The sequence below is a fragment of the Camponotus vicinus genome, unplaced genomic scaffold, assembly GCF_025532165.1.
Source record: "Camponotus vicinus isolate PSW18456_S1 unplaced genomic scaffold, iyCamVici1.0 SCAF_14, whole genome shotgun sequence".
NCBI lineage: Eukaryota > Metazoa > Arthropoda > Insecta > Hymenoptera > Formicidae > Camponotus > Camponotus vicinus.
Window position 1 is genome coordinate 8,602,837 of NW_028141950.1, and position 288,358 is coordinate 8,891,194.

The window sequence follows — 288,358 nt, forward strand, 5'->3', positions numbered from 1 at the left end:
AAGAGAATCAATAACAAACTAAAATGGATCGCTAAAAAACAGCCGGATTTCCTTCGTCCTAACGTACCTCTTATCAAATATTTTTGTTCCGTCCCCCCCCATCCTCCCATGAATCCTTACAAGCGAAAGTTGAGATCTTTTACAGGTTCTTGCCCTCATGAACAGCACCCCCTTCCCACATTTTCCTTTTCACCCACTCCTCAACCTCCCTCTCATACTCCTTTTAATGTACATATTAATCCCAAGAATTTTCACATGAAAGATAATTTATCCCTTATTAATTCGGTCAATAACAATTGGTTTGTAAATTTGTCTAAGACCGATATTCCTCAGGAAGTTCAATCCCTCTTACAATTGGGAGAGAAATTTTGTTTGCGTTCCCTTCCTAATTCGCAACAGTTTGTATTCGATTTCATTAAAAATATTGAACATAATATCTCCAGTTTGGATCAGGAAACGGCTAACAATATTAGATGTTTGTCAGTCCAGACTCTTAATAAATGTCTATTATCTCCTCCTCATTTTTCAGATTTGGACTCTCGTTTGCTATCCTTAACTAAAATTACAAAAAAATTCCTTTCTGACCATCCTGACATCATTGTCACAAAAGCGGATAAGGGGAATGTAACTGTTTCTCTTGATAAGAGCGAATATTTTGACAAGATGCATGACCTTCTATCAGACCGGAACACGTACATGGTAGTGAACCGTGACCCGACGAATAGAGTCATCTCCCAGTTAAGGGAGTTGTTACAGCGTTGGCGTAAAAATGAGTACATCTCTGACGGTACTTATAGAGCGCTATTGAGTACTGATGGGATCTTACCACGTGCCTACGGACTGCCAAAGATCCATAAGAAAGATTGCCCGTTTCGTATCATCATCTCTTGTATTAATAGCCCTCTTTATTCGCTAGCGTCTTTCCTCCACAACATGTTAGACAAGAATTTACCTAATCCGAATAGCCATATTGCGAATAGCTTTGAATTGATTAAAAGACTTAACAATGTGTTCTTAGATGATTGGTACGATTTGGTCTCATTGGATGTGGAGAGTCTTTTTACTAATGTTCCATTAGATTTGGTTATTGGAGGAATTGCTAAAAGATGGCATTTAATTAAAAACAACATCAACATTCCTTATAAGGAATTTTTGATTTCTTTAAATCTTATTATGGACTCCACCTACTTCCAATTTGACAATGTCATATATAAACAGATTTTTGGCACTCCCATGGGATCTCCTCTCTCCCCGATCTTAGCGAATATTATTATGTCTGATTTGGAAGACAGAGCAATTTCGTCTCTTCCTGTTTCCCTTCCCTTTTATGTTCGCTACGTTGATGACATTGTTCTTGCTGCTCCTAAACAATACATCCAACATATTTTCCAGGTTTTTAATTCGCTTCACAATAGACTACGGTTTACCATTGAATATTCAAACAACAACAGTATAAATTTCCTGGACACAACTATCATAATCAACAATAATTATATTGAATTTAATTGGTATAGGAAACCGACTTTTTCAGGAAGATTTCTATCATTTTTCTCACACCATCCTCTGTCACATAAAAAAGGAGTTATCATTGGATTGACTGATAGAATTTTTAAACTGTCACATCCACGGTTTCATAATGAGAATTTTTCTTTTATTATTTCGACTTTATTAGGCAATGGTTATCCTATTAAATTTATTTTTCACACTATTTCTCAAAGATTAAAGTTTTTAATCTCCGACGTGAACAATAACGAGACTGCTCTCACTCAATCCTCCTCCTCTCTTATTCCTTTCTTCACCATTCCTTTTTCCTCAAGTTTTCCAAGAGGTTTTGTTTCCAACATCAAGAGTTATGCGAACAGAAGATTGGCATATACAGTCAATAACAAATTAAAATCCCTTATTAGACTGTATAAGGATCCGGTATCTAAATTCCACCACGTGAATGTCATTTATAAAATTAGTTGTTTAGACTGTGATGCTTCATATGTGGGGCAAACTAAAAGGAAGTTACTGACCAGAATTAAAGAACATCGTTCTGATATTAATAAATCTTCTGGTTCTCTCTCAGTTGTGTCTCTTCATAGATTGAACGGACATGAGTTTGATTGGGAGAATGTTTCCATTTTGGAGGAGGAACCTAGATATAAAAAGAGGCTAATTGCTGAGATGTTACATATCTCTGGTCAGAACCATGGCCTTAACATTCAGAGCGATACCGAATTCTTGGATAAGATGTATTTGCCCATTATAAAAAAATGTTCGCAGTGATTATTTGAAATTTTTCCTTCTGTGACGTTTTGTTCCTCTCCTTCCTTTCCCTTCTCTCTCTCTTTTCCCCCCCCCTTTTTTGATGTTTCGCGTTCTGTGCTATATGTGATCCCCATGTGCCTCAGTTCGGCTCTGTTGATTGGAACGTTAAGTTGTGCTTAACTTGCTCTCCCTTTGTGTTCGATTTTTTGATTTGAGATCACTTTCAAATTTAGAGACCGGTATGTAATTTTATTATATTAACTTTACTCTTGCTTTATATGAAGGATTCTCTTAAGTAGTTTCCGGATTGTTTGTTAAATTATTGCTCTGTCTTGTTTTTCTTTTTTAGAGTGTCAGTTTTTTAAGCTTTTACTCGCACATATTTGGACCATCAAGTTTCCAACTGGTCATCGATTTATGCATCGTTGACTGTTTTTTCTTTTGGAAATGGTCATGGACCTGTATGTGGGTTTTCCTTCCGGTTTTTTTGGAGAGGATCATCTCGTTTTTAACGGTATACTGGTGGTATGCGGTACGAGCTTTCGGGTTTTCTGTGGCGATACGTTAATGCGATGCGTTCTTTCCTTTTTTGTGATTGACGGTTTAAATTTTCCGTTATTGTACATATATTTGCTTCCGATTTTTTGACTTTGCGTTGTTCCGAAACTTATTTACATTTCTCCTATGACCGTTAATTTTAATCTTATCTTAATGTTTATTATTCACTTTGTTAGTCGACATTGAAAAGGATCCGAATTGGATTGAAACGCGGCGTTTGTCATGTTCAAATTAAATAAACATTTTCATATGGTTATTTTATTGTAATAACCGTTTTATTATTTTTTGCATATTTCCACCATTGCGTTGGTCCTTGTAGCCTTTTAACTAATTTTTATTGATTATAATAAAAGTTGCCTTAAATTGAAAAAAGTCATATTTATTTTATTTTCCCGAAAATAAGAACTGGTACTTTTATCCCCAGACTATGTTACTTTCGTCCTAGGCCCCCAGGACAAAAGTAACAATCAATGTACTTGCCAAAAGCTATAATAGCTCTTTAAATATTTATCATTTGAGATTGAAAATAGGTATAATAAAAGAACATTAAATGGAGTTTTTTAACATATAATCTTTTTTGTTATATCTCTAACGATAATTAATTAGTAATACTATAATACAAGAAATGTTACTTTTGTTCCCGATCTCCGCTATATCATTTAATATATAAATGGACTCAATATGTCACAAAAGGAGACCGAAGTATCATAGAATTATTTTCAATTATATTTCACTAAAGTGTAATAATTAAAGTGTTTATCACATTTTTTTTGGAAATAAAGTAATTGATTTATAGCGGGAGAAAGAGGGAATTTGATTGGATGCACTAATGCACACTGGTGCATAATAAAGACTGTCGTATATAAAATTACAATAGTAGAATTAAAATAATAAAGTAATTATATAAATTTTTATATTATATTATATTATATATTAAGTATATTATATTAAGTTAATATTAACTAAATTTATATTATATAAGTTATTATATTATAAGGTTATTCAATGCAAATAATGATAATAATAGCTCGTACCACTGGACTAGCATAATCAGAGGTAGATGGCTGAACAATTCCATCCGTAATCCATTGATCAATCTGCGTATTAACTATCTCTTTTTCAGATGCGGATAAACATCTCGCGGATTGATATACGGGTTCTTCATCTTTAAGTACAAGTTTCATCGTTATGTCCGGCTCACGCGTCTTATTCGGCCTGTAATTATTTACGAGATTTTCTATCGCTAAACGTTGATCGGAATTTTTAACGTGCGAAACGTCTATGAGATCCGCTCGATGCACCTCGTTGTTAGCTACGTCAATCTTTAATACCTCGGGTACGCTATCTTCGCATCCCGCGTCTGCATACGTCGCTTCCGATAACGGACTAATAGTTACTTCTTCGACGCCTTTAAGATTAACATTAGTCATATTTAAAAAGCTCGTTCCTATCAATAGCTTATACCGGAGCATATTATTTGAAACTACATGTACGCAAATCGGATATGAATGCCCGTCTACAATAATTTCTGTTTGAAACCCTCCTAACGTCGCATTATTGCTCGAATCCACGCCCTCGAAATATATTTCGCCTAAACTTAATCGAGGAGATCCAAGCTTAACATGTTCATCCGCGCGAATTAAAGTAACATCGCTTGCCGAATCTATCACCGCCTCAATCTCGCAACCGTTAAGCAGAACATTTTTAAAATATTTACAAGGCGAAACTCCCGTCACCGCGCAACTTTCTTTATTCGCGTTCGTCTTCTCGGAACATTTCGACGCGATATGCCCACGCTCGCCACATTTAAAGCATTTAGCGCCTCGCTCTTTTGTCGGACAGTTTGCACTCACATGATCGCACTCGCCGCAATTAAAACAACGTACAACTTTAGTCGAATGTTTTTTGTTTCCTCCACCGTTAACAGTCTCTTTTCGCTCGCTTTTATTTTGATTATCATTTCGTTTGTTCGATGTCGCTGATCCTGGTGTGCCTGCTCGGTCTCGAAGAGTTATCTTCTCAAATGTTTCTAGCAATCCATCTGTTGTCGTAAATCGTTGTATACGCGCCTGGTTTTGAAGTGCCTCGTCTGGAATGCCTTCAATCACGTACTCAAGTATCTCGCTGTCGTCGATCGGTACTCGGTTGCCCATAATAATTTTCTCATGAAAATATTCGTGGAAAGTCTCGTCTTTCTTCCACATACGTTCTTCAAATTTTTTCCGAATTGCCACCTTGCTCTGTCGACGATGAAACATAGCTCTCAGCTCGTCCAAAAGACGATCAAATGTCATCGCAATGTATTCCGGTTTGGAATGTAGCCACTCGAGTGATTTTCCTTTAAGCCGCATGCCCACAAGTATTTTCGCAGTATCGTCTTCCAATTTATATGTCGCTTTGAGTAGCTTGACTTGCTTTTCCCAAATCTCATAATTACTAGATTGACCGCTGAAATTACTGAGCAAATCCGCTATTGCCGTAATATTTGCTCGCGGCTGACCGGCCAAAACATTGTTGTTCGCGGCAGCAATGCTATGCGTCGATTGTTGTCGATTTTCGTCTTCTGCAACTGGCTCGGTATATACTCCTCGTCGCATTGCTTCTATTTCAAGACGTGCCAATGCTAAATCACGCTCTAACAACTCTCTCTCTCTCTTCTATATAAATCGATCTCTCGTTGCTGAGGAATAATCGTTGGCTGCGTATTTGACGTGCCAGCTCCTTGTAAAGAATCCCCGACATCTTCATCATCTTCTCGTTTATCGTCCAACCACGCTCCCGATGGATCAGCTTCCATTATGCGCGAGATTAATTCGGTTTTCGTGCCGAAACTGGACAAACCACGCGCTGGCAGCAACTCTTTTAAGGCAGCTAGCGTGAGTTTATTCAGATCTCTCATCTCTACACTACTCGAACACTTTCTCGTCCTCTATATCTCTCTCTTCTACACAACACAATGCGATATCCCGCGGACACACTGCGGAACCTTCTTGAAGACGATCGAATGCTCGAATATTCTTGCTCGAAATCTCTCTCTTCTCTCTCGCACACCACTCGAAGATCTCTCGTCCTCTGTCTCTCTCCTTCACACAACTCACAACACTGCTCGCGAAAACTTCTCGAAAATGCCCGATTAAATGTTCAAATATTCCATTGACTCGTTATTATCCCGTTATGCACCGTTATTATCCCATTATTATCCGTTATCATCCCGGAGGGGCCCCCAAATTGTAGGATATTTTGGTGTAAGGATGTAAAATGGAATAGAATACTTTTTAGGGCAAATGACTGAGATATTTATTTGTTGGATTACAAGATTAATATGAACAAAGAGATACGCTCGTCTAACGTACTTCGCGCTCTCGCAACGACACAGAGACTACCCATATCGCGGACCGAAAAATGCTCGGGCGACCTATCTGTTTATACCTAACTCAAGTGCTCGAGTGGTCTATCTGTTTATTTCTAGGAAAATACTCAAGCACTTGGGCAGCCCTACGGATTCACTCTCCTTCACATACATATATATATATATATATGTTGTGTAAAGCGACAGACTCGAGTCTTTTATTGGCTAAACATTTATTATTTAATCTCACTAGACAGCGAACTCTGCTGATTGGTTCGACCATTGATAATAAGCCATATTATCGCTAAAAGTAGTTTTTCGGTTCTTACCCTTTTTTTGTTTCGTTGTACCTTTGTTATATTCTTTTTCGCTGCCTATTCTTAAGATTGTACGCTTTTACTTAAAAGATTGAAATATATAAATATAAGAAAACAACAATATATATATATATATATATATATATATATATATAATATATATTGATATATAGTAAGCTTTATACTAATGTAGATTTTATTTTATGAAATTAATTTAGAAAGTTAGCATCATTTCTTTGTGTTAAGGATAATTATATAACGGAACAGAGCTACTAAATATCGAGATAGAAAATCTGTCTAATAAATAAACCATTCATCAAACATTCTTCAAGTTGCATCTATTAACGCTAATATTCCGATCGACAATATATTCAATAACAATCACTAGAATTTATATTAATTTTTATTATACGTATATTCATTTATATAAAATTATATGCACATATTTTTATCAAGGCACTATCGGTTTATGCTATCATTTCCAGGATTTGTTTGTGTTAAAAATATAACGATATTCCAGAAAAAACTTGACAAGGTTATAAATAAAAGAATTTATATAATTTTATGACTAATATTTAATAACTCTAAAGAAACAATATTTTTAAATTTTTATTCTTGAAGTACAAACATTAATAAAACTTTAGTAATATGGGCAAATTTTTGAAAAGAAATTTGAGTTACGGTAAAATTGAGAAGAGTTAACAAACCTATCGTGAGAAAGAATCAAATCGTTAGACAAAATTGTTTTAATAATTGCAAAGAGCTACACTTTCGCTTGTACTACTTGCTAAAAGCTGTTATGAATCCTCATTGTCACTCTTTAACCTATTGATTGATTATATTTTTGACATGAGTTATGTTTGATATACAAGATGTCTTAAAAAAATAAATAAAAAATAGATTTTACGATATGAATAAAACTACATCACATTTAATTTATATCATTTAGGAATGGTATATATCAAACCGGTATTATTAAGCAAACAAAAAACGAATGGCAATTTTACGTTTAATTTTATAATTTACCATTAAAAGCACCAGAAACAACCGCTTCAACGATACACACTTAATTCTTTTCGTATGTTATACTTTATGAAGGATATTTCAATATCCGAGAAAAGTGATCATCATATACTAAATTTCGAATCTGACCGGAGTCATTCTGATAGTACTGCGAGAAATGAGCGAGAAGTCGATGAAGTTACACTTGCAAATATTTCTATCATCCCAGAACCTAACGGTAAGTTGCAAAAAAATGCATAAAACATTAATAACAAAATCTATGACGAAAAAGTGTAAATAATTTAAATTGAAGAGAGAGTGGAAATCAAATCTAAAAATATCTTCCAGTAGTGAGAAGAATATAAATTCTAATTCCGTCCAAAAAATAAATAGAAAAGCATAATATAAACAGTGTACATAAAAATTGTCATAATTTAAGGTAAAGTCAATTTTATTAATTTGCTATTTTGTTTTAAAACAATCGCAAATATTATACTTCTGATTTCTTAAGCTATAGGAATTTATCGAAAAGTACTTGTCATTTTATTAAAAGTTATTTATTCGTTTTTGCCATGAATTAACGATTACTTTTCTAAATCTTGAATGAGCATTTGTACAATTCGACAGTCAATTCACAAAAAAAGTAAACGACATTTTTGTGACATTGAGGTAAGGAATCTAAATTCTCAGTTTGTGTTCTTTCATTTTTCTCTTTTTCTTAAATTCAACGACATAAATATATCATAATGTTATAATTTTGTTAAATATAAAATGGCTAAAATTTTATTTTTTTACAGATGGAACCAACCGGAATTTACCGATGAAATAATACAAGGGTACACAATGCAATGTTTTTTCATCGAGGACTTAAAAAAGATTCAAACCTGCGACGATAAAAATATCACAACCACAAAATTGGAGTACACGGTGCACAATCTAATATCTAACACGACATATTATTTTCGAATACGTGCGCATACTAAAATTGTTGCTGGTCCTTACACGGATTTAATCAAGGTGTCGACTACACACGAAAATCCAATACCTAAATTATTAGTCATAACGCTTATAGGTATCGGCATATTGGACGTGGATTTAAACATTATTAGTTTCAGAGTAATATTAGTGTACGTATACTGATAAAAAAATGGTTATAATTATCATAAATTATTTTCAACATTAACTATAAAGTTAAAGTTATTATTATTATGCACAAGTTTATTATTATCAACATTATAGCAGTAATAACTATAAAATTAGAAATCTCAACTATAATTTTTTTACTATACAATTATAGTAGGTTCCTTTTTTTCAGATATGTACGAAATGTCGCTCATTCGATATAAGAACATAGAATTTATTGGGATACCAAAAATGTCATAATGACATTGAAGATTAATGAAAATAATATCACAAAAATAGCTAGCTTTGATAATTATCCATATAATCTCTGCATTGACTGGGTAGCAAGCAATCTATATTTCACCTACTATCAAGGGTCAGGCTACTATTGTATTGTAAAGTTCGACTTAACAATGTGGGAAAATGGCATAATTAAATTTGATGAGATTTTCAAAGTAGAAATTGCTATTAACTATTTAAATGTATCACCGTCTATGGGGTACGTTTACTACCGTTCACCTGAAAAAATAATTTTCCATTAAAGATTTACGCAAATTTGTAATTTTTCTATAATTTTACGTTTTATAATTAATATCATAAGTAAAAAAAATAATAAGTTATTATATAATTATAAGAATTTCGAAATTTTACTACATACAAGTTTCTGTTTTTGTTAAAATAATGTTTTATAATGAGTAAAATAATTATATATTTTTTAGAATTTTATATTCCCTATTATACAATTAGAATATATGATATGATGCAATATCATCTCGATGGAAAAAATGAGTAAATTGTTCAGATAAATTCATCCTTTTGCCTATTTCATTGTAGGAATTCTTTTCGTGATAATTGATGACATGAATAATGAGGAGCCATTAATTTATTGGTTAAGTGATGATCACATATTTGTGACATTAACGTTTCTATGTGCAATAAGATTTTACACAAGGATAACATCCAATTCCAAACTATGACGATTGACAAAACAAACATCTACATTTTAGCATTTAAATTGAATCATTATCTTCAACATATATACGTTTTGAAAAAGAAATATGCAAGTCTCAAGAGCGTAAATGCAGCCGAATATGTTGAAAAGATAATAATAAGCTCAGATAAGAAAAATTTGTCTTATAAAATTTACGCTTTTGATAGATCTTTACAACCATATTCTTCAATGAAATGCCTGACACCTGACGAAAAAGTTTATAATTTTGAGAATGTGAACGCAACGGCAAACAGCATCGTTGTGAATCTTCCGGAGCCGGTTGTAAAGAGTGGATGCAAAAAATATAATTTACCAACTACTATATATACTATCTCCGTAAACTGTTTAGACAACAACCTCAACAAGTATGAAAAATTCAATGTGCTGCAATATATGACGTGCGAGCGATATTACGAGATTCAGAACTTAACACCATTTACAGAGTACAAGTTGATGTTTACTTTAAGCAATTTTTATTTTGATTATCGATAAATCCATTCGATTCGGATGTGATACCAATAAAAACTAATTCGGGCAAGCTTAATGCACCAGAAAACATAAGTGTTCTAGCTTTGACGCCTACTATAGCAGTAGTTCATTGGATGCCACTCAAGAAAGTGAACTGCGTGGCCGTGACCTACGAAGTGCATTGGAAGTCAGTTACATTAGTGAACGGTACGCAACAAAAGGGCAAATTATTAAATTATATATAAAACAATTTATCAATGTGCCAAAACGTATGGCAGACGGCAGATTTTTCACAAAGATTAACTTGTCGCTACCAGTACAAGATTATTTTATATACATGCGTGTGTATCAAATTAATTTCAGCGATTTCTACAACGAGAGTTTAAGCAAGATCGTTCACATATACTCAGAATCAAACAATATTACTTTGAGCGGGGTCAACATAAATAGCATGAAAGTTTCTTGGATCTCAAACATTAATCTTACGATCTTTTTTACACTAGAATACAAAGATATTGCAGCAGAAAAGTGGCTAACAATGAATTATATTAAAATGAATTATAACAAAGAAATAATATACCATATCAGAAATTTACAATCGGGAACTTTATACAAGTTTCGCTTGATATTGAGATATCCCGAATATGAGGAAAATTTTATATGGCTGGCTGATGAAAAATTTATTTTTTCAACACTTGGTAAGCAAACGAAGATACCCATACAGTACAATAAGATTGCATGGATATATTGCAGAATAATTTCATTGAAACATTGCGATATTGCAAATCGATTGTCAAACTCTGCTGAGTTATTGTTATAAGATTGTGATGAAGTTAAGATGTCCGCTTTTTGCAATAAAATATTGTAGCAGTATTACAGTGTAATATATTGAAAAGAATGCAATGTTATTGCAACCATTTAATAATATTACATATAAAATATTTTTGTTTTTGATGGATGAATATCTTGGAAACATTTAATTAAATTAAAAAGCTTGATATAAATAGAAGTTTGTAAAATCTAAGATAATCATGTCTAAGATAATATATTGCAAAATTGTATTTAAACATAATCATATAACATAAAATATTATATTTTTATACAAAATTACTTTAAACTTTTACTTACGAATCACTTTTTTTTATTTTAAATGTTTTTTATACTCTTATAATGGAGTATACATATATATATATATATATATATATATATATATATATATATATAGGGTGTCAGGGAAATTTTCGCGGTCACGAAGTAAGGAGGTAGATTGGCTCAAATTAAGAAGGAAGGACTTGTACTGTTTTGTGATGTTCGCAATAATTAACGAAAAATTAAATAAAGAATATCGGCCAATCTGCGTGAGTAGAAGCGCGCGGCGACGAGAGTCGTCCCACTGTAATCTTATACTAGGCGCGCGGCGAAGCGATGGGCGGATCGCTCTCCGAGATATGATGGTGGCGTGCGATATATCGCAATACCGCGCCGAAAAATGACCCGTCCTTTTAGTGGCGAGAAAATGATGCGCTATCATTTCCACACCATCTTGCGGTAGATAGCATGGTGCGCTTTTTTTATAGTGGTTTCCCCCATAGGCCTATTCCACACTCAATTTAAATATTTGTGAAAATTGTTCAAAATTTTACTGTACGCTGAATGTATCGTAAATGTAAAAAATTGATGATGACAGTACCTTCACAAAAATTGATTCGTGGTTGAAGATCCCTCGATAAAATGTGTTGCACACGTTGGTAATGATACGAGCGTAATCCGTTACACGTAAAGCGTGATGTACCGCGTATCGCGAAAAACCAAATTCATGTGCCACACGACGCACGCTAGTTCCAGGATTTTTATAAAATGCTTCAAGAATCTTTTCTTCATCTCGTACACGAAGACGTACTGCTGGACCGGTTATTCCGATATTATGCACGATACCCAGTTTCACATAATTATTGCACAACTCGTAGAACTGTACGTTCACTTGGCTTTCGTGCACGCCCGGAAAATCATTCCACGTAAATTACGGCCGCGCGATAAGTATTTTCTCCCGCTAGCCCGTATGCCACAATCATATCCGTATATTCCTGCAGAGTACACTTCATTTTCACTATTAATTTACTACGCGAACACAAGATTTTTACTAAAACCGTCTGAGCTCTCGCAGGCTGTTGCCAGAGTGCATACGCCAGCAGCACGCAACTACAGCTGAGCGGACATGCGAGTGTAAGCGTACGTGTGAGCTCGGCGCCTGCGCATTATGATTACACTCACATGTCCGCTCAGCTGTAGTTGCGTGCTGCTGGCGTATGCACTCTGGCAACAGCCTGCGAGAGCTGAGACGGTTTTAGTAAAAATCTTGTGTTCGCATAGTAAATTAACAGTGAAAATGAAGTGTACTCTGCAGGAATATACGGATATGATTGTGGCATACGGGCTAGCGGGAGAAAATACTTATCGCGCGGCCGCAATTTACGTGGAATGATTTCCCGGGCGTGCACGAAAACCAAATAGACGTACGGTTTTACGTGTTGTGCAATAATTATGTGAAACTGGGTGTCGTGCATAATATCGGGATAACTGATCCAGCAGTGCGTCTTCGTGTACGAGATGAAGAAAGGATTCTGGAAGCATTTTATGAAAATCCTGGAACTAGCGTGCGTCATGTGGCACACGAATTTGGTTTTTCGCGATACGCAGTACATCACGCTTTACGTGTAATGGATTACGGTCCGTATCATTACCAACATGTGTAACACATTTTATCGAGGGATTTTCAACCACGTATCAATTTTTGTGAAGGTACTATCATCATCAATTTTTTACATTTACGATACATTCAGCGTACAGTAACGGCATTTTGAACAATTTTCACAAATATTTAAATTGATAGTGGAATAGGCCTATGGGGGAAACCACTATAAAGAAAGCGCACCATGCTATCTACCGCAAGGTGGTGTGGAAATGATAGCGCATCATTTTCTCGCCACTAAAAGGACGGGTCATTTTTCGGCGCGGTATTGCGATATATCGCACGCCACCATCATGTCTCGGAGAGCGATCCGCCCATCGCTTCGCCGCGCGCCTAGTATAAGATTACAGTGGGACGACTCTCGTCGCCGCGCGCTTCTACTCACGCAGATTGGCCGATATTCTTTATTTAATTTTTCGTTAATTATTGCGAATATCACAAAACAGTACAAGTCCTTCCTTCTTAATTTGAGCCAATCTACCTCCTTACTTCGTGACCGCGAAAATTTCCCTGACATCCTGTATATTGTGACATTGCCGTCCCGATGCGGGTCCATCCGCCCCAAATATCTTGACGGGGCGCGAGCCGAGCGGCCGCGCCGGAAAAAGATAGCGAGAGCCGTATCGTGATCTCCGGAGAGACGGGCTATTATTGTGATTTCGCATTTTTCTAATTGTAATTTTTTCTTTGTTATTATTTTGTACGTCGGGTAACCCGTCGGAGAACAACCGGAAGAAAAAAGAAGAGGAATCTTCTGCGACAACCATCACGACGTTTCCAGTCGTCGATTCGAGAGCGGAGATAGCGTCCGAGGATCAGGACAGCGCCGAGTCGCGGGTGGAATTCGCCCCTAGCAGCAAGAGAGGGAAAATCTCCGAAAGAAACAGCTGTCTTGGACTCGGATAACAAGGCCGGATAATAAGGTCGGCGCTTCTCTTCGAGGACGGAGGACGAGAGATCGGCGTAAGGAAGACCGCCGATAGCAGGGTCGCCGAAATTCGGATTTTCGAATTATCGGGGCCGTTGCGGCCCCTGATACGGCGTTGTCGCGGGGCGCATTAATATCTCACGTGTCGCGGCGCTATTGGCCGCGAATCCGCGCGCCGGATTGACGCCACTATCAACCCTGGATCGCGAGATCCAGGGACTCACTCTGGTGCGGGCGCTCAGAACGATTAGTCGTCTATTAAAGTTTTGTCGTTGTCGCTTATTGTGTGTCGCAGCCGAGGTTGTCGAGAGGACGAGATCATTCCCTGTCCACGGGAACGAGTATCGGTGAGGTTGCCTATCGCATAATTGTAAGCGACGTACGCGATTCCGTCCGCGGACCGGCCGCTCTGTCGCCGTCGCCATTTTCGTGTCTCGTTGTCGCTCGGTCTTTGTATCGAGCTTTCAATTTTCGTGTATTTCGGGCGACCGGAGACAAGCGACCGAGGCCTCAAGGACGATCGTAACGTTGACCGTAGTCGATAAGGAATCGTTCGTCTCTCTCCGGGATTCGAGGTGTCATAAAACGCGTAGCGACCGGCTCTCGTATATCGACCACGTGCGCGGTAAATCGCGGGGAATGCGTTCGCTATCCGTGCTGTCGAAAAGAGTTGTCGAAGCCGTGTAAGACATCCCCGCAATCGATCTTCGGGCGATTTTCGTTATTAATTAGCGTGTATATGAGTGTGTGACTGTGGCGTATCGTGACGTCGAGAATATCGTGCTGTCCTTGTCGCGCTCGTGACGTGTAGGATTTGCGCTTCTTTTGAGATATTTGTCGTACGTGTGAGTGTGTCGCGGTGCGTAATAGATAATACCGAAATAAGAAACTGCCGAAATTCGAGGGCTTCGCGTAATTAAAAAGCGTTACGCCGAAAAGAAAGTAAGCGGCGTCCGACGGCTGTCGATTATCGATTGCATCTAACGCGTTCGTCGCAAGCGAGATTTTCCGTCTTCGCAAATTACTCAATTACTCTCGCTCCATTATTAAACCTCTTTACGAACATATTGCTGTCGATTAAATGAGCGAGTGAAAGAATAAAGGAAAAAGATCTGTAAAATGAGTCGTCGATGAGATTGTCGAAATTTCCGTTACGTTTTCGAAACGCCGTTCGGCCTTGCAAAGTCTGGCCTAAAAACGAGCCAGAAGAACTACCAATATCAGCGCTTTCTTATGGTCTCGATTTCGTATTGTTATGATTATCACCGCTATCGAAGAATTATCTGTAATATATTCCGTTATTTCAAATTTTCGAAGTTATGTTAACATCTGTTATATTTCGTTAGTTCAGATTTGCTAATTTATGTTATTATTATTTCTTTCTTGAATTCGTTATTTCTTTTACTTTCTATTTTTTATATATTTCTTTTCTTGAGTAAATTTGTTATATTTTCTTTTATATTAAGCTCGAGTAATTTATTTGAGCTTTTCGTAAGTGTTAAATTCCGTTGTGCTTGTCGATTTCCGTAATTCCCAAAAAGCCTCGTATAAAATAATTTGATATCCTCTTCAACGGACCCTACCCCTCTACCGTTAGGTGAGCTAGTCGGCCCATGGCGAATCAGGCAAGCGTTTTTCGCGTTATTCTGGCGTTTAGCGAACTGATACGTGACAGACCGTATCTGGCGCCCAACTTCGAGATCTCGAGACGGCTTTCGCTTCGCCGCGACTCGCGCGAGAACACCCTCCATCCTTATTCCTCCGAGCGCGTGTATTCTCTATCTGCCTCGCGTTTTTGACGACGTTTTCGCTCTCCTTCAGCATCCTCCTGTCTAACACCTCGAGAAGGAATTGTATATAAAATTATCAATTTGAGAAACGTCGCAATATATATATATATATAAACATTATAGTTATAGAATTAATTAAACATTACTAATTATATTTTTATTTAAAAATTTTAAAGATCCGTTATAATTATATATATTTGCATGTGAAAAATACATAAAAATGCATAGAAAAATATAATGATAGATATAACAGTATCTATATACTTAATATAATAAAAAGATATATTATCTTTGAAGAATAATATCGTATTTGTATATGAAGTGAAAATATATCGTAATATAATATAACATATATTGTAACAATGATATAAAACGTTATCTATATTTTAATAAGAAAATAGCAATGCTTATCTTTAGCTTAGAATTATATTTACTCTACTGATATTATTTCTGTGTCATTATTTCATTTGACTTCTGCAAAAAAATAATAATTTATCGCATACATACAAATATAAAAAAATATATTATTACATTATTTTTATAGATAAATTAAAGAGTGTTATAGTTAAAATGTTTCTAAAATATCATATTGCTAATGTTTAATTCATACTTTGTTAATTTATATTTCTACAATGTTTCCATAATGTTGCATTACAATTTGTAATATTGCAATATTGTTGCAAAGTAGTTGTAACATTCTGTACTGTATAGATGTTATAATATTATATGCTAAGTTTTTTAAATATGAATAGGCCTAAAATTTAAAAAAATTAAATTTTTCTAATAAAGTTATAAGTAAAAATAAATGTGTAAAAACATACACACACGAAGATATTAAAATTATATTTCTCCTTAATACAGATATTTCGAGCACTCCTGAAATAATAGCGAAAAAATATTACTTATTATTGATGTTAAGTTTTATCGTTATAGTTACTATAATCTGCGTCTGCTACTTTTATTGTTGTAAGTATATTTGATGTAGATATCGACTTGAATTGTAGATTATACATAATATCTGATATAATCTAATATCTAAAAATTTACTGAAAATAGTAATTTACTTATATAAAAATAAACGAATAAGTTTACTAAAAAACAGTAGATTTTATAATATATATTATTACATAATTAAGTCGAAATTTTATAACAGTGTATCGTCAACGCAGAGGTAATAATGAACAATTTTTATCTTCAACAATGACCGATGTAGAATTGGCGATTCTACATGAAGTACCTTACCGAAACACTCAATTCAATATGATTTACAATCCTATGTTACATTGTAATCCGGATGAATGTGCGATAACTATAGTCGGACGTAAACAAATTATATTTACAATACTTCTTGGTAGCGGCGCAATCGGAATGGTAAAAATTAATTTTCAAGCAACGTTTCAAATTAATTTCTGGCTCAACAAAACAGATATGTATTTTCTAATAAAGATATAAATTACATGAATTTTTATAATAGATTATAAGTAATATAAAATTTAGATCAGACAACAAACGCACTTTATTATACATTTTTCAAAACAGTTATAATGGCAATACGAGTCTAGTGTCGATGTTATAACACATTTATTTATATTACAATCAAATAAATATTGATATTAAAGCATACAAAGAGAGGATAGCGAACGTTTCGACCCTATTTTTGGGTCATCTTCAGCGCGAAAGTATATAACAAAAGATAATATAATGAAAAAATATAATAACAAAGTGTTTTATATCGGAGTCTGTTACAAAGGGTGCTGTCTAAAGCGATAATAAATGTCTCGGTATCTCATTATCTTGACGATGCCTACGTAAAAACAAAGGACAAAAGTAAAATAAGTTAAATAAATAATGTAATTAATATGAACAAAGAAAGAAAAAGTACTAAATTAAACATGAAATTATGAGATTGAAATGTTAATTTATTAAAAATGATCTAAATATAAACTGAACATAAAGTCAAAGAAATAAATAAATAAGTTATAAATAAGTTAAATAAATAATATGACTAATATGAACATAGAAAGAAAAAAGTACTAAGAATTACATACATGAAAATTACGAGATTGAAATTATTTTAATGTCAATTTATTAAAAATGATCTAAATAAACTGAACATATAGTCAAGAAATAAAAATTAAAAGGTTAAAGATAAGAAGTTAAAACTACGGAAATAAGACTTACTTCCATCGAAGATAATGACGCGCCGAGGAGATGAATAGAGACAACTTAACATTTCCGAAGACGAAGATCGACTCGTCTTTAACGGATAAATGTGACTTATATATAAACGGTAAAGAGAGTCAAATAATGTATAAATGTACACATACGCAAAGTCGCAGACCTATTTGTTATGATAGAAACTGTGTTAAATTTTTGGCAAGTTGTTGACAATATTTAAATAAATTTCTGGTAAACGTTCAGTATCCGTTTGCAAATTGAGACCATTTTTTTGCCTCTTGATACATAGCATTTCGGAGATCAATCTTTTACTCAAATATGGTTCTCGATCCAAAACCTGAACGCCATCCCAATCAAAAGTATGATCAAAACCATCCCTGTGATTCGTGATGACTGATTGAGAATTAGTGTTATGTCTAATGTGGCTGCGATGTTCGTTGATTCTGGTATGCAGTTGTCTGCAAGTTTGTCCAACGTAGGACGCATCGCAATCCATGCAGTTCAATTTGTATATGACGTTCAAAGAATTGGAAGTAGGAAGAGGATCCTTATGAGCCCTGATGAAGTTTTTCATTTTATTGATACTGTAATATGAGAGTCGAACATCCAAATCCTTAACGATATGTTATACTCTGGACACTTTCAATTCTTTCCATCCTCGTCTACAATTCACAATGGAAATTGCTGTAGACAATAAAATTAACTTTTTAGATGTGACTTTAATTTCCGACAATAATTTTATAATTTTTGACTGGTACCGTAAAGATACCTTTTCCGGTAGATACCTACACTTCTTATCTCAACATCCTCTCTGCCAAAAAAGAGGCACAGTAATTGGTTTAATAGACAAGGTTTTCCGCTTGTCTCACCCTGTTTTCCATTATAAGAATATTAAATTGGCTATCAACATCCTTTTAAGCAATGGATACCCTTTAAATTTTATTTTTCACACATGTGTTGACCGCCTTAAGAAACACCTTTTCAAACCAAATTCCTTAGTGAATAATACCCAGGTCATAAACACAAATGATCACATCACTTATTTCACGATACCATACGTTCCTTCAATCTCCGGGCGTTTTAAACATATCGTTAAGGATTTGGATGTTCGACTCTCATATTACAGTATCAATAAAATGAAAAACTTCATCAGGGCTCATAAGGATCCTCTTCCTACTTCCAATTCTTTGAACGTCATATACAAATTGAACTGCATGGATTGCGATGCGTCCTACGTTGGACAAACTTGCAGACAACTGCATACCAGAATCAACGAACATCGCAGCCACATTAGACATAACACTAATTCTCAATCAGTCATCACGAATCACAGGGATGGTTTTGATCATACTTTTGATTGGGATGGCGTTCAGGTTTTGGATCGAGAACCATATTTGAGTAAAAGATTGATCTCCGAAATGCTATGTATCAAGAGGCAAAAAAATGGTCTCAATTTGCAAACGGATACTGAACGTTTACCAGAAATTTATTTAAATATTGTCAACAACTTGCCAAAAATTTAACACAGTTTCTATCATAACAAATAGGTCTGCGACTTTGCGTATGTGTACATTTATACATTATTTGACTCTCTTTACCGTTTATATATAAGTCACATTTATCCGTTAAAGACGAGTCGATCTTCGTCTTCGGAAATGTTAAGTTGTCTCTATTCATCTCCTCGGCGCGTCATTATCTTCGATGCCTGGAAGTAAGTCTTATTTCCGTAGTTTTAACTTCTTATCTTTAACCTTTTAATTTTTATTTCTTGACTATATGTTCAGTTTATTTAGATCATTTTTAATAAATTGACATTAAAATAATTTCAATCTCGTAATTTTCATGTAATTCTTAGTACTTTTTTCTTTCTATGTTCATATTAGTCATATTATTTATTTAACTTATTTATAACTTATTTATTTATTTCTTTGACTTTATGTTCAGTTTATATTTAGATCATTTTTAATAAATTAACATTTCAATCTCATAATTTCATGTTTAATTTAGTACTTTTTCTTTCTTTGTTCATATTAATTACATTATTTATTTAACTTATTTTACTTTTGTCCTTTGTTTTTACGTAGGCATCGTCAAGATAATGAGATACCGAGACATTTATTATCGCTTTAGACAGCACCCTTTGTAACAGACTCCGATATAAAACACTTTGTTATTATATTTTTTCATTATATTATCTTTTGTTATATACTTTCGCGCTGAAGATGACCCAAAAATAGGGTCGAAACGTTCGCTATCCTCTCTTTGTATGCTTTAATATCAATATTTATTTGATTGTAATATAAATAAATGTGTTATAACATCGACACTAGACTCGTATTGCCATTATAACTGTTTTGTTAATTTTATATTTCGAGTCTTATATTTATTAATTTTTATACATTTTTCGTTGAATTATTTAATATAAAGTAAAATATAATATTACTTGACATTAAACTATATACATTTTCTAATGAAGTACGCATGTAAATTTGTGCGAAATATTTCGCAGGTGTTTCAAGGAAATGTGAAGAACTTAGAAAGATCGGGCATAGAAATATCCGTTGCAATAAAAATGCTTCGAAAAGATGCTTCTTCCCATGAGAAAAAGAAATTTTTAAAGGAAGCCAAGCTTATGAATCATTTTCGACACAAACATGATTATTATCGCGTGGTAAATACAATTATTAAAAAAAATTAATGATTAAGAAATGAATTCTTTTGAAAATACTTTTTATTTTATCATAATAGTATCGTGCATTGTTTCTTTAAGTAATATATCTAGAATATAAATAGTTTTTGTTTATATACAATGTATAGTAAGAGATAAATGAACGTTTTCGATTTTGCACACATTCTAAAAATGAACAACTTCAATCAGAAAATTAAATTTTTGTTTAAATCATGTTTTAGAAAGGAGAAGGTTTGTTTCCTGTTCGCTGGATGGCACCCGAATCTTTGATGATCGGAATATTTACTTCTCAAAGCGATGTTTGGTCATTTGGGGTATTAATGTGGGAAATTACATCGTTGGGCAACCTTATATTGCCAAGACTGATGAAGAAGTGATAAATTATGTACGTGCTGGAGACAGGTTGCCGATGACTCTTAACTGTCCGTCAACGTTGTACCAGTTGATGCTGCGTTGCTGGAGTACAGCGGATGCCAGACCAAATTTTAAACTTTGTCTGAAAAATATTATAGCATTAAGAAAGAACATGGAAGATGCCTTACTGAGTTCAGTCGATACTATTTAGCCGATATAATTAAATTAATGTTTATCTTATTTTCCAAACGATTTAATAAATCTTAATGTAGAAAAAATATTTCTAGAATATTTCTAAATTGATTCTGTTATTTTTAGATTTAATCTTAATATTACATGTATCAATGAAAATAAAAGAAATTTTGTAATCTTATCTTCCATAAAATTTTGAATATTATTAAAAAATATCACATCCGTTTTCATGATTGTACAAAATCAAATAATATAATGGTATATCTAATTTGTGTTTTTGAGTAATCGAAGCGAAATCTAATGATTGCGATTATATATATATGTATAAACAATATTTTTTTCAACATGGGAATATAATTAATTTTCGACATTATATATGACCGATAATTACAAACTGATTGTAAAATTTATGAGTGAAGGATGAAACGCGAATAACATCCTGTATAATTAGTTGTGAATATATAAATATAATAATATAATTATTTTTGAATTTATGACAGTTATCATATATGAATTTTTTACATTATTCGAGATAAGTATATACATATATTTTATCTTTATATTTAGTGACTTATTATATATTTAAATTATATTGATGATTACAAAAGTATGCAGTTGTAAAAATGAACTACATTTGTTGTTCTATTTCCACTAACTATTTAATGAAGTTAATAATGTATGATATTTACACACAAGTACGGTCTATCATTTCGAAAAAATTGTTGCACGTATATATATATACATATACACGTACGTATATATATCTTTGTTGGTGAATGAAAAGTTTTTATTTTATCAAATATTTGAAAATACATCTATTATTATGCATAAATTTAAAAAGAGACCGTTATATTAATGTTTAAATTTTTAAAAATGTTCTTATGCAGAATGTCTCTTTAATAATATAAAAACATTTTGAAAATAACAAATATGTATATCATTTAATATATGGATGGACTAAATAAGTCACAAAAGGAGAACGAAGCATCACAGAATTATTTTCAATTATATTTCACGTAATTAAAGTGTTTATCCCATTTTTTAATAAAGTAATTGATTTATAGCGGGAGAAAGATGGAATTTGATTTAATGCACTAATGCACACTGGTGCAAAATAAAGACTGTCGTATATAAAATTACAATAGTAGAATTAAAATAATAAAGTAATTAATATTATAAATTTTTCTAGTATATTATATTATATATATTAAGTATATTATACTAAGTTAATATTAACTAAAGTTATATTATATAAGTTATTATATTATAAGGTTATTCAATGCAAATAGTGATAATAATAGCTCGTACAATTAATTATATTACTTATTTTAGTTGTGTATGTGCTACTGTAAATTTGTACTTATTTATACTAGTGCAAAGACGGTACGGCGTTACGTATCGCTTGATTCAAACTGCATTATCTGAATGTACAGAAAACGCATAAACCACTTTTTTTAAATCCATTCTTATTTTTCTTATAATCAGAATATCTTTTTATATACAATAGTAAACGTGTTCCTAGGATAAAGAGAAGATATTGAGAAATAAATTAATATAAAAGTTTAATAAAATTCAAATTAAACAATTATACAGGGTGTCCCTGAGCATGAGCTCACGCACTTGTGAGGAGGTAGAGCGCAGTAAATTAAATAAAGAAATCCTATTCTATGTAACGATTTTTGTAATAATAATAGAAATATTAATTATTGAAAGTTCATCACAGTTACTTTCAAGGTCAATTTTAAGATTGACAGAAGCACTTTCAGAAAAAACGTTTGATACAAAAGTTTCTTATTTTTTCACGTACAATTCGAATCTGTAATAAAAAGTACCATGTTCCCCTAAAAAAATTCAACTTCCAATCCGGATGGCGTATTTCCGGTCGGAATCAAAAGTTGAAAATATCACCATTTGATAGAGCGTACCTGATTTACTTAAAAATTGTTCGCGATTTTTGACAAAAGCCATTTATTTTCATTTTAAAAAGAGTGTACGGATGGTTTGAGACACCCTGTATATACATATAATTATTTTTATTTATAGAACTATTATTTTTGTTTTATACATATATAATCTTTTTGTCAAACATTTTTTAAAGATTTTAATTCTTTTTGGAATAACGCCAAGTATTTCCGTAGAGAAAAATAAATTACAACGGAATGCAGCTAATAAGACGTCATGGCCAAAGTCCGGATCTTGGTGTCGTTTTCCCCACTCCAAGTGCATGCTAGCGGCCGAACGCCGCGAAAAGAAATACCGTCTATGCCGGTCTAATGATGGTAACAAAGATGGCACCGTCGCGTAGAAAAAAAATATATACAGGGTAGACCATTTTAATCAATACACGCGAATATCTCAGAAACACTGCATTAAATCGAAAAATGTTTCAGATATAAGTTATATGACTTGAAGGGGGACATAAGAAAGTACCATTAGTTTGACCTTGGGTGGCGTTGTCGAGGACAGGGCAAGGTTACTTTGGATTTTTTAAATGGAACTCCCTATTTTTTATTACATATTCTTGTAGCTCATCTCGAGAGCTTTCCAAAACACTATAATTAAGTTAGTTTTCATTAAGTACTTTCCGAGTTATGAGGCTTGAAATAATTTCTTAATTTTACATAAACCATAAAATATCTAGTAAAATATTCTTTTTTCGATTACTTTATCTTAATACTTTTATGTACAAAATAATGAGAGGAATCAATTGGTGTAAAGAAAACACATAGTTATTTTTAAGAAAAAAAATGTAATTGTTAATTCCAAATTACATTTTTTTTTTTTCGAAACAATTATGTGTTTTCTTTACACCAATTGATTCCTCTCATTATTTTGTACATAAAAGTATTAAGGTAAGATAATCGAAAAAAGAATATTTTACAAGATATTTTACGGTTTATGTAAAATTAAGAAATTATTTTAAGCCTCATAACTCGGAAAGTACTTAATGAAAACTAACTTAATAGTGTTTTGGAAAGCTCTCGAGATGAGCTACAAGAATATTAATAAAAAATAAGGAGTTCCATTTAAAAAATTCAAAGTGACCTTGCCCTGACCTTGACAACGCCACCCAAGATCAAACCAATGGTACCATCTTATGTCCCCCTTCAAGCCATACAACTTATATCTGAAACATTTTTCGATTTAATGCAGTATTTCTGAGATATTCGCGTGTATTGATTAAAATGATCTACCCTGTATATATTAACATAGAATATATGTTTATTTAATATTATACATAATATATAAAAAAATATAATAAAATAATATGTATGTATATATTATATAAAATATAAAATAATATAATAAATTATTATATTTTCTTTTTTAACGCGATAGTGCCCTCTTTGCTACCATCACTAGACCGGCTTAGACGGTACTGCTTTTCGCGACGCTCGGCCGCTAACATGCACATGGAGTGAGGAAAACGGCACCAAGATCCGGTTTCTGAGTCATGGCAACACATGATCAGATTGATCATTCGAAGTCAGTTACTATTATGAGCAAGCCAAAACACGCTACCGCGTTACTTATCGTTTGATTCAAACTGCATCATATGATTATCACAAAAAATTGAGTACAAATAGTGGATTTTGAAAAGCATACGTAGTAACACAATTGTATATAGCAACACAATCGTACTAACGAATTGTCATAATTACATATTTAATAAAACCAAAGATACAGTAAAATATTTAAGTGAATTCGATTACACGCTGCGTGTGCTTGAATATGGCTGAAAATGTTATAAGATCTATCATTCTATAACTTCTTTGATCGTTTATAATTTGATTGTGATTATTTTTTTATCGACGTTTTTCTACTATAATATTAATGAAAAAGGAAAGCTGATAATAATTATATTCCTGTATTCGCGATACAATCCAGTAAATATGTATCATTTTGCATTGTCATTTGTTCTCCTAAAAAAATAGAAATTATTTACTTACTAAGAATTCTCTAATTTAATCTTAAAATATATACTGTGATCGTGACCATAAAGAGAAATCTAAAAACATAATATTAAAAGATAATAACTTGCGACTCGTTAAAACTGAGTTTTAAGGAATTTATCGATAATATATATGAATTAATATCAATTCGATTAACACATCAGAATTAGTAGAATGAGAAAAACAACTAACTGAGGATTCAACAGGAACCGATTGAGTGCAAATATTTACGAAAAATGCAAATTATGTTTGGAACAATTTTACGTGTATTATTGAAAGGTTTAGTACTGACAAAGGCAACTATCACTTTTATATCAAAGGATTATATCCCTTCAAACAGCCTTCAGGAAGAAAGTGTTTCCATTTGTCCGAATTTAAATTTCACGCAGGTAAGAGATATTTTTCGCTTGATTAAGAAACAATTGAGTGTTATTGCAGTTAGTAGTGTAACTAAAAAATGAATGATAATAAATTACATATTCTACCTATAATAAGATAAGATAAAATAAAACAATTTAATATGAAAGAAAAAAGTATGTACGATGTTGTAAAAAAAAAGATGGATAAAGTTTCGAAATTTTCTTTACAAATGGATGTTATATAGTGTATTAAATTTAATTAAGACGGTATTTTAAAATTTGACTGTATTATTTTGTCTTTCTCTCTCTCTCTCTCTCTCTCTCTCTCTCTCTCTCTCTCTCTCTCTCTCTCTCTCCATATACATATAAAATTATTATTTCTAAAAATAACAGTTTTTAAAATGAATGAAGCTTTCTGTCTACAATCTGTTACATTAATATATACATACCATGGCACTTCAACAGATTTTTTTGTTATTTTTCATCAATTTTAAAAATTTCTTTATTTTTCTAATTATTTATAATAATATTTATTGATATATAGTAAGCTTTATATTAATGTAGATTTTATTTTGTGAAATTAATTTAGAAAGTTAGTATCATTTCTTTGTGTTAAGGATAATTATATAACGGATCAGAACTACTAAACATCGAGATAGAAAATCTGTCTAATAAAAAAATCATTCATCAAACATTCTTCAAAATTGTATCTATTAACACCAATATTTCCATCGACAATATATTCAATAACTATCGCTAGAATTTATATTAATTTTCATTGTACATATATCCATTTATATACAATTATATCCACATATTTTTATCGAGGCATTATCGGTTTATACTATCAGTTTATACTATCATTTCCAGGAAACAATATTTTTAACCTTTTTATTCTTGAAGTACAAACATTAATAAAACTTTAATAATATCGGCAAATTTTTGAAAAGAAATATGAGTTACGGTAAAATTGAGAAGAGTTAACTAACCTATCGTGAGAAAGAATCAAATCGTTAGACAAAATTGTTTTAATAATTGCAAAGGCTACACTTTCGCTTGTACTACTTGCTAAAAGCTGTTATGAATCCTCATTGATTCTCGTTAACCTGTGATTGATTTTATTTTTAACATGAGTTATGTTTGATATACAAGATGTCTTAAAAAAATTAATAAAAAATAGATTTTACGATATGAATAAAACTACATCACATTCAATTTATATCATTTAGGAATGGTATATATCAAACCGGTATTATTAAGCAAACAAAAAACGAATGGCAATTTTACGTTTAACTTTATAATTTACCATTGAAAGCACCAGAAACAACCGCTTCAACGATACACACTTAATTCTTTTCATATGTTATACTTTATGAAGGATATTTCAATGTCCGAGAAAAGTGATCATCATATACTAAATTTCGAATCTGACCGGAGTCATTCTGATAGTACTGCGAGAAATGAGCGAGAAGTCGATGAAGTTACACTTGCAAATATTTCTATCATCCCAGAACCTAACGGTAAGTTGCAAAAAAATGCATAAAACATTAATAACAAAATCTATGACGAAAAAGTGTAAATAATTTAAATTGAAGAGAGAGTGGAAATCAAATCTAAAAATATCTTCCAGCAGTGAGAAGAATATAAATTCTAATTCCGTCCAAAAAAGAAATAGAAAAGCATAATATAAACAGTGTACATAAAAATTGTCATAATTTAAGGTAAAGTCAATTTTATTAATTTGCTATTTTGTTTTAAAACAATCGCAAATATTATACTTCTGATTTCTTAAGCTCTTTCTAATTTCTATAGGAATTTATCGAAAAGTACTTGTCATTTTATTAAAAGTTATTTATTCGTTTTTGCCATGAATTAACGATTACTTTTCTAAATCTTGAATGACGCAAAAAATTCTTATATTACTTTTTTAAAGGTGAATACTGTGCTAATTTCCATATTTAGTAGTTTATATTTATTTTTTCTCTTTTCTTTATTTTCATTAAGTTGTTCTTTCTGATTTACTGGGATAATCCACTTAATCTTATATGTAATTATGTTAATATGTACGATCTTAAAATCTCTAGGAAGCAGTTTGAACAAGCCAACATCTCTCAGAGCATTTGTACAATTCGACAGTCAATTCACAGAAAAAGTAAACGATATTTTTGTGACATTGAGGTAAGGAATCTAAATTCTCAGTTTGTGTTCTTTCATTTTTCTCTCTTTTTCTTAAATTCAACGACATAAATATATCAAAATGTTATAATTTTGTTAAATATAAAATGGCTAAAATTTTATTTCTTTACAGATGGAACCAACCTGAATTTACCGATGAAATAATACAAGGGTATACAGTGCAATGTTTTTTCATCGAGGACTTAAAAGAGATTCAAACCTGCGACGATAAAAATATCATAACTACAAAATTGGAGCACACGGTGCACAATCTAATATCTAACACGACATATTATTTTCGAGTACGTGCGCATACTAAAATTGTTGCTGGTCCTTACACGGATTTAATCAATGTGTCGACTACACATGAAAATCCAATACCTAAATTATTAGTCACAACGGAGCTAGATATGGTAATATTGGACGTGGATTTAAGCATTACTAATGTCGTAATGTCAGAGTACGTATACTGATAAAAAAAGTTATAATTATCGTAAATTATTTTTAACACGAACTATAAAGTTAAAGTTATTATTATTATGCACAAGTTTATTATTATCAACATTATAGTAGTAATAACTATAAAATTAGAAATATCAAATATAATTTTTTACTATACAATTATAGTTCCTTTTTTTCAGATCAGTAATAGAATATAGCTCCTTTTTTCAGATCAGTAACATATGCCGTTTATTCGATACAGGAACATAGAATCTATTTTCTAACAGGAAGAGACCTAATGACATTGAAGATTAACGAAAATAATATCACAAAAATAGCTAGCTTTGATCATGATCTACATAGTCTTTGCCTTGACTGGGTAGCAAGGAATCTATATTTCATCTATATAAAGTCAGGCTACTATTATATTGTAAAGTTCGACTTAACAATGTGGAAAAATGACATAATTAAATTTGATGAGATTTTCAAATCAAAAATTGCTAATTACGGTTTAAGAGTATCACCGTCTATGGGGTACGTTTACTACCGTTCACCTGAAAAAATAATTTTCCATTAAAGACTTATGCAAATTTGTAATTTTTCTATAATTTTATGTAGTTTTATAATTAAGATCATAAGTAAAAAAAAAGAATAAGTTATTATATAATTATAATAATTTCGAATTTTCACTACATATAAGTTTCTGTTTTTGTTAAGAAATGTTTTATAATGAGTAAAATAATTATATATTTTTTAGAATTTTATATCACGTTATATCATACAATTGGATGAATACAAAATATGGTATGATGCAATATTATCTCGATGGAAAAAATGAGCAAATTGTTCAGATAAATGCATCCTTTTGCCAATTTCGTTATATAGATTCTATTCGCGATGTGATAATTGATGACATGAATAATGAGGAGCCGTTAATTTACTGGTTAAGTAATGATATCATATTTGTGACAGACATTAACGTTTCTATGTGCAATGAGATTTTACACAAGAAAATCATAAGTGTAAGTTATACCATTTACTTCCGATCTATGACAATTGACAAAACAAACATTTACATTTTAGTACATAATCCGTTTCCATATATACTCTACGTTTTGAAAAAGAAATATGCAAGTCTCAAGAGTGTAAATGCAGCCGAATATGTTGAAAAGATAATAATAAGTTCAGATAATAATATGTTTTATGAAATTTACGCTTTTGATAAATCTTTACAACCATATCCTCCAATGAGATGTCTGACACCTGACGAAAAAGTTTATAATTTTGAGAATGTGTATGCAGCGGCAAACACCATCTTTGTGAATCTTCCAGAGCCGTCTGCAAAGAGTGGATGCGAAAAATATAATTTACCAACTACTATATATACTATCTCCGTAAGCTGTTTAGACAACAATCTCAACAAGTCTGAGAAATTCAATGTGCAGACGTACGAGCGATATTACGAGATTCAGAACTTAACACCATTTACAGAGTACAAGTTGAAGTTTACTTTAAGCAATTTTTACTTTGATCAATTATCGATAAATCCATTCGATTCGAATGTGATACCAATAAAAACTAATTCGGGCAAACTTAATGCACCAAAAAACATAAGTGTTCTAGCTTTGACGCCTACTATAGCAGTAGTTCATTGGATGCCACTCAAGAAAGTGAACTGCGTGGCCGTGACCTACGAAGTGCATTGGAATTCAGTTACATTAGTGAACGGCACGCAACAAAAGGGCAAACAATTTATCAATGTGCCGAAACGTATAGCAGACGGCAGATTTTTCACAAAGATTAACTTGTCGCTACCAGTACAAGATTATTTTATATACGTGCGTGTGTATCCAATTAATTTCAGCGATTTCTACAACGAGAGTTTAAGCAAGATCGTTCACATATACTCAGAACCAAACAATATTACTTTGAGCGAGGTCGACATAAATAGCATGGACATTTCATGGATCTCAAACATCAATCTGACGGTCTCTCCTACACTAGAGTACAAAGAGAATGCAACAAAAAAGTGGCAAACAACGAATTATATTAAAATGAATTATAACAAAGAAATAATATACCGTATCCGAAATTTACAATCGGGAACTTTATACAAGTTTCGCTTGATATTGAGATATCCCGAATATGAGGAAAATTTTACATGGCCGGCTGATGAAAGATTTATTTTTTCAACACTTGGTAAGCAAACGAAGATACCCATACAGTACAATAAGATTGCATGGATATATTGAAGAATAATTTCATTGAAACATTGCAATATTACAAATCGATTGTGAAACTCTGCTGAGTTATTGTTATAAGATTGTGATGAAGTTAAGATGTCCGCTTTTTGCAATAAAATATTGTAGCAATATTACAGTGTAATATGTTGGAAAGAATGCAATGTTATTGCAACCATTTAACAATATTACGTATAAAATATTTTTGTTTTTGATGGATGAATATCTTGGAAACGTTTAATTAAATTAAAAAACTTGGTATAAATAGAAGTTTGTAAAATCTAAGATAATCATGTCTAAGGTAATATATTGCAAAATTGTATTTAAACATAATCATATAAAATAAAATATTATATTTTTATACAAAATTAATTTAAACTTTTACTTTACGAATCACTTTTTTTATTTTAAATGTTTTTTATACTCTTATAATGAGGTATACAGGGTGTCCTAGACCATCCGTACACCCCTTTTCTTTCAAAAACTAAGCATTTTAGAGAAAAACGTTTTCGACAAAAATTGTATGGTTTCGAGGGGAACATAAGATGGTGTCATTGGTTTGACCTTGGATGGCATCGTTAAGGTGAGATCAAGGACACCTTTAATTTCTTAAATGGAACCACCTATTTTTTATTGCATATTCTTATAGCTTATGTCGAGAGCTTTCCAAAACACAATAATAAAGTATTTTTTCATCAAGTACTTTTCGAGTTATAAGGCTTGAAATAATTTCTTAATTTTACATAAACCATAAAATATCTAGTAAAATATTCATTTTTCGATTATCTTACCTTAATACTTTTATGTACAAAATAATGAGAGGAATCGATTGGTGTAAAGAAAACACATAATTGTTTCGAAAAGAAAAATGTAATTGTTAATTGCAAATTACATTTTTTTTTTCGAAACAATTTTGTGTTTTCTTTACACCAATTGATTCCTCTCATTATTTTGTACATAAAAGTATTAAGGTAAGATAATCGAAAAATGAATATTTTACTAGATATTTTATGGTTTATGTATAATTAAGAAATTATTTCAAGCCTTATAACTCGAAAAGTACTTGACGAAAAAATACTTTATTATAGTGTTGGAAAGCTCACGACATAAGCTATAAGAATATGCAATAAAAAATAGGTGGTTCCATTTAAGAAATTAAAGGTGTCCTTGACCTCACCTTAACGATGTCATCCAAGGTCAAACCAATGACACCATCTTATGTTCCCCTCAAAACCATACAATTTTTGTCGAAAACGTTTTTCTCTAAAATGCTTAGTTTTTGAAAGAAAAGGGGTGTACGGGTGGTCTAGGATACCCTGTATATATATATATATATATATATATATATATATATTGTTGCGTCCCCGTGTTCCTTCCCTGCGGATTATTTGGTCACCCGTGACGTTCGGCAGGGGATCGTCTTCGAGCGCGTTGCCAAGAAAAATGTTGACAAGACTTATGACAGTCGAGTCGTTTCCGAGCTGTCAAGCCGCGCGGACGCGTTTTACTTTCGGTGTTATATTTCCGTGTGAAATCCTGTTACATTCTGTGTTCCCCTGTGTTTATTAAAGTTCTTGTGTTCTTTATTCATATACGACTGTTTATTTACGAGTGCGCGAGCGTGAGCGCGAGCGAGTACGCCGGTGCCGATCCTTGTGTCGCGCGCGATCGATAGATATCGTTCCGCGAACGCAACATTTTGGGGGCTCATCCGAGATCAACCGGACTGTGATTTAGTGCTTGGACGTGAATTTTTACGAGTGGAAAAAAAAGATGTCGACGAACAACGACCAACGAGATTTGACAACGGGCGTCTCAACTCGGAAGAGGATGCGATCGGCGACTCCGCTCCCGGCTGCGGCTTCGGAACCGACGTTGGAGTCGACCACGTTCCAGGCGGCGATGAGGGAAATCCAACAATTGCGCGGAGAGCGGCTCCACGAACGGAACGAATTCGAAGCCCAGCTTCGCCAGCGCGACGAGATGCTCCGTGCCATGGAGGAAAGGATGTTGCGGCTGAATGAACAGCTAAGTCGCCCTAATTTTAGAGAATTTGAGAGTAGAGCTGCTAGTGTGTCTAGTTGTTTAGATAACGGTGCGCGTGACTCAATAAATAGGGAGTTGGGCTATAAATTGAAGCAAGATATTTTTGACGGGTCGGTTCCGCTCAGAGAGTTTTTCTCTCAATTCGAATTAATTGCGCGGGCCAATCATTGGAGTGATGCCACAAAAACGGTGGCACTTGTCTCGTGTTTGAGGGGGAAGGCGCGTGCGGTCTTGGAATGCGTGTACGACATCGAAAGTTTGAATTTTGATGAATTAAAATCAAAACTAGAGTTGCGTTGGGGGAAAGTTATCAACAACTAGACACATCTGTCTCAATCTTATTATTCTCAATTTACGAACCGGAAGCAAAAATCGAATGAAGACGAGGCAGCTTTGGATTCCGATATCGAACATTTGTCTCAATTGACGTATCCCGAATGTACGCATCAAGTTAGGGACAAAGTTGCCTGCGCGCAGTTTATTACTGCATTGTCCAATAGGTTCGTGAGAAGGACTCTGCAACTTGAGGGAATCACTTCCTGAAAATGGCCGTGCAAAGAGCGATGGCGGTCAAGACTATTCAAGAGAATAATTTTGAAAAACGTAGCGATTTTGAGGGACGCAATAGAAATTTTGGAAATTGTAAGGGACGCAATAGAAATTTTGGAAATTTTAAAGGGACAGATAAGGAGAGAAAATTTAAAAACTTTAATGGGAAAAATTTTAATAAATTAGACAACAAGAATAATAAGAGCTTTAATAGCAAGGAGAATAATCAGGGGTTTCAGTCTGCACAGCAGTGTTGGCAATGTGGTAACACAGGCCATTTTCGGGCGGAGTGTCCGTCACTTAAAAAGGGAACTGGGAAAAACTAAGTTTAGTCGAACTTACTGGGGCAAGTTCGACGAGCAAACGGAGAGCCCCAGACAAAAAATATGTTAATTATTGTAATAATTTGTCTAGACGTAGAAAATTATTTTATTTTAAGGGTTTCGTTGATGGGCAGAATTGTGTTTTTAAGATCGATTCGGGCTCGGATGTCTCGTTAGTTAGACGTGATTTGATTAGAATGCCGAAAAGGCAAATCCCTCTTGATCATTCTGATCGACTGAAGTATCCGACCGGAGAGGAAGTCTCCGTTGAATGTAAAATGGTCGTGTTAATAGAGATAGGGAAATATTTAGTAGAACATCCTGTTTTCGTAACCGATATGGTTGAGGATTGTTTGTTGGGAGCTGATTTCTTTTCAGCAATAAATAAGGAAGATGTTTTCGAGTCAATCTTTGGAAAAGTTGATTTCTGCGAGCAGGAGCAATTTGTATGTTCGCGAATAATGAGTTGCTTCGATGAAGTTCCTCAGTTTTTAAGAGAGATTTTCAAAAGGGAATCTGAAGATTTAACGGAGGAGCAGAAAGATCTTTTCGCCCAATTCTTAGCTGAATTCCAGGATATCTTCTCTGAAGGAATAGTAGCTGGGAATTGTAATGTAGGCGAGCACACCATTAATGTGAGTAATTCTAATCCTATTAAGCAGGCTCCCCGTCGTATCCCTCTGAAGATGAGAAGGGAAGTCGAATAGATTCTTGAGGATATGAAGCGTCAGAAGGTTATCGAGAAGTTTCAAAGTCCATGGATTTCTCCTGCGGTTATGGTTAAGAAGAAGAACGGCTCCATTAGGTTTTGCGTGGACTATCGAAAGTTAAATTCAGTGACCTCAAAGGATTCATATCCAATACCACGGATAGACGATATGCTTGATCAATTATTCTGAAACTCTTGGTTCTCTTCGCTGGATTTAAAGAGTGGATATTGGCAAGTTAAGATTCGTCCAGAGGATAAAGAAAAAACGGCATTCTCTATTGGAAACGGGTTGTGGCAATTTACCGTTATGCCTTTCGGCTTATGTAACGCTCCTGCCACTTTTGAACGTTTAATGGAGAAGGTATTACAGCAGTTGTTATTTAAAATATGTCTAGTATATCTAGACGATGTTATCATTTTCAATGGCAGTTTTGAAGAAATGTTGGGTCGTCTTAGACAAGTCTTCTTGCGATTACGCGTGGCTAATTTGAAATTTAATCCGAAGAAGTGTTTTTTCTTCAGGAGGGAGATAAAATATTTAGGTCATGTGATTTCCGAAAGGGGGATTACAACGGATCCTGAAAAGATTTCTTCCATTAAGGATTGGCCAATTCCCCGCACCAAAAAGCAAGTCCGCAGCTTCCTGGGATTCTGTTCTTATTATAGGAAATTTGTCAAGGGATTTTCTCTGATAGCAAAACAGTTATTCTCATTAACTGAGAATGTTAGGAAGTTTGTTTGGACGGAGCAATGTGACGCCGCTTTTAGGGAATTGAAAAAACGTTTGATGTCTTCTCCAATTTTATCTATTCCCAAGGATGAGGGGCGATTTATCCTCGACACCGATGCTTCAAATCATGGGATCGGTGCTGTATTATCTCAAGTTCAAGATGGTGTGGAGAAAGTCATTGCTTATTTTAGTCGTATTCTCAGCAAGACGGAAAGGAATTATTGTGTTACGCGGGAGTTGCTTGCTGTGGTGGAATCTTTGAGAAGTTTCCATCATTACTTTTACGGAAATAAGTTTACGATCAGGACTGATCATATTTCCTTGCGTTGGTTATTATCGTTTAAGAATCTGGAAGGTCAATTAGCCCGTTGGATGGAGCGTATTCAACAGTACGATTTTGAAATAATTCATCGGAAAGGGAAGTTGCATGGAAATGCTGACGGGTTATCTAGGCGACCTTGTAAGGAGAGTGGTTGTAGATTGCAGCAAGATGGATTCTAGGGAAGAGGAGTTGGTCGGAAGAATAATCCTAGGAGGGGGCAGTTGCGAAAATTGGAGAGAAGATCAGTTGGAAGATCCGACGATAGGTAAGATTCTTCGCGGAAAGGAGGAGGACCGACGTCCTCTTTGGAAAGAGATTGTTTCCGAAAGGGCCTAGTAAACTTTATTGGTCACAATGGGATTCTCTGGTGCTTAAAGACGGAGTTCTTCATAGAAGATGGGAATCTCCAAATTTGAAGACTTGCATTTTCCAAACAATAGTCCCGCAGAAAAGAGTTCCACAGATCTTAAAGGAGGCTCACGACTCCCCTTCTGGAGGGCACTTTGGAACCAAGTGATTTCAAGATTTGGTGTGCCCTCGGAGTTGCATACAGACCAGGGGAGAAATTTTGATTCGCGAGTTTTCCATGAGTTGTCTCATTTACTAGGAATTAAAAAAACTCGAACTACTTCGTTTCATCCGCAATCTAACGGGATGGTGGAGCGACAACATCGGACATTAACAGAATATTTGGCTAAATATGTTTCCGATAACCAATGTGATGGGGTCGTTGGATAGGAATGAGTCTTCTGGCGTATAGGTCTGCCAAACATGAGACCACGGGAATAACTCCAGTTGAGTTGTGTTTAGGTAGAGATTTAAAATTACCTCTAGATCTTCTTCGCGGTAATCCTCCTGGGAATGGGGTAAATTCTTCAGAAGAAAGCTATGTTTCAAGATTGAAACAAAAATTAAATGAAATCCATAGCGAGGTCAGGCAACGGTTGAACATGAAATCTTCAAGAGCGAAAGCTTTGTATGACCGCAAAGCCCGTCGAATATGTTTCGAACCCGGACAGAAGGTATGGTTGTTCAATCCTCGAAGAACTAAAGGAAAAACTCCTAAATTACAAAGCAAAATTGGGAAGGACTCTACGAGATCGTAAAAAAATTAAACGATGTTGTATATTGTATTAGGAAATCAAATAGACATAGAAATAAAATTGTTCATTTGGACAGGTTAGCTTCTCATTTTGAAAGACGAGAGTAGACTTCTTTTAGGGAAATATTGTTACACATCCGGGACCTGATTAGTACACAATGGAATTCGAAACCCAATTAATGGATAAGTTTTGTTACTGGTTACTCGTTTGGTGTTTTTTTTTTTTATTTTAAGGGAGAGAAATGCTGAGTTGCATCAGAGTTGCGTCGGAGCGATCTGGCCAGATTAAAAACGGAAGTTAGAAGTCAACAATTGAAGACTGCCTCGCCCGTTTTTGAGCTGTGGTTTTCCCGCGGGACGAAAGGCAAATGCCGAGGCGGGGATTTGAGGAGTCCTTGTTGGACGTTGGGTCCACGGTGACTACCCTCCTCATATCCGAAGAATACGGGACACCAGCCGAGGGAATTGGAAGATGTAAATTTGAAACGTCGATGGAGATTAGAGCGTGTCGCTCAGTACCCTGCAGCAGCAGCTCAGGCTAGGGCAGGAAGGCACGGCTGATTCTCCGGAAATCGACATACTGGCCATGGTTCTACAGAGTCGTTCGGTACTTTTGGCAGGAGCCGAATTAGAACAAGAAGACTCGAAATCCTGCAATGGCATTTTGGGATTGTCGGGACGACAATCTTAGAAGACGGGGGGAAGTGTTGCGTCTCTGTGTTCCTTCCCTGCGAATTATTTGGTCACCCGTGACGTTCGGCAGAGGATCGTCTTCGAGCGCGTTGCCAAGAAGAATGTTGACAAGATGTATGACAGTCGAGTCGTTTCCCAGCTGTCAAGCTGCGCGGACGCGTCTTGATTTCCCGAGCTAATATTATTGTTTATCCCGTTGCATTCTGGTGTTATTAAAGTTCCTGTATTCTCTTTTAAATACGAGTTCTTATTTACGAGTGCGCGAGCGTGAGCGCGAGCGAGTACGCGGGTACCGATCCTTGTGTCGCGCGCGATCGATAGATATCGTTCCGCGGACGCAACAATATATATATATATATATATATATATATATATATATATATAAACATTATAGTTATAGAATTAATTAAACATTACTAATTATATTTTTATTTAAAAGTTTTAAAGATCCGTTATAACTATATATATATATATATATATATATATATATATATATTTATATATATATATATATTTATATATATATATATATATATATATATTTATATATATATATATATATATATATATATATATATAAAATAATGAGATACCGAAACATCTATCTTTACTTTAGACGGCACAATTTATAATTCACTCCGATAAAACCTTTGTTATTTTTTATCATCACATTTGCGCTGAAGAGAGCCCAAAAATAAGGTCGAAACATTCGCAATCTTTTCATTGTCATTTGTTCCATACTTATTTGTTTGTATAATAAATAACTGTGTTATAAGATCGATACTTGAATCGTATTACCATTAAAACTGATTTATTTAATTTTATATTTCGAGTTTTATATTTTTAATAATTATAACTATATATATTTGCATATAAAAAATACATAAAAATGCATAGAAAAATATAATGATAGATATAATAGTATCTATATATTTAATATAATAAAAAGGTATATTATCTTTGAAGATTAATATCGTATTCGTATATGAAGTGAAAATATATCATAAAATATATTGTAACATTAATATATAATGTTACCTATATTTTAATAAAAAAATAGCAATGTTTATTTTTAGCTTAGAATTATATTTACTTGACTGATATTATTTATGTGTCATTATTTCATTTCACTTCTGCAAAAAAGGAAAATTTATCGCATATACCATATACAAATATAAAAAAATATATTATTACAATATTTTTATAGATAAATTAAAGAAAGTTATAGTTTTAAAATGTTTCTAAAATATAAATATCATATTGCTAATGTCTAATTCATACTTTGTTAATTTATATTTCTACAATGTTTCTGTAATGTTGCATTGCAATTTGTAATATTGCAATATTGTTGCAAAGTAGTTGTAACATTCTGTGCTGCGTAGATATTAAAATATTATATGCTAATTTTTTTAAATATAAATAGGCCTAAAATTTAAAAAATTTAAATTTTTGTAATAAAGTTATAAGTAAAAATAAATTTGTAAAGCATACACACACGAAGATATTAAAATTATATTTTTGCTTAATATAGATATTTTGAGCACTCCTGAAATAATAGCGAAAAAATATTACTTATTATTGATGTTAAGTTTTATCGTTATAGTTACTATAACCTGCGTCTGTTACCTTTATCGTTGTAAGTATATTTGATGTAGGTATCGACTTGAATTGTAGATTATACATATATATCTGATATAATATCTACAAATTTACTGAAAATAGTAATTTACTTATATAGAACTAAACGAATAAATTAACTAAAAAACAGTAGATTTTATAATACATATTATTATATAATTAAGTCGATACATATTATTATATAATTAAGTCGAAATTTTATAACAGTGTATCGTCAACGCAGAGGTAATAATGAACAATTTTTGTCTTCAACAATGACCGATGTAGAATTGGCGATTCTACGTGAAGTACCTTACCAAAACACTCAATTCAATATGACTTACAATCCTATGTTACATTGTAATCCGGATGAATGTGCGATAACTAAAATCGCACGTAAACAAATTACATTTACAAAACTTATTGGTAGCGGCGCATTCGGAATGGTAAAAATTAATTTTTTCAAGCAATGTTTCAAATTAATTTTTGGATCAACAAAACAGATATGTATTTTCTAATAAAGATATAAATTACATAAATTTTTATAATAGATTATAAGTAATATAAAATTTAGATGAGACAACTAACATGCACTTTATTATACATTTTTCGTTGAATTATTTAATATAAAGTAAAATATAATATTACTTGACATTAAACTATATACATTTTCTAATGAAGTACGCATGTAAATTTGTGTGAAATATTTCGCAGGTGTTTCAAGGAAATGTGAAGAACTTAGAAAGATCGGGCACAGAGATATCCGTTGCAATAAAAACGCTTCGGAAAGATGCTTCTTCCCATGAGAAAAAGAATTTGTTAAAGGAAGCCAAGCTTATGAATCATTTTCGACACAAACATATAATAAGATTGTTGGCCGTTTGTTTAGATGGGGATTCTCCTTTACTAGTGTTGGAATTGATGGAAACTGGTGATCTGTTAAAATATTTGAGAGATTGTCGAAATTTGCAAGCGTCAGATTCGCCTGCTTTGCGTTTACAGGATTTGCTCGCCATGTGCGAAGATGTTGCGCGAGGTTGTTGCTACTTGGAAGAGTTGCGTTTCGTACATAGAGATCTAGCGTGTCGCAATTGTTTAGTATCTTCAAGAAGTCGCGAGAATCGTGTCATCAAAATTGGAGATTTTGGACTAGCTAGAGATATCTACAAGGATGATTATTATCGCGTGGTAAATACAATTATGAAAAAAAATTAATGATTAAAAAATGAATTCTTTTGAAAATAGTATCGTGCATTGTTTCTTTAAGTAATATATATAGAATATAAATAGTTTTTATTTATATATAGCAAGAGATAAATGAACGTTTTTCATTTTTGCACGTATTCTAAAAATGAACAACTTGAACCAGAAAATTAAATTTTTGTTAAAATCATGTTTTAGAAAGGACAAGGTTTGCTTCCCATTCGCTGGATGGCACCCGAATCTTTGATGATCAAAATATTTACTTCTCAAAGCGATGTTTGGTCATTTGGGGTATTAATGTGGGAAATTACATCGTTGGGTGAGCAACCTTATATTGCTAAAACTGATGAAGAAGTGATAAATTATGTACGTGCTGGAGGCAGGTTGCCGATGACTCTTAACTGTCCGTCACCATTGTACCAGTTGATGCTACGTTGTTGGAGTACAGCGGATGCTAGACCAAATTTCAAATTTTATCTGAAAAATATTATAGCATTAAGAAAGAACATAGAAGATGCTTTACTGAATCCAGTCGATATTATTTAGCCGATATAATTAAATTAATGTTTATCTTCTTTTCCGTACGATTCAATAAATCTTAATGTAGGAAAAATATTTCTAGAATATTTCTAAATTGATTCTGTTATTTTCAGATATAATCTTAATATTAGATTTATCAATGAAGATAAAAGAAATTTTGTAATCTTACCTTCTATAAAATTTTGATTATTATTAAAAAATATATCCGTTTTCATGATTGTACAAAATCAAATAATATAATGATATAATGTAATAATATAATGATATAATAATATAACGATATATCTAATTTGTGTCTTTGAGTAATCGAAGCGAAATCTAATGATTGCGATTATATACAGGGTGTCCCATTTTAATGTCCCACCCTAAATAACTTTCTTATTTTTAATTTTAGAAAAAGATGTTTCAGACAAAAGTTGTATGGTTTCAAGGGGGACATAAGGTGGTGTCATTAGTTTGACCTTGAATAGTTGCTTCAAGGTCACGTGAAGGTCACCGTCAATTTTTTAAATGGAACCTCCTATTTTTTATTGCATATTCTTGTAGCTTATCTCGAGGGCTTTCCAAAACACTATAATAAAATATTTTTCCCTCAAGTACTTTTTGAGTTATAAGGCTTGAAATCATTTCTTAATTTTACATAAACCGTAAAATATCTTTTAAAATATTCATTTTTCGATTATCTTACCTTAATACTTTTATGTACAACATAATGAGAGGAATCAATTGGTGCAAAGGAAACACATAGTTGTTTCGAAGAAAAAATATGTAATTTGCAATTAACAATTACATATTTTTTCTTAAAAATAACTATGTTTTCTTTACACCAATTGATTCCTCTCATTATGTTGTACATAAAAGTATTAAGGTAAGATAATGGAAAAATGAATATTTTACAAGATATTTTACGGTTTATGTAAAATTAAGAAATGATTTCAAGCCTTATAACTCAAAAAGTACTTGAGGGAAAAATATTTTATTATAGTGTTTTGGAAAGCCCTCGAGATAAGCTACAAGAATATGCAATAAAAAATAGGAGGTTCCATTTAAAAAATTGACGGTGACCTTCACATGACCTTGAAGCAACTATTCAAGGTCAAACTAATGACACCACCTTATGTCCCCCTTGAAACCATACAACTTTTGTCTGAAACATCTTTTTCTGAAATTAAAAATAAGAAAGTTATTTGGGGTGGGACATTAAAATGGGACACCCTGTATATATATAGGAGGGCTTCAGTTGCCTACATTCCCAATTGCCAACTGCTTCGTTTGCGCACAACATTTTGCCGACAGCTTCTTTTGCCAACATTCCCGATTGCCTACATCCCGATTGCCTACATGCATTATTGCACACGAAAAAAATAAAGAAATGAAAATACGATTCCACACATGACATTATTGCGCACATACACATTGCACACATGACATTATTGCACACATACACATTGCACACATGACATTATTGTTCACATGCACATTGCACACATGACATTATTGCACACATAAAATAAAAAAATCATATTAACACTTTCCACACACGACTTTATTGCACACATGCTCATTGCACACATGAAATTATTGCACACATACAGATTGCACACATGACATTATTGCGCACATACACATTGCACACATGATATTATTGTACACATGCACATTGCACACATGATATTATTGTACACATGCATATTGCACACATAAAGTGCAGAAACGTTTATTTTTGATATTTTAATTATCTTCCTGAATGAATAATATTTAAAATTTCCATTTAGAAAGAAATATTAGAATTTAAAAATATTTTGGACTTAGGACTATACTTTGAAATAGAATCGAATCTCGCTTCGTGTGAAAATCGATAATCTATGTGAAATAAAACAATTATAGATCTTGTTTCAGGCTACAAGCACGGGGGATGTGGAGTAGATCTCGCTTCGCGTGGAAGTCGAAAACCTATGCGGAACAGAACAATTATAGATCTTGTTTCGGGCCACAAGCACGGGGGATGTGGGGTAGACCTCGCTTCGCGTGGAAGTCGAAAACCTATGTGGAATAGAAGAATTATAGACCTCATTTCGAACCACACTATATTCCGAGTGACCCACTCAGTTCTCCAAAGAATCGAAAACCTTGTGCTTACACAATCGAAAAATTCAACATAATATAAATAACATAGTATAAAAATAAAATTTAAATACTGTTACGTCCGATGGACGTCGTGATTCTTTTCTTTCTTTGAAGCTATACAAAAAACTATACGATAACCATGTGCGCGGATAACTCTCGGCGATATCCAAAAATCAAGGAAACGAAAAATAATAAATGAGCCTAGAGTAAGCGGATAGCATGTCATTATAAATAGAAAAATTCCACTAAAATAAAGAACTGTAATAAAATCGAACTCGCATATGTTTACAGTTGGGACGTCCGTTAGAACCATTGGAACTCTAGTAACAAAGCGATCCTTCTTAAGAATCGCACCAACTATAAACATATGTATATCTAACCCTTGCAGCGGACATCTGAGACCGAGAGACTCGAAGCAAAAAATAAACAAGAAAAGCTAGAGCTAAGGATGTTCAGTCGTTGGAACTTAGAAATTTTAAACAAAATCAGAGCCGCAATAAAAATTTTATAGCGCTCCACACGTGGAGCTATGAAAACAGAAACCCTTCAGGGCTGCAGAATCTTAAGCGGGCAATCAAAAAGAAAGGGGAAACTAAACAATTCGCCTGGCCACCCTTAAGCACTAGCCGAAACGCGAAAAGACTCTCGCAAGTCATAAAATCTGTCCGCTAAGCTCCCACTTTCTGCTGGATAGAGCCAAATTTTGGAACCAAAGGGCCAGCCTATTACAATCTTAGAACCGCCTTTCCCTCCAAAATCAGCCTCCTTGTTCTTAAGAAGGGGGCAACCGAAATTATCTCATTCGCCCAAAAGGGATTCCCACTATCCAGAAAAGAGGAGGAGTAATAACTTAAAAATGCAAGCGCAAGGCGCGACGCGCGACGCGCGCCATTAACACTCCAGTTGACAGTTCAGTACGCTAATTCTTCCGACGAGCAACAGTGCAGTTGACAGTTCAGTTCACAGTTCCAGTCAAGATCCAGTCATTCAATTTTAAAATTATATAGCCTCGGGGATTCTCTTTTCTTGCATTATGCAATTGAGTTATTAATCTGTTTTATCACAGTGAAAATGATTTTGTTAACATTTAATTGTGCATCATGTGAATTTTCTGATGAACATCTCCATTACCCAACTCTTCATGTTATAAACCTCCGACCTCAGCCATTGCAATTTTATCAACGCACTCATTTTTGTGATGCCAACGAGTTGTGAGTAAAATTGAGTAATTTTTATTTTCTCCCTTTCCCATATCTTACTATCTCATATCTTAAAATCTATGTCTGACAAATAATTTCAAACGGTTTAGTAACCATTAAATTTTTACTAATTACTATCAATCGATCAATCCTTGTCTCACCTCTTCCTAATCATCTTCCTCATCATTCCCTGTTCGTCTAGAATCTCCACAAGGCGGTTCACGAACGATTTTCTGTTCGTCTAAAATCTCATCAGGGCGGTTCACGAACGATTCCCCGTTCGCCTGGAATCTCCGCAAGGTGGTTCGCGAACAATTCCTTATTTCTCTTTATTAGCTCTTTCTGATTTATTTACCGAGAATTTATATTGTTATCTATCTTTAAATCTCGTTTCAGCCCTTCTTTATATATATCTATTCATTTCTACTTTTTCTTTACTCCCTTTCGTTTTCTTTTAATTTCCCATCCTTATATTATAATTTTTATTATTATCTTTTATTTTCTCTTTATATTATTTTTCTTCGAATTATCATTACTTTTGGGAGAAACCGTTGAAATAGACGAATAATTTTCGAACTTAGACTTGGCGAATCTCTTATCTTAATTTTATTATTGTATTTTAATTTAGACCTGTGTTTCAGCGAATTTAGAAAATTTTAATTCTAACTATAACACATATGCGCAAGCGACGAATTCTATACTTCCCTTAATGAGTAAGCGTTATTCATATTTTTATTACATATTCACTTTTTATTTTGTTTTATTTTTTATATTACATTAATTATATGTATATTGTATTAACCAGTCAGAATTTAATTCTTAACGTAAATTCTTCCCTGTATATTCTGACTGATGACTTCCGAACGATTGTAACACCCGCGAGCATATATACACTACCGCTCAAAAGTATTTGACCACCTAGATAAATTGTGTTTAAATGACTATAAATAAATAAAAATCATTCATTTATATTAATCTATATATTTAATATCAAAATATACAAAAATTTTAAATTTTTGATTCATCCATGTGTCCTCCTTTATTTTTTATGACGACTTCACAAAGTCTCGGCAATCTTCTTATTAATTTTTCTAAAGTTTCTTTAGATATTTTTGGCAGCAGATAACTGACGCAAATCTATATCCGTTACATTCTAAAATATCAAATAAACAAAAAAATTTCATGAAACACGCGCCTTTGTAGTAAAAACTTAAAAGTATTCATTCTAGGAAAAGAGCCATAAATACCTTATTTAGCTTTGTAGCTATCTGTTAGTAAACATGAAGTGATATTTATAATATAGCTATTGAGAACAACTTTCCGTTAGCGCATAAACAATAAACATCGATGAAAGGCAATAGACACAATTTCGTTTTCGAGTTCTCTCTTAAATTAAGGGTGGCCAAATACTTTTGAGCGGTAGTGTACATACACATACAGATACCCACTCACGCATACCTACAACTGCTAAGATGTATTTTTCTTTCATTATTGTTTTTATAATATATGTATTTTTAATTTAATGTATAATTTAATTATTTAAACCGTTCTCTTCCCTAAATCCTGAGATCGCACTAGGTCCCATCCCGCATAAAAGGATTAAATTCCTTTACCGAAAAGGGGCCACCGAACGAATAGGCTTAAAAACGCAGCATTAAAGAGACCTTCGGTCGCTGACCTGTGTCAGGCCCTTCACATTCGTTCGACCCGATCCATACACACGCCCGAATAAAGTGTGTCACGGGGTAAGTAAGTTGCGTCCTTCCATACGGCCCATCCATTCCAGAGTCTGGACGTAACAATACATATCTATAAAACGTTGTCAGTATTTAGTGATTTTTCAAAATGATAGACCGTAATTGTGTGTAAATATTATACTGTTACGTCCCGGCTGGGCCGCGGCTCCTATGAGTGTTCGGGCCTCGTGCCAGACTGGTCGCACTTTTTCAGGGGCTAGGCCCTGGGGATACGCCTGCGACTAGGCTACCCGAACGACAGGTTCCCCTTAGTGAAGGCGAAGCGAGCAGCTGTGTTATCGACTGTTAAAGGCTTATCAGCAGTCGTGATGCCGATAAAGTGAATCGATGGAAGCTGTTTTACCGACCGTCAGAGTTCGCTAAGTAATAGTAGGAGAAGTTACCGATGCGCCCGTTAGCTTGGTGATCATGGGAAGTCCCGAACGGTAAAGCTGGGGGGAATAGTGCCGCCTACGAAAACCTTGATGGGGTCGGGAAGTGAGTAATAATTGATGCCCTGCTGTCGTAATTCTCTAGCAAATCTAACATATGCGGCGATACACTGATTGCAATCAAATGGGAAGAAATTAGCAAGGTTGCGTGAACAAACGATGCAATAAACTCCGGTATAAGTATTACTGCCTATGGCCAGATGAACGTTAAAATGTGCGTACGATTCCTTATTGATGTTGTTTGAGTTCGCGAAACAATAGGCGCAGTAGGGTATTAAATGAACCCTATGGGCGAAACCGGAGATATAGGTGCAGCGGATGTCCGCGAGTCGGTGGTATACCTCGTCGGGCGATTGCTCGCGGTTCATGTGGACGTAGTTTATTGAGTTAGGGGAATGAAACAAAATGTGACGACCAAATCCGCAATAAGGTTGATTATTTATTTATCTATTCTTAGGTTGGTTGTCTACATAAAAAGGTAGGAAGCGTGCGGGAATGATATTTCTTCCGTTTGGAATTTCGGTACAGGTCGAAAAGTGAAACTCCGAAAGGGTTAGGGCAATAAAATCCAGGTAAAGGGTTGCTCGGTCCGCAGGGTCGGTGTGGGTCCTTGCCTCATCTGCAAGCAATAAAAGTGAAACCCTCGCGGTCCCTTTGTTCCGGGGTTTGCGTTCCAACGGGATGCGAGATTTCGCCGGATTCGGTGTATATGGCTAATCTAATATGATCGGTTGATCCGCGGAGCCCCAATGCTCGGGAGCGCTGGCGCCGTATTCCGTGTGCAAAATTTCCGCGCGGATTTGGAGGTATCTCATTCTCCGGGGGTCCTCGGGTACGTAATCCAGGGGCGGCAGTGACGGGTTGTTTCTTACGGTTTCCAAGTTACGTGGCCACCGGAAATATTCAATTGATTTAATGCGAATGTCTTTCCTTATTGGTTTAGTTCTCCTTAATTGAAACCGCGAATCGAAGAATGCCTCGTACTCTATGTCGAGGTAGTTGCGCTCTGTCCCCAGGAACTCACTGTCAGTTTCAGTCACGGGGGCGTACTTGAACTTATAATATAGGCTGTGCGCATAAAATTGATGTCCGCCCCTCCTTGCTTTAGGCATCTACGGAAAGGTTAAATTAGCAAACGGCTGGGTTCGACCATGGGAGAATGTAGGAGTGGTTGAAAACAACGTGCAGATTAGTAGCACCGGAGTCTCGACCTTCTGGGGTGGGAGTGCCGAATGTGCAGAGTATTAGCACCAAGCGGCGGAGTTGAGAGGCGGTGATAACCGTGCCGCGTGGTAGGCACCGTATTATCACTGTCGCCGGGTGATCGAAACCAGGTTTATGATGAAATTACGGAATTCGTGCCAATTGAAGGAGGCGCGTACGGGGTTAGGCGTACTCAATTTCAACACTTTATATTATATTCAAAGTATATTCAAATATATTTGATCTACTTACAATGTTAGTTTCACAAATAGGACCGTACGAGAGCTATCGGCGCGGGCGCTGGTATCGTGAAGTAGTAGTCGCAGTCGGAATTGAGTGGGTGTAGAAGCACTATAGGCAATGGCAACGCAATTGGAAATAGTAACGCAATAGTGACGCAATCGGAAATAGTAACACAATCGGAAATAGTAACGCAATCGGAAATAGTAACGCAATCGGAAATAGAATTGATACCACGGATCAAGGAGCGCTTCCGAAGGAGAAGTCGCTTGCTTGATGCTCGAGATAGAAGTGACTATTTTTGGGACTACACTGAGGTCCCTCGTTTTCGGGATTCGGGAGTGGGAGAGTAGAGGTGGTGGGGAGTTCTTGAGAAAAGGGGGTGTGGTAGGTTAGCCATCTATTGGAATATTCGAGAGTCGAGTCGGTAAGAAGGTAGTAGTCTTGTTGGCTGTCGATAAGTTGGTAATTTGCTGTGCCTAGGGTTGGTATACTTAGGGCGAAAAACTGTGCAGGGGACGTAACACCTCCCTCCTTAAAATAAAATGTTGGACCTTGTTCCAGCATTTTCTTAAGATGTAGATGTGGGGTGTTTTCCGGTAGGAATCGTTTTCATGTCTTCTTCTAGTAGTTTTCGTAGTTCCATATAATTTTCTTTCGCGTTGTGAGATTGTGGGTCTGGGTTATGGGTGAGGGGTTTCAAGGCGTCTTCTTCGGTCGTTGGAAGGGTGGCAGAGGGTCGGTGAATTCCATCGCGGGTTCCGTTGTTGTTTCGTCTTGTTCCTTGATGGAGGAGGAGATTGGCGACTGAATTCCATAAGGCTCCGAGTAAATGTAGACTCCAACCATAGATGGAGTGTAGTGCGTATCCATGTACTAATGTGTCGATTATCAATTTCACGAATTTCATTATCATAAAAATGGCTAGTACTCCTGCGCTGACTGAGCCGAATGTGACAAAAGTTTTCCAGAGTCGCGCACCTGCGCTCTCCGCTATTTGGTTTAGGGATTCCTCGTCTAACAGGTTTGCTAGGGAGAGGCTTCCTGCTGGTATTTCCTGTCCCATGGCTCCTCGTGCTATTGTGTTCAGCATCGAAGGCTTTTCCATTGGGAACATGATGTGGTCCCTCAGTCGGTCTATGTCTTCGTCGGAGTAGATACCACTTGTAGCGAGTGAGGCGGGACTCACGTATTTCCATGCGGGTTTCGTGAGTGGTTGAATGGTTGGTGGTGCTATCGTTTCTGATGGCTTTGGCGAGAGTTTATACCAGGTGTTCAGTATTTTATACATTACCGGTAATAGTTCGTTGCAGTCCCTTGGGGTTCCTGTTTTAGTAAGTATCTTGGATCTTGATTGCAAGAACAGGGATTTGTTCTGGTAGGTGACCGGGAGTTCGTTGTAACAAGCTTCGGTATGCCTGATCCGGCAGTCCACGGGAACGCATTTAATGAGGTGAATTACTTCTCCAGAGGTGATGGCGGTATAGCCTGGGGACTTCATTATTCTGTGTGCCATTTCGTCAGGGGCTATGCTCGCAAGGGTGAATGCGTTCTGTAGTACCTGTCTTTCCAGCACGCATTTTTGTTCCATGATGTCCCGGTATAGTTGAGTTAACTGAGTTTTTAGGTGCTTCTCTACGTAAATGAATTTGGAGTTTACGTAGGAGAAGATATCTAGATTGTCGATAGATGTTTTGGCACGGGTCCGGAAATAATACTCGTCCTGGTTGGGTGTCATGGATGTAGAGTTTTGGGTGCTCGGTTTGGATAATTTTGTATCCGCATATGCTTTCTTCTCGTGGTGTGCGTGCTAGCGCGAAAGTTGTGTCTTGCGTGGTTACCGTATATACTATAGGTGAATCGCTCCTTACGATTGCTGGTGTCAGTCGGTAAGCAGGGCCTTCGTAGAGTACGTCGTACCGACTGAACTGACAGTTATCTCGCGGTACTACATTCCAGTAAGTTGTGGTTCCATCTGCATCGTTACATTCCCCGGTCGTTGCGCGGCATCGCGCTCCGAGAGGTAGGATGATTTCGTTATTGGCGTATTTGATGGGGAGGGTCAGCTCTCGTGTGGTTATTCTCACGGATGCTTGTACCACTACGTCGTCCCAGGTACCGTAGGGGTCGTTGAACTGTGTGCCCTTACAGCTGCCATCCACTCCTATAGTTCCCGCGTAAGTGAGACTATGTGAGGACGTAGAGTTGATTTTGACTCCGGAGATAAGCGCGTTATTGCCCAGAAATATGGTTCCAGTGTCGTGCAGTTTTTTGCAATTTTCCGCAGATATTTCACGTATGTATTCTCGTTTCCCATTATGTACTACGGATACATGTGAGATCGAAATCGACAGGATCATATACTACTGCATCCCGCAGTAGTATATGATCCTGTCGATTTCGATTTTGCATTGGATGGCGTGTGTATGGTCGAACTCGCTTAGTTGAAGTAGTTGTATGTAAGCTTCTTCCTTCTGTGGTTCTATGTTATTGACTTGGCACTCTCCTATATCTAGGAGCGATAGTGATGTTATGTTTAGGCTTCGCCCTCCACAATCATATCCCACCATGCATAAGATGGGTGTTGCTAGGAGGAGCAGGGTTGCTAAAGTGTTCTTCGTCATGGCGAAACTGGGGTTGAACTGGCCGGTCCTCCGTCCGGGTGGTCGTTATATTTGTTCACTTTAGTTATGGAGGGGGGGTGGTTGGGGCGTGTCGAAGGCGTGTTTCAGCTTATCCTGGTGGACTATCCTACTTTTGTGCGTGCTAGTGGCTATCTTAACGTTGTGGTTTCCTAACATCTCCAGTATTCTATACGGTCCTGTGTATTGGCCAACTTTCCCTTTCTGGGGTTCTTTGAGGAGATATACGTTATCGTCTACCTTAAATTTGCGTGTACAAAGCTTTCGATCGTAGTACATTTTTGATCTGATTTTCGCGGCGATTAAATGTTCTCGCGCGTTTTGTTGGGCGTCCTTAATCCTATTAAAGAGTATCGTTAGGTACTCCGCGTAGCTCTCGTTTCGTTCGTTTACATCGTCGGTTTCGCTCGATGGTACCCTAGCAGCCTTACCGAATACTAATTCGAACGGGGTGTAACGAGTTCCCTCATGAACACTGGTGTTATATGAGAAAGACGCTAGTTTTAGGCATTCGTCCCATTCGTTGCTTTTATCTACGTACTGTTTTAGGTATTCCCAGAGGACTTGATGTGAGCGCTCGACAGACCCGTTTGATTGTGGTCTATATGCCGTGGTTTTGTAGTGTTGTATTCTGAATTTGCGTGCTATGCTTCGCATGAGACTATTTAGGAAGTGTGTGCCTTGATCCGTGAGGATGGCTTTAGGTGCGCCGAACACACACACGAATTCCTCCGTAAAGGCGTGTGCTACTTGTATAGCACCAGCGCTCTGGAGTGGGATGGCTAATGAGTATTTCGTTAAGAGATCCTGTATGGTTAGAATGTATTTGTTATCTAATCGCGTGATGGGCAAGGGGCCCATGATATCCATGGATATCTTGTCCAAGGCAGAGTCAGGGGTGTCAGTTAATGTCATTGGTTGTTTAGTTTTTACACGTACAAGTTTTTTTAGTTGACAAGGGCGACAGTTCTGTACAAATTTCTGAACGTCCCTTTTCATCCTGGTCCAGTGATAGCGTTTCTTTAGGCGATTATATGTCTTAGTGACGCCCTTGTGTCCGCCTGCGGCCGAATTATGGGTTTCGATAATAAGTCGCGGTCGGTCGTTCTCGGGGGGAATGGTTATCTCATTTGCGCACGCGAAGACCTGCACTTGGGTATCTCCGAGTATTCGCGAGAGGAGGGAACGCACAGTTTCCCAGGGGACGTTATCGCAAGCTCTTTTGGCTAGGGAGATGGATTGCAGCCCTAGTTCGATGACGACGTCTAAAAGGGATCGGATGGCTTCCTTGAGGATTTCTTTTTCAATAAGTGCGGATACTTTGTCTTTTACTACTAAGGTTATGATTTGTCGGTTTCCTTCGGGGTTTACTCGTGCTCTCCCGAGAGGCGCATTTTCGATAGCTGGTAGTAGTCCCGCTTCTGCGAGGATTTGGGCCCCTGATCCTATCGGTTTATCTTGTTGGGTGGTGAAGACAACGAGGTTGTCTGACCGGGTTAGGAAGTTATCGGGGACGTGTATAATTCTAAAGGTCTTTGGTCGTTTGATCTCAGGGGTTTCATCGATGTCGTCGTGTGACTCCTCGGAGTTGTCTGAATCCGAGCTGTCGTCGCTCTCTCTGTGTTCATCGGTGACGTCAGGAGTGGGAGCGCGATTCGCTGTTGCCTCGGCTTTCCTCTGTCTCGTATTGTATGGCGATCGGTGGGGTTCTGGTGGTGTTGTACGTCGGGTCACTGGGAGAATTCGTGCGTTTTCGTGTATTTGTTTCGCGCTGGCTTTTACAGGGTTTCTTGAGAGGGTGTCCGCATTAACGTTGGTTTTCCCTGCTTTGTACATAACCTGATATTCGTATTCGGCAAGTTTTAAGCGTCAGCGTACTAATCGGGAGGTAGGGTCCTTGACTGAATGCAGCCACACCAAGGGTTTATGGTCTGTGACGAGAGAGAATTTCCTACCGTAGAGGTATGGACGGAAATGGTTTACGCAATAAACAATGGCCAATAGTTCCTTTTCAATCGTGGAGTAGTTCTTTTCTGCATCGTTCAGTAGGCGGGATGTGTATGCGATGGGAGCGTCTTTTCCGATCGGTCCCTGGCTCAGAATGCCGCCGATCGCATAGCCCGAGGCTTCTGTTGTTACTATAAAGGGTTTTGTGAAATCCGGATATTGTAGGACCGGTTCTGTGCAAAGCGTGTTACGTAGCTGGGTAAAGGCTTGCTCCTGCTCTTCCTTCCAGTTGAACTCTTCGTCCCTTTTGAGGAGTTCGGTGAGGGAGCGTGCTATCTTTGAAAAGTTGATGAATCTGCGGTAGTATCCCGCGAGCCCCAGGAATTGTTTTATGTTCTTCGCGTTGCTAGGTCGGGGAAAGTCCTTTACTGCCCGCACCTTGGAAGGATCTGGTTTTACACCATCTCTCCCGATGATGTGTCCCAGGTATCCGACTTCTTTTCTCAGGAATTCGCACTTGTCCGGTTGTAGTTTGAGGTTGGCCGCGCGTAGCCGCTCGGCTAGTCTGTCGAATTTAACCTCATGCTCTTTTAGCGAGCTCGCGTATATGACGATATCGTCCAGGTACACGAAGAGTTCCGTTCCTTGTAGTCCCGTTAGTGCCTGATCCATTAGCCTCTGAAATGTGGCGGGGGCGTTTTTTAATCCAAAGGGCATTCGAGTGAACTCGTAGTGGCCATGAGGGGTCGAGAAGGCGGTTTTCCGCGCGTGTTTTTCGTCCATTGGTATCTGGTGGAATCCAGACGCGAGGTCAAATACACTGAAATATTTGGCGCTGCCCAACTGGTCTAATATCTCTGTGATGTTAGGTAGTGGGTAGGCGTCTCCGATAGTCTTCTCGTTTAATGCTCGATAGTCTATGACCATACGCCATCTCTTATTGCCTCTAGAGTCCGCCTTCTTGCGAACTATCCACAACGGGGAGTTGTAAGGTGATTCTGATGGGCGTATCACGTCGTTGTTTAATAACTCTTTTATTTGTTTGTTTATTTCCTCTTTGTGGATTGGTGGGAAACGGTACTGTTTAGTGTGGATGGGCTGTTCGTCTACTGTAGTGATTCGGTGGGCGACGGCGGGGGTGTGGCCCAGCTTGTCGCCCGGCAATTGGAACAGGTCATCATGCTTGTTGAGTGAAGCTACCTTTTCGGCTTCCTCCCGGTTCAGGTGTTCCAGGCGGAGCAGCTTCGTGATTCCTTCAACTCGATTTTTATTCTTAGCACTCTTCGTCTCCCCGTCGTCCGTCGTGGTGACCGTTAGGATCTCGTGGGTGGTTGTTGACATTTGTTCGATTTCTTCCAATTCTAATGACGGCACTACTAGTTCGTGGTCGACGTCGTTAGTGTTAATGGCTTGTAAATACGCGGTGCCTTTTCTATTTTCGACTATCGCGTCTCCTAGGTACACCCCTTTCGCTGCCCTGAGGCGGGAGACGTACCCGACTTGTATTTCTGGATTTTTTACCTTGATATAGAACGTGGACCGTGAACGAGCGGGTATGACTACAGTGTCTCTCGAGGAGAAAGGAATCCGTATTCCTTGCCAGTGCACGGCTTTGTTCTCGAGGTCGATCATGGAGGCGTTGTCTAGGAAGTCGCTGCCTAATATTCCTTCTTGTGTTATCGGGAAGTTGTCCGGCACTACCTGTAGATCTAGCGGGTAGCCCATGTAGGAAGTTTTGATTGTGCCGAGAGTCTTGATCCTTTCCTTTGTGATACCGCTAAGATATACATTTTCGTCCACTATTGTTGCCTCAGGGTGGACGTTTCGTTGTTTTATTATGTTGGGAGCGGCGCCTGTGTCTATCATAAAATTAGTGTCTTGGAGGAATTGATCAGCGAATATGGTGACTGTAGGCGCGTTGGAGCGTCCTCGTCGGCTTAGTGCGATTCTGTATTCTCGTCCTCCGGAGGGCTGGTTTCTATCAGGTTTATTGCTCTGGGCGGGCGAGGTGGCAGAGTCTGGGCCCCTTGGCGGCGCTCGCCAGTCCGATTCTCGGGGCCCGTAGCGTTTCCCGCTTGCGAGTTTCTCAAGGAGTTGTTATACTCTCTCTTCCTGCATTCGCTAATGTCGTGACCTACATTCTTACAATAACGGCACGCCTTCGGTTCAGATCCCGTATGTATCGTGGGTGGGGGTGATCGTCTATCAAAGCGTCCCGGGCGTTCTTCCTGTCTATGCGCGGGGTTAAAGTGCGGGCGATCATTTCGCCACGTGGTTTGGTTCCGTGGGTGATTTTCGCCCTGGTACCGAGCGCGCGGGGGTGGAATGTAGATATTTGGTTGGACGGGGTCCCGTGCGACGGGGTAGGCTTCAGGTTTGCGGGTCAGTCTGTCGATCCTTGAGTCCTGGCGATCGCTGCTTCCGTAACGGAGCTTGTCTATCTCCTGCCTCTTCGCGATGGTTTTTGCCTTGGCGAAGGCCTCGGACGGCGTGGTATACAGGCTGCAGTCCATCTGGAGTCGGTATTCCAAGGGTAGCCCGTCGCAGAATGACCTAGCGGTCAGCTCGTCGATTTCCAGCAGGCCTCTTTCCGTTAAGTACCCGGTTTCGCGGCGTTCTTCGTCCAGGATCGCGGTGCGTAGATCCTTAACGCGAGTAATATAATCCAGGATGTGCTCCCTAGGTTTTAGGTATATGGTGCTAAGTTCTCCTCGGTATTGGTCGATTATTTTGGGAGAGCCGAACGCTACGTTTAAGAGGTCGATTAATTGCGTGACATTCTCGCAGGGCTCGACTTCCACTGCCGAATACGCTCTTGCGCGTAATTTGTTTATCAGCAGTTTGGTTAGGTTGCGTTCGGAGGACGGGGGTACTATCTCGCGGGCACGCCTGCACGCGCGTACGAATTGGCTAAGGGAGATGTTGTATCCATCGAAATTTGGGACTGATTCTGTGGCTTCTCGAAAGGTCACTTTGGGAGTAGTGTCGGGAGGTTCGTTAGTCACGAGTGTACTTGAGGTGCAACCCTTGCTGGTGCGACGCGCAGTGTTATTGATTTTATTTACTTCCTCGCGCAGGTGTTCGATCTTCCCGATTACGCCGGAACCGAGTAACTGGATGCTGTTGTCGCGCTCCATTCTACGTTTTTGTTCCTCCAACTCTCTCTCTCTGTCAGTTGGGAAAATTCATTGAAGTTCCGAACGTTTTCTTCATGCTTCTGGCGAGCCTCTTCTAACTCCTTGGCTTGTCGGGCCAATGCCTCTTCCTTGTTTTTTAACTTGTACTGCATAGCTCTCAATTCTTGGTCACCTAGGGTAGAGTCTTCGTCGGGGGATGCTGTCGCCTTCTTTGAGCGGGTCTCCATCGTGTCGGGGTTCTCGGATCCCACCGCTGTCACCAATTTTGTGTTACGTCCCGGCTGGGCCGCGGCTCCTATGAGTGTTCGGGCCTCGTGCCAGACTGGTCGCACTTTTTCAGGGGCTAGGCCCTGGGGATACGCCTGCGACTAGGCTACCCGAACGACAGGTTCCCCTTAGTGAAGGCGAAGCGAGCAGCTGTGTTATCGACTGTTAAAGGCTTATCGGCAGTCGTGATGCCGATAAAGTGAATCGATGGAAGCTGTTTTACCGACCGTCAGAGTTAGCTAAGTAATAGTAGGAGAAGTTACCGATGCGCCCGTTGGCGTGGTGATTATGGGAAGTCCCGAACGGTAAAGCTGGGGGGAATAGTGCCGCCTACGAAAACCTTGATGGGGTCGGGAAGTGAGTAATAATTGATGCCCTGCTGTCGTAATTCTCTAGCAAATCTAACATATGCGGCGATACACTGATTGCAATCAAATGGGAAGAAATTAGAAAGGTTGCGTGAACAAACGGTGCAATAAACTCCGGTATAAGTATTACTGTCTATGGCCAGATGAACGTTAAAATGTGCGTACAATTCCTTATTGATGTTGTTTGAGTTCGCGAAACAATAGGCGCAGTAGGGTATTAAATGAACCCTATGGGCGAAACCGGAGATATAGGTGCAGCGGATGTCCGCGAGTCGGTGGTATACCTCGTCGGGCGATTGCTCGCGGTTCATGTGGACGTAGTTTATTGAGTTAGGGGAATGAAACAAAATGTGACGACCAAATCCGCAATAAGGTTGATTATTTATTTATCTATTCTTAGGTTGGTTGTCTACATAAAAAGGTAGGAAGCGTGCGGGAATGATATTTCTTCCGTTTGGAATTTCGGTACAGGTCGAAAAGTGAAACTCCGAAAGGGTTAGGGCAATAAAATCCAGGTAAAGGGTTGCTCGGTCCGCAGGGTCGGTGTGGGTCCTTGCCTCATCTGCAAGCAATAAAAGTGAAACCCTCGCGGTCCCTTTGTTCCGGGGTTTGCGTTCCAACGGGGGATGCGAGATTTCGCCGGATTCGGTGTATATGGCTAATCTAATATGATCGGTTGATCCGCGGAGCCCCAATGCTCGGGAGCGCTGGCGCCGTATTCCGTGTGCAAAATTTCCGCGCGGATTTGGAGGTATCTCATTCTCCGGGAGTCCTCGGGTACGTAATCCAGGGGCGGCAGTGACGGGTTGTTTCTTACGGTTGCCAAGTTACGTGGCCACCGGAAATATTCAATTGATTTAATGCGAATGTCTTTCCTTATTGGTTTAGTTCTCCTTAATTGAAACCGCGAATCGAAGAATGCCTCGTACTCTGTGTCGAGGTAGTTGCGCTCTGTCCCCAGGAACTCACTGTCAGTTTCAGTCACGGGGGCGTACTTGAACTTATAATATAGGCTGTGCGCATAAAATTGATGTCCGCCCCTCCTTGCTTTAGGCATCTACGGAAAGGTTAAATTAGCAAACGGCTGGGTTCGACCATGGGAGAATGTAGGAGTGGTTGAAAACAACGTGCAGATTAGTAGCACCGGAGTCTCGACCTTCTGGGGTGGGAGTGCCGAATGTGCAGAGTATTAGCACCAAGCGGCGGAGTTGAGAGGCGGTGATAACCGTGCCGCGTGGTAGGCACCGTATTATCACTGTCGCCGGGTGATCGAAACCAGGTTTATGATGAAATTACGGAATTCGTGCCAATTGAAGGAGGCGCGTACGGGGTTAGGCGTACTCAATTTCAACACTTTATATTATATTCAAAGTATATTCAAATATATTTGATCTACTTACAATGTTAGTTTCACAAATAGGACCGTACGAGAGCTATCGGCGCGGGCGCTGGTATCGTGAAGTAGTAGTCGCAGTCGGAATTGAGTGGGTGTAGAAGCACTATAGGCAATGGCAACGCAATTGGAAATAGTAACGCAATAGTGACGCAATCGGAAATAGTAACACAATCGGAAATAGTAACGCAATCGGAAATAGTACCGCAATCGGAAATAGAATTGATACCATGGATCAAGGAGCGCTTCCGAAGGAGAAGTCGCTTGCTTGATGCTCGAGATAGAAGTGACTATTTTTGGGACTACACTGAGGTCCCTCGTTTTCGGGATTCGGGAGTGGGAGAGTAGAGGTGGTGGGGAATTCTTGAGAAAAGGGGGTGTGGTAGGTTAGCCATCTATTGGAATATTCGAGAGTCGAGTCGGTAAGAAGGTAGTAGTCTTGTTGGCTGTCGATAAGTTGGTAATTTGCTGTGCCTAGGGTTGGTATACTTAGGGCGAAAAACTGTGCAGGGGACGTAACAATACATTATTAGCTATATTAAATATAGCTAGTGGAGATAGAGCAATAAGTATAGTTCATTTTTACAACTGCATACTTTTGTAATCATCAATATAATTTAAATATAAAGTAAGTCATTAAAAATATAAAGATAAAATATATGTATATACCTATCCCGAATGATGTAGAAATTCATACATGATAACTGTTATAAATTCAAAAATAATTATATTATTATATTTATATATTCACAACTAATTAGGATATTATTCGCGTTTCCTCTTTCACTCATAAATTTTACAATCATTTTTAATTATCCGTTATATATAATATCGAAAATTAATTATATTTCTAAAAAAAAAAGATATTGTTTATACATATATATATAATCGCAATTATTAGATTTCGCTTCGATTACTCAAAAATATAAATTAGATATATCATTATATTACATTGTTTACAATTATGAAAACGGATGTGATATTTTTTAATAATCAAAATTTTATGGAAGGTAAGATTAAAAAATTTCTTTTACCTTCATTGATAAATCTAATATTAAGATTAAACCTGAAAATAACAGAATCAATTTAGAAATATTCTAGAAATAATTTTTCTACATTAAGATTTATTGAATCGTTTGGAAAATAAAATAAACATTAATTTAATTATATCGGCTATATAGTATCGACTGGACTCAGTAAGGCATCTTCCATGTTCTCTCTTAATGCTATAATATTTTTCAGACAAAATTTGAAATTTGGTCTAGCATCCGCTGCACTCCAGCAACGTAGCATCAACTGGTACAATGGTGACGGACAGTTAAGAGTCATCGGCAACCTGCCTCCAGCAAGTACATAAGTTATCACTCTTTCATCAGTCTTGGCAATATAAGGTTGCTCACCCAACGATGTAATTTCCCACATTAATACCCCAAATGACCAAACATCGCTTTGAGAAGTAAATATTTCAATCATCAAAGATTCGGGTGCCATCCAGCTAATAGGAAACCAACGTTCTCCTTTCTAAAACATGATTTAAACAAAAATTTAATTTTCTGATTCAAGTTGTTCATTTTTAGAATATGTGTAAAATGAAAAAACGTTCATTTATCTCTTGTTTATATAAATAAAAACTATTCATATTCTATATTATTTAAAGAAACAATGCACGATACTATTATGATAAAAGAATGGCAAATATTTTCGAAAGAATTCATTTTTTAGTCATTAAATTTTTTTCATAATTGTATTTACCACGCGATAATAATCATTTTTGTAGATATCTCTAGATAGTCCAAAATCTCCAATTTTGATGACACGATTTTCGCGATTTCTTGAAGATACTAAACAATTGCGACACGCTAGATCTCTATGTACGAAACGCTTCTCTTCCAAGTACCAACAACCTCGCGCAACATCTTCGCACATGGCGAGCAAATCCTGCAAACGTAAAGCAGGCGAATCTGACGCTTGCAAATTTCGACAATCTCTCAAATATTTTAACAGATCACCAGTTTCCATCAATTCCAACACTAGTAAAGGAGAATCCCCATTTAAACAAACGGCCAACAATCTTAATATATGTTTGTGTCGAATATGATTCATAAGCTTGGCTTCCTTTAACAAATTCTTTTCCTCATGGGAAGAAGCATCTTTCCGAAGCGTTTTTATTGCAACGGATATCTCTGTGCCCGATCTTTCTAAGTTCTTCACCTTTCCTTGATACACCTGCGAAATGTTTCACACAAATTTATGTGCGTACTTCATTAGAAAATGTGTAGTTTAATGTCAAGTAATATTATATTTTACTTTATATTAAATAATCCAACAAAAATGTATAATAAAGTGCATGTTTGTTGTCTCATCTAAATTTTACATTACTTATAATCTATTATAAAAATTTTTGTAATTTATACCTTTATTAGAAAATACATATCTGTTTTGTTGATCCAGAAATTAATTTGAAACATTGCTTGAAAAAATTAATTTTTACCATTCCGAATGCGCCGCTACCAAGAAGTTTTGTAATTGTAATTTGTTTACGTGCGATTTTAATTATCGCACATTCATCCGGATTACAATGTAACATAGGATTGTAAATCGTATTGAATTGACCGTATCGGTAAGGTTCATGTAGAATCGGCAATTCCATATCAGTCATTGTTGAAGACAAAAATTGTTCATTATTACCTCTGCGTTGACGATACACTGTTATAAAATTTCGAATTAATTATGTTATAAAATGTATTATAAAATCTGCTATTTTTTAGTAAATTTATTCGTTTAGTTTTATATAAGTAAATTACTATTTTCAGTAAATGTTTAGATATTATATCAGATATATACATATGTATAATCTACAATTCAAGTCGATACCTACATCAAATATACTTACAACGATAAAAGTAGCAGACGCTGATTATAGTAACTATAACGATAAAACTTAACATCAATAATAAGTAATATTCTTTCGCTATTATTCCAGGAGTGCTCGGAATATCTATATTAAGCAAAAATATAATTTTAATATCTTCGTGTGTGTATGTTTTTACAAATTTATTTTTACTTATAAGTTTATTACAAAATTTAATTTTTTTAAATTTTAGGCCTATTTATATCTAAAAAAATTAGCGAATAATAATATAATATCTATGCAACACAGAATGTTACAACTACTTTGAAACAATATTGCAATATTACAAATTGCAATGCAACATTACGGAAACATTGTAGAAATATAAATTAACAAAGTATGAATTAGACATTAGCAATATGATATTTATATTTTAGAAACATTTTAAAATTATAACATTCTTTAATTTATCTATAAAAATAATGTAATAATATATTTTTTTATATTTGTATATATGCGATGAATTTTACTTTTTTGCAGAAGTCAAATGAAATAATGACATAGTAATAATATCAGTCGAGTAAATATAAAAAAAGAGATAAAAAAAGGAGCTAAGTCCCGCGTAAAAAACTGTATGTATTTGCAAACCAGTGCGTTAACTATAAAAACCTATCTCCAAAGTCATGTTATTTTATAACTATAAAAACCTATCTCCAAATTCGTGTTATTTTATATATAAAAACCTATCTCTAAAGTTGTTATTTTATATCTTACAAAAATTAATGATATCAAATAAAAATTGTGCTAAGTAAAAATGAAAACTTATTAAAATATTTTAATTAAAAAAATTATATAAAATAGTTGTTGTAGTTTCTTACATTATATTCTACAAAATCAAAATAATATCAAAAATTTGCGTTAATTAAAAGTATAAATTTAAAAGTAGTGTAACACTAAAAAAGTTGTACAAAATAATTGTTTTAATTTTTTACAAAAATAACGATACTAAAAAGTTGTGCTAACTGAATACAAATTTTTGCTATAAAATATATTTTTTTTATTTCCAGTATAAAAGAAAAACTGTATTAAATATTTTAAAAAATTATTGAAAGTATAACTAACTATTATATATATTATATTTTTTTAATAATCATATATGAATATATCTTGAAGTTTAATCAAAAAAGAAAAAGAAAATGCAAGTATAAAAAACAAAAATTAAGTTATTAAAAAAAATAAAAATTTTTTAAATTAATACAAGAAAACAAAATTTATAGAAATTAAAAATTAATATAAGTAAAAAATAATTAATTAAAAAAACTTAGACTTAGCAGTGCTAAGTTTTATGTTATATATAAATATTTGGATTGAAGTTAATGATGCTAAAGTTAAAAAAAAGCAGTGGCCTAGAGGTGCTAAAAATGTTCATTTACTTTTCTTACAAAAGATGACTAAATAATACATAAAAATGTTATAAAATAAAGCAGTAAAAAAATTCTTTATTAAACATAAACATTTATGTAACATCTAAGTTGTGATTAATAATTTATCATTTAGTACAATATTTCGATCAGTCTTATATAAAAAAAGTATTGTAATGTATCAGCAATTTCGTGAAGAATGCTTTATATTTTGCATTATTTATAAACTGTCAAAAAATATTTAGATAAGTAATCAATAATTTGTCTCCATTTTTTTTAGTATTAAAAATAGAATTATGAAACTTACTCTTTTTCCGTTTTACTTATATATTCAATGATGAATTAAATAAACAAAACAATGATTATTTATCAATTTAGATTTGGAATTTTATTATGAATAATAAATGTAGATTTCTAATGACAGATATGTACGCATATGCAACTTATGTCAATTTGTGCGATAGCTCTTATTTTAAATCAAAAGATATGTATGATACTTAGTGCATCACACAATAAGTACATGTAATAGATATATATAGTTGCATCATCTATTATTTCAAGCTCGATATCGATCGACAATTCATCATAGACCAATCAGCTACAAAGCGCCCTTAATATCACTAAACGCCGTTAGTATCACAGAGCGCTACTAACGCTGCGTCATGAATCACTGCTAGCGCATTCTTGTGGCAGACGTTGGAAACGTATTTCTGTATATTTCTTTGTTATGTTAAGAGGAGTTGACGATGACCATGACGACGTTTCTTAATCGAAATTTTCACAGTTCAGACTTTGCATCATGATATCTCCGTTTACAGAGCACGTAGCGCAAAAATAAAAACACTTTTATTATATAATTTAAACCCAAGCTATCGATTAATTCTACTAAGAACTCGATCCGTTGAGCGGTTATATGAGAAAATAAAAATATCGAGTTATACTCTCAATCCGACTCGCGTAATAAGACACGGAGCGCATCTTTGCTTACGCTGGGACTTAGCTAAGACACTACCGTGTCTCTTGATTCTAAGATAAAGATAAGCATTGCTATTTTTTTTATTAAAATATAGATAACATTTTATATCAATGTTACAATATATTTTACGATATATTTTCACTTCATGTACGAATACGATATTAATCTTCAAAGATAATATGTCTTTTTATTATATTAGGAATAGATACTATTATTATATCTATCATTCTATTTTTCTATGCATTTTTATGTACTTTTCACATGCAAATATATATAATTATAACGGATCTTTAAAATTTTTAAATAGAAATATAATTAGTAATGTTTAATTAATTCTATAACTATAATCTTTATATATATATATATATATATACCCCATTATAATAGTATAAAAAACATTTAAAATAAAAAAAGTGATTCGTTAGTAAGAGTTTAAAGTAATTTTGTATAAAAATATAACATTTTATATTATATGATTATGTTTAAATATCATTTCGCAATATATTATCTTAGATATGATTATCATAGATATTGCAAACTTCTATTTACATCAAGCTTTTTAATTTAATCAAATGTTTCCAAGATATTCATCCATCAAAAACAAAAATATGGTTGCAATAACATTGCACTCTTTCCAATATATTACACACTGTAATATTGCTACAATTTTTAATTGCGAAAAGCGGACAGCTTAACTTCATCACAATCTTAAAACAATAACTCAGCAGAGTTTCGCAATCGATTTGCAATATTGCAATGTTTCAATGAAATTATTCTGCAATATATCCGCAACTTTATTGTGCTGTAGGGGTATTTTCATTTGCTTACCACGTTTGCTACCACATGTTGAAAAATTAAATCTTTCATCAGCCGGCCATATAAAATTTTCCTCATATTCGAGATATCTCAATATCAAGCGAAACTTGAATAAAGTTCCCGATTGTAAATTTTTGACACGATATATTACTTCATTGTTATAATTCATTTTAATATCATTCATTGTTTGCCAATTTTCTGCTGCAATATCTTTGTACTCTAGTATAAAAAAGATCGTCAGATTAATGTTTGAGATCCATGAAATGTTCATGCTATTTATGCTGACCCCGCTCAATGTAATATTGTTTGGTTCTGAGTATATGTGAACAATCTTGCTTAAACTCTCGTTGTAGAAATCGCTGAAATTAATTGGATACACACGCACGTATATCAAGTAATCTTGTACTGGTAGCGACAAGTTAATCTTTGTGAAAAATCTGCCATCTGCCATACGTTTCGGCACATTGATAAATTGTTTGCTCTTTTGTTGCGTGCCGTTCACTAATGTAACTGACTTCCAATGCACTTCGTAGGTCACGGCCACGCAGTTCACCTTCTTGGGTGGCATCCAATGAACTACTGCTATAGTAGGCGTCAAAGCTAGAACACTTATGTTTTCTGGTGCATTAAGCTTGCCCGAATTAGTCTTTATTGGTATCACATTCGAATCGAATGGATTTATTGATAATTGATCAAAGTAAAAATTGCTTAAAGTAAACTTCAACTTGTACTCTGTAAATGGTGTTAAGTTCTGAATCTCGTAATATCGCTCGTACGTCTGCACATTGAATTTCTCAGACTTGTTGAGATTGTTGTCTAAACAGCTTACGGATATAGTATATATAGTAGTTGGTAAATTATATTTTTTGCATCCACTCTTTACAACCGGTTTCGGAAGATTTACAATGATGCTGTTTGCCGTTGTATTCACATTCTCAAAATTATAAACTTTTTTATCAGGTGTCAGACATCTCATTGGAGGAAATGGTTGTAAAGATTTATCAAAAGGGTAAATACTATAAGGTATATTTTTCTTATCTGATCTTATTATTATCTTTTCAACATATTCGGCTGCATTTACGCTCTTGAGATTTGCATATTTCTTTTTCAAAACATAGAGAGTAAATTGAAACGAATTTTCTGTTGCTAAAATGTAAATGTTTGTTTTGTTAATCGTCATAGTTTGGAAGTCGATGTTATCACTTATGTTTTTCTTGTGTAAAATCGTATTGCACATAGAAATGTTAATGTCTGTCACAAATATGTTATCATCACTTAACAAGTAAATTAACGGCTCCTCATTATTCATGTCATCAATTATTATATGACGAAAAGAATTCATGTCATCAATTATTATATGACGAAAAGAATTCCTATAATGAAATAGGCAAAAGGATGAATTTATCTGAACAATTTGCTCATTTTTTCCATTGATTGGCCACATTTAAAAAAATTAAAGATTAAAAGAAAATACTACTATTAAAATGTTTTTAATTACAAATAAAAAAATATTTAATACATTTTTCTGCTTCAAATACAATTAATATTTAATTATTTTCTATATATTACAATTTATATAAATAATGATTAAAATGACTTTGGTAACATACTTGAAAATTGTCTCCGTTCAATCAAAAAACCGTAAGAGTGGAACCAACAATTTGCAAATTTTTAAATGTTTTTATGACATATAATTTTTGTTTTCGTGATAGACATGCATTAATAAAGTTTAAATTTTGTAAAAAAAATTCATATCGGTGAAAATAACATATATATTTTAAAAATTACATTATGCCAACGACTAACACACGATTGACGTTTTACAACAGTAATTGGCCACTCGGCCAATTATTGTTTTGTAGTTATGGAAACTATGTGACAGTTATTGGCCTCTTACATCGAGTGACAGATAAGACAGTAAGTTATATTTGTTATTACTAAAAAGATATATTTTTCAGCTGTAACCATATTCAGTATTATAACATAATAAATAGAAACAAATAATTTATTATAAATATATTAGTTTATGTAAAAATTATAATTAATAACAAATGTAACCTAAAAATTTTTAATTTTTAGGTTACATTTCTAAATTGATCCATTAAAAAAATGCCAAAAGTTAAAAAAGATAACAAGTACCAAAAAAAATATTGTGAAAAACAAATTGAAGATGCTATTCATGCAATAAAAAATCGAATGTCGAAACATGCAGCTTCAAAACAATATGGTGTCCCAAGATCGACTATCCAGTTTAGAATGAGTAATGCATTTGTGAAAACAACTCCAGGTCCAGCTCCTGTATTAGGTCGTAGTGGAGAAGATGATTTGGTAAATTGGATTATTGATTGCCAACGGAAAGGATTTCCTGTGAGAAAAATCAACGTACAAACTAGTGTCAAAGAATTTTTGAATCAAACAAAGATAAAAAATCCTTTTCGTAACAACGTACCAGGGAATGGATGGTATAAAGGTTTGTTAAGAAGAAACCCAATTCTTACTGAAAGACATCCAGAAGGAGTTACCAATGCTAGTTCTTGTGTTAGTAAAAATGATATTAAAAATTGGTTTAAAGAGGTATATAATTATTTAGCAGAACATAACTATTTACATATTTTGGAAGATCCAACACGTATATTTAATAGTGATGAAACGTACTTTATGGTATGTCCAAAGATGAAAAATGTGATAGCTCCTCGTGGAGCACAAAATGTTTATGAAATCGATAGAGGAAATTCTAAGTTAAATTTGACTGTATTATTTACATTTAGTGCAAGTGGAGTAACAACTCCACCGACTGTTGTGTTTCCTTATAAAAGATTACCTGCCTCTGTTGGACGATCAGTACCTAATGATTGGGGAATCGGTGTTACACCAAGTGGCTGGATGAATGTAGAATTATTTTATGAATATTTAAAAAATATATTTTATCCTTATCTCAAAAAAGAAAAGATTGAATTTCCTGTTATTTTATTTGTCGATGGGCATAGCAGTCATGTCACTTTAGAAGTAAGCAAACTTTGTTCAGAATTAGAGATAATTCTTATTTGTTTATATCCAAATTCAACGAGAATGTTACAACCTGCTGACGTCTCAGCATTTAAACCTTTAAAGAGTATGTGGAAAAAAAGCGTTTTAGAGTGGAGGCAACAAAATCCAACACTATCGTTATCATTAGATAGAATGGCTCCAATTTTGAAAAATGCTGTTGATAAATTTTCACCTAATGGCAATACCGTGAGAAATGGTTTCAAAGCATGTAGCTTGTATCCTTGGAATCCAGATGCAGTAGATTACACAAAATGTCTCGGTGTTAAGGTCAAAAATATTGAAGCAATCACTATTAATCGTCCATCTAATGCAGCCACAGTTTCATTTGAAACGTATGCCAAAGTAGTCGGAGATGATTTATTGAAAGAATTACAATTATTTTCTTCTCAGCAAGTCACAGCAGAAAGCAAGTCCACAGAATTTTTAATTCTCCATCAATTGTTTGAAGAATATACAAAAGTATCAAATTCAACAAATAATTATGATGCACAATCAGCTATAGTTACAGATATTGTAGGTGATTTAAAGTCAAATATTTTTGATAAAATTGATAAGACTGAGAGTGATATTAGAAATAATTTAAAGTTAAATAATATTATTGCGGTAGATGATAAAACTGATAGTTATATTATAGAAAATTCAAAGTTAAATAATATATTGGTTATTAATGAGGATGAAAGTCATATTAAAGATGATTTAGAAATAAACAATATTGCAATTGATGAAACTGGATGTGATATTATACTATATGATTTAGAGTTAAATAATGAGATTACGACTAATGAAATTAAAGTAAATGGTATTATAAATGATTCAGAATTAAATAATATTGCAATAATTGATGAAATTGAAAGCAATGTTAAGAATGATTTAGGAATAAATAATATTATTATAGCAACCGGTGAGCCTAAAATCAATATTAATAATTTAGAAGTAAATAGTATTGTTGAATATAATGAAACTGCATATGATAATATAAACAATTTAGAATTGAATAATGATCTAGCAGCCGATAAGACTGAAAATAATATACTTGATTTGTCTCTAAGTCATCGTAAAGATTGTTCTAAAAAATTAAAAGATTTTTTACCACGACCAGTAACACCTACACGCAAAGGAAAAAGGTTTACCGAACGAACATCATATGCGATTTCGTCTTTTGAGTGGAAATTAAATAAAGAAAAAAAATTAGAACGAATAAAAATGGAACAGAAACAAAAGGATAATAAAAAACAACAAATGTTAGAAAAGAAAAAACTAGCTGAAAAAATAAAAGAACAAAAAAAATTAGCAAGATTACAAAAACAGGAAAAAAAAATGATGTCACAAAAAGTTAAAAAAGAAAAAATTGACAATAAAGAAAATACTGATGAAAAACTAAAAAGAACAAAGAAAAAGAAAGATCAGGCAATTTTAAAACCAAAAATTTTAAAAAATGAAATATTTCCAAAAAAAGTTCGTCTAGTTAAAAATAATGCTTGTTAAACAAAATTTGTTTCTCTTGTTTATATTATAATTAATATATAATAATTAATATACAATTAATAATAATGTTTATCTCTTATGTTAAATATATGTAATAAAATATATATTGATTTAATAATTTTAGTTTTTTTTTGCCAAATAATTTCTTTGTCACTATTTAATTATATACTCATTCTTGCATGGATAGAGGCCAATCACTATCGAACTGTTAGACAATAACTGTATTAATATGGCCAATGATTATCTTTTTTGACAGGATAAGTGTTTCTTTACATAATTTTTATTAATTCCTAAATTTTTATGATGGATTTTATTTTATTATGAATCATTATTATTTTTTACAACTATTAGTAGTAATTTTTTTTTCGAAATTATTAAATTCAGGTTAATAATTCAATTTTTGTTTTGCGATCTTGCTTAAGTGGCCAATCACTATACTGTTTACCCCTATTGCATCACATTATATACACCACTCAACTTGTATAATAGGGAATATAAAATTCTAAAAAATATATAATTCTAAATATATAATTATATAAAAAATATATAATAATAAAAGCTAATTATTTTACTCATTATAAAACATTATTTTAACAAAAACAGAAATTTGTATGTAGTAAAATTTCGAAATTCTATAATAACTTATTAATTTTTTTACTTATGATATTAATTATGAAACGTAAAATTATAGAAAAATTACAAATTTGCATAAATCTTTAATGGAAAATTATTTTTTCAATTGAACGATAGTAAACGTACCTCATAGACGGTGATACATTTAAATAGTGAATATCAGTTTCTACTTTGAAAATCTCATCAAATTTAATTATGCGATTTTCCCACATTGTTAAGTCGAACTTTACAATATGAGAGTAGCCTGACCCGTAATAGGTGAAATATAGACTTCTTGCTATCCAGTCAATGCAAAGATTATGTAGATAATGATCAAAGCTAGCCATCTTCGTGATATTATTTTCATTAATCTTCAATGTCATTAGATCTTTTTTGTCACTCCAATAAATTCTATTGTCTTGTATCGAATAAGCGGCATATTGTACATATCTGAAAAAAAGGAGCTATATTCTATTACTGATCTGAAAAAAAGGAACTATAATTGTATAGTAAAAAATTATAGCTGAGATTTCTAATTTTATTACTACTACAATGTTGATAATAATAAACTTGAGCATAATAATAATAATAACTTTAATTTTATAGTTAGTGTTAAAAATAATTTATGATAATTATAACTATTTTTTTATCAGTATACGTACTTTGACGTTACTAAATTAGTAATGGTGTTTGAATCCACGTCAAATATGCGGATACCTTCGTCCGTTTCGATTAATAATTTAGGTATTGGATTTTCATGTGTAGTCGACACATTGATTAAATCCGTGTAAGGACCAGCAACAATTTTAGTATATGCACGTACTCGAAAATAATATGTCGTGTTAGATGTTAGATTGTGCACCGTGTGCTCCAATTTTGTAGCTGTGATATTTTTATCGTCGCAGGTTTCTTTAAAGTTCTCGAAGAAACACTGCACTTGGTACCCTTGTATTATTTCATCGGTAAATTCAGGTTGGTTCCATCTGTAAAAAAATAAAATTTTAGCCATTTTATATTTAACAAAATTATAACAGAATTAACATTTTGATATATTTATGTCGTTGAATTTAAGAAAAAGAGAGAAAAATGAAAGAATACAAACTGAGAATTTAGATTCCTTACCTCAATGTCACAAAAATGTCGTTTACTTTTTCTGCGAATTGACTGTCAAATTGTACAAATGCTCTGAGAGATGTTGGCTTGTTCAAACTGCTTTCTAGAGATTTTAAGATCGTACATATTAACATAATTATATATAAGATTAAGTGGATTATCTCAGTAAATCAGAAAGAACAATTTAATGTGAAAATAAAGAAAAGAGAAAAAATAAATGTAAACTACAAAATGGAAATTAGTACAGTATTGACCTTTAAAAAAGTAATATAAGAATTTTTTGCGTTATTCAAGATTTAGAAAAGTAATCGTTAATTCATACCAAAAACGAACAAATAACTTTTAATAAAATGACAAGTACTTTTCGATAAATTCCTATAGCTTAAGAAATCAGAAGTATAATATTTACGATTGCTTTAAAACAAAGTAGCAATTTAATAAAATTGACTTTACCTTAAATTATGACAATTTTTATGTACACTGTTTATATTATGCTTTTCTATTTCTTTTTTGGACGGAATTAGAATTTATATTCTTCTTACTACTGGAAGATATTTTTAGATTTCCACTCTCTCTTCAATTTAAATTATTTACACTTTTTCGTCATAGATTTTGTTATTAATGTTTTTTGCATTTTTTGCAACTTACCGTTAAATTCTGGGATAATAGAAATATTTAGAAGTGTAACTTCATCGACTTCTCGCTCATTTCTCGCAGCACTATCAGAATGACTCCGGTCAGATTTGAAATTTAGTATATGATGATCACTTTTCTCGGACATTGAAATATCCTTCATAAAGTATAACATACGAAAAGAATTAAGTGAATATCGTTGAAGCGGTTGTTTCTGGTGCTTTTAATGATAAATTATATAAATTATAAAATTAAACGAAAAATTGCCATTCGTTTGCTTAATAATACCGGTTTGATATATACCATTCCTAAATGATATAAATTGAATGTGATGTAGTTGTATTCATATCGTAAAATCTATTTTTTATTTATTTTTTTTAAGACATCTTGTATATCAAACATAACTCATGTCAAAAATAAAATCAATCAATAGGTTAACGAGAGTCAATGAGGATTCATAACAGCTTTTAGCAAGTAGTACAAGAGAAAGTGTAGCTCTTTGCAATTATTAAACAATTTTGTCTAACGATTTGATTCTTTCTCATGAATAGGTTCCCGAGTAGAAATTTTAGAAGGGCCCTAATAGTGGCCTGATAAACATGCCCTAATGCCTGATCAGGGGCTTATCAGGTAGCCCTTGTTGGGCCCCGACCATAAATGTGACATCGAGAATTAACATTGCCTGATCAGGTTTTCCTTATCAGGACCTCATGACTGCCCCTTGCTGCACCTTATATTTCTAATAGGGTACTGGTAGGGCATCAATAGGCTTATATCGATAAAATATTTTATTTATTGATCATAGATTAGATTATAATATTTCAATAATATATTTTAATAATAATGTTATTAAACCGTTTAACACTTATTATACATAAATAATATCACATATGTATGACTAAACGTTTAAATGGCATATTTAATTGGTCGCTACTTCTGTAGAGAACAGCAGCAAAAAAGGACAATGTTAAAAAGATGTCGATTTGGCCGCCAAGTGTCATATGATTTTTCAGGATATTTTCACTTGAGGGCCAAAATCAACATCTTTTTAACATTGTCCTTTCTTCTTTCGAACATGAAAATAATATCTAACATTTTCCAGATATGATTTCTGCTGCGCAGATCGCAAATATAAATAATGCAATGTCGCTTAAAATTTCCAGTTAAAAGTTTGTAAAATAATCGTATCTTGCTGAAATTTCTGCAGCGACGCGAATCCAGTATTACGGAAATACTAAAATGATCAATGAGAAAAACGAAAGAGAGCGAAAAGCTACATGAACATGTGTTACAAATAATTGAAATAAAAATAATTAAACGCTTAAATGTGACTTGCCATTGTATGTGTCTTGTAAAAAATTAATGAGCTTTATCCTAGCACGTGAATATATCTTACATTTAAAACATATAAGCGTAAACATAATATACTGTAACAAATATAAAATTTCACTGAAGATTTCTTTTACGTTGAAGATTCAATCATCATCATCAACAGACTCTTCATCTCGATCACAAGTATGAATTTGGTTTAATTTTTTTTGTCGCATTAATCGATGACCTTCCCAATCTTTGGCATTGTTAAGTACGCTGCCTAATGTTGAATAATACACCTTGTCTGTAATAGGCGGATGAGCATTTGATTTTGAATATTCTTCGACAACAACTTCTGTAATTTACGAAGGAAATTTAAAAGCGATTTATAGCACAACAATTGAAAAATTATAAAATACAGATATGTATAAATTACAAAAAATAATTACTTTGAACGCATGACGAGAAAATAGTTGTCTTTAAAATCTGCTTTCCTTCCATTTTTTTAACAGCCGTAAACGCCATAGCTAAATCTCTCGACATATATTTTTTAAAAATATTAGTCAATGACTTTAATAAAGTCATGCTTGTGTCGACATTTTTCCATAAATTTAGTTGCTAAAAACACATAAGTAGTAAATAAATACATTTAAAATTAAGTATACAATATTATAAATGCAAAATAAGTAGATAAGCAAAAACATCTTACAAAATCTTGTCGAAATGTATTGTTTTTTAGGTTTTCTTCAAATTCCATGAAGTCTAGTAGCGTTTTACATGGAAATTCTATACCATGTTTTTCAGCAAATTGAATATCAGTGCAAATTTGACGAGAAATGTTCTTTTCAAGGGATAAAGTATTTTTCAACTCATTTATGGTTAAAGTTAGTTGTGTTAACTGTGTACATATACTTCTAAATCCGGATGCCATTAAGCACTCTAAATCTGTAATATAATGCAATAATTAAAATTAAGTATAAAATAATCACGCAATAAAATAAATATTAATAAAACATGCCATTAATAGTGTGTTTTCTCTCGTCAAGCTGACAAAAGGAACTATTTTTCTCAATACTATGTTTAGTATTTGAGATAATATCGTCATCATTGTATTCATGTCCTAGAAACCAACAATTAAAATATAACATCACTTTACATATTAACGTTATTTTTATATAAGCAATTATTTGCAACTTTGAAGTAAAATAAAAATATTGTACATACATATATATCCTCAAAAACATCTTTTAAAGTAAAAACAGTTGTATAAAACAGTTGTTACATATATTATACTAAAAACAGTTGTATAAAACAGTTGTTACATATATTATACTATAGATTTTTAGAATATTATAGCAGTGTGTATTGGAACATGGTTAAATATATGTTAAAAAAAATCGCGTAATAAATAAACAATTAACCTTTAGTTGTACAATTGAAACTTTCCATTTTCTTCAACTTTTGTTTATTGCATTTGTTTAAAGTTCCTGATTTTTTTTCCATATTTTTTGAGATTGCTGCAATATATAAAAATTACATAATTTTTATCGAAAAATACAATATAAACAAATATTTATTAAAATAAATATGCAATAACAAAATTTAAAAAATAAAATAAATACATACTAGTCTTTATTGCACTACATTTATAAGTTTTTTCACACTTTTGCATTGCACATGATTCTGTATCTTCATTTAAAATTGCTGAAGGAAATCAAATAGACAATTATTCATTGGATAAATAGTCAATAATTAATAAATTAATTAAAATATTTACATTCGCTCTCTTTACTAGAATCACTAAACCGGCTGCAGGTATCATCGTCACTATGTAAAGGTGGAACATTCAATAATGTTTTTTCTAAATTATAGTCAGTTTTAATCGCTTTCATTTTTTTCTGTCAGAAAGTGATCGGATTTCACCATGATCACTTTCTGTGGAATAAACATATTCCTTTACGTTCACTTCTTTTAATTTAATCACAGCTAATTCGTAAGTTTCTAGAAGTACATCAATGTTTAAGAAATACAAAAATAAAATTGACATGATAAAAATGATTATGTGTTCAAACAGTTTATCATGTATCATAAATTGATACTAGATTAAGAATAAGAGTTATATCTGAATATCAACAGAATAAATTGCTCATAAAATTTCAATTATATCAGAAAAAGCTTAGTAAAAACTTACTGGCTTCACCTACAATATTTATTTCATATAATGGCCACGACTTTGATGGCTCTGCCTTATTTTTAACAAGAGAGTACAATAATTCTGCTGTTTTAGTTGTATATGGTGGTGGCATGAAAACTGTCTTCAAGTTTCCAGTCGCATTATCATAAACAATCCATTCACATGGTACAATATCCACACTTCGACCTTTGCATTTATCTTTAGCTATAAACTCAATAAGTTTGTAAATTCCATTGGATTTTTCCAAATTCTACAAAATAAATATTATTTTTATTAATTTTATTAGAATTAAGAATGAAAGCGAATATCACATTAACTGAATAATAATGCAAATGAATATTGACATATATAATTGCAATACCCATCATAAATGAAAAATATTATCAAATTGAGAAAATTGAGAAAATATTGTCAAAAATATAAAACAAGATAAAAGAGAGGAAAAAAAGCCAGAAAGAGAGAGGGAAAGGAAGGAAGAGAGAGAAATCTATTTTCTTCTCAAGCAGCCACTTTGCCACTGACAATGAGTCGCAACTAGGCATTTGGAAAGAGGCCTTTTCGATAGTTCTACGTTTTACTTACATATTTTACAAAACGTATCGTGCATTGTTTGTCTTCTCTGTTTTACAATTTAGAGGTTAATTCACATAGGTTAAAAAATTTTACAAGAGAGGTTAAAATCGCAATAAAATATAAATAATGAGAATCACAGAAAATAAAAATATATGTATGCACCGTTTGTGAGAATTTCTTCTTTCCAGACATCATTTTTTTCATTGCTACAATTAACGTGTTCTTAGTGAGAGACAAGATGCACACACTAAAGAGAAGTTATACGTCAGATGTTTGCATTACACGTGTATGTGCGCTCACTTCAGTAACAGTAAAGAACTCGACCAATTATAATTAAACACTTTTTATAATTACATATTGTAATTGATCAATTTGTTTACAGTTTAAGTCTCACTACTTTTTCTACTGCCATTGGTCTCATCGAAGTTTTTGGCGCCATTTAGCCACTCAGTAGCCAAGAAGATACATTTACTAAACAAAAGCCATTCAGCGCGACTACGTATTTCCTTGGATCTCAAGTGGCTAAATGGCGCCAAAAACTTCGATGAGATCAATAGCAGTAGAAAAAGTAGTAAGACTTAAGCAGTAAATAAATGCAAAATGTAATTATAAAAAAATATTTAATTATAATCGGTCGAGTTTTTTACTTTTTAAATGCTTAAGTTTTTCTATGTGATAATAAGTAGTAATTATAGACAAGTTCTTATATTTAAGACCGTCTTAATTCTTTTCTTACAATCTTCTCTAGATATGCACTAAATGCTGTGCGGATTTAACTGACGTTCTTATTCTTACTTGTAATTTTTTAAAAATAATTAATAAAAGTATGACAATTTTATTGCCATACTTTTTTAAATTATTTAAAGACATAAATTACTTTATAACAATTTCAGAGCAATATTTGATTTGATTTATAAAACACATATTAATCATTTTATAATTAGCAATTATTTAATTAATCATTAATTCAATTACAATCGCAAACGAAGAAATTTAATCAAAGTAAATGCATTAAAAAACCTATTTACTACCTAATTAGTAATGTGAACATCAATTTCCATCTTATATATTTATTATTTTCAATTTATATTCAAACATAATTATATTGTATAAATGAAAAAAATAAGCCCAAATATATTCGAACGTAGGCTTTTTCTGCCCAAATATATTTGAGTGTAGTAAAAAAAGGATTAAGCTGATCAAATCGTTGTCATTGTACTTAGTTATTGAATCTTATTATTGAAAAAAATATGAAAATAAATAATAATCTATTCAATACACATGTCTTTTCATGTAAATCGTCATTTTAACAGTAATATTATAATATATTTTTCACTTACACAATATATTTCTCTCTCTCTCTCTTTCTCTCTCTCTCTCTCTCTCTCTCTCGTATAACTGTATTATAGAATCTCTAGTTAATATTGTATTTGATGTTTGATATTCGCACATAATATGTACTTACATATGAAACCTCACATATGAAGAAGTGGCACAACAAAAGTCTTTGTTTTCTCTTCGTCATCATTCTCTTCATCATTTTCATAAATCGTAGTTTTTAAGAAGATCATTTTACAAGTAACGGACTGGAGTAAACATGTAGTTTTGATTTTAGTTTCAACTACCTGCCACATATCAAGTTTACCTGAATTATGAGGGTACGTAAATATTGGTTTCACAATTTTTAATTTATATCCAGTCAATATAATATCCTCTTTTCTTCCATTTTGCGGTATGCTATACATTGTCTTGATTTTTATTATATTTTTATTTGTGAGAGATATCACATTATTTGGTTTTTTACATGTTAATATAGTTTCTTTATATTTGATCTTTTTGATAGGAGTTCGTCCACATGATTCAGAAAGGCCTGTTTTTAATATCATGACAGTCTGTGGTAACGTCACTTTCTTTGACACTGCATAAAGTAATTCATGCTGCCGTCGGCAGAATTGTGCGAGTGGTCGATTTCCACTTCGAAGCATTCTCTTCATTTTTCCTAATAGATTCTCAAATGGAAAAGCTGTATAATTGCTTAAGGAACATTTCATGTTTTTGACATCATCGGCTAGGTGACTAAGACTATGAATATTTAAGACTAAACTTTGTGTATTATAATATTGTTTTGTAAGCATAACAAAATTGTTCAAATAAACTTTTGCTTGAAAATTATATTTCAGACATAAGTTATCTGAGTTCAGGATTCTACATGCAACATGAAGAAGGAGAAAATGATTATATCTCTTTTCCAATATTTGCTGTAAAACAATAGGACCAATATAAAGCAAAAACAATCTGTACTCCGTTGCTTTCCATCTGGAAATATCTGTTATTGATCTTGTTATTCGTTGAAAGTCTACTGGTATTTGTGATTGTAATTCAGTTAAACTTTGTGACAACAGACGTTTTTTACTTGGACTCAGTCTTGTAGTTAGACTTCCTTCCAACCAAAAATCAAGTATCATTTTTTTTGTAACACCTAAGCAACCTTGGTGCATGAAATCAAGGACAAATTGTTTTATCATATTGATCGGAGGTTCTAAATGAAGAAGTGGAGAGATGCCGACGTGATGCTCAGGATCTTGTTGCTCTCTAAACGATTTATCGGTTCGTTTATCACAGATCACGGAGGGATAAACAGTTCGATTTTGACATCGTTGTCCAGGAATTAAGCATCGTTCACATGCGTTATATCCTCCATGACCTTTTATGCATTTCAGAAATGAACGTGCGGGTCTATCGCAAACAAAGCACATAATACGTACCCTAAAGATTCGTTCTTCGATTATAATACCTTCGCGTGTCAATTCGTTCATTTCCCTTATGAAGTCATTTAAATAATTGTTTAAATTATTAGGTTTTCCATTACCGCAAAATATAGCCACAGGAAAAGGTTTGTATATGTCCGGAATGTTGTGGACTTTACACAAAATCGGCCAAAATTCTTTCACGCTGGACTTATATAAAGGAAGGCCATCACAATTTATTTGCAAATCGAGTATATCTGTTTGATGTACTTCTTTATTTACACACCTTTGAAGACTTGCAGTTATTCCAAAATATACGAATTCACCTATGATCGCGCCATCGTTTGCTCTGAATTCTTTAATCTGATAATTAACCGATGTCGTTCTCAAAAATGTTTTGGATGTTGTTGGCAGATTTGGAATTAATCGTCTTCTCAAAATCCAAAGCAGTGAATCTAAATAACAATGTTCAATATGAGACTGAATTGCCCATTGTCGAAGCTGTGTTACTTCATCCCATGTTTCATCGCTTTCATTATCATTTGTTTCCTCACTATTGTGGTTGTTGTCTTCGCTATCACTAACATCTGTTATTACGATTTCTCTTATTTCGTTTCCTTCTCTTTCGTTTTCAATTCCCTCATTAATGCCTCCATTGTCTTCATTAGCATTTTCGCTTTCTAAATCATTATTTTCACATTCTGCATTATTTACATGATCTTTGATACTTTGAGAGCTTATATGACTTTGTATAATATTCACATTTTGTTCTTCATTTGAGTTAATACCGAGTTCACTTGATGAACCATCGTCGGATTCAAAATTAGATACCATCAAATTATGACCTCTGGATGTTGATGCCACTCCATAAATATTTGAATTTGGATAGTTATTATCTGAATAATAGTTAATTATTTTAATTCTTACAATTTTATATATGATTTTGATATATAATTTTAAACAATATATTTACTGTATTATATATATTTTATTTTAATTCGTTATATTCATTGTCAATGTCAGTAAACATCAACAAACAATAACATTAGATCAATATTATAATTTCTTATTCAACAATATATGTTGTATTATACATAATAATTACATTGTTGAGTTGGAAATTTTAATATTGATGTTAAAGTTGTAATGTTACTGTTCGTTGATGATTACTGAGATATTGTGTGGAAATGTAATTTATATTTTTTATTACAATATATATATATATATACATATATATATATATATATATATATAATTTTTTACTATAGATGTTAATAAATGTACTATTTTTATTAACTTATTAATAATTTAACCAATAACTACATATTATTATTATTAAATTTATGATTTTTAAATAAAATATCGTAAAATAAAATTATATTTCACTTAGATATATATTTACCGTACGATTCAAATCTTGAATAAAATACTGTACGACGAGCAGTTCGTAACCTTCTCATGCGAATGCGTGTCAATAAACGCTCTTTTTCATTTGTATTCATAATAAACATTAATAATCACTTTATTAATTAGATATTTAACATACTTTGTGACCACTTAGACAATAGATGATTTGCCAAATTGCAGGTTAGGTACTATATAGTTAATCCAACAAACAGATGTCCTATAGTATAGACATCTGTGGTCCAATATTAAAACCTATAAGAGAAATGCAGGTTAGATATCTTCTATTGCGTACCGGATCAGGCACATGTCGGGAATCTCTTATTAGGGCACACCTTATTGCTTCCCGATCAGGCCCTAGCCATACATCGGGCATGCCTGATTTCATTTCTGCTCGGGTTAGTTAACTCTTCTCAATTTTACTGCAACTCAAATTTCTTTTGAAAAATTTGCCGATATCACCAAAGTTTTATTAATGTTTGTACTTCAAAAATAAAGAGGTTAATAATATTGTTTCTTTATAGTTATTAAATATTAGTCATAGACTTATATAAATTCTTTTATTTATAACCTTGTCAAGTTTTTTCTCGAATGTTGTTATATTTTTTTCACAAACAGATCCTGGAAATGATTGTATAAACCGACAGTATAAACCGATAATGCCTCGATAAAAATATGTGGACATCATTCTATATAAATGGATAAATGTACAATGAAAATTAATATAAATTCTAGTGATTGTTATTGAATATATTGTCGATCGAAATATTAGCGTTAATAGATACAACTTGAAGAATGTTTGAGGAATGATTTTTTTATTAGACAGACTTTTCATCTCGATATTTAGTAGCTCTGTGCCGTTATATAATTATTCTTAACACAAAGAAATGATGCTAACTTTCTAAATTAATTTCATAAAATAAAATCTACATTAGTATAAAGCTTACTATATATCAATAAATATTATTATATATATCTAGGAAAATAAGGAAATTTTAAAAATTGAAGAAAAATAACATAAAAATCTGTTGAAGTGCCATCGTATGTATATAATAATGTAGCAGATAGTAGACAGAAAACTTCATTAATTTTAAAAATTGTTATTTTTAGAAATAATAATTATATATATACAGGGTGTCCCAAAAGTCCAGGAACGGTCGAATATTTCATAAACTATGCACTTTAGAAAGAAATGTTTCAAACAAAAGTTGTATGGCTTGAAGGGAGCCATCAGATGGTGGCAATGATTTAACTATGGAGAGTCATTTGAAGGTCACGTGAAGGTCACCGTCAATTTTTTAAATGGAATCCCCTATTTTTCATTGCATATTCTTGTAGTTTATCTCGAGGGCTTTCCAAAACACTATAATAAAATATTTTTCTCTCAAGTACTTTTTGAGTTATAAGGCTTGAAATCATTTCTTAATTTTACATAAACCGTAAAATATCTTGTAAAATATTCATTTTTCGATTATCTTACTTTAATACTTTTATGTACAAAGTAATGAGAGGAATCAATGGTTGTAAAGAAAACACATAGTTGTTTCGAAGAAAAAATATGTATTTGCAATTAACAATTACATATTTTTTCTTAAAAATAACTGTGTTTTCTTTACACCAATTGATTTCTCTCATTATTTTGTACATAAAAGTATTAAGGTAAGATAATCGAAAAATGAATATTTTACAAGATATTTTACGGTATATGTAAAATTAAAAAATGATTTCAAGCCTCATAACTCGGAAAGTACTTGATGAAAAAATATTTAGTTATAGTGTTTTGGAAAGCTCTCGACTTCAGCTATAAAAATATGTAATAAAAAATAGGGGTTGCCATTTAAGATTTTTTGCTCCCCCCTCTCCCCGTTCCCCGGGAGTGTGGTGGTGGGTGTTTTTGTGGTTAAATAATAGACTTTGTGATCCCATTGTATCCCTATAAATTTCAATCCTATATTTCAAACCATTCAAAAATTATTTAGGTGGCCCGGAATGTTTGGTAACCACTGTATACAGGGTGAGCCATTTTAATTAACGCACGCAATTATTTCGGAAACAAAGCATTTTAGAGAAAAATGTTTCAGACAAAAGTTTTATGGTTTCGAGGGGGCCATAAGATGGTACCATTGGTTTGACCTTGAAGAGTCATTTGAAGGTCACGTGAAGGTCACTTCAATTTTTTTTAACGGAACACCCTATATATTTTTGCACATTCTAGTAGCTTATCTCGAGAGCTTTCCAAAACACTATAATTAAGTTCCTTTTCGTTAAGCACTTTTTGAGTTATGAGGCTTGAAATAATTTCTTAATTTTACATAAACCGTAAAATATCTTGTAAAATATTCATTTTTCGATTATCTTACCTTAATACTTTTATGTACAAAATAATGAGAGGAATCAATTGGTGTAAAGAAAACACATAGTTGTTTTGAAGAAAAAATATGTAATTTGCAATTAACAATTCCATATTTTTTCTTAAAAACAACTATGTGTTTTCTTTACACCAATTGATTCCTTTCATTATTTTGTACATAAAAGTATTAAGGTAAGATAATCGAAAAATGAATATTTTACAAGATATTTTACGGTTTATGTAAAATTAAGAAATTATTTCAAGCCTCATAACTCAAAAAGTACTTAACGAAAAGGTACTTAATTATAGTGTTTGGAAAGCTCTCGAGATAAGCTACTAGAATGTGCAAAAATATATAGGGTGTTCCGTTAAAAAAAATTGAAGTGACCTTCACGTGACCTTCAAATGACTCTTCAAGGTCAAACCAATGGTACCATCTTATGGCCCCCTCGAAACCATAAAACTTTTGTCTGAAACATTTTTCTCTAAAATGCTTTGTTTCCGAAATAATTGCGTGCGTTAATTAAAATGGCTCACCCTGTATATACAGGGTGTCAGGCAATTTTTGACTCTGCGAGAAAAGAGCGAGAGAGAATCATGTTTTGTCTTTTTCTATTATCCCCTCCATGCTAACGCATGCTACCGAAAGGCCGGAATCTGGCATCACTGGTGCGGGGTCCTGCGGGACCAAAACAGACACGACCCGAAAATCAGCCGTTGTAGAGGAAAGTCGCGAGAGAGTTCCGATAACGAATCTGACTGAGTTTATACCATTGAGTTAACGTTTAAATATAATTTGACATCATTATTAAATTAAGTGTGGTGACAACTAATTGCGTGATCTATCTTGTCTAATACTTCCGAGTAATCCCCTATCCATTTCGGCTATCTTAAGAACAACAATTTTGGATTTAGGTCCTACAAAATAATATACATAAATTCTCCCTAAGAAATTAAAACGCATTTTATATTTATTCAGAGAAAATTTATTTTTAAAATATTTAATGAGAATTAGGATTCTTTTAATTCTTAAAACACTTTTTATATAATGTATATAATTGTTACGTCCAGACCCTTGAAAGGTCGGGCCGTCTGGAAGGACGCAACCTACTTACCCGGTGACACACTTTTCGGGCGTGTGTATAGATCGGGTCGAGCGCACTGTCAGGGGCCTGGCACAGGTCAGTGACCAGAATGGTCCCTTTAACTCTGTGAGTGTCCTAGGCCGTTACGCTCGTCGGTCCCTTTTCGGAAAGAGAATCGAATCTCTTTTACTCGGGACGGGACCCTGTGCGATTTCGGACTTCAAGGAATGAGAACGGGTAGCAAAATTAAATGAAGATTTTATTATAAATTATCATTTATCCAATAATTAGTCGTTTGAGCGATATGAAATATGTTTACATAAAGATCTTTTCTAAAAATACAAAATATAGTTGAAAATTTTATATGTGTGTTGTTTGTATGTGCGAGGGAATTTCCGCGGGTGTTACATTGGTTCGGAGGACGTCAGCCAGGAATAAAAGTGGTAAATCTAATCTTAAGTATTAACCCTGGCTGGAGATTATTACAATTTTGTTTCTTTTAATTTAAAATTTGCTATCTAAACAGGTATATTATAGGTGGGGAAGAAAAAAGAAGGGGGGGGGAGCACAAAAGGTCAAGGATTTTCAAATTGGATAGTGGACGGAGGGAATTTCTTCCACAGGGCTTGTATAGGAACTCCTAATGGAAGGTGGGAGCCAGGGAGATGCCAAGCAATTATAGCATCGGGAGGGGCAGTGGTAAGGTAGTGAAGGAACTCCTCGTGATCAACAGGACCGGGGCCCACACGGAAAGTTCCTTCGGGAATGGGGAAGTCGATGAGGGGAAACTGTGATAGGAAATAACTTAGAGGGTGAGGAGGGAGAGGTTCAGGAGTTTCAGGGGTGTTCCGACGGGGAATCGGGAGGGAAGTCGAAATCGGGGGAATCTTGTTCAAGGTCGGGAAGATCTCTCGCGAAATCTTCCAGAGCCTCGCTGAATTCAGAAAACTCCGAGGAGGTGGAAGGGGAAGGAGGGTCTGAGTCGAGGGTGATGACAGGTATGGGAGGGGTACGCTCCCGGACAGGAGGTGAGGGGGAACGAGGGGGTTCGGGAGAAGGCAAAGGAGAGGGTTCGAATACAAGGGTTGATGAAGTAGCTGGGGAAGGAGAAAATTCTGGTGGGGTCGGGGTAGGAGATCTGGGGGGTGAACCAGACGACGGCGCGGGGCCTGGAACAGGTGTACCGGGGGAGGTCGAGGAATGCCCTGGGGATGAAATTGGAGAATAATTCGGAATACGGGGTGAGGAAGAGGGGTTAGGTGTGTGTGTGTTAGTGTCGAGTTTATTACTGCTAACGGGCGCGTCAATATTATCTAAGGTATCGCCATTAATAGGTTTAGGTAAAGATTGAGCCTGTATCCGTCTGTTCAGCCGATTCCGCCACCGCAACGCTGCCCGCCGTTTACCGGTGGGAGGCACTAATAATAATTTTGACGCTGAATATCTTACTGATTTGATGTTAGATTAGCTATTATAAAATATATCACTGTTGTCATTGGGAAAAGATGGATAAGCCTTAGGCAAAATGATAATTCGTTCCGAAAGATTTTACTCTTAAGTTTAAATTGGTCATACAAATAAAGAGATAGTTAAGTAATAAATAAAAGGAAATGAATCGAAAATGGTTTCAAATAAAGGTTTGAAATTTAGGAGAAATTCGGATTAGGATTGTTCGCGAATCGCCTTGCGGAGATTCCCGGCGAACGGGGAATTGTTCGCGAATGGCCTTGCGGAGATTCCCGGCGAACAGGGAATTGTTCGCGAATCGCCTTGCGGAGATTCCCGGCGAACGAGGAATTGTTCGCGAATCGCCTTGCGGAGATTCCCGGCGAACGAGGGATTGTTCGCGAATCGCCTTGCGGAGATTCCCGGCGAACGAGGGATTGTTCGCGAATCGCCTTGCGGAGATTCCCGGCGAACGAGGGATTGTTCGCGAATCGCCTTGCGGAGATTCCCGGCGAACGAGGGATTGTTCGCGAATCGCCTTGCGGAGATTCCCGGCGAACGAGGGATTGTTCGCGAATCGCCTTGCGGAGATTCCCGGCGAACGAGGAATTGTTCGCGAATCGCCTTGCGGAGATTCCCGGCGAACGAGGGATTATGATGGGTGGATTAGAAAGGCGAGTGGGACAAGGAAAAGTAAAAATGATTATTGACTAAAAAAAAACTTATTTCTCAAAGCTGGATGTAGAATATTTCTTTCGTTTACCTATCGGTCTAGGATCATTCCCAATGACAACCAGTTACAAAGTTAACACGAGAGGGGGAAGACAATAAAATTAAATTAGACTTACTAATTATAGCGAGCGTTGAAATATGTAAACAAAATTCAGCTCGGCCGGGCTTGGAGGCGCAAGTGTCCAATTGCTGGCAGCTGGTGAGGAAGGGCTCGGTTAATCCGCAGTGTACCTCACTCACTTCACTTAATTTATTGTGAGATTCAGCCGCACGTGAACAGTTTGTTTAGAGATCGCACTTTTAGAATATATATATATATATTCTTTGTTTTATTGTATGTGAACTGGAGAAAAGTATAACCGGCGAGAGAATCTTTCTAGTAAGACCGTGAGTAAAGACTCTGAACTTGCACGGAAGAGCTGGCGTGATAATTTTTAAAGAATGAACTGTGTACTATGAACTGTGAACTGAAGTGAGTCCGCGTCTTCGGCTCGCGAGTTTTAAGGATTTTACTCCTCCTCCCTTCTGGATGGTGGGGAATCTTTTTAGGCGAATGAAATGATTTCTATTACTCCCTTCCTAAGGTCAAGGAGCTTGATTTTTTAAAAGGAGAGGGATCTCTTAAGATTTTAATTGGTTAAGCCCTTTGGCTCGAGACTTAGCTCCATCCAGTAGAGAGTGGGAGTGAGCTGATTATCTTATCGCTTGATGATTTGGCGATTCGGAGAACGCTTGAGGGTGGCCTGTCGAACGAGCGCACGTGCACTATCAATTTCAAAAGGTTTTGTCTTACGTTTATTATTTGTCACTCTTCCGAGGACCAGATCTTTATTTTGAAAATTCTTTGGATAGAGAGGCTTGGAACATAAAGCCGTACCAATAGATACGGGACAGTTAGAATTTCTCATAACAACTTTTCACTAGAGATCTGAAGAAAACGGTCGAGAAGATCGTCGAGGATCCACTGAGTCTTCTTCAAGATGACTAAAATATATTTCTTCGATACAAATACCTGTGAGATTTTCTATATGCTCAGCCACAAAAGTATATATATATGTAAAAAACTGAAGGAAAGGTTAATAAAATACGGATTAATATATTAATTGTACAAAAAGCTTGCAAATCTCTTGTCTTGATTAGCCTTTACGCATCTTGGTACGCTTTGTATTTAATGAATTATATAATATATGCGGAATGTATTCTTGACCCAAACCTCGCAATGCTAGCTCTTGTATCTTTCATTGTAGAAATAAGATATAAAATATTCATATATATATTGTATCTTATTTCTATAAAAAAAAACAATCGCCAACATTGCAAGGTCTGGATCATGAATACATCCGGAAATTATGTCTAATCGACAAACAGCTGTATTATCCATATTTATGAGACGATTTTCAAAAATCTATTAAGATTGATAAGCTAATAATATTCATATAAATGTATTTTCGTCTCTTTAATTTCATCGAACTAGAAACGAAAGTAAAACATATGCAAATAGAAATATACATATATACAAAAGATTAGAAATACACGAGGATTTACAAAAAACTTTAAAATATAAAATTAAATTATTATATTATATTTGCTTTAAAATATAGAATTAAATTATTCCCCGATAGAACCACTCATTATATGCAGGCTCTTTATCAACTATTTGCAACATGTGTATTCTAGATCAGTGCTGGGATTTACTTGCAACTTTCAGCCAGATTTCTTAGTTTACGCCTACTGTTCCCCTTTTACCGCTCGCACCGCTCGTAACTAAGGAGCGCTCAGGAACGTGCGCGTCACAAATGTAATGTAGCAATCTATCTATCTAAGTTCTCTTTATTATTCTCTTTATTAATTACGTTTCAAAACACAAATATTTTAAATTGTTACAGAACATATACGTAATTAATAATAGAATAATTATTTTTATTATTAATAAACAATAAAGAGAACTTAGATAGATTGCCACATTACATTTGTGACGCGCACCTTCCTGAGCGCTCCTTAGTTACAAGTGTTCGGCGGCGCGGTTGTTAAGACGCGAACGGTAAGAGGGGAACAGTAGGCGTAAGCTAAGAAATCTGGCCGAAAGTTGCAAGTAAATCCCAGCACTGATCCAAAGTATACGTATAATAATTATATAACAGTAATTCATTAAATTAACATATTTAATTCTATATATTTTTTAAAATAATCATAAAAGAGTAACTGTTTGCATTTTCATATCAAAGAGTCATTAATAAATTCGGAAAATTTTTATAAATAAACTTTAGATATATATGTATAATTTTATATATTTCAAATTTTATAAATATTTGGATTAGAACTTTACAAATATTGCTAATTTTCGTGGTATTAAATATAAAAAAATGTAAAAATGTAAAAATTCGATGTTAAATTAATGATTAAATATAAGCTTCACAAAATTTGACAAACGCCTTCGTTATAGAATCGCGATTCAATTATTATAAATTTAATGATACGCTTTTCGTTAGATTTATCTATTTATGAATTCCATATCGCGCGGAACTGAATATTCATGAAATAAATTATGATAGCGAAAATACCGTGCTCTTTCCGCGTTCTTTTCGCGTTCTTTTCGCGTTCTTTTCGCGTTCTTAGACGAGATTGCCGTTTTAATAAAGGATCTTATTGTCGTCCCTCTCAAATAATATTCTTAAATATTGCTAAGTAAAAAAATATCGAATAAGAGTATAAAGAGTCGATGTTAAGTTAGCGATTAAGTATTAGCTTCACAAAATTTAACGATCGCCTTCGATATTATAGAATCGCGAGTTAATTATTATGAATTTAATAATTTGTTTTTTCAGTTATATTGGTACATTTACGAATTTCGTGCCGGAAAATATTCATAAATAAATTAATTAATTACGGTTGCGAAAACACTGTGTTTTTCCCTCGTTCTTTTCGCGTTTTTAGACGAAATTGCCATTTTAATAAAGATCTTATCGATCTTTATGATAATAATTATATCGCGCAATCGGATATTCCGAATATTACCGATTTATTTATTTGTCGCGTTTTCTCGGGAATTTTAAATCGTGATTATCTTATAATTTAATCGTTGACTTATACATCGAACCTTTGTTTATCCTTCCACGTCTTTGAATATTGTTTTTAATAGTCCGCGCAAAATGCGCTAGTAGTGCGAATATTTTTTGCTACTATTTAAAAGACGATCGATAATTTTATTAATGACTGTTTTAATCGCGATTATTTACAAATTGTGTGATAATTTGAGTGATAATAATATATCGCGCACGCGTCTTGATGATTTCGATTATCATATTATAAAAATTTTCCATTTTATCTTATTTAACTAATTATACGCGAGATAGGATATGTATCTTATTTGACGGCGTTCATATAAAATTGCATGTTAATCGCAAATAAATCGGGTAGTGAATTTTATATTCGCAAATATTACAGACCTCGAATGTCTGTCGAAATATATCTTCGTACTTATATGGGACAGCATAGTTATATTGCGCGCGTATTTATTGAGGACTTCGCGATTATTATATTATAAAAATTATATGTCTCGAATATTTCGTGTATTATCAATTTATTTATTCGTCGCGTTTTCTCGCGAATTTTAAATCGCGATTTATCTAACTTAATCACTGACTTACATCCAAACTTTGTCTATCTTTCCACGTCTTTGCATATTGTCTTTTATAGTCTGCGCTAATAGTGCAAATATTTTTTTCTACTATTTAAAAAGACGATAATTTTATTAATGATTAATCGCGACTGTTTAAATCATTATATAAATCTTATTAAACTCTACTAATACATCGATAGTTAGAGATATAGTTGGATAGTTAAATTATTAGAGAGGGACATTGATAAAATCATTCGTTCCGTTATTCTCTATTAAGCGTGGCAAACAACGCGATTTTTTAATTATATGTTAATTATATTTAAAATTGTAAAGTCTTAAGATTCATTTTATTTCATTTAACTAATCATGCGCGAGATGCAATATGTATTTTCAATATGTATTTTTTTAATCGCGACATTTATATAAAATAGCGTATTAATCGCAAATAAATCGCAAATAAATTCGCAAATATTACATACCTTAAATGTCTATCGAAATATCTTTGCATTTGTGTGTGATAGTAATTATATCGCGCGTGTCTATAGCGGCTCCGATTATATTATAAAAATTATACATATCGCAATCGAATATTCCGAATGTCGATTTATTTATTTGTCGCGTCTTCTCGCGAATTGTAAATCGCGATTTATCTTTTAAAAATTCGCAAATAAATCAGACAATAAATTATATATTCGCAAATATTATAGATCTCAAATATCTCGAAATATCTTCGTATTTGTTTGACCTAACAATTACGTCGCACACTGTCTATCGACGGTTTCAATTTTTATATTATACAAAAATTATGCGTATCGTAATCGAATATTCCTAATATTATCGATTTATTTATTCGTTATTTTTTCTCGCGAATTTTAAATTGTCATTTATCTTGTATTTTAATCATTGATTTACATCGAAGCTTGCTCTATCTTTTCGCGTTTTGAATATTAATAACCTACATAAAATGCGCCAGTAATGCAAATACTTTTTTCTACAATCGAAGAAACGATCAATAATTTTATTAATGACTCTTTTGATCACGATTATTTACGTTTAAACGTTATTTATATAAAACTAATTTCTATTCTTAAATTCTATTATTGTATGTCAATTATTAACAATAAATATCGCGTAATTCATTGCTAATCAGTCTTGTTTGGACTATGTAGAAATTTTTAATAAATTTTATATTATTCATATATTTTGGATACTTTCGTGTAATTCTTTGTAATAAATTACAATTATTTTTAAAAAATTAAATTGAATTTAGTTTTAAAAAAGTTTTAAAAATGAAATTTAAATTATCAAAATTATTTTCAAGAAGAATAAACAAATTGTATAATTATAAATGTTCAAGATATATTTTAACATGTGATACTTTATTTAAAAAATTAAAAATATATCATATATATGTGTAAATTAATATATAGCTATAATATTAAGTCCAAATGTTAATGCTGTCAATATCAAATTAGTTATGTTAAAATTATTATTTAATTATTATTATTAAAGTTATTATTTATGTCAAATTATTAAATATTTGAATAAATCGAGTACATTTATTTCATATTGATAACATCATAAATTGTATTTTGTAAATTGTAATTTGTAATTAGTAAATTGTGTTTTGTAAATTGTAAATAGTTATAATTGTATATTTATTATAATCTAATATTGATTTTCTTAATTATTGACATAATTGTGTATAAAATACAATTATAATTATAATTATATTATATAAATTTGTATTTACGATTGCAAATTACGTGAATACATTCTTATGTAAATTACACGAAAAATTATCGAAAGTATACGTATAATGATTACACGTATAATATATATATATATATATATATATATATATATATATATGTATATATATACAGGGTGATTCAAAATAACCTAATTGTCCTTAAAATGACACATTTTTGAGTCAATTCTAAGACGATTTTTCCTTTGGCAAAATTTCGTCCGACGCTTAGTTTTTGAATTATTAAAAGAAGTAATTAACTTATGACTGGTCGGATACAAGAGGCAGGCAAGGGTGGCGCGATTCAACGTCAGACGCGGGTGCTTACGCGGGGCGCCTGCTGCGATCACCTGATCGCTACAGACATACACATGCGAATACATACATTCCCATTCTCTCTCTCTCTCTGCCTCTCTCTCTCTCCCTCCCTCACTCTCTCTCTCTCTCTCTCTCTCTCTCATTTGCTTACTCACTTTAAGTCATTATTATTCTTACTTAAATTATTATTTACTTTTTATTATTATACATTTTCGCTTTAATTATTATTATTATTTTAAATTGTACTGGTTTTTTTTTTTACGAGAGAGGGGAAAATGCATTTTATGCATACTCACCGGACGGTCCGGTGAGTTATGTGGGACTCGAGTACCAAGTCGAATTACCAACTCGGTACTCCCTACCCACTAAAAACCCCTCTCTTTCGCGAATTTTCTCTAACACTGTTTATTTGACATCCCGAAATCTGTTTTCACACAACACTAAAGAATAGTTATTATTACCTTGTTCGATGTATTGCTGTAATTCCTTGAGAAATGAATTTTCGGATAGATCGTACTTTCACTCAAATTGAACGTAGATATCACGTTCTAAAGGATCCACACTAAATAACTAATCGAAAGTTCTTTTTTCTTTTATAAACTGTATTCTTTTATAAACTTCAACATAATCACATTCATTCTCTCACTCGATAAGACGAGAAATTTACCAATGACTCTATCACTAATCACTATCAATCACTGTCGAATAATCACTGTTGGCAATTAAAAACCACTCGATTAAAGAAAGACACGCGCACATACGTTATTACACGACGCGACGACACGACGATATTTACCCGGCGACAGCAAGCAGTTTTTGGTTATGGTAGATTACGGTAGGTTAAGGTACTAACAGCGCTGTCGAACGTGAACATGTGTTTGATTGAAGACGCGACAATTTAGTGTATAATATTATTATCATATGATATTTATACATCGTATATTTGTTTTAAAATTAATTAGAATAAATAAATGTTTAATACTTTCACTATTAATGTTAAATATTATTTATTATTAATACTAAATATTATTATTAAATATTCTTAAATATTATTACCCACACGGAACAAAAACCTCTAATGGATGTCCACTAGACGTCTACCATGGAGATTCGAAACCTCCATTAGATGTCCATGAAACGTCCCGTAAACATCTACTAGACATCCACAGTTCCGCATTTTATACCTCCATTCGACATCCATTAGACGTATTCATAGATGTCATATATACGTTATACGGACTAATTATAGGTATTGAATGAAGTGTTCATGGATGTCATATGTACGTTATACGGAGTAATTATAGATATTTTGTGGAGCTCTTATGGATGTCAGATATACGTTATATGGAGTAATTATAGATATTTTATCGAGGTTTCACGGATGTCATATGTACGTTATATGAAGTAACAAATAAATAATGAACGGATCATTTTCGTTTATTGGCCGGACATTTACTTGTCCGACTTATAAAATCGATTTAATATCTGAAGTTCCTCTATTGAAACTGTATCAGAAATTAGATCGAAGTAATACTTTTAATTTTATCTGTCGCCTTTTGCAAGCTTTATATAATTCTCATGACTAAAACACAAGTACGAGAAAAAGAGCGCACCATAGCGGTAAACGAACGAACTAGCGCGATTACTGATTTTACAGTGAAATTTTACTTCCACTGACTATAATTATTAGTGAGATATAAGATAAAGTAACAAAAAATAATATTTACCAATACTAGAAAAAATAATTAATAAAAATTATTTATGTTAAGAGAAATGTGTACACATCTATCATACATCCATAACCGACGTCTAATGGACATCCATGATGAATTTACAAACGACATCTACCGTGGAGATAATATGGATTTCTATTAGAGATCCATTGAACATCCACCGTGGAGATAGAGGTCACATGGAGATATGGAGGTTATATGGACCTCCAATGGATGTCATGTTCCGTGTGGGTATTAATATTAAATATTTATTTATTATTATTAAATAGTATTATTAATATTAAATATTTATTTATAATTATTAAATATTATTATTAATATTAAATATATTTATTTATTATTATTAAATATTTATTAAACTATTATCTGATTAAACTATTATCTGATTAAACTATTATCTGAAAATCGATAATCATATGAAAATAATATGAAAAAATATCATTAAATTCTGGCGTTTCAATCTCTCTTGGTTTTTTCTTATGGTTTTAGAAACGAAATCAGAGCGACCAATATTTTTGAACATTTGAAATACTTTCTTTCGTTTTTAAAACTATAAGAAAAAACCAAGAGAGATTGGACCGTCAGAATTTAATGATATTTTTTCATATTATTTTCATATGATTATCGATTTTCAATCAGATAATAGTTTAATAAATACTTAATAATAATAAATAAATATATTTAATATTAATAATAATATTTAATAATAATAAATAAATATTTAATATTAATAATACTATTTAATAATAATAAATAAATATTTAATATTAATAATAATATTTAAGAATATTTAATAATAATATTTAGTATTAATAATAAATAATATTTAACATTAATAGTGAAAGTATTAAACATTTATTTTTCTAATTAATTTTAAAACAAATATACGATGTATAAATATCATATGATAATAATATTATACGCTAAATTGTCGCGTCTTCAATCAAACACATGTTCACGTTCGACAGCGCTGTTAGTACCTTAACCTACCGTAACCTACCATAACCAAAAACTGCTTGCTGTCGCCGGGTAAATATCGTCGCGTCGTCGCGTCGTGTAATAACGTATCCAATATTAAAAGAAAAATGATATTAAATGAATTGTAATATATCTATTATAAAAAATCGTTGAAAATATGAACAATCATATACATTGCAATAATCATATGCATATATCCTGAAAAGTTTAATTAAAAAAAAAAAAAAAGGAAATGATAATACAAAATACAAAATTAAAAATTATTAAAAAAATTAAAAATTAGAAATTAATAAAAAAAAAAAATTTATATAAAAATTAAAAATTAATACATATAAAAAAATTTTAGTTAAAAAACTTAGCGCTGCTAATTTCATTAGCACATTATTCAACGTAGCAGCGCTAAGTTTTTTAACTAAAATTTTTTATATGTATTAATTTTAAATTTTTATATAAATTTTTATTTTTTTTTTTATTAATTTCTAATTTTTAATTTTTTTAATAATTTTTAATTTTGTATTTTGTATTATCATTTCTTTTTTTTTTTTTTAATTAAACTTTTCAGGATATATGCATATGATTATTGCAATGTATATGATTGTTCATATTTTCAACGATTTTTTATAATAGATATATTACAATTCATTTAATATCATTTTTCTTTTAATATTGGAAATAAAAAAGAAATGTATATTTTATAGTGAAAATTTTTATTCAGTTGGCGCAACTTTTTAATATTATTTGTAGGAAATTAAAACAATTATTTTGTACAATTTTTTTTAGTTAAAATATTTTAAGTTTTTATTTTCAATTAGCGTAATTTTTGGATATCATCATTTTTCTAGGATATAATGTAGAAAATTAAAACAACTATTTTGTATAACTTTTTTTGGTTAAAATAATTTTATAAGTTTTTATTTTCACTTAGCGCAATTTTTTTGATATCATTATTTTTGTAGGATATACAATTTTACACAAAATTAAAATAATTTGTAGAACAATTTTTTACGGTTTAAAATAACACTATTTTGTGCAGATTAAAATAACTATTTTGTAGATTAAAATAATCCTATTTTGAAGATAGGTTTTTTACAGTAGTTTTTTACAGTTTTAAAATAACACTATTTTTGAGACAGGTTTTTTACAATAGTTTTTTACAGTTAATAATACACTATTTTGCAAATACATATACTGTTTTTTACGCGGACTTAGCACCTTTTTTTACCTTTTTTTTAAAAGGGTAATTTTTTTAGGGATATCACTCTTTTTTGTACTATATGTTAAACATCTTTAAATAAATGAGCAAAGAACCCGCCACCACCCCCGTCATATTTTATTAAAATTCGACGGTCCTCTTTGCTTACTATATAGATATTCAGATCCTTCAAACTTCTTTGCTATTCTTATTGCAAAAATAACGGATAATTACAAATCAATATGTCATTAGAAATCTACATTTATTATTCACAATTAATACTTATAAATCCATTAATGAATAATCGTTGCTTTGCTTATCTAATTTATCATTGAATATATAAATGGAACGGAGAAAAAGTGAGTTATTTAATTCTATTTTTAATAGTAAGGAAAATAAAGACAAATTATCAAGAGACACGGTAGTGTTGGCAACTTACCTAAATATTTTTTCACAATTCATAAATAATGCAGAATATGAAGCAGTCTTCACGAAATTATTGTTGATACATTACAACATTCTTTTATATGGGACTGATCGAAATACAATTATTAAATAATTAAATATTTTTTACAATGGCTAATCGCAAAAGGTAAGCATGAATATAAATACATTATATATATATATATATATATATATATATATATATATATATATAATAAATTTTATTAATAAACAAATAATAGATAATATTGGTTAACCTTTATTTTAATCTTTTATCGTAATACACACATTATATGTTGCACGCGTGATACATATTATAAGAAAATATTAAAATAAAGATAAACCAAAACGTTATCTATCATTTTTATAAAAATATTTTATAATTTATATTATATATTTTCACTTCCAAAAGATAAAAACAAAAATTAATCACTTATCTATCATTTCTATAAAGATATTTTATAATTTATTATTTTATTATTTTATTATCTTAATCTTTTATTATAATGCATATGTATTGCATGCACAATACTTGGCTAATCTTTATTTTAACCCTTTATTATAATACATTTGTATTGTGCACGCAACATATAGCAATATAAATGCATTACAATAAAAGTTAACTAAATATTGTGCACGCAACAAATAAAAGATGCACAATAAAAGATTAAAAATATATAAAATAATAAAATATTATAAAAGATCTTTATAGAAATGAAATAGTTTATCTTTATTTTAATTCGTTATTGTAATATGTATATGTTGTGCATGCAATACATATGTATTACAATAAAAGAATAAAATAAAGATAAACCAATACGTTTTCTATCATTTTTATACAAATATTTTATAACTTATATTATACATTTACAGTTCCAGAAACGAAAAAGAACCAGCAACAATTAATGATAATGAAACTCACGAAAGGTAAGCAATGATTATTAATAATATCTATAAAGATATTTTATAATATAATTTATTATTTTATATATTTTATTTCAATCTTTTATTATAATCTTCTATTATATATGTTTCACGCATGATACTGTTTAACTTTTATTTAAATGTCTTATTATAATTCATATATGTATTATACATACAAATACATATAATTACTCATCGCAATAACTAATGATTGTTATAATACATATATATTACTATATGTTGCATGCGCAATACAAATGCATTATAATAAAAAATTAAAATAGACGATTAAAATTAAAACTAACCATTAGTTGTTGCGATACGTAACTATATGTACTTCTGCGTATAACACATATATATGTATTACAATAAAAGATTAAAATAAAGGTTAACCAAGTATTGTGTGTGCAACTCATATGCATTACAATAAGGATTAAAATAATAAAATATATAAAATAATAAAATATTATAAAATTTTTTATAGAAATGATAGATAACAATCTATTATTTCATTATAAAAATGTTTTATAATCTATTTTAATATTTTATTATCTTAATCTTTTATTATAATGCATATGTATTGCACACACAATACTTGGTTAATTTTTATTTTAACACTTTATTGTAATACATATTGTAATACATATATATAATAAAAATATAGAAATATATAATAAAAATAGATGACAAAGAATTAATTTTTATTTTAATCTTTTATTGTAATACATAATATAAAAATATTTTATATTGTACAATATATTTTATACATTTCTATTTTCAGATCTAACGAAAAGGAAAATGAAGAAAATCCTAAAAAGTAAGTGTAACACATTATATTATTAATACATATGCGTAAGAAATGATAGATAACAAGGGAATAAAAATTTATTTTACTATTTTTATTGTAATTCACTTATTGTAATTACTTATTTTTTATTGTAATTCATATTTGTGTTGCACACACAATACATATATGCATTACAATAAAAGATTAAAATGAAGATTAATCATTTATTATCTATCATTTCTACTATCATTTCTAAACATATTTTATAATATATATTTTATATGTTTCCATTCTTTCAGAACCTACAATATGGAAGAAATGGAGCCAGAAATTGAATTGTCGTCCTTTTTACGTGTTGAGGCTGAAGCGGCTTTAAAAGAAAATATAATACTTAAAAAAAAAATACAAAAATTAATGGAAACACAAAAATTAATGGAAACACAAAAATTAATGGAAACACAAAAAGAATCGCCGCCACCAACGATGGCATCACTACCACCGCCACTGCCGCCGTCAACGTCGTCACCGCTGCCATCGCCGTCACCGCTGCCACCGCCGCCGTCGTCACCGATAACGACAGCGGGGCAAGTAAGAGGTAAATAATTTTGAATTATATAATTGGCACGTTAATTATAAAGGAATCAGCTAAATGAATCAGCTATGTTAAAAGTTAATAAATCTATTACATTTTCAGATTTATGAATTTAACATTGCCCAAAGTATTTTTAGCCTTCTATAGAATTAAAATTTTTATTTTCATGAATTTTTGTGTCGTATAAATTATATTTTACAAAAGAAATTTTTAATTCACAAATAATTATTTTTATATTTTAAAAGGCTAAAAGTATTTTGCGTAATGTTAAATTCATGAATCTGAATGTACATATATTAAAATTAGATTTATTAACTTTCAATATAGTTAATCCGTGCAGTTCTTCTTTAAATATTATATTCAAATAAAATAACATTAAAATATTTCTTTTATTGTAGAACAACCGCGTGCACGATGGGCTAGAGCGGGACGGTCGAGAGGACGAGCCCGAGGCCGAAGTTCCAATCCAAGAACCTCAGCCAGTTATAGAAATAATATTTTTAATTTTTATTAATATTTAAATGTGTATGCGTGTGCGTGTGCGTGTGTGTGTGTGTGTGTGCGTGCGTGCGTGCGTGCGTGTGTGTGCGCGCGCGCGCGTGTGTGTGTGTGTGTGTGTGTGTGTGTGTGTGTGTGTGTGTGTATCATCATACATAGAATATTTTTTATAAATGTGTCTTTTTGTTTTTTCTTTCTATGCTTTGCACAAACTACTTTTTATTTTTCATTTCCTTTTGCAAAGCATAAGCTATTTTTAATTTTGAAAATTTAAATATTCTACGTTACGATGATATAAAAATATGTTTGTATATGTGTACATGCGTGTGCGTGTGTATGTAATATCATCATAGCATAGAGTATTTATTTTTTCTTTCTATGCTTTTGCATAAACTACTTTTCATTTTTAATTTTCTTTCGCAAAGCATAAATTATTTTTAATTTTGAAATTTTGAATTTCAATATTCTATGTTATGATGATTTTTTCTTTCTATGCTTTTGCATAAACTACTTTTCATTTTTAATTTTCTTTCGCAAAGCATAAATTATTTTTAATTTCGAAATTTTGAATTTCAATATTCTATGTTATAATGATTATATCAATTGCAATAAAATGAGCATTATATTTTTTCAATGCCATTGCTAGAGCTGTGATGACTATACCAGAACCACTACCTATTTCTAAACAAATCACAGGTTTCATCGCATGCAGAATGTCTAAATCTTCTTCCAAAGCATCTATTAAAAGATACGAATCCTCAGAAGGATCATAAACTGTCTTGAGTTCTTCATCTGATAAATTAACTACTGGAGTTTCCATAATTTACGGTGAAAATTGTAAGAAATTTCTTTTATAAAACTTGCAATGTTAAGTAATAACAATCCGCTGCTTCAGTTCTATTTGACATATCCTATAACAAAGAGAATAGTTATGCATAAAAAATAATACTCTTCACAACTTTTGTACGCAACTTGTAGTACATGATAGAAGCACAATTTCTTATAACATTCCAATAATTATATATGAAAATTGAAAATGATTTTCAAAATGCTCAAGAATTCTTGTAAAATAGGTAATAAGATATATATGTTGCTTGTGTAAGTAAATCGCAATTTTTTATCGTTACAATTCAATGAATAAACATATATTTTGCAATAAATAGTACGTACTGTGAAAGAAATATAAGAATAATAAATATACGTAAATTTGCAAGAAGAAACGCGAAAAATAAATGTTACTATTATTGCATGCGTGCTGAACAGAAAACTTGACAGAAAACGTCACCTTGTGGCGCGAATTCTCTCGTCCAATTGATCCACCGTAGGTTTCAAGAGACTCATAAGACCTTCCGTTAATGCATCCCGCGTCGGATTTTCGCAAAAGTCATCTATCTTATCGTCGATAGATGTATTGTCACTCGCTGTGTCCACGTCCATGTTATAGCTGTAGTGAAGTAGACACTACCGTGTCTCTTGATATATATATATATATATATATATATATATATAATCTGAAATAATAATATAGATACAATCTAATCTAAATATATAAATGTTATATGTATATTATTATTTTATATAATTACCTGAAATGACACACTTAACCTTTTACAACATATTTATAAGCACCGTTAACGCCACAAAGCGCTACTAACGCTGCGTCGCGTGAATCACTGCTAGCGCATTCTTGTGGCAGACGTTGGAAACGTATTTCTGTATATTCTTTGTTACGTTAAGAGGAGTTGACGATGACCATGACGACGTTTCTTAATCGAAATTTTCACATTTCAGACTTTGCATCATAATATCTCCGTTTACAGAGCACGTAGCGCAAAAATAAAAACACTTTTATTATTTAATTTAAACCCAAGCTATCGATTAATTCTACTAAGAACTCGATCCGTTGAGCGGTTATATGAGAAATAAAAATATCGAGTTATACTCTCAATCCGACTCGCGTAATAATACACGGAGTGCATTTTTTTGCTTACGCTGGGACTTAGCAAAGACACTACCATGTCTCTTGATTGAAAAATTCAAGAAAGATTTGCGCGTTTCATTTTTCAGGACGAAAAAAATCAGATGGATGTTTGTGGTTCAACATTTCGCCGAAGTCGTCCTGGTGATATTCTATTACACCTTCATTCTGGAGCGCTTAGTGGCGCCGGTCTTTCGAACCTTCGACACATGGCCTCTGGAACCGACGTGGTTCATCAAGATTATTATCGAAGCGAGCATTCCTGGGATCCTCTTATTCATCAGCTTAAATTATCTCCTGCTGCACGCGTGGATGAACGCCTGGGCCGAGATGCTGTGATTCGCCGACCGATTGTTTTATAAGGCAAGTCTCAATCATACGATCAAATTGTCTCTAACGAAAATGTCCTGCGAGGTAAAAAAATTGTATAAACTATTCGTCGGTTGCAGGATTTGTGGAATTCCACGTCCTTCCTGTGGAATCGTACGTGGAACGTGTACACGACTGGCTCAACACGTATCTCTACAAGGACATGTATGAGATCGTGGTACCACGCAACAAGCTGTTGGCAATCTTCACTGCGCTCTTCGTATCTGCAGTTTGTCACGAATACATCGTCGTATTTGCATTTCGTTTCTTTTATCCGGTGATGTTGATCCTATTCGGCGGCCTCAACTTTGTTCTAGTCCTTAGCAACATAAGCTTCAACAACATTCTCGTGTGGATGATCTGGTGTTTCAGCAATGGCATTATAATGAGCGCTTACGCAATGGTATTTTATACCAGTTATAACTGTTTGTCCTATTCCAATTATTATGCGGATTTGCTTTTATCGCAAAGTTGGAATTGTCAGCAGCAACTTGTCGCGTAGAATGTTCGTCTGCCAGCACTTTCTTTTCATCGGGTCTATTTACTGTGCTTCATTATCAGAAATATCATTAACAAGAGGAGACATCAACAACCACAATCTCAACGTGTAAAGCAACTTTTTGGTGTTACTATAAATATGATTAATTGATTATTATGCATAATTATTGGTAAATATAGTAATCAACAATTTTGATAAATTTAACAAAGTTCATTATATTAATATACAGGGTGTCCCGAAACTAACGCTTGATATTTTAAAGGCAGATTCTCTGGCCAATTTAAAAACGATTTTTCCTCAGCGAAAATGTCGCGGCACTAATAGTTTTCGAGTTATAAACGATTGAAAATAAAGGGTTTTTCGCAAACTAAGGCTTATGGGAATAAAATATTAATAAAGTCACATTCTTTAGTTAATTTTAGGTAGAGTTTACTTTAATAAAATTTTAATTTAAGGCTTAATTAGAAAGATACATGATGACAAAAATTGGGAATATGCTAAAAATTATGATCTCTCTCGACATTTTCGCTGAGGAAAAATCGTTTTTAAATTGGCCAGAGAATCTGCCTTTAAAATATCAAGCGTTAGTTTCGGGACACCCTGTATATTAATATAATGAACTTTGTTAAATTTATCAAAATACAATTTTGTATTGTAAACGTTCAAATAAAGCATTATTTGATACTGCTGATTTATGTCCATTATCTCGACAACAAAGCATTTGCGACCATATGTTCATATGAACATTTGTTCTTCCTTTTTATCCAGGAACACGCTCACAAATTTTTAAAACATACTTTTGACTCACCCTGTATAGAAATATATTTACAGTGTAATAATTATACATAATTTTACATATATGTGCATATATGTAAAATTTATTTAATATATCATTTATTAGATATGATTGCCTCTAATTATGAATAATTTTCAAATTAATCAAATTTATAGTATATAAAATCGTAACAACAAATTAATAAGCAATTAGAGCTGTTACGGGCGAAGTCCGCAACATGTGTAGAGCGTATTGCATAACGTCCTTAGGCAAAGTCCGCTGAAATGATTTATTAACTGACATGGATCGATTTGATGTGGATAAAGTCGACACTGCCTGCTCAGCAATAGCAATGACTACTATTATATTGCAAACTTCGCTCGATTGCAAGTGGACAAAGTCGACATCGCTAATTCTTCATGGGTAGATTATTTTACTGATTATTTTAGTTTTTACTGATATTTAGTTTTTACTGATTATTTTACTGATTGCAATACTTAAATTTTTCCTGATTATTTTACTTTTTACTGCTAATTTTTATTTATTCAATGACGTATATTACAATATTTGATTAATTTTTGCAATAATGAATTAGTTTTAGTTTGTGACTGATTAAGATAAAAAATTTTAATATTTAGTTTTGACGAACAATAATATCCCCTAATAACATATTTTATTTAATGTAACTGTACTTATTATACTCCTGGACAAAATTAACGCATAATTTTTTTTTCACTTTTTCTTTAAAATTTTTCGTTAAACTTTAAATATCAGCTTTTAAAGAAAAAATGAAAATATTACGCGTTATTTTGTCCAGGAGTATATTTACCTAATATATATTTATTTTATGTAAGTGTACCTAAGTATAACAGCTGTTTTCATACGCTAGGCGAATGTGTAGAAGATTATTAATTTTGTACCTTATGTTGAATTTTCATTTTATGTTTCAATATATACGTTATATTTTTATTTCAGTCTGCGACTGATTAAGAATTAAGGTCATTGTAATAATTAGGAATATTTGTGCTTTCTCATTTATATTCAAATAAATATTTTTAGAGTTGTACTTAGTCAATTTATTAAATCACTTAACAATTGAGAAACCAGGACTATACAATACGGACTAGCGCAGCTTCGCCTATGAAGAATTAGCAATGTCGACTTTGCCCACTTGAAACCGAGCGAAGTTTGTAATATAATAGTAGTTATTGACATTGCTATTGCTGACTAGGCAGTGTCTTTATCCGCATCAAACCAGACCATGTCAGTTAATAAATTATTTCAGCGGACTTTACCTAAAAACGTTATGCAATACTGACGCCCGGGCAATGTCGGCTCTGCACACCTTGCGGACTTCGCCCGTATACACATATATGACCTCAAAATTAGGACTACTAAGGAAATTAAGGATATCCATCTAGAATACATTACATAACGATTCCATTGACATCATCGATTCTCAACTAGATTTTCACAGAAATGTTTAGAGAATGTTTATTTAGAGAAAATCGTTAACGACGGTAAATATAAAAATAATATGAAAATAATAATATTAAATAATATGTAAAATACACATATATACATACATACACACACACATATATTATATATTAAAAAAATAATTAATAATATTATATAATTAAATAATTAAATAATTAATAATATTATAATTAAATAATTAATAATATTATAATTAAATAATTAATAATATTATAATTAAATAATTAAATAATATATATAAATTTAAAAATAATATAATATAAAAATAATATGACATTAGTCACAACACAACTTCGCACAATACATGTAAGCTGACCCAGACAGCACAAAACGTCCTCAGGATCATCCTGAATATGTCCAGGACATCCTGGGAGATTTATAGGACATTTTAAATTTTCCTGAATATGTCCAGAACATCCTGGGAGATTTATAGGACATTTTAAATTTTTGTACAAATATTTATATAAAGATTTAATGTGCATATATGATTACTTTTAGTTATATAAAATATTTAATTTAATTTTAATCGTCAATATATATATAAATATCCCATAAAGATCTATATTTTTTCCTTAAATACTGTGTAGTCTAATTAAAAATACTTGTATAATAATATAATTTAATAAGAACCTGCAAAATTATTTGCAGTTTACTTTAATATAGAATATTTATAGAATATTTGCATATATAAATATAATTTTATTATGCCCCATAAATATCCATAGGACATCCATTAGAAATGCACTGGATGCTTACTGGTTACTCACTGGATATATATTATATCAGCACAGATCTTCGAAAAACGTTCAGAGGACATTCAGAGGATATCCAGAGGACATCCAGAGACCATTCAGAGGACATCCAGAGGACATCCAAAAAATATCTTCTAGATGTCCTCTGAACGTCTTTTAAACATGTATGCTCCTGTTAAAGATTCAATCTTTTAATTTAATAAAAGCAAGAAAAATAATAAAAAAAATATTCTTATACATATATGAGCAACATATAACAAATATATATTAATTATATATATATATATATATATATATATATATATATAAAATAAATGGCTTATTCACTTATTAAATGGTTTATTAAAGGCAATAGAAAATAGGTGTTCATCTCTTTCAACAAATTTAAGTAATATAAAAATAAGTATAAATATTGATGGACTACCATTAGCAAAGTCTTCGCAACAATTATGGCCAATTTTGGGTTCCGTAGTACAATCAAAACAAGTTTTTATTATTGGTGCATATTACGGTAGACAAAAACCTTCAAATTCACAAGAGTTTCTAAAAGAATTCATAGAAGAAGCAAAATTATTATGTAATGATGGAATTTTTATCAATAATAAACACATTAAATGTAGTATAGATTCAATACCCACACAACATTATGTCGTCTTAAAGATGTCTTAAAGACGTCATGAAATTTCTAAAGACGTCTTAAGAAGTTATCAGAATTACATCTTTATGACGTCTTTAAGACGTCTTATGTCCCGATTTAAGATATCTGTCGGGCATTGTTTTAAGACGTCTCACTCAAGACGTCCCAATCAAGATATAATTAAATGTCTCACTCAGGATGTTATAAAGACGTCTCAGACATTTCAATTAAGACGACTTTTAGACGTGCGTAATTCGGTCGGTAAAATAGCTGCATTGATTTATTGATTTATTCTATAATAAATAACAAAACTCATCTTAAGTTCATTTCTTTATTATATTTTGAATATTTATACATATTTTTATGAACACTATATGCTCCTAATAAATAATTTACGATTACTTTTTAAATTATATCTTATATGATATAGAGAGGAGAATATTACAAGAGAATTATGTATTAAATAAAATACGAATTTACATAAATGAAGTAATAAAGAATAGAATATGAATGTAAATATATCATAATAAAGAAATACATAAAAATATACTTAAATTTCTAATAGAAATAAACTACTTTAATATTTTTCAAAATGTTTGTGATAAATAAAAAATGATTTTTACTCTATTCATTTATGTGTATAGCATATATATGCTGTGTATATACATACATACTATAATACAAGATTGAAATCTTATGATCTGTACAATCTAAATCATATTATTTTAGTCATTTTTATCAAGGACCTATAGCTTACTATTCTGCTGAATTTACTTCCAAAATTGAACAATTGCTAGCTTAAATCTAATTAAGTTAAACTCTAGTCTAGCTAAAATGATTTAGCTTAAAAGAAAATGGATAGAATTTTTTCTTACAGGATTTCTCTGAGAGCAAAAATTGCAGATCCATAATTTTGCACGATAGTCTACTTGATATAATGGATTTAAAATAGCTCTGCATGTAAATCTTGTACATAAAACTGGATCATATTGAATTGGCGGAAGATCTACTCGTTCCTTAATTGGTTGATACAAAGTTTTCAATGGTACAACTAGTCTAGTAGCATCAATACGCGATGATGACCAAGCATTCCATTGCGCACATCGTCACAATCTTCATTTTGTTGAATAAAATCTTCATATGTCATAGTGCTGTAAAAAAATATACAAAAGATAATTAATATATTTTTTTTTACAATATAGAATTTAATTTTTTACACACACACACACACACACACACAATTAAATATATAAGTGAAATATGATTTAAGATATACATTTACATATATTAAAAAACATATATTAATTTCAATGTTTTCTCATTTTCAACACTAAAAATGTTATGCAGCAACATTATACAGCCCTATTGTTTTTTAAATAATATCGTATGGAATTTTCAATAATTTACCAACCTTTTTCTCCTTGTTTCTTAAATAGTTGAGGCGATCTCCCGCATGTCGTAACCATTCTTGGATGGTCTTTTTAATATCGTGCATATTACTTTTTTCGTCGTCCGAAACGTATGCTGAAAAACGATTTGTTACATAATTATTAAAATATTTTGTGCTTTAATTCCAATAGTTAGAATAGGGTAGTCATGAAGTAAAGTATAGCTATAAACGTTTGCAACTTTTGGAAAGAATATAAAAATTTTGATCCGTAAAAAATTGGAAAGAGTATAAAGTGTAGAAGAATATTTGAACGAAATTTGAAGTAAGATCTTATTAATAATTCTGAAGAAAAATTTAAAGTTAAAAGTGCACGTTACATCTAAGCATATGTTAGATACTATCTCGAATACTGATGTTCGAATACATTAAAGGTGCAACTATTTTTAAACAATATTACATAAAAAGGAGAAATAAAAATATATCTTAAAGAAATAATAATTACCCATAATAACTATGACAAAACTTGTGTCCTTAATTGCCGTTGATCCTTTTTGGCCTGTCCATGATAATTTGCGGCACAATTCATCCGATAATGTGTATTTTATAATATTCCTTGTCTTGTGAACGAAAGTGTTTCCTCCAATTTTTGCAATTTTCCTTTTCTATAACAGAATGTTACAAAAATGTTTAATAATATTTTCAATTTAAGCCGCTTGAAGAAAAAGGAAACATGAATTTAATATATTTTAAGAGCTTCTTTCAAAATTACTAAGCGACAAAAGGCAGCAAAAATTGTGATAAAATTTAAAAGAATGTTATATATTACGCTTTAAGTAAATTTAAGTAAATATTTTATACTATATATCTAAATTTGCGCACTAATAACCGCGTGTCTTTTGATTTTTATTTGCCTTTTTACCCCTTAGTAATTTATTATTATGTTGAGCCTATTATTTTCATTATTTTATTTTTCAAAATTGTTTTTATTATATGAATAAATAAATAAATAAATATATATATATATATATATATATATATATATATATATATATACATACAGGGTGTGTCAGACCACCCGTATCAGCCGAATATTTCGAAAACCGAGAACGGCAGACAAAAATGTTTCCTATAAAAGTTATAGGGTTTCAAATAATGCACAGTAATATTAGTACGACCTTGAATAGCGTTGTCAAGATCATGTGAAGGTCACCTTCAATTTCTTAAATGGAACCATTTATTTTTCATTGCGTTATTATTCTTGTAGCTTATCTCGAGAGCTTTCCAAAACACTATAATTAAGTTAGTTTTCATTAAGTACTTGCAGAGTTATGAGGCTTGAAATCGTTTCTTAATTTTATATAAACCGTAAAATATCTTATTTTGTACATAAAAGTATTAAGGTGAGGTAATCGTAAAATATTCATTTTTCGATTACCTCACCTTAATACTTTTATGTACAAAATAATGAGAGGAATCAATTGGTGTAAAGAAAACATAGTTATTTTTAAGAAAAAATTGTAATTGTTAATTGCAAATTACATATTTTTTTTTCGAAACAACTATGTGTTTTTTTTATACCAATTATCTTATCTTAATACTTTTATGTACAAAATAATGAGAGGAATTAATTAGTGTGACACCCAGTATATTCAATATCTAGATTTTGTCTTCTACTTTTATCTCTACAAAAGAATTTTTGTTGTTGATTGAATTATAGAAATATACATTTATTTCACATTTAAAAATAGAGAGAAGAAAAAAGAAATGGACGCAAAAACAGAAAAGTACTCACTAATTGTTTCCGAATCTCTCTGTCCTTTTGGAGATCCGTGTCAAATTTGAAAAATTCGTCACATAGCGGAAATTCCGGCAATAATTGGACTTCGTCATTATTATATATTGTATTAGCTGGTCCTGCGTTATTTATTAAATTTATTATTATCTCCAACTGTCTCGTATTCTTTTGTATGAGATTTTTAATAATTTTTTGTTCGATACGACACGCATCTGTATAAGATAAAAAAGAAAAATATTTATTTCTCTTTATAAGTATCATTAAAATTATCTGTTTAGTTATTTTACACAAGTACATACATACGAAATTAAGTACATATAACATATTGCTATTATAAGTACAATATAACGATATAATTAAGAAGGAAGAATAAAGAATAAAGTTTAATACATACCATAGCATTTTTCCAACTGATTGCCGTTGGCATTGAAAGTTGTCATGTCATCACCGTCAAGCACATTATCGGGGCTAATCATATTGTCACCAATATCATCATCATCATTATTATCATCAGGCATATTGTCATTATTAAGCCTATTACCATCATCACGCACATTAGCATTACCGCAAGACACGTAATCACCTACTAAACTTTCGTTCAACCATTCCTCATCAGTAATGTCAACATCTGTAAATATAAAGTCTGTGAGTTCATTTTGTTAGTTATACTGTTCATCACAGTGTTATTAAATTTCATTCATTGTAAACTATTTTATATAATTTTCACTTAACGCACAACCACAATCACAATCGCACTCGATGAAAGATGGGAAGAAAGGAGCATCTCAGATAAAGTTTTCATTTATCTTATGATAGCAGTCATTTGTCATATATTGCGAATACACTAGCAACTTATGACAAATGACTGCTATCATAAGATAAATGAAAACTTTATCTGAGATGCTCCTTTCTTCTTTCAGTTAAAAAGAATGTCAAAAAATATATATTGATATATGAAATATGAGACCTAAAAGTATCAATAAGTTTTAAATATATCATGTGTTTTATACAAATAACAACTTACCTATAAAAACTAGTTTTATTTGGGGAATTATTGAATACTTGAAGAATTGTGATCTGCGTAAATGATACATAAATTGTGGATACAAGGAAAAATTTTCTGCCAATCTAAAGCTAGTTGGATCATCTTTTGCATATTCTCCGAATTTTTGATACTGCAATAATAAGATTTTACACCTCAAAATAGATAAAATATATATTTATGTGTAAATCTATATGTATAAATATATTAAGTTTAAGCTTTATATTAAGTGTAATTGGGCACAATTTTAATGATAGAAACTACTAACAAGTCTAATCAGAATATGATCAACCCATCTTCAAACATTTGGACCATCATCACTTTCTGCTCGAAATACAGTTAAACGTGACATAAAAACAGCTGTTGCTTCCTCAAATTCTATGCTTACATGATGCAAAGATGATGATTCATCTGCCCAACTAATAATTAAAGATATCCCTATAACATCATAAATATTTATGATATATTATTATTTATGATATAAATATTTATGATATACATATAATGTATAATAAAAAATATATTTACTTTCTTGCAATAGTAGTAACTCTAATTCGCCTTTGTCCATTACTATGTTAATATTGGATAATGAATTGAATACAGCCTCTTCCACTTTGCGGAATTGGGGCTGTATGTTAATTTGCAACTTCAAAGAATAATGCTGTTGTTGTAGATGGTGTCAATGAACAAAATTTCCACTGACAAGTAAGCCTACTTCTTGTAGTACTCCAACACTTGATCCTTTCTCCCACTGACATACAAAAGATCCAATTGCTCCAGGAACTTTAATTTTCTGAGATGTTTTTACTTCTAAGATTGCATTGAATGCTATTTTCAAATCACCCTTGGCATCTGTAGCAAATATTCGTTGAAAAGTTTGTTTGAATAATGAAGAATTAAATGAATCCCCCATCATCATATGACCACCAGTAGAGTTGCAATATTGTCGCCTTTCTAATAAACCAGTTTGGTGTCAAGAGCACAAAAATAAATATCTATTATAAATATCTATTATGGCCATTAGTTGCAGCACGTGATGCAAGTGTATCATAATGCTTAATTGCCTTTTTATACTTAGCATTATCTTTTTGAATATTATGATGTGATCTGATTGGTTGTCATAAATCATCAGTTACAACTTGGCCAGGTCCTTGAGAACATGGTCCGCCAACAAATAGCATAATCCTTAAATACATTGATAGCATTATATGTAGGATTACAATGAAAAACATAACATATATACATCATATTACAACATATAAATACCTAGCATCAGTATTTGCATAACTAGCTTCTAAGAGACCCGTGGCGACTGCTAATGTCACACTTGTAGATCGCAATGAACGTTTCTCTGGCCCAACAGACCATGGATCACGTTGCAGTTCTCCTAAAAGATCTGTCGAACTGTCTCATATCACACTTATGTACTGGTTACAAAAAGCGATTAGCAGCTGGCAATAGTTAAGCACCAGGTCCTCTTGGTTGATTTGGATTTTGTCCAGGAATTAGTCTACCTATACCTATCAAAATGTAATGTGAATAAAATGCAATAAAGTAATCATGAAGAACAATGACTAATATAGTAAATATAACTTGGGACTTATTCTATTCGTACCTAACATATCTTGAACTTGTTTTGGTTGAAGATCCTTTGTGCTTCTAATTCATGAACTTGAATCATTTTGCCAAATGTGATAAGACCAATAAGAGCATTGAGTGAAAGCAGAGACAATGACATTTGTAATGAATCTTTAAGTGCCTCTAATTCTTCATCATCCAGACATATGTATCCGCAAAAAGTAAAAATATTGATGGCAAACATTGGGCACGCTAAATAATACATATAAATACATACAATTGGACTGAGATACAATAATATTTAAAGTAATATATAAGTAACATATATATATATATATATATATATATATATACAGGGCGATCCTGAAAAACGTTATGTCTTTAAAATGACGTATTCCTGACACCATTCTAAGACTATTTTTCCTTTACCAAAATTTGATTTGAAGCATAGTTTTTGAATTATGAGCAAAAATAGTTAGTAAATCACGCGTCGGGTACAGAAGGCAGGCAGGAGCGGCGCGGCGTGCCGCGAGCGCGGGCGCAGCTGACCGCCCGACGGGTGATTATCACCGCATGAGTCGCTAACTATTTTATCTTATAACATAAAATTATGCTTTAAATAAAATTTTGGTAAAGAAGAAAATGTCTTAGAATTACGTCAGAAATACGTGTTCCTTAAAATAACGTTATTTTAATAATGAAAAGTTGTTCCGGATCGCCGGCCGTCCGACGTTGCAATCAGCTGATTGCTACACGCGATGTGTGTATGGCGGAGTGTGTGCGTAAGAGAGAGAGAGAAAGAGAGAGAGAGAGGGAAGGTAGGAGGGACAGACATTCATACACACGCACGCACTTTTTTCTCGCTCTCTTTCTCTCTTTTACGCAACACTCATACACTCTCTCATTCGGTCTCTCACTCACACTCTCTCGGTCACTCACTCACTCACTCACCTGCTTACTTGCTCACTAACCTTGTAGCAGCGTAGCGAATCTTCATGCTATGTATTGTTGTTATCTGCTGCACGGTTATGATTGCTAGAGATGCACGACACATCGAAATTTTTTCGATTATTAATCTCACACTCGATTGACACAATACAGATTACACGATAACGAGTTTACTGCTTATTCACTCACTATTGATTTATCGATACCAAAAATTACTTTCAAAGAAACGCGAATGCAAACAACACATGACTCGACGCGAAGCGACGGACCGCGGAGACTGCGCGACCACAAGAGTTATGTTGCCAGAAACGCGACACGCGACATCTAACAAACGACTTGCGCGTGGCGCGTGATTGACGCGAGATAAGACGAACGATCGGCTAAAACCTTCGCATTGCGAATGCGGTAGAAAACATGAAACGTATAATGACATACTTAAAAAATTAATTATTTATTATAAATAATAACTATTTCTAATTATAATAAATAATAATTATTTATTATAATTAGAAATAGTTATTATTTATAATAAATAATTAATTTTTTAAGTATGTCATTATACGTTTCATGTTTTCTACCGCATTCGCAATGCGAAGGTTTTAGCCGATCGTTCGTCTTATCTCGCGTCAATCACGCGCCACGCGCAAGTCGTTTGTTAGATGTCGCGTGTCGCGTTTCTGGCAACATAACTCTTGTGGTCGCGCAGTCTCCGCGGTCCGTCGCTTCGCGTCGAGTCATGTGTTGTTTGCATTCGCGTTTCTTTGAAAGTAATTTTTGGTATCGATAAATCAATAGTGAGTGAATAAGCAGTAAACTCGTTATCGTGTAATCTGTATTGTGTCAATCGAGTGTGAGATTAATAATCGAAAAAATTTCGATGTGTCGTGCATCTCTAGCAATCATAACCGTGCAGCAGATAACAACAATACATAGCATGAAGATTCGCTACGCTGCTACAAGGTTAGTGAGCAAGTAAGCAGGTGAGTGAGTGAGTGAGTGACCGAGAGAGTGTGAGTGAGAGACCGAATGAGAGAGTGTATGAGTGTTGCGTAAAAGAGAGAAAGAGAGCGAGAAAAAAGTGCGTGCGTGTGTATGAATGTCTGTCCCTCCTACCTTCCCTCTCTCTCTCTCTTTCTCTCTCTCTCTTACGCACACACTCCGCCATACACACATCGCGTGTAGCAATCAGCTGATTGCAACGTCGGACGGCCGGCGATCCGGAACAACTTTTCATTATTAAAATAACGTTATTTTAAGGAACACGTATTTCTGACGTAATTCTAAGACATTTTCTTCTTTACCAAAATTTTATTTAAAGCATAATTTTATGTTATAAGATAAAATAGTTAGCGACTCATGCGGTGATAATCACCCGTCGGGCGGTCAGCTGCGCCCGCGCTCGCGGCACGCCGCGCCGCTCCTGCCTGCCTTCTGTACCCGACGCGTGATTTACTAACTATTTTTGCTCATAATTCAAAAACTACGCTTCAAATCAAATTTTGGTAAAGGAAAAATTGTCTTAGAATGGTGTCAGGAATACGTCATTTTAAAGACATAACGTTTTTCAGGATCGCCCTGTATATATATATATACATATATAAATATATATATAAATAAATTTTATTTATATTTTGTTATATCAAAGTTGTTCTACAAAACATAAATAATCTAATAGTGGTAAGATAGATGGTGTGCAGTTGATGAGAAATGGAGAATTTTGCTTCTTGTTTTCGGTATATATTATTCTACTAGCTAGATTTGAATTATTCTTTTTTTTATGTGTCACACTATAGATTTCATCTTACTTATTGATGAAGGTTGCAATAAAATATTTTAAGTATTTTAATTCTCAACGTTTATTCGATACACAACGAACATAATTAGTTTATATTCGTAACATAATGAAGTGAGAGTCTTACCTTATTCGTGCAATAGAGATATATTTTTCCCTATATCGTTCTTTTTCATCCCGTGAATAAATTGAATGAATGAAGATATGGAGGGATGACAGAATTTCTAAGGAAGAAGAATTTCTCTATGCTTGCCCGCATCGCGTCTCTTCTTTAATTCATCCGATCGATTTAATAGAATTTCTCGAGAAAGAGAGAAAGAAGATTATCTGACACATTCCTGTAATTATAATTTGACAAATTATACAAATATCTTATACTTCGATCGATAAATTTTACGATTTTATTTATTAGTAACTTGAATTATTCTCGAAAAAATCACTTTAATTACCAAATCAAGATAAATACTTCAGGAGATTATAAAATTTATATTAGTAAGAGAATGTTATATATATAATCATCTCGTCTATAATCGAGAAAATCGCAAAATAAATTTTAAAAGACACTTTGATTTTTAATCTTATAATATATATTCCAATTATCTAGTATATATATTATTTTTATTACTCGTAAAAATCAATTCTCTAGAAATTAATTATTAGTATATATTATTCTACAAATTCTCAAAAATTAATAACAATTAATTTCAACGCAAACTTATTCATTTTTGACATTTTATGACAATAGCAGAAAGATCGCTAAAATCCAATGTCGATAATCTCACGTGTCATTTCTTTTTTTAAAGTGCAACCGCTGTGTGCAGGATCTCCTATAGAAAATAATTTTCCATCAGAAAAAGATTATAGAAGCAAAACACATAGCTATGGATTATAATAAATGACCAGATTAGATTTTCCAAGTTTCGGAGATCTCCTCGTCCCGCGATATTTATCGGTCCTCTAATAAAATAATAATCGATATACAAAAAAATATATTATAATATTATAATATTATCTGTTATTGACATCACATACTTCTTGCGCAACGTGTGCATAAAATATCAGCGCTAAATGTGTCGTAATATTCGGATTCATCAAAAAGAACGTCCACACTAATTTTTGATCCGTCAATTCTTGAAATAGATTTACGTCGGACAAATCATCGGACGATCCGATTACGATTACATAACTCCAAATTTTTCTACGTTGATTAATACAGGGTGATTCAAAATAACCCCCTTGTCCCTGAAATGACACATTCTTGAATCAATTCTAAGACGATTTTTCCTTTGGCAAAATTTCGTCCGAAGCTTAGTTTTTGAATTATTAAAGGAAGTAGTTAACGTATGACGGGTCGAATACAAGAGGCAGGCAAGGGTGGCGCGATTCACCGTCAGACACGGGTGCTTACGCGGGGCGCCTGCTGCGATCAGCTGGTCGCTATACACATACAGACACACATGCGAACACATACATTCTTCCTCTGTCTGTCTGTCTGTCTGTCTGTCTGTCTGTCTGTCTGTCTGTCTGTCTGTCTCTCTCTCTCTCTCTCTCTCTCTCTCTCTCTCTCTCTCTCATTCGCTCACTCACCTGTAATTTTTCTTTTTTTTTTTACGAGAGAGGGGAAAATGCATTTTATGTATACCCACCGGTCGATCCAGTGAGTTATGTGGGACTCGAGTACCAAATCGAATTACCAACTCGGTACTTCCTACCCACTAAAAACCCCTCTCTTTTCACGAATTTCCTTTGACACACTGTCCCTCTGACTTCCCGAGATCTGTTTTCACATAACGTCAAAAAATAGTTATTATTACCTTGTTCGATGACTTTTGATGTATTGCTGTAACTGCTTGAAGGAGAAATGAATTTTCCGATAGATCGTACGTTCTTAAATTTGACGTAGATATCACGTTGCAAAAGACAAGAAATCCACACTAAATTATTAACTGAAAGTTTTTTTTCTTTCATGAACTGTATTCTTTTATAAACTTTAACGTAATCACATTTATTTACTCACTCGATGAGACGAGAAATTTACTAATGACTCTATCACTAATCACTATTAATCACTGCCGAATAATAACTGTTGACGATTAAAAATCACTCGATGAAAGAAACATGCGCGGACACGTTACTACACGACGCGACGACGCGACAATGCGACGATAATTACTCGGCGATTGCAAGCAGTTTTTTGTCATGGTAGATTGCGGTAGGTTAAGGTACTACTGACGCTATCGAACGCGATCATGTGTTCGATTGAAGAATGCGGTAAACATAATAAACATTTAACATATTAATATTATTATTATCATGAATGTGTGTAATATACATACATCGTATGATATCTATTTAAAAATTAATTAGATTAAATAAGTGTTTTTAAAATATTTATTACTTTTACTATTATCATATAAAATACATAGGCCCACAAAAAAAAAAGTACCTTGTGCTGGCGATCTGACTAGGCTAGTCTTATGTATTTTGGCCCGCTGAATTCGAATCTGACGTCAGAATTGCTCCATCACGTCACAGTTTTTTTTAAATCTCAAAAATAGACGAAAATTTCGTAAAAATCGACATTCTAGGGTAATAAGACTGCGCTTCTTAAAGAAAAAGTTACCAAAATCATATTTTAATGTATTTTCAGACATTATAAATCCAAATCCGACCTAGAATATAAACGTTGTGTTCAATTTCTTTTTGTGCTCATTTTTTATTTTTTTTATTTTTTCAGGCTGTAACACCTAAAATTTATTGCAAACAGATTCTATTTATCAAGATGCGAAGATATTAAGATAGGTTTTTATTTCCAGATAGCACAATCTTTTTTTTCATGTACCTCTAGCGCTTTAAAGACATGAAAAGAGGTTTGTGACCTATATAAAGAAATTTCTACATCTTATACGAACTCAACAGCTAGAAGCTGTAAGTTTCGAAAAAATTGTTCTCAAAATTTGGACTTGGAGAATATAAAATTAATTCTTTCCAATATAAGATTTATGAATGAACTAAAATCAAATATGGAATACGGAAGATTGCTACTTTTTCATGACAAATGTTAATGGAATCGATGGTATGATTGGTGTGACAAATCGGATTTGGACTTATAATGCCAGAAAATACATGGAAATATGATTTCGGTAACTTTTTCCTCAAGAAGCGCAGTCTTACTACCCTAGAATGTCGATTTTTACGAAATTTTCGTCTTTCTCTTTTGAAATTTAAAAAAAACTGTGACGTGATGGAGCAATTCTGACGTCAGATTCGAATTCAGCGGGCCAAAATACATAAGACTAGCCTAGTCAGATCGCCAGCACAGGGAACTTTTTTTTTGTGGGCCTGTGATATTAATATTAAATATTTATTTAACTATTTTATCTATTTATTTATTTATTTATCTATTTCATCTATTTATTTTTAACTATTTATTATCAATGACCGATTTTCGATCATTCCGATCATTCCGAAAAAGAGGATGCTCACACGCAGGTTCTCGGATTGTATGCATGTGAGCATCCTCTTTCTGACGTATCACTGTTTATCAGTTTAATTTCAGACAAACTGAATTTAAAATAATTTATTTAATAATCTGGATTCCTTGTTAGGATTCAGAATATTAAACAGATTATTTGAAATTATAGACGGAAAAAACTTTTAAACGACTTGGTGCTGCGTATATTAAAAATCTGTAATATACGTAACATGTATTACAGATTTTCAGTACTGATAGTGAATTTCGGAATACTACGTATACCATAACCATATGGTTACATGAAATGGATGTTATGATTTTACGAACTATATTTTCATGTTATATCAACTATATTTTTGATAGTAAAATGCACTATTATATATGCTTGGCGCCTTAAGATACTATAAATTATAGTGAAATTATGATAATTTCAACTATAAATTTTTATCAGTGTGCTAAGAGGAAAAAAATATACTTTAGATCTTACGTGTTTAATACTAGTCCTTTATATATATTTTATGCTAAATATTGAATACGAGAAAAGTTAAGAGTAGTGCGCCGCGTAACGGCAAGCGAAGAAATATATGTGCCTACATACAATCATTCCAAATAATAAGTTTAATGTTGTTAAATGTGCTATTCATCAGATTCCACGTACTATTTAGATATAGCTGTTATTATAATTTTTTTCATTTATTACTACTATATTAATATCTAAACGACAGATGATAGTATAGTAATATTTATCATTATTAATGTTACAATGACTATATGAATAGTAAAATTATATGTATCATTCCTTTCTTTCATTTTTTACTTACATGATATTTGAAATTATTATAAATTATAGTAAAAAGTTTCATTGTTTCTCGATACCATGCGTATATAGTTTATATTACCAGTATTATAGTAAAATTTACTATAAAAATGAGTATCTTAACTATAATTCTTTTACCATGCAATTATAGTCAATTTTATCATCGATTTTTTTATCAGTGTATTTGTGCGTAATGTACCATGTTTCAATTCACACAATGATGGACATGCTTGTTTATTTTCAGCTATCTGTATGACATATGGGCAAATTTCGGGCCACTTTTTTTGAAAAATAAAAGTATCAATTCCTGTTGCAATGCCATAATCAATACGTATCTGTAATAATTAACATTAGGAGAATTTATATTATACTGTGTACGCGCGTGTACGCCGTACATACACACAAATTTTATATAAAATTACCAGTGAGGTAGCAATTGAACATTTTAAAATAGGATAGTCATCATAATATTGAGCAATCGAAGTTCCTTTTCGTCTCTCGTTAAATGTTTCTTCCCAAAGCTTTAGAAGACGGGGGTCATCTGGCTGAATTGCTCGCAATATAAGCAATGTCTCATTATAATCAGAATTTTCAGTGTTTTCTTTATTTTCATCGATTGCTTGTTTCTTAATGAATCTTTTCAGATTGTTATATTTGTCCCATAGTTTTCCGTTAGCAAGACGTTTTTGTTTCGTATTACTTGGAACATAATATGTTGGTATTGTTTCATATTTAAAAAGACTGACTATCTCTTCAGCCCATTTTTGAAAATCTGCTGAACTTATTCTGTAACATTAGAATAGAATATTAGAATGGAATTAACAAGTGACAAAAAACATATACATATATAATTTTATGACATAGTATATACATATTTCATAGATCTGCAAAGAAGTTTGTCTATAATAAGATGACTTATTTTATTACGGTCTGATGCAGTCAATCGTGTTTGTGTCAATATTTTTCGACCACAACTGGATTCGGAAAGCAATTCTTTTAGAGCATGAATAAAAAATATTAGAATAATACAAAGTATTAAAATTACATAATACTTTCCAACTTCTATTTTTATTTATTTATTTTGGAAAAGTTAAACTCAATAAAGTTATAAGATTATAATTGCAAAGTTCATAAAAATGCATACTTGTCCACGATTGTTAAACGATTCCTTGGAAGAACAGCTAGCTATACTGACAGTTTCTTCGATTTCACTTGTACCTAAATCCGTTGAAGTTTCCTACACCGATAATATTTATAAATTAATTTATAAAGAATTTATTAATAATGAAATATTTATAAGAATGACTATAAAAAAAGACAAAATATAATTTGACATCAATTTATATCTGAACTTTATAAAAATTATTAATTCTAATAGAAGTAGGATATCTTAGAAAGTATAAATTATCTTATCGATACTGAATCTTCCTTTTCAAATTTCAATAATTTTTGACGATTTTCAAGAAAACAAAAACGCTTTCCAATTGTAGGGATTAATTCTTTTACCATATATTCAGGCATATGTAGAAATGCCTGTTCATCTATGTTCTCATCTAAACAAATAAAAAATACAACATCATAATTATGTTTTAACAATTGCAATAAAAGGTTAATAAAAATAATTAAAATCTTTAAATTTTTGTATATATTCTGAAAGACCCCATTTTTCCAATTTTTCTTCGTAAGAATGTAACATTATGCTATAGAAAAAATTGAAGTGAAACCTATAATATTAAATACAGAACAATTACGAGAAAGAAAAGCAAATTATATTTATTAATATTTATTAAAATAGAAGTTTCTTTTAATAAAAAATACTTTATAATGTATATTTGCAAAACTGCTCACTTTTTTCAAAGACTTCAATATGTATGTATTTAATATAATATGTATTAAATAAGTATTTCATAAAAATATAATTTATATATAAAAGTGTCAGAGAAAAAAATACATTGTGCATGTATATATATATATATATATATATATATATATATATATATATATATATATATACATGTGTGTGTGTGTACACATGCACAATGTATTTTTTATATATATGTGTGTGTGTGTGTGTATATATATATATATATATATATATATATATATATATATATATATATACAGGGTGTCAGGGAAATTTTGACACGAAGTGAGGAGGTGGATTGGCTCAAATTAAAAAGGAAGGACTTGTACTGTTTTGTGATATTCGCAATAATTAACGAAAAATTAAATAGAGAATATCGGCCAATCTGCGTGAGTAGAAGCGCGCGGCGACGAGAGTCGTCCCACTGTAATCTTATACTAGGCGCGCGGCGAAGCGATGGGCGGATCGCTCTCCGAGACATGATGGTGGCGTGCGATATATCGCAATACCGCGCCAAAAAATGACCCGTCCTTTTAGTGGCGAGAAAATGATGCGCTATCATTTCCACACCACCTTGCGGTAGATAGCATGGTGCGCTTTTTTTTCCCCCATAGGCCTATTCCACTCTCAATTTAAATATTTGTGAAAATTGTTTAAAATGCCGTTACTGTACGCTGAATGTATCGTAAATGTAAAAAATTGATGATGACAGTACCTTCACAAAAATTGATCCGTGGTTGAAAATCCCTCGATAAAATGTGTTGCACACATTGGTAATGATACGAGCGTAATCCGTTACACGTAAAGGGTGATGTACTGCGTATCGCGAAAAACCAAATTCGTGTGTCACATGACGCACGCTAGTTCCAGGATTTTCATAAAATGCTTCCAGAATCCTTTCTTCATTTCGTACACAAAGACGCACTGCTGGACCGGTTATCTCGATATTATGCACGACACCCAGTTTCACATAATTATTGCACAACACATAAAAACGTCCACTTGGTTTTCACCCGGGAAATCATTCCACGTAAATTGCGGCCGCGCGATAAGTATTTTCTCCCGCTAGCCCGTATGCCACAATCATATCCGTATATTCCTGCAGAGTACACTTCATTTTCACTGTTAATTTACTACGCGAACACATGATTTTTACTAAAACTGTCTCAGCTCTCGCAGGCGGTTACCAGAGTGCATACGCCAGCAGCATGCAACTACAGCTGAGTGGACATGTGAGTGTAATCATAATGCGCAGGCGCCGAGCTCACACGTACGCTTACACTCGCATGTCCGCTCAGCTGTAGTTGCGTGCTGCTGGCGTATGCATTCTGGCAACAGCCTGCGAGAGCTCAGACGGTTTTAGTAAAAATCTTGTGTTCGCGTAGTAAATTAATAGTGAAAATGAAGTGTACTCTGCAGGAATATACGGATATGATTGTGGCATACGGGCTAGCGGGAGAAAATACTTATCGCGCGACCGTAATTTACGTGGAATGATTTTCCGGGCGTGCACGAAAGCCAAGTGAACGTACAGTTTTACGAGTTGTGCAATAATTATGTGAAACTGGGTGTCGTGCATAATATCGGGATAACCGGTCCAGCAGTGCGTCTTCGTGTACGAGATGAAGAAAGGATTCTTGAAGCATTTTATGAAAATCCTGGAACTAGCGTGCGTCGTGTGGCACATGAATTTGGTTTTTCGCGATACGCGGTACATCACGCTTTACGTGTAACGGATTACGCTCGTATCATTACCAACGTGTGCAACACATTTTATCGAGGGATTTTCAACCACGGATCAATTTTTGTGAAGGTACTGTCACCATCAATTTTTTACATTTACGATACATTCAACATACAGTAACGGCATTTTGAACAATTTTCACAAATATTTAAATTGAGAGTGGAATAGGCCTATGGGGGAAACCACTATAAAAAAAGCGCACCATGCTATCTACAGCAAGGTGGTGTGGAAATGATAGCGCATCATTTTCTCGCCACTAAAAGGACGAGTCATTTTTCGGCGCGGTATTGCGATATATCGCACGCCACCATCATGTCTCGGAGAGCGATCCGCCCATCGCTTCGCCGCGCGCCTAGTATAAGATTACAGTGGGACGACTCTCGTCGCCGCGCGCTTCTACTCACGCAGATTGGCCGATATTCTTCATTTAATTTTTCGTTAATTATTGCGAATATCACAAAACAGTACAAGTCCTTCCTTCTTAATTTGAGCCAATCTACCTCCTCACTTCGTGTGGGTCAAAATTTCCCTGACACTCTGTATACAGGGTGAGTTTTAATGGTTGTGTCAATCTTTTTATCATACGGGAGATTACCGATCGCAATTTTAATAAATTGATTGATACATAGATGTCAGTTAATTGAATCGACCGTATCGAAGGCCGAAATATAATGTGTACAATTAAAGCAAGTTAAAAGCTGAAGTTATGTAGTGTGGATTTATTATTATTATTAAAGCTACGTATTTATTATTATCATTATCATTGTCATTGTCATTGTCATTGTCATTGTCATTGTCATTGTCATTGTCATTGTCATTGTCATTGTCATTGTCATTGTCATTGTCATTGTCATTGTCATTGTCATTGTCATTGTCATTGTCATTGTCATTGTCATTGTCATTGTCATTGTCATTGTCATTGTCATTGTCATTGTCATTGTCATTGTCATTGTCATTGTCATTGTCATTGTCATTGTCATTGTCATTGTCATTGTCATTGTCATTGTCATTGTCATTGTCATTGTCATTGTCATTGTCATTGTCATTGTCATTGTCATTGTCATTGTCATTGTCATTGTCATTGTCATTGTCATTGTCATTGTCATTGTCATTGTCATTGTCATTGTCATTGTCATTGTCATTGTCATTGTCATTGTCATTGTCATTGTCATTGTCATTGTCATTGTCATTGTCATTGTCATTGTCATTGTCATTGTCATTGTCATTGTCATTGTCATTATTATTGTTATTATTATTGTTATTATTATTATTATTATTATTATTAAATATATGTTATTATACTTATTATTATTATTATTATTATTTTACTGTGATCAAATTAGGGATTTATTATTATACATATTCAATATATTAAAGCGGAAGAAATACATATTTAAAAATTCAATTCAGATTTAACACTTCAACGTTTTATGTAAAACTTTATTTCAAATTCCGCATTTATTTTTATAATAAATTTTTATTGTTTTATATGCTAAAAATATGCAGCAAAAATTTTCTTCCTTCTTAAAATAAAATTACGCAATTGTTTCATAAGAATGTATTTCTTGATTTTATTTCAAGAAGAAATACTACATAGTTTTAGCGTATAACAATAATAAAAATTTTTATCATAAAAATAAATGCGGAATTTGAAATAAAGTTTTTATAAAACGTTAAAGTGTTAAATTTGAACTGAATTTTTAAATATGTATTCTTACTGCTTTAATATATTAAATATGTATACGTAGCTTTAATAATAATGATAATAATAATAATGATAATAATAATAATAGTAATAATAATAATAAATATAATAATATATATATTTAATAATAATAGCAATAATAATAATAATAATAATAAGTGCGTAGCTTTAACAATAATAATAAATCCATACTACATAATTTCAGCTTTTAACTTGCTTTAATTGTATACATTATATTTCGGCCTTCGATACGGTCGATCCAATTAACTGACATCTATGTATCGATCAATTTATTAAAATTGCGATCGGTAACCTCCCGCATGATAAAAAGATTGATATAACCATTAAAACTCACCCTGTATATAATATATATATATATATATACTTATAATATATATATATATATATATATATATATATATATATATATGTATATATATATATATATATATATATGTATGTATGTATATATATATATATATATATATATATGTGTGTGTGTGTGTGTGTGTGTGTGTGTGTGTGTGTGTGTGTGTGTGTGTGTGTGTGTGTGTGTATATATGTATATATATGTATATATATGTATATATGTATATATATATATATATATATGTATATATATATATATGTATAAATACGATGTATTTTGTCGACACTCACACACTGTTTTTATGCCGGTAACTGCCGATCGTGATCGAACATGTTCGATTACGATCAGCAGCTACCGGCATAAAAACAGTGTGTGAGTGTCGACAAAATACATTGTTTACAAACGACAGCGAATGCATTCCTCGCGAATTTACCGCGCACGTGATCGATATACCGGTTACTACGCGTTTCGCGACACCCCGAATCCCAGAGAGACGAATGGTCCCCTGTCGATTTGTGCTGTCGTTACGTTCGTCCTCGAAGCCTCGATCGTTTGTCTCCAGTCGCCCGAAATATTAGAGCACACCCTCGCGAAAACGAAACACGAAAATGGTGACAGCGACAGAACGGCCGGATATGGATGAAATCGCGTATGCGGCTCAAAATTTAAAAATGGGTAAAACCTCACCAACACACTTGCTCCTGGCCAGGAAATGATCCTCGGCTCCGTCCTCTTCGTGAAGAACACGTTCTTCTGCAGCAACAATTTCACAAACCACAGAACTACACCGCACGAGCACCCGTATCAGAGTGAGTCCCTGGATCTCGCGATCCAGGGTCGATAACGGCGTGAATCCTGCGCGCAAGGGGTGCGCGGATACGCGGCCAATCGCGCCGCTACACGATAGATTTCGCGGCGCCCCGCGACAACACCGTATCCGGAGTCGAAACGACCCCGAGAATTTAAATCTTCCAAATTCGTGGCGATTTTTTATCGACGGTCTTCTTCCGCCGATCTTTTGCCTCCGTCTCCGAAGGGTAGCGTCGACACAGGGCCTGTAATCCCGGGCCCATAATATAGACAGCCGTTTTTAAGGATGTTCTTTCTCCCTTTGCCGGGACGAACGCCACCCGTGATCCTGCGAAATTCACTATCAGTACTGAAAACCTATAATACATATTATGTATATTACAGATTTTTAGTATTGGCAGTGAATATCGGGACATACTTGTCGCTACGGCAAATATTTCTGCGATTTGTATATAAGAGTTATAGCCGGTGTTTGCATTTATCATTCTATCTTTCTATTTTACTGCTTAATATTTACATCACGATATAAAATGTACGAAATAATTGATACATAAAATCCCAATATTAACAAGAGATATTAATTACAATAAGTCATGATGAATTGGACACATGCTTACAACGTACATACAAAAGGTTTTGTTTATACCACATATGTAAAATTAATTTAAATTTTACAAATGTTGTTAAATGTACTATTCATCAGGTTCCACGTACTATTTAGATATAGCTGTTATTATAATTTTTTTCATTTATTACTACTATATTAATATCTAAACGGAAGATAATAATATAGTAATATTTACCATCATTAATGTTACAATGACTATATGAATAGTAAAATTATAGTATTATTCCTTTCTTTTATTTTTTACTTATATGATATTTGATATTATTATAAATTATAGTAAAAAGTTTCATTGTTTCTCGGTACCATGCGTATATAGTTTATATTACCAGTATTATAGTAAAATTTACTATAAAAATGAGTATCCTGACTATAATTTTTTTACCATGCAATTATAGTCAATTTTATCATCAATTTTTTTATCAGTGTAGTCTAGTTACACAGAAAAAAAATAAAATTTTGTCAAATCAAAATTTATATAGGTACTTAAACTAACGCGTTTATTGTTTCGTATATACGCAACAATTTATAATATTTTCTTAGAAGAATTTAATAATTTTATATTTCAACAATATTATCTATTCAATAATTTTATATTTCAACAATATAATCTTATTTTAATATTGTAATTGTCACCGCAAGAATATATAATTATTTAATTCTACTTTAAGAAAATTATAATCCTTGATTTAAAAATGTTATTTTCTATCTAACATTGTTTCTTTTCCAGTCAAGGAAATTAAATCTTAAATCATAAGAATATATTTTTCTTGATTGAACTATATAAAATAGCTTCATTCAAGTAAGCAATTATTCAAGCAATTATATTTTTCTTTAATTAACGCAATATAACCTCATTTTAAGATTTCCATGTTAAAACTAAATATATTTTCAAAATAAGAATGTCCTTTTTTTCTGTGTATATTTGCCTTCGACTGAGAAATGTAATCCTCCTACTGGTGTGATACACCCAGAGAAATGATTTATTATATTCAAATAAATTAGTACATTAGAATACCATTTATTTGAATACGACATACATTTATTTGTGCAAACAAAATTTTTATTAGATTGCGGCTATGAGAGTTACTTGGTGCAACTAATTAATTTTATTTACGTATAGTTGTGCCATGTAAAGACATATTTTTTAGATATGAAATAAACGCGATATTTAAATTGAAAATCCAAGTAAGGATTTCTTTTGGTCAAATAGATGCTATATTGAAATCAGAAACCACGATTTCAGCGCTCTTCTATTGTCCGAAGTTGTGACGGTGCCGCGCCGTCGAGAACATGTGAAGCGCGTGTATGACTTATTCGTTGTGCGTTGTTCGGTGCTGCCTGGCATTCCATATTACTGCGTATATAGCGAGTAAGCTCATTTTCTTCAATTTTTCTCGTCCGGTAATACGTGCACGGTGTAATTTTTTTCAACAGTCCTTTTGTGTTTAACAGTTAATGTTCAATATAGTATAAAAGGAAAATGGATAACGAAATAGTGAGCTTTACAAAGTTCGGGCTTAGGAAGCTACACGGATATCTTCATACGTAAGTACATTGTAAATTTTTATTTTTTGCACGAAATATATATGTGAGATGTGACCGACGCTCTAATATTATCATGTCTTTCGCTACTGCACCCAGAATAACCTTTAATGTATCTCAAATAAATATTTTATTGAATACTAATAAATTCACTTAGTTGACATGGAATATGTAGTCAAATAAGTAAATAAGCTTGAAATTAATAAAGTACTATTAGGCCCATCAATAAGAGAATTTATTTATCTGAACAAAATTTTATTAGTTCTAAATAAATCATTTCTCTAGATGTAATTGGGTGGAATTACAAATATAAAGCTGCGTTCGTACAAAAAACAATTAATCTGTAGCTCCACATCTCAGCGAATGCTGTGAAACTCGGCACATATGCTTCTGCAAATATTATACTTACAAATCAGGCAATTCCAGATTTATCTATCAACCGCACTATATAATTCTTACGGAAAATAATATAGTATGTTATGCACCACAAAGTATGTATAATATAAGATATTAGTAGCATTCTCTCTTATAAATCATATAAATTATTGTTAATGAGTAGGGCCGGTTCTAACCTGAGCGGGGCCGGGTGCGATTTAAAATGCTGGACTTAAAACTTTTATATTATCTTTCATTGAAATCTATTTTATATATATTTGCTATTACACATTTGTCGCATGAAAAATATAATATCGGCCTAATACATGCGTCATACGATAAGCTTGTTTCAATTAGCTGTCGGATAGAGACACATGTAATATTAACATTATAATGAATTTGACTGCTTAGATAGCGCGGGGCCGGTCAAATCGCGGGGCTGCGTGCAACGCACCGTTCGCACGTCCCTAACGCCGGCCCTGTTAATGAGCGATTCGAATTAGGTGGTTTGAGAGCGTATCGGTATGATCGGGTAGGTTGGGCAGTGTGCTCGAGCAATATAAAGGCTCTCTCTGTATCTTAAAGTAATATAAAGGCTCTCTCTGTATATTAAAGCATTATTACAAAGAAAGGTATCATTTTTTACACGTAAAGAAACTAAAGGCCTTCGAGGCCCGTTAGTAATAGCTGTTACAAGAGCGGCTAAAACAATTATATATATTTTATACCATTTTTTATCTCTTTATGCATGCGCATAAATATATAAAATATATTTTTTTATTTTAGATACTGTATCAAGTTGTCCACCAAAATGAATAAATAATGTAGAGATAGGACGATACTATTCTCATTTCGAAGGCACTCATTACGTACCAACTGAAAACTTGTCAAAAAATTATCCAACTGATATCGCTATTATGCACAAAGTACATTCTAATCGGTAGTGTGTGCAATAAAATTTAGGATTTATAATATACGTATTTTAAAATCATACATAAACAATTTTTTAACTTTTTTTCTATGAGGATATTGTGATATTGTACATATTGTAGATATTGTAGATACTATAAGATTAAAAGTGCAATGTTAATATTGTATTATGAAAGAATGAAATATATTAGAATATAGAAGAATATATGTAGAATTCTCTTTTTATATATGTGCCAATAAATTTCTGTGAATGCAGCTTAATCTTAACTAGTCAAACTTTTTTATTGATAAACTAACTTGAATTTCCACAACAGTACTCACAACAGCGATTTCCAATTTCGATTCGATGATTTAGCGCTCGTCATGTGCAATGTGTTACACAATTCTATAATTAAAGATAATTAAAAATTGACAAATAACAGCCAATAAGGCGCGGAATCTGGTGAGCGGTACTCCTATTTCATTTAATATATAGTATTATTTAAAATATTAAAATATTTGTGACTTCCGCGCAATAATTCTATCTTTATTTTTACTTAAAATTTATAATTTGTGGATATATGATTATTAGTATATTGTAGTGTAAAGATTAGAATTATTCGGGAAAATGTGCTCGGCAGATTATTGCATCGTTGTATCTGTGCATCGATTATGAAATAGTTTATATAATCTCATATGTTATTTAATATTTTTTATAATGCATAATATCATACATATCTATAAAACGTTGTCAGTATTTGGTGATCTTTCGAAATGATAGACCGTAATTGTATGTAAATATTACACATTATTAGCTTTATTAAATATAGTTAGTGGAGATAGAGCAATCAGTATAGTTCATTTTTACAACTGCACTTTTGTAATCATCAAAATAATTTGAATATACAGTAAGTCATTAAATAAAAAGATAAAATATATATATACTTTTCTCGAATGATGTAAAAAATTCATACAGATAACTGTTATAAATTCAAAAATAATTATATTATTATATTTATATATTTACAACTAATTATAGAGGATATTATTCGCGGTTCCTCTTTCTCTCATAAATTTTACAATCAGTTTGTAATTATCGGTCATGTATAATGTCGAAAATTAATTATATTCCCATGCTGAAAAAAATATCGTTTATACATATATACAGGGTGTCCCTGAGCATGTGCTCACGCACTTGTGAGGAGGTAGAGCGCAGTAAATTAAATAAAAAAATCTTATACCATGTAACGATTTTTGTAATAATAATAGAAATATTAATTATTGAAAGTTCATCACAGTTACTTTCAAGGTCAATTTTAAGATTGATAGAGGCACTTTCAGAAAAAACGTTTGATACAAAAGTTTCTTACTTTTTCACGTACAATTCGAATCTGTAATAAAAAGTACCATATTCCCCTAAAAAAATTCAACTTCCGATCCGGATGGCGTATTTCCGGTCGGAATACAAAAGTTGAAAATATCACCATTTCTTTATTTAATTTACTGCGCTCTACCTCCTCACAAGTGCGTGAGCACATGCTCAAGGACACCCTGTGTATATATATATATATATATATATATATATATATATATATATATAATCGCAATCATTAAATTTCGCTTCGATTAATCAAAAACACAAATTAGATATATCATTATATTACTTGATTTTGTACAATCATGAAAACGGATGTAATATTTTTTAATAATAATCAAAATTTTATGGAAGGTAAAATTTTATGGAAGGTAAACTTTCTTTTATCTTCATTGATAAATATAATATTAAGATTAAATCTGAAAATAACAGAATCAATTTAGAAATATTCTAGAAATATTTTTCCTACATTAAGATTTATTGAATCGTTCGGAAAAGAAGATAAACATTAATTTAATTATATCGGCTAAATAATATCGACTGGATTCAGTAAAGCATCTTCTATGTTCTTTCTTAATGCTATAATATTTTTCAGACAAAATTTGAAATTTGGTCTAGCATCCGCTGTACTCCAACAACGTAGCATCAACTGGTACAATGATGATGGACAGTTAAGAGTCATCGGCAACCTGCCTCCAGCACGTACATAATTTATCACTTCTTCATCAGTCTTGGCAATATAAGGTTGCTCACCCAACGATGTAATTTCCCACATTAATACCCCAAATGACCAAACATCGCTTTGAGAAGTAAATATTTTGATCATCAAAGATTCGGGTGCCATCCAGCGAATGGGAAGCAAACCTTGTCCTTTCTAAAACATGATTTTAACAAAAATTTAATTTTCTGGTTCAAGTTGTTCATTTTTAGAATATGTGCAAAAATGAAAAACGTTCATTTATCTCTTGCTCTGTATAAATAAAAACTATTTATATTCTATATATATTACTTAAAGAAACAATGCACGATACTATTATGATAAAAAAATGGAAAGTATTTTCAAAAGAATTCATTTTTTAATCATTAATTTTTTTTCATAATTGTATTTTCATAATTGTATTTTCATAATTGTATTTATTACCACGCGATAATAATCATCCTTGTAGATATCTCTGGCCAGTCCAAAATCTCCAATTTTGATGACACGATTCTCGCGATTTCTCGAAGATACTAAACAATTGCGACACGCTAGATCTCTATGTACGAAACGCAACTCTTCCAAGAAGCAACAACCTCGCGCAACATCTTCGCACATGGCGAGCAAATCCTGTAAACGCAGAGCAGGCGAATCTGACGCTTGCATATTTCGACAATCTCTCAAATATTTTAACAGATCACCAGTTTCCATCAATTCCAACACTAGTAACGGAGAATCTTCATCTAAACAAACGGCCAACAATCTTAATATATGTTTATGTCGAAAATGATTCATAAGCTTGGCTTCCTTTAACAGTTTCTTTTTCTCATGGGAAGAAGCATCTTTTCGAAGCGTTTTTATTGCAACGGATATCTCTGTGCCCGATTTTTCTAAGTTCTTCACCTTTCCTTGAAATACCTGCGAAATATTTCACACAAATTTACATGCGTACGTCATTAGAAAATGTATAGTTTAATGTCAAGTAATATTATATTTTACTTTATATTAAATAATTCAATGAAAAATATATAATAATGTGCATGCTTGTTGTCTCATCTAAATTTTACATTACTTATAATCTATTATAAAAATTCATGTAATTTATATCTTTATTAGAAAATACATATCTGTTTTGTTGATCGAGAAATTAATTTAAAACGTTGCTTGAAAAAATTAACTTTTACCTTTCCGAATGCGCCGCTACCAAGAAGTTTTGTAAATGTAATTTGTTTAAGTGCGACTTTAGTTATCGCACATTCATCCGGGTTATAATGTAACATAGGACTGTAAATCATATTGAATTGAGTGTTTCGGCAAGGTACTTCATGTAGAATCGCCAATTCTATATCGTCCATTGTTGAAGATAAAAATTGTTCATTATTACCTCTGCGTTGACGATACACTGTTATAAAATTTCGACTTAATTATGTAATAATATGTATTATAAAATCTACTGTATTTTAGTAAATTTATTCATTTAGTTTAATATAAGTAAATTACTATTTTCAGTAAATTTTTAGATATTATATCAGATATATATGTATAATCTACAATTCAAGTCGATACCTACATCAAATATACTTACAACGATAAAAATAGTAGACGCAGATTATAGTAACTATAACAATAAAACTTAACATCAATAATAAGTAATATTTCTTCGCTATTATTTCAGGAGTGCTCGAAATATCTATATTAAGCAAAAATATAATTTTAATATCTTTGTATGTGTATGTGTTTACAAATTTATTTTTACTTATAACTTTATTACCAAAATTTAATTTTTTTAAATTTTAGGGCTATTCATATTTAAAAAAATTAGCAGATAATATTATAACATCTATGCGGCACAGAATGTTACAACTACTTTGCAACAATATTGCAATATTACAAATTGCAATGCAACATTATGGAAAGTAGAAATATAAATTAACAAAGTATGTATTAAACATTAGCAATATGATATTTATATTTTAGAAACATTTTAACTATAACACTCTTTAATTTATCTATAAAAATAATGTAATAATATATTTTCTTATATTTGTATATATGCCATGAATTTTACTTTTTTGCAGAAGTCAAATGAAATAATGACACAGAAATAATATCAGTGGAGTAAATATAATTCTAAGCTAAAGATAAGCATTGCTATTTTCTTATTAAAATATAGATAACATTTTATATCAATGTTATAATATATTTTATGATATATTTTCACTTCATGTACGAATACGATATTAATCTTCAAAGATAATGTATCTTTTTATTATATTAAGTATGTAGATACTATTATATCTATTATTATATTTTTCTATGCATTTTTATGCATTTTTCACATACAAATATATATAATTATAACGGATCTTTAAAATTTTTAAATAAAAATATAATTAGTAATATTTAATTAATTTTATAACTATAATGTTTATATATATATATACTCCATTATAAGAATATAAAAAACATTTAATATAAAAAAGTGATTCGTAAGTAAAAGTTTAAAGTAATTTTGTATAAAAATATAATATTTTATGTTATATGATTGTTTAAATACAATTTTACAATATATTATCTCAGACACGATTATCTTAGATATTGCAAACTTCTATTTATATCAAGTTTTTAATTGAATTAAATGTTTCCAAGATATTCATCTATCAAAAACAAAAATATGGTTGCAATAACATTGCATTCTTTCCAATATATTACGCTGTTATATTGCTACAATATTTCATTGCAAAAAGCGGACAGCTTAACTTCATCACAATCTTATAACAATAACTCAGCAGAATTTCACAATCGATTTGCAATATTGCAATGTTTCAATGAAATTATTCTTCAATATATCCATACATTCTTATTGTGCTGTATGGGTATCTTCGTTTGCTTACCAAGTGTTGAAAAAATAAATCTTTCATTAGCCGGCCATGTAAAATTTTCCTCATATTCGGGATATCTCAATATCAAGCGAAACTTGTATAAAGTTCCCGATTGTAAATTTCCGATATGGTATATTATTTCTTTGTTATAATTAATTTTAATATAATTCGTTGTTTGCCACTTTTCTGTTGCATTCTCTTTGTACTCTAGTGTAGGAGAGACCGTCAGATTGATGTTTGAGATCCATGAAATGTCTATGCTATTTATGTCGACCTCGCTCAAAGTAATATTGTTTGGTTTTGAGTATTTGTGAACGATCTTGCTTAAACTCTCGTTGTAGAAATCGCTAAAATTAATTGGATACACACGCACGTATATCAAGTAATCTTGTACTGATAGCGGCAAGTTAATCTTTGTGAAAAATCTGCCGTCTACCATACGTTTCGGCATATTGATAAATTGTTTGCTCTTTTGTTGCGTGCCGTTCACTAATGTAACTGACTTCCAATGCACTTCGTAGGTCACGACCACGCAGTTCAATGCCTTGGGTGGCATCCAATGAACTGCTGCTATAGTAGGCGTCAAAGCTAGAACACTTACGTTTTCTGGTGCATTAAGCTTGCCCGAATTAGTTTTTATTGGTATCACAGTCGAATCGAATGGATTTATTGATAATTGATCAAAGTAAAAATTGCTTAAAGTAAACTTCAACTTGTACTCTGTAAATGGTGTTAAGTCCTTAAGACTGTAATATCGCTCGCCTAGCATATTGAATTTCTCAGACTTGTTGAAATTGTTGTCTAAACAGATTAGGGAGATAGTATACATAGTAGTTGGTAAATTATATTTTTTGCATCCACTCTTTACAGCCGGCTCCGGAAGAGGCTTCACATAGATGATGTTTGCCAGTCTATCCATTACTGCTCCATTCTCAAAATTATAAACTTTTTCGTAAGGTGTCAGACATCTCATTGGAGGATATGGTTGTAGAGATTTATCAAAAGCGTAAATTTTATAAAACATATTATTATCTGAACTTATTATTATCTTTTCAACATATTTGGCTGCATTTACGCTCGTGAGACTTGCATATTTCTTTTTCAAAACGTAGAGTATATATGGAAACGGATCATTTACTAAAATGTAAATGTTTGTTTTGTCAATCGTCATAGATTGGAAGTAAAAAGTATCACTTACACTTATGTTTTTCTTGTGTAAAATCGCATTGCACATAGAAATGTTAATGTCTGTTACAATTATGTAAATGTCACTTAACCAGTAAATTAACGGCTCCTCATTATTCATGTCATCAATTATCACATCGCGAATAGAATCTATATAATGAAATTGGCAAAAGGATGCATTTATCTGAACAATTTGCTCGTTTTTTCCATCGAGATGATATTGCATCATATCATATTTTGTATTCATCCAATTGTATGATACGTGATATAAAATTCTAAAAAATATATAATTATTTTACTCATTATAAAACATTTTTTAACAAAAACAGAAACTTATATGTAGTGAAAATTCGAAATTATTATAATTATATAATAACTTATTATTTTTTTTTACTTATGATCTTAATTATAAAACCACGTAAAATTATAGAAAAATTACAAATTTGCATAAATCTTTAATGAAAAATTATTTTTTCAGGTGAACGGTAATAAACGTACCCCATAAACGGTGATACACTTAAACCGAGAATATAAATTTCTGATTTGAAAATCTTATTAAATTCAATTATGCCATTTTCCCACATTGTTAAGTCGAACTTTACAATATAAAAGTAGTCGAAGTCTTGAGAGGTTATATATAGATTTCTTGCTACCCAGTCAATGCAGAGATTATATGGATAATTATCAAAGCTGGCTATTTTTGTGATATTATTTTCATTAATCTTCAATGTCATTAGGTCTCTTTCTGTTAGCCAATAAATTCTATGTTCCTGTATCGAATAAGCGGCATATGTTACTGATCTGAAAAAAAGGAGCTATATTCTATTACTGATCTGAAAAAAAGGAACTATAATTTTATAGTAAAAAATTATAGTTGAGATTTCTAATTTTATAGTTATTACTACTATAATGTTGATAATAATAAACCTGTGCATAATAATAATAACTTTAACTTTATAGCTAGTGTTAAAAATAATTTATGATAATTATAACTATTTTTTTTATCAGTATACGTACTCTGACATTATGAAATTAGTAATGTTTAAATCCACGTCCAATATGTGGATACCTTTTCTCGATGTCACTAATAATTTAGGTATTGGATTTTCATGTGTAGTCGACACATTGATTAAATCCGTATAAGGACCAGCAACAATTTTAGTATGCGCACGTACTCGAAAATAATATGTCGCGTTAGATATTAGATTGTGCATCGTGTGCTCCAATTTTGTATTTGTGATATTTTTATCGTCGCAGGTTTGAATCTCTTTTAAGTCATCGATGAAAGAACATTGCACTGTATACCCTTGTATTATTTCATCGGTAAATTCGGGTTGGTTCCATCTGTAAAAAAATAAAATTTCAGCCATTTTATATTTAACAAAATTATAACAGAATTAACATTTTTGATATACTTATGTCGTTGAATTTAAGAAAAAGAGAGAAAAATGAAAGAATACAAACTGAGAATTTAGATTCCTTACCTCAATGTCACAAAAATATCGTTTACTTTTTCTGCGAATTGACTGTCGAATTGTACAAATGCTCTGAGAGATGTTGGTTTGCTCAAACTGCTTTCTAGAGATTTTAAGAACGTACATATTATCATAATTATATATAAGATTAAGTTGATTATCTCAGTAAATCAGAAAGAACAATTTAATGTGAAAATAAAGGAAAGAGAAAAAATAAATGTAAACTACAAAATATGGAAATTAGTACAGTATTGACCTTCAAAAAAGTAATATAAGAATTTTTTGCGTTATTCAAGATTTAGAAAAGTAATCGTTAATTCATGGGAAAAACGAATAAATAACTTTTAATAGAATGACAAGTACTTTTCGATAAATTCCTATAGCTTAAGAAATCAGAAGTATAATATTTGCGATTGCTTTAAAACAAAGTAGCAAATTAATAAAATTGATTTTACCTTTAATTATGACAATTTTTATGTACACTGTTTATATTATGCTTTTCTATTTCTTTTTTGGACGGAATTAGAATTTATATTCTTCTCACTACTGGAAGATATTTTTAGATTTGATTTCCATTCTCTCTTCAATTTAAACTATTTACACTTTTTCGTCATAGATTTTGTTATTAATGTTTTATGCATTTTTTTGCAACTTACCGTTAGATTCTGGGATGATAGAAATATTTGCAAGTGTAACTTCATCGACTTCTCGCTCATTTCTCGCAGTACTATTAGAATGACTTCGGTCAGATTTGAAATTTAGTATATGATGATCATTTTTCTCGGACATTGAAATATCCTTCATAAAGTATAACATACGAAAAGAATTAAGTGAGTATCGTTGAAGCGATTGTTTCTAGTGCTTTTAATGATAAATTATAAAATTATAAAATTATAAAATTACCATATAAAATTAAACGAAAAATTACCATTCGTTTTTTGTTTGCTTAATAATACCGGTTTGATATATACCATTCCTAAATGATATAAATTGAATGTGATGTAGTTTTATTCATATCGTAAAATCTATTTTTTATTTATTTTTTTTAAGACATCTTGTATATCAAACATAACTCATGTTAAAAATAAAATCAATCAACAGGTTAAGAAGAGTCAATGAGGATTCATAACAGCTTTTAGCAAGTAGTACAAGCGAAAGTGTAGCCTTTGCAATTATTAAAACAATTTTGTCTAACGGTTTGATTCTTTCTCACGATAGGTTAGTTAACTCCTCTCAATTTTACCGTAATTCAAATTTCTTTTCAAAAATTTGCCGATATTACTAAAGTTTTATTAATGTTTGTACTTCAAGAATAAAAAGGTTAAAAATATTGTTCCAATTATCTTTACAATTATTAAATATTAGTCGAGCTTCCGCTTCCGGTGCAATAACGGTTGACACGTGGAAAGTAGGCAAGTGTGATAGTGAGAATTAGTGAGAATTGCAGAAGGGTGGTGATAGTGAGAGTGGTGGAGTGTGAGAGCGGAGGTGAGAAAGAGTGTGAGAGAGTATAAAGGGAATAAGTGGAGGGCCGGGTTAAGGAAAAAACGGGTAATAAAGGGAAGCGAGATGACAGGATAAAAGGCATAGAATAGGGGGATTGTAGATAGAGACATAGGAAAACGGGCGGTAGGCATAGATAGTGGGTAGATAGGTAGGAAACAACGAGGCACACGAGTGGCATAGAGTATACAGTAGGAATAGAAGGGGGAACAGAGAAGCGCGCGTGGTTCAAATGGAGACGGAGTCAAAGGAGAGAGTATTAGGAAGGAAGGGAAGGGAGAGGGGGGGAGTATAGGGAGTCTAGACGAGTTGTGGAAAAGGAAGAGGGAAGAAATGGAGAGGAGTGGAGGGGGAGAGGAGGAGATATTTAAGAAAAGTAAAATAATAGAAAGATCGCCGGTGAAGAAAATAGAGATGAGTGAGCTGGGAGAGTGGATGAGGGAAATGAAAGAGGGCTTTGAGAGAATGGCAGAAAGAACGGAGAGAGCGATGGAGGAAGTAAGAAGGGAATTTAGAGAACAGGGAAGGGGGTTGAACGAGGAGATGGAGGAAATGAGGAGGGAGTTCAGAGAGCAACAGAAGGAATGGAGGGAGGAGAGGGGGGAGTTGAGGAGGAAGCTAGAGGAGATGAAGGAAAGAATAGAAAAATTGGAGGAGGGAGAGAGGAAGGAGGATAACGTGATACAAAGTAGAACAGGGGGAATAAGATAATGGACAAGGTAGGTGAGTTAGAAAGAAGGTTAGACACCAGAGAGAGGGAGGAGAGGAGGAGGAATGGTGGTAATAAGAAATGTAGAAGTAAAGGAGGGAGAAAGAAGAAAGGCAGTGGAGGAAATATTAAGGATAGTGGGAAGCGAAGGTGGAAGTAGGGGAAGTTAAAAGGATAGGAGAAGTGAAAGAAAAAGGGCGGGAGATGCTATTAGTCAGGTTAGGAAGTGAGGAGCAAAAATGGGAGGTGATGGAGAAAAAGAAGAATTTAAGAGGTAGAAAGGAGAGAATTTTGGAGGACTTGTCATGGAGGAAGAGGAAGGTTAGATGGAGGTTGGGAGAGATAGCAAGAATGGAGGAGGCGAAGGGAAGAAGAGTTTGGGTAAGAGGAGGGAGAATAAGGATAGGGGACCAATGGTGGAGGTGGGATGACGAAGGAGAGGTATTGAGAGATGAAAGGGGTGAGATAAGAGGAGAAATACAGGGGGAAGGAAGATAAGTGGAGAAAAGAATGGGGGGATAATGGGGGAGGAGAAGAGAGGGGAGATTGGTAGGGAAGAATGGAGGGTAGCATTCTGGAATGTAGCGGGGTTGAGGAATAAGAACAGGGATTTTTGGAAGGGGTTGGAAAATTGGGACGTAATTGTGTTGTCAGAGACATGGGTGGATGAGAAGGGATGGGATAGGATAAAAGAAAAGTTACCGAAAGGATACAAACGGGGGACACAAATAGCAAAAAGGAGAAATAGGAAGGGGAGAGCAATGGGAGGAATGGCTATGGGGATAAGAAAAGAAGTAATGGAGAAAGGACAGGAAATAAAATCAGAAAGGGAGGGAATAATTGAAGGAAGAGTGAGAGTGGGGGGGGGGAAGGTGGAAAATAATAGGAGTATATGTGAAGGGGAATTTAGAGGAAGTGTTAAAGGATATGGAGGGATGGATGGAAGAAATGGAAGTGGGAAGTGGAATACTAATAGGTGGTGACTTTAACGCGAGAACAGGAAGAGAGGGAGGAGCGGTGGGAGAGGAAGATGAGGGGGAATCAGGAGGTGAGAAAGGAAGGAGATCAAAGGATGAAAAGATAAATAGAGATGGAGGAAAGTTAGGGGAATTGGTTGAAGAAAAAGGATGGAATATTTTTAATGGAAATATGAGAGGGGATGAGGAAAGCGAATTTACGTTTACGGGGGGTAAGGGATATATAGTAATAGATTATGTGATTGGAGATGAGGATGTGAGAGGGAGAATCAAAAGAATGAGAATAGGAGATAAAATAGACTCAGATCATCATCCGGTGGAAGTATGGGTGGAAGGGAAAGTGGAGAGAAAGAGGAGAGGGAAAAGGATAGAAGGAGTCGGAAGAGTGATATGGGATGAGGAGGGTAGAGAAATGTTTAGGAAAAAGATGGCATTAGAGAAAACAATGGGAGATGGATTGGAAGAAGCATGGGGGGATATGGAAATGAGAATAAAAAAGACGATGAAGGTGACAGAAGAAGAACAGGGGAAAGAAAAGATAATAAGAGGGGGATGGTAGGATGAAGAATGTAAGGATAAGAAAAGAGAGGTGAGAGAGGAATTGAGGAAATGGAGGAAGGAGGGAGAAGATAAAGAAGGGTATAGGGAAAAGAAAAGAGAATATAGGGAGTTATGTGAGCAAAAGAAAAGGGAGAAAAGTGAGAGATGGGAAAAAGAAGCGAAGCAGGTAAAGAAAGAGAAGGAGGTGTGGGAGATTGTGAATAGATGTAGGAGAAAGAGGAGGAGAGTGAACGAGAATATAGAGGAGAGAGAATGGAAAGATTATTTTATGAGACTACTGGGAGGGGTGGAGCACAGAGTAGTGAGAGGAAATTGGGATAGGAGAAGGGAGGATGGAGAAGGGGAAATAAGCAAGGAGAAAATTAGGGGAGCGATCAGAAGGTTAAAGGATGGGAAGGCAGCCGGGTACGATGGAATACCAGGAGAGGTTTGGAAATATGGAGGGGAAGATTTGGTAGATTGGGGATGGAACTTTTGCAAGGGGGTGTGGAAGGGAGAGGGGTGGCCGGAGGGATGGAAGGAGGGGGTAATTGTACCAATTGTGAAGAAAGGAGAAGGAAAGACAGTGGAGGAATATAGGGGGGTGACACTGATGGCGGTATTATACAAGGTGTATATGATGGGGCTAGTGGAAAGATTGAGGGAGGAATGTGAGGCTAAAAGGGTGATTCCGCAGAATCAGACAGGGTTTAGGAAGGGAATGGGTACAATGGATAATATATATGTGGTAAATTATCTAATAAATAGGCAATTGGGAAAGGGAAAGGGAGTAGTGGCATTATTTGTGGACTTGAAGGCGGCATTTGACACGGTGGACAGAGAGGTATTATGTGAGACAATGAGGATGAGAGGGATAAGAGAGGGTTTAGTGGAGAGAGTGAAAGAAGCACTGAGAGAGACGAAAAGTAGGGTAAGAGCAGGAGGGGAAACGGGGGAGAATTTTTGGACGGCAAGGGGGGTAAGACAGGGATGTCCATTGTGTCCGATGTTATTTAGTATAATGATTGCGGACTTGGAGGAGGAGATGGGAAAGGTGAAGTGGGGAGGGATAAAGATGTGTGGGGGAGAAAGGATATATATCTTAGCTTATGCGGATGATATAGTGCTATTGGCGGAGGAGGAAGATGAAATGAGGAGCATGATTGGTAGATTGGAGGAATATATGGAGAGGAAAGGTTTAGAGTTGAATGTAGGTAAGACGAAGATAATGAGGTTTAAGAAGGGAGGAGGTAGAATGAAAAAAAGAGAGTGGAGGTGGAGAGGAAAAAGGATGGAGGAGGTAAAGGAATTTAGGTACCTGGGGTACCTATACGTTGCAGAGGAATGGAGGACAAGAAGCGCATATTAGGGAAAGGATTAAGAGGGCGGCGGCGGTAATGGGAGAAGTATGGGGAATAGGGAAGAGAAAGTTTGGCAAGGATTGGAGTAGAAGGCTATGGCTGTTTGACAGACTAATATGGACAATATTGAGCTATGGAGTTGAGATATGGGGTTGGAAAGAAAGGGAAGCAATAGAGAGACTGGAGGAAAGATATATGAGGTGTACTGGGCCTAGAGAGAAGAACGTCAGGATATTTGATAAGGGAAGAAATTAAGAGGGGAAAGTTAAGAGAGAGAGCGGGAAAGAGAGCTTGGGGATTTGAGGAAAGGCTGAAGGAAGGGAAAGGTAGTGAGTTGACGAGACTATGCTGGAAGGAATTGAGGGAGGGGGCGAGGGAGGGAAAGGTAGGATCAGAGTGGGAGGAGGAGAGGAAGAGGTTCTTTGAAAGCAGGGGATGGAGGATTGGAGAGGTAGAGAGGAAGAGAGAGGAAGGGGTTGGGTGGTTTGGAGAATTGATTAAGAAGGACAAAGAGGAGCAAAGGTTGGAGAAAGAAGGAAGGATAAGAGACTGAAGATATAACAGGTGATATAAGATGATAAAGGAGGAAAGAATACCAGAATATCTAAAGAAGGGCTGGGGAGAGAGCAGGTGGAGGAGGATATTGAGGTTTAGATTGGGGAATGAGATAGGAGAGAGTAATTATTGGGAAGAAGAAGATAAAAGGATATGTAAGTTATGTGAGGGGGAGACGGAGACTTGGGAACACGTATGGGAGGGGTGTAGAGTGTGGAGGACTGGGGGGAAAGCTGACAGGAAATGGCGGAGTGGATGTTGGGGTGAGGTGGGGAGGGAGAATGGTGGATGAGAGATAGAGAGAGAAAGAGAAGTAAGAAAAGAGGAGGGAGAAGAGAGAGAGTGAGAGTGAATGAGTGAGTGAGTGAGTGAGTGAGTGAGTGAGAGAGAGAGAGAGAGAGAGAGAGAGAGAGAGAGAGAGAGAGAGAGAGAGAGAGTGGGGGGGGTAGAGAGGTTGAATAAAAGGCAAGAGGAAGCGGAAGTCAAGGGCGTGTGTGTGCGTGTAAAGGAGGGAGGGGGAGCGAAGAAATTCGCGATCCCTCAAGTAGTTTATAAGTATAGGTTAAGTTTAGGATAAAAGTAGATTTAAGACTTTTTGTAAAGCAAAAGATTGTAACCCTGAGGGGAACAATAAAGTTTATTATTATTATTAAATATTAGTCATAGAATTATATAAATTCTTCTATTTATAACCTTGTCAAGTTTTTTCTCGAATATCGTTATATTTTTAACACAAACAAATCCTGGAAATGATAGTATAAACCGAAAGTATAAACGATAATGCCTCGATAAAATATGTGCATATAATTGCATGTAAACGGATATATGTACAATGAAAATTAATATAAATTCTAGTGATTGTTATTGAATATATTGTCGATCGAAATATTAGCGTTAATAGATACAACTTGAAGAATGTTTGATAAATGGTTTTTTTATTAGATTTTCTATCTCGATATTTAGTAGCTCTGTGCCGTTATATAATTATCCTTAACACAAAGAAATAATGCTAACTTTCTAAATTAATTACATAAAATAAAATCTACATTAGTATAAAGCTTACTATATATCAATAAATATTATAAATATCATAAATAGAAAGATAATGAATATCTAGAAACATAAAGAAATTTTAGAAATTGAAGAAAAATGACATTAAAATATATTGGAGTATCATCGTACGTATATATTAATGTAGCAGATAGAGTAGACAGAAAATTTCATTAATTTTAAAAATTGTTATATTTATAGAAATATTATTAAAAATAATAATTATATATATATATATATATATATATATATATATATATATATATATAGAGAGAGAGAGAGAGAGAGAGAGAGAGAGAGAGACAAAATAATACAGTCAAATTTTATAAAATACCGTTTTAATTAAATTTAATATAGTATATAACATTCATTTGTAAAGAAAATTTCGAAACTTTATCCATCATTTTTTTACATCATCGTACATACTTTTTTCTTTTATATTGAAATGTTCTATTTTATCTTATCTTATTATATAGATAGAATATGTAATTTATTATCATTCATTTTTAGTTACACTACTATATATATATAACAGCAATAACATTCAATTGTCTCTTAATCAAGCGAAAAATATCTCTTACCTGCGTGAAATTTAAATTTGGACACATGGAAACACTTTCTTTCTGGAGGTTGTTTGAAGTGGTATAATTCTCCGGCGTGATAGTTGCCTTTGTCAGTACTAAACCTTTCAATAAAACACATAAAATTGTCCCAAACATAATTTGCATTTTTCGTAAACGTTTGCACTCAATCGGTTTCCGATGAATCCTCAATTAGTTGTTATCATAATTTTTTGTGATATTCATATAATGCAGTTTGAATCAAACGATAAGTAACGCGGTAGCGTGTTTTGGCTAGCAATCATAATAGTAACTGACTTCGAATAATCAATCGGATCATGTGTTGCCATGACTCAGAAACCGGATCTTGGTGCCGTTTTCCTCACTCCATGGGCATGCTAGCGGCCGAACGTCGCGAAAAGCAGTAACCGTCTAAGCCGGTCTAGTGATGGTAGCAAAGAGGGCACCGTCGCGTAGAAAAAGAAAATATAATAATTTATTATATTATTTTATATTTTATATAACATATATATATATATATATATATATATATATATATTATTTTATTATATTATTTTATATATTATGTATAATATTAAATAAACATATATTCTATATTAATATATATATATTTTTTTTCCACGCGACGATGCCCTCTTTACTACCATCATTAGACCGGCATAGACAGTACTGCTTTTCGCGGCGTTCGGCCGCTAGCATGCACTTGGAGTGGGGAAAACGACACCAAGATCCGGACTCTGGCCATGACGTCTTATTAGCTGCATTCCGTTGTAATTTATTTTTCTCTACGGAATTACTTGGCGTTATTCCAAAAAGAATTAAAATCTTTAAAAAATGTTTAACAAAAAGATTATATATGTATAAAACAAAAATAATTCTATAAATAAAAATAATTTTATGTATATATAATTGTTTAATTTGAATTTTATATTAAACTTTTTACATTAATTTATTTCTGAGTATCTTCTCTTTGGCCTAGGGGCACGTTTACTATATAAAAAGATATTCTGATTATAAGAAAAGTAAGAATGGATTTAAAAGAAATGGTTTATGCGTTTTCTGTACATTCACATAATGCAGTTTGAATCGATACGTAACACCGTTTTTGAACTAGTATAAATAAGTACAAATTTACAGTAGCACATACATAACTAAAATAAATAATATAATTAATTGTACGAGCTATTATTATCATTATTTGCATTGAATAACCTTATAATATAATAACTTATATAATATAACTTTAGTTAATATTAACTTAGTATAATATACTTAATATATATAATAGAATAGAATAGAAAAATTTATAATATTAAGTACTTTATTATTTTAATTCTATTATTGTAATTTTATATACGACAGTCTTTATATTGCATTAGTGCATCCAATCAAATTCCATCTTTCTCCCGCTATAAATCAATTACTTTATATCCAAAAAATGTGATAAACACTTTAATTACGTGAAATATAATTGAAAATAATTTTTGTGATTTATTCAGTCCATTCATATATTAGATGATATACAACATTTTTATTTGCCAAAATATTTTTATATTATTAAAGAAACATTCTGCTAAGAATAATTAAGAATAATTCTGTGTGTTAAGAATAACTAAGATAATTAAACAAGTATTTATATAATGGTCTCTTTTTTAAATTCATGCATAATAATAAACGTATTTTCAAATATTTTATAAATTTATAAAAATTTATTCCCTCCACAGCAATGATATATGTATGTACAAAGATTTATATGTACAGTTTGAAATAGGAAAAAGCTCCAAAACATAATATGAAAAAAGTTTGAAAAGAAAATTACAATTGTGCGTTAACATTTATGAATTTACAAAATAGTTAATATTACATTACAAAGTGCAGATCTTATATAATATATAAAATACAAAAGTACACATGTTGAATATCTAATAAGTATCTTAAAAAAACAAACATTCAAGTATTAATACATACATATCCATCTACAATATTTTCTTTATTAACTACCAATAAGTTATTTATATCAGTTAGATAATACATATAACAATAATATTTATTGGATTCAATATATCATCTCTTCTACGTCACTTTTTAGAACTATAATATTTTCGAGACAAAATTTAAAGTTTGATTTAATTTCCGCTGCATTGCAACAAGACAGCATTAATATCAAATGGACAGTTAACCTTTAATTATCAATTGTCAATAGATGACGAAACGTTTTATTTTAACACATGGCTGTCGTCAATAAATAACTTTAAGATATGCTATGATGCCCGAGGTAGCACACATTCGTTTTATATACGTTTCTTACACGTATCCAATATTTTTTAATCGTAAAACATTAATAAGAAACGTTTCTATAAAAACGTTTTTAAATCCATAGTTAAGGAAACATATTTTTCACGTTTCTAATATAGACAAAATAAAAACTAATTTTTATTAATTTCAAATTATATATACGTATATACATACATATACATATACATACATATATATAAATATATAGGGGAGACCGGGGACAAAAGTAACATTTTTTGTATTACAGGTCACTAATTAATTATCGTTAGAGATATAAAAAAAAAGATTATATGTTAAAAAACTCCATTTATTGCTCTATTATTATACCTATTTCAATTTCAAATGATAGATATTTAAAGAGCTACTATAGCTTTTCGCAAGTACGTTGATTGTTACTTTTATCCTGGGGGCCTAGGACGAAAGTAACATAGTCTGGGAATAAAAGTACCAGTTCTTATTTTCGAGAAAATAAAATAAATATGACTTTTTTCAATTTAAGGCAATTTTTTTTATAATCTTTTATTAAGCAAGATAATTTTTATTATAAAATTTTTTTTTGTATTATATTATATTAAAATAAAAAGTAAAATAAATATTATTTTTATCATATTTGAAAAACTTAAAAGAAATAATCTTCGTTAAGCAAAATAATTATAAGTAATATCATAAAATAATTATACTTAATATCACACCAGTTTTGTACCTTTTTAAGTCTAAATAATAGTTTAATTCTAAATAATAGTCTAAAAATTGCATAACTACTTATACAAAAGAGATTGGTATCTATTCCGAATCACACCCAGACAGCACAAAAAGGCCAAAAGATGTCTTAAAGACGTCTAGAGGACTTTAAGACATCTTTAAGTCATCTTTTAGATGTCTTTTGGACATGTGTGCTGTCTGGGCAATTATGGCATACGTAATAAGAATCGCCTTTGGTACAGTTATTGTGGGTGCAGCCCTTATACTTTAAGCATTGAAACGTGTTACTTTCGTCCACAGAGTGTCGTGTTACTTTCGTCCACAAACACATTTTTTAGAATAAAAGCATTATAACCTAAATATGATGCAAGACTTAGCCAAATCAACTATAAAAACTTATGAATACATTTTAGAAGAATACACCGGCAAATAATTACGTCAATATATACACTTTAATTAGGTATAGATACGAAAAAACTAAAACAAGAAATACTTAGGTGAATAATGCAAATACACTAATTTCACTCCTGCATGTGAAACTGGCGCGATCGTTCTACAACAATTAGCTGAAAAGGAAGAGAATCGGGGCGTACGCGTTTGGCTATATAGTACAAATTATTCAACATATTGTGTAGTTTATTACGAGGCTTGTTACTTTCATGACGTTGTTACTTTTGTCCCCGGTCTCCCCTATTTAGAAAGTTATATTTCAAATTAAATAAGGTACTACTAAAAGAATTCTACTACTAAGAAAATAAATAGATAGAAATTTATCCATAGAAAATTTCATTAAAGAGAAAAGAAAGAAGTAATTTTTTTTTCATGAACTTTTGTTCTTTGTATTTGTGTAATAAAATCATTAAAAATGGCGTGCGTTTCATTAAAGATATTTGCATATTAATAAGCGATAGAGAAAAAAATCGAAGTAGCTAGGGAAAAATGAGAATCTCCGAAGATGGATAATCTGGATTAAATTGGATGAATGAAGATGTGGGCAGAATCGGAAAGAAATTTCTCTACGTTTGCCCTCATTGTATCTCTTCTTTGATTCACGCGATCGATTTGCTAGAATTTCTCGAAAGAAAAAAAAAGATCATGCGATACATTCTTGTAATTAGAACTTGACAAATTATACAAAAATAGATTCACGTCGGACAAATCATCGAATGATCCGATTACGATTACATAACTAAGAATTTTTCTGCATTGATATCCCAAATCCGATTGGTTTTCCCTCTCACATGGACTATTATTTTCTAAACATGTGATATGTAGAAATTAATTTTAAATTTATGTAACTACAATGGTCATCGTGCTACTGTTTTACTTTGTTTCATTTAACGAGGATTTATTCGAGGAAAATTACAATTGCCAGAGGAAAAGTACAATCGTCCCGTGAAAGAAATATATGTATTATATAATAAATCTAACGTGAGTTTTTTCGCAAAACGCGGTCTGTGATATTTCTATTCTTCAACTGTTATCTGTCAACTTCGAGAGAATGGAAGGTAAGTAGAGGAAATGTAAATAATGTAAAAGTCGATGTACTCTCCAATTGATTTGAATTAAAAAGACGAGAATTTATCTATATAAATAAATATGAATATCTCTTTTATCCGAGATTTTTAGAATTGTAATTTATTTTTTAAAGAATTTTTTATTTTATTTTCGAAAAACGCTGTAGTTTCTCATTAATTTCGCGAAATTTCACAAGCAAATGACAATTCGAATAATGGTATTTATTTGAATTAAAGCTAATGTTTTTTTATTTATATTTGCGGAATTTACGAGTAAATAAAGAGAGAAAGGTCTCTTTGCATTACTCGTCGAGCGAAGAAATCATAAAGAATAGTCAACTGAAATACGATGATGATATACCAGGATGCAAATAGATAAATTCGATTTTAGCGTTATTGTGCGAGTCATCGCGATTTTTCTTCAGTTTCGATAAATAACAGGTAAGCAAGGAAAGAGGCGATCTTTTTAAATTCAGGCGAAAGCTATATTTTTATTTTGCGAAAATATTTGATATAAAAAAGAGGGTCTTTTATATTATAATATATTATATTATATTATATTATATTATATTATATTATATTAATATTATTATTATATTATATATAGAAGTTCCACACATTAAGATTCCGCACAAATCGGCATTGGGCAGCACTCTGAGTAAGGCTTGCTGATATCCATTTCGCGATAACCGATTTTCTTTCCTCTTGGACATTGGTATAAAGGACATCTGGAAAGAAACAATAATAATAATTAAATATTGTCGAAATTTAACGGGATCAGAAAATAAAGTAAAACATATTTGCATATTCTTGTAGCTCATCTCGAGAGCTTTCCAAAACACTATAATTAAGTATTTTTTCGTTAGCTACATCTCGTTATGAGGCTTGAAATCATTTCTTAATTTTACATAAACTGCACTGATAAAAAATTATAGTTGAAATTATCATAATTTCACTATAATTTATAGTATCTTAAAGCGCCAAGCATATATAATAGTGCATTTTACTATAAAAAAGTTGATATAACATGAAAATATAATTCGTAAAATCATAATATCCATTTCATGTAACCATATGGTTATAGTATACGTAGTGTTCCGAAATTCACTATTAGTACTGAAAATCTGTAATACATGTTACGTATATTACAGATTTTTAATATACGCAGCAACAAGTTGTTTAAAAGTTTTTTTCCGTCTATAATTTCAAATAATCTGTTCAATATTCTGAATCCTAACAAGGAATCCAAATTATTAAATAAATTATTTTAAATTCAGTTTGTCTGAAATTAAACTGATAAACAGTGATATGTCAGAAAGAGGATGCTCACATGCATACAATCCGAGAACCTGCGTGTGAGTAGCATCCTCTTTCTCGCACTACTGCTAAGAGGAAAAAAATATACTTTAGATCTTACGTGTTTAATACTAGTCCTTTATATACATTTTATGCTAAATACTGAATACGAGAAAAGTTAAGAGTAGTGCGCCGCGTAACGGCAAGCGAAGAAACATGTGCCACATATAATCATTCCAAATAATAAGTTTTATGTTGTTAAATGTGCTATTCATCAGGTTCCACGTACTATTTAGATATAGCTGTTATTATAACTTTTTTCATTTATTACTACTATATTAATATCTAAACAAAAGATAATAATATAGTAATATTTACTATTATTAATGTTATAATGACTATATGAATAGTAAAATTATATGTATCATTCCTTTCTTTCATTTTTTACTTATATGATATTTGAAATTATTATAAATTATAGTAAAAAGTTTCATTGTTTCTTGGTACCATGCGTATATAATTTATATTACCAGTATTATAGTAAAATTTAGTGTATATATATATATATATATATAAATGAGTATCCTAATATACTATAATTTTTTTACCATGCAATTATAGTCAATTTTATCATCGATTTTTTTATCAGTGTGTAAAATATCTAGTAAAATATTCATTTTTCGATTATCTTACCTTAATACTTTTATGTACAAAATAATGAGAGAAATCAATTGGTGTAAAGAAAACATATAATTGTTTCGAAAAAGAAAATATAATTTGCAATTGACAATTACATTTTTTTTCTTAAAAATAACTATATGTTTTCTTTATACCAATTGATTCCTCTCATTATTTTGTACATAAAAGTATTAAGATAAGATAATCGAAAAATAAATATTTTACTAGATATTTTAGTTTATGTAAAATTAAGAAATTATTTCAAGCCTCATAACTCGGACAGTACTTAATGAAAACTAACTTAATTATAGTCTTTTGGAAAGCTCTCGAGATGAGCTATAAGAATATGCAAAAGCATATAGGGTGTCCCATTTAAAAAGTTGGAGGTGACCTTCATGTGACTTTCAGCTGACTATTCAAGGTCAAACTAATGGCACCGTCTCAAGTCCCCTTGAAACCATATAACTTTTGTCTGAAACGTTTTTTTCTACAATCAAAATTAAAAAAGTTATCGATTAAAATGGTACACCCTGTATATATATATATATAGGGTGTCCCATTTTAACTTGGACAGAAAAATATCTCAAAAACTAAGCCCAGCAAACAAAAATGTTTCAGACAAAAGTTGTATGGTTTCGAGGGGACCATAAGATGGTACCATTGGTTTGACCTTGAAGAGTCATTTGAAGGTCACGTGAAGGTCACTTCAATTTTTTTAAATGGAACACCCTATATATTTTTGCACATTCTTGTAGCTTATCTCGAGAGCTTTCCAAGACACTATAATTAAGTACGTTTTCGTTAAGTACTTTTTGAGTTATGAGGCTTGAAATAATTTCTTAATTTTACATAAACCGTAAAATATCTCGTAAAATATTCATTTTTCGATTATCTTACCTTAATACTTTTATGTACAAAATAATGAAAGGAATCAATTGATGTAAAGAAAACACATAGTTGTTTTTAAGAAAAAATATGGAATTGTTAATTGCAAATTACATATTTTTTCTTTATGATACAATATACTTCTAATTTTACAGCATCTGCAAATCTTCTTCTCAGCAATATACCTTTCTAATTATCAAGTTATCTCAAACTTACCTGGCAAATGCGCAGTGTGAGCGAAAACGCATATCAGAAACAGGATCGCAAAACAGACCTTCATCTTCGTCTTTTTTCTTACTTAAAAAGACACCAGGAAATGGAGGCAATAATCAGGCTAAAATAGCTTCCGTTCAGCTCTTATAATACACATATATTGTATTTTATTTTTACGAAATAAGAGCAGAGAGTATCTTATTACTACGAAATGAATAAAAAAATCAAGCGCCAGCATTGTAAGGTTTGAGTCAAGAATACTTATGGAAATTATATCTAATCGACACAAACAGCTTTAATATATTATCCACATTTATGAGATATATCATATTTATATAATTTCCAGCAAAAATCTTTTAAAATTTTTTAAACCGAGAAATTTCCATTGTTGCAATACATGCATTTTTTCTAAAATTACTTACACATTACTTTGCATTACTTCGCATTATTTGACCGCGTTATGCGCGTTACTGTCCATTAATAAGTTCTTACAAGTTCTATAGCAAAATAATAACTCAAAATCTTAGGAGATTAAAACAAAAAATAAAGATAATGTCTTAAAAAATAAAAATGATGTCTTGTGGCATCTTTAGAACGTCTTTTATGTAGTTGCGCGTGAATAATTATCTAAGAATCAAATTTATAATTCTTTAGTATTTCATATAAATAGATAATGATCACAGAAAGATAATTTTTTAAATATAATAAAATAAGTTGCGAAAATCGAAATTTAATTGTATTTTACAACATTAATCATTGTATCGTTACAAATGAGTAAGTCCTTGTCATGAATCATTAAGTCAATTAATCAGAAATCGTAAGAAATGGCATTTGCCTAATTCTAGTTGATGTATGGCACAACTTCTGACTTTCGACTAATTTATTGTAAACAAGAATTGTTGATACAATACGATCTAACGTTTGCTTTGCTTTACTTATCATTACGATGTGTTCATATCATTTTCATTTGCATACTATATAATCGTGTTGCTCTTTAAAACTCTGATTAAAAGTGTACGTCCAGACATGTGTCGTCTATTGCTGTGTCTTTCCTTTGACAGCGAAAATCATTGGTCCGATCCACTTTGTTGTATAACTTGATAGATTGTAAGGAAAAGACACGAAAAACTCCGCAAAAAACTTTTTTTAAAAATATACAGGTTCTTTATCAACTGTTTGCAACGTGGCTGTCGCACATATTATTCTTAATATCAAATAGTATTTATTTAGGTCATAAGTTTATCTTGCTTTATCAATATATGACGAGAGACTTGATTACAGTCTGCATTAATAGATTGCATTACGTCTTATGTAAGACAAAATATTATGTCTTCCTCCCCCAAAAAATAATTTCAAGCATTATTAAGTTATATTTTTATCGTTATTATTATTTATATCTTATTTACATCTATTTTTCTGGTTTTAGTTGAAAGATAAATATCAATATTTACCGCTTTCGTTCAATAATTCGCAAAGTAATTGAAAATACTCAAGCTTCTTCTTTCCTCAGGATGAGCCTCCAGCCGGAGATAACCTCGACGAGGCTGAAATCCGAGGAGATCTATCGCGAGCGCGTTACCAGTGACAGCCTCTTCACGGCGCAAACACGCTCTGCCAACCCGGCGAGCGCTAACAGCAACAGCAATAACCAGCAGCAACAGCAACCACGACAGGAGCAGCAGGATAGCTCATCGTGCAGGATGACGTGTTCGAGAACGACGACCTCTTCGGGCCACCGCCGTTGCCTACCAAGTCGGACTCAAAGCGAGCTCCAAAATCGAAGATCTCACTGCTCTTCGACGATTCCGATTCCGGCGACGAGCTCTTTTCCGCCGCGAGCCCCGGCTTCAAGTCGCAACAGAGCACGGACTATCTCGCCGCGGTATCGTCAAGCGACAAAACGACCAAGGTACTTTTGAAAAGTGGCGGTCTGTTCGACGACGATAACATATTCGGCAGCAAAGACGCGCCGGACATCGATATATTTGGCGTGGCATCGAAATCGAGGGACACCTCGGACGATTTGTTCGATAGTCGCGGCCGGAAACAATATTCAGCAACGTCAAAGAGCAATAACATCGGTAAGTAGAGCGTATTATGATTTCTTTGATCCTTGGAATGGCGTTTTATTTGGACAAGACTTCATTGTTCTTTTTCTAATCTAATGTAAATCGCTAGATAATTTACAAGACACGAAGATGGAGTCGAAGAGAATCAATCTTTTTGACGACGACGGCGACGACGGCGACTTGTTCACCAGCGCGAAATCGACAAAACCGAAGAGCGACCGTAAGACTGATGTCCTCTTCAAGAACGAGAATAATTTGTTTTCGTCGAATAATAAGTCGAGCAATAAGAAACATTCCTCGGTAGAGGAAGGCGCATCAGTTGAACCAAAGATCGACGTCTCCAAAAATACTTCTAGTCTGGAAACTGAGAAGAAAAACAAAGACAATTCTTCGGATTACATGGATGGGCTGTTTTCGAAAGCGACGAAAACCCGTAGCCTCCTGTTTGAGAACGACGATTACGACGATCTCTTCGGCAAAAAGGACTCAGGGCCGACTCACGAGGACGATCGATCGAAATCTAAATCCAAAGAAGAGATAAAAAAGATATCATCAAGAAGGTGCAGGAACTTTCTGAGCAAAATAAAAATTTGGAATCTTCAAGCTTAAGTCGTGATATCAAGGCGACTACGGAAGTCAAAAATGTCATTGCAAATAGTGATATAAACGAAGAAAAGCATAAAGATGAAGTCGCAGGAACGGTCTCCAAAGCTGAGGAAGATAGCAGGACAAAGAAGAGCTCACCGCCAAAGACACTGAGCATTCGGACGACTTCTTCGCCGCCATCTGAAGAACAGAACGGCCAGCAGGTTCCCCGAAAATCGGTGTCTGGTAAAATAAAAAATCTAATGAGTAAAATGGGCGACTTGAAGATACTCTCACCGATGGATGCACCACCGTTATGGAGGAAGAGCGAGGACAAGACGGACGATGACGAAAACATCATGGATAAGGACGGAGATCAGGGCATCGATGGATGCATCTCGCCTCCTAGTGTGTCGGGTGATTATCATTCAAGATTTCTACTTGTAACTTTAATATATTTTGTATTTGGAATATTTATTAAATTAATTAAAAGATTGAATTTTGAAATAATTTAAGAAATTACTTTTACAGAAGGCAGCATCTACAAAGAATTTGAAGGATATCTTCGGTGACGTGACAAGCAGTACCTTTTCTGCTGGCGGGAAGATTGACGACGATATCGATCTTTTCGCCACGAGGAAAGTTGTTCCCAAGAAAGTCAAGTCCCTATTTGCGTCGGATGACGAAGATGACGACGACGATCGTATCTTCGGCAAGCAACCGTCTGTGTCGATAGACTCGAAGACGAATACGACAACAATCGCGCCGAATTCAAAACCGGCCGTGAAGAAATCGGTCACTAGGGATCTGAAGAAAACGGCCGAGAAGATCGTCGAGGATCCACTCAGTCTTCTTCAAGATGACTAAAATATATTTCTTCGATATAAATACCTGTGAGATTTCCTATATGCTAAGCCACAAAAGTATATATATATATATGTGTAAAAAACTGAAGGAAAGGTTAATAAAATACGGATTAATATATCAATTGTACAAAAAGCTTGCAAATCTCTTGTCTTGATTAGTCTTTATGCATCTTGGTACGCTTTGTATTTAATGAATTATATTTTAGGAATATACTTTAAGTGTATTTCTTCAAAGCAATCATTATCATGTGTAATTACTTGTCATGTATTTGATTAAACACTTAATTTATATACTTATAATTTATATTAATTCATTTGATACATCTAAATTTTTCTTCACTCCTTAACATCTCACATAATATTCTAAGATTATATTGGGAAAAACTTGAAATTCGGCAAACATATATATGTATAGCAAATACTTTATATCGAAATTACTTTATTCGCTTTCTTAGGGGATTGCACACATGCATAATACTTTAATACAAATACAAATAACTTTTGTGGCTTAGGCATGTACGTATATATATATATATATATATATATATACAGAGTGTCCCATGGGATTGTGTTGAAACCAATCAGCTGTCATTTGCGAAAGCATGTAGTTATTGACATGGCTAAAGCTGCGTTGAAAAAAGGAAAGTCTGCAATTTTGAATGGATATAAATTGAATTGAACAGAATGTTTGCATATCAGTGTATTTATTCATGAAAAATATGCCAATATTTAAGTAAAGTTGAGTAAACTAGTGATAAATATTTTCGAAGTGCGCACCATTTGAATCGGTACAGAATTCAATTCTTTTACGAAAACTCGTAAAAACTTTCTCTAACATATCGTCTTTTATGTTGTTGATAACTTTTTTAATCGCTGCAACTAAATCTGGAACTGTTTCCGGGTTTCCAGAATAACAATTGTCTTTAATGTACCCCCAAAGAAAGTAATCACATGGATTCAAATCCGGTGAATATGGTGGCCATTCTAGATCGCCTTGGGCAAATTTCGGATATCCCAGACTGATGACTCGATTGCCACAAACTTTATGGATGGTTTCGAAGACCTCCTTGGTTCTGTGTGGTGTCGCTCTATCCTGCATGAAATTATATCCTCTGATCAGGCCTCTTTTCTTTGCATGAGGGAAGAATTTTTTTTCGAGAAGCTGCTTGTAACTTTCACCAGTGACTGTTGATTCGAAGAATTGCAGGTAAATTCCTTTGACCGAGATCGCAGCCCATACCGTTATTTTTAATGGATGCAATAGTTTAGCGAGAGAAACGTTGGGATTTTCCGACCCCCAAAATCGATAGTTCTGCTTATTCACATAACCATTGAGCCAGAAATGTGCCTTGTCCGTATAAATTATTAATTTTTCATCAAGTTTTCCATCCTCAAACATTCCATTTATTGTTTTGCATAATTCGACTCGTTTTGCCATAGCGCGTTCGGTTAGCAATTGATGCGAGGTTATTTTATACGGATGCATATTCAGAAAATGTTTTAAAATCCTGTGCAACGTTGTTTTCGATATTTTAAGCGCTTGAGCACCTTTCCAAATGGATGCATTTGGATTTTGTTCGAAATAATTCTTAACCTTGTTAATATTTTTTTCTACGGCAATAGATGCAGACGGGCCTGGCAGATCATGTCTACGGTCTTGAATTGTTCCATATTGCATGAAATTATCGATAATTCTGTCAAAAACAACACAAAAATTGATTTTAATGGAGATTTATTGCCGAAAAATGAAGTAATGTAACGCATAAATTTAAATAAATGATCAATTCTAACCTCTTAAGTGTCGTTTCGCTCATAACTTTATGCGTTCCGTACTTAGAACGAAACCCTTAAAAGCACTGCTATATATTTTTCCTCTAGAAAAGAAGCACTCGATGAGGTAAACCTTTTCTTCCGTAGTTAAATTATTCATTTTGACGTGCTCGAACTTGCTTCTACCACAGCCAAAATAAAATTGCGAACCTTCAAATAGTCGATCGTTAACTGTGTGTAAGACCCTATCTTAAGTCACGGAGGAGCGTACCAACTCTACAGTTTCAACACAATCCCATGGGACACCCTGTATATTCTTTATTTATATTTTGTTACATTAAAGTTGTTCTATATAAAGAATCCTATATTGATAAGATAAATAGTGTGCAATTGGTCAGAAATGGAGAATTTTGCTTCTCACTCTCGGCTGTATTTATTATTTTGCTAGCCAGATCTGAATTACTCTTTTCTTTCCTTAACGTGCCACACTATATATCATTTTATCCTACTCGTCGAATGAAGATTGCGATAAAATGTGCAATTATTTCGATTCTTAACGTTTATTCGATACTCAACGAACGTAATTAGTTTACACTCGTAATCGTAATTAAGTGAGAGTCTCATCTTATTTGTGCAGATGTATATTTTTCTCTGTACTATCACTCTTTTTCATCCCGTCAATAAATTACTTCGCGCGCTTTACATCACATGTATATATCATCGCGATAAGTCATGCATTAGTACAATAAAATTTATTCGATGATCTATAATTCAACCCCGTCAATGGTGGACCATCCAGCCCTTCGTGATCCTTTTAGTCCTAGGTAATATCCTGATCCTAAATATTGTAATTTTAAATATAATTCAAGAACTTCTGTACAATTTTAAGAACAATTCAATAAAATAAATGACATAATTTTTATCTATTAAAATAGATGGGAAAAATAAATTTTTTGTATAAAAATATACTTTCAAGCTATCATTATTTAATTAGAAAATATCAATTACTGTATGCATTATGTGTGAAACAAAATATTTATATAGCGTATTTTTATTTATTATAATGTTGTATTTGTAGAAAAATATATGTTTGAATACTCGCAGGTTGGGTCGACATAGGTGGCATTGAAGTCTGAGACGGACGTGACGTCACAGCTGCGCGCGCTTCCGTTTTACTTTTCTTCTTACCCCTTCTTACTACCTGTGCGAGATCCGGTTTCCATGCTATACTGCGCGAGCATGTGCTCTCTATTTTTTGTTGTGATCTTTGCTAATCTCTCATGTAATATGTGCAATATTGAATAAACACTTTATAAGACAACAGGTTATGGGCCCAGGTGCGTGCCCCTGTGCATATTTTTTGAGTATATATAACTTTCCGTGAGTTTTCGTATCGGTGACTCGTGAATTGACATTGAGGTTAACCGGCCACGTGCAAAAGTGTAATAATACCAAGATGGACAACGAACTAGCGAGGATCACTAAGCTTAAAGGGCTAGAGAATTGGGGAACTTGGAAGTTCCAGATCCGCATATTAATTCTCGCCAGCGAAGCGCTCGAAGTCACGACCGGAGAAAGTCTGAAACCGGAGTTAGCAGACGGGGCGAACGCCGCTGCAGTTGCTGAGCATGAGAGGAAACTCAAAGCATGGAAGAAGTTGGATGGAGTGGCGCAGAAAATTATAGTTACAACGGTAAGTGACCAGCTTCTTCTCCATATCATAAATTGCCAGTCTGCGAGGGAAATGTGGCAAAAACTGCACGAGATTTTCGAAAATCAGAGTGAGACTGCGAAGCACATGCTTCAGCAGCAGTGGTACTCTGTAGGGAAAGATCCGGCAGATGACATTGCCGCACATATAGCAAAAATTAAGGATCTTGCCCATCGTCTCAAAGTTCTAGGAGAGGCAACAACGGACAGTATGATCATGACAAAAATCCTCATGACGTTACCTCAAGCGTACTCACATTTCCACACCGCATGGGAGTCAACGAGTACTGATCAGCGTACCCTGTCAAATCTTGTTGCTCGGTTGAGTATGGAAGAGCTGTGAATTGGAGCCAGCGGCACACAAGGTAACAGTGCATTCTATATGAAAACTAATTCGCAGAATCCAGAGAAGAACTCAGCCAGCGGCAATCCAAAAAAGCAAAGCAAGTGTTTCAAGTGTGGTAAGCCAGGTCACTGGAAGAGGAACTGTCGCAAAGGACCTGAAAACTCAAGTGACAGCGAGAAGAAACAACATCGAGGAGCAGCCTTCGTAGGAAAAGTTCTTGCTGCAACAAATTCAGAGACGCAGCAGCTTTCGGCAGAGTGATACCTTGACTCAGATGCTAGCCAGCATATGTCACCAAGGAGAGAATGGTTCGTAAATTTTAAAGAATTATCCACACCGAAACCTGTAAGAGTTGGCACCGGAGAGGTAATTTTTGTAACTGGAAAAGGAGAAATAGATTTTCTGGCTCATGACGGAGTCAAATGGGTGAAAAATTACCTGTCGGAGGTCCTGTTTGTACAGAAATTGAAATATAATCTTTTTTCGCTATCCTCAGCATTAGATAAAGGATTGAACCTGGCATCAAACGAACATACCTGTTTTCTGAAAAGAAAAGACAGTGTGGTTGCAGTGGGAGACAGGCATGGCAACCTTTACAAGATGAGGATCAAAACATGTACTCCGGAAACCAAAATCGAAGACTACGCAGAGGCACACTTACACATCGGAGAGAGTGAGAAACTGAGACTGTGGCACGAGAGACTCGCACACCAGAACATCGCACACGTCACCAAGACACTAAAGCATTGGGGAATCAAGGTCAAAACCGAAAAGAATTGGTTTTGCAAATCGTGTACACTTGGAAAAATGTGTCGCAAGCCGTTTCCGAGAAGTCAGACACAGTCGACGGGACCAGGTGAACTCATCCATGCTGATTTGTGTGGCCCCATGGAACATTTCTCAATAGGCAAGTCGAAATATTTCTTGTTGTTCAAGGATTATTATTATTCTCATTACCGGAGCATTTATTTTTTGAATTCAAAGTCTGAGGTCAAGGGACGTTTTGAAGATTTTCTCAGAAGAGCCGAGAATGAAGTCGGAGTAAAAATCAAAAAGCTAAGGACTGACAACGGACTCGAATTCATAAACAAATAGATGGAAGAAATAACTCGTAAAAATGGAATTAACATGAAAAAACTGTTCCTTATTCTCCTGAACAGAACGGTGCAGTTGAACGAGAGAATAGGACTGTGGTGGAAGCAGCGAGAACCATGCTTCAAGCGAAGAACATCAGCCTACACCTGTGGGCAGAGGCAACAGCAACCGCAGTCTACGTGCTGAATCGGACCGGCACCAGCAGTATAGCAGGAAAAACACCCTACGAGCTATGGTTCGGCAAAACGCTGAACAACATAAATTTTAAAATCTTTGGTACAAAAGTCTATACCCACGTTCCAAAGCAGAAGAGGGGAAAGTGGAGCTCAAAAGCAAAAAAAGGTTTTTTTGTTGGATACGACGAAAATACGAAAGGATACCGAATGTGGTTTCAGCAAGGAAACAAGGTAGAAATATATCGAGATGTATCCTTTCCACTAGAAATTTCCGGAGAATCGTCAGCCCAAGAAGAAATCGAAGATGAAGCCGAAATTCAAGTCCAACAAATGCAACAAACTCAAGAAAATGAAGAGGAAGCTGAGAACGACAACAACAATGGTTTGGAGCAAGTCCAAGAGAATCACGTCGAAGAACGCGAGGATGCGGCACAGGAGCCGCAAATACCGGACGCAGGACGCGCCGAAAATCAGGTCTACGAGCAACACCAGCCAGCTGAACAAGCGTACGGACTTCGTAATCGAGCTAACCTTAACAGACCAGCAAGATTCGACCAATATATAGTAGACATTGCTGAAATCTGTTTCGCTGAAGGCCAGGACCCCGTGACGTATGAAAAAGCAGTTCACTCCAGCGATGCCGACCTCTGGAAAAACGCCATGAGTGAAGAAATGGATTCGCTGATGGGAAACAAGACATGGCAGCTCGTGAAACCGCCGGCGGACGCAAAAGTACTTCAAAACCGATGGGTTTTTAGAAAGAAACCCACGCTAGATGGTTCAAACACAAGGTACAAAGCACGTCTAGTCGTCAAAGGTTTCAGTCAAAGGCCAGGCATCGATTTCGAGGAAACTTTCAGCCCTGTGGCCAAATATGCATCTATTAGAGCGGTTCTATCATTGGCGGCAGCATCGGGAATGCATTTGGTGCAGTTTGACATCAAAACAGCTTTCCTCAACGGTGACCTTGAAGAAAACATTTTTATGGCTCAACCTAAAGGTTTTGATGACGGAACGGGACGAGTTTGCAAGCTCGAGAAAGCTCTTTACGGTCTCAAGTAGTCTGCACGATGCTGGAATCGAAAATTCGTGCACAGCTTGGAGAAAGTCAATCTAAAGCCTAGCGAAGCCGATCCATGCATCTTTACTGCAGAAAACGGTGGAGAAAAACTCATGCTCGCCATCTACATTGATGACGGTTTGGTGGCCACGACATGCAAACAAAAGGCAGAAGAATTTCTGGACTATCTGAAGACTGAGCTCGAAATCACAGTCACTCCGTTACATCTGTATCTCGGAATGGAAATCGAACAACTACCTGATGGATCTTTGTTTGCAAATCAGAGCAAGTACACACAGAAGATACTGCGGCGTTTTCGGATGGAAGACGCACACACGGTTGCCATCCCGGCTGACCAGCACCAGGATCTGAGCCTGCAGAACATCAACGACGAGGAAGAACCAGTTCAAGCGCCCTATAGAGAAGCTGTGGGGAGTCTCTTGTATCTGGCAACCGTTACAAGGCCAGACATCGCGTACGCCGTACACGCGGTTAGCCAGTATTGCGAATCGCCCAAAAAGGTTCACTGGCACGCAATCAAACGTATCCTTAAATATATAAAGGGAACAAGCGACTACGGGCTTTGGTTTCCGTACAGTAAAAATAAAATAAAACTCGAGGCATACAGTGACGCGGATTTTGCGGGAGATAAGACTACGAGAAAGTCAACAACCGGGTTTTTAATTAAATTTGGCAAAATTCCGATTGTATGGGGCTCGCAAAAACAAACGTCGGTGTCGATGTCTACTACGGAATCCGAATCTATAGCAGCTAGCGAAACAGTTAGAGAATTAATCTGGGTTTTGAGGCTTTTTCGCGGTCTAGTCAAAGATAAAATCGAAAAACCAATAATGCTAGTCAACAACCAAAGCGCAATAAAACTTGTAAACCCGGAATTCCATCGTAAGACAAAACATATAGAAGTAAGATACCATTTTGTTAGAAATGCGCACGAAGAAAAGGTTTTTGACTTGGATTATATAAATACGAACAATCAAATCACCGACATTCTGACGAAGCCTCTAAGCAGAGATCGTTTTGAATATTTACGCACTAAACTTGGAGTAATCGCGAAGAAAGAAGTATGTCAACCCAAAGTGGGAGTGTAGAAAAATATATGTTTGAATACTCGCGGGTTGGGTCGACATAGGTGGCATTGAAGTCTGAGACGGACGTGACGTCACAGCTGCGCGCGCTACCGTTTTACTTTTCTTCTTACTCACCTGTGCGAGATCCGGTTTCCATGCTATACTGCGCGAGCATGTGCTCTCTATTTTTTGTTGTAATCTTTGCTAATTTCTTATGTAATATTTGCAGTATTGAATAAACACTTTATAAGACAACAGTATTTATTAAATATTTTCGATTTATTAGATATTTTCGAATTATTAGATATTTTCGATTTATTAGATATTTTTGATTTATTAGATATTTTCGATTTATTAAATATTTTCGATAAATACATTATATATATAAAACCATATTTCGTCGTGACAATAATAGATAAACGTATATTACGTTTACCAACGTCATTATGCGTTTAAACCTCATTGCTAAAAAATTATTTTAATTTTGTATGACGTAATATTTCAGATAAACGAGTGTATTAATACTTTTGAAAAGACATGTTTATATATTTCGTTCGACATTAAATATCAAATGTAAAGAAGGATCATACAATAAAAATTATGTAAAGAAGAATCATACAATAAAAATATTAAATGAAAGATTACAATAATTTATTAATAACAATTATACAATTCGTATACACTATTTAATCGTAATCAAAGTTACATTTTCAAATTAAGCCCTTATGCGAGAAAATAATAATTATTCTACAATCGTGACAACTGGAGAGTATCAAAATATCTTTGTGAATTTTGTGCACGTGTTTAAGAGAACTAACAACAAATTAAACATGTCTATATTATATTCCAAATTAAAAAAGGTACTACTAAAAAAATCCTCTAAGTAAAAAGATGAAGATAGAAAATCCGTAAAAAATTTTAATAAAGATATCGAGAACAGAAAGAGAGGGAGAATTTTTTTTCGTCATATTTTGTTTTTGTGGTATTTGTATAATAAAATCATTAAAATGGCATGTGTTTCATTAAAGAGATTAATTTATTAATTAATTTATTAAAATTTCGGGAGAGAGAAAGATCATTTGATATATTCCTGTAACTTCATGAATTCAACTTCATGAATCAAACTTGATGAATTATATAAAATCTCTTATATTACGATTAATTCTACGATTGCACATGTTCAATGGGTTGTTGCATTATGCATCCAATGGATCTATTATATGATATATCGGTAAGCATTTTTTTATATATAGTTTTTTTTTACTAATTTTAATCAGAAATAATTGATGAAGATAACGATCAATTATAATTCTTGTAAATAATACGTTAGTCAACGAGTCAATATTTTATAAGCAATAAGTAAAATTCTTTTCATTTTCTATTCTATAATTGAAATCTTGTGTCTATCGTTTTCCAGCAAATACAAAAGATGATGTTCAAGCTTCCGCGTTTCTGTGAATTGATAAATAATCATTGTGATATACTTCACAATTGGAAAATCAATAACTTGATGAGTTTCTTATCACGTTTAAGAAGTGATATTGAAGATATAGATATTAAGAAGTGATATTGAAGATATAGATATCGATTATGAATATCGAAATATTACAAATTCAATAAAGGTAGTATATATAATATATCATCATTGTATTTAATATACTATAATATATATGTACTTGTACATCTATATGTATATTTATATATATAAACTTAAATTTAAACAGGCCATAAGAGCTAAACGCGGATGGTAGTGCGTAAGCTCAGTGGTAAGAGCAGTCGCCCGGCAAGCGAAAGACTCGGGTTCGATTCCCGATTCAGCGACTTTCGGCCCGATATTTTTCTCGCCTACAACATTACAGGGGGGAAAGAGGGATAATAATTAAATAAATTCTCGAATTGAGAATTATTTAAATTTGCTTGGTATCGTACCAAGAAAATTTGTGCCCTGTGCACACAAATAAGTTTCAACGAAAACTTATTTCTCGTTGAACTTACGCACTACCATCCGCGTTTAGCTCTTATGGCCTGTTTAAATTTAAGTTTATGTTTTAATACACAGAGCCTAATTTCTTATAGTTATTTATATATATAATCTCATATGTTATTTAATATTTTTTACAATGCATAATATCATACATATCTATAAAACGTTGTCAGTATTTGGTGATCTTTCGAAATGATAGACCGTAATTGTATGTAAATATTACACATTATTAGCTTTATTAAATATAGTTAGTGGAGATAGAGCAATCAGTATAGTTCATTTTTACAACTGCACTTTTGTAATCATCAAAATAATTTGAATATACAGTAAGTCATTAAATATAAAGATAAAATATATGTATATACTTATCCCGAATGATGTAAAAATTCATACATGATAACTGTTATAAATTCAAAAATAATTATATTATTATATTTATACATTCACAACTAATTATAGAGGATATTATTCGCGTTTACCCTTTCACTCATAAATTTTACAATCAGTTTGTAATTATCGGTTATATATAATGTCGAAAATTAATTATATTTCCATGTTGAAAAAAATATTGTTTATACATATATATATATATATATATATATATATATATATATATATATAATCGCAATTATTAGGTTTCGCTTCGATTACTCAAAAATACAAATTAGATATATCATTATATTATGTTGTTTACAATTATGAAAACGGATGTGATATTTTTTAATAATCAAAATTTTATGGAAGGTAAGATTAAAAAATTTCTTTTATCTTCATTGATAAATCTAATATTAAGATTAAATCTGAAAATAACAGAATCAATTTAGAAATATTCTAGAAATATTTTTCCTACATTAAGATTTATTGAATCGTACGGAAAAGAAGATAAACATTAATTTAATTGTAATTATATCGGCTAAATAATATCGACTGGATTCAGTAAAGCATCTTCTATGTTCTTTCTTAATGCTATAATATTTTTCAGACAAAATTTGAAAATTTGGTCTAGCATCCGCTGTACTCCAACAACGTAGCATCAACTGGTACAATGATGATGGACAGTTAAGAGTCATCGGCAACCTGCCTCCAGCACGTACATAATTTATCACTTCTTCATCAGTCTTGGCAATATAAGGTTGCTCACCCAACGATGTAATTTCCCACATTAATACCCCAAATGACCAAACATCGCTTTGAGAAGTAAATATTTTGATCATCAAAGATTCGGGTGCCATCCAGCGAATGGGAAGCAAACCTTGTCCTTTCTAAAACATGATTTTAACAAAAATTTAATTTTCTGGTTCAAGTTGTTCATTTTTAGAATATGTGCAAAAATGAAAAACGTTCATTTATCTCTTGCTCTGTATAAATAAAAACTATTTATATTCTATATATATTACTTAAAGAAACAATGCACGATACTATTATGATAAAAAAATGGAAAGTATTTTCAAAAGAATTCATTTTTTAATCATTAATTTTTTTTCATAATTGTATTTTCATAATTGTATTTTCATAATTGTATTTATTACCACGCGATAATAATCATCCTTGTAGATATCTCTAGCTAGTCCAAAATCTCCAATTTTGATGACACGATTCTCGCGATTTCTCGAAGATACTAAACAATTGCGACACGCTAGATCTCTATGTACGAAACGCAACTCTTCCAAGTAGCAACAACCTCGCGCAACATCTTCGCACATGGCGAGCAAATCCTGCAAACGCAAAGCAGGCGAATCTGACGCTTGCAAATTTCGACAATCTCTCAAATATTTTAACAGATCACCAGTTTCCATCAATTCCAACACTAGTAAAGGAGAATCCCCATCTAAACAAACGGCCAACAATCTTATTATATGTTTGTGTCGAAAATGATTCATAAGCTTGGCTTCCTTTAACAAATTCTTTTTCTCATGGGAAGAAGCATCTTTCCGAAGCGTTTTTATTGCAACGGATATCTCTGTGCCCGATCTTTCTAAGTTCTTCACATTTCCTTGAAACACCTGCGAAATATTTCACACAAATTTACATGCGTACTTCATTAGAAAATGTATATAGTTTAATGTCAAGTAATATTATATTTTACTTTATATTAAATAATTCAACGAAAAATGTATAATAAAGTGCATGTTAGTTGCCTCATCTAAATTTTATATTACTTATAATCTATTATAAAAATTTATGTAATTTATATCTTTATTAGAAAATACATATCTGTTTTGTTGATCCAAAAATTAATTTGAAACATTGCTTGAAAAAATTAATTTTTACCATTCCGAATGCGCCGCTACCAATAAGTTTTGTAAATGTAATTTGTTTACGTGCGATTTTAGTTATCGCACATTCATCCGGATTACAATGTAACATAGGATTGTAAGTCATATTGAATTGAGTGTTTTGGTAAGGTATTTCACGTAGAATCGCCAATTCTACATCGGTCATTGTTGAAGATAAAAATTGTTCATTATTACCTCTGCGTTGACGACACACTGTTATAAAATTTCGACTTAATTATATAATAAAATGTATTATAAAATCTACTGCTTTTTAGTTAATTTATTCGTTTAGTTTTATATAAGTAAATTACTATTTTCAGTAAATTTGTAGATATTATATCAGATATATATGTATAATCTACAATTCAAGTCGATATCTACATCAAATATACTTACAACGATAAAGGTAGCAGACGCAGATTATAGTAACTATAACGATAAAACTTAACATCAATAATAAGTAATATTTTTTTGCTATTATTCCAGGAGTGCTCAAAATATCTATATTAAGCAAAAATATAATTTTAATATCTTTGTGTGTGTATGTATTTACAAATTTATTTTTCCTTATAACTTTATTACAAAAATTTAATTTTTTTAAATTTTAGGCCTATTCATATTTAAAGAAATTAGCACATAATATTTTAATATCTACGCAGCACAGAATGTTACAACTACTTTGCAACAATATTGCAATGCAACATTACAGAAACATTGTAGAAATATAAATTAACAAAGTATGAATTAAACATTAGCAATATGATATTTATATTTTAGAAACATTTTAAAATTATAACCCTCTTTAATTTATCTATAAAAATAATGTAATAGAATATTTTTTTATATTTGTATATATGCGATGAATTTTACTTTTTTGCAGAAGTCAAATGAAATAATGACACAGAAATAATATCAGTCGATTAAATATAATTCTAAGCTAAAGATAAGCATTGCTATTTTTTTATTAAAATATAGGTAACATTTTATATCAATGTTACAATATATTTTATGATATATTTTCTCTTCATATACGAATACGATATTAATCTTCAAAGATAATATATCTTTTTATTATATTAAGTATATGGATACTATTATATCTATCATTATATTTTTCTATGCATTTTTATGTATTTTTCACATGCAAATATATATAGTTATAATTATTAAAAATATAAGACTCGAAATATAAAATTAAACCAATCAGTTTTAAAGGTAATACTAGTCAAGTATCGACCTTATTACACAGTTATTTATTATACAAATAAATAAGTATCGAACAAATTACAATGAAAAGATTGCGAACGTTTCGACCCTATTTTTGGGCCCTCTTCAGCGCAAATGTGATGATAAAAAATGACATAGGTTTTATCGGAGTTAATTATAAAGTGTGCCGTCTAAAGTAAAGATACATGTTTCGGTATCTCATTATTTTATATATATATAGTTATAACAGATCTTTAAAACTTTTAAATAAAAATATAATTAGTAATGTTTAATTATTTCTATAACTATAATGTTTATATATATATATATATATATATATATATATATATATATATCCCATTATAAGAGTATAAAAAACATTTAAAATAAAAAAAGTGATTCGTAAGTAAAAGTTTAAAGTAATTTTGTATAAAAATATAATATTTTATTTTATATGATTATGTTTAAATACAATTTTGCAATATATTATCTTAGACATGATTATCTTAGATATTGCAAACTTCTATTTATATCAAGCTATTTAATTTAATTAAATATTTCCAAGATATTTATCCATCAAAAACAAAAATATTTTATACGTAATATTATTAAATGGTTGCAATAACATTGCATTCTTTCCAATATATTACACTGTAATATTGCTACAATGTTTCATTGCAAAAAGCGGACATCTTAACTTCATCACAATCTTATAACAATAACTCAATGAAATTATTCTTCTAATATATCCATGCAATCTTATTGTACTGTATGTGTATCTTCGTTTGCTTACCAAGTGTTGAAAAAGTAAATCTTTCATCAGCCGGCCATGTAAAATTTTCCTCATATTCGGGATATCTCAATATCAAGTGAAACTTGTATAAAGTTCCCGATTTTAAATTTCCGACATGGTATATTATTTCTTTGTTATAATTCATTTTAATATAATTCATTGTTAGCCACTTTACTGTTGCATTCTCTTTGTACTCTAGTGTGGGAGAGACCGTCAGATTGATTTTTGAGATCCATGAAATGTCCATGCTATTTATGTCGACCTCGCTCAAAGTAATATTGTTTGGTTCTGAGTATATGTGAACGATCTTGCTTAAACTCTCCTTGTAGTAATTTCTATTATTAATTGGATACAGACCCACGTATATCAAATAATATTGTACTGATAGCGACAAGATAATCTTTGTGAAAAATCTGCCGTCTGCCATACGTTTCGGCATATTGATAAATTGTTTGCTCTTTTGTTGCGTGCCGTTCACTAATGTAACTGACTTCCAACGCACTTCGTAGTTCACGGCCATGCAGTTCACTTTCTTGAGTGGCATCCAATGAACTACTGCTATAGTAGGCGTCAAAGCTAGAACACTTACGTTTTCTGGTGCATTAAACTTGCCCCAATTAGTTTTTCTTGCTATCACATTCGAATCGAATGGATTTATTGATAATTGATCAAAGTAAAAATTGCTTAAAGTAAACTTCAACTTGTACTCTGTAAATGGTGTTAAGCCCTTAATATTGTAATATTGCTCCCATTTCGTCTGCACATTGAATTTCTCAGACTTGTTGAGATTGTTGTCTAAACAGCTTACGGAGATATTATATATAGTAGTTGGTAAATTATATTTTTTGCATCCATTCTTTACAGCCGGCTCCGGAAGAGGTCTCACAAAGATGGTATTTGCCGCTGCATCCACATTCTCAAAATTATAAACTTTTTCGTCAGGTGTCAGACATCTCATTGGAGGATATGGTTGTAAAGATTTATCAAAAGCGTAAATTTTATAAAACATATTATTATCTGAACTTATTATTATCTTTTCAACATATTCGGCTGCATTTACGCTCGTGAGATTTGCATATTTCTTTTTCAAAACGTAGAGTATATATGGAAACGGATCATTTACTAAAATGTAAATGTTTGTTTTGTCAATCGTCATAGATTGGAAGTAAAAGGTATCACTTACACTTATGTTTTTCTTGTGTAAAATCGCATTGCACATAGAAATGTTAATGTCTGTTACAATTATGTAAATGTCACTTAACCAGTAAATTAACGGCTCCTCATTATTCATGTTATCATTTATCATATCACGAAAAGAATTTATTAAATAATGAAGTAGACAAAAGGATGCATTTATTCGAACAATTTGCTCGATTTTTCCATCGAGATGATATTTCATTATATCATATTCTGTATGCGTCCAATTGTATGATACGTGATATAAAGTTCTAAAAAATATGTAATTATTTTACTCATTATAAAACATTATTTTAACAAAAACAGAAACTTATATGTAGTGATATTTCGAAATTATTATAATTATATAATAACTTATTATTTCTTTTTACTTATGATCTTAATTATAAAACTACGTAAAATTATAGAAAAATTATAAATTTGCGTAAATCTTTAATGGAAAATTATTTTTTCAGGTGAACGGTAGTAAACGTACCCCATAGACGGTGATACACTTAAACGGAGAATATAAATTTTTGATTTGAAAATCTCATCAAATTTAATTATGCCATTTTCCCACATTGTTAAGTCGAACTTTACAATATAAAAGTAGTCTAAGTCTTGAGAGGTTATATATAGATTTCTTGCTACCCAGTCAATGCAGAGATTATATGGATAATTATCAAAGCTAGCTATTTTTGTGATATTATTTTCATTAATCTTCAATGTCATTAGGTTTCTTTCTGTTAGCCAATAAATTCTATGTTCCTGTATCGAATAAGCGGCATATGTTACTGATCTGAAAAAAAGGAGCTATATTCTATTACTGATCTGAAAAAAAGGAACTATAATTGTATAGTAAAAAATTATTTAGTTAAGATTTCTAATTTTATAGTTATTACTACTATAATAGTTATTACTACTATAATGTTGATAATAATAAACCTGTGCATAATAATAATAACTTTAACTTTATAGCTAGTGTTAAAAATAATTTATGATAATTATAACTTTTCTTTTATTAGTATACGTACTCTGACATTACGAAATTAGTAATGTTTAAATCCACGTCCAATATTTCCATACCTTTTCTCGATGTGACTAATAATTTAGGTATTGGATTTTCATGTGTAGTCGACACATTGATAAAATCCGTGTAACGACCAGCAACAATTTTAGTATGCGCACGTACTCGAAAATAATATGTCGTGTTAGATATTAGATTGTGCATCGTGTGCTCCAATTTTGTAGTTGTGATATTTTTATCGTCGCAGGTTTGAATCTCTTTTAAGTCCTCGATGAAAGAACATTGCACTGTGTACCCTTGTATTATTTCATCGGTAAATTGAGGTTGGTTCCATCTGTAAAAAAATAAAATTTTAGCCATTTTATATTTAACAAAATTATAACAGAATTAACATTTTGATATATTTATGTCGTTGAATTTAAGAAAAACAGAGAAAAATGAAAGAATACAAACTGAGAATTTAGATTCCTTACCTCAATGTCACAAAAATGTCGTTTACTTTTTCTGCGAATTGACTGTCAAATTGTACAAATGCTCTGAGAGATGTTGGCTTGTTCAAACTGCTTTCTAGAGATTTTAAGATCGTACATACTCGTATTAACATAATTATATATAAGATTAAGTGGATTATCTCAGTAAATCAGAAAGAACAATTTAATGTGAAAATAAAGAAAAGAGAAAAAATAAATGTAAACTACAAAATATGGAAATTAGTACAGCATTGACCTTTAAAAAAGTAATATAAGAATTTTTTGCGTCATTCAAGATTTAGAAAAGTAATCGTTAATTCATAGCAAAAACGAACAAATAACTTTTAATAAAATGACAAGTAGTTTTCGATAAATTCCTATAGCTTAAGAAATCAGAAGTATAATATTTGCAATTGCTTTAAAACAAAGTAGCAATTTAATAAAATTGACTTTACCTTAAATTATGACAATTTTTATGTACACTGTTTATATTATGCTTTTCTATTTCTTTTTTAGACAGAATTAGAATTTATATTCTTCTCACTACTGGAAGATATTTTTAGATTTGATTTCCACTCTCTCTTCAATTAAAATTATTTACACTTTTTCGTCATAGATTTTGTTATTAATGTTTTTTGCATTTTTTGCAACTTACCGTTAAATTCTGGGATAATAGAAATATTTAGATGTGTAACTTCATCGACTTCTCGCTCATTTCTCGCAGCACTATCAGAATGACTCCGGTCAGATTTGAAATTTAGTATATGATGATCACTTTTCTCGGACATTGAAATATTCTTTATAAAGTATAACATACGAAAAGAATTAAGTGAATATCGTTGAAGCGGTTGTTTCTGATGCTTTTAATGATAAATTATATAAATTATAAAATTAAACGAAAAATTGCCATTCGTTTTTTGTTTGCTTAATAATACCGGTTTGATATATACCATTCATAAATGATATAAATTATGATGTAGTTTTATTCATATCGTAAAATCCATTTTTTATTTATTTTTTTTAAGACATATGGAATATCAACATAACTCATATTAAAAATAAAATCAATCAATAGGTTAACGAGAGTCAATGAGGATTCATAACAGCTTTTAGCAAGTAATGCAAGCGAAAGTGTAGCCTTTGCAATTATTAAGACAATTTTGTCTAACGATTTGATTTTTTCTCACCATAGGTTAGTTAACTCCTCTCAATTTTACCGTAACTCAAATTTCTTTTCAAAAATTTGCCGATATTACTAAAGTTTTAGTAATGTTTGTACTTCAAGAATAAAAAGGTTAAAAATATTGTTTCTTTACAATTATTAAATATTAGTCATCGAATTATATAAATTCTTTTATTTATAATCTTGCCAAGTTTCTTCTCGAAAGTGGTTATATTTTTAACACAAACAAATCCTGGAAATGATAGTATAAACCGATAATGCCTCCATAAAAATATGTGGATATAATTGTATATAAATGGATATATGTACAATGAAAATTAATATAAATTCTAGTGATTGTTATTGAATATATTGTCGATCGAAATATTAGCGTTAATAGATACAACTTGAAGAATGATTGATAAATGGTTTTTTTATTAGACAGATTTTCTATCTCGATATTTAGTAGCTCTGTGCCGTTATATAATTATCCTTAACACAAAGAAATAATGCTAACTTTCTAAATTAATTACATAAAATAAAATCTACATTAGTAAAGCTTACTATATATCAATAAAGCTTACTATATATCAATAAATATTATATATATCATAAATAGAAAGATAAAGAATATCTAGAAAGATAAAGAAATTTTTGAAATTGAAGAAAAATGACATAAAAATCTATTGGAGTATCATCGTATGTATATATTAATGTAGCAGATAGTAGACAGAAAATTTTATTAATTTTAAAAATTGTTATATATGAAAATAATAATTATATATATATATATATATATATATATATATAATTATTATTTTTATATATAACAATTTATATATATATATATATATATATATATATATATATATATATATAGAGAGAGAGAGAGAGAGAGAGAGAGAGGGGGAGAGAGAGAGAGAGAGAGAGAGAGAGAGAGAGAGAGAGAGAGAGAGAGAGAGAGAGAGAGAGAGAGAGAGAGAGAGATAATAATACATAATTCCATTAATTTTAAAAATTGTTATATTTAGAAATAATAATTATATATATATATATATATATATATATATATATATATATATATATATAGAGAGAGAGAGAGAGAGAGAGAGAGAGAGAGACAATAATACAGTCAAATTTTATAAAATACCGTTTTAATTAAATTTAATATTGTATATAACATTCATTTGTAAAGAAAATTTCGAAACTTTATCCATATTTTTTTTACATTATCGTACATACTTTTCTTCTTATATTGAAATGTTTTATTTTATCTTATCTTATTATATAGATAGAATATATAATTTATTATCATTCATTTTTAGTTACACTACTATATATAACTGCAATAACATTCAACTGTCTCTTAATCAAGCGAAAAATATCTCTTACCTGCGTGAAATTTAAATTCGGACACATGGAAACACTTTCTTTCTGGAGGTTGTTCGAAGTGGTATAATCCTCCGGCGTGATAGTTGCCTTTGTCAATACTAAACCTTTCAATAAAACACATAAAATTGTTCCAAACGTAATTTGCATTTTCGTAAACGTTTGCACTCAATCGGTTTCCGATGAATCCTCAATTAGTTGTTATCATAATTTTTTGTGATATTCATATAATGCAGTTTGAATCAAACGATAAGTAACGCGGTAGCGTGTTTTGGCTAGCGATCATAGTAACTGACTTCGAATAATCAATCTGATCATGTGTTGCCATGAATCAGAAACCGGATCTTGGTGCCGTTTTCCTCACTCCATGGGCATGCTAGCGGCCGAAAAGCAGTAACCGTCGAAGCCGGTCTAATGATGGTAGCAAAGAGGGCACCGTCGCGTAGAAAAAGAAAATATAATAATTTATTATATTATTTTATATTTTATATAATATATACATATATATTATTTTATTATATTATTTTATATATTATGTATAATATTAAATAAACATATATTCTATGTTAATATATATATTTTTTTTTCCACGCGACGATGCCCTCTTTACTACCATCATTAGACCGGCATAGACAGTACTGCTTTTCGCGGCGTTCGGCCGCTAGCATGCACTTGGAGTGGGGAAAACGACACCAAGATCCGGACTCTGGCCATGACGTCTTATTAGCTGCATTCCGTTGTAATTTATTTTTCTCTACGAAATTACTTGGCGTTATTCCAAAAAGAATTAAAATCTTTAAAAAATGTTTGACAAATAGATTATATATGTATAAAACAAAAATATTTCTATAAATAAAAATAAATATATGTATATATAATTGTTTAATTTGAATTTTATATTAAACTTTTTATATTTGTTGGGCATGTTTACTATATAAAAAGATATTCTGATTATAAGAAAAGTAAGAATGGATTTAAAAAAAATGGTTTATGCGTTTTCTGTACATTCACATAATGCAATTTGAATCAAGCGATACGTAACACCGTTTTTGAACTAGTATAAATAAGTACAAATTTACAGTAGCACATATATAACTAAAATAAATAATATAATTAATTGTACGAGCTATTATTATCATTATTTGCATTGAATAACCTTATAATATAATAACTTATATAATATAACATTAGTTAATATTAACTTAGTTAATATTATATATAACTTTAATTAATATTAACTTAGTATAATATACTTAATATATAATAGAATGGAATAGAAAAATTTATAATATTAATTACTTTATTATTTTAATTCTACTATTATAATTTTATTTACGACAGTCTTTATTATGCACCAGTGTGCATTAGTGCATCCAATCAAATTCCATCTTTCTCCTATCTTCTCCATCTTTTGCTAGAATTTCTCGAAAGAAAAAAAAAGATACATTCTTGTAATTAGGACTTGACAAATTATACAAAAATAGACTCACGTCGGACAAATCATCGAACGATCCGATTACGATGACATAACTAAGAATTTTTCTGCATTGATATAGCCAAATCCGATTGGTTTTCCCTCTCACATGGACTATTATTTTCTGAACACGTGATATGTAGAAATTAATTTTAAATTTATGTAACTACAATGATCATCGTGCTACTGTTTTACTTTGTTCCATTTAACGAGAATTTATTCAAGGAGAATTACAATTGCCAGAGAAAAAGTACAATCAGTCCCGCGAGAGAAATATATGTATTATATAATAAATCTAACGTAAGCTTTATCGCAAAACACGGTCTGTGAAATTTCTATTTCTCGACTTATCTGTCAACTTCGAGAGAATGGAAGGCAAGTAGAGGAAATGTAAATAATGTAAAAGTCGATGTACTCTCCAATTGATTTGAATTAAAAAGACGAGAATTTATCTATATAAATAAATATGAATATCTCTTTTATCCGAGATTTTTAGAATTTTAATTTATTTTTTAAAGAATTTTTTATTTTAGTTTTGAAAAACGCTGTAGCTTCTCATTATTTCGCGAAATTTCACGAGCAAACGAAAATTCGGACAATGGTTTATTTGCATTAAAGCTAATGTTTTTTATTTATATTTGCTGAATTTACGATTAAATAAAGAGAGAAAGGTCCTTTTGTGTTACTCATCGTCGCGCGAAGGAAAGAATCGCAAAAAATCGTCAACTGAAATGCGATGATGACGCGAACTAAAAATAGTATAAGCGGCGAGAGGCGCCAGGATGCAAATAGATAAATTCGATTTTAGCGTTATTGTGCAAGTCATCGCGATATTTCTTCAGTTTCGATAAATAACAGGTAAGCAAGGAAAAAGGCGATCTTTTTAGGTTCAGACAAAAACGATATTTTTATTTTGCGTAAATATTTGATATAAAAGAAGCTCTTATGTATTATATTATATATAGGAGTTCCATTAGGAGTTTTACTCCGCACAAATAGGACCTGTGCAGCACTCTGGGTAAGGCTTGCTGAGATCCACTTCGCGATAACCAATTTGCTTCCCTACCGGACATTGGTATAAAGGACATCTGGAAAGAAACTATAATAATAATTGAATATTGTCGAAATTTAACGAGATCAGGAAATAAATAAAGTAAAATTCAAAAAAGATAAATAATTTTGTAGAGAAAATTTTATTTATTATTAAATAGAGATATATGTCATTAGTGTTATTATATCTATTGCTACACAGAAGAGAAAGATGTGAAATTTGCAAAAGTGAAGTAATACACAAGATATCTCTCTTATTTCGTAAATAATCGTCTTCTTGCAGTATAACTAAAATAAACCGTAGTCTCTTTGATTTATTGGCAAATAAATCATGTTATATAAATCATGTACTTTCTTGGTATCGCAATCTCAAGAAAACTCTACTCGATTGTTTCTTTTTTTAAATTTTTTTAAATTAGATGCTCAATCGTGTATCAATTATTATTGTCGCGCATTTCGTGAAAATCGATTTGCAATCAATTGCAAAGTAGAAGGTCGGGATAACTGGTTATCAAAAGCTCGTTATGTAATAACTGACTTCTTGTATAGAAAATTAAACGATCGAAAGCATCAATTAAAAGCGACGCGATTTTTTTTTTCAGGATATCACAAAGTCTCGGATCTCTATATCAGATGTAACGAGGATATATTTTACGAAGGATTAATTTGAGAAATAAAACTTGGACTCACGCGAGCATTGACATTGTATTCTCACCAGTACAATTGATCCGTAAGCATCGACGAATGTGTTCACCCACACTTAGAGTCTCGTTCTCAAACAGACAGTCACCTATGTAAATAAAATCCTGGAGTAAATAAAATCGTATCATCATTCGCATCATTCACTCATACGCTAGAAACATCATTAGCCTTATAACATTCGTTTTCGGAATATTTATTTAAAGGACAGAATCTCTCTTCTCCAAATCATTCGCGAAATCTTAAGCTGCTCCACCATGTATAATACGATATATTTCTAATTTCATGGCATCCGAATTTGCATCTCTTCTTCAATATTAAGATATATTTTTTTAATCACCAAATTATCGCAAACTTACCTAGTGTAGCGTGAACGAATAAGCCTATCAGCAACAAGATCACGAAGTGGAGCTTCATCAGTAGGTATACAAGGAGAGTTCTAACGCAGGAATCTTAGGGGGGTGAGGTGCGAGGGGATTTCAGCGGCGCGGGGGAATGACGTCACGCAGGATGGAGGGGGTTTTCGGAGGCGCGGGGGAATGACGTCACGCGGGACGGAGGGGATTTCGTCGGCGCGGGGGTTGCGGGGCGGGGCGGGGGACGCTTGTGTTGGATGTTTTATGACAAATATAAACAATCATAAACCGATGTCCGGTTGATAAACAACGGTATTTGAAGAGGATTGGGTCTTCGGGCCGAGACTAACGTGTCGGGACATGTTTTTCGCAAACAAAATGGCTCTCGCGGTACCCTCCCCCTCTCCCCACAATATAAGTAATTCTAGATTTTTTTTTCGAATTAAACAATATAAGCGATATTCCTTTGAAGAGGATTGGGTCTTAAGGCTGACTAACGCGTCGGGACATGTTTTCGCAAACAAAATAGTTTTGTGCTCTTGCGATACACCCCTCTCCCACAATATAAGTAATTCTAGATTTTTTTTCGAATTAAACAATATAAGCGGTATTCCTTTGAAGAGGATTGGGTGGATGGAAATGCATGCGAAGAAATTACAAGTATAAACAATCATAAACCGATGTCCGGCTGGTAAACAGCGGTATTTGAAGAGGATTGGATATTAGAGCCGACCCAGAATTATTTTCCATATTTTTTTTTCTAGGAAGAATTGCAACGTATCAGCGCCGATATTCGGCTGCTTTGTGCCCTTGCCGCGCGTGTGAGAGAGAACGAATTCTTTCTGAGATGTAAATAAATGATTATTATGATACACCATACTTAATTATTTTACACAAAGATAAAAACAGGTTTAGACGAAATACAGGGAGGATTGAAGCGCATCAAGTCACAGTACGTGATTTGAACGCGCATCGACACATCGGTTGTCAGAGTATAGCGATATTCTGTTAGAAAGATTTTTGCGCGATTATGCAATGTATGTGTGCAAGTGCTCCATAGAAAACTGTGACATAGTGTGTTAAAAGTGTGAAAAAGACAAGAAAAAAAAAAGAAAGAAAAAGAAAAAGAAATGGAAATCATCGAACAGACTGAACGCGACCTGGTGGAGCGATCCAACCAAATTGCCACCTTGGGCGAATATTTTGCATGGCTACAACGATGCAACGAGTACATCGAGTCGCTGGAAGAGCAAAGTCGGATCAAACGACTACGATTATCGATCGGGAATCGACAATCGCTGATTGCTCGGATCGCGCGACTCGAAGGTGCAAAGACTCGATTGCAGAGACAGTTTATGCCCAGTGGTGGTAATTACAGTGGCGACAATAACGCGGGTGCCAGACGTAGCGCGCATCAAAATGAACTTGTGTGGCGCGAGATTGATACCGCGTTCGATAACCGTATTCTGACCGGTGCTGTGATTAACGCAAACCATATCGAACCTCGTCAATTTCTCGATGACGCCAAAGACATTGTGATAGAACATGTGCAGGACGTTATAAGAAGACACAATAGTGTAAAAGTGAACACTATATTCAATGGTGAATTTGTGTCGGGTGATAAGCGCGCAAATAAAAGTACCAATACGAGAAACTGTGAACTCTTTCCCACATCCGATTTACACGAGTGGTACGAGCGTCGCGTTATCGAACCCACTCTAGCATCGCTGGAAGAATTTCAGGAACGCGATAGTGGCTGGGCATTGTCGCGAATACAGAATTTAACTGTAAATATAAATAAGTATAATCCTATGCGCGCGGGATGTTATATTAAATTGCCGCGAGAAATTATGATGAAGAGAGCTGTAATTAATGTACAATCCAGAGACAATGCGTGTTTCGCGTGGGCAGTGGTGGCCGCTCTATATCCCGCTGAAAGAGACACGAATCGGGAATCTTCATATCCCCACTATACGACGGTGTTAAATGTACAAAATATTGAGTTTCCGATGACGTTGAACCAACTAAAAAAATTTGAACTTGTCAACGATATTTCGATCAACGTCTACAGCTTCGAAGAGAAGAACGGCATTGTTCCGATACGTCTTTCGCAGCAGAAGCGGGACAAGCATGTGAATCTGCTATACGTGGAAGACGGCAACAATGTCGGACATTTCGCATGGATCAAAAATTTATCCCGGCTCGTGAGCTCGCAACTGAGCAAACACAACGGTCAAAGATATATCTGTGATCGGTATGTATAATTTGAATAATTTATGTAATTATAAAATATAATGCATTGCATAAATCTTTAATTTTTAAAAAATTTTTATTTTCTTTTATAGATGCTTGCATTACTTTCGGACGACAAGTTGCAGTCGCATACTGTCGACTGTGGAAAGATGAACAACTGCGCTATCCGGTTACCGAGCGATAAGGACAAGTGGTTATCGTTCAACAATTACAACAGGAAAGAGCAGCTTCCATTCATCGTGTACGTCGACTTGGAATGCGTTCTGGCCAAGATGGAGGAAAAGAAGAATATGTGCCAGCACCATCAAGTATTTAGCATAGCATATTATATACATACATTGCTCGTACGACGACTCATTATCCGCATATCATTCGCGTCGCAGTACCGATTGTATAGCATGGTTCGTCGAGCAACTTAAAATGTTAGCATTTCGTGTAAAAAATATTTTAACTACTAATGTCCCTATAGTAGATTTAACATTCGAAGAGTGTGAAAAATTTAATAGCGCTACTCAATGTCATATATGCGAAAAACCGTTCGCGCAAGACGATACACGCGTACGCGATCATTGCCATTTGACTGGACGGTACAGAGGTCCCGCGCATTCAAATTGTAATTTAAATTATAAAGAGTCTTTCTGTATTCCGATAGTGTTTCATAATTTATCCGGTTATGATTCGCATTTCATTATCGAGGAAATAGCCACAGCGTTCGAAGGGAGAGTCGAGTTACTTCCAATAACGAAAGAGAAATATATATCGTTTACCAAAAATGTCGATCTTAAGGAAGAAAAACCAAAAAATCAAGTAAAATTACGCTTCATCGATTCATTCAAATTTCTTACGGCAAGTCTCAACAAATTAGACCTTCTTATCTAGATAAAGATAAACTGGATATTTTAAAATCAGAATTTCAAAATTTATCGAGTGAAAACTTCAAATTATTAATACGAAAAGGTGTGTTTCCATACGAATACATCGATTCCGTTGACAAGTTGCAAGATACATGTTTACCACCGCGCGAATCATTTTACAGTTCCTTAACCGGTGAAACTATATCCGAGAGCGATTACGCGCACGCCGAGAACATCTGGACGCGATTCTCCATTCGAACGCTAGGCGAATATAGCGATTTATATCTTAAAATCGATATCTTGTTATTAGCCGATATTTTTGAAAACTTTCGCGACAAATGTATCGAAAGTTACGGGCTCGACCCCGCGTATTACTATACTCTCCCCGGATACACGTGGGACGCCATGTTGAAGCATACCAAGATTACGTTTGAATTGCTTACCGACATCGACATGGTCATGTTTATCGAACGCGGTATACGCGGTGGTCTGAGTCAATGTTCCAACAGATACGCGCGTGCTAATAACAAGTACATGGAGTCATACAATCCATCGAAACCATCGTCGTACTTGATGTATTTCGATGTAAATAACTTATATGGATGGGCAATGTGTCAACCGTTGCCTTATGCCGATTTTCGATGGGTCGACGACGTGTCAAGTTTTGACGTATCATCCATCGCGCTAGATTCGCCTACAGGCTATATCCTCGAAGTCGATCTCGAGTATCCGCAACATCTTCACGATGCGCACACTGACCTACCGTTTTGACCGACACGCGACAAACCACCTGGCAAGCGGGAATTCAAACTGCTTGCAACGCTATACGATAAGAAACGCTACGTGATACACTACCGCAACCTGCAGCAGTGTACGCGTCACGGTCTTCGCGTTACAAAAATACATAGAATTTTACAGTTTTCTCAATCTCCCTGGCTTCGAAATTACATAGAACTCAATACACATTTTAGAACATTGGCTAAAAACGATTTTGAAAAAAATTTATACAAATTAATGAACAATGCGGTGTTTGGCAAAACGATGGAAAATGTGCGCAATCGCGTTGATGTAAAATTACTAACGCACTGGGACGGGCGGTACGGTGCAGAGGCAATGATCGCTAAACCAAATTTCCACAGCAGAAGCGTCTTTTCGGAAAATTTAATAGCTGTGGAATTGCGTAAACTCGAGGTGAAATTCTACAAACCAATCTACGTGGGTATGTGTATACTCGACATATCCAAGACATGTTTGTACGAGTTTCATCACGAGTATATGACGCCAATGTATCGCGACAAATGTAAGGTCATGTACACCGATACCTATAGTCTCATATATCACATTGAGTGCGAAGACATGTACAAAAATATGAAGCGCGACGTCAGCAGATTCGACACTAGCGATTATGCTGCGAACAATGCGTATGGTATGCCGCTCGTAAATGAAAAGGTACCGGGTCTAATGAAGGATGAAAATAACGGTGCCATAATGACCGAATTTGCCGGGCTCAGAGCAAAAATGTACGCGTTACGAGTCGATGGGAAAAAGGATACGAAGAAAGTTAAAGGCGTCAAGAGCAACGTTGTCGCGAGAACGATAACGTTTGACGATTACATACGGTGTTTGAAAGAAGAAATTGAAATGACGCGCCAGCAGTCGTGTATACGATCGAAATTGCACCAAGTATACACAATCCACGAGACAAAAATTGCTCTGAGTCCGTACGACGACAAGCGGTATATCGTACCCGAAACCACCGATACGCTACCGTGGGGGCATTATAAGATACCATTGTAAAATGTGTGTGTGTGTGTGAAAGAAATATTAATAAAGATTTTTGTATTTTTTATATTTCATATATTTTTATGTAATGCATCTCATACATCTTATATTAAAAATACATGTACTATCGCAAGGAATATTGATAAGGATTTTTTATGTATATTTTCATTTTTCAAATATTATATATGTTATACACATATATTTTTCCAGAAAATTAAAAATAAACATTGTATGAATTAAATCACATTGTCTTTATGTATCCAAGAATTGTGCGAATTGTCAAATCCCAACCATTTCACGTAAACCTCGTCACCCCTCCTACGCAGTACTTTCTCCACGAGATACACGTCCGGATAATTCACGCGATGCAACTCGTGCTCGTAGAACGCTCCAGCGATAGGTTTTTTGCGATAATCCTTAAGTTGATAGCTTACGGGATTAGTATGCTGCACTTTTACAATTTTAAACACTTCGGTTGTCCAATTTGGCGTGTAACCTTTCTCAAAAATTGTCTTGTATTTGCTAACGCGTACCGAGTCACCTACTTTGAATTTTGCCGGACCCGCGATATTTACACGGTTGTACACAGTAGCCAAGAGTCTTTCAGCGACCGCGGGGGTAACGTCGACGGGTCGCATACCGATCGTTCGATGCTTGCGCGCGTTGTAATCCGATACGAGTCGCGGCAACGCGCTGATCCACTTGTAAGATCCGTTCAGCGTAAACATCTTCCACATGTCGTTTTTCAGCGTGCGATTGAATCGCTCAACGATCGATGCCTTCAATACTGAATATGTAGAATAGTGATTGATGTCATGTTTCCGCATGAGCCGGTGCACGTCAGCGTTATAAAATTCCTTCCCCATATCAGTCTGTAAGTTTTTCGGACATCTTTTGCTATTTCGAATTATCTCAGCGATAGCGTCAGCTGTCTCGCTTCCGCCTTTACTCTTGAGTGGTGCGGCCCACGCGTGCTTGCTCAACGCATCGATGACTGTGAGTATGTAGTGATAACCTCTGTTGAAACGAGAGTACGGACGCATCTCGACAATGTCAGCTTGCCACAGGTCATCGTATCCCCTATGATGTGTCTTCGGGGAAAATTTTTTCTCGCCGGCGCGTGCAATTCGTTCACTAACTGCCGTTTCTCTAAACTATGTTGTTTCTTCGCTTCCTCGGTTATTCCCGATCGCCGATCCATCGTTGTTTCGATTCGTCGATCAAACGATGTGTGCCTCGAGTATCACCGTACGTTTTATCATTCGTTACTGTTCGATAGCCGTTCGATAACCGTACCTGCCCCGTTCCATAGCCGTTTCTGACTCGTTCGATAGCCGTTCGTTACCGTTCCTATCCCGTTAGTTGCCGTTCCTGCCCCGTTCGATAGCCGTTTCTGACCCGTTCGATAGCCGTTCGTTAGCTGTTCCTGCCCCGTTCGTTGCCGTTCGATAGCTGTTCGCAGCCGTTTGTTGCCGCTGTGGCAACAAACGGCATTTGACCCTGTTGGTAGTCGCTTCTAAGTAGTCCGTAGCCTCGTTCACAGTCGTTTCTGACCCGTTCGTAGCCGTTCCAGAGTTGTATGCCGCCTTGTATGTAGCCGTTCCTGACGTGTTCATAGCCTTGTTCGCAGCCGTTACTGAGGTGTTCATAACCTCGTTCGCAGCTGTTCTTGAATTGTTCGTAGCCTCGTTCACAGCCGTTTCCTCTTCGATCACTGCCACTCATTGTAGTTCGATAACCCTTCGTTCGATAAGCCTTTGTAGATGTTCAATAATTGTACAATAGCCGCTCCTTAGCCGCTCGTAGCTGTTTCTGAATTAGTGTTAATCGCACGCTGAAGCTCGTTTATCGCAGTCTGCAAAGCTCGCACGTCCTTCTCGAACGCAGTCAGCTTCTCGTCTGATTCTTTCTGCTGATTCTTCAATGTTTTAACGCATTGTTCCACGTACAGTTTGTTGACTGCATCGGTATCAGCCTCAGGTTGCGCTACACGACGAATCTTGCGCGACCTCGCGTCATAGTACGTAGTGACGCGACACAGAGCGTTTTGACGCAAGTAACTTGTCACCGATTTACCCCAATGATCGCTTGTTCTAATTGCTTCATTTCTCTGTTCGAATAATCCAAATTTGTTGATGGGCATTTTTTCTTCTCGATGCGAGTGACGTCGATCGACTGATCAATTTCGTTGAGACACCGTTTAATTTATAATAAGGTCGACTTCGCGAAGTTCCTCTATAATCGACAGGATCTCGTTGTCGTGAGCGTTGTGGCCAGCTCGGTGCGAAGCGTCGAGCAATCGTAGTCGATCCACTAGCTCGTTGGGATCGTCCCAGTGCACGTAATCGATCTTATTGTCGGTTAGCGTCATCGCGCGAGGCATGAATACTCCCGTACCGCATTTTTTCTTTTTCGATTCGATCGACATCAACGGTGCAATTATGTGTTTATATGTGTATCCCCTGTTGCTCTTTAATTGACCTTGCGCATCATATTGACGTTTATGCACACTCGTCGCCATTAATATGCTCTTATATTTTTGCATATCGTCCTCAGTGTATATGTCATCATCGGGAATTCTCTTGAAGATCAACTCATATAATCCAGGTGTACCAATGTACCTCACTTTGTCTATGATTATAGAGTCATCTGCGCCGATGTCGAATCGTTTGTTACCGAGTCACATTTCATTCTTGTCGAAATAGACACCGTACTTAGCGCCTGTCAAAGAGCGCAATATACCCAACATGTATAAACAATATTTTTTTGAACATGGGAATATAATTAATTTTCGACATTATATATGATCGATAATTACAAACTGATTGTATAATTTATGAGTGAAAGAGGAAACGCGAATAATATCCTCTATAATTAGTTGTGAATATATAAATATAATAATATAATTATTTTTGAATTTATAACAGTTATCATGTATGAATTTTTACATCATTCGGGATAAGTATACAGGGTGTCCCTGAATGGTCTGTACAAACTTTGTGAATACGTTCCAGGGACCTAAACAAGCAGAAAATGTCGCATAAACATGGGGTCGGAAACGCTTGCTTTTGGAGTTACGACAGTTCGAAGTTTTCCTGCAATAGCTGGAGAAATTATCACGTCAAATCGCAGAGGTGTTACAAAACTGTGTTTATTTATTTCCTCGGTTTTGCCACGGCGAACGGAGGCCATTTCGAGCATTTGCTATAGCAAGTGTACTGTCCTGTTATGTCCGTGGCAAAACCGAGGAAATAAATAAACACAGTTTTGTAACACCTATGCGATTTGACGTGATAATTTCTCCAGCTACTGCAGGAAAACTTCGAACCGTCGCAACTTCAGAAGCAAGCGTTTTCGACCTCATATTTATGGGACATTTTCTGCTTGTTTAGGTCCCTGGAACTTATTCACAAAGTTTGTACAGACCATCCAGGGACACCCTGTATATATTTTATCTTTATATTTAATGACTTACTATATATTCAAATTATATTGATGATTAAAAAAGTATGCAGTTGTAAAAATAAACTATACTTATTGCTCTATCTCCACTAACTATATTCAATAAAGCTAATATTGTATAATATTTACACACAATTACGGTCTATTATTTCGAAAGATCACCAAATACCGACAACGTTTTATAGATATGTATGATATTATGCATTATAAAAAATATTAAATAACATATCAGATTATATAAACCATTTCATAATCGATGCACAGATATAACGATGCAGTAATCTGGCGAGCACATTTTCTCGAATAATTCTAATCTTCATACTACAGTATACTAATAATCATAAATCCACAAGTTATAAATTTTAAGTAAAAATAAAGAGCGATAGAATTATTGCGCGGAAATCACAAATATTTTAAGATTTTAAATAATACTATATATTAAATGAAATAGGAATACTGCTCACCAGATTCCGCGCCTTATTGGCTGTTATTTGTCAATTTTTAATTATCTTCAATTATAGAATTGTGTAACACATTGCATGACGAGCGCTAAATCATCGAATCGAAATTGGAAATCGCTGTTGTGAGTAGGGGAGACCGGGGACAAAAGTAACAACGTCATGAAAGTAACAAGCCTCGTAATAAACTACACAATATGTTGAATAATTTGTACTATATAGCCAAACGCGTACGCCCCGATTCTCTTCCTTTTCAGCTAATTGTTGTAGAACGATCGCGCCGGTTGCACATGCAGGAGTGAAATTAGTGTATTTGCATTATTCACCTAAGTATTTCTTGTTTTAGTTTTTTTGTATCTATGTCTAATTAAAGTGTATATATTGACGTAATTATTTGCCGGTGTATTCTTCTAAAATGTATTTATAAGTTTTTATAGTTGATTTGGCTAAGTCTTGCATCATATTTAGGTTATAATGCTTTTATTCTAAAAAATGTGTTTGGAGACAAAAGTAACACGACACTCTGTGGACGAAAGTAACACGTTTCAATGCTTAAAGTGTAAGAATTGGTCCCATAATAACTGTACCAAAGGCGATTCTTATTATGCCATAATTGTGATTCGGAATAGATACCAATCTCTTTTGTATAAGTAATTATCATACAATTTTTACATTATTATTTAGAATTAAACTATTATTTAGACTTAAAAAAGTACAAAACTGGTGTGATATTAAGTATAATTATTTTATGATATTACTTATAATTATTTTGCTTAACGAAGATTATTTCTTTTAAGTTTTTAAAGATGATAAAAATAAATATTTATTTTATTTTTTATTTTAATATAATATAATACAAAAAACATTTATAATAAAAGTTATCTTGCTTAATAAAAGATTATAATAAAAGTTGCCTTAAATTGAAAAAAGTCATATTTATTTTATTTTCCCGAAAATAAGAACTGGTACTTTTATCCCCAGACTATGTTACTTTCGTCCCAGGCCCCCAAGATAAAAGTAACAATCAACGTACTTGCGGAAAGCTATAGTAGCTCTTTAAATATCTGTCATTTGAGATTGAAACATAGGTATAATAGTAGAGCAATAAATGGAGTTTTTAACATATAATCTTTTTTTTATATCTCTAACGATAATTAATTAGTGACCCAAAAAAATGTTACTTTTGTTCCCGGTCTCCCCTACTCTCTGTGTGTGCGTATCCTATCTACATATATAAAATATTCTGTATACTGCGTAGAGAATTAAATATTTCTAGATATCTCTACGTAAGTGTAATTTAAGATATAACTGCTGCACATAAATATATAAATATATAAATATATAAATATATAAATATATAAATATATAAATATATAAATATATAAATATATAAATATATAAATATATAAATATATAAATATATAAATATATAAATATATAAATATATAAATATATAAATATATAAATATATAAATATATAAATACATAAATATATAAATATATAAATACATAAATATATAAATAAGCACAAGTTCCTACATTTGATGTTAAATTACATAATTATATCATTTTTAAAGCATCGTTATTTTTATTCTACATGAATACCTGAAATCCCAAAATGTTGGGTTCGATAAAGATAAAGAATAGAAAGATAGAGAAATATGCGCCTTAGAATAGGTTACCGCGGAAATTGCCCAACCAAACATTATATCCCTGAACTGTCAATAAATAAGCTAAAATGCAAAAAAAAAACATTATTTGCAATATTTATTACATAATCTTATGTCCTTTTATAGAATTGAATATTACATAATATTCTCGATTTAAACTTTTTTTGGGCATTTTTTACAATAGAAATGTTAGATTAATGATATAGTTTCCGCAAGGGAAATCTAAAAGATTGTACTTTGCCTTTGCTAAGAATAATCTAATCGGCTAAAAAAGATAAGTTTGATCTAAAATTGAAATAAATGAGCGACAAAATATATATACATATATGGCATTTATTTTCTAAATAATATGTTTTGCATTAAATATAAAATATCAATATTTAATAAATGTGAAATTATATAACAATAATGAATAATTATAAAATATTTGAGACAAATAAACATTAATAAAGTACAAATAAATATTAATAAATTTAATTAGACGTGATTATAATTTATAAACAAATCAAATAAACATTAATAAATCTAATTAGACGTAATTATAATTTGTAAATGCTGTAGAGAGATGTCTTGCAGCATATGATGCTCGGTTAAAATTATTTTAAAAGGATTATTAAATTTTAGAAGATTCTTTTATGTTTATTTCTTAAAAAGAAAAAAGTTAGGAATGCTATTGTAAAAGTAGTTAATGCTAATGCATAATTTTGCATTAAATTTTAATTTCCAATAAAAGAGTCGAAAAAAACGTATTTTTGGGCAATTTAAAAAAAACTGTTAGGTATTTTTATTTTATCGATTCTTTATCATAATATATATCTATCAAAGAAGTTTTCATAATTTTTTCAATTAAAAATATCGAGAAATGTAGGCACAGTAGCTATTTTCCAGAGACATCTCTTTTCGGAGGCGCTTGGCGATGAGCAAGATTGCTCGGAGCTGGATCAACTGAAATAAAAAATTCAAAAGGATTTAGCTTTCGTATGAATTGATCTAGTCGGTGAACGAAGGAATTTTAATTTCGATGAAACCTTTTTTTTTATTAATAAAAGAACGAAAAGTTTTAACACGAAAAATTCGTATTTTTGCATCAAACGTCTGTCACATTGTCAAAAATCAATTTTTTGTAAAATCCTTCGTTCACCGACTAGATCAATTCATACGAAAGCTAAATCCTTTTGAATTATTTATTTCAGATGATCCAGCTCCGATCTTGCTCACCGCCAAGCGCCTCCGAAAAAAGATGTCTCTGGAAAATAGCTACTGCGCCTACATTTCTCGATATTTTTAATTGAAAAAATTATGAAAACTTCTTTGATAGATATATATTATGATAAAGAATCGATGAAATAAAAATACCTAACAGGTTTTTTTTTTAAATTTCCCAAAAATACGTTTTTTTCGACTTGCTGACTAGGTATAATCCCTTAAATAAACTAAAATTATATGGGCCCGGAATAGCTGATTGTGTGTAAATTAAAAAATCTACATTTTATTTGAACGTAAACTTGACACAAATCTTAGACGCGTTTTTCTCGAAATCATTTTTTCAAAGTCGGTGAGCAAGATATTTCGAAAATCGTTACACCGATTTGCTTGAAATTTTACATGCTTCTTCTACATATAAAAACATAGTAGATGAACGAAGGATTTTGTTTTTTAATGAATATTTTTTTTACTTAATAAAAAATGAGCAATTTTTTAATCGAAAAAGAATATCTTAGTGTCATAAGGCTGCCATTTTGTCCGAAAATAATTTTTCGATTAATCCTTCGTTCATCTACTGGAAAATTTCATACATTAACTACAGCTTATCGAATTTTTGATATCAGATGTATCAGTTTCGAACTCATCGCGCAGCGCTTTTTAAAAAACAATATCCGGGAGAATAATTATAACTTTTACATTTTTTAATATTTTATATAAAAAAAATATAATAACATCCATAATATTTGTACTTTTAAATAAAAATTTATTTGTAAAAAAAATTATTATACTTTTCACAAAAATTCCCAAACATCATTCTTTTTTCGGCCTGCTGGCCCTGAGTAAAAGGGATTAAATTCCCTTACCGAGAAAAGGGGACCACCGAACGAACGTTCGAAACAAAATAATAGCGACTCAAGGAGAGTCGTTTACCTGTTTTCAGGCCTTAAGGTTCGTTCAAGTCGAGTCCTCCTACTGTGCGACTTCCGGAAAATATCATTGTTGCTCCCTTCCCTTGACCTATCCCTTGACCTATCCTTTCTCCGGGCCTGGACGTAACACTAGCATTAAGAAATGTGTATTTTTAGTCTTGTCCACATCGAAGAAAGTTATAGACGCATCTCGAGTGCTAGAAGATAACTTTTGTGCGTTCACATTCGTGATTTGTTACAGATATACATATAACAAGTATAGAAACGAAATTTGTGGTACGAGAGCAAATGACATCCGTTGCATGCTTTTTCGTAAATCGTTAAATTTTTCGCGATGACTACGATAACACATTTGCCCGACGAAGTAATTGTTATCATTTTGAAGAACAAGAGCATTGACATAAAAGATATTTCGAGCTTTAAGTCCACCTGTAAAAGATTAGCACAGATAACGCTAAGCAACGAGTTTTGGAAAGAGAAATATTGTCAAAGGTACTTTTTCACTCATAAGCTTCTTATATTAATTTTTTGCATTTATTTCACACATGATCAATATTCATCGCTTAACAAAGCACCTCCTCAAAAACAATAGTCGAGAAATAAATTTATATTATTTCTTTATTAATTTAAGTTGTATTTATTAATTTATGTCTATTAGTTTATTGTATATTGAACTTGTTAATCTTAATGTGTCTAAAAACTCGAGTCATAATAAGCATCATCGATCAGTTTCAAGTTATACAATTCATAAAGAAAATTTTTGCGTTAGTGATTCTTGAGTCATTGTTATCATAAATTAAAATTTCAATCTTTCTTTACCTAGATCCTATTATTAATTTGTGAACATAAAAGTTATTGTGTATCTTTATTATCATCTTATTTATTATTACTATTATTTTTGATTAATGCTTAGGAATATATTTTTTATATAAATTATTTCAAATCATTCAAAACATAAGTTCCAAAAAAATTTCTTTTCATTATTACATTATCAGATTTTTCATTTCCATTATTTCGATTTTTTTTACTAAAAAGAAGTATATCTTATAATGTAAAACTAAAAATTATAATGTTGTTACTATGTTGTTATTTTTTAATATTCAAACTTCAAAATATGTTATAATACACGATTATGTATAAATGATTATTTACATATTAATATTCAAATAAGAATTTTTATTTTTACATTTTTATAATATATATTTGTTTTATTTTTATAATATTTTTTTTACTTTTCATAAATAATTATATCTTTGGAAAATAATCTTAATTATTTTCTTAAAATTTTCTATTCATATTTTATGGTTCGTACAGCTTTATAAAACATTGTGTGCAATCAAATTTATCTCTATTTGCAACTTGTAAAGATTAAATATTTCTATTCATTATTCTACAATATCTTTTCAAATTTTACTTTTATTTTAACGGCATGTGTTAAATCAAAATATCCTTACACATTTAAATTGCCTGCTTAATTTATTATTTAAATATGATGTAGAATAATAAACTTAACATATTATTTAAGCTTTATATTGCTGACATGATGTTAATTTTAATATAATTCTTAAAAATTTTTTATCTGAATTTTAGACGTTCTACTGCTGTGAAAAGGTATAAAAAGCTGAAAAAAACTTTTAACCGTTTAAATTTTGAGGAATCAATGAAATCAGGAATACAGTGTATTAAAAAGCTACGACATTATGTGTTACTAATGTTGGGCAAGAATTTATCGAAAACTGACAAAGAACAATTAAATTGTCTTCTACATTTCATAGTTGAAAATTCTATAGTTTATTGTTTTGTTTGGGACGAATTAAATAGAATTATTTCTGAAGAATTATTGGACATAAAATGTCAAGAATTATTTTGGTAAAATTCAATAAACTAAATAGTTATTAATATTACAAAATTAAAATAATTGTTTTACGATTAATATGAAATTTTTTTTCAGCGAATTTGGTTCCGATTTCAACTATTTGGCAAATAAGTGTTACTTTGACCTAATCTTCTTTTGTCTAAGACAATATCGATTTCTGTACAAGCAATTCAAATTTGTAAATAAGCCGAAGGAAAAGCAGATTGTGGAACGACAACTTCTTATTTTGGCTCAATATTATCTACCACATGTGCCTTATTCGGTCATAAATACGTGGCTGAATGGTATTACCCAAGAAGTATTATTTCGCCTTAAACATAAGTATCCTATGCATTCGATATTCTCGATCCCGTTGGAGCAATTTTCTTTTTGGGGAGATAGCAATATCTCTGAAAATTTCTGGAATCCAACAGAAACTTCGCAAATTATACGTATAGTTAAAGAATATATATTTTCTGATTTAGAGATTCATAAATTATACGAATTATTAATGATATCAAATCTTGAAGAGTTAAATTCGGCAAGTTTTGTCTCGGATTATGTTAAACTACAATAATAATATACATTATACTGGGTGTTAAAAAAGTCTGTACATGGTCGAATACCTCGATAAGGAAGAGTTTTACTAGAAAGTGTTTCAGACAAAAGTTGTATGGCTTCGAGGGGGACATAACATGGTACCATTGGTTTGACCTTGAAGAGTTATTTGAAGGTCACATGAAGGTTACCTTCAACTTTTTAAACGAGACACCCTATATATTTTTGTATATTCTTGTAGCTCATCTCGAGAGCTTTCCAAAACACTATAATTAAGTTAGTTTTCATTAAGTACTTTCCGAGTTATGAGGCTTGAAATCATTTCTTAATTTTACATAAACCGTAAAATATCTTGTAAAATATTCATTTTTCGATTATCTTACCTTAATACTTTTATGTACAAAATAAGGAGAGGAATCAATTGGTGTGATTTAATTATAGTGTTTTGGAAAGCTCTCGAGATGAGCTACAAGAATATGCAAAAGCATATAGGGTATCCCATTTAAAAAGTTGAAGGTGACCTTCACGTGATCTTCAAATAACTCTTCAAGGTCAAACCAATGGTACCGTGTTATGTCCCCCTCGAAGCCATACAACTTTTGTCTGAAACACTTTCTAGTAAAACTTCCTTATCGAGATATTCGACCGTGTCCAGACTTTTTTAACACCCAGTATGTGCAAGAACTATTACAATTTTAATATTTTAAACGTTTATTTTCTAAACGTTCTAAATGTATTCTCTTATGTAATTTTTTAAGGTAATTATTTAGCTTAGGGGAGCCACCTTGGATAACCTTGACCTTGAAATATGTTGTCAAGGTCACTGTCCTGAGTAACATTCAAAAGGTTTTAGCCGGCGCACATTGTTTATTTAAAAGTTATTAACAAAAGAATTTCACAATTTTAATGCTTTTTATCTCAGAAAATATTGATTTGAGAAAAAAAATTTTAAGCAAATAATAAAGCCGCTAAAAAACTCTACAAAAAAGGTTATATGCATTTTTTCCATAAACCTACTATTTTAGCTGTTATATAAAGGAATAATAATTTTAAATACATTTAATACAATTTAAATTTATATAGAATTTAAGGATGTTTTGTATGTACAATCTCAGCAAAAAGTAGCTGAAAATCAATATTGACGAATATATCCACTTTTGGTGTATTTTGAGTATGAGAAATTGCGTGGAATATTACAATTTGATCTTAGCTACAGTGCAGAGATGTATTTTTTAATATTTATTGCGTTTTTACTGAAATATTCCGAATTTTGTTAATCGAAATGATTAACTTTTGGCAGTAACGATACCTCAAATTCAACTTGACAACACGAAATTTCATTTTTGAGAATAAAATAATTTAACGTTACTGAGTGGTTTAAAGTGTCAGAATAAATATTAAAACATTTATTAATTAAAAAAATGCATTATTTATAGCAATTTAATTAATAAATTTAATAATTTGTCATGTCTCTGGCGAGCGTAAAATGTGACAACGTTGTAATTTTTCGTAAGTTGGCCGAACTTCGCGCTCTACACACGAAGCCTATACTGCTTATATCAGTCGATGACTTATACGCATTTGTAGGTTGACAGATTTTCAGAAATTGCTCGAGGTGTAAGGTTAGTTCGTATATATATATTAGTATTTTTTCGCAATTTGCTCTAAGTATACAGCTTCAACATGCTTCGGCACTATTCCCGTCTCTCTCATTCTTCTCAGCCGAGTGCGATGTTGCCAAACTTTCACAGAGAATTTCGCCTTGTGTCAGATACATGGCTAATTTAATTGAATTATATTTAATATCTTTTTAACCAGTTAGTACTTGTATAATATTATTTGATCAAATATTTCCTCTGTATCTAAACTACACTTTTGCAAATTTTAAACAAATTCTGAATATTATTTCCATGTGTTTTTGTCATTTGAATCGACGTGGTTATACGTTTCCCATAAGAACACATGTTAATTCGGTGCAAATTGAAATCCTTATAACTTGTGAACGCTTTAGTGAATCGATTTAAAAATTGTACTGAAGATTCTAAACATATGTAAGAACATTCTGTACAATTTTCATTAAATTCTCAATATTTTGAAAATAGGTACAAAACATCCTTAATACAATTTAATACAATTAAAAATTATTACAAATGTATGTGTACACACACACACACGCGCGCGCGGGGGGGAGGGTGCAAGGGGGGCCTTCGGCCCCCCTCCCGCAACCACCCCGCCGGTAGGCAAGGTGGACTGGTTCGCTCTATAACTTACAATATATATCCATTGTGGTTTAACTCTTCGCAATGCGTCCCCTACCGGCGGGGTGGTTGCGGGAGGGGGGGCCGAAGGCCCCCCTGCACTCCCCGCGCGCGCGTGTGTGTACGTATACATTTGTGATATTTTTCAATTGTATTAAATATATTTAAAATAAAGAATAATAATTTTAGGAAGTAGCATAAATGTTTATTTATTGTAATTTATAATTCATTTATATTTTCATTGATAGGATACATAGCAACCATTATTCGAAAGAAAGCATCTAATCGGTTTTCATTATCGAATGTCTTTTTGAAAATAAATTCCGCTAAATAATGATTAAAGTGATCCTCCAAGTGATAATTTAAAATAATTATTTTTTTATATAACAGCTAAAATAGTAGGTTTATGAGAAAAAGGGATATAACTATTTTTGTAGAGTTTTTCAGCGGCTTTATTTTTTGCTTAAAATTTTTTTTCTGAAATCAATATTTTCGGAGATAAAAAGCATTAAAATTGTGAAATTCTTTTGTTAATAATTTTTAAATAAACAACAAGCGCCGGCTAAAACTTTTTGAATATTACTCAGGACAGTGACCTTGACAACTATGTCAAGGTCAAGGTTATCCGAGGTGGCTCCCCTAAGCTAAATAATTACCTTTTTAAATATAATTTATTACTTTCTATTATTATTTATTATTTTAATATATTTTATTTTAATATATTTTAATATAATTTATTTTAATTATAGATTCCAGCTTCATACGATAGAATTATTGTATTAATTATTATATATTATATCGTAACCAGAAGATTCGGCATAGGAGACAGCATTCTGTACGTAAAAATAGCATATGAATGCTTTCCACATTATGATGAAGCAGTGTTTCCAATGTTATATAAACCGAAATAGTAAGCATAATTTTATCTTACAGTTCTTTCAAACTTTCTGGATTTTGTTTATATATATATATATAGGGGAGACCGGGGACAAAAGTAACATTTTTTGTATTATAGGTCACTAATTAATTATCGTTAGAGATATAACAAAAAAGATTATATGTTAAAAAATTTCATTTATTGTTCTATTATTATATTTATATTTCAATCCCAAATGATAGATATTTAAAGAGCTACTCTAGCTTTTCGCAAGTACGATTGTTACTTTCATCCTGGGGGCCTGGGACGAAAGTAACATAGTCTGGGGATAAAAGTACCAGTTCTTATTTTCGGGAAAATAAAATAAATATGACTTTTTTCAATTTAAGGCAACTTTTATTATAATCTTTTATTAAGCAAGATCACTTTTTGTTATAAATTTGTATTATATTATATTAAAATAAAAAATAAAATAAATATTTATTTTTATCATCTTTGAAAAACTTAAAAGAAATAATCTTCGTTAAGCAAAATAATTATAAGTAATATCATAAAATAATTATGCTTAATATCACATCAGCAGTTTGTACTTTTTAAAGTCTAAATAATAGTTTAATTCTAAATAATAGTGTAAAAATTATATGATAACTACTTATACAAAAGAGATTGGTATCTATTCCGAATCACAATTATGGCATACGTAATAAGAATCAACTTTGATACAGTTGTTTAGGTAAAAATATTTAGATGAATAATGCAAATATACTAATTTCATTCCTGCAAGTGCAACCGGCGCGATCGTTCTACAACAATTAGCTGAAGAGGAAGAGAATCGGGGCGTACGCGTTTGACTATATAGTACAAATTATTCAATATTTTATTCTGTAGTTTAGTAGGAAGCTTGTTACCCTTATATATATATATATATATATATATATATATATATATATATATTCTGAGGACGTTCATCTTAATAAATTTTAAATACAAATAATAAAATAAATAGTTATATAAAAAAAATTACATACAATTGTACATACATATGCATTCAAAGAATTATATGGTTTTACATTTTTTGATGCATCGTTACGCTTGTATGAGAATGTGAGTGTATCAGACAACTATACTCATTATTTTTTCTTTAATTTAGCGTACATTATATAATAATTTGTTTTATAAAAATTATTCAAATTTCATAAAGAATTATATTTTAAATGATAAATACCATTAAATTTTCATAACTATATATTAACATGTATGGAAAAATATATATTAACATGTATGATAAAACAACATTATATGACTGAATAACAGATAAGATTTAAATAAAAGTTGTTTAATTTAAAAAAAATATATTGTTTCTATATATTTTATTTTTACTTATCGAAAAAAGAGTTTATTGTCTCAGGCCTTTCATATTGAAAAAAAATTTACTGCCTTAAGTCTTTCATAATTTTTAAAAATGTGCTTTGCTGAAATAAAAGACTTACATTTTCAGTTAATTGCAAATGCTCCAGAAATCATAAGTATTAATTATAATAAACATTCTTTGTATATATTTAAACGTATATGTGTATAATTGTATGTGTAATATCTTTTCTTATTATTTTCAGTAAAATAAATTGGGATATTGGAAACAATGTTCGTGTGCCAGAGGATTTAATATATCCGTTATTTATTAGGGAAGCATACCCATTTCTAATGTCATCGCAGACATTTCTTAACAATCTACGGCAAAAAAAAGTAAGGCTTTTAATTTATTTTGATATGTTTTCTTTGATAGCTCATCAAAATCGCATTCGATTTTATACATAAGGTTGAATAATACATTAAATCAATGAGTAAATACATTTTATAATAAATGAGTAATAAAAATAAATTTTATTTTTATTTTCATGCCTCCAATCGAAATTTTGTTTACTATATCTGTTCTGTTATTTAGATAATACTAGGATAATACAAAGCGTGCGCTTCGCGCGCGCCATTTATTCTTTTTTATTATACATTTTTAATGATTTATGCACAAAATCGTATACACAATAATATCAATATAATTGCAATCACTGTAGAAGAACGTCATTGTAATAAGATGTCAAGAATTTTTGAATTAAAGTAAATTATATAATACAGACGCTTAACAAATATAATAATGTCAAGAATAAAAACGTTTTATCAAAAAATAAAATTAAAAATGATGACACAAGAAGATAATAGTAGAGCGTTATGATGTCGAATGTACACATCGAAACGTTTATATTATATAATTTATTTCAAAAATTTTTGACACAAACATTTTGTTGTGATATATTAACTTTATATGTAAGAAATTCTTTTCGAATATTACTGTTCTCGGGATCATAATTTATATATTATATATTAATATTATATACGCTAAACAATACATTACACATTATCCCCTGCGAAAATCACCGTTCGCTTTTAGTACATTCTACAAGAAATGTGTATATGTTGTGTATGCATTTCATTGTAAATGTTTAATTTTATTATGCAATTTTATGCATTCCATGACATCTATTGACTGCTTGATGAAAGATTATATTACTACACCCGTTACTATTTTGTTTTTGCGTTCCTTAGTAAAAAGATTTGATTGATTTATCAGATTAATAAGTAATTTTTGCGAGATGGCTCATTCAATCTAAAAATGTATAAAAAGTAATAAAGAGTGTCCACATACACAAAGAATTTTCCTGCGGTTATTCTCAACAAAAATAATAAATAATTATGAAATCCAAAACAAAATCGAATAGACATTAATGATTTAATTACACAGACAATTATAATTATCAGAAATGGTAGAACAAATCTTTTTATATGACAAAGTATTAATATCAATGAAAATAATTTTAAAGAGCAATTTTTTAGAGAATTATACATTGTCATTAGTTTTTTTCTTAGCAATTGAAATAATTGTAATAACTATTTCACAATTATAATATATATAATTATGTATTTATTTTTAATTACTTAAACATTACATAATAATTATTAGAGTAATAATAGTAGGGGATACATATAATATGTTAATATTCATTTCATATTTCACATATTATTGTCTTTTAAAGTAAAAAAATGTATAATGGAATAATTAAATGATATTAACTGAATATTAAATTGAATAAAATAGCCTATATAAGAAACAAAAAAAAACAAGATATAAATATTATGATCGATTTAGCCCATTATATTTAAAATTTTCTTAAGTATGATCGTAAGTGGTCTGAAAATTTCATATGGACAATGAAACAGTCATATTGTTGCGTCCCTGATTTATCGATCCCTGAGCGCCTACTTTCCTGCGATCTCCCGTGTATCATCGCTAAGTGGGCTGTTTATTAACAACCGGCGTGTTGTTGTTTTCCGGCACCATATTGAAGTCCGGAGCCAGCTGTCGTGCTGAGCGGACGGAAGAGACCGGAAAGGTGGTTGCTCGCATCGTATTGGAAGGCGAAGATCTTGAGGAATGGCGTGAAGCACAACGAAAGGATTCTAGCATTTCGTTTATTTTGCGAGGGAAGGACACAGGAGGGAGGCCTTTGCATTCAGAGGTTCCTGTCGGAGACGACTCTGCTCAGATTTATTGGTCTTACTGGGATTCTCTGATCCTAAAGGATGGAGTCCTTTATAAGAAATGGGAAGCCCCAAATCTTAAAACTAGTTTTCTTCAACTGATTGTTTCTCGTGATCGAGTTAAGGAAATTTTGGAAGAAGCGCACGATTCTCCGTCGGGAGGGCATTTTGGAGTTAATAAAACTCTGGAAAAGATCCGAAAGAGATTCTTCTGGGCTAGCTGTAAACGAGACGTGGAGAAATGGTGCAGGACATGTAAGATTTGTATTTCGAAGAAAGGTCCCTTGGGAAAAGGGAAGTCCCCATTACAAATTTACAATGTCGAAGCTCCGATGGAAAGGGTTCAGATGGATATCCTTGGTCCTCTTCCGTTGACTAAGTCAGGGAATAAATATCTACTTGTCATAGTTGATTGCTTTACGAAGTGGGTGGAGGCTTTCCCTGTGAAAAATATTAGAGCTAAGACAGTGGCTGAGGTTTTTGTTAATCAGTTTGTTTCCAGACACGGGGTGCCTATTGAAATTTATACAGATCAGGGGAAGAATTTCGAGTCGCAGTTATTTTCAAGATTGATGCGACTGCTCGGAATCAAGAAGACAAGAACTACTGCTCTTCATCCTCAGTCCGATGGCCAAGTAGAACGTCAGCATCAGACGATAATTAATTATTTGGCGAAGTACATCTCCGAAAACCAGAGAGATTGAGATCAGTGGGTACCTATGTTTCTCCTAGCTTACAGATCTTCAAAGCATGAAACTGCTGGGGTGACTCCTGCAGAATTATACTTTGCTCGAGAGCTTAGATTGCCTGTAGATTTGTTGAGAGGAAGTCCTGGATCTTATGAAGAGAGATTGCCTCCAGGGGGAAATTATGTAGAAAAATTAAGAGAGAAATTAGAAGAGATTCATTCCTCTGTTAGAGAACGTATGGTTTTAAAGTCTTCTCAGATGAAAACCCGTTACGACCGAAAAGTTAGAAAGGTTCTTTTTCAAGAGGGGGACAGAGTCTGGTTGTTTAATCCTCGAAGATGTAAAGGGAAGGCTCAGAAATTGCAGAGCAATTGGGAGGGCCCTTACTTGGTAGTGAAGAAATTAAATGATGTGGTTTATTGTATTCAAAGAACTCTTCGACACAAGAAGAAGGTGATACATGCTGATAGGTTAGCTCCTTTTCTTGAGAGGACTTAGTATTGTTAGAATAGATTGGAGCCCGGAAAATTTCTATCTATTGTAATTAGTTCTTTTTCTAAGAGGTTCGGAGGGAATTTTATTGCTGGTAAGGATAAAATAAGTAAATTTCTTTTCTAGAGCCCTCGATCTACTGAACATCGATCAACTTGTTTGACTGAACAGCGAGCTGAATCATCTTGGGAGTGGAATCGTTTTTTTTGAAAGACTGCCTCGCCCACGGTTTTTGAGCCGTGGTTTTCCCGTGGGCCGGAGGGCGAATGCCGAGGCAGGGACTTGGGGAGTCCTTTTAGGACGATAGGTCCACGGAGAATACTCCCCCCCCCCTTGTCTGAAGAGTCCAAGATTGGCAGGAAGACTGGGACTCAACGAGAGGGACTTGAAGGTCGATTGGGTTCGTAGTAGTTAGTACTAGGAGAGTTCTAACTCAGGTCCTCTCAGGGGGGGTGAGGGGCGAGGGGATCTCAGCGGCGCGGGGGAATGACGTCACGCGGGTTCTAACTCAGGCCCTATCAGGGATGACGTCACGCGGGACGGAGGGGATTTCGGAGGGGCGGGGGCTGCGGGACGGGGGACGCACGTATAAACAAAAATGGTGGTATTCCTTTGAAGAAGATTTTAGGTCTCTCTCTCTATCCCTCCCTCTCTCTCGCTCTCTCTCTTTCTCTCTTTATCCCTTTATTTTTCTATCCCTCTCTCTCCCCCTCTCTATCCCTCTATCTATCTCTTTATCCCTTTTATCTCTCTTTCTCTCTGTCATCTCTGTATTATCGCAAGTATACAATATTAGTCATAAACTTATATTTTGAGATATTTCGGGGTCCGACGTTTTCGAGCAATCTGTGAATCATAGCGAGATAACAACACATTTTTGAGATATTTCGGGGTCCGACCTTTTCGAGCAATCTGTGAATCATAGCGAGATAACAACACATTTTCAACCCTAGGTTCAGTTACAAAAAAATATTTTCTTTTGTGCTCCCAACAATCTCTGAATATCCCTCTCTCTTTATCCCTTTTATCTCTCTCTCTCTCTCTCTCTCTCTGTCATCTCTGTATTATCGCAAGTATACAATATTACCAGTTAATAAACAATATAAATAGAAGTATTCTTTGAAGGATTGGGTGGATGGAAATGCGTGCGAAGAAATTACGTCATGATTTAGACTTAAAACTCTTTATTTATGTTTTATATATTTTTCTTACGTACTATGGACTAAAAACTAAAGCTGCCAGTTCGCAATCGACGATTTTGTTACAATTAAAAAAATATATATAATTTATTTAAATGTGTGTATGTGTGAGTTTAATAAAAAGTATACAATATAAAAGAAAAATAATAATATATAAAATAGACCGTCGGGCTATGTTGGGGAAGCCGTTTCTGAAAATAGAAGAAAACATATGCATTTCATTAGTTTAAATTATTTAATAATTTATTTTAAAATACTTTTGATATATAATAAATTAAAAGATACTTACAATGTTATCCATGACTCATCTATTTTAATTTGTGCAAATAGGGCACATGTCGCAGGGCAATATTTGATTCAAACATTTTCTGCACCCTTTGCATGACATATTTGCCAAATGAATATAAGCTATGGTTCTATGTTCTCGAACAGACTAGTTTCTTCAAACTGATGCGGATCTTCTAGAAAGCATTCGGTAGAAAATTTTGATCCATTTTCCATATAGTAATAGGACATGCAACATATCTTTGTTGCTTCGTTGTATGTTATTATTTCAGGTATGCTTAAATCTCGCTGTTTCTTTTGTAACAGTTCATCAAGAATATCGACACTATTGTCACTATCGTAATCACTGTCCTTCGCTAAGGGTTCTATATCTGATCCATCATCTTCCATCTCTCTCCTCTCTCTCTATCTCCATCCTCTCCGCCACAACTGGATCCATCCAATAATCGTAATCATCATCCGTATCGTCGTCGATGATAATTACGTTTTCTTCAGCCACCGTATCATCGTCGATGATAATTACGTTTTCTTCAGCCATTGCACAAGACCACCGAAACACAGAAGAGCAACGAAAGAAATGATACTCTAGTGCAGCAGACTACCGAAACACAGAAGAGCAACGAAAGAAATGAGACTCTAGTGCAGCAGACCACCGAAACACAGAAGAGCAACGAAAGAAATGATACTCTAGTGCAGCAGAGTCCTCTTCATTTGAGATATTTCGGGGTCCGACCTTTTCGAGCAATCTGTGAATCATATCGAGATAACAACACATTTTCAACCCTAGGTTCAGTTACAAAAATTTTTTCTTTGTGCCCCCCAACAATCTCTGAAAGTTTGTTGGTTGAATATAAGAAGGATGACATAAAGTTATAAAAATATATATAATCATGAATCATAGCGAGAATCATAGCGAGATAACAACACATTTTTGAGATATTTCGGGGTCCGACCTTTTCGAGCAATCTGTGAATCATAGCGAGATAACAACACATTTTCAACCCTAGGTTCAGTTACAAAAAAATTTTTTCTTTTGTGCCTCCAACAATCTCTGAAAGTTTGTTGGTTGAATATAAAAAGGATCGAAGCGCATCAGATCATAGTACGTGATTTGAAAGCGCATCGACACGTCGGTATAGCAAAAGTATAGTCAAAAAGTATAGTGTTCTGTCAGAAAGTATAGTGTTCTATCAGAAAGTGTGATAATATATATATTGTGTGATTATATATATTGTGTGATTATATATAAAATGGAAAACATCGAACAGACTGAACGCGACCTGGTGGAGCAATCCAGCCAAATTGCCACCTTGGGCAAATATTTTGCATGGCTACAACGATGCAACGAGTACATCGAGTCGCTGGAAGAGCAAAGTCGGATCAAACGACCACGATTATCGATCGGGAATCGACAATCGCTGATTGCTCGGATCGCGCGACTCGAAGGTGCAAAGACTCGATTGCAGAGACAGTTTATGCCCAGTGGTGGTAATTACAGTGGCGACAATAACGCGGGTGCCGGATGTAGCGCGCATCAAAATGAACTTGTGTGGCGCGAGATTGATACCGCGTTCGATAACCGTATTCTGACCGGTGTTGTGATTAACGCAAACCATATCGAACCTCGTCAATTTCTCGAGGACGCCAAAGACATCGTGCTCGAGCAAGTACAAGACGTTATAAGAAGACACAACAGTGTAAAAGTGAACACTATATTCAATGGTGAATTTGTGTCGGGTGATAAGCGTGCAAATAAAAGTACCAATACGAGAAACTGTGAACTCTTTCACACATCCGATTTACACGAGTGGTACGAGCGCCGCGTTATCGAACCCACTCTAGCATCGCTGGAAGAATTTCAGGAACGCGATAGCGGGTGGGCATTGTCGCGAATACAGAATTTAACTGTAAATATAAATAAATATAATCCTATGCGCGCGGGATGTCACATTAAATTGCCGCGAGAAATTATGATGAAGAGAGCGGTAATAAACATAAAATCAAAAGACAATGCGTGTTTCGCGTGGGCAGTGGTCGCCGCTCTATATCCCGCAGAAAGGAATGTGGAACGGGAATCATCGTACCCGCATTACGCGACAGTGCTGAATCTCCGGGACATTGAGTTTCCGATGACGTTGAACCAACTAAAAAAGTTTGAACATATAAACAATATCTCCATCAACGTGTACAGCATCGAGAAAGAGAACAACATTGTCCCGGTACGTCTTTCGGAGCAGAAACGAGATAAGCACGTCAACTTGTTGTACGTGGAAGACGGTAACAGCGTCGGACATTTCGCATGGATCAAAAATTTATCCCGGCTCGTGAGCTCGCAACTGAGCAAACACAACGGTCAAAGATATATCTGTGATCGGTACGTATAATTTAAATAGTTTATGTAATTATAAAATATAATGCATTGCATAAATCTTTAATTTAAATATTCTTTTACAGATGCTTGCACTATTTCGGATCGGAGGACAAGTTGCAGTCACATACGGTAGACTGCGGAAAAATAAACGACTGCGCTATCCGATTGCCGAGCGATAAGGACAAGTGGCTCGAGTTCAACAACTACACGAGGAAAGAGCGGCTTCCATTTGTGATCTATGCCGATTTGGAATGTGCGTTGACAAAGACTGACGAAGAAAAAAATTATCAGCATCATAAAGTATTTAGTATAGCGTATTATATGCATTGTTCGTTCGACGACTCGTTATCCGCGTACCATTCTCGTCGCAGTATTGATTGTATCGCGTGGTTCGCCGAAGAACTTAAAAATTTAGCGTTACGTGTAAAGACTATTTTAATGACTACAAATGTCCCCATGGTAAATTTAACATCGGACGAGTGGGAAAAATTTCACAGCGCAACGCATTATCATATATGCGAAAAACCGTTTACGCAAGAAGACGATACGCGCGTACGCGATCATTGTCATTTGACCGGGCGATATAGGGGTCCCGCGCACTCAAATTGCAATCTAAATTACAAAGAATCATTATATATTCCGATAGTCTTTCATAATTTATCAGGTTACGACGCGCATTTCATTATCGAGGATATAGCCACAGCGTTCGAAGGGGAAATCGAATTACTTCCGATAACCAAGGAAAAATATATATCGTTTACAAAAACTGTTAAACTCGCACAAGACAATTGGAAAAAGTATATAAAATTAAGTTTTATCGATTCGTACAAATTTCTTACGGCAAGTCTCGACAAATTGGCATCTTATCTAGACAAAGACAAACTCAAAATTTTAAAATCAGAATTTCAAAATTTATCTGCAGAAAATTTTAGTTTATTAACACGGAAAGACGTCTTTCCGTACGAATACGTCGACTCTGTGGACAGGTTGCAAGATACGTGTTTACCACCGCGCGAATCGTTTTACAGTTCTTTGACCGGTGAAACTATATCCGAGAGCGATTACGCGCACGCCGAGAACATCTGGACGCGATTCTCCATTCGAACGCTAGGCGAGTATAGCGATTTGTACCTGAAAATCGACGTCTTGTTATTAGCCGATATTTTTGAAAACTTTCGCGATAGTTGCATCAAAAGTTACCGACTCGACCCCGCGTATTATTATACTCTTCCCGGATACACGTGGGATGCCATGTTAAAGCATACAAAGATTACGTTCGAATTGCTTACCGACATCGACATGGTCATGTTTATCGAACGCGGTATACGCGATGGTCTGAGTCAGTGTTCCAACAGATACGCGCGCGCTAATAACAAGTACATGCAACAATCGTACGATCCATCGAAACCATCGTCGTACTTGGTGTATTTCGATGTAAATAATTTATACGGATGGGCAATGTGTCAACCGTTGCCCTATGCCGATTTTCGATGGGTCGACGTGTCGAATTTTGACGTAGCATCGATCGCGTTAGATTCGCCTACGGGTTATATCCTCGAAGTCGATCTCGAGTACCCGCAACATCTTCACGATACGCACACTGACCTTCCGTTTTGTCCGACACGCGACAAGCCGCCCGGCAAGCGGCAAGACAAACTCCTCGCAACATTATACGATAAGAAGCGTTACGTGATACACTACCGTAATCTACAGCAATGTACGCGACACGGCCTTCGCGTTACAAAAATACATCGCGTATTACAATTTACACAATCTCCGTGGCTTCGCAGTTATATCGAATTAAATACACAGTTTAGAACACTCGCGAAAAATGATTTTGAAAAAAATTTATATAAACTGATGAATAATGCGGTATTTGGCAAGACGATGGAAAATGTGCGTAATCGTGTTGACGTAAAATTATTAACAAAGTGGGACGGACGATACGGCGCAGAAGCAATGATAGCGAAACCAAATTTCCATAGTCGAAGTATTTTTTCGGAGAATCTGGTTGCCATAGAGTTACGCAAACTAGAAGTAAGATTTTATAAACCAATCTATGTCGGCATGTGCATACTAGACATTTCTAAAACGTGCTTGTACGAATTTCACCACGAGTACATGTTTCCTCTGTATCGCGACAAATGCCGAGTAATGTACACCGACACAGATAGTCTAATATATCACATCGAATGCGTCGATGTGTATGAAAACATGAGGCGCGATATCAACCGATTTGATACGAGCGATTATCCAATTGATAACGCGTACGGTATACCGCTTGTGAATAAAAAAGTACCGGGTTTAATGAAGGATGAAAATAACGGTGCGATAATGACCGAATTCGTCGGGCTTAGAGCAAAGATGTACGCGGTGAGAGTGGACGGGAAAAAGGATACGAAGAAGGTTAAAGGTGTCAAGAGTAACGTTGTCGTGAGAACGATAACGTTTGACGATTACACGCGGTGTCTGAATGACGAAATAGAAATGACACGACAGCAATCTTGCATAAGATCGAAATTGCACAAAGTGTATACCGTCCGCGAGACGAAAATTGCTCTGAGTCCGTACAATGACAAGCGGTATATCGTACCTGATTCGACTGACACGTTACCATGGGGACATTATAGCATACCTTTGTAAACAAATGTATATTTTGTTTATTATTAATTGTATATATTTTTGCACATAACCATGTATATATATTTCTGTATTTTTATATTTCATATAGTTTTATGTAATACATATCTTACACATTTATATTTCATATGTTTTTTATGTATATTTTCACTTTTCAAATATTAAATGTAAAATGTAAAATGTGTGTATGTGTGTGTGTGTGTGTGTGATACAATATACTACTAAAGGAAATATTAATAAAGATTTTTTGGTATTTTTTATATTTCATATATTTTTATGTAATGCATATCTCATACATCTTATATTAAAAATACATGTACTATCGCAAGGAATATTGATAAGGATTTTTATATATATTTTCAAGTATTATATATATGTTATACACATATTTTTCCAGAAAATTAAAAATAAACACTGTATGAATTAAATCACATTGTCTTTATGTATCCAAGAATTGTGCGAATTGTCAAATCCCAACCATTTCACGTAAACCTCGTTACCCCTCCTACGCAGTACTTTCTCCACGAGATACACGTCCGGATAATTCGCGCGATGCAACTCGTACTCGTAGAACGCTCCAGCGATAGATTTTTTGTGATAATCCTCCAGTAGATAGCTTACGGGATTAGTATGCTGTACTTTTGCAATTTTAAACACTTCGGTTGTCCAATTTGGTGTGTAACCTTTCTCGAAAACTGTCTTGTACTTGCTAACGCGTACCGAGTCACCTACTTTGAATTTCGCTGGACCCGCGATATTTACATGGTTGTACACAGTAGCCAAGAGTCTTTCAGCGATCGCGGGAGTAACGTCGACGGGTCGCATACCGATCGTTCGATGCTTGCGCGCGTTGTAATCCGATACGAGTCGCGGCAACGCGCTGATCCACTTGTAAGATCCGTTCAGCGTAAACATCTTCCACATGTCGTTTTTCAGCGTGCGATTGAATCGCTCAACGATCGATGCCTTCAATACCGAATATGTAAAATAGTGATTGATGTCATGTTTCCGCATGAGCCGTTGCACGTCAGCGTTAATAAAATTCCTTCCCCATATCAGTCTGTAAGTTTTTCGGACATCTTTTGCTATCTCGAATTATCTCGGCGATAGCGTCAGCTGTCTCGCTTCCACCTTTACTCTTGAGCGGTATGGCCCACGCGTGCTTGCTCAACGCATCGATGACTGTGAGTATGTAGTGGTAACCTCTGTTGAAACGGGAGTACGGACGCATCTCGACAATGTCAGCTTGCCACAGGTCATCGTATCCCCGCACTATGACGTGTCTTCGGGGAAAATTTTTTCTCGCCGGCGCGTGCAATTCGTTCACCAACTGCCGTTTCTCTAAACTATGTTGTTTCTTCGCTTCCTCGGTTATTCCCGATCGCCGATCCATCGTTGTTTCGATTCGTCGATCAAACGATGTGTGCCTCGAGTATCACCGTGCGTTTTATCATTCGTTGCTAGACGTTCCTGGCCCGTACGATAGCCGTTCATAGCTGTTCGATAGCCGTTCATAGTTGTTCGATAGCCGTTCGATAGCCGTTTATAGCTGTTCGATAGCCGTTCCCAACCCGTTCGATAAACCTTTACAGATGTTTAATAATTGTACAATAGCCGCTCCTAAACCGTTCACTACAGCCGCTCATTACAGGTTGATAGCCGTTTCTGAATTAGTGTTAATCGCACGCCGAAGCTCGTTTATCGCAGTCTGTAAAGCTCGCACGTCCCTCTCAAACGCAGTCAGCTTCTCGTCTGATTCTTTCTGCTGATTCTTCAACGTTTTAACGCATTGTTCCACGTACAGTTTGTTGACTGCATCGGTATCAGCCTCAGGTTGCGCTACACGGCGAATCTTGCGCGACCTCGCGTCATAGTACGTAGCGACGCGACACAGAGTGTTTTGACGCAAGTAACTTGTCACCGATTTACCCCAATGATCGCTTGTTCTAATTGCTTCATTTCTCCGTTCGAATAATCCAAATTTGTTAATGGGCATATTTTTCTCGATGCGAGTGACGTCGATCGACTGATCAGTTTTGTCGAGACACCGTTTAATTTATAATAAGACCAACTTCGCGAAGTTCATCGATGATCGACAGGATCTCGTTGCCGTGAGCGTTGTGGCCAGCTCGGCGCGAAGCGTCGAGCAATCGTAGACGATCCACTAGCTCGTTGGGATCGTCCCAGTGCACGTAATCGATCTTATTGTCGGTTAGCGTCATCGCGCGAGGCATGAATACTCCCGTACCGCATTTTTTCTTTTTCGATTCGATCGACATCAACGGTGCAATTATGTGTTTATACTTGTATCCCCTGTTGCTCTTTAATTGACCTTGCGCATCATATTGACGTTTATGCGCACTCGTCGCTATTAATATGCTCTTATATTTTTGCATACCGTCTTCAGTGTATATGTCATCATCGGGAATTCTCTTGAAGATCAACTGGTATAATCCAGGTGTACCAATGTACCTCACTTTGTCTATGATTATAGAGTCATCTGCGTCGATGTCGAATCGTTTGTTACCGAGCCACATTTCATTCTTGTCGAAATAGACACGTAATCGATCTGGGTTTTTTTGTTGCCACTAAGGTGAGCGCCCATGTACTTTTGTGCCAGTGGCCCGAAGTGCTCTCGTAACATTTTTTGACCTTCCAACGTTTGTAACATGTTTCGAACAGATGGTGATTCGAACGGGTTGCCCATGGTTTCGAAAACATTTTCGATTGCGAGTGATTCGGGTATCGTGGGTTGTACGATTCTCGTTGTCGCGGACGGTGTGGAGGTTATCAGCGGTTCATCCGATGTATGCGATGTCGATAAACAATTCGCCTTCAATCGTTGTCTCTTTTTCGGTGTCGTATCCTCCTCCTCCTCCTCCTCCTCCTCCTCTTCCTCCTTGTACCGCTTGATGGGTAACGTTTTAATTATAGCGTCAGCGTTACTCTCCGGCTCGTTTTTCACCGCGATTAAGCTAGAGTTGTCGACGATTTTTTGTAGTGGCTCGATAATAGGCCTAAAATGGGTCTTGACCGCGATATCGTCGTCGATCTTACCGGTCTTCAAAGCGCGATGTTTCTTGCGGATCGATTCGCTCGTTTTCTCAATCTCCCTCGCAATCTTTTCACGCTCGCGAATATTTTCGCTTCAGCCATGTCGACAGAGTGTGTCGGCAGCAACTAATCGTTTTGCGGTATCGCGAACACGTTAAATCCTTTTCTGTATCGCCCGTTCGTAAATGAGCTGTCCTTATCTATCACTAGGAATCCATACTTTTGTTGCCAACAAGTACGACATAATTCACTGAAATTCCCGTACGACATGTCGGTATTCACGTGATCGTTGTACACGTGTTTCAAGTTGGTACCGTCCTGTTTAAACAAGATCAGCAGGTGTCACGTATAAGATGTTTTGGTATTCTCGCGTACGTCTGACAGAGATAGAAGCAGTCGACGTTCGAGTGACGACCCATTGAGAAGTACTCTCTTATCGTATTTTGCTTGTCGCACGCCACGTCATCGAAGACGAAAATCGAGTTTGGACGTGCCTCGCTCGGTGGAATGACGTCACTGTTATTGGAGAACGTAAAATAGCCGATTTCGTCAATCGGCGTCAACAAATTCTCCAGATATCGATATTTCGGCTGTTGCAGCGACTTCGAGTACACGTACACGTTCTCGAAACGTACACCGTGCGGGCTTTCCAGTAGACTTATCAGAACGTTGGTTTTACCACAATTCGAGGGGCCGCAAACGATCGCGCGTATAGTAGTCGGTAGCATCGTACCGTGCCTGCGCATCTCCGCGTTGTCCTCCATTGATCGTAATCTGTCGTCGCAATTTGTCACGCATATCGTCAAAGGTTGTCGTACGAATCTCATTTTTTCAACACTGCTGATTGGATCGAACGCCTGCCTATTTATAAGTGCGCGAAATCACGAGTCGCTCAGTAGAGAAAAAATGTTCACCCTGCTAACAAATCCTTCCGATATTCGCGATTTGAGCGTCGAGCTACAATTTGTGCCGAAAGCAGTTCTATTGAGAACGTGCGGTGATTACGTCTATTACGTGTGGGACAAACTTCCGGAACACATAAAAGCGGATCCGGAGGTTCAGACGTATCGTTGCTGTTACGAACATTACAATCAGCCGTGGCAGGAAACGCACATCGACGGTCCGGCGCCGTTGATAAAGAATTGCGGCGAATGTCAACGAAAATAGGTAGAGGCCTATTAAATCACGCGATAAACGCACTTCCGATCGAATTCCATATTCCCGGCTATCAGTTTTGCGGACCAGGCACGCGGTTGCAAAAGCGATTAGTCAGAGGCGATCGAGGTATAAATCCATTGGACGCGGCGTGTCGCGAACACGATATAGCATACTCTCGGAGCAACGATCTCACCGAGAGACACGCGGCGGATAGGATACTCGCTGAGAAAGCGCGGAATCGCATCGTTGCGAAAGATTCGACTCTCGGTGAGAGAGCCGCCGCCACAACTGTCTGGGCAACGATGAAAGCCAAGACGAAGCTCGGTATGGGTCTGAAGACGAAGACGAAGAAAAAAACGGTGAAGAAACGGATACTTCCGGTAGCGAAATGCGGCGGTGTATTGCCGATTCTACCAATGTTGGGTGCGCTCGGATCCCTGATCGGTGGAGCGGCTGGTGTAGCGAAAGTGGTGAACGACGGAAAAGCCGCGCAACGTCAGTTGCAAGAGATGCTACGTCACAATCGCGCCATGGCAGGTCACGGATTATATCTCGCTCCTTACAAATACGGACGAGGAGCTTCAACGAGAAAAAAAAACAAACGTCAAAGAGACGCTAAAAATGCCGCAGGGCGCAACTACCAACATACAATTGCTACAACTGGCAAAACGTATGCACATTCCATATTTTAGAGGTGTTTTCATGCGCAACTCGTTACCGATCGGTGATATACAGGGTGATTCAAAATAACCCCTGTGTCCCTGAAATGACATATTCTTGAATCAATTCTAAGACGATTTTTCCTTCGGCAAAATTTCGTCCGAAGCTTAGTTTTTGAATTATTAAAGGAAGTAGTTAACGTATGACGGGTCAAATACAAGAGGCAGGCAAGGGTGGCGCGATTCACCGTCAGACGCGGGAGCTTACGCGGGGCGCCTGCTGCGATCAGCTGATCGCTATACACATACAGACACACATGCGAACACATACATTCTCTCTCTGTCTGTCTGTCTGTCTGTCTCTCTCCCTCTCTCTCTCTCTCATTCGCTCACTCACCTGTAAATTTTTTTTTTTTTTTTTTTTTACGAGAGAGGGCAAAATGCATTTTATGCATACCCACCGGTCGATCCAGTGAGTTATGTGGGACTCGAGTACCAAGTCGAATTACCAACTCGGTACTCCCTACCCACTAAAAACCCCTCTCTTTTCACGAATTTCCTTTAACACACTGTCCCTCTGACTTCCCGACATCTGTTTTCACATAACGTCAAAAAATAGTTATTATTACCTTGTTCGATGACTTTTGATGTATTGCTGTAATTGCTTGAAGGAGAAATGAATTTTCCGATAGATCGTACGTTCTCAAATTTAACGTAGATATCACGTTGCAAAAGACAAGAAATCCACACTAAATTATTAACTGAAAGTTTTTCTTCTTTCATGAACTGTATTCTTTTATTAAACTTTAACGTAATCACATTTATTTACTCACTCGATGAGACGAGAAATTTACTAATGACTCTATCACTAATCACTATTAATCACTGTCGAATAATAATTGTTGGCGATTAAAAATCACTGGCGCTATCGAACGCGATCATGTGTTCGATTGAAGAATGCGGTAAACATAATAAACATTTAACATATTAATATTATTATTATGTTAAATGTTTATTATGTTTACCGCATTCTTCAATCGAACACATGATCGCGTTCGATAGCGCCAGTAGTACCTTAACCTATCGCAACCTACCATGACAAAAAACTGCTTGCAGTCGCCGAGTCGTAATTATCGTCGCATTGTCGCGTCGTGTAGTAACGTGTCCGCGCGTGTTTCTTTCATCGAGTGATTTTTAATCGCCAACAATTATTATTCGACAGTGATTAATAGTGATTAGGGATAGAGTCATTAGTAAATTTCTCGTCTCATCGAGTGAGTAAATAAATGTGATTACGTTAAAGTTTAATAAAAGAATACAGTTCATGAAAGAAGAAAAACTTTCAGTTAATAATTTAGTGTGGATTTCTTATCTTTTGCAACGTGATATCTACGTTAAATTTGAGAACGTACGATCTATCGGAAAATTCATTTTTCCTTCAAGCAATTACAGCAATACATCAAAAGTCATCGAACAAGGTAATAATAACTATTTTTTGACGTTATGTGAAAACAGATCTCGGGAAGTCAGAGGGACAGTGTGTTAAAGGAAATTCGTGAAAAGAGAGGGATTTTTAGTGGGTAGGGAGTACCGAGTTGGTAATTCGACTTGGTACTCGAGTCCCACATAACTCACTGGATCGACCGGTGGGTATGCATAAAATGCATTTTCCCCTCTCTCGTAAAAAAAAAAAAAAAATTTACAGGTGAGTGAGCGAATGAGAGAGAAAGAGAGAGAGACAGACAGACAGACAGACAGACAGACAGACAGACAGACAGACAGAGAGAGAATGTATGTGTTCGCATGTGTGTCTGTATGTGTATAGCGATCAGCTGATCGCAGCAGGCGCCCCGCGTAAGCTCCCGCGTCTGACGGTGAATCGCGCCACCCTTGCCTGCCTCTTGTATTCGACCCGTCATACGTTAACTACTTCCTTTAATAATTCAAAAACTAAGCTTCGGACGAAATTTTGCCGAAGGAAAAATCGTCTTAGAATTGATTCAAGAATATGTCATTTCAGGGACACAGGGGTTATTTTGAATCACCCTGTATATCAAAACGAGAGCGGCATCGTAAATTTGGATAGCGTCGAAGGACCAGGTACTCATTGGGTAGCGTATGCAAAGAGGGGGAATCGCGCTATATATTTCGACAGTTTCGGCAATCTTCGACCACCGAATGAATTGGTGCGATATCTCGGACGAAACGTAATGAAGATACAGTACAATTACACACCTGTTCAAACTTACGATCAGAGTATCTGTGGACAATTGTGCTTGTTATCTCGCTATGATTCACAGATTGCTCGAAAACGTCGGACCCCGAAATATCTCAAAATATAAGTTTATGACATAAAGTTATAAAAAAATATATAAGGGTATAAAAAACTTTTTATAACCTTATATATATTTTTATAACTTTATGTCATCCTTCTTATATTCAGCCAACAAACTTTCAGAGATTGTTGGAGGGGGCGGGGGGCACAAAGAAAAATATTTTTTGTAACTGAACCTAGGGTTGAAAATGTGTTATCTCGCTATGATTCACAGATTGCTCGAAAAGGTCGGACCCTGAAATATCTCAAAAATGTGTTGTTATCTACGTATTTCCATCCGCCCAATCCTTCAAAGAATACTTCTATTTATATTGTGTATGTTAAAAAAATATAATGAAGAGGACTCTGCTGCACTAGAGTATCATTTCTTTCGTTGCTCTTCTGTGTTTCGGTGGTCTGCTGCACTAGAGTATCATTTCTTTCGTTGCTCTTCTGTGTTTCGGTAGTCTTGTGCAATGGCTGAAGAAAACGTAATTATCATTGACGATGATACGGTGGCTGAAGAAAACGTAATTATCATCGACGACGATACGGATGATGATTACGATTATTGGATGGATCCAGTTGTGGCGGAAAGGATGGAGATAGAGAGAGAGGAGAGAGAGAGGAGAGAGATGGAAGATGATGGATCTGATATAGAACCCTTGGCGAAGGACAGTGATTACGATAGTGACAATAGTGACGATATTCTTGATGAACTGTTACAAAAGAAACAGCGAGATTTAAGCATACCTGAAATAATAACATTCAACGAAGCAACAAAGATATGTTGCATTTCCTATTACTATATGGAAAATGGATCAAAATATTGTATCGAATGCTTTCTAAGAGTACCGTATCAGTTTGAAGAAACTAGTTCTGTTCGAGAACATAGAACCATAGCTTATGTCCATGTGGAAAATATGTCATGCACAGGGTGTAGAAAATGTTTGAATCAAATATTGGCCTGCAACATTATTGCCCTATTTGCACAAATTAAAATAGATGAGTCATGGATAACATTGTAAGTATCTTTTAATTTATTATATATCAAAAGTATCTTAAAATAAATTATTAAATAATTTAAACTAATGAAATGCATACGTTTTCTTCTGTTTTCAGATACGGCTTCCCCAACATAGTCCGACGGCCTATTTTATATATTATTATTTTTCTTTTATATTGTATACTTTTTATTAAACTCACACATACACACATTTAAATAAATTATATATATTTTTTTAATTGTAACAAAATCGTCGATTGCGAACTGGCAGCTTTAGTTTTTAGTCCATAGTACGTAAGAAAAATATATATAAAACATAAATAAAGAGTTTTAAGTCTAAATCATGACGTAATTTCTTCGCACGCATTTCCATCCACCCAATCCTTCAAAGAATACTTCTATTTATATTGTTTATTAACTGGTAATATTGTATACTTGCGATAATACAGAGATGACAGAGAGATAAAAGGGATAAAGAGAGAAAGAGAGAGGGATATTCAGAGATTGTTGGGAGCACAAAAGAAAAAATTTTTTGTAACTGAACCTAGGGTTGAAAATGTGTTGTTATCTCGCTATGATTCATAGATTGCTCGAAAAGGTCGGACCCCGAAATATTTCAAAAATGTGTTGTTATCTACGTATTTCCATTCGCCCAATCCTTCAAAGAATACTTCTATTTATATTGTTTATTAACTGGTAATATTGTATACTTGCGATAATACATAGATGACAGAGAGAGATAAAAGGGATAAAGAGAGAAAGAGAGCGAGAGAGAGGGAGAGATAGAGAGAGACCTAAAATCTTTTTCAAAGGAATACCGCCATTTTTGTTTATACGTGCGTCCCCCGCCCCGCAGCCCCCGCGCCACCGAAATCCCGCGTGACGTCATCCCTGATAGGACCTGAGTTAGAACCCGCGTGACGTCATCTCCCTCCATCCTGCGTGACGTCATTCCCCTGCGCCGCTGAGATCCCCGCGCCCCTCACCCCCCCTGAGAGGACCTGAGTTAGAACTCTCTTAGTACTAACTACTGTTTACAAATATAGTATTCACTGTCCGATTCATTTGCCAATCCTTTATAAGATAAATTGCGACTTGAATTCACGAGAAAACGCGACGAATAAATAAATCGATAATATTTCAAATATTTAATTGCATATAATTTTTATAATATAATAATCGAAGTTATCAAATACGCGGGTAACTGGTACCGGTAATATGCGATAAAAAGAGGAGCGATCTTAAAAATGGAGAATGATTAACATCTCGTTTCTCATCAGAATTCGCAAGATCAATCTGCGAAGAAAAGTTAAGTGATCCATTGAACATCGGGAACTTCACTGTAGGAGGGAACGAATCCCGGATCTTCCGGACTATTCCCAATGGCAATGATTTCAGTAATAAATCAACGACAATTCCCTCGTCATTATCTTCGATTCACGAAATTGATATTCACGTCAGAAAACATGTTCTTCCATTATTAAGAAATATATTTCTTTATTGAAAATTAAATAGATATAACGACCTATTTATTGAAATGTGATTACGAACAATTATATTTATAAATAATAAAATACATGCATTATTGTGTTAAATGTGTGAACACATATAATTTGGAGTACCGTTTGTGCGCGCAAGATGAATCGAACCCGATAACAGCAAGATTTAAAAAATTTCAATTTGAATAGTGTGCAAAATAAAATAAATCAAATAATTTTAAATATATAATTAATTCTAGATTAATTCTCTAGATTCTTATTCTTATAATGTTTAAATTAATAATTTTTTTTCTTTTAATCAATATCTTGCTGATATAGGGGTACCCATTCGATTCATCTCGAAATTTTTAAGTATTCGCACATTTTATGTAACATTCATGTATAATTTCGCGTATATATAATATATAATATTAATAAAGATTATAAAAATATTTTGGATACGTTAATTTGTGCATGTATTTTATTATACATATATATAAAATGGAATATCTAAAAACTAATATTCTAAAATGGTGATGGATGTCCAATACCTGCAAATAGTTTCTTAAAAAGAACTAAAAACTAATATTAATATCCCAAGTACCTAGAAATAATTAATAATTAATAATCAATTATATTCGTTCGTAATCATTTTTATCATACAGTTAATAGAAACTATTACAATATGAAATTACTTGAAAAATAGATATTAATACACAACTCTATATCCATATTTAATCTACTATTAAATCTTTCTGGCATTAGACAATAATAATACCAATCCTAATAATGACAGAACATTTTTAACGAGAAGAAAGAAATAGATGCATTTCTCTCACATCTAAATATATATTATTTAAATTAATTCGACTTTAAAGAAGCGTATGGCGTTCGTCGTTGAATGACTACCGAAAACATTGTTGTCGGAAATTGTCAGGAAAACCTGGGATTAATTCCATTCTACAATAAAAATTCCCAATTTTTAACAGGGCACCGAACTAGACGTCGCGAATGGATCTTACAAAAGCCGATAAGAAATAATTCTTCATGATGAAAATCGTTTCGACTCCTCGGCGGTACGAGCCACGCAACTTTTATTAACGTTTACCTAACGAAAAGAACAACGACAAGACTCTTTTATTAAAACGACAATCTCGTCTAAGAGCGCGAAAAGAACGCGGGAAAAACACGGTGTTTTCGCAACCGTAATTTATTAATTTATTTATGAATATTTTCCGATACATTCGTAAATACAAATATAATTGAAAAAACAAATTATTAAATTCATAATAATTAACTCGCGATTTTATAATAACAAAGGTGATCGTTAAATTTTGTGAAGCTAATATTTAATCGTTGACTTATAACATCGAATCTTCACTTATTCGATATTTTTTTATATTTAATTAGCAATATTTAGGAATATTATCTGACGAGAGGGACAGCGATAAAATTCTTTTGTTAAAACGATAATCTTGTATAAGTACGCGAAAAGAACGCGGAAAGAGCACGGAATTTCGCAATCATAATTTATTAATTTATTTTACGAATACGAGTATTCAGTTCCGCGCGATATGGAATTCATAAATAGATAAATCTAACGAAAAGCATATCATTAAATTTATAATAATTGACTCGCGATTCTATAACGAAGACGTTCGTCATATTTTATAAAGCTTATATTTAATCATTAATTTAGCATCGAATTTCATAAAAATTTTCCGAATTTATTAATGATTCTTTGATATGAATATATAAATAGTTACTCTTTTATGAATATTTCAAAAAATATGTACTATAGAAACAAATATGTTAATTTAACGAATTACTATTATATAATCATTATACGTATACTTTCGATCATTTTTCCTGTAATTTACGTAAGAATGCATTGATATAATTTACAATCATAAATATAATTTTATACAATATAATTATAGTTGTAATTGTATTTTATACACAATTATATCAATAATTAAAAATATCAATATTAAATTATAATTAATATACAATTATAACTATTTACAATTCACAAAACACAATTTACTACTTACAAATTACAATTTACATAATAGAATTTATGATGTTATCAATATCAAATAAATGGATTCGTTTTATTCAAATGTTTAATAACATAAATAATTTGATATTGACAGCATTAACATTTGGATTTAATATTATATATCACATATATATGTAAATTATATATTTAATATATTTAATTTATTACATATCACGTGTTTAGAAAATAATAGTCCATGTGAGAGGGAAAATTAATCGGATTTCGCTATAACAATGCAGAAAAATTCTTAGTTATGTAATCGTAATCGGATCGTTCGATGATTTGTTCGACGTAAATCTATTTTTGTATAATTTGTCAAGTTCTAATTACAAGAATGTATCGGATGATCTTTTTTTTTCTTTCGAGAAATTCTAGCAAATCGATCGCGTGAATCAAAGAAGAGATACGGTGAGGGCAAACGTAGAGAAATTTTTTTCCGATTCTGCCCACGTCTTCATTCATCCAATTTAATCCAGATTATCCGTCTTCGGAGATTCTCATTCTTCCCTCACTACTTCGATTTTTTCTCTATCGCTTAATAATATGCAAATATTTTTAATGAAACGCACGCCATTTTTAATTATTTTATTACACAAATACAAAGAACAAAAGTTCATGAAAAAAAATTTCTTCTTTCTTTTCTCTTTAGTGAAATTTTCTATGGACAAATTTTTATCTTTTTAGTTTTTTAGTAGTAGAATTTTTTTAGTAGTAGTACCTTTTCTAATTTGAAATATAACTTTCTAAATAGGGGAGACCGGGGACAAAAGTAACAACGTCATGATAGTAACAAGCCTCGTAATAAACTACACAATATGTTGAATAATTTGTACTATATAGTCAAACGCGTACGCCCCGATTCTCTTCCTTTTCAGCTAATTGTTGTAGAACCATCGCGCCGGTTGCACATGCAGGAATGAAATTAATGTATTTGCATTATTCACCTAAGTATTTCTTGTTTTAGTTTTTTTGTATCTATGCCTAATTAAAGTGTATATATTGACGTAATTATTTGCCGGTGTATTCTTCTAAAATGTATTCATAAGTTTTTATAGTTGATTTGGCTAAGTCTTGCATCATATTTAGGTTATAATGCTTTTATTCTAAAAAATGTGTTTGAGGACAAAAGTAACACGACACTCTGTGGACGAAAGTAACACGTTTCAATGCTTAAAGTTTAAGGGCTGGTCCCATAATAACTTTACAAAAGGCGATTGTTATTACGTATGCCAATTTTGATTCGGAATAGATACCAATCTCTTTTGTATAAGTAGTTATCGTACAATTTTTATATTATTATTTAGAATTAAACTATTATTTAGACTTAAAAAAGTACAAAACTGGTGTGATTTAAGTATAATTATTTTATGATATAACTTATAATTATTTTGCTTAACGAAGATTATTTCTTTTAAGTTTTTCAAAGATGATAAAAATAAATATTTATTTTATTTTTTACTTTAATATAATATAATACAAAAAAAAATTTATAATAAAAGTTATCTTGCTTAATAAATGATTATAATAAAAGTTGCCTTAAATTGAAAAAAGTCATATTTATTTTATTTTCCCGAAAATAAGAACTGGTACTTTTATCCCCAGATTATGTTACTTTTGTCCCAGGCCCCCAGGATAAAAGTAATATCTTGCAAGTAACAACGAACTTGCGAAAAGCTACAGTAGCTCTTTAAATATCTATCATTTGAGATTGAAACATAGGTATAATAATAGAGCAATAAATGGAGTTTTTTAATATATAATCTTTTTTTTTATATCTCTAACGATAATTAATTAGTGACCTATAATACAAAAAATGTTACTTTTGTCCCCGGTCTCCCCTATATATTTATATGTATGTATGTATATGTATATGTATGTATATATGTATATATAATTTGATTAATAAAAATTAGTTTTTATTTTGTCTATATTAGAAACGTGAAAAATATGTTTCCTTTACTATGGTTTTAAAAACGTTTTTATAAGAAAATATAGAAACGTTAGAATAGTTTCTTATTAATGTTTTACGTTTAAAAAATATTGGATACGTGTAAGAAACGTATATAAAACGAATATGTGCTACCTCATCATAGGGCATCATAGGGCATCATAGCATATCTTAAGAGGATGCCGGATTACCGACAAAACGATTATTTTTTTCCATACCGAAATTTTTTTATTGATTGCACAGAATTATAATTCCTTCTCCACGATTAAAGTATATATAAAAACAAAGCAGGAACCTACTAGTTTTATGTCAAAAACAAAAAAAAATTGAAAAATTACAGTTTTTTTATCAGCTTCTGACGTCAACCCGTAACAAAACTTGCTTAATATAAAAATGTTGCAGTTTATATGTACAAAATAACATAGCTTCCTGTTAGAGATTGCATGAAGGAATATAAATAAACTTTTAGAAATGAGTTTAGAATCGTAGTAAAAATAATTTCGGTACGCAAAATTTTCATGCATATTGTTGAGCGTGAGACTGCGATACAAGAGTAAAACAGAGCAGTAGATTAGTTGCTCGCTATCGCGACAGACGGCGCTATAGTCGGTTTGTGTGACAAGGAGAGTCAATCTCGTACCATCATTCTCTTTCATCTTGCGTGTAATAGTATACTTCAGTATACATGTACGCGCACATTAAAGCATTACATTCTTGTTTTCTTTCTCGAATTCCGCGTCATAGATACTCGCTGTCACGCAGCGGCGTAACAATCGTACGCGTAACAAGCTGCGGGAAAACAGCGTTACAACGAGTTACGTAGAAAATATTCTGTGTAAGTTATACATATACACAATATATATATATATATATATATATATATATATATATATGTGTGTGTGTGTGTGTGTGTGTGTGTGTGTGTGTGTGTGTGTGTGTGTGTGTGTGTGAGTGTGTGGGTGTGTGTGAGTGTGTGTATGTATAGACGTATGTATGTACAAAAGTGATGCGAGAATTACGTGAAGAAGCGAGAAGATAATAAGAACGATCAAAATAACAATAAGAGCGAACGAGAAATAACACGAGCAACGAGGACTCGAACTCGAGAATCTGATCTTTCTTTCACACTATTATTTTCCTCTCGCTCACATCTATTACTGTCTCGCTCGCTCCTATTATTGTCTCGCTCGCATCTATTACTGTTTCGCTCGCTCCTATTATTATCTCGCTTGCATCTATTACTGTCTCGCTCGCTCTCGATTCTTGGGTCCGCTTATCTTTTCGAGCTGTCTATCACGATTGTCAAGTGTGACGGAGAAAGCAAGACTATAAGTAGAGAGCGAGCGAGATGACCTATCATCAAAGAGTTCCGAAGTCTCTTACAATCGGTTTCTTTGCTTCCTCTATCCATTTGCAATTCACGAAAATGTAAACATCTTATAAAATAAAAATTGAAACTTTTATTTTTAATTTCATCGGTTTGAAAATAATTTCAATGAATTAATGAGATTTTTGCGATTAAAATGATATCAAACACGACGTAAATCGGGTAATTTTTAATTAGTCTGATAATACAAGTTTTATAATTATAAATTTAACTAAATTTATGCCACTTATATTGTGTTTGATATTATTTTAATCGTAACATTCTCATTATTCTATTAAAATTACTTTCAAATGAATAAAAAATGCATTTCATTTTCTGACATATATTCGTGAATATTATAAATAAAGTCTCATGTAAGAGACTTCGCAATGTTCGACATCGGAAACTTTTTCGTTATTTATGATAATTTATAATAATTTATAATATAATAATTTACGACTTTAAATTGCTATAAAATAAAAACTAAAACTTTTATACTTTATTTGATCTTTTTTGATAAAAAGGGATTAATGAAATTTTTGCGTTTAAAATGACATCGAACATAATGTATATTTCGGATAACTTTTACTTATTGTTATATAAGTAAAAGAATGTATCTAAGTGAAAATTATTCGAATAAAATGTTGGGTTGTTTAATGTGATTTTAGTCGTAAAAATCATATTAATTCTAAAATTATATTCAGTAAGATAAATTAAGTAATGTAAAAATTTTAGTTTCAAATACATTTTCAATGTTATTAATTGTGGTGTTCACATGACGTCTCCTGGTCTAAATATGGTCGATATAATTAATATTAAATGATCTATATATTGTGCAGTGAAACAAATTATCTTAATTTATTATACATATTAAAATTATTTATTTATTTATTTCACATATTTAAATGTACCAGAAGATGTCATGTGAACATCACAATTGATAACATTGAAAATGTATTAGAAACTAAAATTTTTACATTACTTAATTTATCTTACTGAACATATTTTAGAATTAATATGGTTTTTACGACTAAAATCACATTAAACAACCCAACATTTTATTCGAATAATTTTCAATTAGATACATTCTTTTACTTATATAACAATAAGTAAAAGTTATCCGAATTATATTGTATTCGATGTCATTTTAAACGGAAAAATTTCATTAATCCCTTTTTATCAAAAAAGATCAAATAAAATATAAAAGTTTTAGTTTTTACTTTATGGCAATTTAAAGTCGTAAATTATTATAAATAACGAAAAAGTTTCCGATGTTGAACATTGCGAAGTCTCTTACATGAGACTTTATTTATAATATTCACGAATACATGTCAGAAAATAAAATGCATTTTTTATTCATTTGAAAGTAATTTTAAAAGAATAATGAGAATGTTGCGATTAAAATAATATCAAACACGATATAAATCGCATAAATTTAGTTAAATTTATAATTATAAAACTTGTATTATCAGATTAATTAAAAATTATCCGATTTACGTCGTGTTTAATATCATTTCGCAAAAATCGCAAAAATCTCATTAATTCATTAAAATTATTTTCAAACCGATGAAATTAAAAATAAAAGTTTCAATTTTTATTTTATAAGATGTTTACATTTTCATGAATTCGGAATGGATAGAGGAAGCGAAGAAACCGATTGTAAGAGACTTCGGAACTCTTTGATGATAGGTCATCTCGCTCGCTCTCTACTCATGGTCTTGTTTTCTCCGTCACACTTGACAATCGTGATAGACAGTTCGAAAAGATAAGCGGACCCAAGAATCGAGAGCGAGTGAGACAGTAATAGATGCGAGCGAGACAATAATAGGAGCGAGCGAGACAGTAATAGATGCGAGCGAGAGGAAAATAATAGTGTGAAAGAAAGATCCGATTCTCGAGCTCGAATCCTTGTTGCTATTTCTATCTCGTTCGCTTTTATTGTTATTTCGCTCGTTCTTATTACCTCGCTTCCTCATGTAACTCTCGCGTCACTTTTATACATACATACGTCCATACATACACACATCCACACTCACATCCACCCACACACACACACACGCACGCACACACATGCACGCACACACACATATATATATATACGTATATATATATATATATATATATATATATATATATATATATATATATATATATATATATATATATATATATATATATATAGACACACACACACGTACAGATTATATATTTTACCAGATGCGGTTTGCATGTGTGCTCTGGTTATTAAAATATTTATTTCAGAGGCGATCTATTCGTGAGCTGATTATTAAAAAAAAATCCAGAGGCGATTTAATTCGTGTGCAGGTTGTTTTTAGAAATATTTCATACCAGATGCGGTTTGCATGTGCGCTCTGGTTATTAAAATATTTATTTCAGAGGCGATCTATTCGTGAGCTGATTATTAAAAAAAAATCCAGAGGCGATCTAATTCGTGTGCTGGTTATTCAAAAAAAATCCAGAAGCGATTTAATTCGTGTGCTGGCTTAAAAGAACCCAGAGGCGATTTAATTCGTGTGCTGGTTATTGAAAAAAAATCCAGAGGCGATTTAATTCGTGTGCTGGTTGTTTTTAGAAATATTTCATACCAGATGCGGCTTGCATGTGCGCTCTGGTTATTAAAATATTTATTTTAGAGGCGATCTATTCGTGAGCTGATTATTAAAAAAAAATCCAGAGGCGATCTAATTCGTATGCTGGTTTAAAAGAACCCAGAAGCGATTTAATTCGTGTGCTGGTTATTGAAAAAAAATCCAGAGGCGATTTAATTCGTGTGCTGGTTGTTTTTAGAAATATTTCATACCAGATGCGGTTTGCATGTGCGCTCTGGTTATTAAAATATTTATTTCAGAGGCGATCTATTCGTGAGCTGATTATTTAAAAAAAATCCAGAGGCGATCTAATTCGTATGCTGGTTTAAAAGAACCCAGAGGCAATTTAATTCGTGTGCTGGTTATTGAAAAAAAATCCAGAGGCGATTTAATTCGTGTGCCGGTTATTCAAAAAAATCCAGAGGCAATTTATTCGTAGGCTGGTTGTTTTTAGAAATATTTCATATCAGATGCGGTTTGCATGTGCGCTTTGGTTATTTAAAATATTTATTTCAGAGGCGATCTATTCGTGAGCTGATTATTGAAAAAAAAATCCAGAGGCGATCTAATTTGTATGTTGGTTATTCAAAAAAAATTCGAAAAGCGATCTTAATTTGTGTGCTGGTTACTTTCAAAATGTTTTACATCAGATACGATTTGCCTGTGCATTCTGGAAGCGAAATTTAAACGAAATTTAATTCAGAGATCATAAAGACACTGCCTCAACTAAAAGGCATATTTGATAAGAATAAAAATCCAGATAAAATGAATCATTGAACCGATTTTTACACGTTATAAGAGAATTCTTATTTTGAAAGTGTGCTATATTATATTGCGATAATTCTTATATAATTGTAGCATGTCATATAGCGACAAAAGCTAACAAATTATTGAGCAAATTATACTGATCGCTGGCGATTTTTTTGATAACACCAAGCTTCGAATGTACGATAGCTTACCCGGCTGTGTAGTCTATTGGTGCCTAAAAAAAATTACTTTTATTGCCGTTGCCTACAAATAATATAATATTTGAAATATTTCAACTTGATAGCATATGCTATGAAATTTATGCTGCGGCTTTCCCTACACTACTATAAACTATAGTCTTAGAAGGAAATCCTTGTAAAGAAAAATATTTCAATAATGTGAAATGTACAAAGCAACATTTTTTTAAAATTATAGCAGAAAGTAAATTGCCTTTTCCATCTTACATTATCTTACATTTATCATATCTGATCACAATATTCTAATGAATATCGTTAGAAAAAGACGCCTCAGTACAAATATCTCATTTGCATATATCGGAGAGACGAAAAAAATATATATTATGGTTGCGTCTGGAAATGGACGATGAAACCTATTATATTATCGATATAAATCTATCATTTCGATGCTTTTGAAACAAAGAATGTATTATGAAAATATTTATATTATTTATCAATTTTACGACATTACATCAATTTGCATAAAACATTTTATATTGTTTTTGAATATATCGATTTAACAAACGTCGTGCATAAATTGTAATTTGCAGAAAGTTATATGCAAATATCTTTTTTATTGTATATACAGAATGTCGCAGAGTACTATACATATATAAGCGCTTGTGAGGAGCGCAGTAAATTGAAGAAACAAGTCCCATGGCATTTTACGATTTTCGCAATAATAGAAATTATAAAATAAATAAATTATATAATAATATTAAATAAAATCGAACGAATGTGTATCTACGTGTGTGTGTGTGTATATATGTGTGTGTGTGTGTGAGAGAGAGAGAGAGAAGCGCTCGGCCGTTCGAGCTGTCGCATTATCCAGTGTGTTAGGCATTTTGTCGGCGCGCGGCAAGAGGAGGGACAGCGCGGCGTGGCGATGACGTAACGAATGACAACGGCATGTCCCGCTGTTCTTCCCCTTGTCACGTGCCGACGCACGAAAAGCCTAACACGCTGGACCATGCAATAGCTCGAACGGTCGAGCGTTTCTCTCTCTCTCTCTCTCTCTCTCACACACACACACACACACACGTAGATACACATTCGCTCGATTTTATTTAATATTATTATATAATTTATTTATTTTATAATTTCTATTATTGCGAAAATCGTAAAATGCTATGGGACTTTTTTCTTCAATTTACTGCGCTCCTCACAAGCGCTTATATATGTATAGTACTCTGCGACACTCTGTATATACAATAAGAAGGATATTTGCATATAACTTTCTACAAATTACAATTTATGCATGACATTTGTTAAATCGATATAATCAAAAGCTAACAATATAAAATGTTTTATGCAAATTGTTTGATGTAATATCGTATTCGTAAAATTTATAAGTATATAATATTTATAAATATTTTCACAATATATTTTTATTATATATATAAAGAAACATAGCTAAATGAGAGCAATGATATTAGAATTATGTTTAAATATGTACGCAATAAAGATAGATCTATGCTCTAAAATCGTTGCTTGTGCGAGACGATAGAGCAGTGAAAATGCAACATATTTTTGTTCCAATAAACACAATGTAAAGAAAAGCTTTCACATTGCTCTTTCTAAAATATGCATGTCTTTTTATTCTAGAAAATATTGTCGGTAACATAACTATAAGTGTTGGTAATGTACCGACACTTTTAGTTATGTTAAAATGAGGGCGCCTACCCGTCGGAGTTCGGCTGCGACTCCGGCATCCTCTTAAGTTATTTATTGACGACAGCCACGTGTCATAAAACGTTGTGTTACGTCATCTATTGACAATTGATAATTAAAGGTTAACTGTCCATTTGATATCAATGCTGTCTTGTTGCAATGCAGCGGAAATTAAATCAAACTTCAAATTTTGTCTCGAAAATATTATAGTGCTAAGAAGTGACGTAGAAGAGATGATATATTGAATCCAATAAATATTATTGTTATACGTATTATCTAACTGATATAAATAACTTATTGTTAGTTAAAATGAAGAAAAAATTATAGATATATATGCATGTACTAATACTTGAATGTTTGTTTTCCTACGATACTTATTAGATATTCAACATATGTATTTTTATATTTTATATATTATATAAGATCTGCACACTTTTTAATCTAATATTAACTATTTTGTAAATTCATAAATGTTAACACACAATTGTAATTTTCTATTCAAGCTTTTTTTATATTATGTTTTGGAGCTTTCTCCTATTTCAAACTGTACATATAAATCTTTGTACATAAATATATCATTGCTGTGGAGGGAATAAATTTTTATAAATTTATGATATATTTGAAAATACGTCTATTATTATGCATGAATTTAAAAAGAGACCATTATATAAATACTTGTTTAATTATTCTTAGTTATTTTTAACACACAGAATTATTCTTAATTATTCTTAGCAGAATGTTTCTTTAATAATATAAAAATATTTTTGAAAATAAAAATGTTGTATATCATTTAATATATGAATGGACTGAATAAGTCACAAAAGGAGACCGAAGCATTACAAAATTATTTTCAATTATATTTCACGTAATTAAAGTATTTATCACTTTTTTGGAAAAAGTAATTGATTCATAGCGGGAGAAAGAGAGAATTTGATTGGATGCACTAATGCACACTGGCGCATATAAAATTTGTCGTATATAAAATTACAATAGTATAATTAAAATAATAAAGGAATTAATATTATAAGTTTTTTATTTTATATAATATTATATATTATATTAAGTATATTATGTTAAGTTAATATTAAGTAAAGTTATATTATATACGCTATTATATTATAAGGTTATTCGAAGCAAATAACGATAATAATAACTCGTACAATTATTTTATTTATTTTAGTTATTTATGTGCTATTGGGGAAATTTGTATTTATTTATACTAGAACTACTAGATTTATACTAAAAACGCTACGTATTGATTCAAACTGCATTATATGAATGTCACAGAAAACGTATAAATCACTTTTTTAAATCCATTATTACTTTTCTTATAATCAGAATATCTTCTTATATAGTAAACGTGCCTCTTGTGTCAAAGAGAAGATACTCAGAAATAAATTAATATAAAAAGTTTAATAAAATTCATTAAACAATTATATATACATATAATTATTTTTATTTATACATAGAACTATTTTTGTTTTATACATATATAACTTTTTTGTCAAACAGATTTTAAAGATTTTAATTCTTTTTGAAATAACGCGAGTATTTCCGTGGAGAAAAATAAATTACAAACGGAATGCAGCTAATAAGACGTCATGGCAACATATGATCAGATTGATCATTCGAAGTCAGTTAGTATTGTGATCGCTAGGCTCACTACCGCGTTACTTACCGTTTGATTCAAACTGCATCATATGAATATCACAAAAAATTGTGTACAAATAGTGGATTTTGAAAAGCATACGTAGTAACACAATCGTACGAACGAATTGTCATAATTACATATTTAATAAAACTAAAGATATAATAAATATTTAAGTGAATTCGATTACACGCTGCGTGTGCTTGAATATGGCTGAAAATGTTACAAGATCTATAATTCTATAACTTCTTTGATAGTTTGTAATTTGATTGTGGTTATCTTTTTATCAACGTTTTTCTACTATAATATTAATGAAAAAGGAAAGCTGATAATAATTATATTCCTCTGTTCGCTATACAATCAAATGATCATTTTGTATCATTTTGCATTGTCATTTGTTCTCCTAAAAAAAAATAGAAATTATTTATTTACTAAGAATTCCCTAATTTAATCTTAAGATATATATTGTGATCGCGACCGTAAAGAGAAATCTAAAAGCATAATATTAGAAGATAATAACTTGCGATTTTTTAAAGCTGAGTTTTAAGGAATTTATCAAAAATATATGTATATATATGAATTAATATCAATTCGATTAACACATCAGAATTAGTAGAGTGAGAAAAAAACTAATTGAGGATTCAACGGAAACCGATTGAGTGCAAACGTTTACGAAAAATGCAAATTATGTTTGGAACAATTTTATGTGTTTTATTGAAAGGTTTAGTACTGACACACATAAAGGCAGCTATCACTTTTATACCGAAGGATTATACCCCTTCAAACAGCCGCCAGGAAGAAAGTGTTTCCATGTGTCCAGATTTAAATTTCACGCAGGTAAGAGATATTTTTCGCTTGATTAAGAAATAATTGAATGTTATTGCAGTAGTGTAACTAAAAATGAATGATAATAAATTATATATTCTACCTATAATAAGATAAGATAAAACAAAACAATTCAATACGAAAGAAAAAGGTATGTACGATGTTGTAAAAAAAAGATGGATAAAGTTTCGAAATTTTCTTTACAAAAAAAGAGGATGTTATATAGTATATTAAATTTAATTAAATCGGTATTTTAAAATTTGACTGTATTATTTTGTCTTTCTCTCTCTCTTTCTATATATATAATTATTATTTCTAAAAATAACAATTTTTAAAATTAATAAAGTTTTCTGTCTACTCTATCTGCTACATTAATATATACATACGATGGCACTTCAACAGATTTTTATGTTACATTTTTTCAAATTTTTCAAATTTATTTATTTTCGTAGATATATATATATATATATATATATATATATATATATATATATAATATTTATTGATATATTGTAAGCTTTATACTAATGTAGATTTTATTTTATGAAATTAATTTAGAAAGTTAGCATCATTTCTTTGTGTTAAGGATAATTATATAATGGAACAGAGCTACTAAATATCCGAGATAGAAAATCTGTTTAATAAAAAAACCATTCAACAAACATTCTTCAAGTTGTATCTATTAACGCTAATATTTCGATCGACAATATATTCAATAATAATCACTAGAATTTATATTAATTTCCATTGTACATATATCCATTTATATACAATTATATCCACATATTTTTGTCGAGGCATTATCGGTTTACTCTGCCGGTTTATACTATCATTTCCAGGATTTGTTTGTGTTAAAAATATAACCACTTTCGAGAAGAAACTTGGCAAGATTATAAATAAAAGAATTTATATAATTCGATGACTAATATTTAATAATTGTAAAGAAACAATATTTTTAACCTTTTTATTCTTGAAGTACAAACATTACTAAAACTTTAGTAATATCGGCAAATTTTTGAAAAGAAATTTGAGTTGCGGTAAAATTGAGAAGAGATAACTAACCTATCGTCAGAAAGAATCAAATCGTTAGACAAAATTGTTTTAATAATTGCAAAGAGCTACACTTTCACTTGTACTGTTTGCTAAAAGCTGTTATGAATCTTCATTGACTCTCGTTAACTTATTGATTGATTTTCTTTTTGACATGAGTTATGTTTGATATACAAGATGTCTTTAAAAAAATAAATGAAAAATAGATTTTACGATATGAATAAAACTATATCACATTTAATTTATATCATTTAGGAATGGTATATATCAAACCCATTGACATCTGAATAGATAGACGGAGCCTTTTGAGAGGGGTAACTGATAAATGCAGTAAGGGGGGAGTGCATGAACTTCGGTTAATTCCGTCAACGTTCGACTATATTTGGCACAATTTGACATTACATGACGATTCCATTGACATCATCGATTCTCAACTAGATTTTCACAGAAATGTTTAAAAAGTGTATATTTAGAGAAAATCGCTAACTCCGCTAAATATAAAAATAATTTGACATTAGTCACAACACAACTTCGCACAATACATGTGAGCTGAACTTTGATGTCAATGATTGGAGTCGAATTATTAACCGATCATTATCGGGAATAACCGAATTCCACCGAAGTTCATAGAGTCCCTTACCGCGAATATCAAAGCCCCCCCTCGTCCTAATCGATAGCTAATGCTCCGTCTATCTATTCAGACGTAAATGATCAAACCGGTATTATTAAGCAAACAAAAAACGAATGGCAATTTTTCGTTTAATTTTATAATTTATCATTAAAAGCACCAGAAACAACCGCTTCAACGATACTCACTTAATTCTTCTCGCATGTTACACTTTATGAAGGATATTTCAATGTCTGAGAAAAGTGATCATCATATACTAAATTTCAAATCTGACCGGAGTCATTCTGATAGTACCGTGAGAAATGAGCGAGAAATCGATGAATTTGCAAATATTTCTATCATGCCAGAATCTATCGGTAAGTTGCAAAAAAATGCATAAAACATTAATAACAAAATCTATGACGAAAAATTGTAAATATAATTTAAATTCAAGAGAGAGTGGAAATCAATTCTAAAAATATCTTCCAGTAGTGAGAAGAATATAAATTCTAATTCCGTCCAAAAAAGAAATAGAAAAGCATAATATAACCATAACATTGTACATAAAAATTGTCATAATTTAAGGTAAAGTCAATTTTATTAATTTGCTACTCTGTTTTAAAGCAGTCGTAAATATTATATTTCTGATTTCTTAAGCTATAGGAATTTTTCGAAAAGTACTTGTCACTTTATTAAAAGTTATTTATTCGTTTTTGCCAGGAATTAACGATTACTTTTCTAAATCTTAAATGACGCAAGAAATTCTTATATTATTTTTTTAAAGGTCAATACTGTGCTATTTTCCATATTTTGTTCACATTTATTTTTGCTCTTTCCTTTATTTTCATATTAAATTGTTCTTTCTGATTTACTGAGACAATCCACTTAATTTTATATATAATTGTGTTAATATGTACGATCTTGAAATCTCTAGAAAGCAGTTTGAGCAAGCCAACATCTCTTAGAGCATTTGTACAATTTGACAGTCAATTCACAGAAAAAGTAAACGACATTTTTGTGACGTTGAGGTAAGGAATCTAAATTCTCAGTTTGTATTCTTTCAATTTTCTCTCTTTTTCTTAAATTCAACGACATATATACAGGGCGATCCTGAAAAACGATCCGTCTATAAAATGACATATTCCTGACACCATTCTAAGACAATTTTTCCTTTACCAAAATTTGATTTGAAGCGTAGTTTTTGAATTATGAGCAAAAATAGTTAGTAAATCACGCGTCGGGTACAGAAGGCAGGCAGGAGCGGCGCGGCGTGCCGCGAGCGCGGGCGCAGCTGACCGCCCGACGGGTGATTATCACCGCATGAGTCGCTAACTATTTTATCTTATAACATAAAATTATGCTTTAAATAAAATTTTGGTAAAGAAGAAAATGTCTTAGAATTACGTCAGAAATACGTGTTGCTTAAAATAACGTTATTTTAATAATGAAAAGTTGTTCCGGATCGCCGGCCGTCCGACGTTGCAATCAGCTGATTGCTGATGTGTGTATGGCGGAGTGTGTGCGTAAGAGAGAGAGAGAAAGAGAGAGAAAGAGGGAGAGAGGGAGGGTAGGAGGGACAGACATTCATACACACGCACGCACTTTTTTTCTCGCTCTCTTTCTCTCTTTTACGCAACACTCATACACTCTCTCATTCAGTCTCTCACTCACACTCTCTCGATCACTCACTCACTCACTCACCTGCTTACTCACTTGCTCATTCACCTTGTAGCAGCGTAGCGAATCTTCATGCTATGTATTGTTGTATCTGCTGCACGGTTATGATTGCTAGAGATGCGCGACACATTGAAATTTTTTCGATTATTAGTCTCACACTCGATTGACACAATACAGATTACGCGATAACGAGTTTACTGTTTATTCACTCACTATTGATTTATCGATACCAAAAATTACTTTCAAAGAAACGCGAATGCAAACAGCACATGACTCGACGCGAAGCGACGGACCGCGGAGACTGCGCGACCACAAGAGTTATGTTGCCAGAAACGCGACACGCGACATCTAACAAACGACTTGCGCGTGGCGCGTGATTGACGCGAGATAAGACGAACGATCGGCTAAAACCTTCGCATTGCGAATGCGGTAGAAAACATGAAACGTATAATGACATACTTAAAAAATTAATTATTTATTATAAATAATAACTATTAATAATTTCAAATTATAATAAATAATTATTATTTTAAAAAGCATGTGTTATACGTTATTACGTTTTCGAAATTATTGCATTCACGATGCGAAGATTTAAGTCAATCGCAAGAATAATGTAATTAAAATTACATTTGGAAAAATTTATTTTTATTCTGCTCACAATGAAATGTTCCAACGTGAAAATGTATTGGTCGCTCTGAAAAGAGCGGATTGACTAAAAAAAATTTTAAAGCAGATGCTCAAAATGCCCGCCATCCATCCTAATGCAAGCTCTCATGCGTTTTAATAAGTTTCTTTCGACGTTTTCCATTATTTCTTCGTCAATATTCCAAATAGCGAATCGTAATCTTGTCTCCAGATCTTCAATATCTTCGGGAAGCGTTTTATAAATTACTTCCTTGCAGTATCCCCATAAGAAAAAATCTAGAGGATTGAGATCCGGAGATCTTGCGGGCCAACGTATCGGGCCGTACCGACCCATCCAGCGTCCGGGAAAATTCTCGTTTAAGTAATTCGTAACGATCCTGGCGTTGTGTGGCCCAGCACCGTCTTGTTGGAAGATAATATCGTTTCTTTCAAATAATGGCACATCTTCTAAGAAATGTGGTAGATTTTCTGTTAATAAATCGACGTAGATTCTTCCAGTTAAAATATCTGGAAGAATAACTGGACCAAGTATTTCAGTGCCCATTATTCCAGCCCATACATTAATCTTCCAACGAGTTTGAAAATTTCGAAATCGCGTGACTCTGGGATTTTCTTCGCTCCAAAAGTGCATATTATGCACATTAAAAATTCCTTCTTGTGTGAATAGCGATTCATCGCTGAATATCACACGAGAGGAATATCTGGGATCTCGATCGACGTTTCGCAGAAAATTTTCGCAAAACGTTCGTCTTGCAGGGTAATCTGCTGGTCGTAAATGCTGCACGCGTGTATAATGAAACGCGTGCAACTTTTCTTCTTTTAATATTCTTTGTACGGTTGTATAGGATAAATCGTGTTCTCGAGCAACTACCCGAATACTTGTTTCGGGATTATCCTCAAAAGTACGTATAACTCTCTCCGTGTTCCGTACATTTCTAACATCGCGATTTCTCCCAGCGTCGTGTTTGTTCGGCAGGACACTGCCAGTATCATACAGTCTTTGAGCTGCTCTAAGTATGACGCGACCCGATGGATGTCTTCGGTTTGGATATAATTCGGCGTATCTTCTTGCAGCAGGGTTTTGCTGCCCGTGACACTCGCCAAGTGCCATCAGCATGTCATAATATTCTTGACTTGTGTACGCTGCCATATCTTCTTCGCGCTTATTGATAATCGCTGATAATCGCAGGCTTATTGATTGCATCATCGATCGTGCGTCTAATTTATACGATCTTCGCTGGGGGTCTATGCCCCTCCTCGCCTCCCGCGACCAATCGCGAATGTAGCGGACGCTAATTAGTGATCGCTATTCTCGCTATTATCGATCGCTATTCACACAAGAAGGAATTTTTAATGTGCATAATATGCACTTTTGGAGCGAAGAAAATCCCAGAGTCACGCGATTTCGAAATTTTCAAACTCGTTGGAAGATTAATGTATGGGCTGGAATAATGGGCACTGAAATACTTGGTCCAGTTATTCTTCCAGATATTTTAACTGGAAGAATCTACGTCGATTTATTAACAGAAAATCTACCACATTTCTTAGAAGATGTGCCATTATTTGAAAGAAACGATATTATCTTCCAACAAGACGGTGCTGGGCCACACAACGCCAGGATCGTTACGAATTACTTAAACGAGAATTTTCCCGGACGCTGGATGGGTCGGTACGGCCCGATACGTTGGCCCGCAAGATCTCCGGATCTCAATCCTCTAGATTTTTTCTTATGGGGATACTGCAAGGAAGTAATTTATAAAACGCTTCCCGAAGATATTGAAGATCTGGAGACAAGATTACGATTCGCTATTTGGAATATTGACGAAGAAATAATGGAAAACGTCGAAAGAAACTTATTAAAACGCATGAGAGCTTGCATTAGGATGGATGGCGGGCATTTTGAGCATCTGCTTTAAAATTTTTTTTAGTCAATCCGCTCTTTTCAGAGCGACCAATACATTTTCACGTTGGAACATTTCATTGTGAGCAGAATAAAAATAAATTTTTCCAAATGTAATTTTAATTACATTATTCTTGCGATTGACTTAAATCTTCGCATCGTGAATGCAATAATTTCGAAAACGTAATAACGTATAACACATGCTTTTTAAAATAATAATTATTTATTATAATTTGAAATTATTAATAGTTATTATTTATAATAAATAATTAATTTTTTAAGTATGTCATTATACGTTTCATGTTTTCTACCGCATTCGCAATGCGAAGGTTTTAGCCGATCGTTCGTCTTATCTCGCGTCAATCACGCGCCACGCGCAAGTCGTTTGTTAGATGTCGCGTGTCGCGTTTCTGGCAACATAACTCTTGTGGTCGCGCAGTCTCCGCGGTCCGTCGCTTCGCGTCGAGTCATGTGCTGTTTGCATTCGCGTTTCTTTGAAAGTAATTTTTGGTATCGATAAATCAATAGTGAGTGAATAAACAGTAAACTCGTTATCGCGTAATCTGTATTGTGTCAATCGAGTGTGAGACTAATAATCGAAAAAATTTCAATGTGTCGCGCATCTCTAGCAATCATAACCGTGCAGCAGATACAACAATACATAGCATGAAGATTCGCTACGCTGCTACAAGGTGAATGAGCAAGTGAGTAAGCAGGTGAGTGAGTGAGTGAGTGATCGAGAGAGTGTGAGTGAGAGACTGAATGAGAGAGTGTATGAGTGTTGCGTAAAAGAGAGAAAGAGAGCGAGAAAAAAAGTGCGTGCGTGTGTATGAATGTCTGTCCCTCCTACCCTCCCTCTCTCCCTCTTTCTCTCTCTTTCTCTCTCTCTCTTACGCACACACTCCGCCATACACACATCAGCAATCAGCTGATTGCAACGTCGGACGGCCGGCGATCCGGAACAACTTTTCATTATTAAAATAACGTTATTTTAAGCAACACGTATTTCTGACGTAATTCTAAGACATTTTCTTCTTTACCAAAATTTTATTTAAAGCATAATTTTATGTTATAAGATAAAATAGTTAGCGACTCATGCGGTGATAATCACCCGTCGGGCGGTCAGCTGCGCCCGCGCTCGCGGCACGCCGCGCCGCTCCTGCCTGCCTTCTGTACCCGACGCGTGATTTACTAACTATTTTTGCTCATAATTCAAAAACTACGCTTCAAATCAAATTTTGGTAAAGGAAAAATTGTCTTAGAATGGTGTCAGGAATATGTCATTTTATAGACGGATCGTTTTTCAGGATCGCCCTGTATATCAAAATGTTAATTCTGTTATAATTTGGTTAAATATAAAATGGCTAAAATTTTATGTTTATACAGATGGAACCAACCTGAATTTACCGATGAAATAATACAAGGGTACACAATGCAATGTTTTTTCATCGAAGACTTAAAAGAGATTCAAACCTGCGACGATAAAAATATCACAACTACAAAATTGGAGTACACGGTGCACAATCTAATATCTAACACGACATATTATTTTCGAGTACGTGCGCATACTAAAATTGTTGCTGGTCCTTACACGGATTTAATCAATGTGTCGACTACACATGAAAATCCAATACCTAAATTATTTGTCATAACGGATCTAGGTATGGAAATATTGGACATGGATTTAAACATTACTAATTTCAGAGTAATATCAGAGTACGTATACTGATAAAAAAAATAGTTATAATTATCGTAAATTATTTTTAACACTAACTATAAAGTTAAAGTTATTATTATTATGCACAAGTTTATTATTATCAACATTATAGTAATAATAACTATAAAATTAGAAATCTCAATTATAATTTTTTACTATACAATTATAGTTCCTTTCTTTCAGATCAGTAATAGAATATAGCTCCTTTTTTTCAGATCAGTAACATATGCCGCTTATTCAATACAGGAACATAGAATTTATTGGTATACCGGAAATGACCTAAAAACGTTGAAGATTAATGAAAATAAAACCACAATAATAGCTAGCTTTGATCTTGATATACGTGATATCTGCATTGACTGGGTAGCAAGAAATCTATATTTCACCTATTACTGGTTAGGCTACTCACATATTGTACAGTTCGACTTAACAATGTGGGAAAATCGCATAATTAAATTTTATGAGATTTTCAAAGTAGAAACTGCTATTCACTATTTAAATGTATCACCGTCTATGAGGTACGTTTACTACCGTTCACCTGAAAAAATAATTTTCCATTAAAGATTTATGCAAATTTGTAATTTTTCTATAATTTTACGTTTTATAATTAATATCATAACTAAAAAAAATAATAAGTTATTATATAATTATAAGAATTTCGAAATTTTACTACATACAAGTTTCTGTTTTTGTTAAAATAATGTTTTATAATGAGTAAAATAATTATATATTTTTTAGAATGTTATATTCCATATTATACAATTCGATTGATGTATATAATATGATGCAATATCATCTCGATGGAAAAAATGCGCAAATTGTTCAGATAAATTCATCCTTTTGCCCATTTCATCATACGTTTCTTTTTAGTCATAGTAAATATAGTCATATAATTGATAACATGAATAATGAGGAGCCGTTAATTTACTGGTTGAATGATGAGCACATATTTGTGACAGATATTAACGTTTCCATGTGCAATATGATTTTACACAAGGAAAACATAAGTGATAACATCTACTTCAAATCAATAACGATTGACAAAACAAACATTTACATTTTAGCAACTTATTATTCGATTCGATATAATGTCTACGTTTTGAAAAAGAAATATGCAAGTCTCAAAAGCGTAAATGCCGAATATGTTGAAGAGATAATAATAAGCTCACCTGAAAAGAAGTTTCATAAAATTTACGTTTTTGATAAATATTTACAACCATATCCTTCAATGAGATGCCTGACACCTGACGAAAATGTTTACAATTTTGAGAACGTGAATGCAACGGCAAACAGCATCGTTGTGAATCTTCCGGAGCCGGTTGTAAAGAGTGGATGCAAAAAATATAATTTACCAACTACTATATATACTATCTCTGTAAGCCATTGTTTAGACAACAACCTCAACAAGTCTGAAAAATTCAATGAGCTGCGATATGTTACGTGCGAGCGATATTACGAGATTCAGAACTTAACACCATTTACAGAGTACAAGTTGAAGTTTACTTTAAGCAATTTTTACTTTGATCAATTATCAATAAATCCATTCGATTCGAATGTGATACCAATAAAAACTAAGTCGGGCAAGCTTAATGCACCAGAAAACATAAGTGTTCTAGCTTTGATGCCTACTATAGCAGTAATTCATTGGATGCCACCCAAGGAATTGAACTGCGTGATCGTGACCTACGAAGTGCATTGGAAGTCAGTTACATTAGTGAACGGCACGCAACAAAAGAGCAAACAATTTATCAATGTGCCGAAACGTATGGCAGATGGCAGATTTTTCACAAAGATGAACTTGTCGCTACCAATACAAGATTACTTGATATACGTGCGAGTGTATCCAATTAATTTCAGCGATTTGTACAACGAGAGGTTAAGCAAGATCGTTCACATATACTCAGAACCAAACAATATTACTTTGAGCGGGGTCAACATAAATAGCATGAACATTTCATGGATCTCAAACATTAATCTGACGATTCTTTTTACACTAGAGTACAAAGATATTGCAGCAGAAAAGTGGCAAACAATGAATTATTTTAAAATGAATTATAACTCTGAAGTAATATACCTTGTCAAAAATTTACAATCGGGAACTTTATACAAGTTTCGCTTGATATTGAGATACCTCGAATATGAGGAAAATTTTATATGGCCGGCTGATGAAAGATTTATTTTTTCAACACCTGGTAGCAAACGTGGTAAGCAAATGAAAATACCCATACAGCACAATAAGATTGCAGACATATTGAAGAACAATTTCATTGAAACATTGTAATATTGCAAATTGATCGTGAAATTCTGTTGAGTTATTGTTATAAGATTGTGATCAAGTTAAGCTGTCCGCTTTTTGCAATGAAATATTGTAGCAATATTACAATGTAATATATTGGAAAGAATGCAACGTTATTGCAACCATATTTTTGTTTTTGAAGGATAAATATCTTGGAAACACATAATTAAATTAAAAAGCTCGATATAAATAGAAGTTTGCATTATCTAAGATAATCATGTCTAAGATAATCTAACATATTGCAAAATTTAAAAATAATCATATAGCATAAAATATTATATTTTTATAGAAAAATACTTTAAACTTTTACTTACGAATCACTTTTTTTATTTTAAATGTTCCATATACTTTTATAATGGGTACTTTATACATATATATATATATATATATATATATATATATATATAATAGTTATAGAATTAATTATACATTACTAACTATATTTTTATTTAAAAATTTAAAAAATCCGTTATAATTATATTTATTTGCATGTGAAAGGTACATAAAAATACACAGAAAAATATAATGATAGATATAATAGTATCTATATACTTAATATAATAAAAAGATATATTATCTTTGAAGATTAATATCGTATTCGTACATGAAGTGAAAATATATCATAAAATATATTGTAACATTGATATAAAATGTTATTTATATTTTAATAAAAAAATAGCAATGCTCATCTTTAGCTTAGAATTATATTTACTCGACTGATATTATTTTTAGGTCATTAATTCATTTGATTTCTGCAAAAAAGTAAAATTCTTCGCATATATACAAATATAAAAAATATATTATTATATTATTTTTATAGATAAATTAAAGAGTGTTATAGTTTTACAATGTTTTCAAAATATAAATATCATATTGCTAATATCTAATTCATATTTTGTTAATTTATATTTCTACAATGTTTCCGTAATGTTGCATTGCAATTTGTAATATTGCAACATTGTTGCAAAGTAGTTGTAATATTCTGTGCTGCATAGATATAATATTATGTGCTGATTTTTTTAGATATGAATAGGCCTAAAATAAAAAAAAAATTAAATATTTATAATAAAGTTATAAGTAAAAATAAATTTGTAAAAACGTACACACACGAAGATATTAAAATTATATTTTTGCTTAATATAGATATTCCGAGCGCTCCTGGAATAATAGCAGAAAAATATTACTTATTATTGATGTTAAGTTTTATCGTTATAGTTACTATAATCTGCGTCTGCTACTTTTATTATTGTAAGTATATTTGATTTAGGTATCGACTTGAATTGTAGATTATACATATATATCTGATATAATATCTAGAGATTTACTGAAAATAGTAATTTACTTATATAAAACTAAACGAATAAATTTACCAAAAAGCAATAGATTTTATAATACATATTATTACATAATTAACTCGAAATTTTATAACAGTGCATCGCAGAGGTAATAATGAACAACTTTTGTCTTCAACGATGACCGATATGGAACTGGCGATTCTACATGAAGTACCTTACCGAAACGCTCAATTCAATAGGATTTATAATCCTATATTACATTGTAATCCGGATGAATGTGCGATAACTATAATCGCACGTAAACAAATTACATTTACAAAACGTCTTGGTAGCGGCGCATTCGGAACGGTAAAATTAATTTTTTCAAGCAATGTTACAAATTTATTTCTGGATCAACAAAACAGATATGTATTTTCTAATAAAGATATAAATTACATAAATTTTTATAATAGATTATAAGTAATATAAAATTTAGATGAGACAACAATCATGCACTTTATTATACATTTTTCGTTGAATTATTTAATATAAAGTAAAATATAATATTACTTGACATTAAACTATATACATTTTCTAATGAAGTACGCATGTAAATTTGTGTGAAATATTTCGCAGGTGTTTCAAGGAAATGTGAAGAACTTAGAAAGATCGGACACAGAGATATCCGTTGCAATAAAAACGCTTCGGAAAGATGCTTCTTCCCATGAGAAAAAGAAATTGTTAGAGGAAGCCAAGCTTATGAATCATTTTCGACACAAACATATATTAAGATTGTTGGCCGTTTGTTTAGATGGGGATTCTCCGTTACTAGTGTTGGAATTGATGGAAACTGGTGATCTGTTAAAATATTTGAGAGATTGTCGAAATTTGCAAGCGTCAGATTCGCATGCTCTGCGTTTACAGGATTTGCTCGCCATGTGCGAAGATGTTGCGCGAGGTTGTTGCTACTTGGAAGAGATGCGTTTCGTACATAGAGATCTAGCGTGTCGCAATTGTTTAGTATCTTCGAGAAATCGCGAGAATCGTGTCATTAAAATTGGAGATTTTGGACTAGCTAGAGATATCTACAAGGATGATTATTATCGCGTGGTAAATACAATTATGAAAAAATTTAATGATTAAAAAATGAAAATTCTTTTGAAATTCTTTTGAAAATACTTTCCATTTTTTTATCATAATAGTATCGTGCATTGTTTCTTTAAGTAATATAGAAAATATAAATATTTTTTTTTATATAAAGCAAGAAATAAATGAACGTTTTTGATTTTGCACACATTCTAAAAATGAACAACTTAAATCAGAAAATTAAATTTTTGTTTAAATCATGTTTTAGAAAGAAGAACGTTGGTTTCCTATTCGCTGGATGGCACCCGAATCTTTGATGATTGAAATATTTACTTCTCAAAGCGATATTTGGTCATTTGGGGTATTAATGTGGGAAATTACATCGTTGGGTGAGAAACCTTATATTGCCAAGACTGATGAAGAAGTGATAAATTATGTACGTGCTGGAGGCAGGTTGCCGATGACTCTTAACTGTCCGTCACCCTTGTACCAGTTGATGCTACGTTGCTGGAGTACAGCGGATGCTAGACCAAATTTCAAATTTTGTCTGAAAAATATTATAGCATTAAGAGAGAACATGGAAGATGCCTTATTGAGTCCAGTCGATACTATTTAGCCGATATAATTACATTAATGTTGATGTTATTTTCCAAACGATTCAATAAATCTTAATGTAGGAAATATATTTCTAGAATATTTCTAAATTGATTCTGTTATTTTCAGATTTAATCTTAATATGAGATTAATCAATAAGAATAAAAGAAATTTTTTAATCTTACCTTCCATAAAATTTTGATTATTATTAAAAAATATTACATCCGTTTTCATGATTGTACAAAATCAAATAATATAATGATATATCTAATTTGTGTTTTTGAGTATTCGAAGCCAAATCTAATGATTGCGATTATATATATATATATATATATATATATATATATATATATATATATATATGTATAATCAATATGTTTTTCAACATGGAAATATAATTAATTTTCAACATTATATATGACCGATTATTACAAACTGATTGTAAAATTTATGAGGAAAAGAGGAAACGCGAATAATATCCTCTATAATTAGATGTAAATATACAGTCTGTAAAGTAAGAGCGTGTACGGGTTAATGTGTAGAAAAATTTATTTTTAATGATTTTTAAGTACATGGATTTGTTGTACTCCATGAGAAGAAAAATGCTATACCATTAATAATGAGTCCAGTCACCACCGGCATTGATAATTGCCTGGCATCTCCGAGGCATACTTTCCACTAAGTTGACTGCGTATTCGTTCGGTAAAGACCTCCAAATGAGACGAATTTGTCGTGTCAGCTGCTTCAAAGTGCACACTCTTTTTCCTCGAAGCTTGTGCTTGAGATATGCCCACACATTTTCAATGGGATTTGCATCTGGCGATTGCGATGGCCAATCAAGTGTAACGATGCCAGACTGCTCTTTCCACTCGGTGCAAAGTTTGCTCCGGTGTTTTGGGTTGTTGTCTTCCTGTAAGATCCAGTCCTCGTTTTTTTTTTATGAAGCATCGTTCAGCAGTCGGCAACAAACACTTCTCATAAATTTTAAGCATTTTCGGAGCATTTAAATTGTATGTAAACAGATGTAATGCTCCCAAACCCTGTTTTGAAAAGCAGCCCCAAAGATGAACTTTTACAGGGTGTTTAACGGTCCGTTGTATTAATCTATTGGTCAAGGTTGACCAGGAACGTCGGATGGTAATATATCCCCAAACAGAAGCTTCGTCCGTAAAGATCACGTTGCTCCAATCTCGGTCCAAATTCTCCTTTGCCCAAGCGAGTCTTTTCGTCACATGTTTTTCGCCTAACAGTGGTTTCTTCATTGTGCTTCGATATTTGATGTTATGCGCAAGGAGATGGGTTCGAATAGTTGTATGTGATACTTCTATACCTTTCTGTTTTAATTTTGCTGCTCCTTGTCGCAACGTTAAGGTCGGGTTCCGCTTAAACAAATTCACAATTTTTTTTTCCATGTTCGGCGTCACTTTGCCTATCGAGCCACGTTCTGGCAAGTCATCGACATTTTTGGTCCTCTTATATTGCTGAACCCACTTAGCGACGAACGATTTTGACTTTCCCATGTATTTAGCAGCCGCTACATATGACATTTTTGGTCCTTTCGGGTGGGAACAAAGGAACACAGCCTCGTAGCGCGATGCGTATGCGGCACTCATGGCGGTTAACGTGTTTCTCAGATAAGAATTCGACGCCAATTGAATCTTTTGTGACAAAGCATTCACGACAAAGATTCCATCTATCGGCTCACAAAAAAACTAGGACGATATTTGAAGCCAACTGCCATTTATGCCGTACACGCTCTTACTTTACAGACTGTATAAGTATAATAAAATAATTATTTTTGAATTTATAACAGTTATCATGTATGAATATTTTGCATCATTCGAGAAAAGTATATATATATTTTATCTTTTTATTTAATGACTTACTATACAGGGAGTCATGGAAATTTTAGCCCACGCAAAGTAAGGAGGTAGATTGGCTGAAATTAAGAAGGAAGGATTTGTACTGTTTTGTGATATGCGCAATAATTAACGAAAAATTAAATAAAGAATATCGACCAATCTGCGTGAGTAGAAGCGCGCGGCGACGAGAGTCGTCCCACTGTAATCTTATACTAGGCGCGCGGCGAAGCGGTGGGCGGATCGCTCTCCGAGATATGATGGTGGCGTGCGATATATCGCAATACCGCGCCGAAAAATGACCCGTCCTTTTAGTGGCGAGAAAATGATGCGCTATCATTTCCACACCACCTTGCGGTAGATAGCATGGTGCGCTTTTTTTATAGTGGTTTCCCCCATAGGCCTATTCCACTCTCAATTTAAATATTTGTGAAAATTGTTCAAAATGCCGTTACTGTACGCTGAATGTATCGTAAATGTAAAAAATTGATGACAGTACATTCGCAAAAATTGATCCGTGGTTGAAAATCCCTCGATAAAATGTGTTGCACACGTTGGTAATGATACGGGCGTAATCCGTTACACGTAAAGCGTGATGTACCGCGTATCGCGAAAAACCAAATTCATGTGCCACAGGACGCACGCTAGTTCCAGGATTTTCATAAAATGCTTCGAGAATCCTTTCTTCATCTCGTACACGAAGACACACTGCTGGACCGGTTATCCCGATATTATGCACGATACCCAGTTTCACATAATTATTAAACAACACGTAAAACTGTACGTCCACTTGGTTTTTGTGCACGCCTGGAAAATCATTCCACGTAAATTACGGCCGCGCGATAAGTATTTTCTCCCGCTAGCCCGTATGCCACAATCATATCCGTATATTCCTGCAGAGTACACTTCGTTTTCACTGTTAATTTACTACGCGAACACAAGTTTTTTACTAAAACTGTCTGAGCTCTCGCAGGCTGTTGCCAGAGTGCATTCGCTAGCAGCACGCAACTACAGCTGAGCGGACATGTGAGTGTAATCATAATGCGCAGGCGCCGAGCTCACACGTATGCTTACACTCGCATGTCCGCTCAGCTGTAGTTGCGTGCGTATGCACTCTGGCAACAGCCTGCGAGAGCTCAGACAGTTTTAGTATAAAACTAAAACGGCCGTAATTTACGTGGAATGATTTTCCAGGCGTGCACAAAAACCAAGTGGACGTACAGTTTTACGTGTTGTTTAATAATTATGTGAAACTGGGTATCGTGCATAATATCGGGATAACCGGTCCAGCAGTGCGTCTTCGTGTACGAGATGAAGAAAGGATTCTCGAAGCATTTTATGAAAATCCTGGAACTAGCGTGCGTCCTGTGGCACATGAATTTGGTTTTTCGCGATACGCGGTACATCACACTTTACGTGTAACGGATTACGCCCGTATCATTACCAACGTGTGCAACACATTTTATCGAGGGATCTTCAACCACGGATCAATTTTTGTGAATGTAATGTCATCATCAATTTTTTACATTTACGATACATTCAGCGTATAGTAACGGCATTTTGAACAATTTTCACAAATATTTAAATTGAGAGTGGAATAGGCCTATGGGGGAAACCACTATAAAAAAAGCGCACCATGCTATCTACCGCAAGGTGGTGTGGAAATGATAGCGCATCATTTTCTCGCCACTAAAAGGACGGGTCATTTTTCGGCGCGGTATTGCGATATATCGCACGCCACCATCATGTCTCGGAGAGCGATCCGCCCACCGCTTCGCCGCGCGCCTAGTATAAGATTACAGTGGGACGACTCTCGTCGCCGCGCGCTTCTACTCACGCAGATTGGTCGATATTCTTTTTTTAATTTTTCGTTAATTATTGCGCATATCACAAAACAGTACAAATGCTTCCTTCTTAATTTCAGCCAATCTACCTCCTTACTTTGCGTGGGCTAAAATTTCCATGACTCCCGGTATATTCAAATTATTTTGATTATAAAAGTATACAGTTGTAATAATGAACTATACTTATTGCTCTATCTCCACTAACTATATTTAATAAAGCTAATAATGTATAATATTTACACACAATTACGGTCTATCATTTCGAAAGATCACCAAATACTGACAACGTTTTATAGATATGTATGATATTATGCATTATAAAATATATTAAATAACATATGAGATTATATAAACCATTTCATAATCGATACACAGATACAACGATGCAATAATCTGGCGAGCACATTTTGCCGAATAATTCTAATCTTCATACTACAGTATACTAATAATCATATATCCACAAGTTATAAATTTAAGTAAAAGTAAAGGTGGATAGAATTATTGCACGGAAATCACAAATATTTTAATATTTTAAATAATACTATATATCAAATAAAATAGGAGTACTGCTCATCAGATTCCGCGCCTTATTGGCTGTTATTTGTCAATTTTTAATTATCTTTAATTATAGAATTGTGTAACACATTGCACATGACGAGCGCTAAATCATCGAATCGAAATTGGAAATCGCTGTTGTGAGTACTGTTGTGAAAATTCAAGTTAGTTTATCAATTAAAAAGTTTGACTAGTTAAGATTAAGTTGTATTCACAAAAATTTATTGGCACATATATTAAAAAAGAATTCTACATATATATATATATATATATTCTTTATATATATATTCTTTTTTCATATATGTGCCAATAAATTTTTGTGAATGCAGCTTAATCTTAACTAGTCAAACTTTTTAATTGATAAACTAACTTGAATTTTCACAACAGTACTCACAACAGCGATTTCCAATTATATATATATATATATATATATATATATATATATATATATATATATATATATATATATGTGTGTATTCTTCTATATTCCAATATATTTTATTTTTTCATAATACAATATTAACATTGCACTTTCAATCTTATAATATTTACAATATCTACAATATGTACAATATCACAATATCCTCATAGAAAATAAGTTAAAAAATTATTTATGTATAATTTTAAAATACGTATATTACAAATCCTAAATTTTGTTGTACACACTACCGATCAGAAAGTACTTCGTACATAATGGCGATATCAGTTGGATAATTTTTTGACAAGTTTTTGGTTGGTGCGTAACGAGTGCCTTCGAAATGAGAAAAGTATCGTCTCTACATTATTTATCCATTTTGTTGAACAACTTGATACAGTATCTAAAATAAAAAAATATATTTTATATATTTATGCGCATGCATAGAGATGAAAAATGATATAAAATATATACAGGGTGTTAGAAAAGTCTGGAAACGGTCAAATATCTTGAAAACGAAACGTTTCTGAGAAAAATATTTCAAACCAAAGTTGTAGGATTTCAAAAGGTCTATTTACTGGCGCTATGAGTTTAACCTTGGGTGGCGTCGCCAAGGTCAGAGCAAGGTCACCTAGAATTTTTTAAATGGGACCCCCTATTTTTTATTACTTATTCTTGTAGCTTATCTCGAGAGCTTTCCAAAACACTATAATAAAGTATTTCTTCATTGACTACTTTTCGAGTTATGAGGCTTGAAATAATTTCTTAATTTTATATAAACCATAAAATATCTAGTAAAATATTCATTTTTCGATTATCTTACCTTAATACTTTTATCTACAAAATAATGAGAGTAATCAATTGGTGTAAAGAAAAAACATAGTTGTTTTTAAGAAAAAATATGTAATTTGCAATTAACAACTCCATATATTTTCTTAAAAACAACTGTATGTTTTCTTTACAACAATTGATTATTCTCATTATTTTGTACATAAAAGTATTAAGGTAAGATAATCGAAAAATGAATATTTTACAAGATATTTTATGGTTTATATAAAATTAAGAAATTATTTCAAGCCTCATAACTCGAAAAGTACTTAATGAAGAAATACTTTATTCTAATGTTTTGGAAAGCTCTCGAGATAAGCTACAAGAATAAGTAATAAAAAATAGAGGGTCCCATTTAAAAAATTCTAGGTAACCTTGCTCTGACCTTGGCGACGCCACTGAAAGTTAAACTCATAGCGCCAGTAAATAGATCTTTTGAAATCCTACAACTTTGGTTCGAAACATTTTTCTCAGAAACGTTTCGTTATCGAGATATTTGACTGTTTCTAGACTTTTCTAACACCCTGTATACAGGGTGTCAGGCAATTTTTGACCTTTACGAAGTAAGAAGGTAGATTGGCTCAAATTAAGAAGGAAGGTACTATACTATTTTGCGATATTCGCAATAATTAACGAAAAATTAATTAAAGAAGATCGGCCAATGCGCGTGGCTAGAAGCACACGACGGCGAAGGCGGTCTGACTGTAACATAATAGCGGCGCGCGGCGAAGTGGTGATTGGGGAGGGGAGGAGCGATGAGTGTGTAAGCGCGTGGCGAAGGCTCCTCCCCTCCCCAATCACCGCTTCGTCGCGCGCCGCCATTATGTTACAGTCAGACCGCCTTCGCCGTCGTGTGCTTCGAGCCACGCGCATTGGCCGATCTTCTTTAATTAATTTTTCGTTAATTATTGCGAATATCGCAAAATAGTATAGTAGCTTCCTTCTTAATTTGAGCCAATCTACCTTCACACTTCGGGACTGTCAAAATTTCCCTGCCACCCTGTGTATATAGAAATAAGATACAATATACAGGGTGTTTCTAAAACTATGTCGGAGATTTTAAGGGCGTATTCTAGGGATCAAAATAAGAAAAAAAGTTCATATAAACATGGGTCCAAAAATGCTTTTCCTCCGAGTTATAGCCTCCTAAAGTTGAGGGAAAAAATCGAAAAATAAAGCATAAAAATAAAGCTCATTATTAATTATTACGCTGTGCAAAACCTTAACGTTCTATGAAAAAGTCTCCGAGAGTTACAATACATTTTTCGATTTTTTCCCTCAACTTTAGGGGGCTATAACTCGGAGGAAAAGCATTTTTGGACCCATGTTTATATGAACTTTTTTTCTTATTTTAACCCCTAGAATACGTCCTTAAAATCTCCGACATAGTTTTAGAAACACCCTGTATATATGAATATTTTATATCTATTTCTACAATAAAAAGTACATGAGCTAGCATTGTGAGGTTTGGATCAAAAATACATTCCGCATATATTATTGACCCAAACCTTGCAATGCTGGCGATTGTTTTTTTTACCGTAGAAATAAGATAACAATATATATATTGCATCTTATTTCTACGGTACTAGAGGGGTGGAACGATATATAAGAGCTGAAGAGATAATTTACAATTTGTCTGATTGTCGCCTTCGCTTCCTGATATTTTTCTAAGCAAGAGACAAGACGATGAAGCTCCACGTGATCTTGTTGCTGGTAGGCGTGTTCGTTCACGCTATACTAAGTAAGTTTGCGATGAACTTGATGATTAAAGAGATATTGGAGAAGAGATGCAAATTCGGATTCCACGAAATTAAAAATATATCGTATTTTACGTGATAGAGCTGCTTAAGATTTCGTGAACGATTTGGAGAAGCGAGATTCTGTCCTTTAAATAAATATTCCGAAAACGAATGTTATAAGGCTAATGATGCTTCCAGCGTATGAGTGAATGATGCCGATTGAGGCCGATTGATACGATTTTATTTATTCTAGAATTTTATTTACATAGGTGACTGTCCGTTTGGGAACGAGACTCTAAGTGTGGGTAAACACATTCGTGAATGCTCAACGGTCACTTGTTTTACTGATACTACAATAATGATGATTTTGTGTGTGAGTCCAAGTTTTATTTCTCAAATTATTTCTTCTTCAAATATCTCCTCGTTACACTTATAGAGATACGAGATACTTTGTAATATCCTGAAAGAAAAAAATCGCGTCGCTTTTAATTGATGCTTTCGATCGTTTAATTATCTATTCAAGCAAGCCGATTATTACATAACGATCTTTTGATAACCGGTTATCCCGACCTTCAACTTTGCAATTGATTGCAAATCGATTTTTATGAAATGCGCGACAATAATAATTGATACACGATTGATCATCTAATTTAAAAAAGAAATAAAAAAAAAAGCAATCGAGAAGAGTCTACTTGAGTTTGCAATGCAGAGAAAGTACATGATTTCCAGAACATGATTTATTTGCCCACAAATCAAAGAGACTACAGTTTATTTTAGCTATACTGCAATAAGACGGTTATTTACGAAATGTAAGAGATATTTTGTGTATTATTTAATATTTGCAAATTTCACATCTTTTTCTTCTGTGTGGCAATAGATATAATAACACTAATGATATATATCTCTATTATATCTTTAATAATAATTATATCTTTAATAAATATTATACCTTTAATAATAAATAAAATTTTCTTTACAAAATTATTTGTTTATTTTCAATCTTACTTTATTTATTTTCTGATCCCATTGAATTTCGACAGTGTTCAATTATTATTATGTTTTTCCCAGGTGTCCCGTACGTCCATGTCGGGAACAAATCGGTTGGAAATAATTGGATCTCAGCAAGCCTTACCCAGAGTGTTGCGCAGAACCGATTTGTAAGGATGAGCCCCAAGGAAACTCTGATGTATAATATAAGACCCTCTTTTATATCAAATATTCTCGCAAAATAAAAATATCGTTCTCGTCTGAAACCTAAAAAGACACAAGATCGCTCTTTCCTTGCTTGCCTATTATTTATGGAAAATAGAAGAAAAGTGCCTCTCGTCGCTTATAATATTTTTAGTTCGCATCATCATCGCATTTCAGATTTTTTGCGATTCCTTCGCGCGACGAGTAACGCAAAAAGACTTTCCTCTTTTTATTTACTCGCAAATTTTGCAAATCTAAATAAAAAACATTAGCTTTAACTCAAATAAACCATTTTCACGAAAGTAAAAAGAAACTACAGCGTCTTTAAAATAAAAGTAGAATAAAACAAAATGAAAGTCTTGTCTCGAATAAAGAAGGGATATTTATTTATAAGATAGATAAGTTCGGCTTTTTAATTCAAATCAATTGGAGAATATATCGATTTTTACATCGTTTGTATTTTCTCTAGTTGCCTTTCATTCTCTCGGATTGATAACAGTTTCCCCAGCAAGAGAAATTTTGCAGACCGACTGCTTTGCAAAAAAACTAAATGTTGTTAGAGTCACTTTAGATCGAATTTAATCTCTATCAATGTAGCTTCTAGGAATCGTAAGTTTAGTAGAGAAAACATCATCATGTTATTTTTCATGTAATTTAGAATTTATCTGTAATTTTTCCTGAATAAATCCTCGTTAAATGGAACAAAGTAAAACGGTAGCACGATGATCACTGTAGTTCGCTAAATTTAAAATTAATTTGTACATACGTGTTTAGAAAATAATAGTCCATGTGAGAGAGAAATTCAATCGGATTTTGTTATATTAATCAACGCAAAAAGATTCGGAGTTATGTAATCGTAATCGGATCGTCCGATGATTTGTCCGACGCAAATCTATTTCAGGAATTGACGGATCAAAAATTAGTGTGGACGTTCTTTTTGATGAATTCGAATATTACGACACATTTAGCACCGATATTTTATGCACACGTTGCGCAAGAAGTATGCGATGTCAATAAGAGATAATATTATAATATTATAATAGATTTTTTTGTATATCGACTATTTTTTTATTAGAGGACCGAGAGATCGCGGGACAAGGAGATCTCCGAAACTTGGAAAATCTAATCTGGTCATTTATCCATAGCATTAATCCATAGCTACGTGTTTTGCTTCTATAAACTTTTTCTGATGAGAAACTATTTTCTATGGGAGATCCTGCACACAGCGGTTGCACTTTAAAAAAATTAATGACACATGGGATTATCGATACTGGATTTTAGCGATCTTCCTGCTTCATTGTCATAAAATGTCAAAAATGAGTTTGAGTTGAAATTAATTGTTATTAATTTTTGAGAATTTGTAGAATAATATATACTAATAATTAATTTCTAGAGAATTGATTTTTACGAGTAATGAAAATAATATATATACTAGATAATTGAAATATTATATTATAAGATTAAAAATTAAAGTGTCTTTTAAAATTTATCTTGCGATTTTCTCGATTATAGACGAGATGATTATATATATAACATTCTCTTACTAATATAAATCTTATAATCTCCTGAAGTATTTATCTTGATTTGGTAATTAAAGGGATTCTTTTCGAGAATAATTCAAGTTACTAATAATAAATAAAATCGTAAAATTCATCGATCGAAGTATAAGATATTTGTATAATTTGTCAAATTCTAATTACAGGAATGTATCAGATGATCTTCTTTCTCTCTTTCTCGAGAAATTCTATTAAATCGATTGGATGAATTAAAGAAGAGACGCGATGAGGGCAAGCATAGAGAAATTTTTCTTCCTTAGAAATTCTGTCATCCCTCCACATCTTCATTCATCCAATTTATTCACGGGATGAAAAAGAACGATATAGAGAAAAATATATATCTATTGCATGAATAAGGCGAGACTCTCACATAATTATGTTACGAATATAAACTAATTATGTTCGTTGTGTATCGAATAAACGTTGAGAATTAAAATATTGCATATTTTATTGTAATCTTCATCGATGAGTACGATGAAATCTACAGTGTGGCACATAAAAAAAAAGAATAATTAAAATCTAGCTAGTAGAATAATAAATACCGAAAGCAAGAAGCAAAATTCTTCATTTCTTACCAACTGCATACTACCTATCTTATCAATATAAGATTCTTTATGGTTTGTAGAACAATTTTGATATATAATAATAAAATATAAATAAAATTTATATACAGGGTGTCCCAGGTATCGTCCGTCAAAAAAAAACCATAAGTAGAGCTCGCTAAACTAAAAAGTCCTATACCATTTTGCAAACAACCACGTAAAATTTCGAGATATTAATTAAAAAAGATAGGCTAATAAGCGCGCAGTTGGCGTGATTAGGCAGTCGGCCATTTTAGCAAGGACGATGCGAAGTGATCGAATCGTATTTTTATGACATTTCCACGCGGTTTTGTAAGAAATTTTAATCACTTTCTAGTCAAATAATTATTTTTCAAATAAGGACCATATTGATTTTTAAATGTTTAAAATGGTTTTTATTTGAAAAATAATTAATTGACTAGAAAGTGATTAAAATTTCTTACAAAACCGCGTAGAAATGTCATAAAAATATGATCCGATCATTCCGCACTGTCCTCGCTAAAATGGCCGACTGCCTAATCACGCCAATTGCGCTCTTATTACCCAATCTTTTTTAATTAATATTTCGAAATTTTACGTGATTGTTTGCAAAATGGTATAGGACTTTTTAGTTCAGTTTAGCGAGCTAAACTGAACTAAAAAGTCCTATACCATTTTGCAAACAATCACGTAAAATTATATATATATATATATATATATATATATATATATATATATATATATATATACAGGGTGGCCCATTTTAATCCATTCAGTCGAATATCTCGGAAACCAAGCCCGGGAGAGAAAAATATTTCAGACAAAAGTTGTTTGGTTTCGAGGGGGCCGTAAGGTGGTACCATTGGTTTGACCTTGAAGAGTTATTTGAAGGTCACATGAAGGTCACCTTCAATTTCTTAAATGGAACCTACTATTTGTCATTGCATATTCTTGTAGCTTATCTCGAGAGCTTTCCAAAACACTATAATAAAGTATTTCTTCATTGAGTACTTTTCGAGTTATGAGGCTTGAAATAATTTCTTAATTTTACATAAACCGTAAAATATCTTGTAAAATATTCATTTTTCGATTATCTTACCTTGATACTTTTACGTACAAAATAATGAGAGGAATCAATTGGTGTAAAGAAAACACATAGTTGTTTTGAAGAAAAAATATATAATTTGCAATTAACAATTCCATATTTTTTCTTAAAAACAACTATGTGTTTTCTTTACACTTTAATTGATTTCTCTCATTATTTTGTACATAAAAGTATTAAGGTAAGATAATCGAAAAATGAATATTTTACAAGATATTTTACGGTTCATGTAAAATTAAGAAATGATTTCAAGCCTCATAACTCGGAAAGTACTTAATGTAAACTAACTTAATTATAGTGTTTTGGAAAGCTCTCGGGATGAGCTACAAGAATGTGAAAAATATATAGGGTGTTCCATTTAAAAAAATTGAAGTGACCTTCACGTGACCTTCAAATGACTCTTCAAGGTCAAACCAATGGTACCATCTTATGGCCTCCTCGAAACCAAACAACTTTTGTCTGAAACATTTTTCTCTAAAATGCTTAGTTTTTGAAAGAAAAGGGGTGTACGGGTGGTCTAGGACACCCTGTATATATATATATAAAATAATGCAACACGTTGCAAATAGTTGATAAAGATCATATAATGAGTGATTCTAGTGGGATAATTAAATTCCACATTTATAAGGCAAAGTTCTTTGCATTCTTCGTATTTTCTTGATGTTTAGTATATGTACATTTCCATTTCTTGTTCGACAAGATTAAAGAGATAAAAATACGTTTATGTAAATATTATTGGCTTCTCAATCTTAATAAATTTTCGCTGGAGATGTCATCTCATAAATATAGATAATTATAGCTGTTTTTCAATTAAGCATAATTTCCGTATGTATTCCTCACCCAAGCCTTGCAATGCCTGCACTTGTTCTTTTTTATCAGAGAAATAAAAAACAACATGTTTGTATAGGGTGTTTCTTAAGTGCGAAAAATTTTAGGAGATGATTCTTTGTCAAAAATTAAGGGGGATTTTTCATATAATCATATACTCCTACATCCCTTCCTGTGGAGTTACACTCCTCCAAAAATGGGGGTGAAAATTAGATTTTTATTTTTTTCTCAAATTTGGAACAAGTTAAAGAAACGAAATTAGGTGGATATTTTCTACTAGTAAAAAGATTATTTATTAATAGTTTTTCAGCCTCCGGTATTGTTATAAGGTGATGAAACTAGAAACTCTTATTCAATTTTTTATTAAAACTTTTTAATGGGCCGGAATATAATCATCTAAAAATATGCATTAAAAAGTTTGATTTATTTAGAAACTTTTTTATTTCTTTTATTTTTTTCATAAAATCAGTAGTTTTCAAAAAAAAAAATAAAGTACGTTATCGTGCACAGCACTATGCTAAATAACATAGGTTTCGAATTATGAGAAGTTAAATTTTAAAATAAAAATAAAATTAGAATAAATGTTGGAAAAATTGGAACAAAAACAAAATTATAATAAAGACTTAGAAACCTAAAAAATAAAAACTTAATTTTTACCCCCATTTTTGGAGGAGTGTAACTCGACAGGGAGGGATGTAGGAGTATATGTTTATATGAAAAATCCCCCTTAATTTTCGACAAGAATTATCTCCTAAAATTTTTCACACTTATTATGAAACACCCTGTATATATAGAGGGGAGGGACAATATATAAGAGCTGAACAGATATTTTACAATTAGTCTGATTGTCGCCTCCGCTTCCTGATGTCTTTCTAAGTAAGAAAAAAAAAGATGATAAAGAACCGTTTAACAATCTTGTTGCTGGTATGCGTGTTCGCTTATACCGTGCTGGGTAAGTTTGCGATAATTTGATGATAGAATAATATAATGAAGAAGAGATACTGATCTCCAGATGGGGCGAAATTCTAATTTATAAGTTAATTTATAATTCTAATTTCTAATTTCTAATTAATATGTTGCACGAGTGGACGATGACTTTCTACGATAGGATTTTATTTACATTAACTGTCTGTTTGAGAACAAGACTCTAAGTGTGGGTAAACACATTCGTCGATGCTTACGAATCACTTGCACCGCGCAGGGTACAATATTAATACTCGCGTAACTCCAAGTTTTATCTGTCAAATTAATTCTTCTTAAAATATCTCTCCTCGTTACATCAAGACTTTATGATATCCTGAAAGAAAAAATCGCGTTGCTTTTAATTGATGTTTTCGAGCGTTTATGTCTCTATTCAAGAAACTGATTCTTATATAACGAACTCTTGATAACCGGTTATCCCAACCTTCCACTTTGCAATTGATTGCAAAAATAGATTTCCCCGAAATGCGCGACAACGATAATTGATACACGATTGATCATCTAATTTAAAAAAATTAAAAAAAATATAATCGAGAAGAGTCTACTTGAGATTGCGACGCAGAGAAAGTATATGATTTCTAGAGCACGATTTATTTGTCAATAAATTAAAGAGATTATGGTTTATTTGGTTATACTGCAACAAGATACTCTGTGAAATAAGAGAGATATCTTATATATTATTTAACATTTACAAATTTTACATCTTTCTCTTCTAATAAATATAATAACACTAATGATATCTCTATATTTAATAATAAATAAAGTTTTCTTTACAAAATTATTTATCTATTTCCAATACTTTATCTATTTTCTAATCTCATTGAATTTCGATAATTTCAATTATTATTATTTCTATTAATATTATTATTATTATTATTATTATTATTATTATTATTATTATTATTAAAATTATTATTATTATTATTATTATTTTTATTATTATTATTACTATTATTCTAATATTTATATTATTATTATTATTATTATTATTTCTAATATTATTATTATTGTTTTTTTCCAGGTGTCCTTTATACTAATGTCCGGTAGGGAAGGAAATCGGTTATCGTGACGTGGATCCCAGCAAGCCTTACCCAGAGTGCTACGAAGGACCGATTTGTAAAGAGGAAGGATTCTAAGGAAATTCTTATACATGATAAGATCCTCTTTTATATCAAATATTTTCCTAAACTAAAAATGTCGGTCTTGTAAACTTAAAAAGATACAAGATCGCCTCTTTTCTGTTATTGAAATTGCGAATTCCGCAAAGATAAATAAATAACATTAGCATTAACTCAACTAAACCATTGTCCGAATTCCCGTTTGCTCGTGAAATTTCGCGAAATTGACGAGAAGTTACAACGTTTTTCAAAAATACAAAGTAAAATAAAATAAAATTCTTATCTCGAAAAAAAGAGATATTTACTTATAAATAGATAAATTCTAGTTTTTCAGCTCAAATCAACTCAATTGGAGAGTGCTCAAATTTACATTTTCTCTAATATTGTCTTCCATTATCTTTTTATAAAATGTAAAATATAAAATGTTTAAGTTTGTGTTGAAATTAATTATTATTAATTTTCGGTAATTTATAAAATAATACATATAGTAATATATGTTGTATAGTAATAATTAATTTCCAGAGAATTGATTTTTAAAAATCAATATCAAAACATGGTACTTTTTACTACAGATTCGAATTGTACGTGAAAAAATAAGAAACTTTTGTATCAAACGTTTTTTCTCAAAGTGCCTCTGTCAATCTTAAAATTGACTTTGAAAGTAACTGTGATGAAATATCAATTTGTCAATCTTAAAATTGACAATTTCATATTTCATCACAGTTACCTTCAAGGTTAATTTTAAGATTGACAGAGGCACTTTGAGCAAAAACGTTTGATACAAAAGTTTCTTATTTTTTCACGTACGATTCGAATCTGTAATAAAAAGTACCATGTTCGCCTAAAAAAATTTAACTTCCGATCCGGATGGCGTATTTCCGGTCGGAATCAAAAGTTGAAAATATCACTATTTGATAAAGCGTACCCGATTTACTTCAAAATTGTTTGCAATTTTTGATAAAAGCCATTTATTTTCATTTTAAAAGGGATATACGGGTGGACTGGGACACCCTGTATATATATATAGTGTTACGTCCCTGATGTTCGTGATCATCAAGTCGGCATTGCAAACGAACATCTGATTGTCAAAGGTTGTTAAGAGGAGAAGAACAGATGAGTCGAGAGATAGCTGTCAAGCTATCCGGACGCGTTTTCATATACGAGCCATTATTGTGTTATTAATCTGTTGTTCGTGTGTGTTCTGTGTTCGCATTAAAGTTCTTGTGTGTTTTCTAAAAGTGTTTACTTATTTAACGCGATCCGCGACAGCCGTTCTCTTTGGTGCGTGTCTTCGATATATCTCGAAGTCCTCGCCCCGGACGGAACAATATACACGCACACACGCGCGCGCACACGCACACGCGCACACACACGCGCACACACACACACACACACACACACACACACACACACACACACACACACACACAAACACACACACACACACATTTATATATATATATATATATATATATATATATATATATATATTGTTACGTCCGGGGCGAGGACTTCGAGATATATCAAAGACGCGCACCAAATGAATATATATATATATATATATATATATATATATATACAGGGTGTTTCATTTTAATCCGACCAGTCGAATATCTCGTAAACCAAGCCCGGGAGAGAAAAATATTTCAGACAAAAGTTGTTTGGTTTCGAGGGGGCCATAAGATGGTATCATTGGTTTGACCTTGAAGAGTCACTTGAAGGTCACGTGAAGGTCACTTCAATTTTTTTAAATGGAACACCCTATATATTTTTGCACACTCTTGTAGCTTATCTCGGGAGCTTTCCAAAACACTATCATTAAGTACCTTTTCGTTAAGTACTTTTTGAGTTATGAGGGTTGAAATAATTTCTTAATTTTACATAAACCGTAAAATATCTTGTAAAATATTCACTTTTCGATTATCTCACCTTAATACTTTTATGTACAAAATAATGAGTGGAATCAATTGGTGTAAAAAAAACACATAGTTGTTTTTAAGAAAAAATATGGAATTGTTAATTGCAAATTACATATTTTTTCTTCAAAACAACTATGTGTTTTCTTTACACCAATTGATTCCTCTCATTATTTTGTACGTAAAAGTATTAAGGTAAGATAATCGAAAAATGAATATTTTACTAGATATTTTACGGTTTATGTAGAATTAAGAAATTATTTCAAGCCTCATAACTCAAAAAGTACTTAACGAAAAGGTACTTAATTATAGTGTTTTGGAAAGCTCTCGATGTCAGCTACAAGAATGTGCAAAAATATATAGGGTATTCCATTTAAGAAATTTAAGGTGACCTTTATGTGACCTTCAAATGACTGTTCAAGGTCAAATCATTGTCACCATCTTATGGCCCCCTCGAAACCAAACAACTTTTGTCTGAAATATTTTTCTCTCCCGGGCTTGGTTTTCGAGATATTCGACTGGTCGGATTAAAATAAAACATCCTGTATATACAGGGTGAGCCATTTTAATTAACGCACGCAATTATTTCGGAAACAAAGCATTTTAGAGAAAAATGTTTCAGACAAAAGTTTTATGGTTTCGAGGGGGCCATAAGATGGTATCATTGATTTGACCTTGAAGAGTTATTTGAAGGTCACATGAAGGTCACCTTCAATTTCTTAAATGGAATCTACTATTTGTCATTGCATATTCTTGTAGCTTATCTCGAGAGCTTTCCAAAACACTATAATTAAATACCTTTTCGTTAAGTACTTTTTGAGTTATGAGGCTTGAAATAATTTCTTAATTTTACATAAACCGTAAAATATCTTGTAAAATATTTATTTTTCGATTATCTTACCTTAATACTTTTATGTACAAAATAATGAGAGGAATCAATTGGTGTAAAGAAAAAACATAGTTGTTTTTAAGAAAAAATATATAATTTCCAATTAACAATTCCATATTTTTTCTTAAAAACAACTATGTGTTTTCTTTACACCAATTGATTCCTCTCATTATTTTGTACATAAAAGTATTAAGATAAGATAATCGAAAAATTAATATTTTACAAGATATTTTACGGTTTATGTAAAATTAAGAAATTATTTCAAGCCTCATAACTCAAAAAGTACTTAACGAAAAGGTACTTAATTATAGTGTTTTGGAAAGCTCTCGAGATAAGCTACAAGAATGTGCAAAAGCATATAGGGTGTCCCATTTAAAAAGTTGGAGGTGACCTTCACATAACCTTGACAACGCTATTCGAGGTCATAATAATGTTGCTGTGTAATGCGCCACATGAAACCCTATAACTTTTGTATGAAACATTTTTTTTTTAAATGCGTATTTTTCGAAATATTAAGGGGTTTCCACACTTTTGCTAAACCCTGTATATATATATATATATATATATATATATATATATATATATATATATATATTTATATATACAGGGTGTCCCATGACTGAAGATCCATACTTTAAGGGCGTATTGCTGATGCCATTTAGAGTAAAAAAGATCTAATAAACATATGTCCGCAAATGCTTACTAACAGAAATACAAGTATTGAAAATTGAATATTTAAAAAGAGAAAGACATTTAGAGAGAAAAGGAAAGAAAGATATTTAATTTAATTTGTTCATTTACAAATTCTGTTCAAAATGACATCCTGCAGATTCAATACAAAGTCTTGCCTAAAAGTGCCCTGCGTAAAAGTGATCTAACAGCTTGCTCCACCATTCCAGGAGAGAACTAGACTAGATTCACTAGACTGATCGAAAGTGTAAACGATACTAAACTAACCGAAAATGTAAACAAAATCAGACCCACAGAAAATGTAAACAATACCAGGCTGATAAAAATGTAAACAATAACAGACTAATAGAAAATGTTTCACATATTTATATTAACTTTCAATGCTTGTATTTCTGTTAGGAAGCATTTGCGGACATATATGTAGGATATTTTGGTGTAAGGATGTAAAATGGAATAGAATACTTTTTAGGGCAAATGACTGTTATTTATTAGTTGGATTACAGGATTAATACGAACAAAGAGATACGCTCGTCTAACGTACGTCTTCGCGCTCTCGCAACGACACAGAGACTACTCGTATCGCGGACCGAAAAATGCTCGGGCGACCTATCTGTTTATACCTAACTCAAGTGCTCGGGTGGTCTATCTGTTTATTTCTAGGAAAATACTCAAGCACTTGGGCAGCCCTACGGATTCACTCTCCTTCACTCGGCCGTCCTGCTCATACATTCGTCCCGAATGTCTCCGTCATCACTGTCTTCACTTTCCGATGAATTAGTGTTGACCCATAGCTTTATATTGTCGGCTGATGTTGACGTTCGTTGGGGACCTTCTCCATCGCCGACTCTCTGTACCACAAATCGTTGATTACGCAGAACTCGAATGATCTCGTAAGGGCCAAGATATTTGTGAGCGACTTTTAATCTCGGACCTTGTTGAGTGCGTTTGATGGCGACTAAATCTCCTTCACGATAACTTGAAGCCTGTCGCCTTTTCTTGTTATAAGTGTGTTTATTCTCACGCTGGATTTTTGCTATATTTTCGCTCGCTTGGGCTCGCAGTTCGTCACGCTTGTCTTGGAATGACTCAACCCATTCCTTTTCGAGCCACTCTTTGATATCTGGAAAATCTTTAAGCCGTGGACGTATTCCCAAAAGAAGTTTGAACGGCGACATGCCGATGCTTCGATGTATAGTTGCGTTTAGACATTGCTGAGCAGCATCCAAATATTTATACCACTCATCAGATTTTGGTGCAGCTAATTTTGTCAATAATGATATGAGCGTCCGGTTGAGGCGCTCAACTTGTCCGTTAGCTCTGGGAACTCCCGTCGTTATTAAAGAATGCTCTATATTTTCGTCACGACAATACTCTCTAAATTCATTCGACGTGAATGCTGTACCTCTGTCGGAAATAATCCTTCGTGGATTGCAGAAAATTGCAGCTTGTTTTTTAAGGCGTACAATAACTTCAGCTGTGCCTGTAGATCTGGTAGCATACAGCCATGTGAATTTTGAAAAAGCGTCAATCACAGCAAATATATATTGATATGACTTCTTAGTAGAGGGTAGAGGTCCTAAGTGGTCGATATGCAACGTATCTAAAGGAACAATTCCTTTCTCGATCGGATTTAACAAGCCTTCTTGTTTTCCATGTTTTCTCTCCGCCAGAATGCATGCAACGCAATTTCGTATAACCTTTTCAACTCGTTGTCGCAAATTCGGGATCCAGTAATCAGTACGCACAAGGGCTTCAGTCTTTCCAGCTGAAAAATGTCCGCGCTCGTGAGCTCGTCGTATGAGCTGTGTCTGCATTCTCTTCGGTACTACAAGTTGGACATCACCGCCGGATTCTCTATAAACTAGATCACCTCGTATTATGTAATCTTTCGTTTTGATCTGCATTATTAGATCTCGGAGCTTTCTCACGCTGTCGTCCTCCTCTTGAGCCTTTCGCAAACGAGCCGTCAAACCAGCTTCCGACTCATCGATCACAAAGCAGACCGGAAGTGGATTCCGACTGAGTGCGTCGACGTGTATCATTCTTTTTCCTGGCCGATGCTCTATACAATAATTAAACTCCTCCAAAAGTAACGCCCATCGAGCAACACGCACGCAAAGATCTTTCTTATTCATAGTGAGAGCGAACGCGCGACAATCAGTAACAATCGTAAAAGCGATACCTAATAAGTAAACGCGAAACTTCTTCAACGCCTTTATTATCGCTAAAACTTCCAGTTCGTAACTAGCATATTTCGACTCCGCAGGAGTAGTTTTACCGCTAGAGTAATAAACGGGGTGAAAGTTCTGATCTTCACTACTTCGTTGCAGTAAAATCGCACCGTACCCTAGCGCAGAAGCATCCGTGTGCAACTCCGTCTCCGCTCCACTTCGATACAAATATAACACCGGTTTTTCACTCATTATATTTTTAAGCCGCACGAACGCATTTTTCTCAGCCTCTCCAAAATAAAATTTAGTGTTTGCTCGCAGCAGATTCGTCAAGGGTCGCGCAATAATAGAATACCCAGGGATAAATTTACGAAAGTACCCACTTAACCCAAGAAAACTCTGTACCTGCTTGGCATTCGTAAGATTCGGAAATCGCCGAACCGCTTCTGTTTTACGATCTGAAGGACGGACGCAACCGTTACTAATTACGTGGCCCAAAAACTCGACTGTAGTTTGCATGAAGCAACATTTTTTCCAATTAATTATAAGACCCGCTTCACTAGCTGTCGCTAAAACTTTTTTAAGATTCTTTATGCCGCTCTCAATGTCGTCAGACGGAACAATTAAGTCATCCATATAAGCTAAAACTATTTTTTCTCGTATAAGATCTCTAAATATCATGTTAACGAATCGCTGAAATACTGCCGGCGAATTGCAAAGACCGAAAGGAACTCGCAAGAATTCGTAATGACCGTCCGGTACAATAAACGCAGTATATTTTTGACTCGACTTGTCCATCCGCACATGGAAAAATCCATTTTTGAGGTCGAGTGTACTAAAGACACGAGCGTCCTGCAATAAATCTAACTGGTCCTCGATCAACGGCAACGGATATCTATCTTTAACAATTTTCTTATTCACCATCCGATAGTCAACGCATAATCTATAAGAGTCATCTTTTTTTCGAACGAGTACCACTGGACTAGCATAGTCAGAGGTAGATGGCTGAACAATTCCATCCGTAATCCATTGATCAATCTGCGTATTAACTATCTCTTTTTCAGATGCGGATAAACGTCTCGCGGATTGATATACGGGTTCTTCATCTTTAAGTACAAGTTTCATCGTTATGTCCGGCTCACGCGTCTTATTCGGCCTGTAATTACTTACGAGATTTTCTATCACTAAACGTTGATCGGAATTTTTAACGTGCGAAACGTCTATGAGATCCGCTCGATGCACCTCGTGGTTAGCTACGTCAATCTTTAATACCTCGGGTACGCTATCTTCGCATCCCGCGTCTGCATACGTCGCTTCCGATAACGGACTAATAGTTACTTCTTCGACGCCTTTAAGATTAACATTAGTCATGTTTAAAAAGCTCGTTCCTATCAATAGCTTATACCGGAGCAGATTATTTGAAACTACATGTACGCAAATCGGATATGAATGCCCGTCTACAATGATTTCTGTTTGAAACCCTCCTAACGTCACATTATTGCTCGAACCCACGCCGTCGAAATATATTTCGCCTAAACTTAATCGAGGAGATCCAAGCTTAACATGTTCATCCGCGCGAATTAAGGTAACGTCGCTTGCTGAATCTATCACCGCCTCAATCTCGCAACCGTTAAGCAGAACATTTTTAAAATATTTACAAGGCGAAACCCCCGTCACTGCGCAACTTTCTTTATTCGCGTTCGTCTTCTCGGAGCATTTCGACGCGATATGCCCACGCTCGCCACATTTAAAGCATTTAGCGCCTCGCTCTTTTGTCGGACAGCTTGCACTTACATGATCGCGCTCGCCGCAATTAAAACAACGTACCACTTTAGTCGAATGCTTTTTGTTTCCTCCACCGTTAACAGTCTCTTTTCGCTCGCCTTTATTTTGATTACCATTTTGTTTGTTCGATGTCGATGATCCTGGTGTGCCTGCTCGGTCTCGAAGAGTTACCTTCTCAAATGCTTCTAGCAATCCATCTGTTGTCGTAAATCGTTGTATACGCGCCTGGTTTTGAAGTGCCTCGTCTGGAATGCCTTCAATCACGTACTCAAGTATCTCGCTGTCGTCGATCGGTACTCGGTTGCCCATAATGATTTTCTCATGGAAATATTCGTGGAAAGTCTCGTCTTTCTTCCACATACGTTCTTCAAATTTTCTCCGAATTACCACCTTGCTCTGTCGACGATGAAACATAGCTGTCAGCTCGTCCAGAAGACGATCAAATGTCATCGCAATGTATTCCGGTTTGGAATGTAGCCACTCGAGTGCTTTTCCTTTAAGCCGCATGCCCACAAGTATTTTCGCAGTATCGTCTTCCAATTTATATGTCGCTTTGAGTAGCTTGACTTGCTTTTCCCAAATCTCATAATCACTAGATTGACCGCTGAAATTACTGAGCAAATCCGCTATTGCCGTAATATTTGCTCGCGGCTGACCGGCCAAAACATTGTTGTTCGCGGCAGCAATGCTATGCGTCGATTGTTGTCGACTTTCGTCTTCTGCAACTGGCTCGGTATATACTCCTCGTCGCATTGCTTCTATTTCAAGACGTGCCAATGCTAACTCACGCTCTAACAACTCTCTCTCTCTTCTATATAAATCGATCTCTCGTTGCTGTGGATTAATCGTTAGCTGCGCATTTGACGTGCCAGCTCCTTGTAAAGAATCCCCGACATCTTCATCATCTTCTCGTCTATCGTCCAACCACGCTCCCGATGGATCAGCTTCCATTATGCGCGAGATTAATTCGGTTTTCGTGCCGAAACTGGACAAACCACGCGCTGACAGCAACTCTTTTAAGGCAGCTACCGTGAGTTTATTCAGATCTCTCATCTCTACACTACTCGAACACTTTCTCGTCCTCTATATCTCTCTCTTCCACACAATACAACGCGATATCCCGCGGACACACTGCGGAACCTTCTTGAAGACGATCGAATGCTCGAATATTCTTGTTCGAAAACTCTCTCGCACACTATTCGAAAATCTCTCGTCCTTTGTCTCTCTCTCTTTCGCACAACTCACAACACTGCTCGCGGAAACTTCTCGAAAATGCCCGATTAAATGTTCAAATATTCCATTGACTCGTTATTATCCCGTTATGCACCGTTATTATCCCGTTATTATCCGTTATCATCCCGGCTGAGCCCCCAAATTGTAGGATATTTTGGTGTAAGGATGTAAAATGGAATAGAATACTTTTTAGGGCAAATGACTGTTATTTATTAGTTGGATTATAGGATTAATACGAACAAAGAGATACGCTCGTCTAACGTACGTCTTCGCGCTCTCGCAACGACACAGAGACTACTCGTATCGCGGACCGAAAAATGCTCGGGCGACCTATCTGTTTATACCTAACTCAAGTGCTCGGGTGGTCTATCTGTTTATTTCTAGGAAAATACTCAAGCACTTGGGCAGCCCTACGGATTCACTCTCCTTCATATATATTGGACTTTTTTACTCCAAATGGCATCAGCAACATGCCCTTAAAGTATGGACCTTCAGACATGGGATACCCTGTATATATATATATATATATATATATATATATATATATATATATAAATTAATATCAGTTCGCGATAAGTACATCAGAATTAGTAGAGTGAGAAAAACAACTAACTGAGGATTCAACGGGAACCGATTGAGTGCAAACGTTTACGAAAAATGCAAATTATGTTTGGAACAATTTTATGTGTTTTATTGAAAGGTTTAGTACTGACAAAGGCAACTATCACGCCGGAGGATTATACCACTTCAAACAACTTCCAGAAAGAAAGTGTTTCCATTTGTCCGAATTTAAATTTCACGCAGGTAAGAGATATTTTTCGCTTGATTAGGAAACAATTGAATGTTATTGCAGTTAGTAGTGTAACTAAAAATGAATGATAATAAATTATATATTCTTATAATAAGACAAAACAATTCAGTATGAAAGAAAAAAGTATGTACGATGTCGTAAAAAAAAGATGGATAAAGTTTCGAAATTTTGTTTACAAATGGATGTTATATAGTGTATTAAATTTAATTAAAACGGTATTTTAAAATTTGACTGTATTATTTTGTCTCCTCTCTCTCTCTCTCTCTCTCTCTCTCTCTCTTTCTCTCTTTCTATATATATAATAATTATTTCTAAAAATAACAATTTTTAAATTAATGAAGTTTTCTGTCTACTATCTGCTACATTAATATATACATACGATGGCACTTCAACAGATTATTATGTCATTTTTCTTCAATTTTTAAAATTTCTTTATTCTTCTAGATATTTATAATAATATTTATTGATATATAGTAAAATTTACTAATGTAGATTTTATTTTATGAAATTAATTTAGAAAGTTAGCATCATTTGTTTGTATTAAGAATAATTATATAACGGCACAGAGCTACTAAATGTCGAGATAGAAAATCTGTCTAATAAAAAGGCCATTCATCAAACATTCTTCAAATTGTATCTATTAACGCTAATATTTCGATCGATAATATATTCAATAACAGTCACTAAAATTTATATTAATTTTCATTGTACATATATCCATTTATATACAATTATATCCACATATTTTTATGGAGGCATTATCGTTTTATACTATCGGTTTATACTATCATTTCCAGGATTTGTTTGTGTTAAAAATATAATGACATTCGAGAAAAAACTTTACAACTTAATAAATAAAAGAATTTATATAATTCTATAATTAATATTTAATAACTGTAAAGAAACAATATTTTTAACCTTTTTATTTTTGAAGTACAAACATTAATAAAACTTTAGTAATATCGGCAAATTTTTGAAAAGAAATATGAGTTACGGTAAAATTGAGAAGAGTTAACTAACCTATCGTGAGAAAGAATCAAATCGTTAGACAAAATTGTTTTAATAATTGCAAAGAGCTACACTTTCGCTTGTACTATTTGCTAAAAGCTGTTATGAATCCTTATTGACTCTCGTTAACCTATTGATTGATTTTATTTTTGACATGAGTTATGTTTGATATACAAGATGTCTTTAAAAAAATAAATAAATAATAGATTTACGATATGAATAAAACTACATCACATTCAATTTATATCATTTAGGAATGGTATATATCAAACCGTGTATTATTAAGCAAACAAAAAACGACTGGCAATTTTTCGTATTTTATAATTTATCATTAAAAGCACCAGAAACAACCGCTTCAACGATATTCATTTAATTCTCTTCGTATGTTATACTTTATGAAGGATATTTCAATGTCCGAGAAAAGTGATCATCATATACTAAATTTCAAATCTGACCGGAGTCATTCTGATAGTATGACTGTGAGGAATAAGCGAGAAGTCGATGAAGTTACACTTGCAAATATTTCTATCATTCCAGAATCTATCGGTAAGTTGCAAAAAAATGCATAAAACATTAATAACAAAATCTATGATGAAAAACTGTAAATGTAATTTAAATTCAAGAGACAGTGGAAATCAGATTTAAAAATATCTTCCAGTAGTGAGAAGAATATAAATTCTATTCCATCCAAAAAGGAAATAGAAAAGCATAATATAAATATAACATTGTACACAAAAATTGTCATAATTTAAGGTAAAGTCAATTTTATTAATTTGCTACTCTGTTTTAAAGCAGTCGCAAATATTATACTTCTAATTTCTTAAGCTGTAGGAATTTTTCGAAAAGTACTTTATTAAAAGTTATTTATTCGTTTTTGCCATGAATTAACGATTACTTTTCTAAAATCATCTTAAATGACGCAAAAAATTCTTATATTATGTTTTTAAAAGTCAATACTGTGCTAATTTCCATATTTTGTACATTTATTTTTTCTCTTTTCTTAATTTTCATATTAAATTGTTCTTTTTCTGATTTACTGAGATAATCCACTTAATCTTATATATAATTATGTTAATATGTATGATCTTCAAATCTCTAGAAAGCAGATTGAGCAAGCCAACATCTCTCAGAGCATTTGTACAATTCGACAGTCAATTCACAGAAAAAGTAAACGACATTTTTGTGACATTGAGGTAAGGAATCTAAATTCTCAGTTTGTATTCTTTCTTTCATTTTTCTCCCTTTTTCTTAAATTCAACGACATAAATATATCAAAATGTTAATTCCGTTATAATTTTGTTAAATATAAAATGACTAAAATTTTATTTTTTTACAGATGGAACCATCCTGAATTTACCGATGAAATAATACAAGGGTACACAGTGCAATGTTTTTTCATCGAGGACTTAAAAGAGATTCAAACCTGCGACGATGAAAATATCACAACTACAAAATTGGAGTACACGGTGCACAATCTAACATCTAACACGACATATTATTTTCGAGTACGTGCGCATACTAAAATTGTTGCTGGTCCTTACACGGATTTAATCAATGTGTCGACTACACATGAAAATCCAATACCTAAATTATTAGTCACAACGGATCTACGAATGGAAATATTGGACGTGGATTTAAACATTACTAATTTCTTAATGTCAGGGTACGTATACTGATAAAAAAAGTAGTTATAATTATCTCATAAATTATTTTTAGCACTAACTATAAAATTAAAGTTATTATTATTATGCACAAGTTCATTATTATCAATATTATAGTAGTAATAACTATAAAATTAGAAATCTCAACTATAAATTTTTTACTATACAATTATAGTTCCTTTTTTTCAGATTTTTAAGAAATGCCGCTTATTCGATACAAGAACATAGAATTTATTGGTATACCGGAAATGTCCTGAAAACGTTGAAGATTAATGAAAATAAAACCACAATAATAGCTAGCTTTGATCATGATCTACTTGATATCTGCATTGACTGGGTAGCAAGAAATCTATATATAACCTATCAAGACTTAGACGACTACTTTTATATTGTAAAGTTCGACTTAACAATGTGGGAAAATGGCATAATTAAATTTGATGAGATTTTCAAAGCAAAAATTTCTAATTACTATTTAAATGTATCACCGTCTACGGGGTACGTTTACTACCGTTCAGCTGAAAAAAAAATTTTCCATTAAAGATTTACGCAAATTTGTAATTTTTCTATAATTTTACGTGATTTTATAATTAAGATCATAAGTAAAAAAAATAATAAGTTCTTATATAATTATAAGAATTTCGAAATTATACTACATACAAGTTTCTGCTTTTGTTAAAATATTGTTTTATAATGAGTAAAATAATTATATATTTTTTAGAATTTTATATTCCCTATCATACAATGTGATGAATGATACATATGATATGATGCAATATCATCTCGATGGAAAAAATGAGCAAATTGTTCAGATAAATCCATCCTTTTGCCTATTTCATTATATGAATTCTTATCGTGATATGATAATTGATAACATGAATAATGAGGAGCCGTTAATTTATTGGTTAATTGGTAATCACATATTTGTGACAGACATTAACGTTTTTATGTGCAATAGGATTTTACACAAAAAAAACATAAGTGATAACATCCACTTCCAATCTATGACAATTGACAAAACAAACATTTACATTTTAACATATAAATGGGATTATTATCGATATATATACGTTTTGAAAAAGAAATATGTTAGTCTCAAGAGCGTAAATGCAGCCGAATATGTTGAAAAGATAATAATAAACGCAGGTGAATATTTCCTTTATGAAATTTACGCTTTTGATAGATCTTTACAACCATATCCTCCAATGAAATGCCTGACACCTGACGAGTTTTATAATTTTGAGAATGTGAATGCAACGGCAAACAGCATTGTTGTGAATCTTCCGGAGCTGGTTGTAAAGAGTGGATGCAAAAAATATAATTTACCAACTACATTATATACTATCTCCGTAAGCTGTTTAGACAACAATCTCAACAAGTCTGAGAAATTCAATGTGCAGACGTACGAGCGATATTACGAGATTCAGAACTTAACACCATTTACAGAGTACAAGTTGAAGTTTACTTTAAGCAATTTTTACTTTGATCAATTATCAATAAATCCATTCGATTCGAATGTGATACCAATAAAAACTAATTCGGGCAAGCTTAATGCACCAGAAAACGTAAGTGTTCTAGCTTTGACGCCTAGTATAGCAGTAGTTCATTGGATGCCACTCAAGAAAGTGAACTGCGTGGCCGTGACCTACGAAGTGCATTGGAAGTCAGTTACATTAGTGAACGGCACGCAACAAAAGAGCAAAATTATCAATGTGCCGAAACGTATGGCAGACGGCAGATTTTTCACAAAGATTAACTTGTCGCTACCAGTACAAGATTACTTGATATACGTGCGTGTGTATCCAATTAATTTCAGCGATTTGTACAACGAGAGGTTAAGCAAGATCGTTCACATATACTCAGAACCAAGCAATATTACTTTGAGCGGGGTCAACATAAATAGCATGAACATTTCATGGATCTCAAACATTAATCTGACGATCCTTTTTACACTAGAGTACAAAGATATTGCAGCAGAAAAGTGGCAAACAATGAATTATTTTAAAATGAATTATAACTCTGAAGTAATATACCTTGTCAAAAATTTACATTCGGGAACTTTCTACAAGTTTCGCTTGATATTGAGATACCTCGAATATGAGGAAAATTTTATATGGCCGGCTGATGAAAGATTTATTTTTTCAACACTTGGTAAGCAAACGAAGATACCCATACAGCACAATAAGATTGCAGACATATTGAAGAATAATTTCATTGAAACATTGCAATATTGCAAATCGATTGGGAAACTCTGCTGAGTTATTGTTATAAGATTGTGATAAAGTTAAGCTGTCCACTTTTTGCAATAAAATATTGTAGCAATATTACAGTGTAATATATTGGAAAGAATGCAATGTTATTGCAACCATATTTTTGTTTTTGATGGGTGAATATCTTGGAAACATTTAATTAAATTAAAAAGCTTGATATAAATAGAAGTTTGGAATATTTAAGGTAATCATATATAAGATAATATATTGCAAAATTATATTTAAAGAAAAATTATCATATAACATAAAATGTTATATTTTTATACAAAATTATTTTAAACTTTTAATTAGTCACTTTAACGAGTCACTTTTTTTAATTTAAATGTTTTTTATACTCTTATAATGAGGTACATATAAATATATATATATATATATATATATATATATATATATATACATAAACATTATAGCTATAGAATTAATTAAACATTACTAATTATATTTTTATTTAAAAATTTTAAAGATCCGTTATAATTATATATATTTGCATGTGAAAAATACATAAAAACGCATAGAAAAATATATAATGATAGATATAATAATAATATCTATTCTTAATATAATAAAAAGATATATTATCTTTGAAGATTAATATCGTATTCATACATGAAGTGAAAATATATCATAAAATATATGGTAACATTGATGTAAAATGTTATCTATATTTTAATAAAGAAATAGCAATACTTATCTTTATCTTAGAATTATATTTACTCGACTGATATTATTACTGTGCCATTATTTCATTTGACTTCTGCAAAAAAGTAAAATTCATCGCATATATACAAATAAAAAAAATATATTATTACATTATTTTTATAGATAAATTGAAGAGTGTTATAGTTTTAAAATGTTTCTAAAATATAAATATCATATTACTAATGTCTAATTCATACTTTGTTAATTTATATTTCTACAATGTTTCCGTAATGTTGCATTGCAATTTGTAATATTGCAATATTGTTGCAAAGTAGTTGTAATATTCTGTGCTGCATAGATATTATATTATTATTCGCTAATTTTTTTAGATATAAATAGGCTTAAAATTTAAAAGAATTAAATTTTGTAATAAAGTTATAAGTAAAAATAAATTTGTAAAAACATACACACGAAGATATTAAAATTATATTTTTGCTTAATATAGATATTCCGAGCACTCCTGGAATAATAGCGAAAAAATATTACTTATTATTCATGTTAAGTTTTATCGTTATAGTTACTATAATCTGCGTCTGCTACTTTTATCGTTGTAAGTATATTTGATGTAGGTATCGACTTGAATTGTAGATTATACATATGTATATATCTGATATAATATCTAAACATTTACTGAAAATAGTAATTTAATTATATAAAACTAAACGAATAAACTTACTAAAAAGCAATAGATTTTATAATACATATTATTACATAATTAACTCGAAATTTTATAACAGTGTATCGTCAATGCAGAGGTAATAACGAACAACTTTTATCTTCAACAATGACCGATGTAGAACTGGCGATTCTACATGAAGTACCTTACCGAAACGCTCAATTCAATAGGATTTACAATCCTATATTACATTGTAATCCGGATGAATGTGCGATAACTAAAATCGCACGTAAACAAATTACATTAACAAAACTTCTTGGTAGCGGCGCATTCGGAATGGTAAAAATTAATTTTTCAAGCAATGTTTCAAATTAATTGTTGGATCAACAAAACAAATATGTATTTTCTAATAAAGATATAAATTACATAAATTTTTATAATAGATTATAAGTAATATAAAATTTAGATGAGACAACAAACATGCACTTTATTATATATTTTTCATTGAATTATTTAATATAAAGTAAAATATAATATTACTTGACATTACACTATGACTTGACTATACATTTTCTAATGAAGTACGCATGTAAATTTGTGTGAAATATTTCGCAGGTGTTTCAAGGAAATGTGAAGAACTTAGAAAGATCGGGCACAGAGATATCCGTTGCAATAAAAACGCTTCGGAAAGATGCTTCTTCCCATGAGAAAAAGAAATTGTTAGAGGAAGCCAAGCTTATGAATCATTTTCGACACAAACATATATTAAGATTGTTGGCCGTTTGTTTAGATGGGGATTCTCCTTTACTAGTGTTGGAATTGATGGAAACTGGTGATCTGTTAAAATATTTGAGAGATTGTCGAAATTTGCAAGCGTCAGATTCGCCTGCTTTGCGTTTGCAGGATTTGCTCGCCATGTGCGAAGATGTTGCGCGAGGTTGTTGCTACTTGGAAGAGTTGCGTTTCGTACATAGAGATCTAGCGTGTCGCAATTGTTTGGTATCTTCGAGAAATCGCGAGAATCGTGTCATCAAAATTGGAGATTTTGGACTAGCTAGAGATATCTACAAGGATGATTATTATCGCATGGTATACAGTTATTTATTATCGCATGGTATACAGTTATTAAAAAAATTAATGATTAAAAAATGAATTCTTTTGAAAATACTTTGCATTTTTTTATCATAATAATATCGTGCATTGTTTCTTTAAGTAATATAGAATATAAATAGTTTTTATTTATATAATGCAAGAGATAAATGAACGTTTTTTTCATTTTGCACATGTTCTAAAATTGAACAACTTGAATCAGAAAATTAAATTTTTGTTTAAATCATGTTTTAGAAAGGAGAACGTTGGTTTCCTATTCGCTGGATGGCACCCGAATCTTTGATGATTAAAATATTTACTTCTCAAAGCGATGTTTGGTCATTTGGTGTATTAATGTGGGAAATTACATCGTTGGGTGAGAAACCTTATATTGCCAAGACTGATAAAGAAGTGATAAATCATGTACGTGCTGGAGGCAGGTTGCCGATGACTCTTAACTGTCCGTCACCATTGTACCAGTTGATGCTACGTTGCTGGAGTACAGCGGATGCTAGACCAAATTTCAAATTTTGTCTGGAAAATATTATAGCATTAAAAAAGAACATGGAAGATGCCTTACTGAGTCCAGTCGATATTATTGAGCCGATATAATTAAATTAATGTTTATCTTCTTTTCCAAACGATTCAATAAATGTAGGAAAAATAATTCTAGAATATTTCTAAATTGATTCTGTTATTTATAGGTTTAATCTTAATATTAGATTTATCAATGAAGGTAAAAGAAATTTTTTAATCTTACCTCCCATAAAATTTTGATTATTAAAAAATATCACATCCGTTTTCATAATTGTAAACAACGTAATATAATGATATATCTAATTTGTGTTTTTGAGTAATGGAAGCGAAACCTAATAATTGCGATTATATATATATATATATGTATAAACAATATTTTTTTTAACATGGAAATATAATTAATTTTCGACATTATATATAACCGATAATTACAAACTGATTGTAAAATTTATGAGTGAAAGAGGAAACGCGAGTAATGTCCTCTATAATTAGTTGTGAATATATAAATATAATAATATAATTATTTTTGAATTATTTTATAACAGTTATCATGTATGAATTTTTACATCATTCGGAATAAGTATATATTTATATTTTATCTTTATATTTAATGATTTACTATATATTTAAATTATATTGATGATTGCAAAAGTATGCAGTTGTAAAAATGAACTATACTTATTGCTCTATCTCCACTATATTTAATAAAGCTGATAATGTATAATATTTACACACAATTACGGTCTATCATTTCGAAAAATCACCAAATACTGACAACGTTTTATATATATGTATGATATGCATTATAAATAATATTAAATAACATATGAGATTATATAAACCATTTCATAATCGATGCACAGATACAACGATGCAGTAATCTGGCGAGCACATTTTCTCGAATAATTCTAATCTTTATACTACAGTATATTAATAACCATAAATCCACAAGTTATAAATCTTAAGTAAAAATAAAGATGGATAGAATTATTGCGCGGAAATCACAAACATTTTAATATTTTAAATAATACTACATATTAAATGAAATAGGAGTACCGCTCATCAGATTCCACGCCTTATTGGCTGTTATTTGTCAATTTTTAATTATCTTTAATTATAGAATTATGTAACACATTGCACATGATGAGCACTAAATCATCGAGTCGAAATTGAAAATCGCTGTTGTAAGTACTGTTGTGGAAATTCAAGTTAGTTTATCAATTAAAAAGTTTGACTAGTTAAGATTAAGCTGCATTCACAAAAATTTATTGGCACATATATGAAAAAAGAATTCTTCATATATTATTCTATATTCTAATATATTTCATTTTTTCATAATACAATATTAACATTGCACTTTTAATCTTATAATATCTACAATATCTACAATATGTACAATATCACAATATCCTCATAGAAAAAAAGTTAAAAAATTATTTATGTATAATTTTAAAATACGTATATTACAAATCCTAAATTTTATTGTACACATTACCGATCAGTAAGTACTTCGTGCATAATAGCGATATCAGTTGGATAATTTTTTGACAAGTTTTCGGTTGGTGCTTAATGGGTGCCTTCGAAATGAGAAAAAGTATCGTCCTATCTCTACATTATTTATCCATTTTGGTGGACAACTTGATCTAGTATTTAAAATAAAAAAAATATATTTTATATATTTATGCGCATGCATAAAGAGATGAAAAATGATATAAAATATATATAATTTATATTATTTATAAGAGAGAATGCTACTAATATCTTATACATACCTTGTGGTGCCCTAGACAGCAGACTTTTCATAATATGTTCATAATGAGCTCATTTTTTTGACCTCTTTATGATTTGCGTTAAATGAATTCAAGATGTGATCTAAAAATATTATTTTTTAAGCTCTTGAACACTAAATCATAAGCAGCTGATTATGAGTTCCCATATATGAACCTGTTATAACATTCATACAGTGGTCAGAAAAATATCATTTTGATATCAGAAATGTGGCACCTATTTCTTTGCTTGCCGCTACGCGGCGAGTCACTCTTAATTTAACTCGTATTCAATATTTATCATGAAATGTATATAAAGAACTAGTAATTAACACATAAGATTTAAAGTATATTTTTTCCTTTTATGAGCAGTAATGCCAGAAAGAGGACACACTGCTCACACGCATACAAGCAGAGAGAGCCACATACATGTGCTACGCAGCATAATTGTGTGTGAATCGCATCCTCTTCCTGATATAACTATTTATCAGTTTAATTTCTGACAAACTGAATATAAAATAATTTAAAATAATTTAAAATAATTATAGAAATATTTAGAAAATCATTAAAAACCTATTATAAATTGCATAAATTTTCTTAATTACCGAAATGTTTACAATTTGCAATAATGTGCACAACTAACTTTTCTACGATCTCGTCCTCAGAATAAAAGTTCATAATACTATTCTTAAAGAATCTTAAAGAACTCATTATGACCAGCTCACAAAGTGTCCAGGTGGCGCATAAGATCACAATCCGAGCACCTTAGCATCACTTTTTAAAAAAAATTGAGGAACTCATAAAAATTTATGTAATTCATAAAGAGCTATTATAAGATGTCTCCGTGCTGTCTGGGGCATAACATACTATATTATTTTTCGCAAGAATAATATAGTGCGGTTGATAGATAAATCTGAAATTGTAATAAATCTGATTTGTAAGTATAACATTTGCGGAAGCACGTGTGCCGAGTTTTACAGCATTCGCTGAGATGTGGAGCTACAGATTTTAATTCTTTTTGTACGAACACAGCTTTACATTTGTAATTCCACCCAATTATCACACCAGTATGAGGATTACATTTCTCAGTCAAAGGCAAATATATGGTTTCGGTGAATGCGTTACGATCATAATAGTATGTTTAATTTTTTTCTTTATTTCCGGTTTACTCCTCACGATGTTAAGTCTATCCTGTATATAACAAATATCGTCAGAGAGAAGACTGAGAGATGTCATGGCCTGCTTTTAGGTGCTTCCCTGAAAGCGATACTCTCTCTATGGACATTGAAAACGTGGACATGAACTACAAAGCCAATGTTTATGAATGTTCTCAGAGGGTAATATATAATGTGCACAATTTCTGGTTTTGTTCCGTGCTATGTGCACGAAATGTCGGTAGCACCAGTGCTGTATAACAAGATACTTATGTATGTAAATTGATAGTAAATAAATTATTCAATCGCGAAAGATACTGTAATATTTAAAGATGAAATAAATATTTTTCTATATTCATTGTCATATTTATATCTTTTTATTTACAAAACACAAAATGCCTGCTGTGGGATAAAAACATTTTTAACCGTATTTCTATAAACCTTCTTAATTAACGGTAAACTGATCTTTGATATTTATCAATCATTTTTTTAATTATTTAAAAATTTAATTATTAATACATGTATAGAATTTGTCAAATTAATCACTGATTCTTCTAAAGTTTTTATAATTAAGACTCGAAATATATAGATGTTGCAAAATATTTTAAGTCTCTTCCTTTATATAAAATATAAAGAATTCATATGTTCCATTTTAATATAGCTAACATTATTTTTATATATTTTTATTATAATTTTCATACCAGCATAATATTTTTATGCTTAATACTTTATATAATACAATGTACTAAATTATAAAATTTAATATAATTACAAAATAGTATTACTATTAATAAATAGGTTGTATGCATACTGTCTTTTAGTTTCTAATCATTTCCAATCACTATACATTTCTATCCAATATATTCTCTTCTTCGAGTTCTTGGATTATTATGGTTTTGTATTCCTTTGTGTTAACATCATAAAGATTACCATCACTTGTCATGCTTATTCCTTCCTATGGAGTCCATTGGAATACTTTCTTTGTTCTCAGGTATAGATATTCAAATCACTGTAGTTGCCTTTTTCTATTTTCTCGATTATTGTCTCTTTTTCTTTCATTTTATTCAAAAATATTAAGATAATATAATATATATTTATATAATTTTGGTATTTCTATTAGTCTGACTCTTCCCCTTCGACTTGTCCGGCATGTCTGACCCTACCGGTAACTACGGCCGATATTCATAATTCACTCTTATCTTTAAGATCGTTTTAAGTAAGTTGGAATATAACTATTTTACTAACTAAACAAATGGAATCTTAAAAAGCGATCTAAAATCATACTTAAAATGATCTTAACTATAAGAATAATCTATATGAATATCGGCGTACATTACCACCGGCATAGGTCTCACGAGAGTACTCAAACCTCCCCACCTGGCAAATGCCTTCGTTAAGGTTAGAGAAACATCAAGGAGAAAAATATTTTTTTATTTCTTTTTCATTTTATTTTTATTTTCTTTTAATACAGAGTTTCAAATCAGAAAATATAATACACATATGAAATATATATTACATAATTATAATATATGCAACGTAAATTACAATTAATTTGCAATTACATAAAAAACACATTACAAAATAAATTACAAATTAAATTATTAACTAACATAAAAAATATTAACATAAACATACTAACATAAACATATAAAATTATTAATTAACATAAAAATAATTACATTACAAATATATATATTACAAAATATATGACAAAATATAATACAAATTTAATATAAAATATAATTTGAAATTTAATACAAAATAATTTATTACATGGAATAATTTATTACACGAAAATGTCCAAAATATACGTGTGATATAAAATTTACTAAAAATTTTTACATAGTCTAGACGAGACTGATCAGCAAAGATTAATTACACGACATTTATTATTAATAATGAAGGAGAGTGAGTCCGTAGGGCTGCCCAAGTGCTTGAGTATTTTCCTAGAAATAAACAGATAGACCACCCGAGCACTTGAGTTAGGTATAAACAGATAGGTCGCCCGAGCATTTTTCGGTCCGCGATACGAGTAGTCTCTGTGTCGTTGCGAGAGCGCGAAGACGTACGTTAGACGAGCGTATCTCTTTGTTCGTATTAATCCTGTAATCCAACGAATAAATAACAGTCATTTGCCTTAAAAAGTATTCTATTCCATTTTACATCCTTACACCAAAATATCCTACAATTTGGGGGCTCGTCCGGGATGATAACGGATAATAACGGGATAATAACGGTGCATAACGGGATAATAACGAGTCAATGGAATATTTGAACATTTAATCGGGCATTTTCGAGAAGTTTCCGCGAGCAGTGTTGTGAGTTGTGCGAAAGAGAGAGAGACAAAGGACGAGAGATTTTCGAATAGTGTGCGAGAGAGTTTTCGAACAAGAATATTCGAGCATTCGATCGTCTTCAAGAAGGTTCCGCAGTGTGTCCGCGGGATATCGCGTTGTATTGTGTAGAAGAGAGAGATATAGAGGACGAGAAAGTGTTCGAGTAGTGTAGAGATGAGAGATCTGAATAAACTCACGGTAGCTGCCTTAAAAGAGTTGCTGTCAGCGCGTGGTTTGTCCAGTTTCGGCACGAAAACCGAATTAATCTCGCGCATAATGGAAGCTGATCCATCGGGAGCGTGGTTGGACGATAGACGAGAAGATGATGAAGATGTCGGGGATTCTTTACAAGGAGCTGGCACGTCAAATGCGCAGCTAACGATTAATCCACGGCAACGAGAGATCGATTTATATAGAAGAGAGAGAGAGTTGTTAGAGCGTGAGTTAGCATTGGCACGTCTTGAAATAGAAGCAATGCGACGAGGAGTATATACCGAGCCAGTTGCAGAAGACGAAAGTCGACAACAATCGACGCATAGCATTGCTGCCGCGAACAACAATGTTTTGGTCGGTCAGCCGCGAGCAAATATTACGGCAATAGCGGATTTGCTCAGTAATTTCAGCGGTCAATCTAGTGATTATGAGATTTGGGAAAAGCAAGTCAAGCTACTCAAAGCGACATATAAATTGGAAGACGATACTGCGAAAATACTTGTGGGCATGCGGCTTAAAGGAAAAGCACTCGAGTGGCTACATTCCAAACCGGAATACATTGCGATGACATTTGATCGTCTTCTGGACGAGCTGAGAGCTATGTTTCATCGTCGACAGAGCAAGGTGGTAATTCGGAAAAAATTTGAAGAACGTATGTGGAAGAAAGACGAGACTTTTCACGAATATTTCCATGAGAAAATCATTATGGGCAACCGAGTACCGATCGACGACAGCGAGATACTTGAGTACGTGATTGAAGGCATTCCAGACGAGGCACTTCAAAACCAGGCGCGTATACAACGATTTACGACAACAGATGGATTGCTAGAAGCATTTGAGAAGGTAACTCTTCGAGACCGAGCAGGCACACCAGGATCATCGACATCGAACAAACGAAATGGTAATCAAAATAAAGGCGAGCGAAAAGAGACTGTTAACGGTGGAGGAAACAAAAAGCATTCGACTAAAGTTGTACGTTGTTTTAATTGCGGCGAGCGCGATCATGTAAGTGCAAGCTGTCCGACAAAAGAGCGAGGCGCTAAATGCTTTAAATGTGGCGAGCGTGGGCATATCGCGTCGAAATGCTCCGAGAAGACGAACGCGAATAAAGAAAGTTGCGCGGTGACGGGGGTTTCGCCTTGTAAATATTTTAAAAATGTTCTGCTTAACGGTTGCGAGATTGAGGCGGTGATAGATTCAGCAAGCGACGTTACCTTAATTCGCGCGGATGAACATGTTAAGCTTGGATCTCCTCGATTAAGTTTAGGCGAAATATATTTCGACGGCGTGGGTTCGAGCAATAATGTGACGTTAGGAGGGTTTCAAACAGAAATCATTGTAGACGGGCATTCATATCCGATTTGCGTACATGTAGTTTCAAATAATCTGCTCCGGTATAAGCTATTGATAGGAACGAGCTTTTTAAACATGACTAATGTTAACCTTAAAGGCGTCGAAGAAGTAACTATTAGTCCGTTATCGGAAGCGACGTATGCAGACGCGGGATGCGAAGATAGCGTACCCGAGGTATTAAAAATTGACGTAGCTAACAACGAGGTGCATCGAGCGGATCTCATAGACGTTTCGCACGTTAAAAATTCCGATCAACGTTTAGCGATAGAAAATCTCGTAAGTAATTACAGGCCGAATAAGACGCGTGAGCCGGACATAACGATGAAACTTGTACTTAAAGATGAAGAACCCGTATATCAATCCGCGAGACGTTTATCCGCATCTGAAAAAGAGATAGTTAATACGCAAATTGATCAATGGATTACGGATGGAATTGTTCAGCCATCTACCTCTGACTATGCTAGTCCAGTGGTACTCGTTCGAAAAAAAGATGACTCTTATAGATTATGCGTTGACTATCGGATGGTGAATAAGAAAATTGTTAAAGATAGATATCCGTTGCCGTTGATCGAGGACCAGTTAGATTTATTGCAGGACTCTCGTGTCTTTAGTACACTCGACCTCAAAAATGGATTTTTCCATGTGCGGATGGACAAGTCGAGTCAAAAATATACTGCGTTTATTGTACCGGACGGTCATTACGAATTCTTGCGAGTTCCTTTCGGTCTTTGCAATTCGCCGGCAGTATTTCAGCGATTCGTTAACACGATATTTAGAGATCTTATACGAGAAAAAATAGTTTTAGCTTATATGGATGATTTAATTGTTCCGTCTGACGACATTGAGAGCGGCATAAAGAATCTTAAAAAAGTTTTAGCGACAGCTAGTGAAGCGGGTCTTTTAATTAATTGGAAAAAATGTTGCTTCATGCAAACTACAGTCGAGTTTTTGGGCCACGTAATTAGCAACGGTTGCGTCCGTCCTTCAGATCGTAAAACAGAAGCGGTTCGGCGATTTCCGAATCTTACGAATGCCAAGCAGGTACAGAGTTTTCTTGGGTTAAGTGGGTACTTTCGTAAATTTATCCCTGGTTATTCTACTATTGCGCGACCCTTGACGAATCTGCTGCGAGCAAACACTAAATTTTATTTTGGAGAGGCTGAGAAAAATGCGTTCGTGCGGCTTAAAAATATAATGAGTGAAAAACCGGTGTTATATTTGTATCGAAGTGGAGCGGAGACGGAGTTGCACACGGATGCTTCTGCGCTGGGGTACGGTGCGATTTTACTGCAACGAAGTAGTGAAGATCAGAACTTTCACCCCGTTTATTACTCTAGCGTAAAACTACTCCTGCGGAGTCGAAATATGCTAGTTACGAACTGGAAGTTTTAGCGATAATAAAGGCGTTGAAGAAGTTTCGCGTTTACTTATTAGGTATCGCTTTTACGATTGTTACTGATTGTCGCGCGTTCGCTCTCACTATGAATAAGAAAGATCTTTGCGTGCGTGTTGCTCGATGGGCGTTACTTTTGGAGGAGTTTAATTATTGTATAGAGCATCGGCCAGGAAAAAGAATGATACACGTCGACGCACTCAGTCGGAATCCACTTCCGGTCTGCTTTGTGATCGATGAGTCGGAAGCTGGTCTGACGGCTCGTTTGCGAAAGGCTCAAGAGGAGGACGACAGCGTGGAAAGCTCCGAGATCTAATAATGCAGAACAAAACGAAAGATTACATAATACGAGGTGATCTAGTTTATAGAGAATCCGGCGGTGATGTCCAACTTGTAGTACCGAAGAGAATGCACACAGCTCATACGACGAGCTCACGAGCGCGGACATTTTTCAGCTGGAAAGACTGAAGCCCTTGTGCGTACTGATTACTGGATCCCGAATTTGCGACAACGAGTTGAAAAGGTTATACGAAATTGCGTTGCATGCATTCTGGCGGAGAGAAAACATGGAAAACAAGAAGGCTTGTTAAATCCGATGGAGAAAGGAATTGTTCCTTTAGATACGTTGCATATCGACCACTTAGGACCTCTACCCTCTACTAAGAAGTCATATCAATATATATTTGCTGTGATTGACGCTTTTTCAAAATTCACATGGCTGTATGCTACCAGATCTACAGGCACAGCTGAAGTTATTGTACGCCTTAAAAAACAAGCTGCAATTTTCTGCAATCTACGACGGATTATTTCCGACAGAGGTACAGCATTCACGTCGAATGAATTTAGAGAGTATTGTCGTGACGAAAATATAGAGCATTCTTTAATAACGACGGGAGTTCCCAGAGCTAACGGACAAGTTGCGCGCCTCAACGGACGCTCATACCATTATTGACAAAATTAGCTGCACCAAAATCTGATGAGTGGTATAAATATTTGGATGCTACTCAGCAATGTCTAAACGCAACTATACATCGAAGTATCGGCATGTCGCCGTTCAAACTTCTTTTGGGAATATGTCCACGGCTTAAAGATTTTCCGGATATCAAAGAGTGGCTCGAAAAGGAATGGGTTGAGTCATTCCAAGACAAGCGTGACGAACTGCGAGCCCAAGCGAGCGAGAATATAGCAAAAATCCAGCGTGAGAATAAACACACTTATAACAAGAAAAGGCGACAGGCTTCAAGTTATCGTGAAGGAGATTTGGTCGCCATCAAACGCACTCAACAAGGTCCGAGATTAAAAGTCGCTCACAAATATCTTGGCCCTTACGAGATCATTCGAGTTCTGCGTAATCAACGATTTGTTGTACAGAGAGTCGGCGATGGAGAAGGTCCCCAACGAACGTCAACATCAGCCGACAATATAAAGCTATGGGTCAACACTAATTCATCGGAAAGTGAAGACAGTGATGACGGAGACATTCGGGACGAATGTATGAGCAGGACGGCCGAGTGAAGGAGAGTGAGTCCGTAGGGCTGCCCAAGTGCTTGAGTATTTTCCTAGAAATAAACAGATAGACCACCCGAGCACTTGAGTTAGATATAAACGGATAGGTCGTCCGAGCATTTTTCGGTCCGCGATACGAGTAGTCTCTGTGTCGTTGCGAGAGCGCGAAGACGTACGTTAGACGAGCGTATCTCTTTGTTCGTATTAATCCTGTAATCCAACGAATAAATAACAGTCATTTGCCTTAAAAAGTATTCTATTCCATTTTACATCCTTACACCAAAATATCCTACAATAATAGGTATGCAATAATAGAATTTAATAAGTTTTATGCAACGTAAATTATCGTGATCAAAAGAGTCATTAATAAAATTATTGACCGTTTCTTCGATTGTAAAAGAAAGTATTTGCATTACTGGCGCATTTTGTATAGATTATCAAAGGAAATAATCAAAATGAAAAGATAGAATAAACTTCGAAATCAACAATTAAATTACTAAATAAATCGCGATTTAAAATTCGCGAGAAAACACGACGAATAAATAAATCGACAATAATCAGAATATTCGATTACGAGATACGCATAATTTTTATAATATGATAATCGAAACCATCAATAGATACGCGTGCGATATAATTATTATCACACAAATGATGACAGACGAAGATATTTTGGCAAACATTTGTGATCCGAATTGTTTATGAACATAAAATTCACTGTCCGATTTATTTGCGATTAATACGCGACTTTATACGAATTTCTCGATTGAGAACAAAATATATATCCTATTTCGCGCATGATTAGCTGAATAAGATGAAATGAGCTCTATAAGTTTAAAATATAATTAAAAATCGCGTTGTGGCCACGTTTAATAGAAAATAACGGAACGAATGATTTTCAAAATCATCTATATATATTCAAAGTCTCTCTAATAATCGATGTAATTGTAGAGTTTAATAAGATTTAAATAATGTAAAGAATCACGTTTAAATAAGATTTAAATAATGTAAAGAATCACGTTAAGTCATTAATAAAGTTATCGATCGTCTTTTAAATTATAGAAGAAAATATTTGCACTACCAGCATTTTACACAAACTATTAAAAACAATATTCAAAGACGTGGAAAGATAAACAAAGCTTCAATGTATAAGTCAACGATTAAATTGTAAGATAAATCGCGATTTAAAATTCCCGAGAAAACGCGAAGAATAAATAAATCGATAATATTCGGAATATCCGATTGTGATATGTATACCTTTTATAATATAATAATCGAAGCGCTTCAATAGACATTATAATCGCGCGCGATATAATTATCACAAAATGCGAAGATATTTTGACAGACAATTTGATGTCTGTAATATTTATGAATACAGTACTCACTGTCCGAGTCAATTGCGAATCTTTATAAGATAAATCGCGACTCGAATTCTCGAGAAAACGCGACGAATAAATAAGTCGATAATATGCGGAATATTTGATCGCAATACGTATAATTTTGATAATATAATAAACGAAGCTCTCTTCAATAGACACGTGCGCGATATAATTATTATCACGTAAATATAGAAAATCGAAAATATTTCGACAAACATTTGAGGTCTGTAATGTTTGGGAATATGCAATTCACCGACCGATTTACTTGCGAATTTTTATAAGATAAATTGCGATTTAAAATTCACGATAAAACGCGACGAATAAATAAATCGATAATATTCAAAATATTCAATTGCAGATACGCGAGTGACATACCGGTAATCCGATAAAAAGAGGAGCGATCTTAAAAATGGAGAACGATTAACATCTTGTTTCTACATCAGATTTCGCAAGATCAATCTGCGAAGAAAGGTTAAGTGATCCATTAAACGTCGAGAACTTCACTGTGGGAGGGAACGAATCCTAGATTATTCCCGATAGCAATGATTTCAGTAATAAATCAACGACAATTATCCCTCGTCATTATCTTCAATTCACGAAATTGATATGCACATCAGAAAACATGGTCTTCCATTATTAAGAAATATATTTCTTTATTGAAAATTAAATGGATATAATAACCTCTTTTATTGAAATGTGATTACGAACGATTATATTTATAAATAATAAAATACATGCATTATTGGAGTTTGTGTTAAATGTGCGAACACATATAATTTGGGGTACCGTTCGCGCGCGCGAGACGAATCGAATACGATCTCAGCAAGATATAAAAAATTTCAATTCGAACAGTGTGCAAAATAAAATAAATCGTTTAAATTAATAATTTCTTTTCTTTTAATCAATATCTTACTGATATAAGAGTACCCATTCGATTCGTCTCGAAATTTTTAAGTATTCGCACATTTTATGTAACATTCATGTATAATTTCGCGTATATATAATATATAATATTAATAAATATTATAAAAATATTTTGTGCATGTATTTTATTATACTTATATATAAAATGGTACATACCTAAAAATTAATATTTCCAAATTAATATTTCCATACCGTGCAGGTATTGGACATCCATCGCCAAAATGGCGATGGATGTCCAATACCTGCACGGTTTCTTAAAAGAAACTAAAAATTAATGTTAATATCCCCAGCACCTAGAAATAATTTTTCAAAAAAGACAAATTATATTAATTAAAAATATATTCGTTCGTAATCATTTTTATCAAAAAGTTAATAAAAACTAATTATAATATGAAATTACTTGAAAAATAGAAATTTATACACAACGCCATATCCATATTTAATCTATTATTAAATATTTCTGGCATTAGGCAATAATAATACCAATCCTAATAATGACATAACATTTTTAACGAAGAAAAGAATAGATGCATTTCTCTCACATCTAAATATATATTATTTAAATTAATTCGACTTTAAAGAAGCGTATGGCGTTCGTCGTCGAATGACTACCGAAGTCATTGCTGTCGGGAAATTGCCAGGAAATCCTGGGATTAATTCCATTCCTACAATAAAAATCCCCAATTTTCAACAGGGCATCGAACTAGACGTCACGAATGGATCTCACAAGAACCGGTGAGAAATAATTCTCCATGATGAAAATCGTTTCGACTCCTCGGCGGTACGAGCCACGCAACTTTCATTCACGTTTATTTAACGGAAGGAACAACGATAACTCTTTTATTAAAACGACAATCTCGTCTAAGAACGCGAAAAGAACGCGGGAAAAACACGGTGATTTCGCAATCGTAATTTATTAATTTATTTATGAATATTTTCCGATACGAAATTCGTAAATACAAATATAACTGAAAAAAACAAATTATTAAATTCATAATAATTAACTCGCGATTCTATAATATCGAAGGTGATCGTTAAATTTTGTAAAACTAATATTTAATCGTTGACTTATCACATCGAATCTTCACACTCTTATTCGATAATTCTTTATATTTAATTAGCAATATTTAGGAATATTATCTGACGAGAAGGACGGCGATAAAATTCTTTTGTTAAAACGGTAATTTTGTATGAGAACTTGTATTAAAAATTTTATATTTGATCGCGCGATGATATACTTAATATGTATAAATTTAATAATTAGAGATTTGGCTCAAGTAATCAAAAAATTAAAAAGAAAATAGCATAAGAGCCAACGCGCGGTAGTTAAAGTGCAGAGAAGCAACAACACTTCTTTCTTTTTTCAATATTAGTTTATTAAAAAACACATTATAATAACAAAAAGCGAACGTTTCGGATCATCTTTTGATCCTTCTTCAGCGCGATGTTAACAATATATATTACAGATAGTGACGCGTTACGTTAAACGAATTTGTTTTCGACGCGTAGGTGACGCTAAATTGCATCCCGCGGAGGTCTAGTGAGCGCTCTGCTTCCAACAATCAATTAAATATACTATAGTTATGCTATGCGACGTCACAGCAGATCTAACAAATCGAGTAAAAATAATAAAATAAATACCGAAAGATATTACACGTGAATAAGCTTTTTTGCTTAAATTAATAGTTAGAAGCATCTGGCTCACCAGATTCCGCGCTTCTTACAATTAATAATATAGTATGCCACTGTGCGCCTTATGTCGATTCGAGATTCGATGACGAACTGTATAAATATGTCCTCGGTTGTCAGGACTAAAGACAGGTAAACATGGACTCAACCAAGGACATGCGCAGTTGACTCAACGATAACAAACATACCGACGCGTGAACGAACGCCTCATATTTTCGATAAATTATCGATTATCGTCGCAAATGTATGATGCAAGCCCTCTGTATCACTCTGCAAGTTCAAGCTATTATTTTGGCGCTTGATAAACAGCATTTCAGAGACAAGCCTTTTGCCCAACGAGGACTCCCTGTCCAAAATCTTAGATTCTTCCCAATTAAAATCATGACCGAATTCCAGTCTGTGATTAGTTATAACCGAAGGTTGTGACGTATTTCGTCGAATGTGATTTCGGTGTTCAGAAATTCGTTTTTTTAACTGTCTGCTAGTTTGGCCGACATATGACGCATCGCAATCATTGCACGAGACTTTATACACTACATTGTTACACGAATCTTTTGGCATTATGTCTTTATGAACCTTGACAAAATTACGAAGTTTATTTAAGCCAAAATATGATAAGCCTTCCGCTCTCGATTTGGTTGATGGGTGATTCATTAATCTTTCCTCCGCCGACATTCCGTGGAGGTCCAAGGCCTGTTACAACTAGAGGATAATTTTTGCTTACCAATTGGAAGTAATGAAAAGGCAATAGTTGAAATGGTCAAAAATATTGAACATAACATTAGAAGGCTTCCGATTGGTGATCAAATTACTATCAGGAACCCAATAATTAATAAGATAGCTGGCCACTCTTTTGGTGTGTCGGAGGAGGATGAGACACTTATTTGCGCGGCAAACTTTACAAAAAAATTCCTACGGGAAAATCCCAACGGATTTTTACAAGAGCGGATAAGGGAAATATCACGGTTGCCCTTGACAGGGAAATTGATTTAAAAAAGATGACAGATATGTTTAGTGACGAAAGCACCTATTTGATTTTAAGTAAAAATCCGATTAGGAAAATGATTAATGGTCTCCATGAGTTGCTAGTGAGATGGAAAAATCATAACTACATTTTCGATATGACTTACAAGCGTTTGAACTGCACTGATGGTGTGTTACCGAGAGCCTATGGATTACCAAAAGTTCATAAACCGAACTGCCCATTTAGGGTGATTGTCTCCTCAATCAACACTCCCCTATAATTAAAATACCAATTAGCTGCATTTTTACATAACATCATCTATGACGCTATCCCCAGGGCACATAGTCATGTTGCCAATAGCTTTGAATTAGTCAAAAAACTATCAGATGTACAGTTAAATGACCACTTTAAATTACTATCATTGGATGTTGTTTCTCTTTTTACTAACATCCCATTAGATTTAGCGTTGGATAGCGTCTCAGAAAGATGGTGTTTAATAAAAGAAAAGTGTAGCATTCCCCGCGACGAATTCTTGACTGCAGTTTGGTTTATATTAAATTCTACTTTCTTCACTTTTAATGGAAAAATATACCAACAAACATTCGGAACTCCCATGGGCTCTCCCCTATCCCCCATCATTGCCGATATCACTCTGCAAGATTTGGAAAATAAAGCAATTGGACGAGTTCCCTTCAATCTACCATTCTATTATAGGTATGTGGATGATATAGCTTTGGCGGCTCCCTCTTCTATGTTCAATGAGGTCTTGGGTATCTACAACTCTTTTCACCCAAGGCTTCAGTTCACATTGGAGGAGGGAGTTGATAATAAACTTAATTTTCTTGATGTTACGATAATCGTAAACAATAATTTAATTGAATTCGATTGGTATCACAAACCTACTTTTTCCGGGAGATATCTAAATTATAAGTTGAATCATCCACTATGCCATAAGAGGGGAACAATCGTAGGATTGGTGGATCGTGCCTTTTTATTATCGCATCCGAGATTCCATCAAAAAAAGAGCTGATAGTCGGCGTCCTCTTGGACAATTTTACATTTTCCATGTAATACGAGAACGTCTGAAGTTGCTATTGGCCTTGAATCGGACAGGCTTGGAGCCCGACGAGGACCACCCTGAGAAAAGACCCTCTTCATATTTTACAATTCCATACATTCCAACGTTTTCGGAACAATTTAAGCGAGTTCTTCGTAATCATGACACGGGAGTTTCTTATTTTTTGGCTTAAATAAACTTCGTAATTTTATCAAGTCCATAAAGACATAATGCGAAAAGATTCGTGTAACAATGTAGTGTATAAAGTCTCGTGCAATGATTGCGATGCGTCATACGTCGGCCAAACTAGCAAACAGTTAAAAAAACGAATTTCTGAACACCGAAATCACATTCGACGAAATACGTCACAACCTTCGGTTATAACTAATCACAGACTGGAATTCGGTCATGCTTTTAATTGGGAAGAATCAGAGATTTTGGACAGGGAGTCCTCGTTGGGCAAAAGGCTTGTCTCTGAAATGCTGTTTATCAAGCGCCAAAAAAATAGCTTGAACTTGCAGAGTGATACAGAGGGCTTGCATCATACATTTGCGACGATAATCGATAATTTATCGAAAATATGAGGCGTTCGTTCACGCGTCGGTATGTTTGTTATCGTTGAGTCAACTGCGCATGTCCTTGGTTGAGTCCATGTTTACCTGTCTTTAGTCCTGACAACCGAGGACATATTTATACAGTTCGTCATCGAATCTCGAATCGACATGAGGCGCACAGCGGCATACTATATTATTAATTGTAAAAAGCGCGGAATCTGGTGAGCCATGCTTCTAACTATTAATTTAAGCAAAAAAGCTTATTCACGTGTAATATCTTTCGGTATTTATTTTATTATTTTTACTCGATTTGTTAGATCTGCTGTGACGTCGCATAGCATAACTATAGTATATTTAATTGATTGTTGGAAGCAGAGCGCTTACTAGACCTCCGCGGGATGCAATTTAGCCTACGCGTCGAAAACAAATTCGTTTAATGTAACGCGTCACTATCTGTAATATATATTGTTAACATCGCGTTGAAGAAGGATCAAAAGATGATTCGAAACGTTCGCTTTTTGTTATTATAATGTGTTTTTTAATAAACTAATATTGAAAAAAGAAAGAAGTGTTGTTGCTTCTCTGCGCTCCAACTACCGCGCGTTGGCTCTTATGCCATTTTCTTTTTAATTTTTTATATATTTTTCATTGAATTATTTAATATAAAGTAAAGTATAATATTACTTGACATTTTAAACTATACATTTTCTAATGAAGTGCGCATGTAAATTTGTGTGAAATATTTCGCAGGTGTTTCAAGGAAATTTGAAGAACTTAGAAAAATCGGGCACAGAGATATCCGTTGCAATAAAAACGCTTCGAAAAGATGCTTCTTCCCATGAGAAAAAAAAATTGTTAGAGGAAGCCAAGCTTATGAATCATTTTCGACACAAACATATATTAAGATTGTTGGCCGTTTGTTTAGATGGGGATTCTCCGTTACTAGTGTTAGAATTGATGGAAACTAGTGATCTGTTAAAATATTTGAGAGAATGTCGAAATTTGCAAGCGTCAGATTCGCTTGCTCTGCGTTTGCAAGATTTGCTCGCCATGTGCGAAGATGTTGCGCGAGGTTGTTGCTACTTGGAAGAGTTGCGTTTCGTACATAGAGATCTAGCGTGTCGCAATTGTTTAGTATCTTCGAGAAATCGGGAGAATCGTGTCATCAAAATTGGAGATTTTGG

At 33.0% G+C, this 288,358-nt stretch overlaps 12 protein-coding genes, 2 long non-coding RNA genes and 6 pseudogenes across 21 annotated transcripts; 11 read left to right on the forward strand and 9 right to left on the reverse strand.

Moving 5' to 3' along the window:
• Positions 1-19,361: 19,361 nt before the first annotated feature.
• On the forward strand, positions 19,362-20,029 carry LOC145965774 (uncharacterized). The gene is made up of 2 exons (XR_014436797.1): positions 19,362-19,416; positions 19,790-20,029. It is a non-coding gene; the product is annotated as an uncharacterized LOC145965774 (long non-coding RNA).
• A 4,616-nt stretch (positions 20,030-24,645) lies between these two features.
• Positions 24,646-40,264, forward strand: LOC145965767 (proto-oncogene tyrosine-protein kinase ROS-like; annotated as a pseudogene). Its single transcript, XR_014436791.1, has 10 exons — positions 24,646-25,282; positions 26,631-26,772; positions 27,337-27,430; positions 27,561-27,887; positions 28,069-28,402; positions 28,626-30,067; positions 38,114-38,218; positions 38,428-38,645; positions 38,914-39,387; positions 39,601-40,264. The product of XR_014436791.1 is annotated as a proto-oncogene tyrosine-protein kinase ROS-like (transcript).
• Positions 40,265-47,470: 7,206 nt separating this feature from the next.
• LOC145965655 (uncharacterized) lies at positions 47,471-48,589 on the reverse strand. The gene has a single exon (XM_083089311.1). It carries the CDS (start codon positions 48,488-48,490, stop codon positions 47,471-47,473), a length of 1,020 nt encoding a protein of 339 aa, XP_082945437.1. The 5' UTR covers positions 48,491-48,589.
• Positions 48,590-57,812: 9,223 nt separating this feature from the next.
• Positions 57,813-140,741, reverse strand: LOC145965724 (proto-oncogene tyrosine-protein kinase ROS-like; annotated as a pseudogene).
• Positions 72,888-77,976, reverse strand: LOC145965747 (uncharacterized). The gene is made up of 4 exons (XM_083089421.1): positions 77,836-77,976; positions 75,152-77,329; positions 73,124-73,363; positions 72,888-72,920 (listed from the first exon to the last, which is right to left on the reverse strand). Exons 1-2 carry the CDS (start codon positions 77,942-77,944, stop codon positions 75,162-75,164), a joined length of 2,277 nt encoding a protein of 758 aa, XP_082945547.1. The 5' UTR covers positions 77,945-77,976; the 3' UTR covers positions 72,888-72,920; positions 73,124-73,363; positions 75,152-75,161.
• On the reverse strand, positions 95,103-98,042 carry LOC145965766 (SNAPIN protein homolog). Its single transcript, XM_083089453.1, has 3 exons — positions 97,872-98,042; positions 97,571-97,796; positions 95,103-97,196 (listed from the first exon to the last, which is right to left on the reverse strand). Exons 2-3 carry the CDS (start codon positions 97,720-97,722, stop codon positions 97,154-97,156), a joined length of 195 nt encoding a protein of 64 aa, XP_082945579.1. The 5' UTR covers positions 97,723-97,796; positions 97,872-98,042; the 3' UTR covers positions 95,103-97,153.
• On the forward strand, positions 98,034-99,134 carry LOC145965582 (sterol O-acyltransferase 2-like; annotated as a pseudogene).
• Positions 103,423-108,874, reverse strand: LOC145965751 (uncharacterized). 3 transcript variants are annotated; one of them, XM_083089427.1, is made up of 10 exons: positions 108,638-108,874; positions 108,289-108,542; positions 107,551-108,207; positions 107,291-107,441; positions 107,005-107,155; positions 106,375-106,608; positions 105,978-106,192; positions 104,688-104,847; positions 104,207-104,319; positions 103,423-103,946 (listed from the first exon to the last, which is right to left on the reverse strand). In XM_083089427.1, exons 5-10 carry the CDS (start codon positions 107,072-107,074, stop codon positions 103,932-103,934), a joined length of 807 nt encoding a protein of 268 aa, XP_082945553.1. In that variant the 5' UTR covers positions 107,075-107,155; positions 107,291-107,441; positions 107,551-108,207; positions 108,289-108,542; positions 108,638-108,874; the 3' UTR covers positions 103,423-103,931. The 3 variants fall into 3 exon arrangements, with proteins under 3 accessions (XP_082945553.1, XP_082945552.1, XP_082945554.1); XM_083089426.1 differs by having other exon boundaries at positions 107,291-107,460; positions 108,638-108,872; XM_083089428.1 differs by lacking the exon at positions 107,291-107,441.
• Positions 127,451-129,312, reverse strand: LOC145965749 (proto-oncogene tyrosine-protein kinase ROS-like). Of its 2 annotated transcripts, XM_083089424.1 has the most exons (4): positions 129,240-129,312; positions 128,836-129,053; positions 128,096-128,569; positions 127,451-127,828 (listed from the first exon to the last, which is right to left on the reverse strand). In XM_083089424.1, exons 1-4 carry the CDS (start codon positions 129,289-129,291, stop codon positions 127,481-127,483), a joined length of 1,092 nt encoding a protein of 363 aa, XP_082945550.1. In that variant the 5' UTR covers positions 129,292-129,312; the 3' UTR covers positions 127,451-127,480. The 2 variants fall into 2 exon arrangements, with proteins under 2 accessions (XP_082945550.1, XP_082945551.1); XM_083089425.1 differs by lacking the exon at positions 129,240-129,312 and having other exon boundaries at positions 128,836-129,070.
• Positions 140,742-149,566: 8,825 nt separating the features above from the next.
• The window catches only part of LOC145965742 (uncharacterized), a 314,284-nt pseudogene continuing 175,492 nt past the window's right edge, over positions 149,567-288,358 (forward strand).
• LOC145965729 (proto-oncogene tyrosine-protein kinase ROS-like) lies at positions 161,428-170,600 on the reverse strand (annotated as a pseudogene). Its single transcript, XR_014436785.1, has 10 exons — positions 170,307-170,600; positions 168,408-168,549; positions 167,756-167,849; positions 167,290-167,616; positions 166,752-167,054; positions 165,080-166,527; positions 163,477-163,581; positions 163,076-163,293; positions 162,334-162,807; positions 161,428-162,066 (listed from the first exon to the last, which is right to left on the reverse strand). The product of XR_014436785.1 is annotated as a proto-oncogene tyrosine-protein kinase ROS-like (transcript).
• LOC145965765 (uncharacterized) lies at positions 172,760-173,943 on the reverse strand. Its single transcript, XM_083089452.1, has 3 exons — positions 173,886-173,943; positions 173,518-173,617; positions 172,760-172,865 (listed from the first exon to the last, which is right to left on the reverse strand). The coding sequence occupies exons 1-3, from the start codon at positions 173,941-173,943 to the stop codon at positions 172,760-172,762; spliced, it is 264 nt and encodes an 87-aa protein (XP_082945578.1).
• LOC145965583 (uncharacterized) lies at positions 175,013-176,554 on the forward strand. Its single transcript, XM_083089252.1, has 2 exons — positions 175,013-176,140; positions 176,228-176,554. The coding sequence occupies exons 1-2, from the start codon at positions 175,013-175,015 to the stop codon at positions 176,552-176,554; spliced, it is 1,455 nt and encodes a 484-aa protein (XP_082945378.1).
• LOC145965584 (uncharacterized) lies at positions 178,211-178,786 on the forward strand. The gene has a single exon (XM_083089254.1). The coding sequence runs from the start codon at positions 178,211-178,213 to the stop codon at positions 178,784-178,786; it is 576 nt and encodes a 191-aa protein (XP_082945380.1).
• On the forward strand, positions 199,551-200,684 carry LOC145965585 (uncharacterized). The gene has a single exon (XM_083089255.1). It carries the CDS (start codon positions 199,551-199,553, stop codon positions 200,682-200,684), a length of 1,134 nt encoding a protein of 377 aa, XP_082945381.1.
• LOC145965586 (uncharacterized) lies at positions 202,672-203,314 on the forward strand. Its single transcript, XM_083089256.1, has one exon. It carries the CDS (start codon positions 202,739-202,741, stop codon positions 203,312-203,314), a length of 576 nt encoding a protein of 191 aa, XP_082945382.1. The 5' UTR covers positions 202,672-202,738.
• On the forward strand, positions 225,291-238,986 carry LOC145965738 (proto-oncogene tyrosine-protein kinase ROS-like). The gene is made up of 10 exons (XM_083089417.1): positions 225,291-226,104; positions 227,991-228,126; positions 228,684-228,777; positions 233,358-233,687; positions 233,904-234,206; positions 234,427-235,880; positions 237,128-237,232; positions 237,416-237,627; positions 237,895-238,368; positions 238,613-238,986. The coding sequence occupies exons 1-10, from the start codon at positions 225,946-225,948 to the stop codon at positions 238,958-238,960; spliced, it is 3,615 nt and encodes a 1,204-aa protein (XP_082945543.1). The 5' UTR covers positions 225,291-225,945; the 3' UTR covers positions 238,961-238,986.
• Positions 246,308-247,431, forward strand: LOC145965771 (uncharacterized). The gene is made up of 2 exons (XR_014436795.1): positions 246,308-246,551; positions 247,247-247,431. It is a non-coding gene; the product is annotated as an uncharacterized LOC145965771 (long non-coding RNA).
• Positions 254,294-271,574, forward strand: LOC145965731 (proto-oncogene tyrosine-protein kinase ROS-like). 3 transcript variants are annotated; one of them, XM_083089401.1, is made up of 11 exons: positions 254,294-254,795; positions 262,793-263,002; positions 264,419-264,563; positions 265,117-265,210; positions 265,354-265,680; positions 265,868-266,173; positions 266,397-267,826; positions 269,090-269,194; positions 269,382-269,599; positions 269,876-270,349; positions 270,605-271,574. In XM_083089401.1, exons 2-11 carry the CDS (start codon positions 262,856-262,858, stop codon positions 270,959-270,961), a joined length of 3,603 nt encoding a protein of 1,200 aa, XP_082945527.1. In that variant the 5' UTR covers positions 254,294-254,795; positions 262,793-262,855; the 3' UTR covers positions 270,962-271,574. The 3 variants fall into 3 exon arrangements, with proteins under 3 accessions (XP_082945527.1, XP_082945529.1, XP_082945528.1); XM_083089403.1 differs by having other exon boundaries at positions 254,294-254,605; positions 262,899-263,002; XM_083089402.1 differs by having other exon boundaries at positions 254,294-254,605; positions 262,765-263,002; positions 270,605-271,573.
• Positions 272,378-274,749, reverse strand: LOC145965587 (uncharacterized; annotated as a pseudogene).

Bases quoted from the DNA above. Each gene is read 5' to 3' on its own strand.
- LOC145965655 (XM_083089311.1), bottom strand. From the start codon at position 48,490: ATGGAACAAAAATGCGTGCTGGAAAGACAGGTACTACAGAACGCATTC.
- LOC145965747 (XM_083089421.1), bottom strand. From the start codon at position 77,944: ATGTTTATTATGAATACAAATGAAAAAGAGCGTTTATTGACACGCATT. The intron at 77,330-77,835 runs GTAAATATATAT...ACTATTATTCAG, and splicing joins TTCAAGATTTGAATCGTACG to ATAATAACTATCCAAATTCA.
- LOC145965766 (XM_083089453.1), bottom strand. From the start codon at position 97,722: ATGGACGTGGACACAGCGAGTGACAATACATCTATCGACGATAAGATA. The intron at 97,197-97,570 runs GTGACGTTTTCT...TCTTTGTTATAG, and splicing joins GAGAGAATTCGCGCCACAAG to GATATGTCAAATAGAACTGA.
- LOC145965751 (XM_083089428.1), bottom strand. From the start codon at position 107,074: ATGTATCATTTACGCAGATCACAATTCTTCAAGTATTCAATAATTCCC. The intron at 104,848-105,977 runs GTGAGTACTTTT...ATTCTGTTATAG, and splicing joins GAGAGATTCGGAAACAATTA to AAAAGGAAAATTGCAAAAAT. The intron at 104,320-104,687 runs GTAATTATTATT...ATCGTTTTTCAG, and splicing joins TTTTGTCATAGTTATTATGG to CATACGTTTCGGACGACGAA.
- LOC145965749 (XM_083089424.1), bottom strand. From the start codon at position 129,291: ATGTTAAGTTTTATTGTTATAGTTACTATAATCTGCGTCTACTATTTT. The intron at 129,054-129,239 runs GTTGTAAGTATA...ATTTTATAACAG, and splicing joins CTGCGTCTACTATTTTTATC to TGTATCGTCAACGCAGAGGT. The intron at 127,829-128,095 runs GTAATAAATACA...ATCATGTTTTAG, and splicing joins AGGATGATTATTATCGCGTG to AAAGGACAAGGTTTGCTTCC.
- LOC145965765 (XM_083089452.1), bottom strand. From the start codon at position 173,943: ATGAAGCTCCACTTCGTGATCTTGTTGCTGATAGGCTTATTCGTTCAC. The intron at 173,618-173,885 runs GTAAGTTTGCGA...TTATTTACATAG, and splicing joins ATTCGTTCACGCTACACTAG to GTGACTGTCTGTTTGAGAAC. The intron at 172,866-173,517 runs GTGAGTCCAAGT...GTTTCTTTCCAG, and splicing joins AATACAATGTCAATGCTCGC to ATGTCCTTTATACCAATGTC.
- LOC145965583 (XM_083089252.1), top strand. From the start codon at position 175,013: ATGGAAATCATCGAACAGACTGAACGCGACCTGGTGGAGCGATCCAAC. The intron at 176,141-176,227 runs GTATAATTTGAA...TTTCTTTTATAG, and splicing joins GATATATCTGTGATCGGTAT to ATGCTTGCATTACTTTCGGA.
- LOC145965584 (XM_083089254.1), top strand. From the start codon at position 178,211: ATGTGTATACTCGACATATCCAAGACATGTTTGTACGAGTTTCATCAC.
- LOC145965585 (XM_083089255.1), top strand. From the start codon at position 199,551: ATGGAAAACATCGAACAGACTGAACGCGACCTGGTGGAGCAATCCAGC.
- LOC145965586 (XM_083089256.1), top strand. From the start codon at position 202,739: ATGTGCATACTAGACATTTCTAAAACGTGCTTGTACGAATTTCACCAC.
- LOC145965738 (XM_083089417.1), top strand. From the start codon at position 225,946: ATGCAAATTATGTTTGGAACAATTTTATGTGTTTTATTGAAAGGTTTA. The intron at 226,105-227,990 runs GTAAGAGATATT...CACTTTATGAAG, and splicing joins CAGATTTAAATTTCACGCAG to GATATTTCAATGTCTGAGAA. The intron at 237,628-237,894 runs GTAAAATTAATT...AATATTTCGCAG, and splicing joins GTAGCGGCGCATTCGGAACG to GTGTTTCAAGGAAATGTGAA.
- LOC145965731 (XM_083089401.1), top strand. From the start codon at position 262,856: ATGCAAATTATGTTTGGAACAATTTTATGTGTTTTATTGAAAGGTTTA. The intron at 264,564-265,116 runs GTAAGTTGCAAA...TCAAATCTCTAG, and splicing joins TATCATTCCAGAATCTATCG to AAAGCAGATTGAGCAAGCCA. The intron at 266,174-266,396 runs GTACGTTTACTA...TATATTTTTTAG, and splicing joins AATGTATCACCGTCTACGGG to AATTTTATATTCCCTATCAT.